General features: G+C 41.3%; 21 protein-coding genes, 2 long non-coding RNA genes and 1 pseudogene across 37 annotated transcripts in view; 12 read left to right on the forward strand and 12 right to left on the reverse strand.

Moving 5' to 3' along the window:
* Window positions 1-4,893, reverse strand: part of LOC120449328 — a 6,106-nt gene extending 1,213 nt beyond the window's left edge. Inside the window, exons 1-2 of one of the 2 annotated variants that reach the window (XM_039631728.1) lie at window positions 4,289-4,893; window positions 643-817 (exon numbers count right to left, since the gene is read on the reverse strand). In XM_039631728.1, the coding sequence (XP_039487662.1) occupies window positions 643-817; window positions 4,289-4,520 (407 nt within the window). In that variant the 5' untranslated portion in view covers window positions 4,521-4,893. Of the gene's footprint in view, window positions 1-642; window positions 845-4,288 lie in introns of both variants that reach the window. The other variant, XM_039631727.1, reaches the window with a different exon arrangement.
* Window positions 4,894-13,430: 8,537 nt separating this feature from the next.
* LOC120449565 (probable cytochrome P450 312a1) lies at window positions 13,431-15,562 on the forward strand. The gene is made up of 3 exons (XM_039632117.2): window positions 13,431-14,311; window positions 14,500-15,059; window positions 15,136-15,562. The coding sequence occupies exons 1-3, from the start codon at window positions 13,683-13,685 to the stop codon at window positions 15,477-15,479; spliced, it is 1,533 nt and encodes a 510-aa protein (XP_039488051.1). The 5' UTR covers window positions 13,431-13,682; the 3' UTR covers window positions 15,480-15,562.
* Window positions 15,563-22,569: 7,007 nt separating this feature from the next.
* LOC120447777 (neprilysin-4-like) lies at window positions 22,570-25,153 on the reverse strand. Its single transcript, XM_039629330.1, has 2 exons — window positions 25,085-25,153; window positions 22,570-24,760 (listed from the first exon to the last, which is right to left on the reverse strand). The coding sequence occupies exons 1-2, from the start codon at window positions 25,151-25,153 to the stop codon at window positions 22,658-22,660; spliced, it is 2,172 nt and encodes a 723-aa protein (XP_039485264.1). The 3' UTR covers window positions 22,570-22,657.
* Window positions 25,154-27,049: 1,896 nt separating this feature from the next.
* Window positions 27,050-28,167, forward strand: LOC120449138. Its single transcript, XM_039631452.1, has 2 exons — window positions 27,050-27,642; window positions 27,699-28,167. The coding sequence occupies exons 1-2, from the start codon at window positions 27,138-27,140 to the stop codon at window positions 28,055-28,057; spliced, it is 864 nt and encodes a 287-aa protein (XP_039487386.1). The 5' UTR covers window positions 27,050-27,137; the 3' UTR covers window positions 28,058-28,167.
* LOC120449137 lies at window positions 28,083-39,100 on the reverse strand. Its single transcript, XM_039631451.2, has 2 exons — window positions 38,962-39,100; window positions 28,083-29,384 (listed from the first exon to the last, which is right to left on the reverse strand). Exon 2 carries the CDS (start codon window positions 29,349-29,351, stop codon window positions 28,278-28,280), a length of 1,074 nt encoding a protein of 357 aa, XP_039487385.1. The 5' UTR covers window positions 29,352-29,384; window positions 38,962-39,100; the 3' UTR covers window positions 28,083-28,277.
* On the reverse strand, window positions 33,767-35,430 carry LOC120449136. Its single transcript, XM_039631450.2, has 3 exons — window positions 34,929-35,430; window positions 34,373-34,829; window positions 33,767-34,309 (listed from the first exon to the last, which is right to left on the reverse strand). Exons 1-3 carry the CDS (start codon window positions 35,258-35,260, stop codon window positions 33,893-33,895), a joined length of 1,206 nt encoding a protein of 401 aa, XP_039487384.2. The 5' UTR covers window positions 35,261-35,430; the 3' UTR covers window positions 33,767-33,892.
* On the reverse strand, window positions 35,917-39,096 carry LOC120449135. Of its 2 annotated transcripts, XM_044006070.1 has the most exons (5): window positions 38,962-39,096; window positions 37,191-37,795; window positions 36,658-37,114; window positions 36,198-36,594; window positions 35,917-36,141 (listed from the first exon to the last, which is right to left on the reverse strand). In XM_044006070.1, exons 2-5 carry the CDS (start codon window positions 37,619-37,621, stop codon window positions 36,098-36,100), a joined length of 1,329 nt encoding a protein of 442 aa, XP_043862005.1. In that variant the 5' UTR covers window positions 37,622-37,795; window positions 38,962-39,096; the 3' UTR covers window positions 35,917-36,097. The 2 variants fall into 2 exon arrangements, with proteins under 2 accessions (XP_043862005.1, XP_039487383.2); XM_039631449.2 differs by having other exon boundaries at window positions 35,917-36,594.
* A 144-nt stretch (window positions 39,101-39,244) lies between the features above and the next one.
* Window positions 39,245-42,266, reverse strand: LOC120449370 (ATR-interacting protein mus304). Its single transcript, XM_039631801.2, has 5 exons — window positions 42,224-42,266; window positions 41,544-42,192; window positions 39,980-41,480; window positions 39,701-39,880; window positions 39,245-39,635 (listed from the first exon to the last, which is right to left on the reverse strand). The coding sequence occupies exons 2-5, from the start codon at window positions 42,180-42,182 to the stop codon at window positions 39,412-39,414; spliced, it is 2,544 nt and encodes an 847-aa protein (XP_039487735.1). The 5' UTR covers window positions 42,183-42,192; window positions 42,224-42,266; the 3' UTR covers window positions 39,245-39,411.
* Window positions 42,267-42,539: 273 nt separating this feature from the next.
* Window positions 42,540-44,272, forward strand: LOC120448460 (DNA-directed RNA polymerase III subunit RPC4). The gene is made up of 4 exons (XM_039630477.2): window positions 42,540-42,958; window positions 43,018-43,397; window positions 43,472-43,540; window positions 43,593-44,272. The coding sequence occupies exons 1-4, from the start codon at window positions 42,726-42,728 to the stop codon at window positions 44,156-44,158; spliced, it is 1,248 nt and encodes a 415-aa protein (XP_039486411.1). The 5' UTR covers window positions 42,540-42,725; the 3' UTR covers window positions 44,159-44,272.
* Window positions 44,273-44,627: 355 nt separating this feature from the next.
* On the reverse strand, window positions 44,628-45,522 carry LOC120448462 (probable 28S ribosomal protein S26, mitochondrial). Its single transcript, XM_039630481.1, has 2 exons — window positions 45,231-45,522; window positions 44,628-45,156 (listed from the first exon to the last, which is right to left on the reverse strand). The coding sequence occupies exons 1-2, from the start codon at window positions 45,437-45,439 to the stop codon at window positions 44,688-44,690; spliced, it is 678 nt and encodes a 225-aa protein (XP_039486415.1). The 5' UTR covers window positions 45,440-45,522; the 3' UTR covers window positions 44,628-44,687.
* A 316-nt stretch (window positions 45,523-45,838) lies between these two features.
* LOC120448461 lies at window positions 45,839-63,725 on the forward strand. Of its 2 annotated transcripts, XM_039630480.2 has the most exons (7): window positions 45,839-46,412; window positions 52,789-52,874; window positions 61,602-61,764; window positions 61,832-61,939; window positions 62,008-62,172; window positions 62,234-62,334; window positions 62,557-63,725. In XM_039630480.2, exons 3-7 carry the CDS (start codon window positions 61,650-61,652, stop codon window positions 63,016-63,018), a joined length of 951 nt encoding a protein of 316 aa, XP_039486414.1. In that variant the 5' UTR covers window positions 45,839-46,412; window positions 52,789-52,874; window positions 61,602-61,649; the 3' UTR covers window positions 63,019-63,725. The 2 variants fall into 2 exon arrangements, with proteins under 2 accessions (XP_039486414.1, XP_039486412.1); XM_039630478.2 differs by lacking the exon at window positions 52,789-52,874 and having other exon boundaries at window positions 45,840-46,412; window positions 62,557-63,724.
* Window positions 63,726-64,449: 724 nt separating this feature from the next.
* LOC120448534 lies at window positions 64,450-65,394 on the forward strand. The gene is made up of 2 exons (XM_039630576.2): window positions 64,450-64,662; window positions 64,803-65,394. The coding sequence occupies exons 1-2, from the start codon at window positions 64,590-64,592 to the stop codon at window positions 65,069-65,071; spliced, it is 342 nt and encodes a 113-aa protein (XP_039486510.1). The 5' UTR covers window positions 64,450-64,589; the 3' UTR covers window positions 65,072-65,394.
* Window positions 65,395-66,654: 1,260 nt separating this feature from the next.
* On the forward strand, window positions 66,655-71,158 carry LOC120449416. Of its 4 annotated transcripts, none has more exons than XM_039631871.1 (3): window positions 66,655-66,952; window positions 67,041-67,150; window positions 70,605-71,158. In XM_039631871.1, the coding sequence occupies exons 1-3, from the start codon at window positions 66,860-66,862 to the stop codon at window positions 70,750-70,752; spliced, it is 351 nt and encodes a 116-aa protein (XP_039487805.1). In that variant the 5' UTR covers window positions 66,655-66,859; the 3' UTR covers window positions 70,753-71,158. The 4 variants fall into 4 exon arrangements, with proteins under 4 accessions (XP_039487805.1, XP_039487806.1, XP_039487807.1 ...); XM_039631872.1 differs by having other exon boundaries at window positions 70,625-71,158; XM_039631873.1 differs by having other exon boundaries at window positions 70,652-71,158.
* Window positions 71,159-77,567: 6,409 nt separating this feature from the next.
* Window positions 77,568-78,827, forward strand: LOC120449413. Its single transcript, XM_039631870.2, has 3 exons — window positions 77,568-78,064; window positions 78,118-78,674; window positions 78,741-78,827. Exons 1-3 carry the CDS (start codon window positions 77,569-77,571, stop codon window positions 78,792-78,794), a joined length of 1,107 nt encoding a protein of 368 aa, XP_039487804.1. The 5' UTR covers window position 77,568; the 3' UTR covers window positions 78,795-78,827.
* A 1,179-nt stretch (window positions 78,828-80,006) lies between these two features.
* On the forward strand, window positions 80,007-81,396 carry LOC120449415 (annotated as a pseudogene).
* A 132-nt stretch (window positions 81,397-81,528) lies between these two features.
* Window positions 81,529-83,446, forward strand: LOC120449412. Of its 2 annotated transcripts, XM_039631869.2 has the most exons (4): window positions 81,529-82,142; window positions 82,705-82,832; window positions 82,911-83,267; window positions 83,332-83,446. In XM_039631869.2, exons 1-4 carry the CDS (start codon window positions 81,650-81,652, stop codon window positions 83,386-83,388), a joined length of 1,035 nt encoding a protein of 344 aa, XP_039487803.2. In that variant the 5' UTR covers window positions 81,529-81,649; the 3' UTR covers window positions 83,389-83,446. The 2 variants fall into 2 exon arrangements, with proteins under 2 accessions (XP_039487803.2, XP_039487802.2); XM_039631868.2 differs by having other exon boundaries at window positions 81,533-82,142; window positions 82,705-83,267.
* LOC120449417 lies at window positions 81,806-82,362 on the reverse strand. The gene is made up of 3 exons (XR_005616193.2): window positions 82,246-82,362; window positions 82,026-82,160; window positions 81,806-81,946 (listed from the first exon to the last, which is right to left on the reverse strand). It is a non-coding gene; the product is annotated as an uncharacterized LOC120449417 (long non-coding RNA).
* Window positions 83,447-83,714: 268 nt separating the features above from the next.
* LOC120448433 lies at window positions 83,715-85,177 on the forward strand. Its single transcript, XM_039630440.2, has 3 exons — window positions 83,715-84,282; window positions 84,405-84,967; window positions 85,021-85,177. Exons 1-3 carry the CDS (start codon window positions 83,730-83,732, stop codon window positions 85,081-85,083), a joined length of 1,179 nt encoding a protein of 392 aa, XP_039486374.1. The 5' UTR covers window positions 83,715-83,729; the 3' UTR covers window positions 85,084-85,177.
* Window positions 85,178-93,763: 8,586 nt separating this feature from the next.
* LOC120447528 (ecdysone-induced protein 75B, isoforms C/D) lies at window positions 93,764-195,895 on the forward strand. Of its 5 annotated transcripts, XM_044005908.1 has the most exons (7): window positions 93,764-93,904; window positions 94,026-96,167; window positions 154,554-154,642; window positions 178,412-178,556; window positions 188,622-188,860; window positions 192,134-193,142; window positions 193,279-195,895. In XM_044005908.1, the coding sequence occupies exons 2-7, from the start codon at window positions 94,739-94,741 to the stop codon at window positions 194,685-194,687; spliced, it is 4,320 nt and encodes a 1,439-aa protein (XP_043861843.1). In that variant the 5' UTR covers window positions 93,764-93,904; window positions 94,026-94,738; the 3' UTR covers window positions 194,688-195,895. The 5 variants fall into 5 exon arrangements, with proteins under 5 accessions (XP_043861843.1, XP_043861846.1, XP_043861845.1 ...); XM_044005911.1 differs by lacking the exons at window positions 93,764-93,904; window positions 94,026-96,167 and adding an exon at window positions 120,167-120,266; XM_044005910.1 differs by lacking the exons at window positions 93,764-93,904; window positions 94,026-96,167 and adding an exon at window positions 147,962-149,038.
* Window positions 101,584-103,141, reverse strand: LOC120447530. Its single transcript, XM_039628965.2, has 6 exons — window positions 102,741-103,141; window positions 102,587-102,668; window positions 102,321-102,510; window positions 102,113-102,256; window positions 101,896-102,028; window positions 101,584-101,833 (listed from the first exon to the last, which is right to left on the reverse strand). Exons 1-3 carry the CDS (start codon window positions 103,005-103,007, stop codon window positions 102,452-102,454), a joined length of 408 nt encoding a protein of 135 aa, XP_039484899.1. The 5' UTR covers window positions 103,008-103,141; the 3' UTR covers window positions 101,584-101,833; window positions 101,896-102,028; window positions 102,113-102,256; window positions 102,321-102,451.
* LOC120447529 lies at window positions 103,909-105,587 on the reverse strand. 2 transcript variants are annotated; one of them, XM_044005913.1, is made up of 6 exons: window positions 105,176-105,587; window positions 104,986-105,067; window positions 104,748-104,927; window positions 104,522-104,691; window positions 104,198-104,375; window positions 103,909-104,138 (listed from the first exon to the last, which is right to left on the reverse strand). In XM_044005913.1, the coding sequence occupies exons 1-3, from the start codon at window positions 105,443-105,445 to the stop codon at window positions 104,869-104,871; spliced, it is 411 nt and encodes a 136-aa protein (XP_043861848.1). In that variant the 5' UTR covers window positions 105,446-105,587; the 3' UTR covers window positions 103,909-104,138; window positions 104,198-104,375; window positions 104,522-104,691; window positions 104,748-104,868. The 2 variants fall into 2 exon arrangements, with proteins under 2 accessions (XP_043861848.1, XP_039484898.1); XM_039628964.2 differs by lacking the exon at window positions 103,909-104,138 and having other exon boundaries at window positions 104,172-104,375.
* A 7,548-nt stretch (window positions 195,896-203,443) lies between the features above and the next one.
* LOC120448540 lies at window positions 203,444-225,527 on the reverse strand. The gene is made up of 3 exons (XR_005616112.1): window positions 224,922-225,527; window positions 216,382-216,881; window positions 203,444-203,780 (listed from the first exon to the last, which is right to left on the reverse strand). It is a non-coding gene; the product is annotated as an uncharacterized LOC120448540 (long non-coding RNA).
* Window positions 225,528-236,964: 11,437 nt separating this feature from the next.
* Window positions 236,965-239,852, forward strand: LOC120448939 (tetratricopeptide repeat protein 27). 3 transcript variants are annotated; one of them, XM_044006049.1, is made up of 5 exons: window positions 236,965-237,076; window positions 237,145-237,272; window positions 237,333-237,703; window positions 237,758-238,260; window positions 238,322-239,852. In XM_044006049.1, the coding sequence occupies exons 2-5, from the start codon at window positions 237,209-237,211 to the stop codon at window positions 239,778-239,780; spliced, it is 2,397 nt and encodes a 798-aa protein (XP_043861984.1). In that variant the 5' UTR covers window positions 236,965-237,076; window positions 237,145-237,208; the 3' UTR covers window positions 239,781-239,852. The 3 variants fall into 3 exon arrangements, with proteins under 3 accessions (XP_043861984.1, XP_039487117.1, XP_043861983.1); XM_044006048.1 differs by having other exon boundaries at window positions 236,966-237,076; window positions 237,131-237,272; XM_039631183.2 differs by having other exon boundaries at window positions 236,965-237,272.
* An 83-nt stretch (window positions 239,853-239,935) lies between these two features.
* Window positions 239,936-241,378, reverse strand: LOC120448940 (dynein axonemal assembly factor 10). The gene is made up of 2 exons (XM_039631184.2): window positions 240,984-241,378; window positions 239,936-240,926 (listed from the first exon to the last, which is right to left on the reverse strand). Exons 1-2 carry the CDS (start codon window positions 241,256-241,258, stop codon window positions 240,074-240,076), a joined length of 1,128 nt encoding a protein of 375 aa, XP_039487118.1. The 5' UTR covers window positions 241,259-241,378; the 3' UTR covers window positions 239,936-240,073.
* Between the last annotated feature and the right edge of the window lie 2,415 nt (window positions 241,379-243,793).

Below are 243,793 nucleotides of genomic sequence, written 5' to 3' on the forward strand. Positions count from 1 at the left end.
ATGTATTAATTTTTTCTATTTAGGAAAAAGTTCTCCAAAAAACATACGGCGGAAATATAGCTCTACAGTCAAGTCTTATATTAAAACGATTTATTTCAAATCTATTGTGTCTGGAAATATTTCTTTTCAACTGAATCATTATTTATTCTTATTTCGCATTAATTATTTGCTTTTCTAACAAGCTTTATTATTGATTGAAAACTAACATTATTTTATGCTAATGCTTTTTGCTTTTTTGTGCAAGTCATCACAAACCGGTTTCAAAAACATTTTAAAACATTTATAAATTCATGTGTTTGCTGACATTTCGGTGTGTTGTGTTTGCATTTTTATTTGCAGTTTTAGGAACAGTAACTCAACTGCAAGAATGCATATAAAACGCGTCTAATAGTAGGAGAGCTAAGGATCACAACCACAATGGTTTAAATTTGAATATTATTTAGTTGTTTTACTAGAAAATTATCAAAAAAATTAACTCCGCGGCTAACAATGTCTGCCAAACTAAATATTTAAACTAGACCATTTGACAACTACTCTATTTACCATTGTTTTGAATATCTTTGTTATTACCCATTACTTGAGAACTTTTTCCTTGTTGGGTATATAGATTTCTATGATTTCCCTCAGTGTATTTCCACTCACCTGATCAGTCTGAGCAGCTCACGCTCCTTTTCGCTGAGCTGGTACTCCGGCTTGGAGGCCAGTTCGCAGAGCATCTTGGGAAGACACGACTCCTTGATGGTGTCCGTGAGTTTGGACTTGGTCTTCAGACTCGCTCCAGTCACCACCGCCATTCCCGGCTTCAGGGATTGAGCCGCTGCGGAGAGCTCATTAAATTCGTGCTCTAAAATCAAAACACAATTAAGTTTGGTATGTAGGTGTATTAATCAGGGGACTGGCTTTATCCGATTTGGCATTTGGGATTTGTGTTTCACTTGCTGGCGCTCATTTGCATAGCAAACAGCTTTCAAATTAAGATTTTAAATTTCGGGAACTGCGCAAATCGTTTAGATCGGAGATCCCAACTCCAAGGTTGCCAAATCTGAGGCTAAAACCAAACAATGACTAATAGATGGCTTACGACTTTGGCTTAGAACAAAGCGTCAACAAAACGCAACAAATTGTGAACAATTGAGCAAATATGCAGGTAGGCAAATATGTATAGGTAGAAATTGAGAGTGTGGAAAGCGTATAAACAAAGCGAACTTCTGTTTATTTTTTTTTTTGAGTGCACAGCGGTGAGTAAGCCAAATATTTATTTGGCTATATGGGGTCGCTCAGCTGTTGCGAATTCATCCAACACTGTATACACGATTCTATGCCCCGGACAAGGACAAGTCGATGCGTTGAACTTTACTTTGCATATTTGTTCAGTCATTCAACGCTCAGTTTTATTAATTATGGTCTTCAGTCGCATGTTCATTATGCTACTACCAACTAAGGCAGCTGGTTTTGTCGGCATTTGAACTTTAAATGCGGAACCTAGGCAAAACCCTAACGCGGTGTGAAAATCTTAATTGAATCTTTATGTTTCTAATTGGTGAAAATTTGGCTTACAAGTTACGTTAAACTTGGCTCTTTTGAAATGCATAAAACTCACATCATTCAGCGCTACCACAGATATAAAGTCAATTAAGGTGTCTCCTCGGTGGAATCGATTTGCTTTCCAAGTGCACGTAATTGAATGGAAATAAATGCGAATCGAACTGCCAGCTCGACATGTTTATCACGCACTGCATTCATCGGCTAAAGGTTGCAGCAAAGTGTATTTCGTTCTTTTTATATTTTTTTTATTTGTGGCCAAGAGCGAAAGACGTGGAAAGAAGCCAAAATATTCAATTCAGATCAAGATGGGAAGGGCACGTGATACAAGTCAAATCGAGTAGCATTTGCAAGCGATTAACGTGAGTATTGAAACACCGAAGATCATTGATAGATATCAACTCACTCTCCATTTCCGTTGAACTCGTTACCAGCTCAAACAACTTCTTCAGTTGGAATGAATTACGTCTGGAACCGGAACCGGTTGTGGTCGACGTATGGCAGAATATTTCCCAAACCCAAGCCAGTGACTTGGCTTAGATCGATAAATTAAATATCACAAAACAAGTCACGGCTTCATCACTTCCTGTTCGAGTGAGCAAACTAGAATAATGAACCTAGTGTGGAAATATTCACAATGTCTAGACAGTGCTGCTAAAAGGTGGAATATAAAGAGAAAATCCTATTCTTAACCCGACTTTTGAACTTGGCCCACGCTAATGAACTGCTGCTCTCTGGGAAAGTTGCGATGCAATTTAATGCCCTCCTCTTTCGACATGCAAGGCGAAAAGTTGTCGTTTGCTTGGGGTTTTATTACGTCAAGTTTATTTGCCTGGCATTTTTCCACTTTCACTCGAAGAAACACAAAAGAAATACCAACTTCCAATGACTTGGAGATGGTTTAGCTGTCCTAATGAACTGTGAAAAGGTTTTGGCGGTTTGGCTTATGAAGCATATTGAAACATACAGACTCGTCAAATGGGATCAAGTGAAGTAACAGAGGTTGTGTCTTAAGTAATACATTCATTAAAACTTACTATATTTCTATAAATGCATCATGTTAATGTTTTGTTTAATATAACATGCTAGGAGAGCCAGCAATATTTTATATTATATTTTAGTCTTTATTATGGATGAATTTGAAGCCAGAAAGAACTCCTATCACCCAAACTTTGAAACCTTCAATATTTGATGTAATGCCCCGAAGCTGATGTATTTTAATGCATGAGAGTAAATTTAAATTTCTAGTAGTTTCAGTAAATGCTGTAACCCTGGACTTTCCTTTGATTTTATTAAGGTTTTATTGTTTCTATACACATTCGTTTGAGTATCTTTTCCGGTTTCGTGCTTAGCCACGACTTTTGTTGTGCAATGCCCAAATGTTATGTCATATGATAGGGCTTGATATTGTGTATGCAAATCAACGAGAAAGTGGAGAGCGTCGAAGAAGTGTATTCGAATCGCCTTCGAGAGCTCTTTAACGATCGGTTTGAACATGAACTTCGATTGTGATGAATAATAGTTTGAATAATTTTTAGACTTATGCAAAGGCGTAATATGCCAAGATTTAGCTAAGCAAAATAGCTACTTTCTTCTAAGTTCAGGCTTAATACATCTATACATGTAGCAAATACTTCTCTTGTTTTCAGCAATTCAAATGAAGTACGCAAGTAATGGAGTCGCTTTCCTTAAAAGCTGGGTCATAAAAAAGCGTAATGACTTTTTTGTAGTTAATGGAAACTTTTGCCGTCTGGAGTATCTTTTTATTATGCTACACACTTTTAAGTTATAGGAATTTTTTCAAAACATTTCCTAGAAAACTTTTGTTTAATATATTATTTTAAGAAATGTTCGTAATAGCCGCATCATTAGGATTTAATGTAGTATTTCTCTTTTATAAAGTGCCCACCACAAAGTACTAATTGCCTCGCGTTGAAAACGCAATTAAAGAATGTATTTCAAATGGAAGATCTATTTAGCAAAGTAAAATGGTGATGTACTCTTTAATCGACATCAATAACTTCTCAGAGCTCAGCTACACGTGTGTAATAAACAATCCCCAATTAGTCTCCCCGGGCTCAGTTCCGGTTTTCACCTACCAGGCCTCCAACGAAAAACGTAATTAAACATTTAAATCCGAATTGAAGCTTACACGTGCCACCAGCATTTTATAAGTAAGCATTCATTTATAAAGCGAAATTAACCTTGATAGTCCCAAATACATTCGATAGCTGTGTGATATACCTATATATTTTTCGCTTACGAACAAGTAACACTTAAGTAATGGCTTTGATGTACTAGGTAACAATAATTTAAATATTCTCATTTAAAACTTTTTTTACTTAGTTACAACAAATGAATTTGTAAATTATATTTTAGAGCGAAACAAAAAAAGTGAAAAGATATATTACTTTAGAAACATTTTAAGGGAACCAAAAACGATTATTTAATATTTTTTTATCTGTATAAGCGCGCAAGTTAACGAATTTCATATAAGATTAAATTGCAAAATATGCTTTTGGTAAATGTGATTATACCAAGTTTGAATAAAATGGCATTTTTTTATAAATCTATTGATATTTGATTTAGGTATATACCATTTGAGCCCAAAAAAAAAAGAATTAAAAACGTTTTACGACTATGTTGAAGTGCCAAATTTGGGGCTCAAAAATTTGTCATTTTGTCAGTGTAAAATGGTAAAATGGTAAAACAGCAAAAACAAGACGGGGTGGATGGCAAAACTAACCTTCGGTTATGTCGATTTCGGCATTTTTGGCCTGGAACTTGCTGGCCGCTGCAGCCGCCGGACCCGTTGGGGCACCTGCCGCCCCCTCACCGCCCGCCGCTCTCACCGAGTGGGGAGTGGGGTGGTTGGACTTCATGCCGCCGCCGTATACAAAGAGATCGCCCACAAGCAGCAGCGAGACGACGCCGAAGATCATGAGGCGACAACGCCAGGCGGTGTCCATGAGAGCCATAATCAGAAAATCGATAAATTCACACGCGTTTCGCAACTTTATATTTTTCACGACTTTTTTTCTCTCCAAATGTATGTTGTCTGATTTGGGTGGTTAGTACCTGGGCTTTGACACTTTTTTCAATGGCAAGCTGGATAGCAAGAAAATGGAAAGTTGGGGGGAAAACGAAAGTAGTTTCCTAATCGCTCCACGAAAACGTTTTCAAATTGCTGCCGACGAGCATGCAAAGAGCGGCAATTAAATTTGGCATTCAAGCGCACATAACTCGTTAGTAACTGTAAAGCCGAAATACAGGTACAGGTAACACACGCGAAAGCCACAGGTACCACGCTAAGTTGATCGAGTGCAGCGGTACGTCCGATTCGGCCAGAAGTTGCGAAGCCACTGAACTGAAGCGGGAACAAGATATAGCACCAAAGCTAGGCCCAAACGATCAGCTGGTCCGGAGAGAGAGAGCGCAGAGAGTCGGAGAGCCGGATCAAGCAATACATAGGCTTAGGCCCAGGTACCGCTGCTTCCGAGAGAGGCTCTCGAAGATACTCAGAGAATTCGAAACGAGAGGAGTACCTGCCTGTGCGGCGACTTTCAGCACTCACTGTACCGAGGCATTCGCTCGTGCAAATTGTCTGCGGGCAGTGGCAACCACAGCTGTCCATCAGTCGGCTGAGAAAAGGTTTGATTAAGGCGAACGCCGCGCACAAGTCACTTACTAGCTCAGTTACCACCGAAGTTACTCATACTAAGCTGGGCGACGCACAGGTTCGATTACCCGAGCGTGCTAATGACCCCAGATGGGGAATTATGGCCAGCTTATGTAGTTTGGCGACCTGTCTAATGAAATTCCTCGAGTTGTTGCGGAGAAAACATGGAAAGATACATTTTCTGCACCTGCATTTTTTGAAAATGAAATAAAAGATCTATACAACACAAGGCAGTCTTAATATAAATAAAACTATAGTTTTAAAGTATAGAAAAAAGTTTATGATTTCCAAATAAGTAAAAAATTAGGAAAAAATTCTATTAAACATAAGAATATTTTTATTTCTGTTTAATAAAGTGGTACAATATGTACATACAACTCGACATCAATAAAATTCAAATTTAAAAAATATTTTCAATTGCTGTCCTTAACAAAGGATTTATTTAAGTATCTGTAAGTTTAAATTCGCTTTATTCATTAATGTTATTTTTAACCTAGAAAAAAACTTTTCTCACTTCGAACATGTGGTTGACACCTCTCGTATTTCCATGCGAAAGTATGCGGTACATGTGTTTATGTATTTATAACTAGTTTTAGGGTTCCTACGACTCTTATATTTTTAGGTACCGTCGAAAATTGTGTGTGCATGTGTTCTTCGTAAAAATAATATCAGCCAGGATTGGAATCCATAATCCTAAGAATAACCAAACATAACCAGCCAAATTCTTTACTAATGGACTGATGAAGTCAGTCGCGTGCCCGTCACGTAGGCCACTCAGTGGACCTGTAAACATTTAGGGAACTTCCTCTGATTTTATTGATTTACAATGCCCAGGACAGCTGCAAAACGAGTGCTTATCGAACAGGTAGAAAGGTCATCGAGTGTCCGCTGACAGATTTATGATTGCACTCATGATGTCCACTATGCAACGCATCAAAAAAATAAATAAAATAAAATAAAAGCCCAACTGACACAGCTGACTGACTGCGTGTATATGTCAGACAGCCAAATGTTGCAATGGCCAAAACAAGGAGTCGCCGAATGGAGGGAGATTTTTTGGCCAAGAAACTTAACCAACCGGACGGCAAGTTAAATGCGATAAATGCGCAATCGGAACGTGACTTAGCCGTGGCCAACAATCACCCAAAAAAGCACGATAAAAACCAACAGCGAAACGTACTCAAATTAAAGGTAACAACAAGAACAGCGACAACTTTTTCCCCTGCTTAACTTGGCCAAATTGCAGTCAAGCGAAGTGCAACCGTCGAGAAGTCGAGGCAACTGCCACTGCTAACAGCAAATCTTGAGGTTGACCAACTACCCAATACTAATGGCCAAGTAAGAATGAAAAGGGGGTCCCACTGACCAAATTACTTAGTTCTCACATTTATTACGTTAATTAAACGAATGAAACGTTTATACTTAGGAAAAGAATAATAATAAAGCTTGGGATTCTAAAAATCTATTTAAAAGTCCAAGAAATGTTAAAATTAAAATGGAAATTATGGTGTCAGACAAATTATCTTAATAGACGATTAAAATAAAAATATAGTAATTTAAGAATATTACTTCTTTCAATTTCAAGTGCAACTAAAAAGCAAGTCGAGGCTTCGAGTAATGGGTAATTGGGAGTTGTCTGTGCCACTGAAAACTCCGCTCAGAACAGCTGCAAAAAGTATTCACTGCGAGCTGAATTTAGCTCCCAGAATTCATTTGTTTTGCTTGCCTTCAAATTGCAGTTGCCGCTGTCCTTCAGTTGCAACGACGCCCTGTCCAAAAAACAACACAATTAAATGAAAAGTAGTTAGTAGGCTATTGTATACCCTACAAATGTAAATTCAAAGTTTACTGAGAGCTAAATGCAATATAAATGTATTAAAGAGTATTTCCTATTGATATTACAAACTGTCATATATTTTAATTGAAAATAAATCTTAAAAAAAATTAAAAAAAAATTGTAATATAAAATAAACCGAAACCATTTTTCGAAGTCAACAACTTTACATTACCAAGAAGAGTATGTGGAACGAAAAACGCCAGTACTCGTTTATAAAAAAAAGTTTGCGCCTCGAAGGTTGAACATCGAAAACCCCATATAAGCCCGACGTGAAAAGAGAGAAAAAAGACTTCATTACTGGCGGGGCAGCCAAGCATACGGCTTAAAAAAAGGTAATTTAAACTTATTTTTTTACTTTATTAATTCCGCCAAACACCTTTGGCTCTGATGGGCCGATTAAGTTTAAGGTTTCTTCGGCCAAATGCAAAATGTTGGCACATCATTTTGATCGGGATAAAAGTCAAGATTGAATATTTAGAGGTTTTGGTAAAAATAAGTGAGTTTGCTGCCTCAATGCTGCATGTGAATTTAGGCGAGCTAAACGGGTTTTGAAGTATTATCTTCTGAGAGAAGATGCAACTAAAAAATTAAAATTATAGTAGTTGTGCCACCATTTGGCATTTTGTACAAGTTTACTTTATTTTAATAATAATTGTTGAGGATTACACCAATATTATGAATTCTCAACATGACAAATGCACAATTAGTGAATGAAACTGATTTTAAGAATAGAAACATATTGAGACAAGTTCTTATTAGAGCGCAACTCAAATCTGGTTCACTGCTATACTGACAATGAAGATGCAACAATAGATTTTTATGAAAGTTGATTGAATCGATCAATTTTATATTTATTTATAACTAGCTATGGCACCCAAATGGAACAATGGCAAAATTGATCGTCTTAGGTATTGTGTAAAGAATAAAAGCCACTGAAAAATATTTGTATAAATATAATGATCAAATGAACAAACTTATAACTTATTGTTTAGTAAAGAAAACTTTAATGTTATTGAAGGTGATTATGTATCGTTACTACTACTTTAATTGTTTTGAAGAGCCAGAGTGATTTAATTGAATCAACATTCGCTAATGAAAGACATTTAATTCCCCGAGCTTAATGAAGCCTTAGATTGGGCTGTCAATTAAATTAAGTCGAAGCAATAAATACGCACGTAACACCAACCGATTGAAGATCCCAAACTCCGCCAAAGAAACGGAAACGGAAGCAGCCGGCGAGTCTTGGTGGTGCGCGCGTTTTTTACCGCCTCAGGATGGGCGGTCGCGGCTGAAACCGCCTCAAACACCTCGGAAAAATAAACGCGGACCGCAGGAGCAGAAGGAGGAGCGGAAGTGAAGGACACCGCCCGCGGCTTCCATTTTCAGGCCGCTTAATTTATGCTAAACGCGTCGCGTCTTTGCATTTAATTGTGAAATTAAATTTGATGCGATTAATGTTGACACAACATGCGATTAGTGCAAGAATAATACACCATTAAAAATGTGGTGTTATATACATATTAGTTTAATCCTCATATAATACAAAATAGGAACAAAAAATGTGATCGAAATATTTATGTGTTCATCTTAGCAAGTTTATCTAATAAATATTTTTTATTTCTGTTTTATTTGTATATAAATGCACCCAAATAGTTTGAATACCATTGCGTTAGGTTAAATACATTTTGCAAAATATTTCATTTATATTTAACAAAAGTTTTAATTTTTCTTAAGGTGTATTTCTTCGCCCACTTGCGGTTGCCCTTTGGGCTTTGCTCGGCTTACCTTAGCCAAGAGATGGAGATACTGGCAGATATCTATTAGCCAATCGCCTCGCATTTGCCAAATTATCGTTGTTTATAATATGACAATATTGGATGGCAGCGACAGCGACATGGACAAGCCGTACATAAACAATAATTAAATGTAGCCAAATTAAATTTTACACAAAAGCAGAACACAAAGTGACAGCTGGGCGGTCCTTTCCACGGCCTCCTTTCCTCCTGGCCCATCCAGCTCCCTCGTTCTCGACTTGGAAATGTCTGCATAATTATGTGTATGTGGGTGTGGTGCATGTGGGTGGGTGTTTGAAAATGCCTCAGTTGAGTGGTCGAGACATGTGTGAGTGTCGTGGCTGATAATTTGCAGTTTAATTACAGAACACCGAGACCCACAAACAACAATGATGAGGGAATGCTCAAAATGCCCAGCACTCGATAGTCAAATACTCTTGCTGCAGTTCTCTTGGTGGTTTGATTAAAATAAATACATTTTTAAAGTATAATTAGCTTATAATTAGATTCTAGTTAACTATTTAAGTATGACGGGTTCCGGGTACCAAAATACAAAAAGTTATAATACTTGTGACCACACAAGTATTCAACAATATAAAGAGTACTCATCCGCATGGTTAACACTCTGTTGCATAAATTCAAATTAGTTTGTACAGCCCCATTCTAAACCGATGAAACCCCTTTTCTCTACTCACCCTATTAAAGCCTCCTATTAAACCGCCTTTTGTGGCCACGCATCACTTTTAATTTCCATGTGAGACAATGTTCTTGGTCCTGTCAGGTGCATAACTGCATTACAAGCGCACTGTTCGTGTGCAGGGGGGATCACTGTTTATTGGCGTCCATTAGATAAGGAATTTACGCGAACGCAATTGTTGGGCTTCGCCTCGACTTCAAAGGGCCATTGTCGTGCTTTGTCCAGTTAGTTCCGATTAGTGGCATTGAGTGGCATCCGCGATTATGCGGAGGCATTGAATTGAATTTCTAAAGGCGCTGTGGCGAATTTTAAGGTATCAGATCAACACTATATTTTCTACTTCAAAACCAATTCATTTGATCTTACTGTTCACTTGTGAAGTTAAAGGTGCGTTTATAAAGACATTATGCGCTGTTTAAGCTTACCTAAACGTATGCTTCAAATTTTGCATTTTCTCATGAATAATATTTATAAGTAACTTCTTTATGATGATAAAAACTCAAAGATATAATACGAGGGTCGTTTGATAAGTCCGTGACTTTTTGAATAAAATATATTTTTTTCGTCAAAGAAGCGTTTTATTTCTCAACATAATCTCCTTTTAGCTCTATACATTTAGTCCAGCGTTTTTCCAATTTTTTTATTCCTTCCAAATAATAGGTTTTCTCAAGGCCCTCAAAATAGTCGTTTGTTTCTGTGATGACCTCTTCATTTGACCCGAATCTCTTACCGCCGAGCCATTTCTTCATGTTTGGAAACAAAAAATAGTCACAGGGGGCTAAATCTGGAGAATATGCTGGATGGGGTAGCAGTTCGTAGCCCAATTTATGAAATTTTGCCATGCTGACTACACACGTGTGCACCCGTGCATTGTCCTGATGGAACAGCACTTTTTTTTTCGCCAAATGCGGTCGTTTCTGCTTCAAATCAATATCGAATCTGTCCAAAAGCTCTGAATAATATTCGCCGGTGATCGTTTTACCCTTTTCAAGGTAATCGATGTGAATGATACCTTGTGCATCCCAAAAAACTGTGGCCATGACCTTGTTGGCCGACAGACCCACCTTGGCCTTCTTTGGTGCACGTTCACCCGGAGAAACCCACTGTCTTGATTGTTCTTTGGTCTCTGGTGTGGTGTGGTGGATCCATGTTTCGTCTACGGTAACGAAACGGCGCAAAAATTCGTTTGGATTGCGGTTGAACATCGCCAAACACTCCTTTGAAATGGTCACACGGTTGCGCTTATGGTCGTGTGTGAGCAATCGCGGCACCCATCGCGCGGAAAGCTTTTTCATGTCCCCGTTCAGTTGAGATGCCTACAGCCTCAGCTACCTCACGCACTTTCATTCTCCGATCATCCAATATCATTCCATGGATTTTGTCGACGATTTCTGGCATGACGACCTCTTTTGGGCGACCTGAACGTTCGGCATCACTTGTACTGGTACGACCACAACGGAACTCAGTAAACCATTTCTTAACCATTGAAATTGATGGTGCAGAGTCCCCATAATATTTATCAAGTCTTTCCTTGGTTTCGGTGATGGATTTTTTACGCAAAAAATAATGCTTAATTAGCACACGAAATTCACTTTTTTCCATTTTCGTTAAAATTCACGAGATCGTCTGCTTTCAATGCCTATAAAACGCAAACCAAAAAACGCAGCTTTCTCAAAATTTTACAGTCAGCTGTTAATCGATAACTGCTGACAGGAGCAGTGTTGTATTTAGAGCAGGTGCGCGGCAAATACAAAAAGTCACGGACTTATCAAACGACCCTCGTATATTCGTTATTAATAATTTTTTTCTTATTTAAAACTATTTAAGTTTACCCATTTCTTATTTATAACAATGTAATGGCAGGATCTCAAGCAGTTTATTTATTCTTTATTAATAATTAACTTCTTATTTAAAACTATTTAAGCTTACCACTTTGCTATGCTTCCTTTCGTGAATACACATCTGCAACCTGAGCCTATTAATATTATTTTAATTAAAATCATACGAGTGCCATTCATTTGTCCTCTTATTTAAATAAAAATTTCTGAAATGCCGGAAGAGAAGGGAACTGAAACATACAGATATACAGATATACATATATACGAGTAGAGAAGTGAAGGATGAATTATTTTTGTATAAAATGTTGACCAGCAAATATTAATTGCATCCCAGTGCCATCCGCTTTAATTACAATTACTCTTGTTCTTTTATTGTGTATTTTGTCGGCTGAAAATTTTTTTCGTGTTAATTAGTGTAAACATAGGGCAGGGGAACTACCTTAGTTATTGTACCTGTCACTATTTGTATATTTGAATTGAATGGCAGTTGGTCGAGTGGAAAACCAACAACACACACTCCTGAAGAGTGTGTTAAATGACAATCACAATAAAGTTCTCATAACTAGAAAGCAAATTTTAATGAATGTGTATTCTATGCGTAATAAAGAAAATAAAGCGGATATTTTATAATTGACATATATGACACACTGTTTACCCATTAATGTGGGGGAGTCAAAGCTCGGCATTTGTCCATTTTTTGTCCTTAGCTTTTTAAATTCACTTCATGTTTGTTAACTCTATTTGTTCTGATATTTTTATTGGCATATTTCCAAGCACACATCTTTATGACAATTGTTGTGGGAGGTAACTAATCAATTTCCAGGTCCATCCACTTTGTAGTTCCCACATCAAGGTTCTTTCTGTACGCAAAGTTCTTACATCTTTATTTGCAAAATTTTAGGAAATTGAAATCACAATTTCTCTCCACGTATACCCATAACTGGGTGGCCCCAACGCAATCAGCTTTATGAAATTGGTATGCAATCGACAAAAGTACAATCGAAATTATAATTCAGCAAATTAAACAAAAAGGTAATAGCCTGCAGCATCGATGAAATTGTAGTGTATTTGCTTACGAATTTTGGCGCGACGAATCTTGAGTTTAGAGATGTTACGTTGTTGGACTTGGACCTAGTACAAAAATCGCTATCTCTATGAGCTCAACTTTTGAAAAACGTAGTAAATTGCCTAATAAAAAACTAGTGTAATAATCACATAAAGGTTATGATAAAGAAAATGCTAATATTTTTTTAATATAGTATTTTGGTTGCTTTAGGTTTTATTTCGTTATTGATATTGAAAAATGACTAAAATTGTTGGTAACTTTTTGTTGGTGCATAGTTTCCAAATACTATTTTCATATTTCACCTGGTAATATTATAAAACTCATCTGGCTTTATAATAAAACTGCAAATTAAAAATAAAATAACTACATGTTTAAGAACTTATCACTGCTATCCAAGAGCATTGCGAATCCGACTTAGAATTCTACGGTTCTGATTCACAACGTATTGTTTACTTCTCCGATACCCGATGTTAAGTACTTAAGCGACTGGGGGCGAGCAAAAAGAGTCACTTCAATTTCGCAGCCACATCGATTTGAATACGGATATAATATAATATATACATATTGGGGTGTACGAAATTCGTATAAATAAATATGCGCAGTGTTAATACCGCAGCCGACCCGACAGTTGCTCTTAATCGGCGCTTTGCACAATACTAAACCAGTGCAGAATATTTAAGATCGTTTAGTTTTTGCACTCGAAAAAAAGAGAACACCATAGAGTGATTATTAAAAATTGTCAAATGTGTATTAAGAGCATCGATTTTAGTACCGCGTATAGCTAATGTTTGTAGAGCCAAATTGATAAATTCTATTACTATTCAACTTTTGAAAGATATGATTGTGTATTGAAATAGGCTTGTGCCAAGTGAAATGTCATAAAATGCACATCGGTAATTGATAATATTTGGCGCTTTTAAGTGATAATCATGTAGGCCACACAACAAATGTTATTAAAAATCAAAAACGAAGCAGTAATCACGATGTTCTACTGAGAACGATAATTGACAACTTGTGAGAAACATGTCGCAGTACACTATTTTTTAAATTTATACACTGTGCCTCGATTCGGTTGGTTTTTTCTTGTGTAAATTCGCTTGTTCCCCAACTTTTATGACCCCCGGGTCCGGTGACCCCATAGTAACTGTCTGATCTTCGCGTCTGTGTTCCGCTTAAAACGCTTGATGCGACACCGCATCGAGGCAGTTGCTCTTTAGAACCTCCGTCGCAATGTTCTGGCTCGGATTCGGTTTGCTGTTGATCGCGTTGTCCCTATACCTGCTGTATGTCTACGAGCGGCAGACCAGAATCGACCGCCTCACCCACAATTGGCCAGCTCCCCCCGCCCTGCCCTTCATTGGCCATCTGCACATCCTGGCCAAGTTGGTGGGGCCGCATCCTCTGCGCCGGGCCACCGAAATGATTACCAACCATCTGAAGGATCACCGCGGAAAACTGTGGATGGGCACCAAGCTCTACCTCTTGGACTGCAATCCCAAGGATATCCAGGCACTGTGCAGTGCCCAGCAGCTGCTGCAGAAGACCAACGACTACAGGGTATTTGAGAACTGGCTCTGCGAGGGCCTCTTCACCAGTGGATTCGAGAAGTGGTCCCATCGCCGAAAGATCGTAATGCCGGCCTTTAACTACACCATGATCAAGCAGTTTGTTGCAGTCTTCGAGAAGCAGTCGAGGATTCTCCTCTCGAATGTCCAGAAATTTGCCGAATCCGGGGAGGAAATTGACTTCCTGCAACTGATCAGCTGCTTCACTCTGGACACTATTTGTGAAACGGCCCTCGGAGTCTCTGTGGGTTCGCAGTCGAACGCCAAATCGGACTACCTCGATGCTGTGAAATCGTAAGTAAATGTAGTCATACATTTTAGCACATTAATTAAAGAAAACAAACATTTAAGAAGATATAAAAGCGTTCAATAAAAATGGCATAACTAATTATAGATGGCTGATTGCATATTTGATAGATATTTAGAAGCTATATATTTAATAGTTATCAGAACTGATTTTACACATCTTCGTTTGCCTACAGAATCCTTGTGATCATCGATAAGCGACTGAAGAACATCTTCTACCGCAACGCGTTTATTTTCAAACACACCTCGCATTACAAGCGGGAACAGGAGCTGATTAAAACGCTTCACGGCTTCACAGAGGGCATTATCCAGAAACGAATGGATGAAATGAATGAGGATGCTGAGAATCGCAACTACCAGAGTAATGATGCGGAATTGGACGGCGTCAAGCGGACCCACTGCTTTCTGGACACCTTGCTAATGTCCACGGGTCCCGATGGCAAACCATTGTCGGTCAAGGATATTCGCGAGGAAGTGGACACCATCATATTTGGGGGCTTCGATCTCACGGCCACCACGCTCAACTTCTTCATGTACAACATGACGCTGCATCCGGAGCACCAGCAGCGATGTCGCGAGGAGGTGTGGTCCGTGTGCGGCAAGGACAAAAGTGAACCCATCACCATGGAACAGGTGCGGCAGCTGGAGTTCCTAGAGGCTTGCATCAAGGAAACGCTGCGGATGTATCCCTCAGGTCCACTCACTGCCAGAAAGGCCACAGCCAACTGCACAGTTAGTAAGTGCATTTTGATTTTAGCTCCTAGTTATATACTAATATCTTAATGGTTTACTTGTCCCCTTTTTGACTTTAGATGACTTCTTCATTCCGAAGGGCAGCGATGTAATCATTTCACCCATTTACATGGGCCGCTGCAAGGACTTCTTCCCGGATCCCATGGTCTTCAAGCCAGATCGCTGGGCGAGTGGAGCGGAGCCCAAAATCGAGGCCACCACCTTCGTACCCTTTATGACGGGGGCGCGGAGTTGCATGGGCCAGCGATACGCCATGGTGATGCTGAAAGTGGTGCTAGCCCACCTGCTGAGGAACTTCCTGTTCGAGCCCCTTGGCGAGCGACAGGTGAAGCTGAAGCTGAACTTTGTGATCACCCTTCATACCGTTGAACCCTATCTATGTAGAGCTAAACATCTAGATTGAGGCTAGCCAGCAGTTTTTCACTTAGCCAATACGTTTGTCAATAAAGTTAGGTAATAGTATGTATAATAGATACATGTAGCTTATGCCAGTCAATTGTGTATTTTCTGGGTTGTTATTTATAGTATGCTAACACACTGGCCAAAAGGACACATATTAAATGAATTTGTGGTTGCTTACTGCTGTGTTTTTAGTTTGATCATAAGTAATGCCTCCTTTAATAATTCAATCAAACAGATAGCACATTCGTGTTAAAGCATTTTTATCAGGCATTTCCAAAGGAAGTTTAATTTACGAAGACCTTTCCACTTCGAACTCATTATAAGCTCTCAGAAAAGACCCCTATCAATTGGTTTCACTTGGATCCTTTCAAAGCGCTTGCGTTTCATTGCGACGCAGAACATTTCCGTTTTTAATGATATATAAAAAAGAATTCTGTACGATTTGGAGTATTTTTTTGCCTGCTCGTTTTTATGCGATTTAAGCAGGGCGCGTTCGTCTAGAAAATAATTTCTGGCTGGCGTGGATTTTTATTGTGGCAACCGAGCAGCGGAAAATCAACAAACATTTCCTGGCGCTGTAATAAATAAAAATGCATAAAGCAGCCACCAAACCGTCGCCAGTCAGTCACTCGGTCTGCCATATCCTGCCTTATCCTGCCTTATCCTGGGTGAAATACACACACTCCCACTCCCACGGAGTTCCCATTATCCGCCGGCATCATCATCGAATTCCGGTGCAAATTATGAGCTTTGCCTGCTTATTATTGCGGCAGACACGGGGGCGCGGGATCAGGCGGAATATAAAATGCAATTTATTTAAATAAAAATCAAGTTTAATTCGCATTGTCGTAAATTTTTCCTTTATTTTTATACTCTTCAGCTCGTGCCGGGCATTGAATTTCACGCTTTTGTTAACAAGCGCATAAAAGTTTGTTCTATCTGCCAACTGATACTGATACGTTTCTGGCATTCAAACCGGCAGAAGGGGTTTGAACCTCGAACTTCGAAGACTGTTGAACTCGGTGGCTGATTGGTGGTGCGATTTCGGGGTGGGTTGCTTTTCATTTCTGCTTTATAGCAGACTGACACTGGAAAAGGAAGCGATTTCAGCCAATTTCCAAGCATTCCAAATCGATTTTAATCAATGAAGAAATTATACATGAATGAAGCTATTTCTGAACAGTAAATTAAGGAGTTACAGCAGAAAATCTTAAAGAGTTTGCTGCAATTAATTATTAAATATTATTTACAAAATGCCAAGTATTCATTTTGATAGCAAATGCATCATTTTATTGCCCAACATACCACATACATTAATTTCAAATGGCCAAGAGCTTATCTTTTGAAACATAAATTATTTTAAATGAAATAATCAATAAGCCAAATAAATGTCAGGTCAAAGCACTACAAAATAAATAAGTGGTTCACTGCACAAATTTCGATTATCTACATAATTTAAATGATTTTCCAGCTAAACCGGCTTTCGGTTTCGAACCTGGAATCTTTCATTTTAAAATATAATGCTTGTTGACGTCGAAACTGAATACATTTTTAACCGAATAACAAAGCCGAAAGCTTGTCAAGAAACGAGTGCAGTTGATAACGCACATTTATTGTCGTCCAGTTGAACTTTTATGACCACCCCCGCCACCTTAGGCCCTTTTAGAATCCATCTTGAAATTAAAATATGCGCCTAAGGAACGCGTTCCCAAAAATTTCGAGTGCTTGGCCAAAGTTTTACGATCGTTTTATTGGGTTTGCATTCGCGGAGGGGGCGGCTTTGGGCTTTAACCCTTCTGTTGGCACCCGCCATAACTTAATTATCCATATGAATCCTTCCAGGCTTTTATGGCGACCCAACCCCGCGGCTTTAATTATGATGAGTACTTGGTACTTGGTGTCTCTCCTTTTTAGTGTCAGCTGTCATATTTTTCTTTATCTTAATTCGCAGATCTTCACGGTGGCTTTCTCCGGGTGTCGTCGCCCATTAAGGCGATATGATTTCCAGGTCCATATCCTAATCCCGGTCCAGACTTGACGCAATGTTTTATTGCTGCTGACTGGGCGCAGTTTTCATTTACACAATTTTTATGTCCAGCATCTGTACATCGTGCATAAGTTTATGATGGCGCATAATTCACGGCGTGGCCATCGTCAATGTTTAATGCTCAAAAGGGCCCAAGGCGAGGGATCTTAATTATAATAAATTCGAAAGTAGGGGGGTGTTTGCAGTATACATTTTATTTTGGCCTGACTTGGAATTATTTAGCAAGTTTCAGGCACTTCGAATAAATATTATTGAGTATTGTATTAGTTTAATTAATTTTGCTTTAAACAATGACTGGTTTTTGGCTTTCTGGCTTTTTTGTTTAAAAAAGGGGGATAATTGTTTTATTTTAATTGATTCTCTGAGCTGATAAAGGTCAAGGCAACTTCTAAATACTTTTACTCGCTAAAAACTGTTTTATTTTTTGAAAGCATATAAAGTAAATAAGAAAGTGACTTTTACGACCAAATGTGGTTTTGCTTGCCGCTTTCCGGTTAATTCACATTTCTCATTGTTTCAAGTTAAGTAAACCAGTCGACGCCCCAAAATGAGAAAACAAATTAAACCCTCCGAATTGTGGTCGTTTGAGGTGAGCGATGGCCAAGTGATGTGTGATGGGGTTTTGGGGTTTGGGGTTTGGGGTTTGGGGTTTCCGGATTCCATGGGATGTGGTATTCCATAAGCTGGATGGGGAGTGGCGACTTTGAAGTAATCGGCACCGGTGACATTGCCCTACGGCTAAGCCTCATTTGTGGTTTAATTGTGTCGCCGGTCGGTCGGTCGGTCGGCTGCTGAAAGTCGATTATGTCAATATTGTCCTAGGTTTACGACGGCCCCACGGCTAATGGCTAATGGATGGTGCCCATTTGCTGCTGGATCCTCAGCCGGGGTTTGAGAATGCATATTTGCGATAAGCTGCAAGTTTGCGGCCAACTTGGCCGCAGCTCATATGCTAATTAGTGTGGCATACTTTAAGGCTCAGCAATAGGCATTAAATCGGAAAAGTTTCACGTTTACGACGTGAAATGGGGGCGGCGGCTTTCAAACGCCCATATGCGAACAATAGCGCCATAAAGTTACTGTGGAAATGCATAAAAATCCGTAGGAATACATTTACGAATCGAATTACAAGCGAGTTGCGAAAAAAAAGGGCAAGAAATAAAAGGAGTAGCTGTACTGCTACACATTAAAAACGCATAAAAATCGGCAAAATAAAACACTACAGCAGCCAAAACCGAACGAAAAAGCTACAAATAAAGTGGCTATGAACATAAAAATCTGGATGGCATTGCAGTTGTTCGAGGATAAGGAGGAGGCTCTTGCACAGAAGCCAATTGAAGCAATCAATTAAAATTGATCAACGAAATTGAATCACGTGTTACAATTTTCCGCATCCACTTACATCGAGCATGTGGATATGTAATAAAGTTACAATAAAATGCGAGGCCATTAAATTGTCTTGAGCTTAATGTTAATTTAAAGTGCTTTTGCGAAAATAACTTCAATCGCTGAGGATATCTATTTAGAGTTTTGGGATAAAAGTATGGGTAAATATTTACTCTTTACCTATACGATATATTGTGAATGTGTAATTAACATTGGTCAAATGAAGTTTAGAAAAAATACTAAAGGAAGTTTTACCTTTCTTTTATGTCATTCGGAAATTCCGAAAGAGAATTTGCCAAATGCAAAGCAGAATCGCAACCGTTTTGCTAATGTAATTAACCAGTCTGCAAGTAAATGCACAAAGGCAAGAAATTAGTAAGGAAATAGGGTAGAGAAAGAATGGTAATGGCTCGCCTAGAAAGGGGTAAGAAAATTACAAACTGTTGGTCCACAATGTCAACTTAAACTCTTTATGCACCGCCGGGAATAGGAAAAAAGCACCAAAATATAAGGAGCAACAGCAACAGCAGCTGTCTTGGTCAGAAGGTGGCTAATTACACTGCACGGCAAACAACGAAATGAAGCTGAAAAAAAGCGAATGGAAGGGAAAAATTAAATGCAGTCCCTCGGGGGGGCGGAATTTGTTTTGGTGAAGACATTAAACAGAAGCCAAGCCAGAAGCGGGAGAATTCCGGGCACGTAGGAGTCACAAAAAATAGTGATACAGAATTAATTAAAACAAAAATTGCTTAAGGAAATTGTATTTTATCTATATTATTGCAGATCCCGAGACAGGGGAAATTACGCAGCTTGTCAGCAGCACATGATGCGAAAACTCCAACCAGCCACAGAACAATAACAGAATTCAGAAACCAGAAAACAGAGAACAGAACCGGGCAAACTGGGCGAACTCATATTCAGTAAAGTTTTGTGTGTTTTGCATAAAGTTCTGTGGATCTGGAAACCAAACATTTATACATGGCAGCCACTTGAATGTAACAAGCCAAAGTTCAAAGCTCAAACTTTTGCCCGCACTTCAAACACCGAAGTAGCAACAATGTTGAGCCCCCCATATCAAATTTCCACGGATACGGATACGGATGCATGTGCATGTGGTGCCTTGAGTGTGGTCAGGGTGTGTGAAGTTGGACAAACGAAAAGTTTGGCCCGCATAAAAGCAAAGGTGCCAGTTCAATCCCCAGAATGCCAGGAAAATGCTTTTCTCTATCAAGCATTGTAAACTTTTTAAATTACAATATGGAGATTTTCCGTGTTTGCTTCACTTTATTTGTAATCCGTATTAGGTGAAGTTATTAGTAATCAATAATACCTTTTGCAGAGCTTCATTATGGAACCCGACATATGTCATCTATACAGCAGTTACCAAAAGGACATTCTTTTTTGTGTCTAAAAAAGGGTGTAAACCTCAAAGGAGCAATATTCAGATGGTGAATTACTAAAGAGTTTCAATCCGTCTAACGGACCGAAATTAATTTAATAGTGCCTAAGAGTATTCCATTTCGTAACCCTTAAATAACCGCAAAGTGTTTCAGTTTTTAAGCCCATTAGTCCTCTAATAAACCTGCGTTTGAAGATGAATAAGAACTGTAAACGTCCAAAAGCAGAATGTTAAAGAGTTGCCATTTTAATTACTCGCAAGGAATCGTACACAATTGGATAGAAAAGCCATTAGGACTAAAATATACCCCACTCTCGGTGGGGAACAAATAAAGATACAAATATAAATGCCAGACTCTGTCAGTCAGATTTCAAGCTCAACTAATGAGTGACCATGCATAAACAGAAAGCGAGGGGGAAAATGGGAATTCGGACTTAAGTCCATTGCCATGGACGAGCACCTTGCCGTGGGAGACGCTTGAATGTCTCAAGTCAAGCGGCTCCCTCGGCCAACACTTATTTTAATGAGAAATTCTAATTTCACCAATAACACAAAAGACATCCTGCAAAAATGCACAAACAAAAAAGGTAAATAAAGAAAGAAATGCGGCGAAAGATATTTCTGCTTTTCCCGGCAAGGAGCTGCCGTGATTGCTTTTCGCCACTCGTCCGTGACGAAAACAAAAGAGGCCGCTGTCTTTTCCCCTATCGGAAAAGGCGGAAAAGCCCCGAACGGAAAAAATACGAATTGCCTGCATAAAAATATCTTGAGTATTTGCTAGTCTGCAATTAAATGAGGGCTGGCTTCTCTGTTTCTCGTAGGAAAACGAGGCGACTGAGCTTAGCAATAATAATTACACTTTGGCTGAGTTTGGGGATATTGCTGAAGTGTTGCTGGGGCTAAAGTTCTTCTGATTCAGCTGGGAATGGGTAGTGAAAATGGATATGGGGATAGGGTAAGGGGATCTGGGCATCAGACAAGTCAGCACTCAGAACTGCCAGTAGAAGCAACATAAAGAGCGTATTAAATTGACAAAAATGCAAAACAGGAAATTAGGTATCAGCTTGTAAGAATGAGTTGAATAAATAAGTTAAAAATATGACATTTACAGAACTTACTACAAAATCAAAATTAAAGAAAAAGCACTTAACCACAACTATTAAATGCATTGTTGGCCATATCAATATAATTTGTTTTAACATCTTTTCCCTAAAACCAAGCAGGATTCACTCTTTCGTTGAATGATTCGAAGGAAGTCCAAGGATATACATTTAACTAATGCGCCACAAAAGAAACAGCTTGTATTGCAATGCAATGTGACCCCCGAAAAGGGGAGACATGCCAACACTCCCCTTCGGAATGTTCCCCAAATGAATGGAGCTGAACTTGGCCAAGTCGAATTACAGTGACAGTTAAGGTAACGCAACGCATGGCAATGTACATAAAATGACACTGAGTGTCAGTTTCAATTAAACATGTTGACAGCTGTAAAGACACGGCCTGAACTCAGGAGCCAGCCCAAATATGCACTCCCCCCAAATGGCGCAGAGATACGATTGTCTATGTCTGGGGTGGATTTCTGGCCCTTGGCCATTTCGATTTTAATACAAGAAATTCCTGGCATTGTCGCCTGGCCATAAAGAAGTCCAAGGGAATACGTCGAAGAAGCTGAACTCGTATGACATCTTTATCGGGCAGAAAGAAGAATTTTTGCTGAGATTTTCTGGTTGTTTTTAGACTACTTGAGACCATTCTATATTTTATGCATGCCTTGCTTGGAAATGGCTATCATTTTTTGACAGCAGCCAAAGAAACTGTATGCAGTTTTAAGTAATTTTATGTGTATTTGTTTTAATTTACATTCACAATGAACGATAAGACTTTCGTGCCAATTTTCTGCCTTGTCCTTTCCATCTTGATGCATTGACAACTTGTCAAACATTCTAATATCCTGTACAGCTTGTGTTGTGCATGGTGTCCTGATGTGAGCATTGTGGGGGAATTTGCTTTAATTAAACTGCATTCGTACATGATGCAAATAGAACGATTTTGCTGTTTGCATATTAATTCCAGTAATTCTAATTGAAGGCGACAGAAACCAAGATTCTCCACATTTTGCTATATACCATAATGGTTTTGCCATAAATATAACTTTTCCGATCAAGTTAACATGCCATTGTATATAGGCGCATTTAAATTTTATTTGTACAACATGAATATATGAATTCAAGTTAAGGTAAGGGATAAGATAATATAAGCATTATTCAAGTGCCCATCCTTCACAAAGTGAATAGTTAATAACAAATAAAATTGAAGTGGCACAACTTAGCTTTTTCTGTTACATTCCCTAGTAAATCATGCATTTCTCGCAGGGATTCATGGCAGATCCCGCTGGACAGTTGAACTCTTTGGAGAACTCCTTGAAGTTGGACAAGGTTCCAATGACACGGAACTTTCCAGGCGTGTGCTCGTCGACAGATACCAGCATGGACTTCGCAAGGGGATGCACATCGTTGCACCAGATCTGCGCAAAGCTGATGAAGAACAGCTGGTTGGCGGAGTATGGCAGCTTGGGCAGTGACTCCTTGGCCAGCAGCTGACTGACACTCGTGCCATTTGTCACTTGGGACTCGAACCACTTCCGGTAGGCTGCGTAGGCCAGCCTGGTTCCCCCATTGTCGGCAATATTTTCCGACTGCTCGGTGGTCTCCTTCAGCTGGATTCCATTGTACACATACCTGCCGTACTGCTTGGCGAAGCATTCATTTCGTTGCAAGAAGTTGCTGCTGGACTTCTCATCCCACCAATCCCTTATGTTTCCCTTGTCATCAACCTGTCGTCCTCTACCTTCGAATCCGTGGATTAACTCGTGACCAATTAGCGAGGCCAGGCTTCCAAACATAACCGCATTCGGATAGACCTCGGACCAAAGGTAGTAGGGCTGCAGCATGGCCACCGGAAGCTTGATGGCGTTCTGCAACAGGTCGTTGCTCGGACTAAAGCTTAACATTACTGCTGGTTCAGCCGGTTTCGCCGGCTGGTGAAGCAGTTGCCGCATTTGCTTGGCACGCAGCTGCAGCACCTGGCCCAAGTTCTCCACATAGTCTGCGCCCTGCAAATTGAGGTCCGCAAAGTCCTCGGTAAAGTTATGCTTAGAGTAGCTATTGACCTCCAGTGTCATGGAATCCAACTTAGCGATGGCAATATTTCGAGTGGATCGCTCCATCCAATCCAGCTCCGGACTGGATAGCAAGGCCTCCCTAAAGTTGGACTTCATTTGATGCCACATGTTTTCAATTTCTCTAGAGGATTGCTCGTTTTGGTATCGGCGGTAGAACATGTTGTCCAGATTCTTGGCGAAGTACTTCTTGGTGTAGTACGCACAGGGCTCTTGCATCGTCTCCGAAGACTTAGTTAATTTCAGTATAAACTCCCATATCAGACGGTAGAATATATAGTTGGCAACAGTGCGCTTTGGCGTACGCCTAATCACTTCGACCAAATTTCGCTGATAACGCCTATTGACTTCGTAGATCGGCTCGGAAATCTCCTCTCCCAAGCTCACGAATATGAATTGCTCTGCGTCGAAGGTGGAGGCATATCTCTCGCGCAATTCAGCGACAGTCAGAAGTTCGATCTGGTCTTTTGGGTCCTCGGGTTCTTCCTTGTCCTCAAGTCCATTGGCCAAGTCCACCTCGAAGTCAAACACTTCCTTAGCCGTTTTTATTGCCAACTCCATCTCAACACCTAATAATCGCTGCAAAATTAACTCGATTCTATCCAGATGAGTTTGACGGTAGAGGGCCATGTCGTTGTCCACATACATGGAACGGGTTTCCAGTGGGAAGTTCTGCTCACCTACGAAGATACTGTTTCTTTGGCTATTGACGACGTCCGTGCCCACTTCTACTCGTATAATGGACGCAATTCCGTATCGGTGGCCAATGCGAGCAGTAGTCTCCACCCAATCGAAATCGTCCTCCTGCCAGGAGGATCCCTCGAGCACCGGCATCGTTCCAAATTCGCCAATGATCTGCTTCAGCTTTTCCTTGTAGTTGAGCTTCTTAATCCGGAGGCAGGACTTGAAGAAGTGCTTCACCTGAATGTCCTCCGGAGTGTCGTGGGTATCGGTGGCTTTGTTGAGCATCTTCAGGATCTTCCGGTTGAGACCGTTGCGCAGAGTGTCTAGTAATCCAGAGATGCCCTGCTGCAAGTTCAAAGCCGAGTTGATGCGCTTGTAGTTGCCACAGGAGAATGCGTAGAAATCCGTGCACGGATCCGCCTTCTGGTCCATAAAGCTCTCGATCTCAGCAACTTTGGCTTGACGCAGTAGCTCCTTGATGTAGGGCGTGTCCTGGTTGAATGCATCCTCGTCTGTGGGGGCCGCTAGAACCAGCGCACTTAGGACGTGGCCAGCAATCAAAATGTAGAGCAATTTCATCGTCTTGTGCTTCGTTTGAAATGAAATATTTGAATAAACTATATGGTTAATCTATAGCCGAAAAAAGAATTGGCGAGCCTAGGCTAATCGCTTTATTGCTTCTTTCAGCTTAGAGGTGGTAACTAGACTTAGTTGGGGCTGAGCATAGTTCTTTACTTAGCTTTTTAATTTATTCCATAGCATATAATGGAAATTCTATCGACTTTAATAAAATGCAAAGCACAGCAATTAACCGTTAGTACTAGTTTCTGACGGCATTAAGTGCCCTTAGCATTGCACCCAGTTATAACACCATGACGTGAACTGTATTCCAATCACGCACTCCCCTCTAACTTGGGATTGGAGCATGGGACACACGACCGAGTGGGTGATAAGAAAGAGCTGGAACAGCGCTTCCGCCATGTGCAGCACTGAAAATAATTTCAAGCCTACATTATTATATAGCAAATTAACCTATTGGCGTGACAGCTCAACCTTAAAAATATAAAATATGTCATGGAAACATATTGAAACGGTGAATAAAATAGGCAAAGATACATGGTTACAAGTACAAATCGGGCCAGCGGGTGAATTCAGATATCTCTCAGTGCAGTTTAATCTCAATTCTAGTCGCAGAGAGTGGGTCCGAGAGGGTTCAGTCGCTCTCGGAGTGTTCGCTATGGAGAACGTTGGTTGCTGTTGCTCCAGCTGGTGGGAAGTGGTCGAGGTCACCTGCTAACAGGTCAGCCTGCCACTGACCTGCGCATCCAGGAGCGTCTACGTCCGGCGACTGATGCGTGTATCCAAGTCCGCCGAGATGAGCAGCTATATGCTGCAGGACGCGGATGCAAGCGACAACTTCTACGACTTCAGCTGCGGAAATTGGCCCCAGATCAATCCCGCCACATTTCCCGTCGTATCCGGGATAAGGGCGTTAGAGTGGGCGTGGCAAAGTTTTTCTTCAAGTTAGATTAGATTAGAAATTTACAAGACTAATACAAAAATGCACAAATATCAAATCATTGGCAACTATTATAGTTCCTGAGATCTCGACGTTCATACGGACAGATCGACTCGGCTATTGATCCTGATCAAGAATATATATACTTTATGTAATCGGAAAGGCTACTTTTTGACTCTTACATACTTTACAACGAGTCTAGTATACCCGTTAACTCAACGAGTAGCGGGTATAAAAATTGGACTGTTAAACAGGATTAGGGGTAATATCTAAAAGTCTTGTTTTTTGGCAGGAGTAAAAGTTAAATGCTTATATTCATACTTACCTGTTTTAAAATAAAATTTAAAATATAATTTACATCGTTCTAAAAACGTTTATTAAAAAACGTAAGTCGTTCCTTAAACCCTAAGCCGAGCCCTCAAAACCTTTAGATACTTGAACAAATCATTTCAATTACTCCGATTTTAACATTCTTCTCTACCCTCCCTAAACTCATTTTTTCCGGAAACTTGAGGGTGGAAAGTTAAACCACTCGATGTCATTTTGACGCCAGTGGCCCAGCGACTTTTTCCAGTATTTGCCCAAAATATTAGCGTAATGCCTTTGACAAATCAATCGGCAAGCGATTGACTTGGGAGACAGAAGGCTGAGTGCCATTAACCACACCCTCAATGGGCGTTGGTCACACCTCGTGCCAAAATTATTTGCCCAGATTGCTCCGGGAATTGGAATAAAAGACCTTGTTGACGGTTCGGATCAAACGCGAACAAAGCTGTGACAAAGAGATCTTGAAAAGCGTTCTGTTTGACTTAACTGTGCGACCACAGTAATCGGTAATTTTCAAAAACATGATCTGCCTATGGTATGAGTAATAAAATATGAAGCTGAACTTGTTGAATTAAATTGTGTATCTGCAATAACCCCTTTTAGAAACTCAAGCGAAAAACATACGAATTTAGTAGACATAAAATGTCATTTTAAAACCGATGACGGAAATTGGTAACAGGTGCTTAAAAGGGTTAACAGGTTAAAAGTCTTGGATTGGTTCTTGAAATACATCTCGTATTATATAACATACTAAATATAGAAGTTCCTCGACTATCAGATTTCCATATGAATCTTACAGTTAAGATATAATATAGTTTTTGGCAGCTTGCGTCCCTAGAATCTGCATGCAAAATTCTAAACTTTCATACGGACGGACAGACAAACGGACACGGCATCCTATATAGACTCGGCTAGTAATTCTGATCAAGAATAAATATATTTTATACTTTCCTTCTACCTAATAGATGCCTTTTAATGGATCTAGTTCTCTACGAGTAACGGGTATAAAGACTAAATCCAATCTAGTATTTCAATACTTTACTGTCGTTTCAGTCGTATCCAAGTTTTTTACTTTCCATATTTTCTCAGTACTAAAAGTCTTAAAATATCTATTATAATATGGCCACAGATCCGAGCCCTGTTCCAGTTTCTGCATCCGATATGGAAATAGGCGAAAATAAATTCAACTTCATATGCGAGGGAATAACTAAGCTGATCCTGTGGCGCAACTGGAAAAAGTCGATGCTTGTGTTCGTAATCCTGCAGGCCTTAACTTATGATCTTTTTTCTGAGTCTGCTCTATTTGTGGTGAGCGTATGGGCTTTGACTATCATGGTCATATCGATGGGGTACCGTTTTTTCGTTCGGTGCCTTCGTCTGATTAAAAGAACCGACATGCAGAAACATAGCTATCTGAATTATCTTGACACAGACTTAATGTTCTCCGTGGAGCTATCTAACGAACAATGTGTCCTGTTTTTAACCAAAACTGTTGGGTTCATAAATAATCTACGGGATGTATTAATACTAAAGAGCTTTTGGGAATCATTCAAGTTGTTCGGTGTACTCCTCTTAATTGTCATGCTTGGAAAGAGGATTAACTATTTTATTGTTTGCCAATTGGGTAAGTCTATCTTTAACAAATAAAAACAAAAATTAAAAAAATCATTCAACTATCAGGGCTGTTTCTGCTATTTACAATTCCCAAATTGTGTGAGATGAAACAACGTTTTTCCAAATTTCGAAGACTTTCTAAATGTAATAAGCAACATCAAATTAGCAAAGTAAACACTTCCGAAACCAAGGATGCATTAGACACGAAATCCTTAAATGAGTGCGACGAGGAAACTAAAAGCCGAATCGAAAAGCAGCCGGAGGAAATGGAGCTCCCACTCGATTCTGAAACCTCCAAGGAATCCCAGGATGCGGTTGATGATCTTAAAACCTTTCAAGTAAGGGAAGAAATATGCAGTGATGATTTCGAGCGACTTGCCGTTTCCTGGTCGGACGAAGAGACATTGACTGATCAAACAAATTAATAAAAGACGAACTCCTTCATACAACTTATTTTTATATATTAATTTTCAAGCGTTTGGATAAATTAAATTTTTAGGAGCTGGGGCACTGAGCCGAGCTAGAGCAAAATAAATTCCCTGAGAAATGTTCGTACTTTTCATATTTCTTAGTAACAAACGATGATGTAGATATGCGCTTTAGAAATATACATGATTACTTATTCAAATAGGGAGATACTTGAATCTAACCCGAACTACTGCTTTCGTCGCCATCGTTCACAAATTCAAAGGCCCTTCTCGACCGAAAAGCGCGATAGGGTCCTTGTTTCGCCTGTCCTGCTTGGAATTCACCCGTAATCCTTGGTAAAACTGCATCACTCTTAGGTGAATGGTTTGCCTTGAAGACCTTTAGGAATGTCGGAATGGGCGGCACAATGCCAACAGTATGAAACTGGACAATCCCCTGGATGTGTTGAGGTCGCAGGAGGCTGCATAGCTGACGAAGATGCATCCTGGTCGGAGTCGGCGTCCACTTCAGTTCTTTTATATCCAGGGAAACCACCTTTTGATAGGGATTAAAATCCGTCGGGCAACAGCTGACGAACATCTTTGGTACATAACTTTCGTCGCGAAAACGATCCAGATCGGTGCTAAGGCACTCGTAGTTCTTTGCCATGTGTTCGCCTAGATGAATATGCCCGCGGAGAGTCGTGTGTGCCAATCTCCAGAAGAGTTCCTCGAAGCCAAATTTTGGCACTTTCAGATGCACCACGCTCTGGCCATTCCTTGCTCTGTGCTCCTCTATGAAATGTGCCATCTCATCGAAATCTATGTGCTCAAACGGCAAATTTACGGAGGAGAGATTCAGATATAGCTGCTCGATTCCCTGGACGATCCAAGAGTTAAAGACGGAGTTGCACAGTAGACGACCAAGATTATCCAGTCTCATGGCCGAGTAGCAGTACAGCAGCCTGCTATCCTGCATCCGCCGGATAAGCAAAATGAGGCTGTGCCCCAGATGACTTCCAGAGCATAGCATGCCCTCCAGACGTTTCCCGTCCTTAAGCAGCAGTGCAAAGGGCTGACCCTCTTCCACCACATGGAAGTCCTGCTCCACAACGTTCGCTTTACGGGCTTGCAGATACTGAAGCAGCTGGTTGGCCAGTGGCCGAGTGGTGTACATCCGACAGAATCGGCGGGGCAACAGCTTGAGCTGCTCATCCACATTGCACAAGGTCGTGAGAAACACCTTGCAATGGGCATCGTACAGCTTGGGAATCACGTCGAAGTGCAGATCAGGGTGATCCTTGGGTCGCATGTTGATATAGGCAATTCAAAATTCAAAAGTGGGCTGTAAATAGAGTAATATACTAAATTAGAAAGAATACTAAACATTGAATAAATCAGATAAAATAATTAGCAGTATTCATATGAAACTGGCCTAGTCATTTCTTTAAATATGCTTATACATAAGTAGATTAAGTTTGAAATAGTATCTTTCCTGAGTTTCGCTTAAAGAAATGCATGTTCTTGTTCACGCAGTAACTTTCTTGTATTATATATTTTCTGGAACTTTAATCCACACTACTTTTATTATATTACCAAGACATGACGTAGTGAATCGAGGTTGAGGGATAAGGGCAACTGCACTATGAATAATTTTTGTTACCCATTTTAAGAGACGACGCTGCACTTTTATGGGTCAACAAATTTTCCGCCTGAACTAGCTCAGACCGAAAGTGTCATAAAACCTTACCCGTTTGGAAAGAGACCATTTTATCGATTGCCGTATTCAAATCCTATGCAAAATGACATTAAAAATGTTATTGAAAGTGCCGAAACCACACCGCCCATAAAAGTTGTCTCAGCTCCCATGTAAAGTCTCCGCTCGAGGTAATTAGTTTTTGGCCCATGGCTGTGCTGAAGCCATAAAAGTTAGCTGACATCGACCGCTTTTCAGAAAATGTCATTAGAATTTTATCTAAAATAGCGCAGGATTTCTTTCCTTTTACGCAAAAAAAAAAAGAGATTTGTCAAATTGCAAAAGCTATTCACAGTCATTTTATATCAGGAAAATTTGTATGATGAAACGGTTATACATTTATTTAAGTTAGTTAAGCTTTTTTGGTTATATCCAGTTCAAAATTAGTAAATAGTGGCAATGATTATAATAATAATAAAATTCTTATTTTGCCAGGACAAAATAGGATACATCTAACATATAAGTTTAGAAATTTATAGACAAATGGATCGACACGCTCCGATAGACTAGACTATTGATCATTAATGGAGAATGAATATATTTTATAGGGTCGGAACCACTTCCTTCTGTCCGTTACATACTTTTCAAGGAATCTAGTATACCCTTTTACTCTACGAGTAACGTAAAAGGTAAAAAGTTGACTGAATCACTTTTCGATAAAAAAGTATAATTACTTAGTAATCAAATATGAAGCATTCACTAAAAGTTTAAAATTATACACATGCGAAGCCCGGCGGAATTGTCAATTCCAAACAGATATTCCATTTCAAAAGTGTTTCTACAAAATGACGAAAAGCCTCATGTAATCAAAGTAATGATGGCCAATAAATAATTTGCCACACACAATGGACCAAAAAGACTGAAAGTACTTAGTTGCAGGACTAGAAACAGGACCTGTCACACGCTGCCACAAAGAATTTACATATGAATACTTGGGTATCTGAGGGATTTAATCACATATAGTCCCACCCCTTCTGGCATGGAATGTGAAAAATTGTGGAGGACACATGTGATTACGGCGTTTGTGGGGTTGGCCAATGACTAATGATGCTTTCATTTATCTTTAAACCGTTGCCGTGAAAGTGTTAATCCTTGGAGTTTCCATATACAAACCTTTCTTTGGATGCCATGTGCGCATATAATTACTCGCATAGCTGGAAAAGCTTTTGTCATCACTTTGAAATTATTTAAATTTGGCTTCGAAATGACTAACTGACTAATCGCAAACTCGCAGACATCGTTGATAAATGAGCCACTGATGAGTGGCGCTGAGAAAAAGCCCAAGCTAAATGAAAAATGATCGCCATTTAAATGATTGCTTTAGCTTTTTTGGTCGCAAATAGGGGATGTGGTCCTCCTAAGATTTCGGCTGATAATTATAAGGGATTTGCATAGGTAATTTTACGCTCTCCCGGGCTGAAGTTACCAAGTCATTGAGTCTCAATATGAAGTTGTGGGAGGCTTTGCAATTATGGGGAGCAAGAAATATATTTCTTGAAATTGTAATAAAGTATTGTATATAAGAAAAAGTATACAACCCAAATAATAAACTTTATAATAATAAAAAAAAACATAACAATATTATATAATCTTCTACTTCTTCTTCTACTTCTCAAAGCTGCAGTATTCAGATAATTTTATATAATCATTTGCTAGTTTAAGCTTATACAAAATATTTCCTGAAGAATAAGAACAGAAATCCAGTAGATCCTTTAATGTGTCTAATTGATACTGCCAACCATTAAGCTAAGTAAAAAAGAAACAAAATGTTTGGGGAGCAACTCAAATTGTGAACGGAAAGGCCCACAGAGATTTGCCAAATGAAAGATTTATGGTGTGCCAAGGAAAACATTTGTGTTTATATTTCAGTGTTGGTTTTCGGTTTTCGCCTTTCCACTCCCCTCGAAATAAGGGATATGTGGAGTTTGCGGCGGAGGATGTGCCAAAGTTCATTAATTATGATTGGAGACAGTTGTACAATTAATAAACGAAGCGAAGCGACCATTTTCCCGGATTGCGGTGGACTTCCTTGGATTGGAACTTTTGGGAAAAGGAGGAGAAAAATCGGGCGGAATTCCGAGTTTCGTTTTCGGCTTTTTCTCTCTATTTGCTTGGGCTGAGATTATGATCGGACTGTGATTTATGGTTGCCTGTGCAAATTTATTGCTTTTAATTGTTTTGCCCCACAATTTCGCAAGCAAGAGCCATACGCCGGGTAGTTGGCAGCTAATTGATAAAAGTTTCTTGAGTTATTCAGGCACAACATTAAAAGGAAAGTGGTGAGGGTGTCGAGGATGCAAAGATTAAAGCACATTAAAGTTTTGGGACAATCCTATTGTATTTCTAGATAGGGTTTGCTAAGGTTCTAGTTATTATTCAGATTGTAATGAATCAAATGGGTTTATAGTTACAAGACTCGTCCTAAAATCAATACCTCACTCACATCCTCGAACTTGCTGTGTTATTTTTGAGCATCCCCCATAGAATCTTAATTTGCACATCGTTTTTTGGGTGCATTTCGGTTTCGAATGCAACTTCTCGTCTGCAGACGTGCGTGGTGGGGAGTATTGGCCTCCCAGGGCCTCGAGGCATTAATTGCATTCTGCAGCATCGCATTGCACTTTCAATTAGTTGCAAATGCCTTGCCCGAAAGTCGCAGACTCTGAATCAAAGCCCCTTTCCCCTGTCCATGGTAACAGGAAACGGAAGTTAAGTGCTGAGGCGAGGCGTTAAGTAAATGCAACCCCAGATGAAAGCAAAGGAAGCAACTTCTACCATGACACTGGAGAAACACACACATTAATTGATAGGTGACGAAGGGGGCTGGGACTTCGTTCTTGGGGGTTGACTCTGCTGCAACTTTAGGCCACTGACCAGCTCCAGAAAGTTGACCCCTTCGAGTTGCTGGAATACTGCAGTCACTTGCTCGAAGCCATTTCCTTGACCAAATTGGGGAATGAGGAATGGGGAATGGGGAAATACGGCGGCAAGTTACCTGTCTCTAATGCATTTCAAAATTGATTTATGAGTTTCTTTCGACTGGTTGGCAGCCTTAGACAGATTTCTGTTTGCTTTTGGGCCTTCGTGTTTGTTTTCCATGTTAATTAAGCTTTACATTTTACCCATGGGGATTCGAAAGTGGTAAAAGCTGGGGAGAAGTGGTAATTGACCGACAGTTGAAACGATTTATGTAATTCAAAGGCTTATGCATTGCGTTATAGATAAAAAAATTATGCTAACCCTTTTTAAGGAAATCTATTGCTAGGCTATTATATTTTAAAATATAATTTACTAAGGTATGTGCTTATGTAAACACAAAGAATACTCTGTTTGCCACGATAAATAAATTCCTGCAAAGGTTTCCCTTTTCAAAGTCTAGCTTATAATAGCTTAAGTTGACTGCTTTTGAACAATAGCAATAAATCGCTTTATAAACACTCGAAAGAAGCACATGAGTGTTCGAAGTTACATCGGCGTCAAATGCACTTTGGACACCACGCTCCTTCACGATATTCCTCCTTGATTTTGGTTCTATATGCTCCCCGATGCGCTTCGCTTGGCTTCAGTTGGAGCCGAGTTGGCTTACACTTGGCAGCTGACAACTTTCTAAGAATAACTGCAGGCGATTTGCATATTTAGCTGCAAGGAGGTGGATCGGAATGGAGGTGAGAACTTTATCGCTCTTAGTGCAGCCAGCCGAGGCACATGCATCACACACTCACACTCGTAAATCTTGGCCAGAAACTTTGGCAGACAACAAATGTATTTATAAAGAGCAACACTCGAGTTGTGTTTCTTCCCTCATGCAAAAAGTTGGTTGTAAATAGAGTGGGATGGGGCTACCCCCATGAATCAATAATATAGATATGGTAATGAAGAAATAAAAATTTTAATCAAACATCGTTTAAAAACAACATATTCACTTTTTGATTGAATAAAGCAAGACATGAATTTGCTTAGTTTAATATTAATACTTATTTTCACTGTGGTTTTTAAAAAGGTCAAGAACTAATTCAAGGAACCGCTTATCATAGCAAATACTGACAAGACAAATTATTATTACAGGAAACAACTTCAAGAAATAAAAAGGATCTTTTTTAGGGGGTTTCTAGTATACCCTCCTCATCCAACATAGGCAGAGTGGCCTTTATGGTCTGACGCACTCGTTCGCTGTCAAATAATTGGTGGCGCTTTTTTAACATAGCTTCCGAATCTAAGAAGGTGTGAACCCCGAAGTCGACACTTGCCTCAAGAGAAGCACAACATATGGGCAGTTCACAAACTACGGTGTAATAACCATAAAACAAACACCGTTGCATCTCATCCTTTAATTGGCCAAAAGTGGGCAGTGTGTCTTTGTAGCCGCAATGTCGCAATGTTTCCAGAAGGTTGTCAAAATAGTGCTTCAGGAGCTCATCTTGACTGTTTTGCAGTAACTCAGGCATTAGGCTGGTGTAAAAAAGAAAATACAAGTCAATGGCCGGACTGCCCCAGAAGCAGTTCTGGAAGTCCACCTAAAAAGGGAAAAATAAAGTTAAAAATGTTTTGGAAGCCTATTTTGGTTTATTTGTACTCACAAGTGTTGCTGTCTTGTTAACTGAATCAAACATTATGTTATTTAACCAGGGATCGCCATGGATAACTGCATTTAACGATGACTGCTTTGGATCAACGACATCTCGCATCCTTTGCGTATATGCGACTGGCACTTGAGCCTTAATTTTTCTTGATATCTCTGGCAGTTCATCGGCAAAAGATCCTGCGGCATATTCGACGCCATCCAATACAAGAGCCTGGGCGAAGCGATCAGTAAATCCATTGGCATAATGAGAAGGGTCAAGCCTTTGCACCAATTCCGGTTGGTTCTGATTCAAAACTATGGAGGCACCGTGGAACTGAGCCAGCTTCCTTACGCAAATCTTGGCCTCCTCCAGGTTTAAGCCTTGACGCCGATCAAAGGATCTGTATCCCAGGGCGCCCAGATCCTCCAGGATGTAGAGCTCTTTTTCAGGAGATATCTCGACCAGCAAGCAGCTTTAATCAAAAGTATAAGCGTTACTTGGCTTTTCCACACCAAAGTTACCAAAGAAGGAGAATTTCTTCAGATTCTTTTGGGAAAACTGTTGAACTTACTCTGCGCTCAGCTTGTGCTCGCCAATCTCCGTTGGCGCTCCTTCGAGAATGGCTGACATGGCTGGCAGAAGTAGCTCGAACATATCCTTCTCGTTTGTGCCCAGCGCAGCGGCGGCGGGCAGCAGATCCTTGAGAATGTATTTCCCTGATTCTAGAGCGCCGCCGTGACACCGGCGAAAGTCCAATGCCACCCGGTAGATGACGCTGCAAAAGTTCTCGCCCTCTTGGCTCACCGCCTTGATGTGAAAGTTCTCCACGCGAAGCATTTCACAACCGTAAGCTTTGGCCAAAGCTTTCTCGAAATATTCCGCACTGTAGTTTTCCCGCTCCATAGCTATACGACTTTTCTGAGGAAACCTCGCCAACCGACTGAACTCACGTATGGTGCACTAGTTGCGAAATTATCTCGGGGTTCCCTCTGAATTACAACTAGCATATCAGGAGGCTTTGTGGTTATCACTGCACACATGATCGCACAGAAAACAATTTAGTCTTCACTTCAGATTTCTCACACCATGTACATTTCATCATTGATGAAATGGATTCATTCACTTATTTAATAGTCACATGTAATATTTAATATAAAATTTGGTTATAATAATAATGTAAATATAATGTAAATATGCTTAGGTTTTGCAATTCAAAACCTGATTTGAGCTCTTTATAAAGAGAAAAGATACCGATATAATAAAATAAAGCCGTAGATTTCGTTCTTTGAATAAATAGGCAATTTTGGAAGAAAAATAATTTTTTTGTAAATATAATTTCATAAAATTATTATTTATCCCATGAAGAAACTTATCCGAGTGTAGATCTAGAGAACATTGCGTTGTGGAATTAAATAATAAAACGTTTGTTTTGGTGAGCACAGCCCAAACAAAGCGGAATTATATGTGGTTCGACTGAACCACTTGATAAAATTATAAATTACAAAAATTAGTTAAGTGAAGCCCTTGGGGTCCAATCTGTTAAGGTTGTCAAAACAAATTTTGTGTTCTACAAATTTATTCGTGGAAAATATAGTGACTTCTTAACGACTAGCAAGTAAAGAAGATGTAAAGATAATAATTACAATAATAAGGCAAGACATCAAAATGTTTAGCTTAAAGTGTTTGTAAGAATGCTATTTGCTTTTTTTAAGTGATGTTTAAAAAAATTCGAAAAACTAATTAAAAAAACCGCTTTCCATAGGAAATACTGACAAGACCAAACACTGTAATAAAATAACAAGGTATAAAAAGGAGCTTCTTTAGGGGGTTTCTAATATACCCTCCCGATCCAGCATAGGCAGAGTGGCCTTTATGGTCTGACGCACTCGTTCGCTGGCGAATAATTGGTGGCGCTTTTTTAACATAGCTTCCGAGTCTACAATGGTGTGAATCCCGAAATCAACACTTGCTTCTGGGGAAGCACAACATATGGGCAGTTCACAAACTACGGTGTAATAACCATAAAACAAACACCGTTGCATCTCATCCTTTAATTGGCCAAAAGTGGGCAGTGTGTCCTTAAAGCCGCAATGCCGCAATGTTTCCAGAAGGTTGTCAAAATAGTGCTTCAGGAGCTCATCTTGATTGTTTTGCAGTAATTCAGGCTTTAGGCTGGTGTAAAAAAGAAAATACAGGTCAATGGCCGGACTGCCCCAGAAGCAGTTCTGGAAGTCCACCTAAAAGTGGAACAATAAAGTTTAAAATATGTTGGATGTTTATTATCGATTATTTGTACTCACAAGTGTTGCCTTCTTATTGACTGAATCAAACATTATGTTATTTATCCAGGGGTCGCCATGGATAACTGCATTAAACGATGACTGCTTTGGATCAACAACATCTCGGATCCTTTGCGTATATGCGACTGGCACTTGAGCCTTCATTTTCCTTGATATTTCTGGCAGTTCATCGGCAAACACTTCTGCGGCATATTCGACTCCCCCCAACATAATAGCCTGGGCTAAGCGATCATTCAATCCATTGGCATACTGAGAAGGTGCAAGCCTTTGCACCAATTCAGGTTGGTTCTGATTCAAAACCATGGAGGCACCGTGAAACTGAGCCAGTTTCCTTACGCAAATCTTAGCTTCTTCCAGGCTTAAGCCTTGACGGCGGTCAATGGATCCGTATCCCAGGCCGCCCAGATCCTCCAGGATGTAGAGCTCTTTTCCAGCAGATATCTCGATTAACAAACAGCTTCAATAATAAGAGTGAGTACACTTTAATCGGCTTTTCAACACCCACAGTTTTTTGGGAAAACTGTTGAACTTACTCTGCGCTCAGCTTGTGCTCGCCAATCTCCGTTGGCGCTCCTTCGAGAATGGCTGACATGGCTGGCAGAAGTAGCTCGAACATATCCTTCTCGTTTGTGCCCAGCGCAGCGGCGGCGGGCAGCAGATCCTTGAGAATGTATTTCCCTGATTCTAGAGCGCCGCCGGGACACCGGCGAAAGTCCAATGCCACCCGGTAGATGACGCTGCAAAAGTTCTCGCCCTCTTGGCTCACCGCCTTGATGTGAAAGTTCTCCACGCGAAGCATTTCACAACCGTAAGCTTTGGCCAAAGCTTTCTCGAAATATTCCGCACTGTAGTTTTCCCGCTCCATAGTTATACGACTTTTCTGAGGAAACCTCGCGAACCGACTGAACTCACAAACGGTGCACACATTATCTTGGGGTTCCCTCTTAATTACATTGCATATCATATAACTTTGTCTTTATCACTGCATGCACGATCAGCACAGAAAACAATTTAGTCTTCACTTCAGTTTTCTCACCTCTTGTACATTTCAACATTGATGAAATGGTTTCATTCACTTACATATTTAATAGTCACATGTAATATATTATATGAAATTAGGTTTTAACCTGTAAAAATGCTTGAGTTTTTCAATTCAAGACGCAATTTGAGCGTTTTTAAAGAGAAAAGATACCGTTTTGGATATAAAATGAATAAAAAAATATTATTTTCTGAAAATGTAATATAATAAAAATATGATATATCCCGTGATATAGAAACTTTTCTATGTATAGATTCAGAGAACATTGCTTTGCGGAATGAAATAATATTAATTTGATAAAAACACCCCAAATAAAGTGGAATTTTATGTGGTTCGACATAAAATTATAATTTACAAAAATTAGTTAAGTGGAGCCCTTAGGGCCACTCGGTTAAGATAGTCAAAACAAATTTTGCACACGGGGATGAATTGCTTCATAAGCCGACTTGTTTTGGACTTTGTTCAACTACATGGAACATATTCAAGATATGCTACTAGAAAAGTTATGATATCGTTGATAAAGATTATCTCACGGAAAAGTTTTCAAGATCACATTCCAAGCTCACTGAATTTGTGTTCTACAAATTAATTCGTTGAAAATATAGTGACTACTTAAGTACTTAGATGTTATTCTGAAGTAAGGATGATGTAAAGAAAATAACGGTAAAGGAACAAAAAATGATTTAAGATAAACAAGTGCTTAAAACATTTTTTTTCTCATAAGCTTCTTTTTGTTAGTCTTGTAAATTTCTCTCGAGTTGCCAAAAATATTTTTGCCACGCCCATTCTAGCGCCCACAAAAAACGGCCAAAAACTGTCAAAGTTAAATTTTCTCCTTCCACTAGTTGAGTAAGGGGTATCAGATAGTCTGGGACTCGAATATTGCGTTCTCCTTTGTTTCGAATAAAATTGGCGAGGGATCGTACTACATATGTACATACATATATGTATCGTACATCATACGTTCATATACATATGTATGTAAATATTGGTACATCAACATATGTTCCTCTGTGACACCCCTTACTTCCCCACCCCTTCTCAACAAAGCAATGTTAAATACATATGCAAGATCGGAAAAACATACTTTCCATGATGTTCAGTTTCATGATCGATTTATAATTATATCTTATACTTATAAGGATATATATATAGAGAGAGATAGAGATATTATTAGAGAATGTAATTTAATTGTGTTTTTGCACCAACCTTTGTAATTTTTAATTAATCAACAGATATAGGCATTTGTATTGAATCACACTTACCACAGTAATTTCCAGTTGTTTAGATGTTTTAATCAGAATACATTCTTTTATGCACGATATACACAGGTTTGAAATATTACAATATAATAAATATTTCTAAAATTAAGAAAAGCATCGCGCTTACAAACTAGTTCCGCGCGAACTGAACTGGTTAAATTGAGCAAAATCAGCTGATTTATACAGTTTCTTCGGAACGATAGGTTGAACCATCTATTGCTATCGATTTCTTTATTTTTATCAAAATCGATTACTAGCGGTTTATTTAAACGCTGCTCAGTTGGTGAGAATTACAAATTTGTATTTTGATATGCGTAGATAAAACTCCACATTTATGCAATGAGCTTTTTCCAATTTGTTAACAAACCAGTTGAAACTTCACAATAAATTAACATCTTATCTACTAGTAACTTTAAAGCTATTACTATAATGTCATAACTAAGCAAATTATAACTACTCAAAAGTGTCCTCCTCCCGTTTAAGGGCACCAAAAAAGTCGGTGTCGAGTAATTTACTAGGATCAACTGTCACAGCCGACTTCGCAGTCTTTTGGGCATCCGCATTCTTGACAATGCGCTTCCATTCGGATAGGTCGTTGGCTGGATTATTGGGCTTTGCCTCCAGGTGAAGGGGTTTAAGCATGAAATGGGCTTTAACCAGTTGGTTTAACAAGCGCACTAAAAGGGGGAAAATATTCAAGAAGTTAGTAATGGAAAATATAGAACGTTGATAGTTCACTTACAATGTATTGGCTGAAAGCCAAGTAGGTCTGCATGCTCGCTCCACCAGTTGCATATGAGGCTGAGGTAGTGTTTGGTCGTCTCCTCGGAGTCGCGGAACAGGCAGGTGAGGTAGTACTCATGGAAGACGAGGGACAGAAGGTGCACCGCGATGCGGGAAATCTCGCCAACTTCTTCGGTGCCTATATAGGTGATAATAATGATTCTTATTATTCATCCGAGTGCTTTAAACTTAAATATTTAGAGATTATTTTGATTATATTATGAAGGCGCAAACTGACCTGCTTTCCTGCTGTGCAGCATCCATTGGTGCATCACCTGAAAGACAATGGTTACCGCACTGAGGCACAACTTTACATAGCACTCGCAGCCCTTGCCGCGCAGCGTTGTACTTGAATTTGCATTTTGATTCAAGTTCGAAACGGACGCTGAAGTCGAGCCGTTGGAGGCCGATCCATGCACGGCTCCTGTGGAGCTGCAGCTCAGACTGGTGGCGGTTTTCATCAGAGTACCATCGCTGGACTCCTCTTCGCCATCATCCGCAAAGTACGGCAGCATTTCAAGTATGAAGTCCGGTGGGTTCTTGAAGCACTCGAAAGCAAAGCGTACATGATTTCCTCCGATTTTGAGCATCAACTGAAAGTAGTCCTGCCGCAGAGGAGTTTCACTAAAGAAGCATAGCTCGAGTAAGCCCGCGTAGACCTGAAGCAAACAGGAGTCGGGGCCAAATCGATAAACGGAGCGAACGCGATCCGACACGAAGCAGTCCTTGGGACTATTTACACACATTTTAACCATAAGTTGGGGATGTCGAAGGCAGGTTAAAAGGCAGGAGCTAAGCTCAGCAAACACCCATGGACTGGGACGAGTAAAAACAAGCTGCTTAAGCAGATCAAAGAGTAGCTCCTCATTATGTTGAAGAAGGCAATTTCCATGCAGGAGGCTATTTAGGAGGGAAGTCAAGGCTTCCAGCAACCCAAAATATTTGCTGACCTCATAGGAAAATCCAAGTTTTATAATTGCTTCCACAGCCATCTCTAGCAGTCCCAAATCATTTTCTTTCCACTCCAGCAGACCCCTAGAAATCCTTTCCTCTTGCCGGCAAATCAATGCCAAAGTAGCCATGTAGCGACGCAACGGCACAGCCTTTTCGTTAGCATACAAACTGCTCTGCTGAGAGAGGGAAATGCGATGAACTTCCTCTTCTAGGTTGTGGGGATTGTAGGGATATAACATGCAGTTGTGTGGGAAGTCCAAGCTTTGAGCATATGCAGCAAACTCCGTGAATACCTTGCCGACCGATTTGAGTATTCTTGGCAGGAGGTTGTCCAAAGATTCCGGCTGCGCTTGCAGCTGAGCGTAGTAAAGCAGCAGTTGCTTCAATTCCAGCTCAAACAGGTTTCTCCGTTTCTTAGTCTGTTCCTCATCTTCTCTGCATTCGAACACACTGCCATTATCGGTTTTTAGTCCGGGCACAGATCTGTGTATGTTAAGCCTATTCAAGCGAAGTGAGGACCTTTTCTCCAATGGATCCGGAGCAGCCTGAAAACTGATCATGCTGGAATTCATACTTCTTTCATGGGCTTTTTGCTGTGTCTTCAACTTTGAGTACTCGGCATTTTTGATCTTCAACTCGATGTCCTTGGCCGCAATTTGCTTGGCCGCCTCCGCCACTTTTTTGTTACAGTCTCGATTCGTTTCGTCGGCCAAAGCGAGTTTTTCCATTTTGCTGGCCTGCAGCTGCTGGCGCAAGTGCTTTAGCTCATCACGAAGTAAGGAAACCTAGGGACATAATTTGGTTAGTTTTTGCAAGATCTAGAAATCGGTTTTAGGGTGTCTACTTACCTCACCCGACTTGATCTCATTGCGTTCCTTACTGTCTCCCAAATTCTTTTCCATCTGCGCGTTGTCGCGCTTGAGGGCTTCGATCCTATCCATGAGGAACTTTAGCTGGTGTTCCTGCTGGCGGGATTGTGTAGCATTGATGGTCATGGTCGTGGTTTTCTGCTGAACGCTGATGCTAGAGGTAGTAATCTTGCTGGTGCTGGGCTCCGGCGCCGGCATCTTTTGGGGCTCGCTGTCGATGAGGGTAACGGCCAGAAAATCAAAATCGTCATCATCCCCGAAAATGGCATCCATGTCCAGAGAAGTAGTCTTCTTTTGCGGCGGCGGTGGGGGCGGAAACATTTGCTGTGTGCTGGTGGAGCCCTGAAAAGTGGGTGCGAACTCACTGAAGGTAACCTCGCTGTGACCGATGATGTCCACCTCTGTTCCGCCCTTCTTTTTCCGCTCCTCCGCCTCGATTTCCGCCTCCGCCAGCTGGGTGGCCATCAGGATGACGTCGTCATCGTCGTCCCAGAGAATTCCATCGAAGTTGTTCCTTGGTGGACTGGGACGCGCTGATCCGCGGGTAACGCTAACATCCAGCCGCGGTTTCTTGCTCCGCGCGAAGTCTTTCATGGCAGAAAAGCGCTTGGAGGCCATGGTTCCTCCGGTTTCCTTAATATTTCGTTACTTTTTGGCCATGGAAGGTGGAAGATGATTTTGCCGGTTTGCTTTGTTTATAAAATGTTGTGCTCAACTAGGGTTGCCAGATGGGTGCTGGTAAGGTGATTCGTTTCGATTGCACTACCAAATGAGAGATGATGTTTCGAATCAATGTTGCATATAAATGAACTGCTTTGGTGTTTGCTGCAGCAATAAGCTATTTGTCTTATTTCTCTTTATACTTGAATGCTGGTCACTTTATATGTTTTGTCAAACAAAATACCGATAGAAGCCCGCTACAATCACGGTTTAAAAATCCGATATATGATGCGCAAAAGTAATGTCATCTGGCAACACTGAAGTCTATCGACAACGGTGTATCGGCATGTGGTGTATCGACACAGCTTTCCCATTAACCTCAAAGGAAAATCAAAGAAGTCTGCGGGAATTCTAGCGCAAAACCAACGAACTAACGAGGAAATCAGAGGCCAGCGACTTCGGTCGAACTTTCCAGGGGACGGGCGGCGCGAATGGAACGCTATGCCAGCGAAGCGGATGACGGTCACCACAGCAGCAGCTTCGTCCATCAGTGGAGCCAGTGGGTCCACCACGAATAATGGTCCGTCTGGGGGCGGGGCACGCCCACTGGAGACGCTAAACGGAATGACCAGGCTAACGCCCGCCCGCGACTTAACCCTCGGTGGGCGTGGCGCTGGGACAGCCAGCAAAAAGGTCTTTGCACCCAACTTGAATGCTGTGCGCAACAAAAATGCGTGAGTAATGGAATTATCCAAGAAGAATCATTCTTTTCATCATCTCATCTGTATCACAGCAATGTTAAGACGTCCAAGGACACCACGCAGCCTAGAAGCGGGCGCAGGGGTGGACGTGGCAACGGCACAGGAGCCACACGTGGTCGAGGTGGAAATTCCGCTGGCGGTGGCAACTCCACGCTCATCCAGACCCAGGGACTCTTCTCCGAAGGAGCAGGCGATGTTCATGTGCGAAGATCAACCGGAAATGGAACGGCATATGCACGGGGCGGTGAAGAGGTGGCTGTGACCAGGAAACGCGTGGATCGCAAGGATGACAAGGGCCAGGCCGAGCGTATCAAGGAGCTCCTGGGCGAGTCGGAGGCCAGTGGCGGCGAGCTCAGCGAAGAGGAGGCTAACAAGACTGAGATGGCACTCAAGCCCATCCTGCTGAAGGAGGGTAAGCTTTATATCCATGTTTTGATACGCACATGCAGAAGAAATTTATATCTATTATTTTTTTATAAACGCCAGGACTCTGGGTCTCCCAAAAGACACCGATAGCTAAGCAAGAAGACGCCAGCGCAACCTCAACACAAAAGGGTAAGGTCCTACACCTTTAAATTAGTATATTCTAATTTGATTTCGCTTCTAGACACTTTGGCAGTGGCCCAGCATTTGCAACAGCTGCATGTGGCTGCTCAGACAGCCAGCTTGGAGGAACCACCACTGCAGTACGGTCGCTATCCGCGCACCATTGGCAACTTTCTGGACTCCAGCGAATCGCAGATCTTTCTCATGCAACTGCCAGATGTGTTGCCGTGTGTGGGCGACGATTCCGAAGATCCGGAACCACCTAAAGCAGATCATCAGGCCACCAGTGAATCGGAACCCGCCAGTCCTGCAGCGAATTGCGCAAACGGACCCAAGGGTAGTATACTACGACAGCTGGAGGAAGGACAGATCGGCAAGATTCTGAGGTACAAGTCCGGTCGCGTTATGCTCCAACTGGGAGACACACGCTTCGACTTGGATATGGGTCTGGATCCGGGTTTCCTGCAGGAGCTCATGTCTGTGACCGCTAACCGCGAGCAACGCAGTGGAAATATGATCAATTTGGGACCCATTCAGGCCAAACTCAAGGCCACTCCAGATTGGGTGCACCTTTTCCAGCAGCAGGAGGCGGCAACCAAGCGAACGAATCCAGTACCGAGCACGTAGCACCCACTTCCCCATGGTAGATATGTAATATTGTAAATAGGCTGCGCCTAAGCTTAAGTTATTCCTATCTTAAATGACGTATATAAACGTTAAATATAGAAATTTGTAATACAAGGTTTGCTTTTTAAGTGTTTTACCAATGTTACGACAAAGTTCTCGAACTGCGGAACATTAAAAGGTTCGATATTGAGCCTAGAAAATCGGGTTTGCAGCTTCGGGATATGAAATATAAATTACATTAATTGTTACTTATCGCAAAGATCCAATATTTCTATATATTTGATGTTCAAATAGATTGATTACTATAATTTCCCAGACGGACCTTAAATTTCAACAGTATTCTAGTCCTAGCAAGCCCGATTGTCGCATTATCATAGCTATATTATCTAATTCCTATTCTTTTGCACAAATCGAAATATGCGTTATATATGTTGTTTAATGTGCAGAAGAATAAAATACATAAGGAGAATCCCATAAACAAAATTTAGCTAAAAAGCTTTTTAATGTAACAACAAACTAAGACAATTGATTAATTACTCAAAACTTGCTGGTTGGGTTCGCCAGAGGCGTCTGAAAGCTGAGAGGTGCTTCGTCCCTGGTAAAGATTCCCGGCCAAATCGATGGCGAAGTTGTGGTCCACGGGATTGGCCAGCGCAGTCTCAATGGCTGCATCCAAGGTCTCCCTAGTGATGAAGGTCTTGGAACGCTCGATCTCGAACAGAACCCGCTGGTTGGCCTGCTTCTTGCGCTCCTCCTCGCGCAGCTGTCGTGCCTCCAGTCGCTCCTGGACATAGGCCACCTTTTCCTCGCGCTCCTTGGCCAGTCGCTGGTCTCGCTCCTTGGCTATTGATGCGTTCCAGGCGGCATTGGCCTCCACGCACTGCTGGAACACGGACTCCTCCTGCTCGGGAGTGAGCACGATGTGGTCTGCTGTGGAGGTTTCCTCATGGCGCACGACTTCCTCTCTCAGAAACTGACGCACTGAGCGAAGTTGCGTTCTGAAATCAAGTTGAAATCAAGTTAGACGAAGATAAGAGAATAGAGGGACAGAAGCTGGCGCTGGTGCACCTACTTGTACTGGTTGTGGAGCCTCATGAGCTCCGTGCGCTCCTCCTCCGACTGCTTCTTGCGTTCGGGCACGCGGAACATTTTGCTCTTGGCCACCGGCAGCCAGCGCGGCTTCCTGCGCCAGCGGACGAACTCGAGGGTGAAGCTATTTCCGACCGTCTTCCCGGTGGGCAGGGTGGACTGCGTCAGCAGCTGGCAACCCGCTCGCAGCATTATTAAAGCAGTTTAATTAAAAAAAATACTTTTTACTTCGCCGCTGCTGAACTGTTGTGCAACTCTGTTGTCGATGAACTGGTTCCGCGCGGTTCAATAGCTGGTTCCGTCAGTTCCGTCCACATTTATTCCACTTTGCATTGCCTAAGCTGTTTTTTAATGAATTCGCGTAGACGTATTTTGTTAGTTACATCTTAGATCATGTAGCATTGCTTAAAATTTTTTGTAACGAATTCCCGTAGAAATATTTATCCTAAGATGCAAATTTTGAAATCCCGCCAGATTTGTCGTGAAAATAGTCAGATGTCCAACGCGCTAGTGCGTTTCTCACAAGTGCGCTGCGCTAGGCTCGGACTTAAAAGCTTTTCGGCCAGGTGAACTTGACGGCAAGGTACGAAAAGTAACTGCTACTCAGTCGCCGATATATCGCCGCGCTGGCCGCATTAAAATCCGAGCTACGGACTTCGCTGTTTCGCCTCTTGTACGTGGGCTAACTTAAAACAAAAGTGGCTTGCGCAGCCGGCGCGCCTTGAAAGTGTGTGTGTGCTTGTTAAAAAATAGTGTTAGTTATTGGAGAGCTATGTAAATCAGTTAGGAGCAGTGTGGAAAGTGCATTATGAATATATTTATTTCCAAGGCTAAAAGTGTTAAACGTTAACTCCCAGAAATGCACACACGCATACCAATGCAAGCGAAAAGTTAAAGCGACGATCATTCATTACTGCCTCCTCTTCTTCTTCCTCATCTGCTCTTTGCGCCGTGTTTCGCTTACCTGTCAAATCGCGCGTGTATTAGTGGGCTCCATCGCTCCCTCTCATTCGCTCTCTTTCGATTTGCACATGCAAAAAGGCAGCAGCAGCAAAAACAACAACAACATTAACTCCGTCTGAGAGCTTTAAAGCCGAAGTTCTTGACGCAGACGTCGGTGGCAGCAGCGCGGCAGCAGCGCAGCGGCAGCGAACAACTCGTACAGGTTTGTTGGCATTTTTTTCACATTGGCTTTTGATTTTTGTTTACCTCTGATTGGAATGGCAATTCGCACTGGTTGGACTGTAAATATTGTCTCATATGTGTGTCTCATATATCGCAACCGCTTACCACGCACAGAATCGAATCGGATTGCTTCGTAGCTGCAAATTCTTAAAAGACGATCAAATTTGCATGTCGAATTTGACCAATTGCTAAAACTGTACGAAATAAATAGGTTCTAGTGTTCTCTGTTAAATAAATAAATAAAATAGTCAATAGGTAATTGTTTGGAATTTTCCAGTTTAAAGCGTAGTGCACTACCTAGAATATATTATTTCCTTAGTTTTACGATTAAAAGTCTATTTATCACATCTTTGGAATGTTCATCTTATTCTATCTGTTTACTTTCACATTCTCCAGCTTGTGGGATAAGATTTCGTATCTAAAAAACGTGATTCAGACAAGATTAATACAGTAAGAATGCGAAGTTGTTGCACGATAACAATGTATTTTTAAGATCTATACAGGCAATCTACTTATTCATTGATTTCCTTTGTTTCACTTATTTTACTGCAAAAATCAAAAAAATACTATAAAAATACATTTTAGCTTTATACTCCAATCTTTGTGTGACATTTTTATACAAGAGTTACTTTCAAAACGTGCAATTAGTTTTGTAATTACTCAATCTTATCAACCCATGGTTGCATTTCAAATAATAAAATGAACTTGTTCAAGCCAGTAATTTCCTGCGGCATATATTATTTTCCCACCAACATATCCCCGTTTGGCTTATCAACAGGGCTCATTAAAAATTCCGAAAAAGAGTTGCAACTTCGGGGCACTGCAATACGCGGCGCAGAAGTCAAAAGTCTCGCCTTGAAATCTGCTTGCTAATTTATTTGCCAAGCTCCAACGCAGCTCTTTGAAAAGCTAAACACAAAAATATGTATAAAAATAATTATGCCAGCGGCAGCAACAACATTGGCAAGTAAAACAGTTTAAATGACTTTCAGTCACGGCAGCTCAGCAGGTGTTGGCTATAAGGTAAATCTGGGGAATGGGCACTGGACTTCAACTTAAATATGCAAACTTTTTCCGCGCTTGGAGAACATTCGCAAATTCTGATAAGAGTTCCCCCCAAGTGTAAAACCTAATTAGCAAATGTTGTGAGGCAATTAAACCAAATTACAGTTCTTCTTCTTGCCCGTGTTGCAAGTAGAAAAGCAAGTTGAAAGCAAAAGCAAAAACAACAACAAATTTGTCACAAGCTGTCGCAGTGCGGTTTTGCACTTAATTAAGGGGCAAAAAAAAGCGAGTCGTGAAATTAAAAATAAAACTTTAACTGCCTTCTAACGCAAGAAATTTGTTTAGAAATTCCAAGTACATGTTTGGGAGCTCAATAATTAAATATATGCTACGACTCCTTCTTAAAGTAGTAAATGTGTGCTTACAATTTTTGTAATGAATATTCTACAACCCAAAAAAGTCTGAAATGTGTGATAATTGAATAAGGGTTAAGAAGTTGGGTCAATAACTCCATGTGCTGATGTCATAAGGTAAAAAAACATCGAGAACAATAACTAGCAAATCAGTAATAGCACACAAAAGCCCTTTTCTGGAGTCTAAAAAAACTAAGAAAATTGCTCTGAAGCTCTGAAAGATAAATCCCTTAACTTGAAGTATATTTCCTGGTTACTGTCGTGTGTGCTTTTTAGCAATCTTTGCCTGCCATCAGAGCGAGCAGCCAAGCGAAAGATTGACAAACTATATTTACGACTCCCTTCTGATGATCTGAGGCAAATGATGACAATCTGACACGCAAGGGAATCCATTACAATTCGTTCTCGCAGATAAGAGCTTCTGGCCAACTCGACAACAAAGGCAGCAACCTGCCACATTTAGATACTCGTCTGACGAACTGACCTCAAATTTAATTACCAACTTGGCCTTTTTGGCCAACCGAAATGTGGGTGCAGCGCAGCCCATGTGACCTAATCCTGACCGAGTTGACCTATTAAGCGGACGAAAAGTAAAGTCAGGGAAGTCAGGGAAGAGAAATGAGGACATTCGAGGTGGGATATGGCCACGTAAAATTATCTGTGGCCCAAAGTAAGCAAAAGAGTTGGCCTGCTCAATGAACGCTTTATTTCTAGCCAAGCGTTTTACGTGCTCATAAAACTGGGATACTAAAAAGTTTCTGAGGCACGACAGAGTTGTGCCATTGGGTCTATTTTAGGGACACTATTTTATGTATTGCACCCCCAAGAGCAAATAAAATAATAAACAATCGAAGTTGGCAACGTGAAAGGAATACGAAAGGGTTCGCTTGATATACAATGGAAATCTTGTTTAATTAAGGAAGATATACTCAAGTCTTGATTGAGGAACATCTCTTCTAAGAAGTTATAGTCAACAGAATTGCATAAACTTATATTTCTGATGGACATAATTAAATACCAGACTCAAGATTGGAGATAACTATTTTCTATATAGAAAAGGTTGACATATCTTCGGTTTTTTAGATACTCGTATCTAATGTGTATTGTAAATTATGTAACTGGTTTGAGGAAAAACATCAAAACAGAAAAAAGTGTTTATTAGTCATGATCATTAATTCTCCATCCGTGATTCCCATACAAGCAAACATAAAGCCATTTCAAATTTACTTGCAGAGAAATAGGTATCTGCTAGTGACACGGTGACAAATCCTGTTACATCAAAGGTGATAACTATGATCAAGTATATGCATACATATTCTACCACGTTTTCTTATGGGCTTTTTACAAGACTCGGCTTTTCTTAGCCCTGGCACGCGTTTTCTACGAATGATTTTCCAATGTTTTCATTTGGTTTCATCTTTCTTTTCCGATTCGTGGTGGTCACGTTTGGTCTTCGTCTTATCTCTCAAGTTACTTATCAAGTTTTGAGGAGTGGTTCGGTAAATGGTTTTAATATGCAAATTGGTTTATATGAAACTGGTTAAAGTTGAAGTCGAGGAAGAATATCGTTATTATTTAATGTTTTTTATACTTCTTGGAGGTATTAGAAGCTTTTTCATTACCTAAATTAATTTAAAGAGTGGCTGCATTATATTTTACTGGTAATACAAATAATTTATTTTTATTTTGTGTGTATGAATATATTATATCTAACTTAAGTACAAACCTGTGGCTCATTCCCCATCGAAATGAAAACTCGGTCAAAACTCCACAGGCAAAACATTTCTCCTCTCAATTTCTTCTAACTGCATTACCAAATAAATTTCGTTTTCAATGCCCGAAAATTTGAAGAAAAACAAAAAGGAAAACCGGTTTTAACATACGCACACACGCACACACGCATATAAGAAAAGGTATTCCATCTACCAAAAAACCAAAATCCAAAGTGAAAAGTAGGTGACGTCAAGCACCGTTATGTCTTAAAAACCGAAAACTGGTCGTTGGTATTGTTCTTCTTCTTATTGGCTTTGTTGCACAGAGAAAAAAATTTAGCACACATTTTACATACTTTACATATAAAAAATAGGAAACAAGTTCAAAGGAGTAAAATTTCTTTTTGGTCCGAATTTCCTATATAAGATATTTTTAAACACTAACTTAAGATAGGAAAACCAATGCACGTTCCTCATTAGATTTATAAAAACCTGCTTTTTAAATGTTGCATGTTCCAAAATGTGATAGTTAACGAATATATATGTTAGCTTTTTCTCTATAAACAGACTGAAAAAGTAAACATGCATGCGTGTTAAAGAATTTTTGTTTGTTGTTTGGCGACCACGCCTATCGGATTTTTCAACTTTACATAATGTGGGCAGGGCGGCGGCTGTCGCATGGGGCGGGCGACGGGGGGCGTGGCAGTGGGAAATGAGAAATGGGGAGCTTTGGTTGAGTGGCCAAATAGCGTTGGATACAACAGCAGCAACTGCGCAGACGCAGCAGCAGCCGCAACAACAACAACTGGCGACGTCACACTTGCGTGGTCAGCTTTTCGTGCATTGCGAAGAGCGAGAGAGGAAGTCGGTTAGAAGGAGAAAGGTATAAAGATAGGGTTAGCAGGCAACAAGCCTTGGTTATTGAACAGTGGGCCAGCACTAGCTATATTAAATCACTTTAATATGTTCTTTTGTTAATTTTACAGTGCAACATGTTTAGAGTTTCTAGAACTGGAATAAAAATAAATGTTAGCAAATATTACAGCAACATTCAGTGCCCTAAGAAAATCTTTTAGTCTCCAATGCAGTTCCACAGTAAAACTGCACTGTCTGTGCACTCGACTTCACGGTCAATCTAAACTTTGGCTTGTCTTATGCAAATGTACTTATTGCATTCCCCATTACAAGTGTTCTATGCCTGTCTCTTTCCAGCTTTCTTGCTCTCACGTTCGCACACTTTGAATGCGTAATTAAGTGTTCTTTTAATTGAGTTTGCAATGGATTGCTTCATCTTTCAAAGGGCCCATTCCCTACAAATTAGCGGCATAAGTCTGGTTGTTATTTTTCTTATTTCGCTGCATTTTAATTGAAATTTATGCAGCTATTTAAGTGCGCTGCTCTCGTTTTTTGGACGGAGGATGTGGTTCAGCGAGTCTTTTGTTAGGGTTTTGCGTAAACTTTGATTACATGAATCCATTTTCCGTTCTATATGCTGTTTGAATGCACGAGAGGGGCAGAACCCACCGCATTGATTCGTTTCGAAATTGAAACTGCTTTTGGCGTTGTCAAACAGGAAATTAGATGAAAAGTGAGCTGCGGCAGACGGAAGCTTTTCCAATTAATCGGGGTGAGGCTTCCAGCGAAAGTGCAGCACTTAACTTTTTTTCCAATCGCTGGTAACTCAACTTAATAGACTGCCAAAATATTGGTTTCTGGCTTGGAAACATTTCAAAAAAGTTGAAATGTAAATCATGAACAGAACATTTACTGGCCATCTAGGACAATTAAAAATTCTATAACTGGTTCCATTTTTTAAACATATCTGAGGGATAAGAAGTTATTCCAAATATGGAAAAATCATTTTCAAGTTTCTATTCGCTTCTAGCTTACTGTTTGATTGCATATTTAATTCTTAATGAATCCAATAAAATAGTTCTTAAAACACAACCAATTTTATAGCATTGCTACAAACCCTCATTTGAAATGTGCACTTCCGTTTTCCATTTTAACTAAAATTATACCTCGCATGTTGATCAGAAGTAAGTTTTCTAAGTCATTTAGGTAATGATGATTTAATTTTAATGCTTCCCTTATCATTTATAAGCATGCAACGTTAAGAATGTATGTACGTTCATTTAATTTGAAATTATCATAAATTTAATTTCGTATATACTTTATGTTCTAAATAATTTGATAAGATTTGAATGACTTCGGATTGAAATCGTCCATAAATCTGCCGTTGCATATGTAAGACAATCAATTTTCATTGAATTTATGAAGCTTTCATTACGAAATTTGCCTTTTCCCGAAATTGAACGACAATTTTGGAATTCTTTTTTGGGTGGTTTCCAATTGCTCAATCAAAATTGCTTGAGAGGTCAAGACTAAATGCTCCAACTTGCATAACACACACAACAACTCACACAAAGAGACCACAAGAAACGACAACAATTTGCTCGCCTAGTTTTCCGCTTTTGTTTGGGGGTCAATTATAATTCATGTGAACTGCAAGTCTCTAATTAAAGTGTTTTTTTTTGCCCAACACTGTGGAAAAGACGCACGAGGAAATTAGAAAGCCATCAGCGAAGCTATTTCGAATCGTTTGGATGCCTGTCAACTTTCGGTTGGGTTTTTAAGTACTTTTGATTGCGTTTCACCCATTGTCACGCCGCCGACTAACGTGATTCACGCATCTTAGTGGCAGGGGCGGAGAGGCGTGCGGTTGCGAGGGGGTTCCAGGTTCCATTAACTACTGTCACTGCTGCGCAAGTGGCATACAAATTTTGTTGAAATTTTCTTGCTCGACTCTCCGGGTCTCTGGGGTAATTGTCATGCAATTTTAACTCGGCGATTCCAGGCACGATGGCCGATCCCCTTCCCCTTCCCCTTCTATGATAAGAGTTTAAGTAATTGTTGCTGTAGTCGATGTTGATGCAAAGGTTGTTAGTGAAGTTGCGTTTTAAGCTTATCTTTTAATTAGAGGAAGTGATTAACGGCGGTCGATTGTAAGCGAAATTGTTATTACTTGGTGTGACTTAATTGATTTAATAGCTCATTTTCTTAATAGCCTGGTTAAACCGCGTTTGTTGAAATGTAAATACCCAATGCAAATATTTAACCACATATGAGCCAATGAAGTACTGACAAATCCCACTGACTCATTGGTTTTTCTTTATTGCAAACAACTCCATTCTAATCTCTGATTTGTATTTGCTGCACCTTTCAGAAGGGGAAACTCCTTGAGCCATGGCTTGTAGCAGAAGGAAAATAAAAGTTTTGCTAGTTGAAATGGATTTATAAAATTAGTTAAAAGTAAGTATTTGGCGGAGAATCCAGTTCTATAGTTTTAACATTTGCCAGTTTGTTATCAGTCACTTTTCCACGCTTTTCATATGAATATTTTTAGTGTTTTCTTTACCGAGAATCCGAGATATTTGCCGAATCAGCTTTGATGCCACTCCAAAGAAGGTTCCCCACTCTTCGGCTTCATAAAAATTCGCGGTCAAGGTTGTTAACCTGAACCGCGCCCGCCTCGGTCTTGTATTTCTCAATTCTCATTCTTTTTAATTTAAACGCATTTTTATGCACAAGGGGCAAATGAAATGAAAAGAAACTGGTCTCGCTACATAATAAAGTTGTAAAATTATGTATACGCCGCGTGGTTCTCGTTGAAAATAAGAAACTTTGCAGAAGAAGAAATGCTTTTCCTTAAAACAAAGCAAAATATATATATAGAGCCCAAAACCAGAAAGCATTTTTCGTATTGTACTTCGGCATCTCCATTCAACTTTAACAAATTGCATAATGTAAATTATCATTATTGACACAATACACCCTTGATCTCTGCGAGTGCTGAACAAAACAATCATAAATAAATGAATGAACGAGCGAGAGACAACAGCAGCCGGTTCAATAACTGCCAACTGGAATGAGGCAGAAATTAAATTACATTAAAAGGGCAGCGGCCAAAAGACGATCGGCAATACTCGCATGACTCAACCGAAAGATACATCTTAAATATGCCCATCTATTCAATGCCCATTTAATCGAGCTAGAAATTCTCAAGTTTCGATTGAAGTATTTGCGGCGGCCTCATTAGAGGCTTTTCTTTTCGCTAACCTTTGGCTTCATCAACCCTTCATTACAGACAATGAAAACTTGTTTTTCAACAATATCTGCGACTGATTAGCTTTATGTTAATTCCATTTTGATGTGGGAGTCTGTGTATGTAAAAATGTATCTGCACTTGAGGGAAACTTGTCTAGTAGTCAATTGTTGAGTGGGATGCTTGGCGAAATTTATGAATACTTTGGCTATGAAATATTTTTATCACTCTACACGCTCTGTTATGCGTCTCTCGACCTTTTCTTTTTATGCGGAATAACTTTCATTAATTATGTTAGAAAGCCCTCCCTTAGGTCACCTAAAAAGTTTATTGCTCCCCTCGCTTAATTGCACCTGCTTCTATGGAAGTCCGCTTTGACGTGCTTTTGATTGTTAATTAGTTGGCCGAAACGTTTGCCTATTTAATTAGTCGACCAAAAAAAGTCTGAGCCCTGGCAACAGCATTTTCATTTTGCATTTTGCAATCGCAATCACAATCACAATCACAGTCGCCTTTTGAGATGAGCAGCGCACGTGATTTATCAACTGCATCGCTGGGCACTTTTCGCCTGGAAACCCAAACCCAAAACCAAATCCAGACACACTTGAGTGCCAGTTGGCCATTCATCCATCTGAGCAGTTTATGGAGCCTCTGGGAGCCGATGGTACCAGGCGTTTCGGTTCTGTTCTGTTTATTTATTGGCGTGGAGTTGCAAGTGTCGAATTATTCTGATAAAGCTGAAGAAGGTCTGTGTTGCTGTATAGTAAATTGAAGCGAATAAATAAGGGGTTGGTGTGTTTAGTGAACTTATATTTAGCATAACACACAACTAATAGGTATCTAAAAAAAAAGCAAGGCTCTGAAAATACTTTTTCATTATCAAATAAGTTATTTAAATGTCGAGTGTTCATACTTGCAAATCACTCCTTTCTATCTTTCTTTTTCCCTTTAACATATGGTTCTAATATTGTAATATGTTACTGTGATGAGCAAAGCAAGTATGCTAACCACTAAATAATACTTTCTTCGTGTCCAGTTTTAGCCAGCGGCTTTGCTTTAGGCCGAATTAAGCGAAATAAATGGCAATTACTTCTGGAGAATCTCCTCGTGCTTTTCACTATCCACATAAATCCCATGGCTTCCGCTTTTTCTGGACTATAAATCGCCTTCCAGCCAGATAACGGGCCATCTTTGGGAGTTGGCTAGTTAGTTAGTTAGTTAGTTAGTTAGTTGGCAACGCCTTGGGGCGTGTGAGCGGCACGCAGAATTATTAACTGACAGCGGCAGCCATTAACAATGTGCACACACATGCACATGAGTCGTTCTTGCAACATCAGCAGCAAGAACCGCGTGAGTTGCGGCATCACGCACAGAGAAAAATATGTTCAGCAGTTATGAAATTTATATTTAAAACATATAGTTAAAGAGAATTCAGTAGAATAGAATTTAGCCATTAAAACATACTATATTGTGTGTTCAAAAGAGTAAACTCAAAATGATATTAACAGTTATCTAAAATACTTCAAATGTTAAGCAAGTATTATTTTCAATGAAGTTTTTCACTGTTACACCTGGATTATTTCTAATCTATGATAAGATGTTGAGGAATAAAGAGGTGCACTAATATTTTCCTTATCAGCATGGGACCAGCATGGTTTTTTTTCAGTGCAGCAGCAACAGCATCAGCCGCTGGCTCGTTGCACTTTCCATTTGCCAATTCAGTGAGCCGCAAGCTGCAAGCCGCTCCATTCTACTATCATCTTGGACCGGCGATGCATCGTCCCCGATGCATTGGCTACTTTAGCTAATGACTTTATTGAATCGACCGAGGCATATCCCCGTTCCAATCCCCGATTCCCGATCCCCAGCCCCAGCTCCTCAATCTGTTCGGTTCTGTTGACTCTGCGTGTGACTTTTGCCGTATCATGCGAGAAATTAGCACAAGCAAATTAAATGAATAGACGACAATGGGCCATCATCATTATACGAGTAGAGAACGTGCTAGTCTCGCCTTGGGTGGCAATTCAAGCAGATCAAATTGTGTTACCATGGAAGTGAAGACTTTCAAATGGGCGGGTAGTGGCGAAACTGCGCTTTATTATAAATTAATTTAAGATATATCAAATTTTATGCAAAATAGTGAGTTTATGGAAATTTGTATTTATTTTGTTCTAATTTATGGTATATATGTTACATGAGCAAGTTAAAGTTAATCAATCGTATGGAGTGGAATGGTAACTTGTTTATAAATACTCGTAGTTACATTTCGTCTACTATATCAGCATTGAATTTCCAATTAAGCCGTACGTGAATATGCAACAAAATCATAAATTGTTTTTTGAAACCCTGTTTACAACCCGACTCACTTGACTTGTAACGAAGCTGAGTTAATGCGTAAAACGTTGGAACATGCTTGTTTAGACAATAAACATTCGAGCTTACCCCGAACTGAGACTTAAACCTAAGACTTAACTAAACATGCCCCAAGCCATGCCCCTTTGTCCCCTCGCCCCCGCCCACCTCCCCCTTTTTGTTGCCTGCCTCACAGCAATTATGCTTAATTGTTTGACACGGCCAAGAAGAAAAGATGGTTAACCGTTTCATGTAAAATGCAGCACATGTATGTAAATAACGATTTTGTCCATGCAGCAACATAACAACGACGACATGGGTGGTGGCATTAAAATATGATGGGGGCTGGGATGATGAAAGCGATGGAACGAAGAGGGGCACAAAGTGGGGCACCAACAGCTGGCCACAGAGCAAATTGTTCTCAGTGTTGGGACCAGAGACGCCTTCCCACTTTTCCCTTCCTTTTCCTCTGCCTAATGACAATGCCTGACACACATATGAAAAGCGGTTGGGAAACGGGAGGACTTTGTGGGTTGGCTAGTCGCCATTGGCTACACAATACCAAAATTTATTTGCTACTTATTTAGAATTAAATATACACATTAAATCCAGAGAATATAGTAATTATATGGTGTAAATTTATACGATGATGATACTTGTTAATGTTTCGCGGATAAATGGGATTTTATTTGTTTCTTTCTTGTAACAAATTATTTCTGATTTAAATGGCTAGTTCTTTTTCAGTGTAAGGGATGGCTAGCAACTTTTCGAGGGCGTTGGCAGTTTGATTGTTGTTTGCACAACTTGTCGCACTTGCAACATGCTGCACGCTTGTCATAACGATAGATAAATACTAACTGAAAAGTATAGAAAAAGAAGCAGAAAACCGCTGACAGTTTACTGAACTACTTATGCTTGAGTGCGACCGAAAGAGATCGCACCATATAGATAGCGTATAGGGCTTTTGTTAGACAAAAACTTTCACCCAAAAAAAAAAAACAAAAAAAGAAATGAAGTGTTTAAAGAAGCGGCAACCAAGTAAAAGTTTTTCACAATTCACCGAGACGTGAAAATCTTCCGCCAAGCGACCGGGAAATAGGGATCCAGATGGAGACAGCGAACGGGAGCTTCCGTTGGTAGCCCGAAGTCAAATGTGTTAACCACAAATCAAACAAGAACGGCAATTATGAAGCCAGCAACCAGGAACGATGACAACAGAGATGAAAACAGCTTGAGCCAACATATTTCCATTTCTTAAAACAAGTCTGACCCATTTCCAAGACCTATCTTTTTTTTCTTTCTCCAAGTTATAAATGGGATTGCTGGAGTCTGGGAATCAGTCTTTTACCCAGAAAGTGGAGCTTCTTAAATAGCTTTTAGATCTTGTGTTCAAACGGAAATTAAATACATATGTGTTTCTTTTTCACTTCCGCTAACATATCTTATTTCCTACTTTTCCTTATTTCTTAAATCTATTTAAGACGAGAAATGGCTGTGCCTAGATAGCCAAGTAATTACAAATAACTGGTATCTTAAAAAGCACAAATGCAAATATAATTAATGACAAGTACAACACAAAATAGCGAAGCACCTACAATTTGCACATCTTTAATTTTCCATCCCACTAACGGTTAGGAAAAGTTCGTTTATCCAACCCCAATTTAATTTGCGAAAATAACCCCAAATTTCGTTAGCCGTCTGTTCCGTCACTCAATTAAGACAAGTTCTAACCTCACTTGACTTTGGCTTGCCAAGTGTATTTACTACCCCAAAAAAAAAGAGGAGCCGCTGGCCAAATTAAATTTCCACTGTGCCCAATTTTACACAGTTTTCCAAGGCAACGGCGCAAACTTTTCCTCAGCTGTTGTGGCCTGTTTTGCACTTTGCCATGGCAACAAGTGCGCCCAAACATAAACAAAAGGAGGAAAATACGGTACGGAAAACTCTTCACTCGCGTTGCCAACTAACTACGATTCAGAACGTGGTATCTGATCTACAGACTTGTGAATATCCCTTTCAACATTTTATATTATATATGTAATCAATTTGCTAATATATTTATTTTAGTTTTAATGATTTTTCTTATAATTAGAAGTAAGCTTGGTTGTTCAAAGAATATTTTTAGCTTCTAAGCAAGTTTTGCATTAGTAAACACATCATTATTCTTAGATCCAGAGATGGTAACCACCTATTCCACGGTATTAAAATCAAACAATATTTCCACAGCGATTGGGGGGAAAATCAATAGCAGAAAGGTGGGCTATGCAGGTGAGGAAATGTGAGTCGAGGGGTGGAAAGGTGAGGGGCAGCAGGAGAGAGTCCGCGACACGTTTTTCCATTTGATTTGCAGACCTGCGAGTCGATCCCCGTCCAGTTGGGCCGACAAATTGAAGTAAATTTCCTGTCTGGGTTCCTCGACCGGCTGACTCGCTCCCACTGGTGACCCAATTTCCGCGGAAAAGCGACTTTTCATTAGTCTAAGTTCCCTTTTATTTGGGTTGCGCTACGCTGGCCCTAAGTCTGGAAAAATTGGCACTTTTGTTGGTTAAGTGAGTGAGGCTAATGGGTCTCGGGTCTTGGTTCTGGAGTGGATTGGTCTGGACAGAAGGTTTTTTTTAGAAGGTTGTTGGCCTTTCTTTTCCCTTGTGATCTGCGTTAAATTGCTTTATTTGCCTGGATTTCCTTTCCCAACTTAATTGATTTCCCTCGGTTGAGATGCTAATGGAGCTACGGGTTGAACTTTAAGTTTGCAGTTGTGTCAGAGATAAGTCGAAACGGGGTGACTAAGTCGCGATTAATGACTGCCAAGCACGGCAATTGACGGTGCTGCTTTCGTGTTAAGTCAAAATGCCTTGATGGTTGTTGTAATAAAAAGTAGCACATTTGTGGATACATGCAATATGTGAATATATAAATAGGAACAGGGCTTACCATAAATAATAGTAATGCTATCTTGCATATAAGAAAATTTCTTAATAAAATATTTTTTCAATTTTATGTTAGATAAACTAAATCTAGCACCTTTCTAGGTACTTATCTCTCCAAGTTACTTTCGCAAATTACAGTTTTGATTCATGGGGTTTGCTCTATGCCCGAAGATCGACAGATCTGGTGGGTTTCCACCACTCAAAGTGGCAGCCTCATGATTTTTAGGAATTCTCCATTTACTGCAAACTTATTAATATTGAGACGTGATATCACACTCTACTATTTAATTCAATGTTTCCCCTTTTTCTTTTTCTCATTTTTCTAACAATGAACTCCTTAGACTATACTTTCATGTAAAAAGTATTGTCAGGTTTTTCCGACATTATCTGACAGTTTCGTAAAGGCTTACTAATAATATATACACATATTTTATGGTAGTTCAATTGTGGCTTTGAAAAACACTGTACTCTCCTGACACTAACGCACGGTGTGTAAATCATATAAGCATATGCACACCACCTCTGAATCACGCTCTTAGCCGGGCAATCGAAATGGCCCAGAGCTTTTTAACTCAGTCGCCGGTTGCAAACACCGCTTTGGGCCTTTTCTCCACCTTTTCGACCACCTACACACGATCCCCGATGTGATGGCCACAAAACGAGGATGGAGCGAAAATAAAAGAAGCCACGCGACGAGTCTTGTGGGCGATCGGCAGGGAAATGGATGGGATTATATGGGTTGGGAAATTTATGCAAGTTGAAGATCGTGACACAATTGAGAAGAGTTCATTCCATTGACTTTGACTTGGCCTGGCTGTGCCTCTTGATTTGGCTTTTAGCTGGGCTGCGGCCCAAGATTGCATCTTGAGGTTGGCTGCCATTTGTTAGTCGCACAACAAAGTTGCAAAATGAATGAGGATTACATACAGAACTTGGGAGAATAACTAGAACCGGAAAAATCACCAAATAAGCCAGATATTCGGTATTCACTCTTTATATTAGTGGCAATAGGTAACTCTATCATATAATTACATTTTCTAAAACTCAACAATAAATAAAGATATTATGGCATGGGATTTGCCCAATTCCCTAGCAGCGAAGAACCATTCTTTGCGGCTTTTCGAGATCTTCGTTCCAATTCGGCGAGCAAAGTCAAGCCTTCCTCTTGGCCAACTTTCGAGCCAAGAGGCAGAACCATTCGCGGCATTCGTTGGGGTAATTCAAGACGGGCGGCACACATTCCCCTCCCTCAGACTCGCCTTTCTGCATTTACCGCTAAGAGCAACAAACAGTGTCTGGCAGGCATCGTCAGAATCGGAGTCTCTACTCCAATTCAGTTGCCCAGTTGCTTAGGTGAGGCAACCTCATCTCGGATTCATTTGGATTTCTTGGGCAGAGGGTGTCTCCAATCTCCAGTTTCTGTTTTCTGGCATTTCAATGCGCGCTGCGATCTCTTGCCGTCTCTGATCTCTCGACTTGAGGACTCTCGACTTACTTGCAAGTGATACTAGTGATGCCATTACGAGGGGAGTGTGGTATGAGTGGCTCATTGAGAAGGTTGCTAAGTTTATTAGCATGAAGGTAGCAGACATTCACCGTCAAGATCTGCCGTAGATATACCTATATTGAGAGGATTCCAAATGACAATTGATGATTGTAAAGTAGGTTTGCATATGTACACTGTGGTTATGCAAAACGAGGTACTAAGGAACTATATAAAATTTGGTATTTCTTATTAACTAACTCACTAGCAATAGCTTCCGTTTTTAAATGGATTGATTAATTTAATAAGGTGTGATTTTTGAATGGATTCTTTAATCATATTTTCAATTAATTGTGCTCAATTATTTATTAATTATTTATAGTATTCCATTACCACATAATCTTCAATTTGCAGTTTTTCCATTTAAATCGAATTACCTAAACGTTTAGTTCTTAAAAAGAGTATCTGCCCTGTTTATATCATTAGACCAATTGTCATTTTAAAGCTATTTTTGCACGCGGTCTTTAATAGCTCATCAATTAGCTGAAAGCTGTCAAAAAATAACTGGCATTCCTCGTGTAAAACATGCCTTTGGTGGTAGATATAGATACTCGAGAAAAATTGTGTAATAGCATTTTAATCACATGTAAGAGGAATTTGGTTTGCTGCTGAAATCGGCTTACGGAAAACAAGCAAACTGGCAAACTGAGAAAAACTCAATCGAGAGCTTGTGTGTATCTTTTGGATACAGATACAGATACGAGTGCGACCTACACAAAGATAGATATTTCTCGGCGTAAGCATTATTTTTTCTTGGCCTTTTTTATGCAATCTCAAGGTCGGCGGCAAGTAGCTCTTTATGTATGAATGGGATCTAATTGTTCGTGAGGAGCCAAAGTGCTCGAATGGGTGGGGATATGGCATGTATGACATGTGGGTGGTTCCACCATAAGTACATTTGCTAATGCATGTAAGGAGATTTTCGGGGAACAGCTAAGCTACTTTGTCGTCGTGCTCGCTTTTCAGATGCGCTTGACAATGACATTTTCTTTCGTTTGGGCTCGCAAATGTGGCTCAAAGTCAATAGACATTTGACACAATTTGGCAGAATGATTATTTAAACAAGTGTCTGTAGTAGAATGCTAACGTCTGTTCATTTTTTTTCTTTTCAGCTCGTTGGATCTCAATTGCATTGTTATCGTTATGCTGTACAGTAAAACATGGCAAAGTCGACACTTTATGCTGCTGGGGTGACCTGTCTGGGCTTTGTTTGCTTCGCCTTGGCATCTGTGGCCATTGGCATACCCATTTGGGGTTACTACGATAGTCCATCGGGTGAGTGCCCACTGTATTTGCACTTTAATTTGAGTAATCTAATTTAATTTCGTTTCTAAATTCACAGGCGGCTATGACTTCGATCGAGGTTATTTCGGACCGTTTAAGGTCTGCAAGCAATTGACGTATAATCGCGAGAAATGCGGCAACGACGTGTCTAAGTTTAGGTTAAGCAGTAAGTACACTCAGCCGCTTTAATTTATATTAATTAATTATTAATATATTCATACTTTTCCCTTGCAGATGCAGTTTTTGTCAGTGGACTCTTGGCCATTGGCAGCTCAGCTGTGCTGGGCATCTTCTGCATTCTGTCGGTCATTCAACACGCGATGATCTCATCCAGGGAGAAGGTGGTTATGCCCTACACAACTCTAGTGATAGTGAAGTTAATGTTGGCATTGCTGGGCGGTGAGTGCAGATGGGTTTCGCTAAGAACGATAAATGTTATTTAATTTATATATATTTCCAGGTGTACTGGCCATCATTGCGACGGTTTTGTTTGCTCTGCAAATTGACGAGCAGGAACGCTTTGGCTTCAAGATATCGCGGGGCATTTCCTTCTATATACAGGTGATTAATGGAGTTGTTGGAACAATGACCAGGCGAACTTAAATACATTTATGTGGTCGATGATGGATTCAGAACCAAACTTTTTAGCAAAATTTCGCATAGCATTCATATTTATTATTACTAAGCATAAGAGCTGGTATTAAAAGTAGGAATGATTTATATCCAATTCACTCTTTTATACTATCATAATACTATACAAACCACTTTCAATTACTTTTACAGATTGTGGCGATTGTTTTGACCGTTTCGCTGTTCGTGGCCGCCCTGTACGATGTTATCTACTCGCGCAGCCCCGGCGGAGATCCCACAATGGCGCTGGATGCCTCATCTCCGGGCAGCGCCACCACGTTCAACAATCCGGGCTTCAAGGAGCCGCGCAGTCGCAACGGCGTCTCGGTGACGGACGCATCCGGAAAGCCCTACAGCGGAATCCGGAATGGAGCGGGAACGGCGGGCAGTGTGGCCTCCATGAGCACCACGGTGACCAGTGTCTCCAATGGCTCCACCCTCGACTCGGTCACACGCTCGCCACTGCGATCGAGTCTGAAGAAGCCGAGACCCCGGCCGGATCCAACGTTAGGCATTCAAAATCCCGGATATTCCGGATCCGGAAGTTCGCCACCCATGCGGCGCAACGGAAGTGTGAAGAAAGTCCGAATTCAGACGCACAGCACCGAGGTGTAAAATGGTTTCAACCAACTAGAGTTAAGCCCTTCAACAAGCAGCAAACGAAAAAAAGAGTAAAACAAAAAAATATACAAAGACTGTGTACAGTAGCGAACAAGACACAAAGAAATGTTAAGATGGGAAAGATGTAGTTGTTAGTTGTCCCTCATTAATTAATTGATAGTTTGCAACTGAAAATTGAGAATTCTTTTCATTTGTCTTCCAACAAGGATGCATTAAGTTCAATCGGCTGAGGCCGAAAAAGTTCTGTTTCGTAAGCAACGGTTTCCGTCCACGGGCAAGGCAAGAGTATTTAATTCGAATTGAAAGTCCCCAAAAGTATTTCAGTTTCTATATACGAGTACCTCCCCAAGTGCCCTTAAGACCCGCCCCAGTCCCGTGCACTTTGGAAAGAATTATCTAGAGAAAGAAATCCCTGGAACACCAACCTACAAATATAAATAATTTGCAATATTCTTATTTAACGGAAAAGAAGTAAACGTAAGCATTATAAAGCTACATTTGTAAAATACATTAAACAAAATACATCAAAATGACACAAATTGTTATTTATAATTAAGTTTAAGTCAAGGCGTACTTGAGCGACTTTCAATTAAATTTGATAATTGTATGTTATTGTTAGCAATACTTTAAAATAAACGCGTTAATCAAGCTAATTGAATAATAATTGTTGCTCTAAGATTTCACTATAAAAGACACTTAGATTTATTGCTAAGCTTGTTTGTTTAGTTTTTTGTAATTTAATTGAAAAATGTGTTTCATGTTTTTCTTCGTAAGCTAAGGAAATAAAATAAATAATTAAAAAAAAAACAAAATAAATATTTGTTGCAAAGTTTATTTATTGTGTGAAATATTTCCACGATTGAAACTTAAATATTATAGAAATAAATAAATGCAAGATTGCATCCACTTCCGTTTGAAGTGGATTTTCACTGCTTTACATGCGTTCCACAAGCAGTACGCTTAACCAGAGCTTCGTGTCAGCGAAGCAGTAAACTGTGCCGCACAAGTAGTTATTCAAGCAGTTCACTGTTAAGTTAATGTAAGTGGGGACTGTAAAATCCAACAGTTAAAAATGAAGCAAATTTAAATAAATACTTTCCCTTAAAATTGCGAAATAGCCAGTTTATTCCCTGAAAAGAAAATGTAAATTATTTCTTTGCACTATATAAAATTATCTTCCCATAGTGATTAATTCTTTGATAATGGCCAGTACAGAGATTTTTCCTTTGTTCTCAGGCAGATTAAATGCGATTATCAGCTCCAGATTCTCAATCGATCGATGCTACAGCGCTCAGCTTTGTTTACTAATAAATCTTGTTCATTCAGGAAAAATTGATAAGTAGACTCGGTGAATACCAGGTAGATAGAGCCAGAGAACAGAGAGGGCGGGAAGAACGGCAATAATCCCGAGTTGAAACGACGATCGAACAGTTTGAGCTCAGACTGCTCGGAGTGAGGACGTCGTCGTCATCGAAAGATAATTTGGAACTGCTGCATCTAGTATAGGAAGCCAGACAACAACAGTATTTGTTTATATTTCCACATAGACCGCATATAAATAAATTATGAAATCAGAGGCGTTGCACAAGTTTCTGGCTTTTTGTTCGCTGCTGATTGCCTGCGCGTGGAGCCAACCATGTAAGTCGACTTTGTAATCTCTGTGCTATTTCAGAGTTGCACATGATTTAATGTTCCTTTAAGTGATTGTTAAAGGTTATCAATCTATCAACAGATTAAGATAAACCAAAATCTTACTTCAAAAAGCCTATATTTTCCAGTGAATCCATCTCAACCACAAGCAACGCATCAACAACTGCCTGCAGTTCAACAACCGGTTATCTTCATCAAACATAATATAGGGACTGGAAATGCCGAAGATTATCACATCACACTACCCTCGAAGGATCTGAAAGCAGGGGAGCCCTGTCTCACGATCACTTGGAAGACCAATCCAGATGGCACTGGTCCCGCTGAACCTCAGATCTACATGGGCGATGGATACTTCGGGATATTAACATCACCACCGCGAGGACAACAACGCCAATAAACAAAAAACCAAATTGAATTTATTTATTAAACTTTTACTGGGCACTTCTATAATGTTAAAACACGAATGTATTGTGGATAAAAAGATTTGAAGTTTGGAGTCCACGAGACCAATCAAAATCCTTGATAATATACAAAAAAGGTATCAGATGACGTGAGTGGGTGCAAAAAGCTGTGAAAAGTATCTTTGGACAGTATTTAATGGTACATTCTTAAAAAATGCGTGTTTAATACCCTTAAAATGTAGACCAATTATTTAAACTTATATGAATAATAATATTATACGTTTTGGAAATTAGTAATACAAACCAGACCACTTAAAAACACGATTCTTTATTTTTTGCATATTGTGCATTAAAAGTTCAGCAATAAATTCCATTTTGGCCAGCCACTCCAGTTTTTATCGCCTATAACTCCCACCGCAACCTACTCTCTGCTGATTTTTTATTTGACAAAATAATTGTACACTGACCCATTGCGCTTCGGGGGAGAAGTTGGATATTTTGCTCGTATTTTGAGGGCCCGGTTTTCGCAATTCGCAACACCCAGTCTGGACTCCGGAATATCGGTTGGTTGTCATGACAACTCTGCGCGTCGAGTTTGAAGCCGAGTTTTTGGGTTTGGAGCAGGGAGTTGCCCAGACAGTAGAATCCCAAACTACAGAACAACTCCCCAAAAACCGAACATAACTCCCTTTGCGATGCCCAAACTCCAACTGTCTGTGTCTGCAAGTGACAGAGATGGAGCGACTGGGATGGAGTGCAAGTGGAGAGGCAGCAGGACTCCACTCAGAGTCCTGGCAGAGAGAGAGATAGGAAAATAGAGAGAGAGAGATAGAGAGATAGAGAGAGAGAGAGTCATCCTGGCTGGATGACTCCAATTTGCAGGACTGCACTTTTCGGGACGACTGCAAAAAATTTCGCTTTTTTCCATGCCCAGACTTTCGCTGCAGTTTTCATTTCAGAGCGCAACTCGAGAAGCAACATCAAAACCAACAACAACAACAAGAGCATGGCGCAGATACCGAAAAAAGTGTGGCGTGGGAGTGTGTTAGTAATGCTAATTGACTTACATTCCTTCGGGGTCCACGGGTGGTATGATGAATATTCGAAAACGGCACTTACTATTCAACCACCTACAAGGTATCACACAAAACGCAATGTTCCAGGCACTACAAAGATACGCTTGATAACTTCTTTGTTCTCAATATTATTTTGAGATAGCCATCTAATTTTAATGCTGTGTCTATATTTGTATTATATTTCTGATCTACGAATCGTTGTTTGTTCATGATGAACACTTTATGCATATATTTTTAATACCGCAATAAAAGAAAACGTTTTCTAATAAGAAGAATTTTACAATTTATTTTCATTTGAAGAAACTAATCAAACTAAGTTAGTCTAGTTTAACATTTTGGACTAAACAATGTAATTAATATAGGCAAATACTATAGTATGCAATTATATGTATCATATGTTTTTAAAATAAGAGTTTTTGAATACCCCATCTTAAAAAAATTCACTACAGTGTCTATAGACATCGATATCGATGAGCTCTTATCAAATGTCAGAATAATAATGAAGAAAATCAAACGTCTTGCTCGTAAATAAAAATCAAAATTCTTAAGATTATTAAAAATGTATCACCTTTCGGGGAAATCAGAGTGATTGCGAAATCACCGTGAAGTCAACTCAATGCAAATTAAATAGATTTTATACATAATGTTGATACTCATCGCTGCTGCCTGCTTTTACCTAATCTTTGGATTTCTCATTTTATATTTAATATGCCTTCTTATAGTAATATGCTTGTCTATTTTCTACGGCTTCGATCCGATGAACAGCTATTAAATTTTGTATGGAAAAGCAACATGTTTGAGGTGAGTAAAACTTTATTCAAATGAAGCAACGAACTTTATAAAATGAGCCATTTAACCCCTTCCAACATTTGACATTGCCCTGTTCCAGATTGCGAAAATCAGAAAAATCATAAGGCGCGGCAAGTCAAGTGCGTTTATAGCAGTATCCTTAATTTCCCGTTTTGCCGGCAACAACCCCAAAAAACTCTCAGAAAGGAGGTAAGTCCCACGATAAACCCCCCAAACAAAAGTTGACAAAAACTTTTGTGCATTACCTTTGTCTACATTTTGGTCAGTTCGCTGGGAGACGTGGGGATTTCGGGGGTGTTTAAGGACCGTGGCTCAGACAACCGGCAATAGATTGTGTGTTTGTTGTGGGGTTGTTGCTAATATGAATATGTTTGCTGTTATTTTATTCATTTTATTCAACGCTACACTGCACTCGACGGTGACCCCTCTTTTCATTTCGCAACCTCGTCCACCTCCGTCTGTCTGGGAACTCGGAACTCGGCTGGATCGTGGCCAGGATAGTGTTGTTTCCCCGCCCATTTTGCTCAATTTTTAATCAGCCTTTTGGCCCGTGGCTTCCTCGATTTGATTGAATGGAATAAAATATTCGAGCTTCACTCTCGCTCCACATTTTTCGCTCTTCCTGTTTGCCAATGTTCTAGAAAATTTAGAAAGTTCCATTGCGGCTGCATCCACCCCTAGAGCGCCGTCTCCACCCCTCACCCCCCATCAGGACTCCACACCAAACCACCCCACCACCCACTACCCCCATTTTGAACCACCCCTTCATCCCCGCGCTCCCATCAAACAGTCTGCACTGCGTCACGTTCGCCGCATGCTGTCTGCCATTTTGGCTTTTCCTGCAGGAAGCTTGCATATTTCACGTTCGCCATGTTGTTTTTTCCTCGCTGTGTCAGTGTGTGTGTGCAGTGCGTTGCTGTGTGTATGTGTGTGGTGTGTGTGTGTATGTGTGTGTGTGCAGTGTCTGTGTGAGCTGGTGCCCCAACTCTTCACTTTTATCGATTGAATTGTGTCTCCGGCTGTGAAATGCAGGTCATTGATCTGTTCGTGCCAGCTAAAAACGACGAAATGCTTTTTCGGTTTTTTCGCCGTCTCTCTCTCTATCTCTTCTTTCTCTCTCTCTCTCTCTTTATGTCCTTTTTCTTTTCCCCACATTTACTTTTTTTGAAGAAGTGTGGAGCTGGACAGGACAGCAGCTGTGGACTGCAATTAATCGTCTGGAGTTTTTATTTTTGCAGTTTTAAGGAAATTCAGCCAACGAACTGTGCTCTAAGTTTTTAGTAAGCAGCATTTAAAGAATAACTAATTTTAATTTATGAATATTATTTTATGTAATCAAATTAATTAAATTTCAAATAATTTTAGATTACGAGTTTATAATGTGACTTTCAGCACAAAAGTAGGCAGCAAATAATTTTGAGCACCAGATGGCGCTGCTGGTCTATAAAATTAGAGGACCTTCAGGAATTTTCTTTAGAGCTAGAAAATCAGTACAGGGCAGATCCACAGTCGATTGTATTCGACTCACACCAACGTGAGGACTGTGAATTATATTTCCTTTTCCAAGCTTTGGGGTAGTGGAGCATCAGCAGAAACTGGAGTTGTGCTCGGAGTACGAGGTCTGTGATTGGAGTGGAAAATCAGAGCCAGACTGCCAGCAGAAATATGTCCAACGAAGGGGCAAACTGTACCGAGACTTTGGCAGCACAGAGGCCAGACAGTGGCAGAAAGGGAAATCTACTACGACTTATGGCACCAGGATGTGTATTTTCGGCACTGGAGCTTTCCGCCTCCGGTTTTTGGGGGTTAAATAAAAAGTACTTGTCCGGCTGGCGGTTCAATGACCAACAACCAGCCGACCGGCGACGATGCTATCTGAGCAAAGTATATTGCCATCGGCCATCCAGTGCTCCTTTGCACATTTACTAATGGGGCTTGCTTCACTCACCTATCGCTGGGAAAACAAAAAGTAAGTACGCGTAATGTGCAGAACGAGTTGCAAGGTCGACGAACGTTGAGTGCGGCTTCCAATCGCAGTTCTAAGTTCCAAGTTCCCGGCTCTGTGAGCCAAACACGTTTTTCGCCAGCGCATAATTTGTGGGTAAGTTTTCAATCATCGCATTGGTTTCCCTTCTTCTTTTGCTCCACCAATCAGTTTGGAATGCAATGTTAACTTTCACATCAGACTAATTGGCAGAACTCGGGCCTTGGCCATTGTTTGGTCACTCTGTGTCCCAGTACGTCACCCAATTTTTCGGTGGTGTAATCTATCAGCTCGGATCCATCAGGGACATGTGTTCAAGGGCGTCATCCACATTTGATGGACGCGAAGCTTGGTTTATGCTGGAATTTCTAGTACTCTTGGGCGATATTAAATCGCTGTATAGCAATAGGTATAGTACATGTTGTATAGAGAAGAGTGAATGGAACCATGAAGTAAATATTCGTAATAGTGTACTATTGACTTGGTTTAGATCGAAGCAAACTTCCGATCTCATATAAAGAGGCAAAAATAGTAAAACTGCATTTTCACATTTCATTGCCACTTCTATGCACTTTCTTGTCTCCAAATCTTACCCATCATTTGAATCCAAGATAGTGCATCTCGGAAACTCCGCGGTAATTGCAATTGCACAGCACCAGTGAATCGCAACCAAACGGAGAACTTTGAGCGCAGGCGTCGTCACTAGAGAAAAGCAGAGATTTTGATATGTGGCCATTGCGAGAGAGTTACCGTAGAGTTCTCTCTGGCTGGGAATCTTCTCCCCTTCAACTCCCAGAGCCAGGAGCCTATCGCTCGGGCTAATGGCCTCTCCAGTCGCTAGCCGAGGCCATAGTCGTCGGAGTCGTGCCTCTAGCTTTTGTTGCATTCCACAGCGCCGAGGTGGTTCCACTCCGCTCCTCCGATTCTCCTGTTCTCCAGCTCCAGCTCCCTAGTTCTGCGATTCTCTGGTTCTCGGGTTCCCCTCCCACACTCTCACCCAGTTTCAGTTGAGTTCAGGTCGGGTCTGCTGGCATTGACACTGACACTGCGCCTGGATGGCATTGGCCATGGCATTCTGGGTGCTTCTCGCAGCGGCTTCCTGCACCGTCACCTTGGAGCCCCTTCTCCGATACGCCCTACGCTGCTCCCCCGATCCGAACTGGTCTGGCATTCATCAGCCTCGTTTGGAGGAGGGGTTTGGAGGTACCTAGCACTCGGTGCACAGAGTACTGGGGAGCCTAGGAAGTTGCTGTGGCCTGGGAATATTGTTTATATATTCAAATGTTTATATTCATAGTATTTAACCTTGTTTCGAAACAAACAACTCACTATTTACATATTTATATCCATAGTATTTGAACTTGATTTAAAAGTAATTAACACGAAATCTAATGAATTAACACAATATTAATTAAACTGTTATTATCTGGTCTAATTATATATATAACAACAGCTAACTATAATCACACATATTAAAAATATTAATAATTTATTTTATAATACCTTCATCATTTTATGGGCTATTACTGCAGGTACTCTCAGAATAATTGATTTTAAATTGTTATTGGTTTGTGCATAAAATTGCCTATAGGCCCAAGGCATCCAATGAACTGTTGGCCTGCATGAAAATCCATTTCTGATTACGTTATGCATTGACAGGCTTCTATTGTGTGACCAAGACCCATTCGTGGCCTTTCTGTTTGCAGACCAAAACCATCAGAATGCCCAGCTCCATGATGCCCATGATGACCATGATGCCCATGATGATGATTACGCTGCACTCGCTGAGCTTGAGCTGGATTTTTAATTGGCCTAGTCCATTGAGTGCTCCATTTGCCGGCTTCCCATCTGTGTACTCATCAGTTATCTGCTGGCCAAGGTGGCAGTGGGGTGGATTGCAGGACCAGATGCCCAACGATAATGGACAGCTGAGTTTTGCACTCGGATAGCAGTAACTGTGAAAACAAGTTTGAATTGCAAATGAGTGAATTGCGAATGAACTGGGCATTTTCCAATTGCTATTTGAAGAACTAAATGGGCCTTACGCAGCAAAGGCAATGTGGATGGATATCTTGGCGAGCAAACCTGCTGAATCGATGAATTTACATTGTGCACTTTATAATGGAGAAAGGAATGCACGTTTTTTGGAAAGAAAATAGAGGTTTTATATCTTCATTGAGAGTAAATTTAAATAAAACGTGATATAAATAAGATTGCCTTTGGCTTTGGTTGTATTCAGTTGTATAGTTTGAGTAAGGAGTCACTTTGTAATCCAAAACTATAACAAGTTGATAAATAATAAATAATGTATTTATTTTAAGTACTTAACACATATATGTATGTAGATCATAGAATATATATGTTAAATGCTTTCAAATGACACTCATCCACATGTAAACAGTGTGCCTATTGGCGAAGTATTTGTTTATTTGCACTTAGTATAACATTATGTTTAAATTGTTGTTGTTATGCTAACTAGTTTTCCCCAAATCGAATAGGCGACTTAAACATGCAGTATTCACCCCACTTTTAACATGCGCACTGTGCTTAATTTATCATCGAGTAATCCCATCGCCAAGCAAACCATGTGACACTTTGACTAACTTACTCATCAGTTGCAATAAAAATAAAAGCGACACCATAATTAAAATGAAAATCAACGAAAAGCGAAAACTTTTTGCCATACATACGCCTTGTGCTCTCCCATATACATATACGGAGATATATATAAAAACAAGCGCACATGGACAAATTTTAATCCTCGCAGACAGAACAATAACAGACTAACCTATTGTAAAGTGGGGGAAACATAAAGCTCAACGGCAAATATGTGTGTTTACACAAATATATGTAGGTGTGTGTATAGCACATCCCTTTTGGCCATGTGTCTGTGTGCTTATGCACTTGTATGCACTTGCGACAAATTTTCCAAAATGGCGTCGACAATGACTAACCGTCCGACGTCAACTCCCCCCTTCTCCATTACCCATTACCCATTTTTCCACCCACAACGAAATGTGGGGGTGTTCTTTTTGTCTGCCTGCGAAACTCCAGAGCTCCAGAGCTGCAGAACTCCAGAACTGCAGAACTCCAGGTCAATGATACCAAAAGTTAAACACCCAGCCAGCCCACGAAGTCCGTGCCAAGCCCCCCTGCCCTGCCCCCCGACTGCGTCGCACTTGAGCAATTTTCACAAAAAAAAAAAAAGAAAAGTACAAAAAATAAAAAATGAAAATAAACACAACAAACTGCAGAAAAAACGAGGCAAGACTCGGTTGAAAGAGGAGAAGGAAAACAAAAAGCGACGGGCCGCGCCCTGGGGCCAAAGGAGTGGGAAAAGTGGAGCGGGCGGGTGGCGTGGAGTGGAGTGCATTCGACGTCAGTGTCAAGTTTACGCTAGGTTCACCACCCTCAGCCCCCAAACTCCGAACTCAGCCCCCATCACCCCACCAGTCGCCCTTTTCCACACACAACTCCATTTTCAATGGCAGCACAAAAGCACTTTTATCTTTTGTACGTTTAATTTGTGCAGTGGAAAGCGAGCAGGAAAAGCGGCAGTTCGCATTGTGAGGTTGGTGGCTGCACTGCAAAAATATGCTAGCTAGTTCAAGAACTTTAAAATCAGAACTACTAATTTTCTGTTTATGTAAGATAACACCAAAATGTAAGTACATATTTATTGTATTAAAAAATACATATTTCGCTCTATAATTAATGTTGTATTTAGCTAAATGCAATGGGCTTGTTACATTATGGTGCATAATCCATATAATCCCTAACTAAATAAAATAATAATCTAATATATCTCTTGATCACTTTTTTTCCTGTGCTTTTAGGGTGGAGAAAAAGCGAACGCGTCACCTAGCGGCTAGAGCACGAAGCTGCCGCCACCCCCTCCCCCCGCTCACAACCAGCTAAACAATCCGCAACCATCTGCACTCATGCATCATTCGTTGCGCCTTCCTCTCTCTCTATCGCTAGCTCTCTCTCTATCTGCAACTGCTGTTCCTGTCTGTGTGTGCACACATATGCAAGTATATCCATGTCCGTATGTGTATTGGTGTGTGTGCATTGGAGCAGCGGCAGCGGCAGCAACAACAACCACGACAACTTGAACAACGCGGTGAAGGTCATTGCTACCAAAATTGTGTCTCCCTTTTGTCCTACTCTACTCTCGACTCGATTCGCTTCGTCTCACACGCACACTCGCCCAGCAGCGCACGCACACAGAGGCGCACGCTCACACAGACAGGAAAAGCCCCGTATCCGTGTGAGCTATCCATCCATCCTAGTGGTATACTCCACATCCCGACATACAACTCGAACGGGGGGAGTTGGGAGCTCGGCTCTGGAAATTGAGACAGCGCTGGAAAGAGACGGCAATGGGAAAGGGAGAGAGAAAGGGATCTGGAGAACTGCAGTGCTTGTTTGGGGGGTTTTTCTTTTTCCTTTTCTTTTTCTTTTTCGCTTGGCTGTTTTGTTTTCTATGTGTACGCTTTTCGCCAGTCTTCCCCTTTCGTCAGCCTTTTGATAAGGCATGGCTGAGGAAGTTGCCAGATGGGAAAAATCCATTTATCTTTATAAGATCATTAAGTCAAAAGCAAATTGTATTGCAATGTAAGTAATTTAACAAAAACATATACGTTTTTGGTATTATCAGAGAGTGTCCGAGATTTACCTATTACTTAGTAATGAAATATAAACTATTAAACTTACCAAAGGATTTGCCAATTGCGTCTTATGCTACACTACATAAAAAAACGTAGCATACTTATCAAACACACTGTTTTATACATTTTTTAATTACCATTTCCATCCACACAAGAATGTGCTAGCTTTAAATCAGGATTTCCACTTTGTTATGTATTATATCCTCTAAAATGTGGTGCTTTTAGACTAGAATATCAACAGTGTGGCAGCCCTGCAACGACACTTGGCTTTGGCGATTACAAAATCGCAACAGTGCCTCCTGCTCCGCAACTGAAAACTTGTTCGTTGCCCCTTCCCTTATCCCTCTGTCCTCTCTTTCGCACCAACATCCGTCTCGCTCTGGCCGCAAACTGTGTCTGTGTCACTCAACCCACTAAACTAGCGCACAATGCGAATTGCGAAATGCGAAAAGCGACGATGACGACGAAGCTAGGCAACGGCGATGTTATTCAGTTCCCCCAGTTCTTCGTATACTCTTTCAAAAGGTGTTTTAGTTTGGACAATCAGTTCAAAAAAGGCGAAGTGTTAATCAATTATTCTTTAATTTGGGATTATCAAATGTAAATGTCCAAAACACTTAATCTATCGACCTCATTTTTTACAAATTATGAAATATTAAAATGTAAATATTGGCTATCTCTGGACTCGCATATTCTATGGGAATCCCTGTCACTCTTTCTTTCCATGCGGAAACTTAAATTGAATAGTATTATTTTGAAAAATAATTGAATAATTTTAGTTTAAATTTGAGCGCCAGATCGCATAAAGCGAAAATATTTAATAAAATTTTTATGAATATCAACTTATATGTGCTTGAGGATCTACGGAGAATGGAGATTTTGCATTATATGATATAACTATAACTATTTGCTGCGGATTCAAGTTACTAACAATAATGGAGAGCGGCATTGAAAAGACTTATTTGTGAAAAATGATTTTGTTAATACAATGTTAAAAAAAAACCGACAAAAAATGTATACGACTGTGTAGTTCTAAAACACTTTAAGAGGTATTGAATGAAATGTATACTAATTGATTAGTATACAGTGTACCATCTGTCTTTAATAAACACTTAAATCTCGGCGAGTTTTTATACCTGTCAATGAATTTCAGGGTATTTCTAGATTCGGTCTCCAAGGTGCCAATGCAGTTTTCTCTTTCGCCCGCCGCGGCAGACAGTTCCCTCCAATTTCGCCTTCCTTCTCTCTCTCTCTCTCGTTTTCTCTGTCTCTCTTGGGCACTGTGCTCCATTCACGTGCTGCACACTTTTCGCGTGTGAGCCTCCCAACGCCTGCGATCCCCCATCGCCCCAAACGCCTTAAACGCCCCACGCCCATCGCTCTTTCTGTTTCTCGCTTGGCTCTCAACGGAAGTTGGAGTGCGCCAGTGTGTGTGTGTGTGAGTGCTGGGTTCAATGTCTGGTGGTTGACCTACCCATACCCCTAGGTTTTTCCAGGATTCTCGCTTCTCGGCTCCTGCTGCACTCCGCTACCTCATCCTTCATCCTTGCTCCTTCTGGGTCCCTTTCGCGCTTTTGACTCATCCGAACGGCTTGTGCCGCCCCAGCTTGGGTATTAGAAAGTGCCGCACCCAGAAACAAGGGAAAAAAATAAAGTAAAAAAAAATATATCCCACACTTCCGTCCGTTCTGTGTGACAAGTGAAAACTAGAAAATTCTGCTGCTCACCACCGCTCACTAAAGTAAAAGTTGTCTTATCAATGCGGCGGGACTTTCAGCAGTTGGTGTTGCTTCGGTGGCGACAGCTCATTTGGCGTCATTGCGCCGAGACGAGGGAAACATAAAGATGTTAGCCGGATATTGCATAGTTTTATTGCATCAACTGCTCTGGAAGTGACCAAGGGCATGGTTAATATCGTCAAATTTTTATCCATACTAATTTGTTTAACTCATGAGCTCTGATAATGGAGCTGCACTAATGAATGCACTTCTATTGCATTGGTTGCGACTTCCGAATTTCACATTTTCATTTAGATTCACATCTAGACTTGCAATTTATATGTATATACAATTTTTGGATATTTTTTTCAATTGCATTGAGGCGTTGCGGAGTATTCCTTCTACCTTTTGCTGGTGGAAAACCTTCAGTTGATCTTCGTATGCCATTAACTGGTTTTCCACTTGCCGCAGATTCAAGGCTAACTCCGTTGGGTCATTGCCATTGCGAGTTTTCTGGAAAACCCAGTGCTGGAAAAACTAGTTGCATTCACCTGGGCGCACAATAGTTGTTAGACAGATTATCCAAGAAGAAGCAGAAGAACCTGCTGGGCGGGTTTGGGTTTTCTTCATCCCGACTTCGTCGCAGGGAAAGTTCTGGAGGGAGAGTGTGCGCTAATGCCGGAGAAATGGAGAAAGTTGCAAGTGGCAAAAGACACTTCAGCCAGCCCATTGTGCAACTACTCGCACTTCCACTCCACTGCCACAGTCGAAAGTAGGTGAGGTGAGTCACAGTTGCAAGTGGCAAGTATGCAAGTTACAACCCCTATTACTTACTGCAATTCCCAAAAACACAAAAGTGGGTGGTTCGAATGAAAAATTATCATGCTGTAGAACCAGCTAACAGGACTGTCAAAAAACATAAAAAACGGTTGCTTTTCTTGTTTTGTGCCCAATTTTTTTGGGGAATGTGTTTTTCAAAGGATCTTTTCGTTCCCTTCAATAAATGTTAACTTTTATTTAAGTATCATGCGTAAGTTTTAGCTTATTTATTTTACTTATGTAACATTTATTCTTTTATATTAAACTTGTTAATCGCAAAACGAGCTTTACAAATGGGCATTCTATTTAAAATGCACCCCGAATTTTCGAGCTGAAAACCCAAGTTCTATCCCCAGAAAGAGCTTTCAACCCTTTTTCTCGTGAATTTTTACGCCGTTCCCCCGTTCTTTCGATGGTTTATTGACCTCCATGCTGCACTGCATTGCGTCAGCGGCTCATCTGGTAGCCTCTTATCACGCAACTGCCATCAAAAGTGACAGCCATAGCCCTACACTGCGAAAAAAGTGTACACATATAAATATACACAACGTGTGATATGTTAAAGCCCAAGCATTTCAACGAAGTAATAAGTTTAATTAAAAACGCTTTAATTATGATGTTGCAACATTGCATGCTAGCAAAAGTTTTCGGTGCGGAAGGAGGGCACAGGCAGTTGAAAGCAGAGGTGTCACCAAGGGTTGGTGCATTACCACAGAGTAATTACTGTAGTCTATATCGTTTGGCAGAATAAGCTTGATGTTTTGTCCAAGTAAGTGGGCAACCGCAGTGGGACATCATATTGTTATATCAAACGGACCTCAATAGGAGCTACTTACCATAAAGGATAATAAAGGATACAAAGGATCTCTTCTGTTATTAAGAGCGAATTGTAAGAATCGTAAGAAGTCACAGTACGTCGTATTGAAACATAATTTGCAGATTAATTTATCTACCCCAGTTACCAATCTATTACAAATATGATTCATAGTAAGTCGTTCCGTTTTTGTATATATTATTATTGGGCAGTGAACCAGAAGTGGGACAATCTTTCGTTTATTTACGCTCATATTTCAAAGAGCCGTCTTTCGCGAAAAAAGCTTTTTTTACATCAGCGTGCACTGCACTCTCCAAGTAAAAGAGCAGTGAAAAAAAGCGAAAGAAAGCTCTGAATAAATCTGTAAATAATACAAACCATTAGCTCTTACAACAAATAAGAAACGATACATGGAAAATCATTATCATAATTAATCCTTTTAGGACAGGTTGTTAGATTGCACGTGCTGAGACTGCAAAGCTTTCACGGATGCTCTCTTTCTCTCTCCGATTTCACTTATACCGTTGCATTCTGCTCACTTCTCAGTGAGAGCACTGGCTCAGTTCTCAGTTTGCGTTTTGCTCTGGGGGCAGAAGCTCGTAATGGATTTCGAACGCAGCATAACCGACATGCCATTCGAAATTCTCGATCTGATATTCGAAAAACTGAGTTTTTTAAAATATAAAGTTTACCTAGCTCAGGCGCACGAGAAGCTTGCAAAAGCTTTCGCCTTTCACTGCCGCCACAAATTTAGGAGTCTTACGCTCGACGGACGGCTATCTCTAGATTTGTGGGAGTTTCTTATACGGGAATGTGGCGCTACGATTGAAGAATTTATCTACGGGGGATGTGGTAGATTGGAGAAGTGTGTTGCACTGACGGCGGTGGCAAAGCATTGTCCCAATTTGAAATCGGTACGCATACTGTTATATCGGTGTGATCGGGAAATCTTGCCCGTTTTCCTGGAAAATGTAAAAAGCTTGCTGATATCGCTTAAAATAAACCAACAAGATCACTTTCCGGCTACCTTCCTTAGTGCGGTGAGTGAAATGACGCAACTAAAGGAATTTTCCTTTAGGGGATATATGCACGAAAATGGTGAGTATTTCAAATTAATTTAATATTCAACTTTATTTGGGACTTGTTCTCAGTGCACCACTTGGATAAATTGATTGCCCTGGAGAGGTTGAGCCTCGAAGATATTAAACATTACAGTAAAACTCCTGTGGACTTAATGCGAATTTGTGCATCACTAAAGAAACTGCGCCATTTAACTTTAATTAGGCTGCAAATATTGCCCTATGATGAGCCTTGTTCAACATTTTGGTCCGACTTGGAACACCTGTGCTTCAATTATTGCGAATTCTCCTTCGAATTGCCAGACTGCCCAAAGCTCAAATACTTAAGTATTGAATACCCAAACTGTGACATCGAAGGCTATGTCCTGAAGTTCATTCTTAAGAATGGAAAAAATCTCACAGAACTGCACGAAAGGTGCTTTCCGCCGATCGATGGCAATGGGTTTCTGGACCTGCTTCGCGGCTGCCCGAAACTGCGATGTCTATATACTCCAATGGAGTTTATAAAACTCTACGCGGCCTATGTGTCTGCTATGGTGGAAATTCTAAAGGAAAATGGAGCAACGCCGGAGGACCCTTTAGAACTCGTTGTATGCAGGCGAATAAAGTGGAAGTGGTTTCGACGACTGGTAAGTGCAAGAACGCAATAAGTTATGTGGTGTAAACCAAAGTACATACAAATCGTATATTTGCAGCACCTTCGCACTCCCGATGCTGACTTGATTGATTTGTATGAGGGTACAGAGTAAAATCATACAAATGTACATATAGGGTGTTTTTTTAGAGGTATAGAACTTTAAATTGCAATAAAACAACGATGGATTATTCGATTGACATGAATTTTATTGACATGAAAGATAATCTTGTGCATTACATTTTAATATGATTTCTGGCATATGACCGCCACGCTGGCTCGGATGTAGTCCAATCTGACGTCCAATTTGCAATGACTTTTCCAATATTTGCCGTATATCGCAATAACACGGCGAATGTTGTCTTCAAATGGTTTAGCGTTTGGCTTATCCGCATAGACCAATGACTTTACATAGCCCACAAAAGTAGTCTAGCGGTGTAAATCACAAGATCTTGGAGCTTATGAAAAATCGGGAACAACAGCAATCTCGTTTTGGCCATTCGACGAATCTACGCTTGCTTGATGATCGTTTGGTTTCAATTCTTGCACGAGTTGGATTTGTAAGCACGCATGACGAATTGCCAAACCAAACTGAGAATAAATCACTTGACAGCTGTTAAATCGTCGCCATCTTGAACAGTAATGCCAACTTAAAGTTCTATACCTCTAAAAAAAACACCCGTTACATACATATACATATGTAAAACACAATACTTCTAAATAAAAAACAAAAATCAATCCATTTTTTTATTATTCATTTTAGTGGATACAACACTGCAATAAATCCGTTTAAGAGCTAGTAAACCTTATGATTGTTCCATTGGAAATTAATATATAAAAATATATAAATTTTTTGGCTTATAGCGATTATAATAAAATAATTTCTTTAACAAATTGAGGAAATCTAGCCAGTAGATGGTATGTTCAGCGAACTCTAATCAAAAGGATTTTAATTTCCTTACACGGAAATGCATTTCTCTCTGAGTAGCGATTGCATTCTTAAGGAAAAAGTTTGTTGTTAGGAGTCATAGCCAATTCGTGGAAGTTATCAATCTAATATTCAGTAATCTTCTATATCAAAATTAAATTGTGTAGAATTGAAATTAGTATGAAGAAATGCAAAGTGAATATCCGATGATTGATGCCTATGCATGCATGGGCAGTAATAGTAATGTATTTCACTGACATGTAGTAAGCAGAATAAGTGCAAAAGCTTTTCATACGCTCCTCTCTTCGTTTGCGAATGCATCTTTCTTTTTATCAAATGCACTTAGCCAGGAGTTCTCAGTTCTCAGTTCGCATTTCGCTCTCGTCGGAAAAGCTTGTGATGTAGAATCCAATGATCGATTTGAAGGTCGAAGTGCTTGATCTGATAAATCTTACTTATTTGGTATATAAACTGCAGCTTGCTCAGTTTCACGAAAAGCTCACAAAAGCTTTTGTCTATCACAGCCGAAATTAGTTCCGGAGTTATAGGCTTTTCGCAAGCTCGTTGTCAGAAGAATCGTTGCTGTTGCAGTACAATCAAGGACTTAGCTTTCGAAGGAAATGGTAGATTTTGGAACGATGCTCTAGTCGAGGCGATTGGCAAACACTGCACCAATCCCAAATCTGTCAAAGTAGTTCGATTCAATAGGCCCAGGACAAAATGTGTACTTTACTTGTGAAATGGAACAAATTATTATTATCGGTTTCACTTAAACAAAGATAGATGTAATAGTGAAAGGTTGAAGGATTAATTGACGAGAACGGTAAGTTTTTTAAAGCAAGATATATTAGTTTTAAAATTGTAATCCTTGCATGATTTAACATAATTTTTAAGTGGCTTTAAGCTCTCCAGAGCTTAACTTAAATGGTTATTTTTAGAAATTTTTTGAAGTTTATAAACGAAAATCTCATCTTTACATACGACGTTTAGTCAAAAGGTAACGCCAAAAAGAATATGTACAAAATGGTCAATTTCAAAAAGCCTAATTTCTTAAGGTTTTTCTTTCAGTTTACAAAATTCAGAAATTGGTCGCCCTGGAGAAATCGAATATCAAACAGCAATACCACGTAGACAAGCCAGATCTCCACATACTCAAAATCTGTTCATCACTAAAAATCTTCGAGAATTATCTATAACTAATCTTTATATAATGTCATGTGAAGAGGAACATTCAAAAGTGTGGGCCGGCTTGGAAACCTTAAGAATAATTAGAGCCACATTACCTATCGTGTTACCAGACTGTCCAAATCTAAAAGATCTGTCTATTTATTACCTGCAAATTTCCAATGAAGACTACTGTCTACAATTAATTCTTCAAAATGGAAAAAAAAAACTTGACAATTTATGTGAAAAATGCCGTCCACCGATCGATGCCAACGGTTTTCTAAAAGTGCTTAGGAGCAGTCCCAATTTACCTTTTCACTTTTCACTCCTATGGAATACATTAAACTTTATTCGGGCTACTACTACTACTACTACTATTTTGGAAATTTTAAGGCAAAATAAAGTGACGCGGGAAGACCCATTTGATCTGGTTATATGTAGACGAACTAAATGGAAATGGTTTCGACGACTGGTAAGTGCAATAATGTATGTATGTCATAAAATTTCGGTTTTTTTTTTACCTTCAGCACCGTCAAACACCAGATGCTGAACTGATAAGGCTGACGAAGAGATATAAAGATTATAAATTTCGTCAATATTATACTTAAGACTTGCAACTTAATATATGCGTAAATTTTACGGAAACGACAATGTATATCTATCAACTAATTACAAAAAAAACCGAAAATAAATACTCATAGTTGCCAAGTACAACCTTACAAATTTTGCACAGTTTGTTCGAATATACGGTTAGTTCCTTAGTTCCCTCTCCTTTCCCATTTCTCAATCGAAGGTCTGTGAAATTCCCATTCCCATTCCCATCAGTTTTGCTTCAGTCTTTCGTTTGGCCTTCGCTGTCGAGGGCATGGGTGCCTGCGATGAGAAATCCACGGACTATAACCGATTTGCCACTCGAAGTGCTCGATATAATATTTAGTAACCTACGAAATCTGAGGGACAAGCTTCGACTGGCGCAGGTGGATGAGTATCTGGGAAAAGCGTTTTCCTATCACAGCCGCAGTGATTTCAAGAAGTTCTCCCCAAAAATACATTTTCCGGTGCGGCTTTATCGCGTTCTATTGGCGAACTGTGGCCCGTCGATTGTGGAATTTAGCTGTGGATCAGACACCTGGAGCGATCTGTTGGCCAAATCGATTGCGAAGCACTGTCCCAACCTGGAATCGGTGAACATTAGTGCTTCATTAAGAAACAGTCACAGCCTGCAATTTTTCCTGCTGAACTTGGCAAACTCACTAATTTCGGTTGAACTGAAGCTCAACGACAGTTGCCAATCGCCGAGGATCCTTAATGCCGTGGCGGAGCTGAAGCACTTGAAAAAGTTCTTGTATGAAGGATACATAGACCGAGGAGGTACGTCATTTCACACGGCTTTAATGGGTTAATGGAGTATAGAAGAAAATATAATACGATAAGCGGTTGTTTATATTCAAGCTCGGTCGATATCAAACGGTACATATTTATCCGTTTAAGCTACAAAACAACTATCAGGTTTCTGAGCTGTAGCTTAATGTTTGTCTTTTTGTTTTGACTCCCGTCCGGATTATTTTACATTGTAAGTAAAAATGTTTTGCTGTTTTCATGTTTTTTCGATCTTATATAGTATATATATTCCTAACTAGGATTTCAAGACTACTCCGATCTATTCAGGCTCATCCATTTGTACATATGTTCGTTTAAACTACAAGAACTTAGGCTGTTTAAAATTGTTAAAAACCTTAGGACACATGGTAGGAAAAGTAGCTTTACTAAGTAGAGGGTATAAAATAGTCGAACTGCATTTCTCTCTCTCTCTCTCTATGTTGTTGGCGTGCAAGCTGTCTTATTTAAAGCAGAAATAAATAGTCAAACATTAATGATAAATATTAAATTATTTTCTTTATATTAATTGCTTACATTTTAATACTTTCGTTAGTTAATCAGCTGTGCAAACTGGTTGATCTGGAGGAGTTGCAACTTGTTTATCAAGGCAGAGGATACAGATGTAGAGCAGTCAATCTTCTTCAAATTTGCGGAAATATGACAAATCTCCGGTGTTTGACTGTGAGCAATATATGTATATCTCAGCCAGAAAGTTTCCATCCCATGATATGGCCAAACTTAAAAGACTTGAAAATGCAGAATTGTGAAATCTCCACAGCGATGCCCGATTGTCCGAAGCTGAAAACCTTATATATTAAATTCTGCAAGTGCAGAATCAAGGGATACGTCAGCAGTTTCATACTGAAGAACGGCAGGAATATCGAGGAGATCGATGAAAGCTGTGAACCGGCACCATTCGATGGGCGGAGTTTTCTTGAAGTCATTCGAAGCTGTCCCAAATTGCAAGTATTGTCCACTCAAATGGGTGGTATCAAAATCTACCAAGCCTTTGTCACCTCCATAGTGGACATTCTCAAGGAGTCAGTATCAACGCGGAAGGAACCCTTCGAACTGATATTGTACTGCCGAGATAAACTTAGATGGTTTCGACGATTTGTGAGTGGATTCTACCATATGCCTACTTCACACACAGTTTTCGTTCTTCATTTCTGTCTTTCAGTTGCAACGGACTTCTAATCCTGAAGTGATTCACACACTTTACCTGTACAAGTTTTAGAGACTCGCCAATTGTATAATAGAAAACTAAATAAATCTTAATCTATTTTAATCTTAAATAACCTGTATAGAACGATGTACCATTCGTAAAACTTAGTTTTAATTTGTTCTTTAATTAAAGCAAACTAAAACTGAATAATAATAATTGCTTGTATCTATTGTCATTAAGTAGCATCATTAGAGATAATAATTTATTCAAATTACATTAAACATATAATGGTTATAAGTAAATTCGAAACTTAAACTCATTGGATGGAATGTCACTTAATGGAGAGCTGGAGAGTGGAGAGTTCTCTCAGTAAGCTTTGCTTTCTCCCTCTCAATTGCATTTGCAGCTAGTCGATGCTCTGCTGCTGTTTTCAGTTCGCATTTCGCTCTCGGGCGAAAAGCTTTGCGATGGAAAACCAGCGGACGATATCCGATTTGCCGTTCGAGCTCCTCGATCTGATATTCGAGAAGCTAGAGAGCATTGTGGATAAACTGCAACTGGCACAGGTGAATGAAAAGCTGGGAGAAGCGTTTGCCTTCCACAGTCGCAGTGCCTACAAAAAGCTCCAATCTTTTTTCGGACAAACGCCCGAAATGTGGGTGGTTATTGTGAGCTTATGTGGATCGACTGTTGAGGAATTTTCCAGCAGAAAAAACTGGGACCTCCCATGGAGTGATATCGTGGCCAAGTCGATTGAGCAGCATTGTCCCAATTTGAAGTCGGTGAGAATTGATGTTTGCGCTGAGAATTGTGACAGCGTGCAGTCCTTCTTGCTGAAAATGAGTAAACTTTTGGTATCAGCTGAACTTACTATGCTCACGGACAACACAGAAAAGATTTTTGATGCGATCGCAGAAATGACCAATATGACAAGATTAATATGCAGGGGAAATATTAACAAAGATGGTAAATATATTAGTGATAACCAAACTTTAATACAAACATAAAATCAAAATGTTCAATACTTTTCTTTATATAAACTCAACTTCACATTTAGCACTCAAGTAATTAAATCGCTTTTTATTTAGTGTATCAGATTCAAAAGCTTTTAGCTTTGCAGGAGCTAGTGCTCGAACATAATAAGTTCTATTATCCCGATTCACATTTGAATGTTCTGGAGATTTGTGCACCACTCACAAGCCTTCGCTCCTTGACAGTGCAGAACATAACTATAAGGCCCTCAGAGCAGCCACATTCGATGATTTGGCCGGAGCTGGAGTTTCTTAAAATTTGCAACTGCGAAATTTATACGGAATGGCCCGAGTGTCCAAAGCTGAAAACTTTAGGGATGATTAAATCCAACTGCCACATTGAAGGCCTTCTGTTACGGTTTATTCTGCAGAACGGAGTGAATATTAAGCAGCTGAATGAAAGTTGCCATCCGCCTCCATTTGATGGAGACAACTTTCTCCAAGTACTTCGATCATGTCCAAAGTTACGTGTCTTTCTTACACCAATGACGGATATTAGCATTCACCAAGCTTTTGTGTCCTCCATTGTTGAAGTTCTCAAGGATAAAGGCTTCAAGCAGGAGGATCCTTTTAATCTTATTGTTTATGCTCGTGACAAGTTGAAATGGATTCGCCGATTAGTAAGTGGAAATAAATGAGAAATAATCGGACTTTATTATTCAAATTTTTTCAGATTCCACGGACCTCTAATCCCGAGTTGATAGCTCTAGACTATCTGTATGATTTTTTCCCCTGAACTTCGCTTTCCAAGGCCATATGCTACAAATAAATTGTCCAAAAATTATGAACACTGAGCAAATGTTAGTGTTAGGATACTAAAAAAAAATATATGTACATTTTTCAAGAAAATCATGAGGGGTTTTGTCTTTTGTATTTAGGATAGGTATATTATTGTGGGTATGTCAAACATTTATTATTATTATTTGTGTGGCATCTGAGTTAAAATATCTGCCCTCGAAACAAGTTAAGCAATATGACTAATGCCCCAGCGAATCCGAAAACCACACGAACTTTGAACTTGTAACCCATACCCATCCATTCGCATACTGTCCTTTCCATCCAGGAGTGCGTGTCAGGTGCAATGGTCGGTGTCCCGAGGAGGTTCAACAACATTGGCCGCAAATTCCGTGGCTTACTCATCAGGTGGTTGGGCGCTAGGAGGCCAAAGTGGGAGCTTATGGGACAATGATTCACCTTCGCTGGCTGCTGGCAGCAATAAGTAATAAATTTTAAATATGTAGGCAATCGGAAGCTCTTATCCAAAAGCTTGACATCCTTTCATAAAATAAACTTTAAAGTATTGTAAACAAGTGAAATATTTACAGCAGTAACTTTATAAATTAATTTATATTTGTACAGCCTTTCAGTTGCAACGAAAACAAAATTGGTAATTAACAATAATTTGATTATTTTTATTAAAATATTATTGTAATACTCGCAATGATTTTAGTGGGGCTACAATGTCAAAATATTTTATATTTGCAAAAACAGGAGGAGCTCTGAGGGAGACAAGGGAATAAACTTTGGCTAAACCCAAATATGGCCACTGAGTCACCGACCCGACGGCAGCTCCTCTCCTCTGCCATAAATAAGGAGGAATACACCCTCCTTGGGAATACAGCTCCTTGTCTCCTGCTCTGCGGGTCCCCATGAAAATTAGTCTCAATGACCCCTCTGGAGGCGAGTGACTTATAGCACACTTTTGGCCACTTTGCGCTTTGACTTGGCTTTGGCTTTGGCTTTGGCTTTCGGTTTGGCTCCCTGGCCGAATCAGTTCAATGCACGCACATTGACCCAAAAATGGGCTTAGGCCCGAGATATTGGATTTTGCTTAGTTTGGGGCTATGTAAATTCGGACTCGTTTTATGCGCTCTCGTCAACAGTTTTACTAATTGGCGTAGACAATGGTTTTTGTATCTTTATTTGCCTACTAGTTTTTATCACAGAAATATACCCTGCCTGTGTAGAATATATATGCATTAATTTTTGTTTATTTATAGGGAAAAGTCGTTAACAAAAGATTTCATATATGAGCCTCATCACTTTTTAGATCCAATAATTATTATCCAAAAAGATATGTTACAGTAATAATTCTTTGTAAAAAAAATTGTAGTGAAGTCCTTTCAATATACGTATTTTAGTATAATTATGATTAATTTTTTCTTTTTTTATCTTTATTTACATCTGCACAGTGGGCCATTAATTAAATCGTTTGATAGCTCTAGCAATTGTAAACCGTTTAAGTATGTTGATCTGATATTGTGGGATGTTGCTGTATGATGATGATAATACTAAAACGTGTCAAATATGTGCACATTCTAGGACATTCTAGGATCTGGACAAGGACTTGTGTGTGCCGACCTTTTAATGACCATCGGTGCAATGTCGAATTTCAGCGACCGCGTGAGTGTGGGTGACACGTGTGTGCCATATATCCTTGCGCTGCATCGGTTGCATTCAGCTTACAATTTGTCATGGAAATGCAAAAGAACTGCAGTGTGCAGCCCTGAAATTAATCTGCCCCTCCCCCTCACTCACTATGTTTTTAACCGCCTGTGTCTGCCACCTACTCAATGTCATTTGCAGGAGTTTGGCATCGAACTGTAGAGTAAAATGTAGCCATGTCTGCTATTGTTGTGAAATGGGGGTAAAACAAGCAATTCATTGAAATATATAATTGGTTATTTACATTTTAAATGAATAATACCTAACATATAATCATAAGACACCCTTTTAATCCCTTAGTTTTCAAAGTATTAAACAAATAAGTATTAAATAATTTCGTTCCATAGTTCAGTAGCTATACATCGCAAGCTAATACAGGAACTTTAGTGGGCATCACTGCTTTCCCCACGCCTGGGACCTTGGCAATGAGGCACTTCTATCCAAGGATCCGAATACGAATGCGAATGCGAATGCGAATACCAAACCGAACCAGAGCCAAGGACCCGACTGCGGATGCGGAAATGCGCATGCCTGCGTGTCCTTGCCCTTGGTCCTTGGTCCTTGTTCCTCGCCCGGTGGAGCAGTAGTAAGTCTCGTAGTGCCCCTGAAAACTCTTTTAACCTTCGTGCAGCCGTGTGGCAAGTGCATCGTTGCAGCTCCCAAACATGCGCCTTTGCACATTCGCTCTATGCAGAGATAGATAGAGAGAGAGAGAGAGGCATTTAGCTGGATTGAGTTTGGATTGCCGGGGCCATCCTCTTGAAAGGACCAAGGGTGGCGTCTGGTTGCCCCTGCCACGTGTCGCCATTTCAGTTGCAAATTTCACGACGCTGTCATTGACCATGATATTTGGCCACTACTATATTATGGCTGCCAGGGCCAGTGGCTCAATGCAACGCCCTCGCTGCATTTGGAGGTCCACAAGGGGACACATTCTGTTCCAAAATGAATCTAAATCTGCGAGGGGATTAGCAAGGTTAAATCGCATTAAATATAATTTAGTTGTCTAACTATTATAACTTGAAACAATAATTATTGGTATTCACTTGAGTAAAATAGTAAGAAAGAAGTTTAAGAGTTTCGATTAAACCTTTAACTAATAGTAGACAATGCATTTTGTTATCCTCTATGCCGGTGGAGTTTTCTTGAAGTGCTGTCCGAAACAGGCATGATAAGTTCTTGGAAGTTAATACCGTCTTGTCAACAACAATTGCAAATAAGAAAATCAAGGTTACAAGGTGCTGCGTTCCCTTGGAACTTACCCCACAGCGTGAAAGACAATGGCAGCCAACTCCATTAGAGTGCAACCCCCGAAGCTGGCTAAAATCGAAGCTCATGGAGGAAGTATCTCTGGCTGGGACCGACCTTACCAAACAAAAAGTAGCCCATCGAGTGTCTAGGAAACCGCCTGTCCCCTTACTCCTTTCTCGCCTTTTCCGCCTCACTGTACTTTGATTCCCACTCGCTTTCCACACCCCAAGTGCCAGAGTCTAAAGTTTGCTTTCATTTCGTTGCCCGAGGGGTTGCAACTCCAGACAGACAGGGACCGCGAACCAGGATCAGAAGCCCGGCGAAATCCACCCACTCGGCGACTTTTTGCAATTATTTTTAATTTCTGTGCTACGACAACCAACTCCCGGAATGCCAAAACTTTGCAACCCCAAAAGAAGCACGCAAAAGGGGCAAGTCCTTTCGAGGCGGGAACCACGATATATACCGTTCACGTCAGAAACATGGATATAAGCTTCGCAGGCCCGGTACAGTGCATCTTGGAATGTTGCACAGTTGAGATCATGAATGCTTCAGATATATATTATAATATATTTTAATTTTAATAGCTCATCATTTTATTAGTTCTTAATAATTTCAAATGTTTCTCAGTATGTTTTTTTTATAATTTTAAAGAGCATGAGAGAAATCCTTCTGAAGCACACCTTACATATTTCCATTATATAATACATATAAAAGGATCATGCAATTTATTTAAATTTATTCTATCTGGAATCTTGGAGTAGAGCGCTATTTATCAAAATCTTTTCAATTGTTGGATAAATCTCAGAACGAAATCTCAGTACTAATCATAGGAATCACCAACTGTTGCGTTTGTATTGCAAATTTTAAAATTCATAACATAATTATAATGACATATTTTAAATTGTTAGGCATTTTTTTGCCCAAGATTACTATTTTTAAACTGAAAAATTGTCACCTATTTTCATTCCCACCTAGCGGGCAACCACTGTGGCGACGTCCACGTCCGCGCCTGAGTTCCATGTTCGGCGTCCATTGCACCCCCAATCTGCTTTGTACGTTGACTTCTCTGCTCCGCTTTGTTCTCTGCATTCGCTGCAGGTTCTGGCTTTGGCTCTGGCGGCCTTCCTCTCTGCTCTTTCTCTCTATCACTCTCAGTGATGGTGATGGTGCTCTCCCTTTTCTCTCTCTGTAGCCACTGTGCATTCCCATACCACGACCTACCTTACCCACACCCACAGTGCGCTGCCGCTGCCGCTGCACAACTCCCGCCCAGGCAGCGCAGTCGGCGTCGGCGTCGACGGCAACGGCGACAGCGCAGTTCGTTTTCATATTGAAAGTAGAATTTTTCACTTTTGCGAAAATTTGCAGTCCAGTCTCGGTCTGGTCTCAGTCATTTTGAATACGTCATGTGGAACGCACCGTCACCGTCACCGTCACGTTTCGTCCTCTGTCGCGCTTTTCCTCTTCTGCGCAATGGTCTTACCAATCGGCGGTTAACTTTCGTTTGTTAGTACCACAATTCGATCGGGACATAAAGCAATCCTCTGGATGCGGATGCAGAAAGTATCTCCGTGATGCGTCCGAATAAGTGGACTCTTTGTACGTGGTGAATTGGATTAAGGCAGTGTTGTGTGAGCTTTGTATGCCAATTTAATGAATAAGTGAAATACATATCACAAATATCAAGGGAAGCTCAAGGATAGTCCTTTCAAACACAATCAGAATAGTGCACAAAATTTGTGAAGATATAGTTCTTCATTTCAAATTTAAAATTTAAACTTGTGACAATATAAAACCAAAAATACATATGTATATAAATATGGTAAAACCTATTTTTAACGCAAATCTTTGTAAATTGGATTTATGAAATGCGCATATGTTGGTGTAAAACAAATTGAATCAAAAGGCAAACTTATGTTGAGACCTATTTAACTTTATGTTACTGCGCATAACTGGACGATATTGAGCATATATGTATGTACATATAAGCATTAGGTGACTCATAAACTCATAAAAAATGCTCATATCAAGTGCAATAAATTTGCATGGAAATGCTACCAAATGGAAAAAAAAAATGCACGAAGGAAATTCGTAAAACATATAACAATCAAGAATGTGAAATTCTTGAAAAAAAAGTCCTTAAATTTGTATATGGTACAGTTAAGAGTTAATAAAGTGAATTAAAAAAGTACTTAAAAGGAAATTAAACTGATTACAATGGATTTATGTGCGGTTTGCTAAGCTAAACAGCAACAAAATAACGTCTACGAAAGTAAGAGATAGAAAAGTGATCATTTTAATTTGCATAAAACCATGTATAAAGGCCGCTTGACCTTTTACTCTCGAATTACAGGCGTAACTAAGCCCCCAATTAGATGCTTAAGTCTAATGGGCAGGTGAAAAAAATCGAACTCGATAGCCCTTATCCTTCCTGCTGAATAAGCTCCTTTTTTGGACCCAGTCCACGGCAGTCTGACTCATTCCACTCAGATGAAACTCCGTCTGGAGTTGCAACCCTCATAAGAGGCGAGCCACACCCCCTGCAAACAGAGCGCAGCCCCACCACCCACCACCCAACGCCCCCCGGCAATTCCGCAGAAATGCAGAGACCCCAAGAAAACAGAAACAGAAAACAGAGGAGGAAAGCTAACAGGGGATCTGCAGCACGATAACAGAGCGCTGCTTGCTCAACTGTAGACGCTCTGTTAGCCTCGCCTTGGTGTGGGTGAACTTGAACACACACTCGCACTCACACACACACTCGTGCTCTATTTCTCTCGGCGCTCTCTTTTTATTTGCACTGCTCTCCTGCTCGATTTATTCCATTTCAAGTTCTTATTTCGCAATGCAATTGTGTGCGATGTCGTTCAGTGTTAAGGTCAATATATTGCCGCCTCGTGCTGTGGTGTGCGTTTGTGTTGGTTGTCTATGTGTGGGATTGCACTTGAAAAAAATGTGTAATAACTGATTGCCTTTTATTTAATCTTTTAAATACAATGGAACATTAAAGAAACGTAGAATTTCATCGTTTCATTCACTGAGGTGAAGAACATAGTTTTCATTAGTATTATAGCTTATTTGTAATAAGTAAAATTTCAGTTCCACCCGAAGATATAATTTAATCTAATAAGATATATGTATAAAATAAAAGTTTTGCAAACAGTTTATGTCTAATAATAAACAAATAATCATTACTAGTAATCCATTACTACTATTTCAATTATAATTAAAATCTCAAACCCTTAATTCTAAGGACATTTTATTTAAATACATTCTCCCTCTGTCGAATTCCACATGGTTGCAGCTCGTGAGGTTGCATTTTGTTTGTTGATTAGGCTGCTATTGAATGTTGCCATGCACACGCAACACGCGAGTGCACACACACACTTGCACACTGAATGTCATCGCCTTTGCTCGTTTGTAAATAGCGGTTCATTCGGCGCCTAGCGTTTGTGTCTCCGTTCATTTTCGTGGAGGTCTCCCCCACTGACGTTTGCGGAAGCTTCCGCTATATGGCCGCCATCGAATAGACAGGGAATTGTGGGGCATGAGGCAACATCTCATGGCGCTTCGAAAAAATATACATTTCTATTGACAATGTCAGATGATTGCTCTGATTTCGTGTTATAGACAGGTGAAAGCAAGCGATGTTAACAATATTTCGTATGTAGTGTTCAAGTTCTGATGCTTAGTGATAATTAAGGAGATGATTTTATTGAATTAGTTTATCTTCAACATACAAATAATCCATTCTAAATGTTTATATTCGCTATTAAAAGGTGAAACACTCGCAAACTCCCCTCCACACATAAACGCCCAAACCCCAAGCCAAACTCATTTATTTTATTCGCAATATTCCCTTTTTGGCAACACGGCTTCATTCATCAATTGCGAGCAGACCCCGAACCTACCTCAATGCGTAACCCTGCCCTAACCCAGAGAAAATAACCCAGTGTGGGCCAGACCAACCAAAAAACACAACCCCGTGGAAATCTCTCCGCACGCATATTACTCATACGCACCGAAACACGGAAGTTGAGTCCCGTTAAGTGAAACCCCGAATGGGTAGCGAGCAACCCCTGTATGTTCAACCCTTAGCCACAAAAAACTCCAAAAACTCCCCCTCGACACTGCCCCATTCCCTAATTTGTTAACCCCCCAACGAAAAAAGAAAAAAAGCTAAGAAAAATCCGTGTGCGCTCTTCTCTTTTGGCTGGCTCATTCGCATTTATTTTTGTTTATTTATGTTTTGCTTTTCGTATTCTTCGCCCCAGCTTCCTCGTACGCAGTCGCTCTCTCTCTCTCTGTCTCTTTGCGAGCCTCTCGCTTTCGAATTCTTCGCATCTGTGCAGCCAGACTCTCTCATTTTTCATACGGTTTTCACTTTCATTGTGCAGCTTTTTGCGCGAGAACCTCGCTCCCTTTTTGGTCGCTCTCTCTTTTGGTTCTGTTCTGGCTTTCAGAGCTTTTGCCGTTTCAGTCAGAGAAAGTACGGCCAACGCAACGGTTGCGAATATACTCCAACCTGTCGCGATTCTAGCAATTAAACAAAGCCCCACTGGCCGAGCAGAGAGTGAAGAAGTTTCTCAACGTGAATTCCAAAAGAAATATATTGAAAAATATTCTAATAAATACACATAAAGTGCGAATAAATCGGGGAAATGTGCAATAATTATGGGCGCTCGCCAAGGTCCCTTATATAAGCGAGAGCCCATTGTCAAGGGCGCCAAGTGTTTGCCACATTGAGCCGTGGCCGTGGCCGTAACCGTAACCGTGTCCGTGTCCGTGTCCGTGTATCGTGCTCGTATCGTATACGTATCCGTATCTGTAGCGCCTCGTGAGCGTCCTTGTCCTTGTGCAGGCCGAACAGCTGCTTGGGTCCTGTCCCGTTTCCCCCTTTCGACCGCGACCTCGTCTTCGTCCTTGTTCTTGAACCGTAGTCCTCCAATAATATCTGCTGCTACCGCTACTCCGCCCTGAAAACGGAAAACGACCTTCCCGTGCGCCCAGCTGTTGCTACCAACCGACCACCCACTCGAATTCGACCCTCAGCTGTTGGCCACACGATATACGAAAAAAAAAGGAGAGAAGTTTGCTAGCATTAATGCCAGATAATCGGAGATATCGCTAAGACAGCTGTGCGATTCCGACGAAATCATCTTACTCGTCACCTTTTCGCAATGTGCTTCAATAAGTTGTTCCTAATAAACAAATTCAACCAGCGATTGCCTGGCACAAAGGTCAAAAGCCAACAGAGACAAGTGTAAGAGCCGAAAACCACAAAAAACCAAGTAAATCAAATTGTAATCAAAGTGAAAATTCCCAATGAATGAGCTTAAAGCTGTTAAGCATACTCACACAACGCTCCTAAACAAACACAAACAAAAATAACTAAAAAATTAAATAAATTAACTAACGTATATTTTTCTAGAGGTGTTTAAAAAAGCCAACTACTACACGGAAGTATAAACACGCAAATCTAATTGAAAACAAAGTGAAAGAAGTAAATGCTCAGGTTTAAAAGTTTATAACAAAAAAGGCAAAAAAAGCGTTGTGTTTCATGTGCAAAATCTTAAGAAATATCTATACAAATAAACACATATATTTTTGGAATAAAATTACTAATACTAATCATAATAATAAATCTTGTGAATCGTGTTGTTTAAATAATAAAATAGTTTAAGCAGTGAATATATTACACTAAAATCCATTTATAAACAAACAAATTTGAGATTTAACCTTATACACACCTTAATACGATCATTAAATATATATTCTTATACACGATACGATTTTAATCAATCAATACATCAAACAATTCAGCAAACAATCGAGCGATAACTTCAATTTGCAAAAAAGTAAGTGTAAAAAGTATCTTGAACAATGAAGTATAATATTATCCTTTTTATTTGGAATGTAAACAAACTATAAGAGATATGTGCTTTTCGGCGTAATTGTAATAGATTTAATCCCTTTCAGCTACTTCAAATACCTACAAACATACTCAGACGCTGCTGTGGATCAGGCGAAGCATAAATCAGCAAACAATAAGCCATCAAGTATTATTAGCTACTAAAACGAACTCAGACTCGGGATCAGCCTCAGAAATCTCAGCACGAGATCATCCAACCTAACTCAACTTAACGCAACTCAGTCGAACTCATCTCATCGTCAACGGAAGAAGCCTCAACCAGAATACAACAGATACAAGTATATATATACATATATATATATATATATATAGACATATGGTAATGATCAAGCAACTGTGGGCAGGTATAGGAACAACGCTAAGCTAAACGTAAGGACTAAGGACAACAAGAAATTCTCTAGATTACAATAGAATACAGAAGAAGAGGACAACTTTTTCATGCAACTTTGAAGGCTGACAAAACAAATTTTTTGATAATCCAAAAGCAGAAGCGAACAAATTACAAAGCAAACTAAATACAAAATACAAAATACAAAATACCACAAACAGCAACAAAACAAGCGTTAAGAAGAAGAGACTGATTTTAAAATAAGAGCTAGGCAGCGAAAAGGATAAAAGGCAGCAGAAAGTGAGGCAAAAGTGATTCAGGATCAAATCCAACTAAAACGAAAACAAAACGCAACTTTCCATACAGCATATTTAGAGTATATATCTAAGACAGATTGATATTTTTGAGCGATTATCCCTACTTTGATACATCATGTTGAAGAAACTCAAGTGCATGGAGGCGGTGCAGGCCGCAGCGGCTGCCACATCATCCGGAGGCTCATCAGGAAGTGGTCCCGGTTCCGCATCCGGTTCAGGATCCGGATCGGACTCCAAACTGATCAAGACCGAGCCCATTGACTTTGAGATGCTGCATCTGGAGGAGAACGACAGGCAGCGCGATATGGAGCGGGAGCCGAGCAGCAGTAATTGCAACAGCAGCAGCAGCAGCAACAACAGCTTGACCCCCCAGCGATATACCCACGTGCAGGTGCAGACCGTGCCACCACGCCAGCCCACGGGTCTGACCACGCCCGGTGGCACCCAGAAGGTCATACTGACGCCTCGCGTGGAGTACGTGCAACAGCGAGCCACCAGCTCCACAGGCGGTGGCATGAAGCACGTGTACAGCCAACAGCAGGTGGGTGCTGCATCGCGATCCGCTCCGCCCGAGACCACGGCCCTGCTGACCACCACCTCGGGCACTCCCCAGATCATCATCACCCGCACCCTACCCTCCAATCAGCACCTGTCGCGCCGCCACTCGGCCAGTCCCTCCGCCCTGCACCACTACCAGCAGCAGCAGCCACAGCGCCAACAGTCGCCGCCACCGCTGCACCACCAACAGCAGCAGCAGCAGCAGCATGTCCGCGTCATCCGCGATGGCCGGCTGTACGATGAAGCCACGGTGGTGGTTGCTGCACGGCGGCACTCGGTGTCGCCACCACCGCTGCACCACCACTCCAGATCGGCGCCCGTGTCGCCGGTGATTGGCAGGCGCGGTGGTGCTGCCGCCTATATGGATCAGCAATATCAGCAACGGCAGACGCCACCGCTGGCACCACCGCCGCCGCCTCCACCACCGCCGCCACCACCACCGCCACCCCAACAACAGCAGCAGCAGCAACAGCAATACATCTCCACTGGTGTGGCACCACCGACGGCAGCGGCTCGGAAGTTTGTGGTCAGCACCAGCACGCGACACGTCAACGTGATCGCCTCCAATCACTTTCAACAACAGTCGCATCAGCAGCATCAGTCGCATCAGCAGCATCAGCAGCATCAGTCGCATCAGCAGCATCAGCAGCATGTGATCGCCAGCGTTAGTTCTAGCAGCAGCTCATCGGCCATTGGATCGGGCGCCTCTTCTTCTTCGCACATCTTTCGCACGCCCGTGGTATCCAGCAGCAGCAGCAGTAGCAGCAGCAACATGCACCACCAGCAGCAACAGCAGCAGCAGCAGTCGAGCCTGGGCAACTCGGTGATGCGGCCACCTCCGCCGCCGCCGCCGCCCAAGGTCAAGCACGCCTCCAGCTCCAGCAGCGGCAACTCGAGCAGCAGCAACACCAACAGCAGCAGCAGCAGCAGCAACAGCAGCAGTAGCAGCAACGGCGAGGAGCCGTCTAGCTCCATTCCTGATCTAGGTAAGTCGTCTCCGGCCCAAGAAAAGCCACTCGAACTGTTAAACCAGCCACCCGTTGACCCTGACGGCACTTGTCGATCGCTTTATGGTCGGATAAACGGCCGGCAGGTTCCTACACCGCAAAAATACACAAATACAGGGACACTGGACTACACAACTATTGAGGTCTTTTTGAAGATCAATAAAGACTGCAATAGAAATGGGAAAATTAGATCTGACAATAAATAACATATATATGTACATATCATTAAGAAGGAATCAAGAGTTATTAGCATACCGGAATAAAAAGATTTTATTTAGTGCCAGATTAAGGTTTTATGTTTAAAAGTGATGCTCAAGTATCAAATATTCAGCATCAAAAAGACTAAATAATATATGAAAGTAATTTAGTGGTAAATTTTAGTTGCAACCTAATTTATATCTCTGAAGTCTCAAAGATACTCTGTAGCTCAGTGTAAGAGTGGAACAAGCTTGGCATCTAGGAAATTAAAATGCGATCGCTTGTGAGTCAGCAGTTAGTATAGCTTTATTTGTACAGTTAGGCGTTGCACACGATACATTTACTTACACATACATACGATATAAATGGTACTACCGGTAATGCTGAAACCAAAAGGTCAAAACAAATATGAGTAATTTAACTTTCTACAGCCAGCAAAACCAACTAAAATAGAATAACGGAGCACGTTTTAAAAGCGGAATGCAGTGCGGTTTTAGGTCAATAGTTTGCTCAGGGGAACTACCTATGATAATGCTAATCAAGCTGTATGTGAAAGTCTGTTGAAGAATTCACTTAAGTGCACAAGCGTAGTGTGATTACACGTTTCAGTTCGAAATCCACAAACTCATTGGATTACCTCATAATTCAGGATTGCTTTTTCGGAATGATATATTCACATCTACACATATAGACTGTGGCCAATCCACTGCGGTGCTGCGCCTCAAATCTGAATTTTTATTTAAATTTAATTATCAATTTAAATTGAAATTGTTTTCGGAGGTTGATCAATAATCCCGCCCCCCCAACGACCCACCCTCCCCCTGCCATTCACGACACACTTTCAGCATGGCCAAGGTTGCGAGATATATGCTATATATTCCTATACATATCTGTATCTGTTGTTGTTGTTGATTTTCGTGTGTATTCATCAATTGCTTCTCTCGCTCTCTCACCTTGAACTTCAACTGGAATAAACTTGCCGCTCTGTCTGCTTCTCTGCTTTCCTCTGACGCGATGTCTGACTTTTGTTGGTATCGTATCTGCATCCGAATCTGTATCCGAATCTGAATTGGCACTATACAAAATGTATTGGTGAAATTGCGTATAAATGGCATATATGCAAAATCTGCATTGTTTGATTGTTTGATTCGGTTGCTTTTTATGAATTACTTGCCATCTTAGCAATTTGCAAAGCGGATTTTACCTAGCCGCTTCTGTTTTTCAGGTTTCTGAAGTCTAGACAAGATATTCACAATTAATTGCTTAAAATATAAACAAAGGCTTATTCAACTGGTATTCAAATTTGTAATGCATTGAAATTAAACATTATTTAAAAGAAGCCTTTTGATCATCATTATATTTACTATTAACTGCCATTTTTGATTTGCATTTGTATGCAAATTCAGCTTTAAACTAATGTCCGTGATTGTCACCTAATTATAGTGATTTAGAATTTTTGTTTTTTAACTTCCACAACTTCTCGGGATTTGCATGAAGCAGTGTTCGTTTTTGATATTAATGAGAGTGCTGGTGCGTTTGTTTCATAAGTTATTCACTTTCAGTTTTGTTTTGTTTCGCCTGCCTCAGAGCTTTAATTAATCAATTCGCTGTTTATTTTTCCACATAAACGATGAAGCGTAGTGCGATTATGTGACCAGTGCTTTTTCAGTCAGGTTAAATCATATGTTTGAATCGGGATTTCCAGCTAAGCGGGTAACCTGTTCTGCGAATGCGAAAAATATACGGATGAAAGTGACAGTTGAGAACGATTTTCGGGCTGCGAGCTCTTGGTATTCTAATGATTTCATTTGGCTGAGCTGAGATTTGTTTTTTTTTTTTTGCTTATTTTATTTTTTATTTTTGCACATGTCCCAAGATACGCTTAGTTATACAATGTATACGAGCGTGTGTGCTTATATGAAGAGTCCGGCGAGCTGCTGATTTCTTGGACTACCGCTGGTTGTTCTTGCCGTTCTCCTTTTTTTTTTTTTTTGCTTGGCTAATAAATAAACGAGTCGGCGAGCTGAGCAAATAAAAGTCAAGGCCAACCGAACCGTTTTGATAGATTTGTTTGCCTTTTTCCACGCCGAGCCATCGGTTTACCACTTTTCCATTACCTAGTTTTCCCCATTTTCTGGCTCTGTCGCATATGCTCGATTGTAGGGCACTTCAGTTTTCAATGTCAATGCCACAACCAAGCCGAGACCTTAAGCTCCACGCATCACACATATCAGCATTGGGTCAACACTTGCGTGTGTGTGTGTGTGTGTATATGAGTGTGTTTGAGTAAAACACTCATAAATGTCCATAGCCCTCATGGAATGTATTTTTATTCCATTGTTATCATTTTGCGCAAGTGACAGGCGCAATTGGCGCACATAAGCACTCATGGGAAAGCGAAACTCTAAGAGCGGAGAATGTGGGTAAAATATAAACGCTTTATTGCCCTTATATAATACATGACAGTATAATATACTAGGCCATATAAGTATTTATTAAAATATTCAGTAAAAAGAACGTTCTTTTTTATATAGATTTTTATTTTGCCCCTAAAGGTGTTGATTGTGTTGCACAACCATTTTTGTATTAAACGCTCCACAAATAATTTTAATTTCCCAGGTCGAGGGATTACCGATCGTTTCAAGTGCAGCAAAGATTACAGAACACATTATAAAACGCGATTAAGGGCGAATATAAATTGTATATTTATTTGCATCCTCAACCCGAACAGATCAGTTTTAAAGGCGAAATAACTTGCAAGCGCTGGAGTTAGCCAACTGTTGTGTAAACGGTTTTACGAACTAGTATACTAGTATACAGTGTTATGCAAACAGTTATCCAAAGTGGCAGTTCAAACATTGCGGTAGACCACCTGCTGACAACTAGTTCTATACCAGCCTTTGAATAGCTGCTTTTGCCTGGCTAATGAATATCATATTTTGTTGCCTAACAAAAATAATGTTTTTATCGATCTATCATTGAATGGATTGAATCAGTTTATAAATAAATATATTACCAGCTTCGATTTGATTAGCGTTCAAAATGGTTGGCCTATATTGTAGTGAAGAGCAAACGCATTTGCCTATTTGGGTTCTGGCCAACTTTCGATTGAGTCATTAGCAGTGTTTTTAACTTATTTTTCCGGTTTGCCTGGGCAAGTCTCTCAATCATCCGACAACCTTGCCAGTGAAATTGCGCTCTACGTTACATAACACCCATAAAGAGCAAAACTAAATGTTGATTTATATTATTTAATAGAATAAAAGGGAAACGCGTAATTTGTTAAGGCTTAGTTGCACCATGTGCCATTGAATAAATAAATGGATTATGGCCTGTGGAAACCGATCAATGATCGACGTTCAGAATCGGGTGAAATTGCGAGTGTATGCGGCGTTGGGGGAGGTGATGGGTTGAGGGCTTTCGACCTTGAGGTTATACAAACTAATAATAACTTGACGTACTCGTACGTCGTAAAGTAATGGGAAATGCGCTTTAATCACGGTATTATGCCCTCAGACAATTAAAATATTACAGATTTTAAAATTGAATATTATGTAGTATAATAACCAAAGCAATTAGTTTTTACATTAATTTTTTGTATTATTTTATCATATTATATATGGTAACATTTCTATAACGTTTTCCAATTATTTATGATACCAAAGTACTCATTATTGGTGAATAATCCCATTCCCTTGTTCCGAATGAAATTCCTTTCCAATGGCCCTGAATTACGATCAATGATTTTCGCATAATTACTCCAGCGCCGATTGATTTATAACTGTTGTACTAACTGAACTATGTTTAATTCAACTGTAATTCAATTGTAAATCAACAAAACATTGACACAAAGTCACGCCAAGTCCAGTCTGCTTATGGCGATTTTTCAGTTACTTAACCAAACACAGATAAACGGGCAGCGATGAAAAAAAAAAGAACAGTTAAACAAAAGTATCTGACGGATAAAAATGCCTCACCAAGCACAACAGAACCTGTTCTAATAGCAACAAAAATCGAAACAAAACAACCACATTAACGAAATCCAAACGCAAATGCAAATAAAGCAAATATAATATATAATGTGCAATTGTATAAAAATGCGAATTACAAGTGGGCGAGCGTAATAAAAATGTTAGAAAAAAGCACAAGGTCATTGAGAAGCGGAAGGGAAAAACAAAAGGCGAAAAGCTAAAAGCAAAATGCAAAAAGCAATAGCAATAGAAACAAGAGCCAAGCGAATAACAAAAAAAAAACACAACAAATGTGACACACTGAAAGCGAGAACACAATAATTATACAAACAAATATGTATGTAAGTATAGGTTCTGGTCAGCGGGAGGGAGGAGGGGGGAGGGGGGCTTGGCAAGTGCAGGCGTAACGTAAATCTAAAACATTTCCTGAACGAGCGAGCGAGCGAGACGGCGGCAACAATTAGCGAAAAGTGAATTTGATTACAGTTGCAACGGGGCGTATGAGTGACGTACTTGAGTGCCGCCTGCGATCGAGCTATCGCCGTCCCCCCCGCGCGCCCTTGCCCACACCGCTGCAATCGCATTGAATCTGAGGCTGCATAACGGTATAGCACTAGGCCAAGTTGCAAGGCCTCGTCGGTAATCCCACACCCAAGCGGTATGTCCTCACAGCGCGAAGTTTCCATGATTGCCAACTGGCATTGCATTCTCCGCGATTCGCGTAAAATGCTGTTAGAACATATGTTATGACTAACAGAGAGATGTCATAACATAGATAACATACATATGTTTGTAGCTAGAAAGCCCTTTTATTTATATTAATATAATTTATATTTCACTTTGTATATAATTTCAAAAATAAATCTATAGCATTTGTTTTATAGCATTGCTAGAAAGCCCTTTTATTAATATTATTATAATTTATATTTCACTTGGTATGTAATTTCAAAAATATATGTTGCATTTTTGTTTCATAACATTGCCAGAAAGCCCTTTTATTTATATTGGTATGTAATTTCAAAAATACATCTGTTGCATTTTTGCATTTTCGTTTCATAACATTGCTAGAAAGCCCTTTTATTAATATTAATATAATTTATATTTCACTTGGTATGTAATTTTAAAAATACATCTATTGCATTTTTGCATTTTCATTTCATAACATAGCTAGAAAGCCCTTTTATTTATATTAATATAATTCATATTTCAAAATTACATATATTGCATTTCTGTTCTATAACATTGCTAGAAAGCCCTTTTATTTAATATAATAATAATTTATATTTCACTTGGCATGTAATTTCAAAAATACATCCATGTTGGACAGGTGTTTTAAATTTGATTGCTGGAGCGTGTGTAATGCTGTCTCTATAATACAAATTTTGAATTGCATTGCAAATTTTAGTCCATACGATCCGTAGTCACTTCGAATTTTCATGTTTTCCACATACTGCAGACTATTTTTACAAAGTACAACTGAATCGAAGAAGTCAGCAAATCAATGCATGAATAATATGACAATAATATTGAGCACTTACATGGTGTAAACAAATGATCGCCAGCAAAATCTGTTCCAAACCCAATAAAAATGTTTATAAGGTTTTATTGTGCACTCCGTGCATATCGATACGCGTTTCCTTCTTTCTTGCAGCATAATTTTACCACGTATATCTGATATAAAATATATAAAATAATATAGTATAATATATAAAATAAAAATTAAAATATAGAATGCTCAGTACGATTTTATCTTACAAACAACTTTTGGTTTAACTCCTTCCAAAATTCTATAAAAATAAATATTCGCCTTATCGTGCACAGTGGATTTCGAACCATTATCATAATTAGGCTTAATTCGAAGATAAGCTTTTTCTTACTGAATAATTTCACCACATACAACTAAATCGGGGAAAAGTGTTAGGATAAAAAAAGCAAAATATTTAAGCAAATGGTGTGTACTCACATGCTGGTAACATAACTGGTAAACAATAGCTTAAATCTGTTCCAAAATTGAATAATATATTTATTTTCTTCTTTTGCTGCACAGTCAATTTTAATCCCGTCCGATCTATTAGGCTTGCATTGCCAATTAAATTAAGTAAAGTTTTCATTTTTATATTTGCATAATTTTGCTACGGCGGCAATGTGTACAACTAAATCGGGAAAGTAATAATGCAGTTGAAATAAAGAAGTTTAAATAATGCTCATATATATTTATATTACACTTACTTAATGGAAATACATAAAGTACATTATATATTGGAAAGAAATAGCTTAAAATTTTTCCAGCAACGAAAACCCCCTTTGAGTTCTGCAATAAAAAAAAAACCAAGTATTACCAATTTATAAAGATATTATGCGAATTCGCAGGGGTTTTGCTTACCAGTCTGATTCCAAAAGCTAGCAAAGTTCCAGCGATGAGATGCACAATGCCGAAAAACAAATCCATCGAGTAAATGGCGGTGAAAGTCTTTGGAGACATTTCAGCACCATGGATATGCAAATAAAAATCCAAAACTGTTATGGAGCTTTGCAGAAGTACTACATTGTGAATCGAAAACAAGAGCATAAAGAGACCGCTTGTAATGCAGAAAGCTGCGTAGAAAATTGTGCAGCATCGAACTGGTTGTTCCTCACACGATTTACACATAGTACAATTTTTTGAAATATATTAAACTATTCGAGCAATAATACTGTGAATTTTTTTGTTTGGAAACAAATTTTGAGGGACCGACCTGTGAAGGATTGTGTTACTGGATTGTGTTAGTACAAAAACTGTAATGAAATAATATTCGCAGGCAACTACGATCCTTGGATTTGATTAATTTTGGGATGCCTACTTAGTTTATGCCTAGTAGACTAAATGCATTTTTTATTTTAATTTAAAACTATTACACCAATTTGGTGCTATTGTCCAAAGAAGTTTTTGCTCTGAAATAAGTCAAAGTCTCACGACGCACGCCATAATTTGACTTGGATGTTAAAACATATTTTAATACATATTACGGAGCACTGGATTTATAGAAATCAGGTGACAAAAGGACATCTATCCCCATTGGAGCTAACATACTTATCCTTTTTGTCCCGAACCTATTAGATTTTTATTAGATATTTATTTTTTTACCCGCACAAATCGAACCTTCACCGCAGATTTGAAGTTAGCCAAGTTCAGTATTTTCACATTCTCCTAGTGCACTTGTCAATGGGTAAACAACATTTCCATGGTCCAAGAAATGGTCGGTCCTTTCCTACGCGAACGTTCCCATTGAATTGTTGAAAATACTACTACTAATCCCTTTAAATAAACCCACTATAACGCCATTCGCTTGAGCATTTACATCTAATCTCAGACCCTTGGGGATAAGTGTATACTAAAACAGAAGAGGTATCCATTTGTTCAGATACTAGGTATCCTTTTGCTTAGATTTAGTATAAATTCTTTTTAATATATTTATTATACGCCTTGATCTTAGGAATTATACATAAATGCTAGAAAGTTGATTCCTGATATTGCCACGCCCACAAATCGCCCAAAACTGACAAGCCCAAACTTGATTATTTATTTATTTATAAATTTGTTTATTAGTCTTGTAAATTTATTGCCAATTTATATATGTAGATATGCCAAATAAAATTTCACGTTCGCACTCCGACCAGCTGAAAAAACCGAGGTATCTGATAGTCACTTGATTGCAGACAAGAAGGGACGCTGGCCAGATAAAATCACTTTATGGTCAAAAACAACAATCTCCAATGAATTCTCCGAAAGCAGTCCTGAAATCTTGATAGTGCTTTAAGTAGGAACGCCAAAGAGTTTTTCGAAAATATTTATTTTAATACAATTGCCATTTAACTTGGTATACAATTTCACAAAAAATTTCCCTCGGATATAAATTTGTTTGCTGCTGTCTTGAAATACAAATTTGGAATTGCATTGCAGATTTCAGTCCATCCGATTCGTAATCACTTTGAATTTTCACCTTTTCCTTATATTGCTGAATATTTTTACAAAGTAAAACTGAATCGAGAAAAGAAGAGAAATTAGCGCATGAGTGATTCAACTATTAGATACCCGTTACACGCTTTTTGGCTTGCATTGATCAATATCATGCACACTTGTAACGGGTATATGTTCAAGTATTTAACAAAAAATGAAGCACTTACATGCCGTAAACAAAAGACTACAGTATTATATGTTAGGATATATCTTTTCGAATACTCAACAAGCATATGTATTGTATTTATTGCGTAAAGTCAATTTTGATCATCGGCTGAGACTACGAATTACCACCAATTTTCTATTTTTTCTTGCTTCATAATTTTACCACGTATAACTAAACGAGGGCAGAAAAATTAATAAATAATTTCAGTTATATAATTATGCACTTACATTCTGTTGGAAAAACTTAAATTAGTCCAAAATGATATATATAAATATATTTCTTTATATCTTTGTTGTGACATTCAATTTTGCCGTCCCATCCATTACGTTTTTCGAATATCCAATTACTCTAATTATAATTTTCTTTTAAGAGTCTGCATAATTTGATGACACAGCCAATATGTACAACTATATGGAAATAAAAAATATAAATCCAATTTTTTTGAAAGAAATATTTTACACTTACCTAATGGAAATAAATAAATAATGTTATATATTGGAAAGAAATAGCTTAAAATTTTTCCAGCTTTAATAAACCCCTTGGAGTTCTGAAAAAAAAAAAAATGTTATATTACGAAAGCTTAAACAGTTATATATTTCTACTATATAATATTACTTAAATGGTTATAAAAGTAATATTATTAGCTCGACCTTACCCTTTTTAATCCCCACGCTAAACAAACTCCTGCGATGGCATACGAAAGGGCAAAAACAAGATCGAAAGAGTATATGATCGTAAGATGGGTTTCAGTAAAATCAGCGTCATGCATATGCAGAAACCAATCCATAAGTGTAATAGACTGTTCCGATACGATTACATTGTGCATCGCAAAGCTACCCGCAAATAAACCAACTCCCATGCAGAAAAATGCATAGAACATCGAGCAGCATGAAGCTGGTTGTTCCTCACACGACTTACAACACATCGTAAAGCTAGTTGAAAATTTTCAAAATTATTTTGGAATAAAATACTGTAAAATTTTGTTTTGTGAGTAAGAATTTGGACCGACCGACTCGTTATGTACTGTATTGAACAATGAACTCTATTGAACACAACTTCAAGGACTACACTGATCTGAAAAATGTGTAATTTGTGTACAAACGAATGATAAAAATAAGTTCACTTCGATCCCTAAAGTAGCTAATATACAAAGTTGGTTGTATTATTGTAGCATAGCATTACTATTTAGACAGCATTTATCTTTGAAATGCAATAGAGTGCAGTTAAAATGGGAATAGTTACAAGTATATTTCAGGTATTTTTACAACCTGTTCAACCTTGTTGGTATTGGTTTCACTTTTACCGTTCAACTAATGGCCTCTCCACATTATTACATTGTCACGTTGTGAATATTTCAAAGTCTGAGTCAGTTGGTCAGTTGGCGCAAAGCTTTTAATTTCCTATAACTGAATCTCATCTGAATCATCTTTGCGTGGTTAGAAGACAGTTTCTCAGACGTTAATCGGAGTGTTTTTTCAAGGTAGCGTAGAACTTGAGGTCGGTTTTGTTTGGGCTTCGCAGAAAACTCTTTTAGAGTGAATCATTAGCATAGCTCAAAACATAGCTCTTTCTATTGCATGAAGGCTCTCATTTTCCGGTGATAAAACAACATTATGTGAGAACTTGGATACACAAAAGTGATTGTTATTAGTAATATTATAAAAATGCTATTAGCGTAAACTATTTGTACGAACTTTGAGTTCCCCTCTGGAATTTTCCACACGGACTGACTAGCCATCGCCAATATTTATGCAAATATCAACACCAGCCCATTAAAACCAGCCCAAAAAAATCCCTTAGGCAACCAGGCAGTTGCCCTGAATTGCACATTTAGGTCATGAACCGGAAACGTCTTAATTACATGAAATAAGTGAAGCTCAAAGTCAATTTAAATGCACCACAAAAGTACAAAACGCAGAGTGAACAAGAAAAATCAAAAGTGCAAAAAAAAAGAGGCGAAAAAAGGCGCAGACAGCAGAGTATTGCATACATAAAAAACTCGAATCAAGTTAAATAATTAAGCTGGCCAGTAAAGCAGAACAACAGGAAGGGAATGAGCGAGATAGCTAAGCTGGTGAGAGAGAGAGGGAAAATCGGCTGACAAAGGGCCGCATATAAAATATCGGAATAAACACCCTGCGAGCGAAAAGTCAATAAAAATAGCTTTCTGTTTAAATTTTAAACTATTATTTTTAGGAATTTATTTAATTTGAAGAATTGCATATTGTATAAATAGAGCACTTTGATTTCTTAATATGTCTTTGTTTTTCTAAATTTATATTGAGATTTATTGAACCACTCATATCCTGCAACTTCGCCTTCGAATCAGCGCTGTTTCAAGAACAAGTATCTCGAGAACAAGAACTGAGAGACAGAAACGATAAATCGAAGACCTTGAACTTTGGTAACAACAAAGGCATGCAGAACAGTCCGAGCCAGAAGAAATGAGCCTGGAAAGATCCAAATCGAGGTGGAGAGAAGGGGCCACAGAACCATCGCAGAGCATTAAATCAAGCAGACCAAACCAAAGGTCCAATGTAGGGCAGACAGAGAAGGACGGCAACAGCGAAAAGAGAGGGGAACAGCGACGGTTGCGTCTGGTTATTAGCAGGATCGGATCGGCAAAGTATAGTATATAAACTGGTTGCATGGGGAGCCCACGAAGAAGTTTCTCAGGCAAGTGCCATTGACCTACAAGCAAAAGTCGTTGGCTTCTTGTGGATCGCGAGGAACGCAAGCGAGGGGGAAAGAGAAGGCGATACGGGGTGCAGAAAGAGTCAGCACATGAGTCAGGAAAGGGAAAGAGGAAGTGCACAGCGAAGCTTGCCCTATTGGAAATCTAAAATTTTTTCAATTAAAAATTGATCATTGCACTCTTCATTCAGGCGTATTACTTGTGTTAGTAGTCAAAAGGTTATAAACTAATTAGTTTTAATTATAGGCGAACTAAAATGATGTATTACTAAGCAAAAGGTTCAAAAGTTCATATGTTAATGGATAACTCTGTAGACCTTTGTGGCCCTTATATTTTTATATAGATAATTTATACAAAATCCTTTTTTTTCTTACTGTGCAAGGGGACTTTGGTTTGGTAGGTGGGCTGGCCTTGATATTGTCAACGACATGACTTCACCCAAACAACAACAAAAGCAACAAAAGCGACAAAAACAACAACATCACCGACTGCAAAAATTTAAAAATAAAATACCAAAGGAGCGGGGTTGGCCCGAAGGAAAAGGGGAAATGGAGGGGTCTATATAGCGTCACGCTTGGGACTTGGGGGCGCTATTTATACATTTTCCCTCTTGTGATCTGCTTTTTGTTTATATGCGCGCCTAAAAACGTTCTCAGTTTCTGTTTAGGCCCTCCGATCGCCTCTGCCACCCCGAAACTTGCAACTTGCAACTTGCAACTTGCCACAACTATCTGCGATTCGCATCGCGGCTGTACTCGAATCTGCAAACTGCAAACTGCAAACTGCAAACTGCAATCTGCATTCCCTTCCATATGCTATATATGCTATTGCCGTCCCGCTCCGACACGGGAGATATAGCTCAAGTGCAGTGCCCTTGACTTAGGTCAATAACACGATTTGTTGTCGTTCTTCTGCTTGTTCTTCTTGTTATTGTTGTTGTTCTTCGGGTTTTTGGCTAGCTCTTGGCCCTGGCATTATCGGTACGAAGTGCAATCTGGAGGGTATAACTGGGTTAAAAACAACATATGATTTATGGAAGTTAATTATATGCCGCGCACAGAGTCCTTTAGTTATGCAAAAGAATGGTCTCAATACGAAAATTCACCTTAATACTGTTGGATCTATTGATTTGCATTTTATTTTTATTTCCAAATTAAATAGTTCGCATTATTTGGATGTCTTATTAATTAAGAAACCATTCTGTTTCAGCACTAGATCCAACCAAAAACGCAAGCCTTTCATTCAATTTTGTTAGCACAGCTTGCTAGTTAGGGTTATTGGCATTTAAAGGTGTATAAACCAAGTTCTGAGCCCAGTCACCAGTTTCAATCGATTGTTTTTCAATGCAGAGCCTCTCGAAACCCGCTGATAAGCGGACATCTAGAACCCTTTTAACCCAAACAAATACCTAAAGACCGCACACGTCGCCACTTAAATGGCACATCCTTGGACATGCCATTGCCATTGCCATTGCCATTGCCATTGCCATTGCCACTTGACAGTGACCTTAGCAGAGCCGAACGGGGCACCACCCAGTGGCCATCACCACCCCCATTTGACACCCTGTGCCCCCCAATTCACCTCCCAATTCACCCCCCATTTCCCACCCAATTCCAACCCTCCTGCGCCCTTCGGTGGACTGCAAGTGCTGCTGCATAACCTTTGCCTTGCATTTGGAGGCGATGCGCATGAACCTGACATTGAACGTGCTGGCAATGAAATTTTCCGAACTACTTCCGAGAGCGAGCGAGAGAGCAAGTGCAGCGCAGAAAGAGAGGACAAATAGGGGGCTTACCGGCAGCGGGAGAAAGGGAACTTAAAATCTCCCAGGTGAATGGGGGCTGGCATTTTTGATGGCTTTCCACTATACATTGTTGCGTTGCTTTGCCGGGTTCTCGTTCTCGATTCTGAATAGTTAGGGGCTGGGCTATAGGGGTATTGGCGTGGTTAAGCGACGTTGTGCCGGAGGTCAGGTCAGGGCCAAAGCACTTGACATTTCTGCCCCTGCCACGGGATCATAAATATTACAGCTCCCCAGACTTTCGCCCCATATATATGGGTTAGTGTGTCACGCCAAACTTGGATTGGATATTTCTTATAAACAATATCGCATCGGTAGAGTCCGGTTGAGACACCACACAGGTGTCATTGAACCACATGTGAAATGGAAATAAACCAGACCGATTTGATTACAACTCGATTTCTAATGAATAATGGAATGCTTCTTCAGTTTTAATGGGAAAGTTACATCTATTTAAATAAGATGTGTTATTATATTCATACTCATTTGATAATAAACGAGTTAAACTAAGCCGCCTGTTTTCCTGAGAATCCTAAATTATAAATAGTTAGTTTAGTTTTAAGAGTTTTCCTTTCGTAACTTGGAATCAAAATTGAGTTTTCATAAACTGTGCCAGCAGACAAAAACTTTTATTCTCCCAAATGCAATTTAGCTGCACTCAATTTCGGGAAAGTGAAGAGTTTTTAATGTAATAACAATATGAAATCATATTAATAATTTATTATAACCAGCTGCTAATACTGGCTAATGGCTTATTTGTTTGGTGTCGTTAAATGTTGTTTAAATAGTTTATTCCATGTTGTGAGTAGTTTGTTTTTCCTTTATTTCCACTTACATTTTGCGTTTGCGGCTGCTGAAATTGGTGGTCAAGGCCGTGTTGTGGGTTCTGTGTGGGTGTGGGTGTGTTTTCCTTAACTTGTTTGTGTGTGTGTGTGTAGACTGCAAGATGGCAATGAAATGTGCATGCGTTGACAACTACAAAAACAGCAACAACGGCCTGGGCGCGTGCCCCTCGGATTGTATAATGAACGCACAAGGACGAGGATAAGGACAAAAGCGACTGGCTTCCACTCCTTGCCTCCTTTTGCTCAATGGGTGTGCGTGTTTTTTGTGTGATAAGCAATGTCAATGTCAACTTATAATTGCCATTTTCCTTCAATTACCAGCACTCGTAGCAATAAACATTGATTTTTCCTCCCGTGCATCCTCAGGATTTACTCCAGTACTTATACTAAGGCAATGCTCCATGGCTTTTCACATTCAATCCGTCTCAGTTTGCTTGAATCTATATAAAGCTCTTTCATAATTTCTCCTTCTATCGCTTCTATCGCATTTATTATGGCGAAATTTGGCTTGGGGCAAATACTCGATGAGAAGCCTTGGCTCACTTCCGTGCCTTGAGTAATTTCCTTGGCAGGTTGCCCACTGTGCTGCCAGAGTTGCCACCGCAAACTCACTCACTCACTCACTCACTCACTCAGTCAATCATCAATTGTGCTCTGACGTAGCTTATACTCTTATAGCTCTGTATTGACATCAGCCACATTACATTACCCTATTTCATATGTGTATACATAGACTTCCGCACTCGTCGTCTGCTCTGCGACATTGAAAATGAATATTTTTGTGTCTGGGCACGGGGCATATCGAACAATTCGATATGCCGTTTGTTGTTGGTTAGGTGACCGCCAGTTTCCGCACTAAGTATTCTAATATAATTGAGGGACTTTGGCGCAGGTGGGCAGCTGGGATTGGGATTACAGGTGCACGCTTGGGGGAAGCAAAATCTCAATAGAATTAGCTACAAATAATTTATTGACAGCAGATTTATCATGCGAATTGTTTTCTAAGCGGGTTATAAGATTCATTCATTTATTAATATATTTGTTTATCCAAATTGAACACAGTCCTATGAACTTTTAAGTTAATTTTTGTAGTTGATATTAGTGGGCCCATATAATCAAGTTAGAATTATTAAAATATTATAAATATTTAGAACCTTCATCTTTTATTTTTTTCATTTTTTATTCGTTTAAAAAGTTTAGTACTACGACTTTTTCCGAGTAGCAACTAAAAATAATGTTTAGAAGTCAACCGAAATAAGCCCGATAATTACTGGCCCAATCTAAAATCGCATTTTAGATACTGCCAACCAGCGTGACTTGGGGGCATCATCAGAAATTATTATAATAACAAAACAGCCGCAAAAAGATAGGGAACTATTGGGTGGGGGCAGTGGGAGGAGGAGGAGGCTGGCCTTGCCTGAGGTCTTGTGTAAGCGACTAAATGGGGACCTACGTAATGTGTGTCACTTGCTCCACACTCTCGCTCACACACACACACAGGCACACACACACACGCAGGCGAGAGAGGGAGGCAAAAGTAAAATGAAAATAAATTGTGATGGTCAAGGTCGTTGGCATGTGCGCTTTGCGCAATAAAAACACAAAAAACCGGGCGCAGAAATGGGGAAAAATGTGCAAAACAAGCGGATAAAAGTTGGGGAACTCTCGGCGCATTCATTCTGTCTGCCAATCTTAGAGGACCGAACCGAAGACAACCCACCATAAACTGACCCCATAAACTGACCCACATTTAATACTTACCACTAATCTCCTAATCCATCTCCTCTCTTTGCAGGTATGTACCAAAAACGCTTCGTGTTTCCACTGCCAAGTCCAATTAAATGTAAGTCCTTCTCGGATGCCGGTTAATGCCACTCAAAGTCAATTAACTGGCAATTAAGCCAGGTCTTACCTTCGCCGTCTTGCCCCCCAGCCAATTATATTTGCCCCTGGGCAAGGACCTGCTCCTTGCCCATTCTACATTTTACATTTCCACACTTTTCAGTTTGCATTCCGAGGGCAAAAGCTCTCTCGCCTGCGCCGAAGGTTACTGGCGATCAAGGGCAGCCCAATGTCGGATCCTTGGCGAAGGATGTGGCTGCACTGCACGTGTAGCACATACAAGGGCATTGTGACACATTCTCTCTATACTCTAATTCAATATAAACATTGTTATATATTATTTCCTAAGTCTTTAAGGGTTTAAAAGAATTTCAAGCATATCAATGCGGATATTATTCATTCAGCTTAGTTTTGTTGTTAATATTAGTTCCTAATTCTTCGATACTACCACTTTTCATATTTTTCGTTCTTTAAAGAAAATAACAATTTTGTTCTTTTTAAGAATTTTTAAATATTGATTTAAACTATTTTTACACTCCCCACCAAAACAGCTGTTTGCTGCCGCAACTGTTGCACTTCCTGGCGGCAACTTGTGGCTTTTCACCTGCAGAGAAGTGCAGAAAGCTCTCTCCTCTGGCTCCAAGTCTCTCTGCCTGTCATCTCTCACTAATTGCAGGGTTGCCTTTAGTTTGTAGTACTAATTCTAATAGTTGCATTCACTTATTTTGGAGAGCTTTCGTTCGCGAACTTTAGCTGCGAGTGCAACCCAAGCGCATCAGCAAAGCTTCCGCTGCAGTTTCGGACTTTTACGATGTTCTGGCGAAAAAACTTTTGTCTAATGCAACTGGAAAATTGTGTGACAAAGCTTTTCCTCGTTGCAATTTTCGCAATTGTTGTGGTTCCACCATCTGGCAATAGATGGCAGCAGGCATGCAGTTGGAAAAACTTGCTAGATCGGTTGGGTTAAGAAAGGTTTTTTTCTTCCTTTAAGGACAAAATTAGACTTTAATCAAGATATTTATACATTTTTTTTTATGTTTTAATTGACAATAATAGGTTTTAAATATTTTGTACCTAAAATTAAAAAGCTATACTGAAATATTTAAAAAGATTTAATAACCTTCCATGAGATGGTTAGAAAAAATGCTGTGCGTTACATACGATTGGTAGTTACAAACGATTACTCTTGAAATATTTATAACACGACCTTCTTACTAATGGTTAATTTACCCCCGTTTTTTCCCTAGCATCTTTTACAATGCAAGCCTCATTTACTTTGCTGTTAATCCAGCATAATCCCAAGCAAATAGCGCCTCATTCAAATGGATTGCCAGCCACACTCGTTAAATAGCAGAAGCGACCTTAACCTTGAGCAAGTTGAACCATTAGTTCTTGTTTATATTCGGCTTGGCTCCCAAACTTTATTTCTGTATGAATTTGCGGGTAGCAACACATTTAATTAACCGTTTACTGGGCCGAAACAAAAATTGAAATATTTCTCGTGAACTTCTGCTCGTTTTTCCTCGGCTTTTCCGTTTGCTTATGGCGCGGAATGTTTCCTCACAGCCATTAAGTTCGGTTTTGGGCTGGTGGTGAGCTGTTAGCCAAGTTGATTGCTGCCACCTCCATGAGAAGGAGGCCTATAAATTCGGCACATAACTCTCACACGCATTAGCACTTTGTCAATGTGGCAGCTTGCCATCTCTATCGCTCTTGCAGCCCCAACATCTCCGTCTCTTTCCAGCCTTTCTGCGCTTTTCTTTCGCTTTTTTTGGGCATGTGTCGAATTTCGTTGGTGGCCTTGACTTTTAGTAACCTTTCGGTTAATTCTAGTGTTATTAATGGAGCAATTCGTGGAAATTGCTCGCTTTGCTCGCTCTCTCTCGCTTTCTCTCTGTCTCTCTCTGTTTCAAATGGTTTTCTCTTTCATTATTGGAGCTCACTTTTCTTGACTTAATTGAATTTGCTGTTTGCATTGACAGGACTTTGAGCTGTTTGCTTGCTTTAAAATTATGATAAATTATTTTATGCGGAAAGCATTTCCCAGCGACAGGAAATACAAATTTTCTGTTTGCCACGTGCGCAGAAATTCCAGCTACATTAACACTGTGAATAATAATGTGCCATATGCTTATTTAAAAGTAATTTTACTTTATATGTATGGCATAATTTTGTTACATTACATTACACCTACATCCTTTTCATACCACTCCAAATTCATGGTGAAAGAAAATTCATGGTCAATGTGTCAAATCCCCTCAAGCGAAGTCGAAACCCCCTACATAAGCCGCTTTGTTTGTTAGGCTGTCCACCCACTCCCCCCCAACCACCCACTCCCCCGCAAGCACCCACTCCCCCCAACCACCCACTCAAATCCCTCCCACTCACAGCCTCAAGTTTGAGCCTATTGGGCTAGGCCTTTTCTCCTGGCTTGTGCTAAAAATAACTTATACGCCCCTTTGGCCCACCGAGACCTTTTTTCTCTCACTTGTTTTATTTTCCTCTCCTCCTTTCTCAACTTTCTCGAATGAAAGCACTTTGTTCCTCTGCTTAGGAAATACTTGTAGGACTCTTATTATTATGGGTCCGATGGAAAAGTTGGCTCCATGCTATGCCTGATTCAATGAGTGGGGCTTACTGTCCGCCAGGCTCCAAGTTCCTTGGAATCTCTGTCTGTCATGCACTTTTTTCAAAAATTATATATTTGTAGCAGATATACATATTTTTGCATATTAAATACTTTGTAAATTTTGGAAGCCTTTGACCTTTGTTATTATTATTATTTTGTTTAGAGATTATCTTTATTAGGTCTTAAGGAATTTTTATATTGTAAATACATTTATTCTATTAATGTCAATAATATATTTGTATCTTGTTATCCTTGTGTTCTCACATTTCCTGCTAAAACTGAATGCCGCTCTCAACTGTCCATTTTCTGTAAAATCCCCATCTCGCTCACACAGTTGTGACCTAATGACCTAGCTGTATACAAGCTTTCGTCGGCCTACTTTGCAAATGGAAGATACATAAGCGCCCCCACAGACATATTTCAGCCACCCCCAGATTTTACACCCACCGAACGCATTACACTTAAAATTTTAAGGTGCCACAAATGTTTTAGCTTATTGAAAACCAACAATCCAAGTGTATTGGTATTTGTGGGGCGTTTTGTTTATTTTTCGCTGGCTCACCTAATGCGCATTAGCAGGAAAAAAAATACACACGAAAATTAGAAATATCATATTCGTGTGTGTGTGTGTGGAAATGTTTGTGGACTGCCTCAATACTTCCTGGCAAAGCTTTTCCGCATAATTTTCCCGCTTCATTTCGGAGAGCTTTCCCAATAAACACGGCAACAAATGTCGCACGCGCTGCGGCAACAACAAAAGCAACCACACTCGTGGAAACTGCTGATTAAATATACACATAATGTGAGAATGCTGGCGTTGAAAATATGTACACATCGATATACATAAAGCAAGCCGAAATATTTACAGTAGAAGCTCTAGAAGCAAAAAATAGGAAACACTCAGTTTATCAACAATATTCAGACTTAAAGAAAGAATTTCCATAATAACAACATTGATATCAATATGGTACCAAAATATGCAAATTTTTTAAAGGCTATAAATATTTGGCTATGAAATTGTTTTTAATGTTAGTTATGTCCATTTTAAGTTTGGAAAACATTTCGAATTTAAAGTTAATCTACTGCATAAGTACCTTGGTTTAATGGAATCTTTTGTTACGTATTTGATGAGCATCTGATTTCTAGGAAATTTAAATGGCAATCATAACGACATTTCTTCTAGGCTTTCACTGTATATACCAGTATACTTATCAATTTACAAACATAGTGTATACATGTGAAAGCAAGAAGCAGACGCAGAGAAAAACAGCCAAAAAGCCCACCCGCAGTCGACGTCGACGTCGGCGTCGCATTCGTATTTGTTAGTTTTGTTGTTGTTTGCCGAGTAAATAGGTGAACGACCGTCGATAATACGCGACCTTCAAAATAATCTGGGCCAAGTGCTGTCCCAGTGTGCGGTGGTATGTGTGCCTGTGTGCCAGTATGCCTGTGTGTATCTGTGTTTGTGCGTTTGTATCTGAGAGTGCCGTACACACTCACGCACTCTCTTTCCCATACTCTCGCCCACAGCCCACAGCCACCCCCTTTGCCATATTGTTCGCTCTTTCTCTCTCTTTGTGGTTGCGAGTGTGAACAACTTTTGTCGCCCGCTTTTGTTGTCTGCCGCTTGGAGAATCGAGACTATAGTTATGCGTTTCCTATCAGAATTATAACAATGAATAGTAACACCTATATCAATTTAAATCAAAGTTCTTCTAACGAAGTGGATGCATCGTTTATTTCAACTCTTATTTACTAATAATTAATGGAGCATTTAATGAATTAAATTTGTGTGGATTTTTTGATTTATTAATTCTAATTTCAAGAGTTTTACTAGTTTTATAGTTTCACCAAACAAAATAGTTTGTTTATGTAATAAGAAAAGAAAAAGAAATAATTAAAGATTTGCAATTTACAGATTGATAATATCTGAGATCTAATTAAGTTATGATCAATATATTATATCAAATTGATTATTAAAAATGTGCTTTCTGTTCTTATTATTTACATACTTCATAAACATTATCTTTGTTCATATAATATATTATTGATTTTATTATATTTTATCTAAAATCCTGATAAACAGAGACTTTTAGCTTTACAGTCACCTCAAAGCTTTGCTGAGCTTTTCACGCATTTTCGTGACGTTTTGAAGGGCCAAAGTCGTTGCACTTTATCCAGGACAATGACATGGCACACACACACACACAAGCAAAGCAGCAGAAAATCCTTACACACATATTGAAAGCACCATCGGATGGCCATTTGTGAAGCCATTTGCATTGCTGTTTTTTAGGTTTTAATTAAAATTTTAAAATTATCTTTCCTTCGTTTTTTCCACTTTGACATCGTTTAGTAGGTGGCAAGGACTGGGAAAAGGTGGTTTTTGGGTGATAAAACGGTGGGTCACCATTTATCTGTTCCATTTGCATGGAGTCGAATTGCTTCGGGGGTGAGCACAGTTCATGTCCTTGGACGAATTTCCCCGAGAGTTGAATAGACATTGAAGGTTATGCGCTCTATAAATGTATATCCATGACTTGCTGAGCTTCGTGAGAGGTTGAGTGCATGGGAAACAACGTCAGCGGATCAGAAGGCTTGTGTGTGGTTGCGGTTAATTTTTGAGTCTGGGCCATCAGGGAAAGTTCTATGCGAAGGCAATTATCCTGTCTTTACCACAAATTAAAACTAATTTAATTTGATTAGAACTCAGAGCAATAATATCTGATCACTTAGTTACATTTTTGCCTATTAAAAGTTTATCAAGCTAACTAGTTACACTTTTATATTTAATTAAAAGTTCGCCTTTCGCTGCCTGCTTTACATTGCACAGCGTGCAACCTTCCATTCTCCAGCAAAAGTGCGTTTCTCCATCAAGTTAAGTCCCTTCTCCACTCGATTCTCAGTTCTCAACGGCGTTGGCCTAATCGAATCAGCGGCGAATTGCTGGTGGGTTAAGTGCTTTTTATTTTCACACCGTTTGGCGCCTAACACGTTTAATGGAGCACTAGTGGCGGCCAATTTACACAGATACAAATTTATGCAACCTATGCAATGCCTGCATTTAGAAAAACTTAAAATTTGGTTCCACTATCCCAATGCTTGAATTGTTTTTAAACTTAATGTTGATAAATTATTGCAATGTATTGCAATAATCTCAGGACTATGCTTGCCATAAGTATGCAATAATATGTAATATATTTATAGCATACTTTTGGCGTACTTGTTTTAAGTATTTCCAAAACACCAGAGATATTAGCTATGTTGGATTAATTTAAAAACTCTTTTATTTTAAAACAAAGGACCCATTTAAAAGTCATGAACGCTTGAACCTCATTTATGATAAATAAAATATATTTTTATCTTTCTAATGAACTTGCTGCCAGCTTGCGCAGATTGCAGAGAAATTGAACCGGTTACTTTCGAATATTTCTCTCAGTGCGCAGCAGCCCAAGTGGTTCAGCCCACACCCAGTTTCTGCCGCTGGGCGCTGAGTGCAACGCGAAGTGACCCTGAACCCGTGCAACGACACAGAATCGCTGGCTGCGGCTGTTGGCTGTTGGCCGGGATTGTGCAACATGGCAGCCGAATCCGAATTGAGGGCAGACCCAGAGGCACGGCCTCAGTGGGCGGATATAATGGCTCCCCCCCCAACCCCGTTCGCTCCCTCGACTTACGTGGGGCGTTTCGGTTGCAATGAAAAGTTCAAATGCGTTCGCTGACATTTTGCTACAGTGCCCAATGCCACTCTTGGGTGACTGGAAAAGCCAAGGAGGAAAACGCGGCTTGCCGGAAAATGGAGGTGGCTTAGCTGCTGGCTAGGACAATCCCTATGTAGCTCAAGGATTCTGTCGCATTCGCATTCGAGTTGCACAAGCCACAGACGCTCACTTACCTAACCCAAACATCGAGTCTCTGGTCTTCTATTTGTCTTCAATGCAGTTTATGTTGCTAGAGTGCCTCAAGCACTTATTACTTTCTATTGCTGTTTGGTCTGGACTAGCAATGTTAATTGAAGCTTTATGTCTTATGTCATAATATTTGCTCTTTTTTTAATAACAGTTCAAATAACAATTTGAAGTATCTCAAGGCATTAAACAATTATTAGATACCAAGGAGTTTATATATATTATAATTATTCTTATTTATTACTGTTGCTAAAATCCCTTCTGTGTGTATTTCAAATTTTTAGATAGTAAATTTCTCAACTTAGAGTTGGACATTGATTACAGGTTTTTTTTAGTTTTATTGCAGACGAAAGCATTATTTAATTTTTATTTTTAATTGGGCTTCCTTTGAAGGCGCAAGTTGGGTTTTAGGCATTTCTGTTGCGGCTCTCAGGAAACTTTTTGAGTGGTTTCCGCTGTAGTTCTACTTGCCTTTGTTGCCATTGTTGTTGGTATTGATGTTGTTGCTGTTGCTACTGGCCATCGCCGAAGCCTTTCTCACGCCTCGTTTTTGGCTCGTATCGCTGTTCGTCAGTGCGGCCTTGAATAATTCTTCTGTCATTGGCATTTTCACAGTTCATTTAACTTTGGCCCGCTCTGCTTTTGCTGCCGTTTCTGCTTTTGGGCCCCCGGGAGGCAGGACAACGTTTTTGGAGCTTCTGTTACCAAGCGAGGATTTTATCTGCTGCATTCCCCAAATCGGTTGTTGGTTCTGGCGGCCACAATCTGATAGTTTCGCATTTGGTTGAATGCTCGTCATCAATGGGATTCAACAGAATGGGTTAATTTGATTGGAGCTGAAATGAGCACAAAAATAAAACAACTTTAGAATAACCATTTGCAAACTCGTTTGAATAAAATAATCTATAAAAATGTGTGCAAAAGAATTTTAATCACACGTAAACCAATTTGTTTGCTTGTGACTAAATACCATTAACTTAGAAAACCAGATTTTGATTAGCATTATTTTTTACGCAAAAAAAGTAGTGATTTCTTGTACTTACGCTGCTTACAAAGTTTATCAAGATTGATTCACAAGCTTATTATAAAATAGCAACATATTGGGTACTGAGTTTTAAATCCACGCGCCAAAGCTTCCATATCACCGCAGGCAAGCAGTGCAAAGCTCCAAGCAAGCAGTGCGACAAACTGTAGCCACATGGCCGGCCCCAAAAAAGCAAAAACAAACCGAACGAACGAACAGCTGAGCGAAACTTGCGATTTTCTGCTTCTGCATTTCGGCTTTGGCGCCCCGCGTTTGTTGTTTTGCTTATTATTCTGCGTTCTTCGCTCGCTGCGCGAATACCGAATTCTGAACACTGAGACTGTGCCCGGCGCTCAAAAATCTTTTTCCAAACTTTTCGGCATTTCCACGTGAATTCTGAACGGCCAAAGCACAAATCAAAAATATATCCATTTTTTTGAGAATTAACCGAGTGTCATAAAAATAGAGAGAGAGTGATAAGTCTTTCTAAATGTTAAATAGTTAGAGAATGCATAAACAAATGGTGGCATTTATTAGATGAAAATGCATAAAGACTTGGCCAAAAATAAAACACGTAAAAAATCCTATATCATCGCTGCTCTGGTTGCTACTTTGTGATATATCTGTGCACACGAATATTCCATAAGAAATTTAATCAAAGTTTTTTAATGCTAAAACTAAAAGCAACAACAAGTTGATAGCCAAAACTAGACTAGTTAGCTAAACGAATTGTACACTCACAAAGGTGCCATAAAAGCCTTAAATAGATTAAAATAAAACTAAATAAAATAACTAGTACAAATCCTAGCAAATTTATAGATCAACCAATCAATTCCAATCAAATATTTGTAAATCAAACTTAATCGAGACATTCAAACACATCGAGCCAAGCTCCTCTTCAACGGCAATCAAACATAATGACAGTGGGCAGTCGGGAGGATCTCTTTGCCCAGGCAAAACACATAGACGATACTGAACGTCTGATTGGACGAGTCTTAGCTGGTGAGTGAATGAATCATCCTAAGATATAAAAATTATGTCTGTATCTTATATGAGGACGTATTAATTAAGTGTAGTTTTTGTAGATAGTGGGTCCTTTGCTCTCCAAATTAGTTAGGGAAACTTCGAATCTTGCAAGATCGAATAAATTTATTCATTAAATACATTTGTGAAACTAAATACTATAAAATGATTCTAGATTAAATATGTGTAAGCACCATTTTATCTTTGCATTAAAAAGAACAATAGTTAAGCTTAACTTACATAAAAGTTAACTTATTTAATTACTTAGAATGACATAGAAAGCGACCTCTTGAATGTCGAAAGTCTCTTCCCACTTCTGCTCATCCCCAAGCGGCAACGAATTTCCCAGTCCCGAACAAAATGATTTCACTTTCTGCCTATCTTTTCTATTGGCTCCATGTACTGCGCGTATTTTTGGCGCTTCCTCAGCGGTCGTTGAACTCATTAACCTAAATTTTCCTGGTGTGCAAAAACAAAAAGCAAACGCAAGAATCTGAGTGAGGGGAACAAGAGGCAGGTTCGTCATTTGTGGGCTGCCTTTTTCACTATCTTAGCCAGGGGATTTTTCTCCAGGCTTTGAGCAATAAGAATTTTATTGGCATATTGGCTGGCCACATCATGAGCTGATTATTTTATGCATTTACAAATTATGATTAATACGTGCCGCACAATTAGATTACGTATTCATGTTGGGCATCAAAATGCGTAGCAGAGAATTTGATGAACGAATAAGCGTTTATGCGATGCTTGTTATTATCGTAACAAGAAGTTTTGTCGAAAAATAAGAGGAAACCTTTGCGCGAAACATTTAATATATTACTATTATGCAATATTAACAATAACATATTTTTAAAATATTTTTTATATTAATGTAGAACGAGAAAGTACTATTTTCAATAGTACATAACAAATACATATATGTAGTAATAGGTCAATATAAGTACATATATTTGTGCCAAATTATAAAAGAATTTTAAAAATGTATAAACGCAGCTATACTTATTGTTACATTTAAGTAAATTATTTTGTGTTTTGTGTTTTCAAAACTGCTGCGCAATACCTTGGAAATCTCAGAATTGTACCCTTAAAAGTAGGCTATGTTTGGTATATAACTGACATTAGCTGGCAGCTCCAGAGCACCTATATGTTTTGTAAATAGTTCACCTTTTGTTAATAATTTGCTATTTTAACAAGTTTTTGTATTCTGAAGCTATTCCCATTATCTGAAATTCCAAAGCATGAACGCGTTGAGTGAGGCAGCCTATTCCATGAGCGCCAATCAAACTGAAGCCGAAAGCAGCGCAAAAAGCCGAACGAATCCGACGGTGAACGAAAGTAAAAGCACACTAGCAATATCAGCAATGTCTGTTGCTGTCGTTGATGTTGGAAAATCTAGGCCAGGGACTCGTGCGGTCGTTGAACTTGGCAAAAAGTGTGGGCACATTGCGCCGAGGGGAGGGGGAACCGGGAGCCATGAAAGTGAATTTCGCTTTCAATTGATAGCGCTCATAGAAAGCACAAAGATTGCGGGCTGGCACTTAGTTATGAACCTCCTAAATGTTGCTTATTTCATTTGCAACTAACTGGTGCAAGTGAATGGCTTCGGTGTCTTAGACAGACACATGCACGTGCCACAAGTATCACAAGTATTTGGGGCATTTGTTGACATTTTGTGGCATTTATTCTGCTGAATTTATATATTTTCCGCTCTTTTTTTTCGGCTCTGTCGGTTGCCAGTTAGAGATTTATGACTGACAATATTAGGTTTTTGCGTTTGAACAAATCGCTTGGGTGACAATTTTTTTGTGAACAAATGGGATTGTCTTGTGACTTCTGATATTTGTATGGTGCTTTGTAAATGCGATGGAAGCAAACTAAAGGTTTATGCAGCTTTTTGAGAATACTTATTTGATTTATTATAACTAACAACATTTAAGCATAATATATATTTATATGTATATACTGATCATTTCAAACTATGTCAATAGCTTCCTTAAATCTTACAATGGTATTGTTTGATTACTAAAGTCTAGGCTTTTCCGTTCTTGAAATAAGATTTTAGCAATCTGTATTCATTTATTTTTTGCAATGTGTCTAAGTTTTTACTGCAGATTAGATAAGCGGAGCGACAGTTGCCGGCGTAGTAAAAGTTTATTTGGCCTTTTTTTGCAACTGCCTTTCCGTTCTCTATTTCAATTGATTCCAAACGCTGGGATAATTGAATTTCCTTTATGAGTTTGCTAGTTCCCTATACCTACGCTAATCAATTAATGTGTGGAAAACCCATTGGCATTTCCCATCTCTTCTCACCGCTTTTCCCAATACTTGCTCTCCCATTTCCTCCACGCTTCGCTCCGATTTCTCGCCTATCGCACTCCCTCTCTATTTTTCGGTCTGGGGCTCTAGGCATTGTGGCTTTGGCCTTGGAACGCCATGCCGTTCATTGACCTGCCTCAGCTCGGGTTTGTTTTTTCATTGCTGCCCCTATCTGTAACTATGTTTAGTGTGTATGTGCGTGTGTGAGTGTGATTGTGGTGCGCGTGTGTGCTTAGTTCTGTTATCGCTACAGCCGATGTACGCGGCGATATGATGCCAGCCATATGACCTAATAAATTTCTGCTGTTGTGCTTTATTTTTCACTCAGCCAACATTTGCGTTTGCTGGGGGGATCACACAGATGGCGAGGGGATGGGGGTGTCAAGGGCGCAAGGCGGGTCCAATTTCTGTTTTGGGGCACGATTCTATAGGTTTTGATATTAGTTCGTTCGTAAACATACGCAGTGTTTACGAACTTGATGGTAATTTCATACAATTGTATGATTCTCGCTAATTGTTTAAATACATAAAACAATAGATTTTATAACAACTTCTGTTCCATATCCTTTCAAGGTGCACATGGTAGTTTGCTGAGAAATCACATTTGCTTGTCAGCCGCAGCAGACAGAAGAACATTTGATGCTGACAGCATGAGAGAGTGGGATAAAAACTCGTATTACTCATACGCAACGTGGACACCACTAAGAGAGAGAGAGAGAGAGAAAGAGAGGGAGAGGGAGTATATGCACCTCAGTTTGCGCTCTCCGGCCGCAGTTTTGTGGGGTAAATGCATCGGTCGCATTGGGCCAATGTCCGGCCTTCAATTTGGCCCGGTTCTTGCGCCCAGTTGGGGCACCACCGCAGCATTGCTGCTGCCACCGTTGCACCTTGATCCGCTCCTGCTCGCGCTGCATTCGCGGCTGCTGTGCTCCCATTGTGCCAGTGTACGAATGCCCCTGAATGAAAATTTGCTTAACTGTTCTCATCGCTGGCCAAGAGTGAGCGGATGGCTTAAAAGTTTTCAGCTTGCCGCTGCGAAGGCTAAACGTGTTGGGAAATGCTTGATTTATGAGGCGGTTGCATTGAAGATCAAAGATTAATTGGATGGGATAAGTTTTAGCATAAGTAAATGTATTCTGAGTAATTTTAAGAACTGATTCTTAGTCATGTCTTAATTAAAGATTTTTTAAATAATAATTTTTAAATCCAAACGACTTTGTTTTGAGCTACTTAAGTCTCTAAATATACAAACAGCCCTTGAAACAATTTTCAATTACTTATCAAATATTTATTCTACTTTCAGGTAAGTCAACTGCGATCGATCAATCACGCTTCTAATTCCTCGGCTCACACCGCTCATGTAAGTTGTAACAAATTAGCTAGGCGAAAACGAGTCCCAGCTCACAATATCAAACGCTCGATCGAGCCGAGCCGAGTCGAGTCGAATGTCATCGGAGGTTCTTCACCTGTCCCCAGTGTTTCTAGTGGGCCACAACCTTGCCACCGCTGAAACTGAGTCAAATAACTCATAAAAATAAATGTGCGCGGCTGCGGAATACGGTGCCATGTCCGATGTACATTGGAGCCTCAGTCCCACACGATTTGCATTTTACATTTTGCATTTTGCAATTGAATCGAGAGAGAGGCCAGCGCTGCGCTCTATGCAATAAATAAATTCAACATAATTTTTCTTAATGTCGTTTGTGCCACCACCCCTTTGCCTTTGTCCGAGCTGCGCAGCGAGTTGAATGCACCAGCAGCATTGTGAAGCAATAGCCTCGATCTAAATTTACACACAGATACACACGCACACTCGGGCAGCAAACTGCAGCTACGGATTTTGTCATAGATGCGCGACTGTGTGTGTGTGTGTGTGTGTTGAACTTGCACTCAATTTGTGTGTCGCTCACACACACACACACTCTCAAGCGGGAAAAGCTTAGAGCGTGAAGCTTTTTTGGCTATGGCGAACGGAAATGGCAGCAAAAGAGCGAGCTAGAGCTATGCAGCTATCTCTTTCTCACACCTAGAACTGAAGGATTAAAGCAAGCAGATCCCTTGATCCCAATTCACAATAACCTTATACTATTTATTTTATTTTTAAAATAAAATCAATACATTATCTTAATATATAAATTATTTTCAAAACAATATTTGCTAGACTGTGAGCAACTCTATCAACAGAATATGGTCAAATATTCCAAAATTCCCATATTTAGTTATCGAAAATATTCAAAATATGACTTAAGCTCGAATTTAACTATCAATATGCTATTAATAAACATTTTAAACACAATTTCAATACCAAATATTTACAAATTTAAAAGATCTATGCCTTTTTTCACATTAGGTCAGAATGTTAACGTAATTCGGGTAACATATTATTTAAAAAAATACATTTAATTTGTTGGCATAAAACAAGACAATTGGCGAATCAGACAAATGAAATCAATGGCTAAATCCAATTAAAAAGTTTCAATTTTTCAATACGCCCAAATCATAATCCATAAATACTTTTAATTATTACAAACCAAACTCAGCTAACAAAAGCCAACCACCCACACAGGCTGAATGTAGTTTTTCAATAGAATCTCAAATGTAGCAGACAAAAAAGTCGCACAAATACACAGAGAGTACTTTTAGAGGTTACTGCGAAGCGGGTCAGTTCAGTTCATTCGCCCTGTCTAACAATTAGGTGGCAAAAGGGGATGGCGTGGGGGCTGCGGGGTGTTTCGGTGGGTCAGAGAGGGGGGGGTGCAACCTTGCAGTGCATTTTCATAGAGCCGCTCGCTATCGCGTCGTGAGGTTGTGAGTGTAGAGCGCCATATTGCCAAGCCAACTGCACGTGACCTCGTTGCATGTGGCGACTGTTACCCCCCTCTCTCTGCCTCTCTCAGTCCCTCTCCCGCCATGTGCATATTATATATATTTTTTTGTTCGCCCAGCATAGCGCACAAATTGAAGTCGACAAACGTTCATGAACTCAATTTCGGTTTTCCTTCAAATCTGCAGTGACGTCAAAGAGCAACTGTAAATATTTTTTCTCGAGCTTTTTGCTCTACGGCCTGTAGTAAGCCAGCTAAAGCTGCAGTCATTATTTTTCTGCTAATCAAACAAACTTATTTAGTTTTGAAAATCCAAGTCATTTTGTATAGTAAAACGAATTTATACTTGAACTCAACTGAACTAGATGGTTAGCAGGCGGCGCCATCTGGCGGTTGTTGGCTGATACTTATCTTCTTCAGAAAGCTCTGAGTTGCTAATACCGTCCGCTTGGGGCGCCTGCACTGATTTCAAAAAAGCTTTATGAAATGTTCGTTAATTAGATTTTATAAATTAATGCAGTTTAACTAAAAATAAATTGTTTGGTATAAAAATAAGGACCAAATTATTTTTCATTGAAAAAAAAACAGAATATAAAACAATAATAAAGTAAAGTAATCTTTAATATGATTCTTTGTCAAATTGTATCAAATTTTATGACCACATTTGATTTTATTTATAAGCTACAATAGTTTAAGCTGAATAAGTAATTAATATTTACTTCTTCTATTTGTACCAATATAATTTTTTTTAAATATTTATTTGATTAAGGTTCCTTTTGTTTTTTTAACATTAGCAATCTCTTTTAGATATGCTAGACTTTTCTATTCAATTGCGTGGCGATCCGTCAAAGTGATCTCAAATTCTAATTGCCTTGATCGAAGGCGATGCATAAACCCTTTATTTGGATTGGATGTTTTTAATTTTTTTAGGGTTGGATGGGAACTTTATGCGCATTGCAAATTCCGCTTGGGCCCTTACACTTAAGTGATTCTCAATGCGATACGCTCTACCTTTGGCTCTCCTTCCACCCTTCTCTTTTCTCCTTCCGCCCTCTTTTTCCCCCCGCCGAATATCTCTCTTCTTCGTGTGGCAGCTTTTCTCCTTTGGCTTCTTTCAAGGTTGTTCGGACATTGACATTTTCATTATTTGGTGAGTTCTCTTTTTATGCCAAAAAAGTTTGGTTTTCGGTTTTGCACTGTCTTCCTCTTGTTCGTTTTTTGGTGCGTATTCTTCTCCCTATGCTTCTTCTTGTGGTTCTTTGTGTGTGTGTGTGTTTTTTTTTTTTTTTTGTATAATTTCTTTTTATTTTGCTAATGTTGCCCGCATAAAATTCGAGTTGATCCAAAGCGGTTTGCTCAGTGGTCTTTCATTTCTCTTTTGTTTTTTTCCGAGCTTCCTACAAACCAACAAAATGGCGCCCAACGTGACACGAGCCACGTATGTAACTCCCCCAAAACCCAAAACCCCCTACCCGGTTTCTAGGGCACTATTTTGTTGGTTACCTATGCATACATATATGTGCAGGGCATTTTAGCATTTTGAACACGTTCGCCCCTTAGCCCTTGACTTTGAAATCGAGCTGGGTTGGGTTCTGCTTGCGTTTTGGGTTTAGAGTTTGGGTTCTCAGTTTCGCGCTAGGTAATAACTTGTAGATATTTCGGGCCGACTTCCTTCTTTTGTGCTGAAGTTCAAGTTCGTTCTACGCATTTTAAATGCCGCCTGCGTTCGCGCCGTGTATAATCATTTAAATTCTCGGATTTATTTTTTTTATTCGTTTGCGCCCCTGAGGCAATTGTAATTGACACTTGAATATGCCAAACGCACAGCTGAGCGTGAAAGAGGGGTGTTGGAGCCGCTTTTGGCCCCTTGGCAACTGAGCCATGACATGGCCAAAGCCAAGCACTAAGCAAAAGTTACTTGAACTCGCCTAATTGCGCGAATTACGATTGTCTAACTTCGACCAAAAACCGAGACTCAAATGTGACTCTGCGAAAATTCTCATAATTTTTAATAGGCTTTTGCCAGTTTGTCAGTTTGCCAGTTTGGAACCTTTTAACTCCAAAGCGGTTGGCCAAATGACATCACCAGTCATCAGTTCAGACTCTCCTAATCATATTAATCATGGCAAGGCACACGCACTCGCATAATTAGCAATAAAACATCTAACAACTATCATTAGAACTGAAAGCCTAACAAATTCTAAAACAAGATTCGCCAGTATTTTGGCCAATTTTTGAAAGGAATTTTGATACAATAGTGCATTTTGAGCCCATTCGTTTTGTAAAACTTATGTTTTGTACTGTGATTATTTTAGTATCCACACACTTCCCTAAGAATAATGTTAAAATTGAGAATAAGATAATATCTTGAATAACTCTCATACTTTGGATAGAAAAATTAAAGAAAATAGAAAATCTGTTAGAAAATATTACAAATCATCTAAACACCAAAGATCTAAAAAACTAGACCAAGCAATGCCTACAGAATGCACTTGAAAACGTACTTTCCCATCTCACTTTCCTCAAAAACCAAAACAAACAATCCCAGTGAAATGCCAATGCCCATTAACCCATTTCACTTGACCAAGACGCTGGCCAAATAAAGAAAGCAGGCCATGGCCACGTTATGTAACCGAATAAAAGGCGAAGAAAGTAGCAAAGAGAAAGAACGAGAGAGCACAACCGAAGAAAGCAATAGCTGGGGAAAGAAAGCAAAGAGGAAGTGAGTTCTTACTGCGATCTCAACTTTTGATTTCAGCATCACCAGAGAAGAACGCATGATGTATTTGGTTTGTTATTTAGTTTTCAAGTGTTACTTCTAATTTTTGGAAGAGCAGAGATGCTATCAGTAATGGCATAAAGTAACCAAACTGAAAAAAGAAAAAGTCGTTGAACAACTTTCCGTTTTTTTTTTTGTGCCAGTATACATTATAATTATAATTCAAATTGGAATTGAAAAAGAATGCGAAAGAGATCGTGATAGGAAATGATTCCAGCCACCATTTAAATCTGACCTTCCCAGCGAGTTTTGACCCTTCTCGATGCCAAATTATTGTGTGGCCTTTGCCTCCACTCTTCGATCATCGACAGAAGTTTTGTTTGAACAAGTTTCCAGCAGATTATTTCGTTAATTAACGAGAGTCGAAACTGGTTCTTCGCGCATAAGATCATCAGAGATCATTTCGGGCCTCAAACAAATCAAGTTGATATCGTTTTAACACCCGCACAAGTTTCAAATCGCTTCAAACTATTTCCTATACTCAAGTGATCGTAATACCCTTTCGGGGGCATATCAGCTGTGGCAAATGCTGAAAGGAACAAGCAGGAAAGTAAATACGAATACAAAAAAGGAAAGTAGTACAAAGAAAAGGAATTGTGAAGAAAACAATGTGGTCGAAGATAGTTGTTCGGAATGAAGTGTCAATAATATTTTTTAATAATAACAAATATATTATCTACAATTTTTAGAAATATCTTTATATATTATCTATTCTATTTCATTTTTTAAAGAGTGGTAAAGGTTCGTAGATACATTCTATATCTTATATCTTATTTTGGGATGTGGGGCTTGCGTTTCTCACCTTCATTCCTTCTTTCCATTTGATCCCCTCTTGGATTCTCTGTCTCCCTTTCCATCTCCATCTCCATCTCGCTTCCTGAGAGAGCAGCTCATTCGAAAATCGTTCTAGTTTCATTAAACCGCAAAGAGAGCGACCGAGAGAGATGGTTACGTTGCGTGTGTTAGTGAGAGAGAGATCATTTGGTGTTTGTATTGGTGTTCGGGTGCTGCCCGCACTTCGTGTTTCGTTTCGTGTTTTTCGTTTCGTTTCGTTCCATTTTATTTTATTTTATTTCGCTTCGTTGCCCATTGTGCGTGTGCGTAGCAAGTTTACTGACCTTGAACTTCGAAATAATTTTCTGTGTATGTACACCGAAAATGAGACCATCACGCACACACGCATACATATGCACCGAAACAAAAAAAAAAATACCCGCACACGCATTTTAAAATAGAGAGCTAAATGTTTTTTTTTTTGGGCTGCCCGAAACAATTGTTGTGCGCGCACTTGAAAGCAGAACTTTGTCCGTCTGAATATTTTCAATGTTTTTCTAGTGGAGTGAACTCGGCGAACGCACAAACTCAATTTGTATCTGAGTGGCTAAAAATAAGGAATTGTATCTCATGGCCGCGCGATTAGCCGTTTGCCCCCGCAGCGCCATCTGTCGGCGTCCATTCGATTTAGCCTTCGATGCTGGCGATTTGTCCTCCTGTCGGAATTATGTCCATTTATTCCATTATGTCCATTCATATTTTCTATCTAATATATACCAAGTTTTTACATAAAAGATAAAAGGTACTTAGTTCAGCAGATATACATAACTCATAACCCACATTAAAATCTTATAAATTGGACAATTATATTTTTATGTAAACTGTTGTATTTTTAGGTGAAATATAGATTTCAATTTTATTAGTACGACTTATCCACCTAACACATGGTACAAAACACTACCCGATATTAGCGCCTATGCAAACGATTATGTTTATCTATTTCGTTCACGTGTACTTCAATGATAAGATAAGGCTAGTTATATTTAACCTGTTGGAAATTAGACATGTGTACATTTTTAAATATATTCATACACGGATATATGTACATATGTACTATGTACATACACAGCTGGGCTCGCTGAACTCTGGCAAGGGCTTTTTGCGCACTTGGCTATATTTGTTGACCCTGGAGCGGTCATATACCTGTACGGAATCAGAATCCGAATCTGAAATAACATACATACATACCAAAAAACGCGGAAATGATCTAAAACCAGGAGTGGGTTTAGCCCTTGGAATGGGTTTGATAACAGCGTGTTTTTTGATTACCCTCACATTGTAGTGAGTATTCGATAATTGTTGGCTAATAAATCTCCTCCGTTTCCTTTCATTTCAGGTGAGTGACACAAACCCCGAAACTAAGTGCAACCCTTTAGTGGCAACTCGAGGAGCTCACTTGGTATGCCAACGCATCCGAATCCAAATCCAAACTCGAATCCGAGGAGTGGTCGGTGGAATCATTAATTTCGTGTGCCACAGGTGCCTGTGGGCCAGGTACCGTTCTATTCTGATTGGAAGTATCTGGGATGTGTGCGAGCCTGTTTTCTAAGTGCGCTAGGTTATGGTTTCCCAGTTCGGAGAGGCAGGGTTTTGAGGCAGGTAGAAGACGGTAGGCGTAGCCCTCAAAAGGTTCTCCTCAGTGGGCTTGGTTGATGAATGAACTGTCAGTCGATAGCCTTGCCACAATTTACCCCGCTTTCTACGTTTATAATTTTATTGGTACCTGTTGTGGGTTTGAAACGAGTCCCATTTCTTTAAGACATTATACAGAGAGTTTGTAGTTGAATTTCGTTTGAAATAGAGTTGGGGCACCACCTTACAAATGGAATTATTTGTAGATATTAGCATAATTCTTCAGCATGATATTTTGTCTGTGAAGAGCTCAGCAACGCTTAAACATTCCATTCCCTGTTAAGTTAAGAACTAAAATGAAAAAAATTGAAAACGCAATAAGTAGATAAACTCGACTAAGGCGAACTGAAGAAAAACAAGCATTATGGGGGAAAAGGTAAAAATTATATGACCAAGTGACTTGGAATTGGACTCGGACTCCGAACTGCTGGCGGTCGATGCCACGAATCTAGGTTATTACGCCGAAAATAATTAAAAATACAATAAACCCCGGACAGCGAGAAAAGAACGAAAACGGGGCGGCACGAAAGAGACTCCCTGAAATTTCGTAAATCATGCAAAATTGTTACAAAAGACGTTCTTCCCCACAACTTTTCGGCCAACTCTTTGCGCTGAGTGCTGCTTCGTTTCTTTGTCTTGGCCAAATTATTCATACCTCTTACACGTGTTTCAAGTTCATTGCCAAATTTCGGCACGACCACAAGCGTCCAGAAAGAGACGGCCACAATGTGCGGTATAGGAGGTATAGAGTGGGATGCATAGCACTTGGTACAGACTTTTCTGTTCGCCGTTTCTTTTCAGCCCGGTTTTCGCTTTTCTGGTTTGGCTTACGATTCCGCCGTCGAGCTGAGTTGGCCAAAAGCATTTTCTGCTTTTCTGCTGCTCCCTGAAACTGAGTGACTGACTGACCGAGCTAGCAAACTGCTGATCTGGCAAGAAGATATCCATATATGTATGTCTTTCAACATCAGTTGGTTTATGTAGATTTGGCAGTCTACGAAGTGATCGCAGCTCCAAGCCAAAAGCGATTGGGTTAGGCAATAATACTTGTAAGTCGAATACTCAGACACAAGAATCAAGATCAAGCCAAAAAAGTAAAATCAAATTATGCTTAATTTGCTGTACTTAATACTATATGGGTATTAGAAAAGGTGGAAATGCAAAAGTCGCTTCTATACACATAACATATAAACACATTCCAAATATTTTAAATCATAAAAAGCAAATAGTGCCAGCAGTTGGGTAAGCATTGGATAGTTTCTGTCGTTGTTATGAAAGTAATTCATATATAAACATGTATCACTATAAATTGACTTTGAATTTCTCCCACACTTTCCACCCAAGACTTGCAACTTCCTTTCTCCTGCCAACCTTTTACAACCGCCTGTGGCGATCTCCTTTTTCCCATATTTGACTATTTAAAGGCTTGTCTGGCCGCTAAAAACACACAGAATCCCACGCCACCAGTGACGCATATTACTTATCCCCCTTCCAACCATTCCATTTTGTTTGTTTGTTTGTTTGTCCCACCAACGTCATCGCCACTGCCCACTGAATCCGGCATTCACTTTGGAGATCCCCCCTGAGATCCCCACCAGATGGCCACCTCCACTTGGCAAAAGCCACTCGATCTGCGATCTGCGATCGGCGACTTGCGATCTGCAGCCTCGCTGCGATCATTGCACTTTGCGTCGTCTGCGGTCGTCGTGTTGCAAATTGTGTGTTGACTGCGAAAGAACCAGTTTCTCTGCCGTGGCGAACTCGCCAAACTGGAAACGATCGCGCGCAGCGTCGACTTCGTGTTGCAAGTTGCAGCGCAGCGGATCGGCATCGTCTGTCTTTCTCCGGTCGGTCAATGGTTCTCTGGTTCATTGCCATTGCGTTGGGGGTAACTAACCCAGCAACGAGGCATACCACACCATACCCATACACCGTATACCATATACCATACAATATCGTCGAAAAGACAACACGACGAGCGACAACAAGTTTTGCAGCGTCATTTTGCCAACAACGTTGTCGTTGTCGTTGTCGTTGTCGTTGTCGTTGTTGTTAACTGAAGCAAGGACGTTGTCTTCGGTGAAAATGTATGGGTGTTGTGGAAATGTACGTACGTATGTATGGCTCTTATAAATCTACGTACACTGATGGGCCATTCACTCGCACATTCGCCCATGTGCGAAAAGAAAATCAAATAAAATGAGATGACTAAACGATAGATAAATACTCTGCGGCTCAAGTTTGCAGCTGAAGTTGTTCGAGTTGTTGTTATAGCCTATCCTCTTGGTTCGTTGACTTACAAATGGCTGTCCGTCCCATCAAGTTGTTGTTTTTGTTGTTGTTGTGGTTGTAGTTGTTGTTGTTGTTATAGTTGTTGTTGTTTTGACTGTGGCTTGTGAGTTGTTGATTGCAGTTAGCTGTTTGTGTTTTTGTTCGACGCAGAGAAAACACAGTTTGAGCCGCAGGGGAAATTTTGAAAATTGGAAAAGCAGAGAGGAAAATCCAAATTGGATGGCTTTTGATTCAGTTGTTTATTATTTTATATATGCTAATATACTGGGTGGACTAGCAATTTAGACAAGGATTTTAATGTTGCATGAAATGGAAATTGATGGTTGAAAAGCATTTGTTTTTTTTTCGAGTAAGAAATGAAAAGTTAGAAATGATATGACTCTTTTGGAGAAAAAAATCTTTACTCTTTCACTTTAGCTACTTTTATAATCCTATTCAAACATATTGCACTTCAATCTAAAGATACACATACTCATCGCCGCAGTCACTTTCCACAAACAATGTCAACAACCTGACTTCCCATTGTGACTCACTACAGATCGAGATCGCGATTGGGATCGGGATTGGGATCGGTTCGTGAACTTCTCCAGACATTAACTGTGTCGATCGATTCATTTTGTTCCTTCACGTTGTCAGTGAACTCTCTAACTCCACACATTTCATAAGATTATCTCCAGAAACCAAAATGCGAAATTCAATCGGCATGGGGCTGGGATATTAATCAGAGCAAAATATCCCACCGCAATCGCAATAATTATCGCATTGGCTTACATTCGTTCTCGATTCGCAATTGTGAACCGTCACGATTGTACAATCAGCAATATATACATACATACATACGTACATATGTAATTAGCCACTACTAAATGTCTGAATTTGTATCGCATTCGTCAGCAGTTCAACTGCCGCCAACTGGCGAATGAAGTGACATGAGTTACCCAAGAGGCAATTGACCCGGGTTGGGGAAAATATACAATCACAATCCTGATGACATTCACCCCGTTTACGAATGAATCCGCAACATGTGCAAAGCAGGCGAAAGAGCGCAGTGCTGAAAGGCAAACAACAATCGCCGAGTGCAAGTCGAAAACAAACAGGGAAAGTGCAGGGGCGGCGATTTCTGGGGGGGGAATATTTTGAGTGCAGCTGGAGGAGTTAACAAGACAATAGACTCCCAAGATATACAAGTATTTTTGAGACCGCTTTAACTGATTCTACACAAGATCCCTTTGCCAAACAACTGATTCTACATAATTATTATAGAACCCCTTTTAACAAACGACTAATTCTACACAAGTATTATACAGATCCCTTTGACAAACGACTGATTCTACATAATTATTATAGATCCCCTTTGCCAAACGACTGATTCTACAAACTAATTCTGCCAGAAGACTGCTGCTCGCCAACTCTTTCGGCTTATCTGGCGTATTCGTCACTTTTTCTGCTGTGACGTTTTGCAACTCAAATTGTGTCGCTTGCTTAAACGCTTTCCGTGTTGTTCTGAATGCAAAAAGCGAGCGAAAAAAAATCGAAAAAATATACAAAAATAAGAGCCCCAAAAAAGAAACAAAAGATACTTTTGAACTTGTTGCGCCGCCTTTGGAGCAGCTCATTGTTATTGCGCTTTTTCGCGCTGATGATAATGATACATAAAGCATATAAAGGAAGCAATATTTTGGGAGTTTGCTGGTGCTTTTTGTTTGTTTGTTACTCCTGGCCCCGTTTGCTTTTCGAAGCAGAAGCTTCTTTTTCTGGGGAGGGGCACACACGCACATTTAATTGGGTTGCCAAAAGCGGCGTACAGGCGATAAGATCCAAATTGCATCCGCTTGTATATTTTGTGCAGCAACTGCAGCTGTCCCTTCAAAGCCCAAGAATAAGCCTCACAGAATAAGTACATTATTTTGTAGGAATTATGATTTGAAGTTTGAAAAAGGGTCTCTAAAGTACTTAGAACTTCTTAAAACTTATTTCAGTGTGAAACCAAGTTCTAGCACTGAAATGGCATGCATTTTGTTGGGTTTATTAGATTACTGGTTGGTTTTCTGATTTTAAAGGACTATATATTACCACAATATATAAGTTAGAACACTTTTACAAGTGAGTTACAGACTTGGCTGTTCCGCTATATTAATTCGCCACTTTGAATCGAACACCCTGGCATAATTTGCAGGTAAACTATGGTCTTAATTGGCCACCTAAGGCAAAAGTTGTCGTCTAAGTATTTTGCGCAGTTCTTTAAGCCTCTCTAGCTAAATACCGTTAATGGACAATTTCTTTTCGCGCTTCCCTTTTCTGGCCAAGTTTTGTTTACGAAAAAATCGAGTGTGGAACGAAAACGCAGTCAACAGTCAGAAGAGTCAACATAGTAATTCCAAAATGCCGAAGACAGCGGCCGTCAAAACAACAATAAAAGAATAGACCATTACATAAGCCCCATTCCCAAACTATTTCCCCAAAAAAAAAGTAGAAAGTCATTAGGTAAGCAAAGTGCCGCGAAAAGAGAAACAGAAACCGGAAAAAAGAAAGAACGAAAAAAATCAAAAGTTGTAAACAAATATGAGCGTAAAGGAAAACGAAAAACGGGACGTTACGGGACGGGAGATGATGTAAAAGGGGTACTGCACCCCGCCCCCCTCTCCCCATCAGTCTTCTGAATTCTTCTGTATTCTTCTGGCCGACAGTGAACTTGTCCCAAATAAACAAAATTCCAAACGGTCCAAACTCGGTGGTGGGGCAACCATGTTTGCTCCTCTCTCTACCCACCTTTCTCCCCCTTCTCCCCCCCTCTGTATCGGCCTTTCTCCGCTCCCCCGTCTTCGTATTGCGTAGTTCTCATTTCTTTGTTATTCACCTTGTTTTCTTTCTACGCCAAAAAGGTGTCGATGTCAATGGAAATGGCTTAAAAGTGAGGGGTAGTTGGGGGTTTTGGGGGGTTTTCGGCTTTTGGGGGTTTATGCTATTGTCATATGATTTTTCCTAGAATCCGGCACTTCAACAAGTTCTTTGACCAGATTGAGTCACTTGACCACAGAACGCTCATAATGTGAAGTGGCTAATGAAATATAGTATCACGCGCATTAAGAGATCGTGAAAATGTTGGAAAAAGGCACAAACTACATAGTACAAATTCTTCTGGAAATTTTTAAAAAAAGATTAAAAGTCGAAAAGACTTAAAAGTCAAGAAATACGTATGTACATATGTATGTAGTACATACTATGTACATATATGGATTTTTAAGATATCTTTTAAAATGGTTAATCGCATGATCTTAAATAGTTTTATACTCATTATACCCGTTACTCGTAGAGTAAAAGGGTATACTAGATTCGTTGAAAAGTATGTAACAGGCAGAAGGAAGGGTTTCCGACCATATAAAGTATATATATTCTTGATCAGGACCAATAGCCGAGTCGATATGACCATGTCCGTCTGTCCGTCTGTCCGTCTGTCCGTCTGTCCGTCTGTCTGTCCGTCCGTATGAACGCTGTGATCTCAGGAACTACAAAAGCTAGAAAGTTAGGATTAAGCATACAGACTCCAGAGACATAGACGCAGCGCAAGTTTGTCGATTCATGTTGCCACGCCCACTCTAACGCCCACAAACCGCCCAAAACTGCCACGCCCACACTTTTGAAAAATGTTTTGATATCTTTTCATTTTTGAATTGGTCTTGTAAATTTCTATCGATTTGCCAAAAACTTTTTGCCACGCCCACTCTAACGCCCACAAACCGCCAAAAGCTGCTACGCCCACACTTTTGAAAATGTTTTGATATCTTTTCATTTTGTATTGGTCTTGTAAATTTCTATCGATTTGCCAAAACACTTTTGCCACGCCCCTTCTAACGCCCACAAACCGCCCAAAACTGTCACGCCACACTTTTGAACATGTTTTGATATTTTTTCATTTTTGTATTGGTCTTGTAAATTTCTATCGATTTGCCAAAAACTTTTTGCCACGCCCCTCTAACGCCCACAAACCGCCCAAACTGCCACGCCCACACTTTTGAAAAATGTTTTGATATTTTTTCATTTTTGTATTGGTCTTGTAAATTTCTATCGATTTGCCAAAAAACTTTTTGCCACGCCCACTCTAACGCCCACAAATCGCCAAAAGCTGCTACGCCCACACTTTTGAAAATGTTTTGATATTTTTTCATTTTTGTATTGGTCTTGTAAATTTCTGTCGATTTGCCAAAAAACTTTTTAAATTTAAATGCTGAGTAACGGGTATCTAATAGTCGGGAAACTCGACTATAGCGTTCTTTCTTGTTTAAAATTATATAATTTATGCAAAGCAACCATTACTAGCATAATATTTACTTTAACTGTTTTAATTATCGTATTGTTGGAAACTAGGCTAATTAGACTTATTTAATCTCAGATCTCAGCTTCATTTCCACGCCCACATGGCAACCACCCACATGGCACTCCGCCCATTTCCTCTCCCTTTTAGGATGCCAGCCAGCTCCACTTTTTCCAGCTGCCCACAAGTCAGTCAGCCCATCAATCCTGTCCAGCGTTAGCCGACTTTCACTGCCACCCACGGCATTTGAATGACCTCCAAAAGAAGAAAAACGCAAGAGAGTGCCGCAGATTTTCCTGCGCCCCCACATGAATTTCCAGTCAATGCACTCGGTCCATAAAGTTAATAAACTATAAATTACTATCAAAAAACCATCGAAGAAAATGCCGAAAAAAACTTTCACAAAAAAATGCAACTAAGCCAATTTTGCTCCGCTGTTCGTGCAACACGTGGAAAATGCATCTCTCTCCCCCCTTTTTCCCAATTTTCCAGTTTCAACTTCGACTCCGAGCAGCATTTTCACTTGGTTTGGGTTGCTGTGGGTTAAAGTCCTGCCATCGAGGTGTCAGTCAACTTTCGTGGCAGTCGTTGCATGCTGCATGTTGCTAGTTGCTAGTTGCTAGTCGCCCGTTGCAAGTTGCAAGTTCCCAGTTCCAATTTGCTGCTGTGTATCACTAGCATAGTTGCCCACCAAACTCACTCGAATGCTCCAATGAGTTTTATTGCACTGAAAACAAAACAAAAGACGTTTTGAGTTTAAGTAAAACAAGTGAATGGAAAATACCTAAAATGTGTATTACATTCATTGCACTTCATATGAGCTAAGCAATTTGCATGGCTTAAATTGATTGAATATAATTTTCTCGCAGTGCAGCGCAGTGGGAGAGGGGCATGGCATATCGCAGTGAGAGGGGAAGGGAGTGCAGCGACCTGCGATCGTCGACCGAGTCAACAACACTCACCGCATACTGAATCATGGATGGGAATTGCCAAAGGGGGTGCAGGTGGGGCGATCGTGGACGGGGGTTTCTCTTTGACTTGGCAACGTCATCAGCTGACGTCTACCCCCTACCCCCTATCCCCTTCCCCCCTTGCGACCCCTTCCCCAAGCAAATTGCAGTTGCATACCAGTTTTTTTCGCGCTATTTTGCATGCGATCGCTGGCTGCAAAGGGGAAACCGACTTGTGGAGGAGGGGGCAGGAGGAGAGGGAGGTGCATGTGGTAGAAAGCGCCAATGCACTGGCATAGTATAACGAACTCTCTGAACAATCTCGACACTGGTCGTCGGGGTGTTTGACTTCTGTGCCTGGCACCGCACCGCCGATCGAAAGTCCAGGGGGACGTGGGGCGTTGGGGAATGCGACCTGGGCACTAAGCAGGTAATTGGGGGAAGATCACCCAGTAGAGCGTTTAGTTGGTGGATAGAAGATATCTTTGGTTCAAGTGCTCGAATATAACTGGGTTCCCTGAAGAGATCACTTTTAATTTGCAATTCAAACATGTTTCACAAATAAAAGTAAGCAAAACCTAAAGCTATTAAAAATCACGATTGATTTCAGTTTCTTAAACAGGTACACTCTTCTGAGTGTAAATATAAATACTAGTTATATTGCCCAGATTGGTTGTATCGTATTTAGCAAACCGGATGAAGCGTCAAGGTTTCCAGAGCATTCTTCTGGCCAAGCGATGAGCAGAATTCTACATTCTATGCGAATTCTTCGCATTGCCGATCTAAACCCACTGCCTCACTAATCGCCTGCCGATCAACTTGTCACCCTTCATTCTCGTCCAGCGATCAGCGAACCCCCTGAACTGCCTTGACTTCTCGTGATAATCATAATGATCGGAGTTCCAAGCACTCGACCTCAAAAGCCCCAAGGGTCTCTCGACCTCTCGCCTCTTCCTGCTTGGCCATAATCTAATCAGAAACCAGAAGCGCTAGGCTATCGATTTGCCACCTGATTCTATCCACAGCTCCACTTGGTTATACCTTTCAGGCGTGTTCTATGACCGCCAGATAGTACATTAAACTCCACTTCCTTGTGTTTGCAAGGGGAAGGGGAAGGGGGCACTGGCGCTCATCGCATCGCATCGCATTCATAAATTATCAGTCAGCAGGCGCAGAAAAAAAAAAAAGCGATACGAAAAAATTATGCTAAACACGTTTGAGGCGTATGTGCTGGTGCTCAAACAGGTTTCAAATTCCCCGACAAACCCCGAACCTCAGACCAATTTCGGGTCTTATGCGTACTCTCTTCGTCCAGGAACCCAGTTTCTTATTATACTCGTATACCCGTATATTCTTTTTGTCTCACTAATTATTATGCTAAGGCCAAAAAGCGCAAAAAGGGTTGCGAATTTCCGAAAGAAACGATAAGTGAGAAGTGAGAAATGAGAAATAAGAAGTAAGAGAAGACGCGGCGGCGAAGAACGCACAATTCTACAGAAGACAAGCGAAGTCTTCGGTTAATGGAGGTCATTCACTTTCGCACGAATTGTTTCTCCACTGGAGTCAAGTCCAAGTCCAAGTTTCATCTTACCCACCATATATCGCATAATCTTATTACGTTCCCAAATATACATCGGTTTATATATATACATTCTGTGCCTGTGCCTGACTTTTGATTTTCGTTGTTCTCGAGTTTGTTTTCTTTTCTTTTCGTATTTTTTTTTTATTTTTTTGTGTGTTTGTATGTTATTTTTATGGCTTTTCTGCACTTATTACCGACTGAGATATCAATCTGTGTGCGCGGTTTTTATGCCACGGTCTGCGGCAGCTGCCAGCCTATTGACCAAAAAGTGGTTTGATCAAATAATGTGGTCTGATCGGTTTCCTTTCGGCTCGATTCGATTTGGTCAAGTGGCGAAGTGGCGAAGGCTTAGCGCCCAAAGAAAAAAGATTCGTTGCAGAGAAAGGAAAGAGACTGAAAGGGTTTCTAAGTCGAGAACTTTCTGTCTGGGTTCTAAAGTTCTCATCCAAAACTGGACAAATCATATGGAACATATTAGAAATGTAAAGTCTTATTTCAGCACATAACATGATAAATTCATATCCTATATATAACTTTTATAAAATGAGTTGAGCTACTTAATGTTTCTTTTTTCTACCAATATTTTTCCTATCTTTAGACGGTTTATAAATGGCTAAACTACCATTTTTGCTTTGCAGTCATTCATAAATCATCGCTTAATATGAAATTCAACGCCATATTTGAACCCTCTGGTGGGCCATTAGGCATCCGTGTATCTCTGTTGCCAAGTGTCCAAGTATCTATTCCAATCAACTACCGTTCGAATCTATCTGTATATCGAATGCAAAGCCATAATTCAAGGCCTGTGCAAGTGCTTATTACCAGCGAGCCGACCAAGTGCAAATTGCCAATTAAACATCAGTAGTGGAAAATGCGGATAGATGGCAGAGAGATAGAGGTTGATTGGGAAAAGAAAAGAGAGATAGCCGGGGTTAAGGTTTTGTGTCTCTGGCATAATCGTAGAAAGCACGTGCGGCAATTACCAATTCTCGCAAAACATGGCCAAAAGTGCATTCAACTTGGCCAACTGTGCGCATGCGTGGCGCGCGTTAGAGTGAGAGGCCACGAGACAAGTCAATAAACTGCGCAGCTTATCAGACAAACTAAGCACGATCGGTGGAGGAGGGAGGGAGGAGGGGAGAAGGGGAGTGGGGCAGAACTAAAACTGCAGCTGCGGGGTGCGAATGCGGAGCTGTTGGCCTGGCTATTTTCCCACCAAAACAGGGCTTGAAGCTATAAAACGCTATAAGATATAAGCTTACAAAACCTTAAAAATAAACGAAATATTGTATGCCAAATATAGGATCTGAAAAATATAAAATATTTATTATGATTGATATTATTATGATATCATCAACTAAGCGCTGTAAACTCTCCTACTTTAAGTATGCCAATTGCAAAGATTGAAATAACCACATGCCATCGGAATCGCCATTAGACGCCTTAATAATTTGTAATAATATGAATAATATTCGAAAGTGCAACTTCACAGTTTGGCGGCATTACTGGAGTGCGAGTAACCCTCAATAACAGTTACAAAACTGTAAGCAGTCGTAAAGCCATTCCCCCGCCCACCCCGCTGCACTTTTCAGTTGGGTGTGTGCGTGCGTATCTGTGTGTGGAGTCAATGCACGCAACTAGGCATAGATACCAATGCGACTGCAACTGCAACTGCAACTGCGAATGCGAAAGCCACGGCGACCAGAGAAGAATGTGCAAGAAGAAATAAATTGCACACAAGACGTACGGTCGGCAAGGAGATAGGGGATGGGGAGTGCGAGAGGCGGTGGGGAGGGGAAAAGTGCATTGCACTGCCCGAAGGGTTAAAGACCCTCAATGAGCGATCCGCTGCGAGTGGAAAAATCCGAAGATCCACACACACACACAACGGCGGCGAAAATCTGTGCAGCGGGAAAGCAAAAGTGCAGCCTCCCCAGAGGAGAGAAGAAAAACAATGCCAACCGAAACGAACCTACATCAACATCGCTGGAAAGTGGCTGGCATGGGGGACAACCGGGGGGAATGGGGGGGGGGGCATGGGGAGCACCGGGGAGGGGATCGTGGCAATCTCAGCCTCGGTGCAGTGGCTTTGAACTTCACACAGATTCAGCTCTCTCTTTCGCTCGCCGCACGCTCTATCTCTTTCCATGGCTCTCTTTTTCTACGCCAACGTCTGTGGTACCCTGTACCTATGGGGTAGTATGGTTTTGCCTTTGCCTTGTACCTTTTAAGGTAGAACATTGAGATGGTGCACTGGATGATACAAAGATGTATATTCTTTTTAAAAATTGCAATGTTTAATTCAAGTTTGTTTAGACGTAGGAACTAATTTCATCCAAATCCCACTTATGATGTTATAAGCCAGGTTATAAATAAAATCCTATTCCACTCAAATAATTTTAATGATGCAAAATCTTTCTAAAAACTTGTACCATGCTGTTGATCAGCATAAAATAAATATTGTGTTCATTTCTATAACTTTTTAGAGGGTACTTCAAACGTCTATGCCTTTGCTCCAATTTTCCCAGTCTTGCTGGTGGGTCTATGTAACTATCGATGTGGCCTGCTTTGTGTGTGTGTGTGTGTGTGTCGGTTTTATATTTTTTTTCAATGTCGAGTTCACTTTTTAAAGCCGGGCATGAGCGCGTTGCTATTGGGATAGATCATTGAACGTTCAATGCGCCTTGATTGAAGCGAGTCGAGGTTCGAGTTCGAGTTTGAGTTGAGTTGAGTTGAGTGATCATCGGATGGATCGCTGAAGTGGAGGCGTCTGGCCCAAGGCACTTTTGATTAATTTCCACTGCACCCCGCCCTGCGCCGATAAGGCAATGCGTTTCCTGCCCTTGCATGTCGGCAGGCAATAACAATGGGAAGTGGAAAATGGGGAAAAGCTGAGGCCAGGCGAGGCGGCATTAGAAAACCACCGAAAAGAACCGACTCGAATCTCTCAAGAAGCAGATAAACCACAAGCAGCCGCAGAAGACGAGGTCTAGAAACGAGTTCAAGTACAATCCCAGAACCAGAAAAGAACCGAGAGGGAGTGGAAAAATGTATACAGGATTTAATGGGGAAATGGAAAATGCTGTGGAGCATCGAGCTGTGGAGCATTTTCTGGAAAATTCCTTAAAGCGGCAACCAGGAAATCCAAACAGATCGGGCTAAATGGAAAATACGAGTTAGTGCTGGTTGACATTTCATTTTTATTCGATTTAAGTAAACGCAAATTTTAGATATCTGCCAAGTACATTTTGAATATTATTGAATATAACATTTTCTCCACTTCTATATACTACAAAGCTTGACCTCTCGACCTTCCCCTTAGCATTCGTGAACTTTTCACAGCGCATGGAAATTTTGCAAGTCTAAACACATATCGTTCCTTTGATATTTTTTGGCACTCGGCTCCAATTGTTTATGCAGCAAACAAAAACTAATAACTATTGCTCGGTTCGTGCAAACAAGAGGAAGTGGCAGTGGAAATGGAGGAAAGCAGTTCAACAAACTGAGACCAGGCCATGGTCAAGATGTGGCTATATTATTTAGAATTTGGCAGTTCCCAACCCGCGATAAAGACACATAGAACACCACACCAGCATGGGCAAAAATGCTGACGACCTTGGGTAATAAAAAGCGTGGGCAGGGAAAGCATTGCATAGATTATGTAACTGTACCCGAACTATCAGCTGTCGTGGACCTTGAAAACCCTTATCGAATCTTCACCTTTTGCGAAAACTACGAAAATACTGCGAGTCCGGAATAAATAGAAATCAACTGCTGATAAGCACACCTGTTCACCCGCTGCCCCCCCCCTTGCCACCCACACACTGTTACTTGTTCTATTAGCTATTTTTATCAGGAACAACATGGGCAACATATATGGTTATGAGTCCATAAGTTTAATTTTCAAGTATAGCCTTCTATTATTATTCATTATGTATTTCCATACATACGCTCAACATTTTTAAGGATTTTAACACTTTCTTTTAATTTTAAAAAACAAAGAAACATATATAATAAATAAACGCCATATAGGCAAGGTACCCTCCTTGTAAAGGGTATTCGGAAAAGTGACGCGGAGGAACAAAGCGCAGAGAAAGAGACGCAGATAGAGGGTGCAAGAGAGACGGACATATAGGAACAGAGATAAGAGCACTCTGGGCCGAGGAATTTGTGCTGCTGACCTTCATTTCGGTTTCGAAGCTGATAACAAAGACTCACCGATAAGAGACTAACTGTCACTGCTTCGCCATTAGTGTGTGTGAGGGTTTATTATTATTATTATTATTTAAGTTTGCTCGCTGGTTACGTCGATAAGGCGCATGTTGTTCCACTGTACTCGTAATTCTCACACACACACGGCCTGATTAGTGACCATTATGGCATAGGCTCAGCCCCAAAAATATTACGTATTGCAGTGTATATCACTTTTACACGTGGGCGAGGAACTTAAGGGGTTTGTACTGTACTTACAGGGGCTAATGGGAGTTACCTGATAATCGAAGAGGAAACTGTCTGGGATATGTTACGTGGAACCCTGCGATAAGATTTCGTATTATTGCACTATATTTGTGAAGAGCCTTGGGAGAAATGTATAATCCCAACCATTAATTGCATATCTATACAAACAAACTTAAATTATATAAACTTTATTTTACTTTCAACTTTTGTCGTAATTGAGCTACTTAGATACTTTTGCTGTGTAGTAGCAAATCAGATATTTTTGCCAGTCCATTTCTGCCGCCAATTTCGATCGCGATAGGGTTAGGATCCCTTGTTGCCTCCACTGGGGGCAACCTTCAGAATACATATCATGCATACATTCGGATCGTTCTTGTACCCATCGCCCCTTCGCCATGACATCATGAACGGGCCCAAAAAGAATGCGTAATCAACGACACAATCCTACCAGAACAACAGTGCCGGAAAAAAGAAGCCACGCAAAAAAATTAAATTGCTCGAGTACGAAAAATCACTATGAAAAAATTCGGCAGAGCTGAAACGAAAAAAAAAAGGGAAAAAACAACAATACACAGACGGAATACACACATTTTCAATGCGTAAGCCGCAAAATGGTTGGCCTTCAAATTGACCGAGTTCATGAACGCGGACGGACGGATAGACGGACGGACTCACGCACCTTCTCATTGTGCGTTAATTATATAGATACAGATACTCAAACACATAGATAAACCAAAGAGCGATAGACGGATAGACGGTTAGATAGACAGACAGAATGGTGAGTTACGCAATTCGAAACTGGTTTCGGAGTTCTGAAATCTACTTGCCCAAATTGTTAACAACTTATCGGGGAAGTTTCTTTTTTATTTATTTTTTTTTATCGTATTTACTTTACCCCCGCAATGGCGAACTCGAGTTTTTTTTTTTGGCAAATTAAATCCAGCGACAAAGTGCACAAGGAAACATTTATAAAAGAGTCGTTCAACTTGATCAGGGGAGCTCGTATCACAGTAGCATGAAAGCCTTCAACCTCTCCGTCAACCGATTAACAGTTGTCAATGATTATCGTGCTCGTAGCACAATAAAATAAGTAAAATAATATAAATTTGATGCCGCACACACTGATCCATTTCTCTTTCATGTGCGTGCGTCCCTCATTCTCAATTTATCGGTCAATTGTACGCCGTACGCCGTTCGCCGGAGAGTTGAAGGCGAGTTTTGCATCAGGGACACTTCTTTATCGGAGTACTTTGATCCAGCTGTCGTGACTAAGTGACTAAGTAACAGCCAGCCAGGCCTCATATACCATACACCATACTGATACTGATAAACTGACTGAAATTCGCAACATAAAACGGGAGAGCGACGAGATACAACTCGGAATGGGGATGGGGGTGGGGATTGATGGGGCGAGATGGGATGGTTGAGAAAGCCAATGACATTTCCAAGGAGTTCACTCGCCCCACGATCGCGAGCAGTGATCGCGGGCCAGATCATGACATGGCGAAACTCTCTGGAAATTGGCAGAAAAAATGTAGTCATTAGAAACGTGGTCAGGTTGTTGGTTCGAATGATGTATCTCTTAAAAACCCCAGTGCTTTCTCGTTAAAAGATGGAATTTTCCAATACCTATTACAGATAAGCCATGAAACATTAAGAACGTAATATTCAAATAAGAGAGAGGGCCTGTCCCCTTTGCCTTTAGACGAAAATGTAAATTCAGTCAGTCGGGCATTCCCATGATGCTGATAAGAAAATATATAATACTCGTATATATTTCATACAACGCAGGCGTACTTCAGAGTCCCTTGAAGACTAATAAAAGAGAATAGCATCTCCCGAATATTGATAATAATACATTTTTTTCGGGAGAGTTTACCCTCATTGAACTTGACCCCCACTTGAACCCCTGGCTGGGGATCTGAACTCCTCGGAGGTTCCACTTTCGTTTTGTCTGCTCGTTTATATACTATACTGCATACATATATACCATCGCATCTCCAGACTCGAACTCGCGGATCCGGGGACTTGACTCTTGAGCTGCCTTGGACTGTTGTCATTATTGAAATTGCATTAATAAGGAAGTTCAATGTTTATTTTTGTTTGGGTCTGGCGGCTGAAGGAAAATGTGCTTTTGTTGTTATTATTATAATACATATGCCGCTCGAGTCTCTGATTACGGAGTCCGGTGGCCGATCAACGTCAGCAAACCGATGTGAAAGTGATCGAAGAGCCGAGGGATAAAGGTAATTAGAGACCCGATTCAAGGGTGACGGAGGTGGGTGGTAATCCAAAAAAAGCATGATCCGCATTTGTACCATATACAGTCAATGGATGTTCTGTGCACCCAGTAGTTCTCAAACAATCTGCTCATTATCAAGATGGCAATTGAAGATAGCTAGAGATCGTCTTAGTATTACTTCCTCCCCTATGTACATATGTATATATAACTAGTGTTAGATGCATTGTCAATTGCGTTCAATAAACAGGGGTATTAACAGCTAATTTATCCAAAACAATTTCCACATTCCCACAAAAATACCCCCATAAAGATTGAGAAAATAGGAATGAATATCTTTCTGTTTTTGTTTGGAGGAAAACATGTCGTATTCCAAAAAGAAAAACAAAACCCTCCCGCCTGCCGAGGAAAATGTGTTAAATTTTCCCCCGCCGACAAATGTGCCGAAAAGTAGAAAAATTGAAATGAAAATGAAAATGGAAACAAGGAAAACTCAGTCAATGATTATTTTTGGAACGGACGAGTGAGATGGCGAGTGTCTAGCCTTGAATGGGTCAAATGTGGGGTGTGTGTTGTGTGTTGGAGGTGTTCGAGCAGGGAGGGGTTATCGGGGGGCCTCCTAATTCAACCACACGTGGCTCAACGATCCAGGAAATCAATTTAGCATTGACCTAGGCGAAGTTTATTCAGCATTCATCGGGGTTTATTGCCTTTTGGCCGTGTAAATATTTGATTTACATGTGTTCCGCCCAGTGTCAACGACTGAGTGTCAACGATCCTATGCGCGGATCCGAACTCTTCATTACTGTGAGTGATATAATTTTTAATTGCATGTAATTTCATAAATTTTCACTCCGTCGAAGTTTTATTGAACTCCATCCAAGGGGTTTTTCGGAGTGTGTGCGGGAGGGGTATGGTGAGCGGGTGAGGGGGTGGATTGGACTCTTTTTGGCTCTCCCCGCTCGAGCGACATGTGTTTCTCTCACAGCTGTTGTTCACCCTCACTGGCTCACACCACTACTATTGTGCGTTTATGCGGGGCCCCATTTCGTGAAATCACTTCATGGAGTGCTGGATAATGTACGCTCCTTTATCTAATCGCTCACTTACGAATTTTCCGCAGAAAGCGAACAATTTGGCAAAAAAATTTATGTTAAACTAATAACTAAGTAAGAGAGCATAAACATAACCATAACCATTCAAGAGCACAGAGCAAGTTCATGAACTGGTCTGTCCATAATCGCCGTATCTGTGGGATCGCGCGCTCCCGCTCGCACTCGCTGGGTGGATGACTGCACATGTTTCAAGTGCGAGAGAGAGTGCGACGCGGAGAGCGCCGACGTCGACGCTCGGCTGGCCGAAAAAACTGAACAAGATCCGCCGCGAATGTTGATTTTCCTTTCATTGACTAACTGCCACTCGCAGCGCGCAGATCGTCGGCTCCGCTTGTTCCGTTCCGTTTCGTTTGCCTCGCTTCGTTTCGTTTCGTTTTGATTCGTTTCGTTCGATCTACTTTGAGTCGCGAGTTTTTAGCAGTGTAGTGAGTGCCCCTTGGAAAAGGATAACCCATAAAGTGATTCCAATAGTTTTTAACAGTGTGAATAAAACATGTAAACTTGGCCCAAATAGAGCTTGAAAAAAGATACAAAGATACAAAGCTTCAATGCGAAGGATAAAATAATATCTTACCAGTGCTTGAAAAACCAAAACTATGCCTAAGGCTGGAAATTTCAATTGAAAAATTTGCCAGAAATATTCCAAAAATATATTGCCCCTGAAAAGTGTTGCTAAAACGCCCCCAAGCAAGCAAAATGTTAATGTCCGCGGACAGTTCGGATAGCGCCAAGACTTCAGTGATCTGCAGCACAGTAAGTGCCAGCATGCTCGCACCACCGGCTCCAGAGCAGCCCAGCACCACAGCACCACCCATTTTGGGCGTCACAGGTCGTTCTCACCTGGAAAATGCCCTGAAACTGCCGCCAAACACCAGCGTTTCGGCGTACTACCAGCACAACAGCAAACTGGGCATGGCCCAGAGTTACAGTCCGGAATTCAGGAGCCTGGTAGCACCTGTCACAGATCTGGATACTGTGCCACCCACAGGTGTGACCATGGCCAGTTCTTCGAATTCTCCCAACTCCTCCGTCAAGCTGCCCCACAGCGGCGTGATCTTTGTCAGCAAATCGAGTGCCGTCAGCACCACCGATGGTTCCCCTGTAGTGGTGCAGCAGCAGCAGCAGCAGCAAGCACAGCAGCAGCAAATGCCTCAGCACTTTGAGTCCCTGCCCCACCACCACCCACAACAGGAACACCAGCAGCAGCAGCAGCAGCAACCACATCACCTGCAGCACCACCCACATCCGCATGCGATGTATCCGCACGGATATCCGCAGGCCAGTCTGCACCACCCGGGTGGCATTGCGGTGGTGCCGGCGGATTCGCGGCCCCAGACTCCGGAGTACATCAAGTCCTACCCAGTTATGGATACAACTGTGGCTAGTTCGGTGAAGGGGGAACCAGAACTCAACATAGGTGAGTTCTATGAGCTAGTAAAGTTAGGGATTACTGGATGTGTCTCAGGATATCAATTAAAGTTAGGAAGAAATGCATTTTAACTTATTTGAATCAGAATCCAATCAGAAACCCGTATTGATCTCGTTAAGTAAAGCACTCTATGCTTGGCTTCCGTTTGGCCGGAACGAGAAACCTTGAAAACCAGAAGTATGCAAACCATAAAACGCCGGTATACATACTATATCTAATAAAAAATGAAGTATATTCGACCGGACCGAAAAAGAGAGAAAATCCGATCTCTTGTTTACCGATCTGATTCGATTTTGACCTTCCCCCGCCAATTAGCATTTGGAATATTAGCCTGCCAAGGCGGAAATTTGCGAGGTGGCGCCCGATCAAATTACTGTGACGTCACACATGTCCAGCAATCGTGCGACCATCATTATCAACGTAATTATCTATATCAGTGCGTTGATCGCCGTTTAGTCGAGTCAGTTTTAGTCACCAAGGTCGTTCCGCATCCGAAATCATTTACTGTTTAAGCACCGAGTTCAAGTAAGTTCAATTAACTTGAGCGCTCGCCATCGGGTTTTCTCACTTTATTTATTTATTATTTTTTTTTATTTTGTTTCACCGAAATTATAACTGTAGTGGCAATGTCAGGCTTTTGTTTTATGACTAAAGGAAGTTAATGCACTTATGAGCAACCGGTTCAAGTCCGCATAGAGATTCGAGTCAATATATCGAGTCAAGGTAGTTCTTCCTATAGAGGGCATCGCATCGATTGTCGTATAATCTTTTTTAATGGAAATCGAAAAAAGTAGACGGGTATTATTTGAGGTCTTGGGGTTAGGAGATCCCAAGGTGTTGAAGGCCATGGAAGAAATGGGTATGCTTCTTATACGAATTATGGTATTTCATATGGCTCCTAATCATATATATAAAAATGTAAATATTTTGGGATTTTGAGACTTAAACATAATGATTTTATAACATACATAAGAGTCCCAATAAATGTGGGATATCCATATTCACGGCTTAAGCCGCAACACGCCTCGAATAAATTGAATTTCACACTTACTAGCAGGAGAGTCAAGCCGAAAGTGAAAACCAAAACGATATTTATATGTGTCTCGATTATGTCTCCAATTTCCAATCCCCCACCATTGCTCACCCACTGCCGTTGCCATTATTTGCTTTACTTAGCAAAAGTGTGTGTTTTCCCCATGCCACCGATATTTATTTATTTATGCGTTTGTGTGTTGGCATTGCATTTCACTAAGTGAAAAACTGGGCGAAAGAGATGGCGCGATGACAAAGTCGGTTTCCAAGTTCATTGCTACCCTGTGGATCGCGGATCGTTGGATAGCTGGATCGTTGGATCGTTGGATCGCTAAATCGGTGGATTTCTTTTCGCATTCGCAAATGAATTAGTTGGTGTTTTTGCTCGCTTTTGGCCGGGTCGATGTGCATCCGCTTGCCAAGTTTCGCGTTTCAATTGCAGCCAAACGAAAGTGAAAAGCCAACTGCAGCTTGACTTGGCCAAAGTCAGAGCCAAATTCACTTTTCACCGCGGCGACTGCGCATGCGCGGCCAATTTACGGGCAAAAAAAAAATAAAAAAAAAAGAAAATGAAAAAAATAAATACAAAACCGGGTCTAAGTCTCTTTGACATTTTTACATAGCAGCGGGTTAATGACTCCACTGTGCCACCACCACCCCCCGCGCCCCCTGCGCCCCTTTCGAATGTCGGTGAAAGTCAAGCTGCAACGCTACAATTGTCCAAAAGAAAAGTTCGCCTTGCCGCAATTTATTTGTCTTGTGCTTCATTTTTTTCGTACTTCGCTTTTCGCAGGCGCTTTTCGAATATCGTAGGCGGCTCTTGAACTTTTGCTCACTTGGAAAGTTTAGTCTATGCGATTTTTATTTGTATGTTTATTTTTATTTGTATTATTTTATTTGATTTTCATTTTCATTTGATTTTCGGTCCGATCGTGTTTATTTTTATTGGCACAATTATTTGTGCATTTTAGAAATTTATTAAGCGGCCAAAGACCTGAAAGTGAAAACCATCCGCAAATCGAAAGTAACGAATTTTGTGTTTCTTATTGCAATTTATTTGTGGGCCAATAAATTTGTTTGCCCATTTTTATTGGACTTTTACTTTTGGCTAATTGGTGTGGACATTTAGGATGAAATTTTTAAAGGTTTTGTTTACGTTTAATATAACAATTTTAAATACTTTCATTTTGAAGTAAATGTTCCCACGCCTTCGATCAGTAACCCCGAAAAGTTCAATAAATTCACGAAGTACAAGGCACTGGAAAGCAAAACAAGCACGCAGATCAATGCACTCGGCGCAAGGCATTTTTCAAAAAATTCTGTTTCATTGGGAGGTCATTAATTCCCAGTCCCGCCAAAAACAAAAAAATACAGAAAATATCTCATTGCATAATAGCAATTTAAGGCGGCAGTTGTTAATTCAATGAGCTGCCAGCGAAGGTGACTAAAAACGCGCCCACTTTACAAGGTGTATCACTCTTTTTGGGCTGACCTCAGTGGCGTTTTTTGAACTTGACGAAAAAGTTGAATAAAATTTTTTTTTTATTCTCGACTTGATTGAACGATACATTGAACTGGCGCTAAAATAAGGCAACTGAAACGCCGAAACACCGAAAAACCTGTCCGTACATTTCCGCATTGAAGTTTGTGGGCAGAGCGAGAACGCTTCTCTCGCCCCCTCTCGCTTCCTCCTGCACGCGCAAAACTTTTATTGATTGAGCGCGAAAGAGAGCGAACGAGAGCGGCAAAAATTTCAATGTCAAATTTTAATTTAGTAGTTTTTTTTTTCTGTGTTACCCACACAGACACAGAAACAGAACATTGGCAATATGGCAATATCTCTCGCGCTCTATCTTCTGCGATCCTGCCTCTCGCTCTCTCTTGTGCTAATAAATATTTTGAGTAGTCGAAAATTTGACTGTGAGTGTGTGCGCTTTTTTGTGGGGTGTGTGTTTTTTTGTGAGGGGAGCTGCCATTTGTTTGGCTTATTTCTAGCATTTCGCTGATAGTGCCCGTTCCACATCTTCGCAGGCAGACACCCCCCCGCCCCTTGCCGCATCTGTGTGCGTGTGGAGTGAATGAAACTTTCAAGGTCGCCTGCGTGCATTGGTGTGCGTGTGAGCAGTGCGTATTAGATAATTCCCATGGATTTGGCAGTCTGATTATTTAGTTAGCTAGAATTCCGCAGATCGCCGATTTTTAATAAAAATAAGCAATTGTTTAGGTTTTTAAGCATATTTTAAATGTTATTAAAATTCTTGTTTGTCTGAATCACACAGTTTAAATCATATGTGGACAATAAAAACTATAAAATTCAACTTTTATGTACTTCATATTCCTCTGAATCACTACAAAGAAAAGCTCGACTAGAACACATGCCTTAATCATAGGGAACTATCAACTATTGCCTTCCTCATATGGGTTATTCTTACGCCGAAAAAACAGAATAATAATATTTATCAGGCATTACACGTGTCGCCGATTAGCGAATGCGAATGCCAACCAACCAACCAAACACTCACTCAAAGTTCCCAAGGCGATGAGACAGCGATAGAGGAGGAGAAAGAGAGGGTCAGAGGGGCCAGGAACGAGACAGCGATAGGGAGGAGAACTGACCTTGCTGCCTTTGTTTACAGAACAGAGAATTTTGGTAATCCGTGAGCGAATCTATTACGAATGCAAGTTCTTGCCAAAAAAGAACTAAAATTTATATAAATCACAATGTGCCAATGACGTAAGCCAAGCGATTCTGAATTCAAATGGGTTCCGAATTAGGAAAAAAACACAGAAACACAGACAGAGTCCGAGGGAGATAGGAACAGTACGTGGCATTCTTTATTCTCTTAACGCCCGCAATGAATTATTTTTAAATGTGTGCCACGAAATTCCCCAAAAAAGATAAAACAATCCCCGAAATACAAAAACAATCATCACAAAGGAAGTCCGAACACAAGCACAATATTTTATTAAATAAAGACAAAATGTGGGATGGTTCTTTTCAAGTTCAAATAAACATGCCAGCTGTGATTGTTTTTCACCCTTTTTAGCTTTCCTCTGCGATAAGAACTTCAATTGCGGCTGCTTGTCCTACAGATAGTTTTGTATCTTTATCTATACGGAAGACACGGGCTTATGAATGAGATGTTTTCGTGTTTTGCTTCCTATTTGAGTGACTAGCAGATACGACGAAGTGGTAAATGATCAAAAACAATTAGAGTTTAAATATCTTTTGGATTTTATTTGATCATAGAATTACAGACCCCTTCATGTGCAGGTTAATTAGTTGGCAAACATAAATGTAGACCACCACGCATCTGCACTCTTTGTTGAACGCAAATGTATCTGCTATCAGCATGCAGCGATCTTTCGGTCTGGAAACTTGAGGCAAACTCAGTCAGTGGCGTGCCAGAGATCAGTGCAACACGCAACCCCTTTCCTTTTTTCCTCCTCGCAGCCTGTTTTTTGTTGTGGCTACACGATGCAAAAGTGCAACGATCTGCACAGCGAAATGTCAGTGAACTTGTCGGCATTGCAGCCGTGTAGATGCTGGTTGTGTGTGTGTGTGTATGAGTGTGGCACAGAAATAGCAAAACGCAAGTAACAGATACAGATACAAGTTGCTCATGATCGTGATCATGATCATGACGATGATGGCCATGGCAGCGTGAAGATCAGGAGCATTGTTTGCCATTTACAATTGTTTACAAAGCGTGGCGCGTCTGATTGCTAGAGAAAAAGAGGAAGTACTAAAGAACAAAATGAGATACAAACGAGAGAGAGAGAGAGGGAGATATTCTACTGGCGAGAGAAAGACTTTCTTTGGAGCTTCCTCAACATGAAGAAGGAACCAAAACAAAACCTGTTTAAAGAAAGTCTTTCTCTCGGCCGCCAGAACTTGTTTCCGCCCAAAAGAAAGTTTTTCTCCGCCGCTCATTCTCTGGTGCTCTTGTGCTCTCTCTTGTTTACTTTCTTCTGGTCTGATCGCCTGTTTCCTTTCTTGTTTACCTGGCGCGCCGGTGAAAGTTACGTAACATTTCTCTGGCCAAGAACGGGCTCAAGTTCAGCAACAAGTTTTCGTCGTCTCGCCCATTTCGTTTTGCTGCTTTCTTCGTCTTGGCATTGGCATTGCCTCGTCTTTATTTGAAGAAAGTATTACGTACACTTTCTTCTGGTTGTTTATGGTGTGCTATTATAAAATGGAAGTGATAATGAAAGTTGTTGAATGTTTATCTCCCAAGGATAATACATTTATTCTCATTTTTTTTTGATTCTTTAAAACAGAACACTTACAGATACAATTAACAAATACAAAAAGATACTTTAAAAAAACATACCGTGTTCCCCTTTTATATATTCTGTGAAACTGTGAAATTCATTTTCCACCACAATTACCCCAGCATTACTCCACATTTCAGTATCTTTTATGCTATTTTCTGGGTATTAATCGCAAATTGCCATCTTTTCTTTGCAGAATTCGATGGCACCACAGTGCTGTGCCGCGTTTGCGGGGATAAGGCCTCCGGTTTCCATTACGGCGTGCATTCCTGCGAGGGTTGCAAGGTAAGTTCGCCAGAAATTTATCCTTTGATGTGGGAACAGAGGGGTTGTCTGCACCGGCGGGGGTGGCAATTCAAAAGTGTGCTCGCCACGTGCAACTTGATGCCCAACCACCAAACTTCGGCTCTGACATTGAACTCGATTGACCTCCTTGGCGGGGAAAAAAGGGATCAGGAATTACGTACTCGCTGGCAGGGTTGTTTTTCTGCCAGCAACAGGCCCAATGCCCTTCACAAAAACCTGCGTCGTCTGGCGAATTGTCCTTGCATTAAATTGCGTCGCAATAAAATAAATCAAAATGTACAACAACACGGTCCTGGGCACAACAAATGAGACACAGAAAGTATAAAAAATAAAATAAAGCAACCACCAAACCAGAACGAAACCTTCAAAGCTGCTTTTGTGAGCGATTCTTTTCATTCTGCACTGCAAAATCAAATTGGCGATCAATGCAATGCGATGCTTATTGAATTTTAAGGATCCGACTTTCTTTTAATAGATACAAATTGGAGTTAAATAAAGTTTATTTTGTTTGATAAAATATAGCTAAGCGTAAAGCTAAGCTTAACCAAGTTAGAGTATAGAAGAATATAATTAAATATTTGGAATATTTTGTGCAGTGTTCTCCTTGGGCTCCTGCTGCTTTTAAAGCCTGCGTTGCCGCCCTTTGTCGTCTGTGACATTGAAAATGCCGGCCAGTTCATTCGCCCAAAGAGTTGCTGCTCTGGACAGAGTCCAGTGATCGTTCCAGTGATCGTTCCAGTGATTGTTCCCTTCATCCCAGAGATGAGTGTCTCGCATGCGGGCATCTCAATTGGGTCGAGCTGCTCTAGGGGATCGTGTCACGCGATCATCACTATATCCACTCTGCACAACCTTGGCAAAGTAGTTTGCCCTATTCCCTTATATTCGCCGGCACTCGGGGTTTCGCAAGCGAGTCGGGTTTAATGTCTCAATGACGTCCTTGAATTGGGTTAACAGCCAGCCGAGGTTCCTTCTCCTTCTCGTTCTCGTTCTCGCTCCCTCACTTCATCTACCGTCCCTTTCTGCACGTCTGGCCCTTGGCGGTCCTTGTATTTGCTTTTGCCTCGAAAGTTTAAACTGTCTGCGCGTCTGAAATTTCAAACGTTGCTAAAATATTACATTATCGGCACAGTGATCCCTCCGAAACCGACACTCTTAGAAGGAAGTCAAAGCTGTTAGGAAAATAGTTCAAATTAAATCAATTTTGTAGGAAAAAATTGTTAAGCTCGCTCTAGTTTTACTTACAAGAAACAAAAATACGTACTTTTTCTAATCTAAAACTCTATGGATTACGATTGTAGAATGTCCACTGTATGTCCACCTCGAGTGGATCTGCAAAGGAAGAGGCAGAGGTTCATTGACTTTGGACCAGTTTTTTCGGCCTTTCGAATTTCTTGGAACTTCTTTTGTTGTGTGCTAATTTATATGTTTATTATGTGAATGTAAATATGGTATGTATGCTTAACCGAATAGGTAGGCCTACGAATTTGTGTTTCCCTCGCGCATTTTTTGAAGTTCAAGGTTATCCCTCAGACGCCCTCTCGCTCCCTCCAGCTCACACGCATGTTGCCATCCCGCTCGCTCGCTGCCTTTGAGGAAGCCAGTTTAGCGCATTGCTCATACGCCGCGTGGTGCGTCGGCTTGATTTTGTCTGATATTTCCGCCCCGTCCATTTGTGGCTTGTGGATTTGAGACTTGTGTGCCTACCTGATCTGCGCGGTGGACCTTCGTCTTGTCTATTGACCTCTATTTCAGAGACAGATTCTTGGATTTCGTGTTTTCCTTTTTGTTTTAGAGCTTTTTGCGTTTTGAGCTTGACGAATGACTTCATTCGTTGCCAACTGACTCATTTGGCGACCTGGCAACTGAAACTCTATTTGGAACTCGTTTGTTCTTGGTCGTATTTTATACAATAGTTTTGGAGCCGCTTAAGGGTTCTACGCGCTGATCAATTATGGCGGAAAAGGTTTGACAAAGAGCATGTTGTATATTTATAGGTTTCTTTCAAGGTGAGAACTACAACTTTAGCGTTCCATTAACTTTCAAACAATATTTCCATCATTGCATTTTTATGATATATATTGCTAATTGGAGAGAAAAACTTATTAAAAGACTTATCGGTTGATAGGTATACACTTCCCTGTAGCTCGACACTTTGTGGCAGACAGTAACAATACACAAACCCTCTTCTAGAAAAGATACGAAAATGGGTAACACGACTCACACCTCTTCTGAGCCCACTCCATTATCCTTGGCCAACTAGTTTCACACTTTGGTTGCCTGCTGCCTTAATGACCCAATTCCCGATTTCGTAACTAAAAAAATAATAGAGGGCAGGTGATATTATTTATATTTTTTTGAGGGACCACGACGAAGGAGCGTGCGAAGAGGAATAGTCAAATGGATGTTAATTTTCAATAAAATGCCGGGGGACTTTTTGTCGTGGTGGTCAGCTTTCTTTATTTCTGATTCTGGGCCTATTATCTAACTTGTTTGTTATTCCTTCCACATTATTTAGCATATTTATTTATTTACCCACACTCAGGCATACAATTTTGTATGTTATTTTTTCCTTTTTCTTTATTTTTTTTCCCATTTTTTTGCTGCCTTTGGCTGTGGCTCTCGTTTTATTTTTCTGTTTCCATTTCGCCTCGGCGGTTGTTGTGTATGCTTCGTGTAGTTTTTCGTGCGAGTATCTGTGTGAGTGGCGCTGCAGCTGTGTGCGTGCAGCAAATGTGAATGAACTCGTTCAATGTCAAAGCAGAAACAGAAGCAGCGTACGCAGCATAGGCCACGCGAAAGCAGCGGAGGGAGAGGCGGAGAAAGAAGAGAGCATTACTCTCGCGCTCTCTCTCGTCGGATTTTCATTGCATTTAATCGAGATAGAGAGAGCGTAATAATCAGTAAATGTTTGGCATAGCAATTGTAGTATTATTATATTTATATGTGGAGAGGCTTATTAGCCTCCTCCTTCTTCTCTACCCCCCTTTCTTACCCCCTCCACCGATGTTTCTAATTCTTCATAGACCCTAACCTGCACCAATTTCAGAGCACTCATCAGATAATGATTGTTGTATGAGCAAACACCAAATGCACTTGATAATCTCGAAGAAAGAAAGGCAAGAAGAAGGGAAGAAAAGCAAACTCCCCAAATAAACAGAAGACATTTCATTTGGATGGTCTTATCAGGGGAGAAAGATACTTTATACCCATATTCCGGTCATTCCCAAGATTTTATCACGGGAGACCTCAATTTTCATTCTCATTTGGCTTTCGAGGTTTTTCACTTGCCTGCACTTCAAATTGGGAAACCAAAAGGAAAAGCCAGGGAAAACAAGAGAGCGAGAGAGAGTGAGTAAGAGAGCGGTGATTCCGTTTCTGATTGTTGGGCTAGGACACACAGCACTCACACAGAGACACAAAGGTTAATGCTCTGAAATGCACTTGAACGACTGACTGCAGTCGCAGTCGACGATGGCAGCGACGCCGACAGCGACGCAGCGTTGCATGAAATCGTCTAGGCGTGTGTTCGTGTAAATGTGTGTGTGTGCGAGTGTGAGTGAGCACGAGGTGTGGCGAGGGTGAAAAAACGAAAAGGAAAGGAGGAGGAGAACGGGGACGGGGATGAGGAGTTGGGGTGGGAGGCGCTATTTATTCGTATTTAGGTTGCGCCTCTCCAGGGAAATTTCTAGAAAATGCATTTCCTTTTCGAATTGGTCTTAGATTGGATACAGCAACACAAAAATGTTTCTATTTCGAATTGTTAAAAGTTAACTTGACATGTTCATTTTACTCTAATTGGAACTAATATTTACCACAGTTTTTATTATCAAAATGTTGCTCTTATGTCTAAAAATGAAGTTTTTCATGTCAAAGACCCTAAGATAATGTAATAATTTCATTTGCACGCAAACAATACTATTTATTTATTGAAAATGCATTACTAGTGGATATGAACAATTTCTTCATTCGCTTTGCTTCCTTTTCAACCGCATAACTGTGCTAAAACGAAGCTCCAGATTTCCCGCACATTTCCACTTTACAACTATTGCAACCAACACTCGTGCAAAATGAACGATGCAAAAACACTCTCCCACTCTCTTTTTCGTTCTCGTTCTCTTTCGCTTACGCATCGCTAGTGACGTTTTGTGCTCCGCATTTCTGCCCACAAACAGTTCAATGCACCTTGCAGAAATTGGGTCAACAACCTCAGCCTATTTGGGTTACACGGCAGCTCAAAGACGGCGATTACATGTGCTAGATAGATAGTAGATATGTGCAAATGCAGTTATATTAGCGAAAAATAAACCTTAAATGATTGGTAAACACTTTAAAATAGCTCTCTTTAAAATAGGACATACTTAGCATAGTAAAGTTGAAGTATATTTCAGGGACTTATGGTTTTGCACTAAAGTCATTTTCATTGTCATTAAGATTAGGTATTTGTTTGAATCACTATCACCAAATTTTCGCAGCCAGATCATTTAAATAATTTACATTGCGCACTTATATACATTTTACATCTGTGTCTACACAAGCTATTGGCGCCATCTAGCGTCAGGTGTATACCTTACGATCGAGCTGTGCGCTTTTCAAGCACAAAAGTATGCAACGAAATATGCCAGATTGCTCGACTTGTAGCTGCGAGCTATTGAGAGTGCGCTGCCGAACGCAAAATTGTTTTTTGTTTTAAATAACAAATTAAAATTAATTTAGCAACACATTCTAGTTGAGAAAAATGAGTAAGCAAGCGAAAGGATTTGGGTCACATAAAAGCATTACAAAGCAATTCGAAATAGTTTTATGCAAGGCTGAGCAAAGTTCTTAAGAACAGCATTTCCCTCCGAAAATGTTGTGCAATTCGAAACAGCGATATAAAAAGCTGCCAAGAACACAGAGGCGCACTTAAAACAGCCATTAAAATGCAAATGACTAATTATTCGACTATTACTCGACTAGTGAATATGCTCAGCCAAGGCCAAATCGAATTCGTTTACTTGCTCCGGCGAATGAGTAATTAACGCTGAAATCAGAATCAAATGGCGAGCAAATTAATGCCGCTGCCACGCCCACCACTGCGGCCTTTGGGCTTTGGCCTTATCTGTTTGGGCAAAGAGAACGTGCAACTGCAACTGCCACTGCAACAGCAGCTGCAACTGCAACTCCACTACGAGCTGTGCTAAATGCAATTTTTGTGCTCCCTTCTGTTACGAGCGATAGTAAAATGCGAGGCGAGTGTGTGTTATGTGTGTGTTTGCTTGAGTGGCTGAGCAAACACAGATATACATATCTTTATATACATATATATATACCTGAACCACCCCCAAAAGTGGAGGACAGCAGCCACTTTTGCTGACCCAGTTAAAAGTCGTTCGCCCCGACTCTCGTGCCACGTGCCACGTGCCGCGCTTTTCGCCCGCCTCGAGTTCTTGGCAAAAGTCGCTGCTTTCACTCGAGGTTACTTACCCCTTTTTCGGTTTCGGTTTCGGGGGTGCTGTTTGGCTTGCGGCTCAGCTTGTTTCACTTTTCCACAGCTGCTGCTCCTTCTGTTGATGCCCCAAAATATTGTGTTTGTTTAGACTGGAATTTGTGGGCCCAAAGGAGCAGGACAGCTTGAAATGTTCAAGGATGGTCTCAGTTCTCAGTTTGCGACTAATTGAAAAGCTGAAATATTAGGCAGAAATATTCGGCAAATTATAACTCTTGCAAACAAATGAAACCCCCATAAATTATGTCACTTTCTTGTGCCTTAAGATTTCAGGCCATAAATGTCATAAGATTTATGTTGCTCTTCATTTTATAAACTAGGCACTCATTACATATTTTTTACTCACATTAATTTAAAAAACAAACTGTTCTATTTTCCCACACTCTGTGCAGAACTGCACTTTTGTTGCGTAATCGCTTGCCATCCGTTGTCACATTTGGCCAGCCTTTTTGTTTGGCTTGCTACATGTTGCACATGCACATGCACCACTAGCTGTTGCTTTCTCTTTCTCCGCTGCAATCTAGCTGGAAATTTCCCAGTTGGTTGGCAACATTCTAGAAAACTCTGTGTGGCACACACACAGAGGGGCAGAAGAACAGAACGTCAACGAACTTGCCACAAACGCAACGAGTTTTTCTGCAGCTTTGCTTTATTTTTGCTAGCTGTGTGAGCAATGAAAGTACCGCAACTCACAGAGCGCTGCGAAGAGAGAGAGAGAGAGAGAGAGAGACAGCGGAAGGGAGAGAGGGAGAAAGGCTGAGTAGTTGCAACAAAGTGCATTGACTCTGCTTTCTTTGCCAAGCCAAAACGTTGACGTCAGTCAGCCCGGGTTGAATGCACTTTTCGCGCGGAAAAACCCGCGCTAGCCGAGACGCGAACCCCGATCACATGTTGCAAGTGGCAAGTAGTGGCAGGTCTAGATGCTTGCTGCAACTGCAACACCGACGGCTAGCGGGTTCAATGCTCGACGGCTGCACCTTGGCTATAATTGTCTTATGTCATAAGTCAAAAATCCATCTGACATTTTGCCGTTGACAGTTTTATGTGGTTTCTGCGCGCTCCGTTTTCGCCTTGACTTGGCCAACAATTAAGAGCGCCTTATTTATGTGCTTATGTATGTGTTTATGTGTGTGTGTGAGGGGCGTGCCATCTTGGCCAGGATTGCTGGGCGTGGGAATGGCTCACGATTCGTTAATTGCCCGCCAAGGGAATCGTTCTTTTGGGCCGCAATTAAGTTTAAGGGAGCAGAGGATTGTTGCTACCACTTAATTTGCTTGTTTAATTGAACTTTTGGCATGGGAAATTCGGCGGCAAATGATTGGTATTTAAGTTTCGGGGTTGGGCTTATTTTAGTGGCAGGTAATTAACTATATAGAAGGTGGAATAAAGGTAAATCAAACCCTTCTACAAGATAGATACTTTAAACAGTAGGAGCAGCTTAGCCTAAGTAGCCTACCATTCAACATTTTTGCTTACCAATTTCTTCTTTCCTTTGCAGGTAAGCTTTTGATTTTGATCTTGATTCACTCCGCTCAATTCCCCCACTTTTCATTGTAAGTACCGCCTCGCAGAGGCCTTCAATTATCCCTAAAACAAAATGTTCGCCCTTCCTCCCCAACTAATTGATTTATGTGGCCGCCGTTTGAGTTTGAGTTTGAGGCGCGATAAGCAGCACGAAGCATGCCCCACAGCCAAGAGCCAACCTCCAATCTCCAACCTCCAGTTAAGCAATGCAATCCAATTCAATCCGAATCGGAATCCGCGGTAGTAACAATGCAAGTTGCTTGAGCACGCGAAGCGAATGGGGAATGAAGTTCGCAACGGTTTGTTGTTTGGTAGTCGAAAAAGAGCCACAAAGAAAATGAAAAACCTTGCAACTGGCCGGCAGGCGTTTAGCTTTAACTGATTTCGTTGCTGCCTCTTTTTCTTTTTTATTTTCTGGTTTTTTTTTTGTTTAATTTTTTCCGCCGCTTGTGTACTAACCTCGCACAAGCGGCCAAACGTTGCGCCGCAGCTCGTAATCCTTCTGGCTACCTGGCTACCTAACGGTTACTGTTACTGGCCGCGGTCAAAGACCGCTCCAACTGCCTCCCAGTAGCGCAGCTGCTGCCCTGCCTTCCCCACCCCTCACCCCACCTTAAGTGCCCCTTCCCACTCACTGTTTTGGCCAGGTTTTGATAGCAATGGTCATGCCACGCACGTTTCGCTGTGAGTTTCCAGTTGCCAGGCAGCCAAGGCCCACGGGCAGACCACAAAGTAGCCTGGGAAAGGGGGAAAGCTAGGGGGGGGTGGGAGGTTGTGGCACGAAATGAGCAATCAGTTAAGGAGTTAAGGAGGGCGGATCGAGAAGTTGTCGCGTGCACAAATACTTAGAGCTATAACAAGCTAAATAACAGTATTATTAGGTAATGATATGAATCATATATTCAAAGAAATAGGTACATTTGAAATTAAGAATGAATAATATATTCAAAGAAATAGGTACATTTGAAATTAATAGATGAACAAATATATAGTAGAAAATATAGTGGTCATAATTCAGATTTTTTTTAAGAAGAGCTAGATGTTCTTTGAAGTTCTTACTTACTCCCTAAGCTTATTCCTTCTATAAAAAAGTCCCAATATCTGTTTTATCCCCAAAAAATATTTAATTTATATGCCCATTATAGCAATTACACAACTTCCCAATAAAATATTTCCCATCTTCGCTGATTTATGATCAGTTTTAACCGCCCAAAATGACTTTTATTACGCCTCACTTCCACCACCTAAGTCCGCTTTTGTATTTTATTGAAAACTCTTGACTCCGACCCGTGGAAAATTGTGCGTAAAGTGCGTGACTAAGCCTATCTTTGCCGTTTGCCCGCTGGAAAAGTGCTGGAGAGGTGGGGGGCGCTGAGGCCAAAACCCTCTCAGGCGTTAAACAACGTTTTGTTTTGGCCACAAATCTCAGGCACTCCACGCCGATTGCCGATTGCCGACTGCCGACTGCCGCATGTTGCATGATAATTATGCAACCCGGCTGTGTGCTGCAGGCCAAAAAACATCAGCAACGAGCCACGGGGCAACCCCGCCCCCTTGAACCACCTCGAATTTTCCATTTTCCCCCTCTACTCTCCTGATTTCGTAGTCGTTGCACGCGCTTTCGTTGCATGCGTGTGCACTGCAATCCCCGCCCCCCCGTGGGTTGGGGGCATGCCAAATGGCACTAACTCATTTCCGTCACAAATTCTATGAATATGTATGCATGTGTATGTGCAGTCGGCCCGCCCCTTTGGGTGCCACTATTTTTATGGCATTTAATGTGGAACAGGCTGTTTTGGCCTGGTCAACGCTGCGTATGAGTAATCTCATATTTGCCCTGCCCCGTATAGAATTTTAGCTCTTGCCTTGCTCATAATGTGTGGCTGGGCTGGCTTATAATTTCGCTGGCTTTACCGAGGCATCCGTATGCCACATATGTATGAGTAATATTATGTTTAGAGGCATACAATCAGAACTCGTGGCTCGGAAGGAAATCAAAGAGCCATAGAACTTTAAATAATTTATTGCTTTCCAATGCTATTTTTGGTTGGGAATAATATTTGTTGCATTTATTAACTGCAGCATATAGTATAATAATATAATAAGCTGTAGTCCTTTGTTTTGGAAAGTTCGTGCTGTTGTGCAATCATTAAAAAGCCATATTTTGGCTCATTATTTTTAAAGAGGCCCTATTGTCCTTACACACGATTATGTCATTCGGCGACGTTTGGCATTTTTCCCTGACTGTTTTTCCTTACTTGGAGACCCTTAAGGCTCGATTTGAAAACAACACCTTGCCTCATTTAATGGTGTCGTGCCGTGTCGTGTCGAATCGAATTGAATCGAATCGAATTGGAGTCGCCTCACGTCAGTCAGGGGCTGTTGTCATAACCTCAAACATGCAACAGACTGAACACAAAAAAATCATAGCCAAAATGTCAAGTCGAGTGGAGTGTTGCAGTTTGCAGAGCAGAATAAGATTAAGCCTGCTGTGGTAATTTATGTTGACTCTGAAAAAATCGAATGTAAGACAATTTGAGATGGATTTTTTTTTCGGTACTCCGGTACTCCGCGCTGTGCGAAACTCGTTCGGCAGCCTTCAGAAATCCGCAGCACGTACCTTGTTAGCCAGCCCGTACAATCACCTCAACAGAGTTGTCCAAAAGGCCCCCACATTCAGAGCCACCCCCCTTCCCCCTCGTGGAAATGGGAAAACGTGACTCGCTGCAATGGCGGACCGCAGTCAAGTAGATGGAATTGCATTTAATGGGCCCAAGCCTAAGCGAGCCACACTGAACCCCGTACCATGTCGATTCTGGCCAGGCACAGGCATTAAGATCGCGTTGTTCGCCTCCGCGCCGCTCTTTACAATTCAAATTGGAAAATCGCAATTGATTTCGCTGGGGCTTCGTCTGTTACGTTTGATATTTGAATTTCGAGCCGACACCAATCCATAGGCATTAGTTCGAAGAAAATTTGTATTTTTCGACAACAAATTGAAAAATCAAGCGGCGCTCTCAAGTGGGTGACACATGCAACGAGTCATTCAACTTGAGCCTGAGCGCAATTAATTCATTGAAGTCGTTGCGATGCGATGCAAACATATCAACAACATATCAAAGCACTCCAATTATTTGATTGACTCCATTAACTCGGCTTCCAGTTGAGTTATTAAGGTGTTTTAACAAATGAATGGGCGCACGAAACACTTAAGTCTTTAATTGTTCTTAAGAAATAAAGTTTATTCCAATTATGACTTGATTTGATTTTTGTGGGTTCTTTAAGAAGATATATCATATTCAGAAATTCCTAATCCCTTTTCTTCGCCAGACAATCGCATAACAATCAATTTGTCGGCTAACCCATTTTTTTTTGTAAAGCCCACAGAAATACTCCGCCAATAAGTTTGTGTCACTTGTTTTCTGGTTTTCCCTAGTTTTCCAACACGAATTTCATCTAATAATAAAAGTGGTCGAGTGCGAGTGCAGCGACAAATCGTTTTTCAAATGCCTAAAATTCGTGTTTCCGTCAGAGAGCTGTCAGAAAAAGTGCCAAAAAAAATGAAAAATAAATGAACAGAACGACGCGACGTTGTCAGGAATCCGCTTGAGAGGCGAAGACTATTTTTAATTGCTTTTAATTAACAGAACCTACAAAATTTTAAGTGACAAGCATAATAATTCTCGCTGCAAGTGTGCGTGCCAGTGTGTGTGCGAGTGTGTCATTAATGCAATTATTTCGACAGCACAAATGTGCCAGAAAAAAAGTGGCAAAAAGAGAAAAAAAAGGGGAAAAACGAGCGAAATGCAAAGGAGTCTTTTTTTCGGCAAATGCATTCGCATTTTCGCCTGTGTTGTGGGTCACACAGAACATCCGAAGTAGATAAGAAAACGGCTGCCAAGTAAAAGGCAGTCGCAAGAAAAGCCAGGGAAAACTCTGCGAAAGAGCGAGAGAGAAAGAGAGAGAGAGACGAATGCAAAATATGCCGCTATACCAAGTGCATTGAACTTTGGGGGGCGCCGTCGCCAGCGGAAAACTCTGCTGCCGCTCAAAAGCGACGACAAAACAGCGATGGAAAAACGACAACAGAACTGAACAGCACAGCACGGCAGAAAACAGCACAGAACTCAACTGAAAAGCCAAGCAAAGCAAAAGCACGGCAAAAGCACAGCAAAAGCAAGGCAAAAGCAACGAAGTCAAGCAAGTTCTAGTTGAGGCAGGCCACCAAAGAACGCAGAACTGAGACTGAGACTGAGACTGAGGAGGAGAACCCGGGCCCAGACCAAAAACAGAGCATGCATGTCATTATAGAAGTCTAGAAATATCGCTGGCACACTGGAAAAAATAATTGAAACAATAAGAATAGCAACAAGAAACTAATCTGAGCATACGAGCAGCGGCATGCTAAGCATAAAATATATATACAGTAGAAAATCATGTGGAGTAAGTTCATGAATGCAAAAGCAAAGTGATAGGTAATTAAACAAATTAGGAATATTCTTAGTATTTATTTATATATATAATATATTTATTTATGATAAGCAAAAGCTGGTTATTTGCAGAAAGATTCGTGGTCTTGAGCACACGATTCTTGCGGTGCATTTCTGTTTGAATGCCCACTGATTAGGCTTGAGGATTTACAGCTAATCTATATTTTAGAAATGTGCTCGTGGACGGGGGCGTACCCTAATCCAAGAACCATGCCCCCCCTCTCCCCTCACACCTCACCAAGCAAACCCGTTCCCCCCTCACTCCCCCCGCCTGCTCGTTTGCGGTGGGGTTTATTGAACCCGCCGAATTGGGTTAGCGTAGGTTAGCTTGGGTTAGGTTAGTTACTCGCCGCCTGCTGCGTTTTCGTATCTGTGTGCTGTAACTGTGCATCTGTGTGCGAATGCGCGCGTATCTGTGTGTGCAAGTGTGCAAGTGTGCAAGTGTGCGCGTGTGCTTGTTCTAAAATTGTGAAATGCGATAACGACCAACGCTGACTAACACCAAACGAGCGTATGGCATATGAAGTTGCTGCCGCAGCTCTCGTTGCTTTTGTGGGCTTTGATTTGCTTTAATTGCCCAAGGAATCGCGGGGATGTGGCAAAGAGTTTGGCTTGGAAATGGGCAGGTGAAGTGGAGCCAGCCTGTCGAGAGGGTTCCAGATCCAGTGCAGCTCGGCATCAGAGTTCCATGGCTAGGCACTTCTCTAGTTCTCTAGTTCTCTAGTTCTCTAGTTCTGTACTTCTGTAGGGTTCCGTGCGGAGTTCCAGTGGCTTCTCGCTTTTGATGGGAGTTGTGATAAGTGGCGGGGTCTCTATGATTGAGTACCTCAAATGGTGGAAATGGTGGAAATGGTGGAAATGGCTCGAGATGGTGCGGATAAGATTGCCCGTTGTTAATTGGGCTCTGTGTTTTTTTTTATTTCTAAAGATCCTAACTAGGCTAGTTGCATATGAACTCAGTTTAGCTTTGGATGAGCTGGGTTTGCTTGAATTGCATTTTCTTGTATTCAGTTTCGTTTAATTGGTAAAGACGCCGGGTTAGTTGGATGATTCTGGTAGTTTCTACGGACTCTAGCCTGGTTTTAGTGCCTTTAGATGAAGAGAGATCAAATTGAAATTCACTATCTAATCATTTATTCCTTATTGCCCTTGCTAAATACTTAGTAATACTTTAAATCGATTGACTCTAATGGTACATATGTTCTTCTTTTGTATTTCCAGGTATGTTCCACACTCCCTTTGAGCGATGTGTTCTCTGTTTAAGTATAAGTACAAGTCACCTGAGTAAGTTATTGAAATGGGAATGCATTCTTGGGATACCACCCACCTTAGATACCAACTGCAACGCACAAACAAGCGACCAAAAAGCCAAAAAAAAAACCAAAATGCAGACGAACGGACTCGAGCGATTAGTGCTCCTCCGTCGAGAGTGTGCGTGCGTATCTGTGTGTTGCCAAGCGCCTCGAGTGCGCCTGTGTGCGTGTGCCACACTCTTCTATGGGGCACAATGGTGAGCTGTATGTAGTAGAGTTGTTGCCATGCTCGTTGACTTCGTTGGCTGCAATTGCAATTGCGTAGAGAGGCTCTCCGCAGACACTCGAGGTTATTGAACGGCAGCGACCTCACTTTGCATCGCACTCACATTAAGACACATGTCCACACACAAACACACACACACAACACACACATAGGCAAGCACTGTGCACTGCAACACACATTAGATTGCTGGGCAATTTTCTTGTTGCTCTTGTCGGGCAAACGCAATTTATAAATTAATCAAATAAATTATTGCCATTGGACAAGCGCTGTCAGCGCTTTTGCCTGTGATAATCTTGTTGGCCACATTTCGTATTTCGGTTCTCGAAAACTTTGGAAAACTTGGCCATCTCGCCCACTTGTAAAGCGATTGTGTGGTTCGGACTTGGGTCTAGAAGTAGACTGGTTAAGGTGTACTTATGTACATACAAGTATTTGGCTAAAAACAATCAAGTTATTATTGCTCAACCAGTTGGACAAATGTACAGGCGCCGTCTGAACTTTCAAATCCAAACTCATATTCCTAAAATGAAATATTTCCTAAATATTATATTCATCTTATGCAGCCATTGCAATATTTCCTAATAAAGTCAGTTGGCCATTGTATTTGAAACCCAAATTTTTTAGTGAACCGGGCGAATTTGATTAATTCCATATAATTTGCTGAGACACCGAAATCTCATCGATAAAGATCGAATCTCGATGAACGGCTGTGCGGCAAAAATTACTATATTCCCAACTGCCTAGAACTCTGAACTCAATATTTCAATTATAGACCGTAATCAACTCGGGCCACGCCCACTTCCTGCAGTGAGAATTTGGTTTTTGCATTTTTGCATCGGCGGCGGCAGTCTCTCACATATATGACTCAATATTGAAAATAATTTGCAATGACTTTTGTCATAAATTGTTCAAAGCTGTTGCATAATCCAAGTCAAAGCTGCAGCTGTGCGCTCGTGCACATAGAGAAAGAACTAACCACTTTTATAGCTGACCTCATTAAATTAAAGTAAATAAATTACAATTTCAAGTTCAATTGTAGTTCAATTCATAGACTTTATTTTGGCTATTTAAAATTAAATAAATTATGTTTGGCGTATTATTATTAGTTTTATTGATTTGTACGATGTAGACAAAAGTTATTAGCTGATGCTATACATTTTCTTTATAAATGTTATGCCAATATTTTCTCCAAGTGGAGGCATTTAAAGCGCCCACTTAGCCGAGTGAGATGGCGATAGTGATCTCAATGCGTTGCAACTGAAACAAAATCAAAACACACTCGAAAAAAAAAGAAAGAGAACGACGCACGCCCAAATACAGCACGTGAGCTTACGTTTTGGCTGGTTTTGATCATTTTTGGAAGCCTGGATTTCGGGTGAGTCATTAAAAGAGCCGCCAAACGGCGGTGAAGAATTTATATGACAGCGCAGGCAGCCGAAAAAGGCGAAAACAATGATTGAAATTACATTAATACCGGCCATTAAAGGAACCAGAAAGAGACGGGGCGTGAGTGGGAGTGCGAGTGGGACGCAAGAGTGGGCAACAGGGACGGGTAGAATCAGGGGCTTCAGCTTTAGCTTTGGCTTCGGCTTCAGCTTTGACTTCAGCTTCAGCTTCGACTTCGTTCAGAGTTCAGTGCACTTTTGGTCAGCTTGAGGCCGTCATCACCTGATAGCCCCGTCTCTCTCAGCCAGCCTAGCCCCGTCTCTTTCGCGCTCTGCCAAATGGCAACGACCTGCGCAGAACTGCAGTTAGATTCGCACTGCTGCTGCAGCTGCTGTTGCAGTCGCACGCAAAAGACCTTGCCTCTCTCTTTTTTTTCGTGGGTCTCCGAAACGGGTTTCATGCCCCATGTGCGAGTGTTTGTTTGGTCAACTGTTTTAATATTTGCCGCAATTGCCTGACTTGTCTTGGATTAGATTTGAGCTCTTTGGCATTATTATTTGTCTATTTTTTTGTTGGATATTTTTTTATTTTTCTATTTTTCTATTTTTGTGTATATGTATATGATTACCTTTGTTTGCCTGCCACCAGACCCAAATAACAATCGCGCAATAATGCTATATAATTGTTTTGAGCGCCGAAAAGTGTTTCCACTTGCGTCAATTGCAGAACAACTTGGCCCCAAATGAGTGGGTAATGAGGGAACTTTGATGGGGTACATTTAAATTCATTTTGCTAAACAAAATGCTTAATAATGCTGTCGCTCAGAAGTAATCAAAGTAATCATCACACCTTCTAATTCATTTCAATGAGTGACTTTTAAACTCTTCACAATAATAGCAAATATAGAATGATATTTTGTAGCAGAACTACAAAGTTAAACTGAAAAGATTTATCTTCACAATGTGAAAATTGATGTTCATATACAAAGGTGAATAATCATGATTTCGCAACCTCATAACTCCATATGTACATATGTATGTACATTAGCAACCATGGTATCCCAGACTCGACACCTCCGCCGAGCAAAATTGAATTGAAGCTTAACCAGGCGTGTTCTAGTGCTTAGAGCTTATCTATCGATGGATCGGATCAAAGGCCAAACCACACAAAAGTAATTGCAAAATAATTGCGGCGAGTTCATTGAACTGCTCGCACTCGCCGTCCCTCTCGCACACCGTGACGCACGTCTGAATACATACATACATGGATGGGAGACAAGTACCGAAAAAATAACAAGTAGTGAGAAAAAACTACAGAACTAGCCGCGGCAAAAGCGGGAAATGTGTGGTTATAAATATTCGAATATATAGATATGAGAAGCAGCGAATGTGGAGCACCGATGCCCGAAACTTATTTAACAAAAGATGCAGAGATGATGAGTTGGGGGACACGGACACTTCCTGTCCTGGCCATCGTGCTCTCTCTCTCTCTCTCTCTCTGCCTCCGCGGCATTTATCCTTCAACTTTGGCCAGCTGCGGTCATTGCTCCAGCTGCGGAATCCGGAATCCGGAGGCCCCCAGAGCCACCGGAGCAGCCAGAGAAACGGAGTCACATGACCCACCTTCCGGGCGAAGAGGGCGGGTGGCAAACACTTTCGTTGCACCCGGAGCGTAACCCCTAAAAATTTTCGTGTACTTCCACAATCAACCCCCGAACCCGTGCATCCGGTTCGGTTTTTTGCTCGGCTCCCACTTCGATTCTTGGCCCCAGCTACAGGAGAGTTGAACGCACTGAAAGTGGGTCAAAGCAAAACCGAGACACTGCTGAAATCAACCGTACACCCAACCACCCGTACCACCCAATCACCCAACCACCCCCGAAAACACGGGAAAAGTGAAAAGTGGGCTGGGTCTGTGTGGGCAGCATTCTGTCGTCTGACAGGGCACAGGTGTCTTCCATTTCATTCCACACAACAGCAGTCCGCTTTTCCCGCTTTTCCCTTTTCCCGCTGTGCGGAGAGTGCGCGCCAATTTTTCGCCTTGAGTTCATTGGCCTGGTTAAAGGACAGAGCTCCACTTCGGGCCCAGAATGCTTCAGTGGAAACTAATCACTGCTAAAGCGAGAGGAGTTGCACTGCCTTTGAGTTGCCACAGAGTCCTTTGACGAGTTTTTAATCAGTGAGTCGCAGGATCACCGAACCCTTTGGTATAGGCACATCTACAGTGTTTTTACTTTCGTAATTTATAGTTTTCAGGGAAGTAGATAATTCTTTCATTTAACCTTAGATATCTTGGTACATTATATGCACTAAAAAGTTATGTACTTTTTTTTATTCCCTCACAAGCTTCTGACTCATATTGCTTTTGGCCAATTTCTATGGCAACCAGGTGGTCGTGTAAGCACCTGGCCATTTCGACCAATTAAATGCAATGCATTTCCTTCCTGAGGTCACTTCCTCTCCGCCTCTTCTTCTTCTCCTACTTCTACTTCTTCTTCTTCGCAGAGCCCTCTTCTCAGCGGGCAGCTGTTCCTAGGCACACAAATAGAAAACCCCCCACCCCCGCACACATATGCAGATTGCCTATGCAAAAAAGAACCATTTTGCTGAGCGCCAAGTCAAGAGAGCGCTCTCTTTCTTCGATTCCCCCACCTCTCCTCTTTCTCACGCTCTCCCGCTCTGTTGATACCATTTTCTTTAAGGTTATTGCAGTGCAATGTCCTCAATTGTCGGTCGCCTTGGTGTTTTGCTTTTCTCGTTGCCTTTTTCGGGAGCTCAGATGCTGTCGCAATGTCCCTTGCACTCGCACCCGTGCTCGCACTCGCCCCGTCTCTTTCTACGCCTCTATGTGCCTCTCTTTCGGCAGCAGTTGCCCTTCGCTGGCGCAAAATGTGAAATGTGAAAGGTATTTCCGTTTTATTGTCGTGGCTCCGATTCCGGAGTTCCAATATTGGTTTACATTGTTGACTTCTGATTTGTCATCATTTGTGGTTTATTTGCCCGTGTGGGAACACATTAAATATGGTTAGCTGGAAATCGAATGTAATCTGGATTACTTTGGGCCACACGAAATGCCTTAATTATGTTGATTTACGTGCAGGGATTACGACCTAATGAGAATTTATCGATCTACTTGCTAATTATATCTATTCAAAGGGAAGAGGTAGTGCCTTCTAATGATTTAAGCTAGCTTATACCAAAATATATGTTTAAACATTAGTTTTTGTATATACTAATTAATATATAAATAATGATTGCGATTATGTATTGCTTCCAGTCTTTGTGGCATTCATAATGATCGCCTGTTAGTTCAATAAATCAGGACATGTATTCAATTGGCCATGCTTGTTCTAGAATTAACTAAACGTGTTCCTGGCCACGCAACCCCCTCATACCCCTCAGACTGCCGCCCAAACCACCCCCACATTCCGCCCCAAATACAAGAACAAATGCAAATACAAATGCAAACACAAAGACTGGCAGCAAAAGCAGCAGCAGCAGCAACAGCAGCAACAGCAACGTGCCCCACAATAACAACTATTGCAAGGCGACCATGAAGGCAGCGGGTTGAACGAACTGAGCGCCAGCAGCGCAGCAGCAGAGCCAGCGACTGCAGAAGTGACGTCAATGAGCGCGAGGCCACAGTGTTCGAATGTGTGTGTGAGTTGGGGTGTTCTGTGGGGGAGGATTGCAAGTGCAAGCGAGAGGGTGAGAGTACTCCCTTTTGCCTACGTGCGGCTGACCTCGTGTTGCTTTTACTACTAGAACAGCAGGATAATGCGAGAAAGAGAGGCCAGAGGAAGAGGGAGAGTGAGTGAGGGAGAGAGAGGCGGCATTATCCTTGGTGGCTGGGAGCGTTGACCCCTGACCTGAATGGGTGGCCAGGCGCAGGTCGCACAGTTGTAATTCGAACATCATTTATTTACACATCATTTAACATTTTTGGCAGCTCCTCAACTGTTTTAATTTCTGCAAATGGTGATTTCATCAATTAGATTATGCCCTTTTAAGTACTGTTATATAGTAACGCTTGAAATAACCTTAAAAAGTATGCTTTAAAAATCGAAAAAAAACTAATTTCTGATTGCATAATTTGGAAACAATGTTTGGACTTTTCTGGATAAAGTTGCCTTTGCTCAGCTATAGTAAACTGAAAATATATTCAATTAAATCGAGTTTGGCTTTTCTACAGCTAATGAATCTGATCGATTTGATTAATAATTGGCATTTAAGCACTAAAGCCCCCCAAATGTGAAATGCCCCTCTCCATTCTCAGAATAGTTCGCATTAGTAATGTTTGCCTGTTAATCTTTCTTTGAATTATGAGCCCCTGTCGAATAAACTTCAAAACGAGCTTGACGAACGAGCGTTGAATGAACTGCGAAGCGCCATAAAGTTCCGGATCGTATTTGAAGTGCCAGTCTGAAGACTGAAGCCTGAAGACTGAAGTCTGAAGACCCAGGCACGTGCTAATTGCTGACGCATCGCATGAGTCCCCAAAAGGGAAGAAGAAGGGGCGGAAGAAGGGGTGGTGGGGGCAGGGAGAAAAGCGGTCGACGGGGTTCTGAAAGCCCAACAAACGATCGACGTTATGACAGGAGATTAGGTAGAGTCATTTTATGTGGCGGTGTGAGTTGTTTTTTAATAATATGTGTGGGCGGTTGACGCAGCTCAGAACATAAAAATGGGGGAGAAAGAGCAAAAGGGAAGTGGAGATTTTTCGGGAAGTTACCAAATGGTTTTCGGGGAAGTTTGTGGAATGGAATGTCTTGTTTATGTTTGAGGGATTTTATTGATTGGTGATACCTATTTTAGTAGAGATCAGTGTGGAGTTGAGACGATAACCTAAATACAAAAGAACTGCTTTAATTTTCCTGTGAAACATCACTTTAAAGTCCCTTGAACATTCAATCAGCCCGTAGATACAAAAGTATCTTGAGCTAATTCCAGCCACAATATCGTTATAATTTCCTCCGTTTTCTCCTGGCAACCATCAAGTGGCCGAGCTTTTTTGGACCTGCTCAACAGCTCTTCTGGGGCGACCAATCGATCCATCACCGATCCATCGAACGATCGAATTGATGTCAAGTTCTGACGGTAGCACCCTCCCCAAAGAGAAGGAATACACCCCAAGCAAAACAAAGAACCGAAACAGAACAGAAATCTTGGTCAAGCAGTTTTCGAGGCGGCGATCGTGCCAACAGGTAGGCGGCTTCAGCAAAAAACACTGGCAGGAAGATAAACAAAAACGGCAAGAAACCCCCCGCGGCCTAGAACCATTCATGAAATCAACTCGAGCCCACCACAAAAAAAAAATTAAAAACAAAAATTAACAACAAATAACAAGAAATAACAGCAGCAGCAAAAATGTGCCAAAGCAGAGTCGAAAAAGAAATTATCCAACAAACAAACAAAGAGTGAATTATAAAGTGACGTTGCGGATCAAAAAAAAGGGGGGAGGCCAGAAAGAGGGGGGGTGCGATGGGACGGGGAGCACAGTGGGAAGAGAGAGGGAGAGAGAGAGCAGGCTATGGCTATGTGTGTTTGTCGAAGTGCTCTCACTTTCTTTTGAAACTTGTTATTCGCTTTGCGAGCAGAGTTCATTCACATTTGGCCACGCCACGGGGAGAGAGAGAGAAAGAGAGCGAAGGAGCGGGAGTTGGGGGGGCAGAAAGGGAGGGGAAACGAACGCGTACGAAAATGAGCGCAAATCTCTTAGCACCCCCAACCCAAGTGCAATGACCCCTGATTTTGCAGCTTAGATTGCAGGCTCTGTTCAAAAAATTTGCGAAAAATGTGTGCAAATTTTTAATTGCCAAAGATTTTCTTGAACGCATTTCGACAGTTTTATACTCGTATGCATGTGTGCATACTCAACCACCTCCCTCCTCCCACCCCCTTAAAGCCAGGCCCACCTGAGATTTCTGTGTCGTTGACCGACCGCCAGAGCTCAAAAATCGCACAAACCTACAGACATACCAAGGTACATATACATACATACATATATCTGGCCGAACTGCAAGCGAATTTGCATGCAAAATGCATTGAGAGCACAGCTCGCTCACTCTCTTCACTTCGTTCGGGATCGGGTTCGAGTTCGTTCGGCTTCGGCCATTCCGTTCGGCTCGCTCGCTATCCCGCTCCCGCACACATTGGCCTCTCACTCGCAGCTCCACATTCGAAGGTGGCTGACCGAAATGTGGGTCACGACAATGGCGGGGTTCGTTGAACTGAACCACCGCCGCAGTCGCTGTCGCTGTCGCAGTCGCAGTCGCTCCCGCGCTCGCTGCTCTGCCTCTGCCTCCGCTGACGTCGTTAACGTTTTGGGGCTTTTCGGTTACGTAGCTCGTGTGCGAGCGAGAGGGACTGCGACACACAAGTTGTGTGCATTTTTTGGCCCCAAAAAATCAGAAGGCGCACAAAATATTATTTAATACATCACATAATTGTTTAATCATCTGGTTGGAAAGTGTCGAGTTCATCGAACTGCCAGCGATTGACATATGCGATTTTCAATGCGGCAAAAATATTTACTCAAGCAAATTGTTTGCACTTCGTTAATTAGGCGGGGATGGCCGCCCCAATTGGGTCATATTTGCAGAGTATCTAAGAACTCGAAAAAACAGCTGCTCAGACATTTATTTAGCACACAAGTAAATGGAATACAAGTATTGTTATGCTTAGCCTTATTTTGTCAGTTCTTAAGCTAACAAATAATTGCACATTTCTTATTATTCAGCAAAGTCTAGTTGAACGCCCACTAAAAATATCCCTAATTTACTACATTATAACCCTTTGCACACTTTATAAATTGGCTGCTTTGCTTTCCATACTACAAATAGTCCAACTAAATAGTCGAACAACTATCGCACAACTTTATCTGAAGCGTTTGAGAATGTTCTGGAAATTCTACCCCATCCCCTCGTCGGTTTTAGCTGACCCCAAAAAGCGTAAGCGCTCGGGAATATTGTTCCAGATCTGAGATCCTCTTAGGCCTGTCATGCTCGCTTTGATGGCTCAGCCAGCCCCCATATCAATTAATCTTATTTGTCACTCATTTATCAAAACATGAGCAAACACAATACGCGCGCTTGGAATCTATGGGGCACAATCGAACGAACGAACTATGTAGCCCGCCTCTGTTTTGTTATCAAACAATGCTGATCAGTCAGGTGGCAGTGGCAGCAACTACCTGAGATACCTGAGCTACCTGAGAAATCAGAGTGTCGCGTGGGTGTTCGAAGAATTGTTTACCAGGCGCCCCCACTGCAGCAGCAGCAACAACAACAGCAGCAGCAACAACAACAGCAGCAGCAACAACAGCAACAGCAGCGACAATCCCCGCAGCAACATCTATTGTTAGACGCTGGCGTCGCTGTCGACGCTTTGGAGTGAACGTCCTCAGTTGGCACACAAAAACACAAAACGACAGCAGCAACATCAGTGGGAGTGGGCGAAAGGAGGGGTACACGGAGGCCGAGAGAGCAAGAGAGCGAGCCGAAGCAACACGAAGCCCAAAAAGCCACTTCGGCTGCCTTCAGCTTGTGTTGCTCTGGGTCGTTTTGTGTTGCTGGTGGACGCTGCTTTCATTCGCAAATTGCTCGTCGTTGGCAGCGGTTGTGCAGAGCAAGAAAAGCGCGCGAAAAATCAAGCAAAAAAGTAATACAGCTGGATCAAGCATCGAGCGAAAGAGATAGAGAGCAGAGCCAACAGCGAAAGCAACAAATGTTCAATAGCAAATAGCAATATCGCATATTTTTGTTGGTGCCAGTGAAGTGAGATCAAAGTGAAGTGTGCAATGTTCCTTATTAGCAAATGGTAGAGCAACCAACAATCGAGAGTTCAAGTGTCATTTCGAAGCCAAAAAGCTAAATCTCTAAATCAAATATGGTTTGTGCAATGCAAGAGGTTGCCGCCGTGCAGCAGCAGCAGCAGCAGCAACAACAGCAGCAGCAACAGCAGCAGCAGCAGTCACAGCAGCAACATGCAACAACGATAGTGCTGCTGACGGGCAATGGCGGCGGTAATCTGCACATTGTCGCCACATCGCAGCAACATCAGCCGATGCATCAGCTGCAACAGCAGCAGCATCAGCATCCGCATCAGCATCAGCAGCAGGCCAAGAGCCAACAGCTGAAGCAGCAACACTCGGCGCTGGTCAAGTTGCTGGAGTCGGCGCCCATCAATCAGCAACAGCAGACGCCCAAGCAAATTGTTTACCTGCAGCAGCAACAGCAGCAGCAACAACAGCAGCAACAGCAACCGCAACGCAAAAGACTGAAAAACGAAGCAGCAATCGTACAACAGCAACAACAAACACCTGCAACACTAGTAAAGACAACCACCAGCAACAGCAACAACAACACCCAGACAACAAATAGTATTAGTCAGCAGCAACAGCAGCAGCATCAGATAGTGTTGCAGCAACTGCAACATCAGCAGCAGCCAGCCGCAGCAGCAACACCAAAGCCATGTGCCGATCTGAGCGCCAAAAATGACAGCGAGTCGGGCATCGACGAGGACTGCCCCAACAGCGATGAGGATTGCCCCAATGCCAACCCGGCGGCCACATCGCTCGAGGACAGCAGCTACGAGCAGTATCAGTGCCCCTGGAAGAAGATACGCTATGCGCGGGAGCTCAAGCAGCGCGAGTTGGAGCAGCAGCAGACCACCGGTGGCAGCAACGCGCAGCAGCAGCAAGTTGAGGCGAAGCCAGCTGCCATGCCCACCAGCAACATGAAGCAGCTGCACTGTGATAGTCCCTTTTCGGCGCAGACCCACAAGGAAATCGCCAATCTCCTGCGCCAACAGTCCCAGCAACAACAGGTTGTGGCCACGCAACAGCAGCAGCAACAGCAGCAGCAGCAGCAGCTGCAACACCAGCATCAGCAGCAGCGAAGGGATAGCTCCGACAGCAACTGCTCGCTGATGAGCAACTCGAGCAACTCCAGTGCGGGCAATTGTTGCACCTGCAACGCTGGCGACGACCAGCAGCTGGAGGAGATGGACGAGGCCCAGGACTCGGGCTGCGACGATGAGCTGTGCGAGCAGCATCACCAGCGGCTGGACTCCTCGCAGCTGAACTACCTGTGCCAGAAGTTCGACGAGAAACTGGACACGGCGCTGAGCAACAGCAGTGCCAGTGCCAGTGCCACGGGGAGGAGCACGCCCGCCGTTTCAGCCAACGAAGATGCCGATGTAGGTTGCGAGTGTGGGGGATTATAATTAACTCTTAACTTACTCCTAGTATATACATAGTTATAGAGATATATTATTAATGACTATCAGTGGCTAATGTGTACTGTTTCTTGCATCTTTACAGGGATTCTTCCGCCGCTCCATCCAGCAAAAGATCCAGTATCGCCCGTGCACCAAGAACCAGCAGTGCAGTATTCTGCGCATCAATCGCAATCGCTGTCAGTACTGCCGCCTGAAAAAGTGCATTGCCGTGGGCATGAGTCGCGATGGTGAGTACCTTGCCATCTTTTCTATGCAAATATTAAGTGGGGGAGGGGGTGGGGGTTGGCTGATAGTATGGGCCAAATGAAATCAAGCTCAAACTCATGCAAACTCAAGCAGCCACCTTTGCACGAGCGCAGCCGAGTGCCACACGAAGTGCCTTCGGCTGCTCTGAGTTCATTGACCAGCCATGAACGAAATGAGTGTGAGTGTGTGTGTGAGTGTGAGTGTGGCTGTATTGCAACATTTCGCTTGGCGCGATTTCACGGCAAAGTAAAAGTTGTCTATTTTGTTTAAACAATTTCCCCGCGCAGCAGCAAAAGGCACCCGCATGATGAATTGAGTGCAGCAGGCTGACGGCGAGTGAGAAGTGTGCGCCATTTCGAAATGGTGTTAAAAGTTGAATGAACGCACTTAACCCAAATCCATAATGGAGACAGCAGAGCGAGGCCATCGTGTCTCTCGCGCTAGCGCCATCTCTTTCCCCCCGGGCTCTCCTCTCTCAATCTCTCTCTCTCTCTCTTACGCTCCTCTCGTTACGCTGACTGCATTTGTTATTATTGAGTTTTGTAATAATTTGTTTAAATTAAGCTCACAGCCCGGAAAATATTTACAGGAAATAGCCAGCGATTATGAAAGCACATCGCACACACACACACATACGCTAAAACTCTCTCGCACTCTTTTCCACGTTCATTGACTTCTCGCTGGGCGGCCATGTTTGCTGTTTGCAGTGAAAACGAAAACGAAAGTGGCTCATGCGTATGTGTGTGTGTGCGCGAGAATGAGATGGTGATAGCGCGGTAGAGGAAGAGGGAGAGGGGGAAACGCCGTTTTGTAGGCAGCACGCAGACGCGGCCTTTGTGTAAAATATGTAGTATTTGTTGTTGCCTTCGATGTTGTAATTGATGGATTAGATTTTGATATTTTTTCGAATGTGGAGCGCGCGTGTGAGGCAATGGGAAAGTGAAAACTGGGCAGACACAAATATGCAGTATGGTCAAAATAATAAGCTATTTACATCATGTTGCCTTGTATGTTTTGTTTAGGAGCGCCTGCTTATGAAGAAATCATATCCTAAATCATATTTCGCCTAAATCATACCCCCATCAATTTTGACTACTTGTTTTATGCTCTTGTTTACAAGAAACAAACATTAATGCGGTCTGGCTGCTGTCACCATTTTAATGCCATCATTAAATAGCCACTAAATAGACACTAACCTAGAGCTGAGCGCAATAATTTTTTAGCAAATCCTTGAACTAGTTCTGCTAGTGCCAAAAATAAGCCATGTGAACCGAACAAAAATTCGACCGTCAACCAAATAAACAGCAAACTCGAACTCGGCAACAGCACTGAAATGAAACGAAATGAAATGAAATAAAATGAAATGAAATCGAAAAAATGAAAGAAAAACAAAGTGAAAAGGCAAAGCAACAAATTTCGAATTGTTTATAATAAAAATGACCGTGTGCTATTTAAGCGACGCCGACTGCGACTGCGACTGCGCTGCCGGTTGCCTTATCTCTCAAGGAAAATTAAAATAAAACGCACACACGCAAAAAAGCACAGAAAACAAAAACAGAAACAGAAAAAAAAAAAACATGAACAATTTACAGTTATAAGACAAGAGGGATTGACCTAGAAAACGCCACGAAATAATAATTTATTTTTTGTTTATTAAAAATCACGCAGAAGACGTTGCATACTTTCACTTTTTGGAAAAAACCAAAATATAATTGGAGTCCATTTCGAAACACTTTCTTTTTCACTTCGTTACATTTCGCCTGCTTTCATAATTTCTTCGCCAGTAATAGGCGCCATTTTGTTGCTGTTCGTGTTGTTTTTTTGTATTTTTGTTGTTGTATTTTTGGCTTTTTATTTTTCCCTTTTGGTATTGCAAAGACACGAAAATAACGCAAGAAATGAAAACGAAACCGAAACCGAAATTTAGCGCACACAAGCGCCCGCCCCCCTCGCCCTCGAAAAAGTCAAATAAAATACGTCCCAACTCAGCTCAGCTCAGTTCATTGACCGCCGCTGACGTGCAGCGAAACTGGGTCACCATGGGCAGCGCAGTCGCAGCTCAGTCGCGGCGCAGTGGCAGCGCTCGGCAGTGAAGGTGGTTGCGCCTGTGTGCGTGATTCGTATCTGTGTGTGTGTGCGAGTGCCGATAGTAAACAGCGAACAATGTGCACAACACAACACAAGACAACACTCGTCGTTGACTGAATTTCGCTGCTCATTTTGCATTTGATTTGGCGGATTTGCTTGGAAATTTATTAGTTCGCCGTGGGCTGTCCAATGGCAGCGCAAAAAAAAACAAAAGTAGAAACAATAAATCGCTGGATTTTTCTCGCCATACGCTCATATTCCATATATATTGCATATATATTTATTTGTGGTCGCCGTTTAGATTTCTTTCACTAGCTGGCAAATGCACATGCACACATGCTGGCTTTTAATTGAAATGAACTTAAATTAGCGCGAGGTTAGGAAAATTGAAAGTAAATATGCGACACGAACGAGAATCGCGATAAAGCCAAAAGCCCAAAGCCCGCGAAAAAAAACTGGGCTGGAGGTCGATCGCAAAGTGTTTGGAGATTAGAATAATAAATATACATAACTAGCTAACTGCGCTACTGTATCTGTGTATCTTGTACATATATCTTGTATGTATATATGCCGATCAAAATCGCTGCCTGACAACTAAGCGTGAAGCAAATAGATAACCGCACCTACTCGTACCAGCAATTAGTTGCTGCTGTGTTCCAAGGCACATAAAATAATCAAACAATTGTCAATTATCGAAGGCACAGCATTTATTCCATATAGACACACACATGAATATATATAAACGGGCAGCTACGACACGCTCGTTGTTGCTGTTGTTGTCGCAATCATTATTATTTTGAGGCTACACACACACACACATAGCAGCAACAGCAACAACAGCATGCATGTAGATTTCGCCTTGCCTCGCCGCTGCGAGTGTTTTGAACTTTATTCAGGTCAATTACAAATACATTAAAGTGCCAGTGCTACACACACAGATACTCATGGCAAGCTGTTGACTAAAATAATATTGGAGGCTACACGAAATTCACAATAACAACGAGAACAAGGCGGACAAGGAGACCAGATACTAGATACTAAAGACCAGAGACCAAAGGCAAGCGGTTGGGGTTGGGGCTTTTGGGGTTGGGCCTCTGGTAGGAGTTGAACACTTGGAGCAGTTCAAGGAGCCTTCGACTCGGCTCATGAGAGTGGGCGCGTGAGTGGGCGGCGCTGGAACAGCAAACAGCAAACAGCGCACAGTTCACAGCTTCAAGTACAAAATGGTAATGATGACGATGTGGGTGAGGTTCTGCATTGAGTTTGTGGGGTCGGCTACTTTGGTACTCTGCAGCTGGTGAATGCAATCGAAAGGGTAAAGCTTAATAACTATAATAACTACCTAACATAGTGAGTCCTCTAGATGTTTGGCATTATAATTAGCTCTTGAATAAACAATTGCTGGTAACCTTTTTTGATCAAGGTAGTACTTTCTGGAATTATCTTTGGTTGCAATTACTGCGATGCTTATACAATTGCCCACTATCCGTAAGTGAAATCATTTCACGCGTGGCATCCATCACCGAAAAAGGGAGGATACAGCAGCGAATAAATACTTTGAAATACTTCAGCAACGGCAGCTGCTTGACAACTTGCCTTTTGGCCGCCTGGTGACGCTGCTTTTGCTTGCTTTTTTCCTGGCTTTTGGCTTTGGTTACATAAAGTCGTTGCCTGCCTGCCTTCACCTGCCGCACGAAAGGCAGCCACAAAAAGTTGTTAACGGTGAAATTGCGAAGAAAAGAGCGCCAAAAGCAGCGAATCGAAGAAAGAAACGAAACGCAACGCAACGAAAGGCTGAGAAAACAACAAGAAAAAGAAAAAGAGTTAACTGCCAACGGCGAACGTAACAAACTTGTTTTACACGAGACGCTGGCGTCGCCTACTACGCAAGCTGAACCTTCAAAAGGTTCATTTACCTCGCGCCACGAAGAGCGTTCGTCTGGCGAACGAGCCGAGCTTTACACACACATATGTATATGCACACACACATACACACACACACACACACATACACACACACACACACACACATCTATCTGCATCTGTAGATTTTTTGCCGCGGAGGAGCGGGCGAAATAAAAAATGTACTTTCGCTTTTTTCAATGCCTCGGCGCCAAAAACTAGTTTTCCAGCTCTCAAATGCGGAGAGTTGCTGCGAGAGAGCGATGTTGCAGCAATATTGCTGCTGTTGCAGTTGCAGTTGCTGCTGCTGCTGCTGCTCTTGCTGCTGCCACTGCTGCTGCTGCTGCTGCGTTTGGGCCACAGTTAAGCGACCGAGCCGCAGAGTTCAACGACTCTTGTAAAATTTCTCGAAGGTTTCGCATTGCAACATCCAGCGGCGAGCAGTCGCAACTTGTTCGAAGTCGTAGCTGCATTTGCATGCCGTCTCTCTCTCCCTCTCTCTCTCCCTCTCTTTCTCTCTCGCTCTCTCTCTTTGCCAGCGTATGCCCCTCTCTTTCGCGCGTGTGCTGAATGCTGTTCATTGCACTCGGCCTCGTTTCGTTTCGTTCGGCTGCAATTTTTGCACGACGTCAGAGGCTGAGCGAAACGCGAATGTTCCAACTGCTGCTGCTTGCTGGGCAGTGAAGAGGGGGGGAGGGAGCTTGCAGTTTGTCGCCGAGTGCAGCGACTTCTATTTGGGTCAGGCACGGTCATTCGCCTCTGCCGCAGCGGCGACTGCGACGGCATTGGGGCGCATTTATTCGAAAATGATTAGACACGAAATGGAATTATTTTTGCGTATGCGTTTGAAGTCCGTTCGCTTGAAATGCGCGTAGATGCAGATCAGCTTGACCCAATTTCAATTACTCGCGCGCGGGGGGTGGGGTATAATTTCGGAATTTCTGAACTTGTAAACAAGCTGGCTGTTTACTGAGTGAAATTGTAGAGGTCAGGGATGGGAAAGGAAAGCTATTTATTGGGAAATATATGCATATTATGCTGGCTACTTTCAAACTTTCAATCGTTTACTTGAGTGAATTTTATAGAATGCGAACGCTCAAATAGGTATCAGTTAGTTAATACGTAAATGTGATAATGCAAAAAACACAATCATTTAATGAGCCCGCTTTTGTATGCTTTTTGTTCAAGTTTTGCCTTTTGTTCGCCGCGCGTCATCGATGAGAAATGAGTGGCGAGGCACGACCTTTTCGTGTTTCATGTAAAATTAATAATATGGCACAGGGTCTGCTCTACCCTGAGCGATCCGAGCGATGTCAAGTGCTATGCGCCATATGCTGTGCGCCGCTATAGGCGGCTGCGACCTCCCCGGCGATTTTCATTGAGGCATTTTTCATGACCCACAAAAAGCGGCGACAACGAAGGCTCCAAACCGAAAATAAAAATGAGAATAAAATGCTTGCTTATGCGGGGGCTTTCTTTGTCTTGGGAGATTTTCGAGAAACTTCAAAACAAACGCATGATGGCTTCGTTATTATTATTGTTGTTATTAATATTATTATTTGGGGGTTCACTGCGGCCCCTTTGCTTTCTTTCGTATACATATATCATTCCTTTTGTGAGTGCCCCCCTTTGTTTGTCCGTGTGGCTCTTTCCACACGCTTCCACTTCGATCGCGTTGTAAACAACTTACGCAAGCAAACCAAAAGCCAAAAACCAAAAACCAAAAACGAAAAACCAAGAAACCAAAGCAACAACAATTGTGTCGCTTATGTGACTTTACGTAAAGCCATCCAAAAGGTGTCTGTGAATCACCTTCCTCCCCAACTGAAAGTAGGCCTAACCCACGGCACTCTTTTCTCGCTCTTTCTCCGCTCGGTGGGTGCAATGAACTCGAGTGTCTCGTAAACAACAAGTTTGGTTTTCGGTATTCGGCTTTCGTTTATTATTATTTCTCCGTAATTCAGGAAGTGAGCCGCGCAAATGCCCAAACAGTAACAAGAAAGCATAAACAACTGGCGTTTAGAAAGCAACTTGATACAAGGCACTTGGGATGGCACGGCGCTAAATGGGGCTGACGTCGCGTCTTGTCGCAGTGAAAGTGAAACTTGTTAATTGGCTTTTAATTGCCGACATTATTGTGAATGTCAATTATGACCACGGCGATGCTATTGAACTGGTTTCCGTTCGAGCCGCAGAAGACGCTTATATAAGTTTTGCCTTGTAAATGAAAGATGAGAGATTCAGAAGTGGAGCTTACTCTACTATTTATTAAAAAGCTAATTTTTACATTACAAGACAAGCAAGAAAAAAGTCCCAGTTTGAGCATGGCGAAACAATGGATGTAATTATAAATAAGCCCATTAAATTACCGGCCTGTTATCACATCGCAATCGTTTCGTTTTTTGGGCCACCTTCGCCCCACTGCAATCCAGTTGTCTCTTCGCCCTTCCGCCTTCCGCCTTCTGGTGGGTTCGATGTTTAGCCCCAACCTTCGGGGCGTTATGCAACCATTGTAGGCTGTAGGCCTACCCAAAACTGTTGACCAATCCAGTTGCTTGCATTTCCACGGCACGCACGAAAATTTCTACCCGAAAAAGAGGCAAACAACTTTCACTTTTACTTTCGTCGCATCGCCGGAATGATTATTAAATGTTGCTCGTTGTTCGTTACGTTTTTGTGGCCTCATTCGGGCCGCTAAGTTCATTGACCAGTGTGTGTGCTGGGGTAAACCGAACCGAACCGACTCGATGACAAAGCCAGAGTTTGAATAAACAAACAATCTGGAACACTTACGTCAGTGGCCGATGATCAGCGCAGTGAGTCAGCTATGAGAGTGGAAAAAATATCTGCATTTAAATGCAAACTCAATGCTTAACCCTCGACTGGCAGACGGGGCCAGTGGCGTCGTAAATTATCCACTCAGGCGCGAAGTCATCAAGCTTGATTTAACAAACTCATTACCGACCTCAGCCTCCATCCTAGATTTTCCACCTGTCAACGGGACGTATGCGCAATGTTCCACACACATCACTCATACGCAGTGTGTACAATGACAGTGTGCAAAGTATTCAAATTACAAGTGCGAAAAAAGCTCGCAGAAAGCTTGCATTTGCTCTTGTGTGGTGAAAAGCTCTGCGAAGCTTAAGAGTTCCAAAGAGAGTCAGTGTTGCTCTTACATTTTTCTCTTCGGGTTTGTTGAACTTTTGTGCCGCAGCAAATGAGATATTTGCCGCGATAAAAAAGATGAGCGGAGCTGTTGAGGCAAGCTTATCACATAAAGCTTATCAGCGGTTGAACTTGCTTTGTGCGTGGGGTGGGTCATTGTTTCGATACATTGAAGAGCAATTAGGAAATGTGCATATCACAAAAAGGTATTTAGAAAGTCATATAATATTGCAAATACACAAATTTTTTAATTTAAACGTTGAGCAAAAATTAATGGCACGAAATATTAAAGCGTTATAATATTATTTTAAAGAATTTATCGTTATAAAGTCAGAATTAACTTTAGTTATTGCAAGAGCTACACATCTTATCACCAGTACGAGTAGGAGAATGAATACAAGGGCTGACAGAGAGCTTTTGCCACTCTTAAGTCCGCTCTTTGGCTCTCTTACGACTGCTCCGCTCCGTTGGTCGTTGCCTCTGCGGCTTTTGTGTGTTTCTGTGTTTCTGTGTTTTGTGCGGCGTTTTCAGTTTTCCGTTTCTGTTTTGAGACCGAAGCTCAGTCGCCGTCGCAGTCGCCGCAGTTGAGGTTCGCTCTCCTCGATTTCGGGCAAATCCGATACCATACACCATATACCATATAGCATAGCATAGCGTACCGCTCCGCACTCTGGGTATATTCGTAACGCGCTTTGGCTTTTACAGTTAGTCGCGTTCGAGACCTTGTCGAGTTTTGTCATGTTAGCCAGCGATCCGCGGGATCCGAATTAAGCCAAGAATCACAACGCGAGTGCGGCAGTTGCCAGCAGTAACAACTTCAACAATATTTATATTAATTAAAATTAATTAAATGAAACAAAATGCTGATTAATGCCAACGAATGTTAAAGGCAATTGTTAATGTGAAGAAAAGTCGACCAAGTCTCCCCAACAACCACTACACACTCGTCTTTCTGGATTACGCGCCCAAACACACAAATTAAACCAAACCAACAACTAATTTATTTGCTAAATATTCCAAAAAAAAATTCAATCAATGTGAAAAGCAAGCAAACAAAGTTCCTCTCACAACAAAACAGCAGTTAATTAAAATATTTAACCGAGATCAAGTGCAAAGAAGATAACAAGTTTCTCAAGCAAACATCCATATGTACACATGTACCTGAGTACCAACCAAAAAAAAAAGCTGTGTGTGTGCCAAAAACCAAAAAACCACAAGAAGAATTATCCAAAAAAATATATACAAAATATTTAATGAGCAAGCTCAACTGAGTGGTTGATGTGCCCCCCAAGGGAAAAGTGACCAAGTCAAGATATTTTGTCAAATCAAACACAGAAAGCACAAAAATGGGCGAAGAACTCCCGATATTGAAGGGCATACTTAAAGGCAACGTCAACTATCACAATGCGCGTAAGTTATCCAAACCGAAAGTCGCACAAAACTTCAAGTTAGAAAGTGAAAGATACAAACAGCAAACAGCAAATTTCCCTAAGCCAACTGACACCGATTTGGCCAGCAAAAGAGTTGAACAAGATTAAAATAACACCCAGCAGCTTTCGGTTTTCAAAAAAGATCAAGTCGAACAAACTCCAAACTCCCAGAGAAATGCAGGCAGGCGTTCTGAGATTTCCCACTTTTGATTCGCTTTGTGTTTACCCTTTTTTTTTTTTACCTTTCTTGTCGATGCCTCCAAACAAATAGCATCAACCAAAAGCGAGCGCCATTGAAGTGCTGACCTCGTTTAAAAACATACAACAATTTTTTTTCTTTGCCGCGGAAGAGCTTTAAACTTGAATCGAAACTGCGGCGAAGGCAGCGTTGCGTTGCTATTTTCTAAATGAAAAATAAAACAACAAAATAGGAAAAAAAAAAAACAAGAAAAAGAGCCGAAAGAGCGGAGCAACAATATCGCATGTTTGACCAACTTTTTCGGTCTCTCCGCACGGGAAAGTTGGACGTTGCGGCGCGTCGCTCTAATTTCTACGCGCAGTTCGTCGCTGCGCCTGCGCAGACTTCATTTTCCATTTCGTTTGGCCTGGATTTCGCTGCACGGCAAGTGGGTCACACTCTCTCGCTGGCTGCTGGAAAAAGCGGTGAAAAATCATTTAAAGAGCCGAGCCGAGTTGCTGTTTCACTTTTGCCAGCGAGCCGGAGTGAAACTGTGCGAGTGCAAATTTCTTTTGACATTGAAAAGTTGGCCAAACATTTGTCAGACTTTTTGTTTGCTGCTCGCAAATGGCCAGCGGCTCAAGTGGCACTCTACGAAAAATGAATTGTTTGAAAAAGTAGTAGAAAAAGATAAGCTTCAACTTGTTAAATACATCACAAGTTAAGTAGGTCTTTGTCTCCCCTGATTAGCCACAATTCGACCGACTTTTATCGATCTGCACTCCCCTTTGATTCCCTTTGGGTTCTAGTGCGAAAAACCTGACCGCAAATGTGCCTGTTATTTTCCCTTTTTCTTCTCCTCTCGCTGGTGAAATGTGAAAGTTCACCCACATACAAATTTTTCGGCTGCGGCCAAAGGCAGAAATTAAAAATCTAAAAAAAGAGAAAGTGTAACAGGGGAGAGAAGACTGTAGACTGAAGACTGAGCACTGCAGACTGAACACCGAAGACTGAACACCGAAGACTGACAGACTGAAGAAACGCAGAGGCAGCTGAGGCATTGACCCACTTCGAAGGGCTGTGAGTTGCAGGGGCAGACGGGGCACTTCCTGCGTGACAACAGGACGGCAGGACAACAGCTGGTCGTTGCACCTGCTGCACAGTGCACAGTGCAGTGAAGTGTGTAATTGATGGGGCACATAATTGTATGCTCAAGTCTAGGTTTAAGCACCGCTTACAAGGCCGAAAACTAACCGAATATGTCCTCCTTTTTCCCATTGCAGCTGTGCGTTTTGGACGCGTGCCGAAGCGCGAAAAGGCGCGCATCCTGGCGGCCATGCAACAGAGCACCCAGAATCGCGGCCAGCAGCGAGCCCTTGCCACCGAACTGGATGACCAGCCACGCCTCCTCGCCGCCGTGCTGCGCGCCCACCTCGAGACCTGCGAGTTCACCAAGGAGAAGGTCTCCGCGATGCGGCAGCGGGCGCGGGATTGCCCCTCCTACTCCATGCCCACACTTCTGGTGAGTCTTGCTTCAAGTTTCTAAAATAGGGAGGTATAGATAGAATGTTAAAGAGCTAGTAGGAAAATCAAACAAATCATTACAATATGGTTTATGGCGTTTTTTAATTTATTACCAAGTAGAACAAACAAGCATAGCGATTTTACAACTCCATCTACAGACACCATCGTAAATAAGCATTGGCCATAAAATTATGAAAATGTCTAGCTGCTGCCCTATGTAGACTAGGCTATCGTATCGTATAATAGTACATAATTATTAATAGACCGCCAAAGGTTACGGCGTAGGCGAAGTCACATTTCCGGGCCGCCGACTTCTGTTGACATGCATAGATCGATCAGCAAAGCAATATCAACTAGCTAGTAACTGCTTTTTGCCTTAAGCTCACTGCCAAATGGCAACTGGCAACTTGGCATCTTGGCAACTGGCAACTTGGCTTACTGGTTACTGCCTACTGCCGGCGTTAGTCATGCGCCAAGGTGAACCTGTTTGCACGATTCTAAACCAGGAAATTGCACGCCACACGTAGACGCGTCTACAAACGACTCTTTCAGACTCTTTCATAGTCTTCGGTCTTCAGCGATTCTTGCGGGGCCTCCAAACGTGGCCATTGAAGTGGCAAGTTTGGGGTCAAGTTCTTGACGAAAAGCAGCGCGTCAATGTCAGATTTATGACGTTTCCCCTGACAGCCGAATGATGAATGCTAGCCATCGTTTGTATTTGTGCTTACTTTGTAAATTCCGCAGTTTGTTTATTTTACAAAACGACGTCGTCACCGGGGGGGTGGGGGGAAATACATGTGTAGATAGAGGAAGTAGAAGTACAGATGCGGCGCTGTAAATAATAGCCCGAAAAAATCATTTCACATACCACAGCCGAATGCGATAAAGAAGAGTGCTATATAAAAAACGTGTCCCGGCTCTCGGCAACCACAAAGTACACAAACAAAGTTCTAAAGCTCAAGGTCAAGCGTAGCGTCATTATTAATGAAAGCACACACACACACACACACACACACACACACATATAAACACGGGCTGCTATCAGTGTGGGAAAGAGTGGGATAGCACAGGATTAGAGCGAGACGGCGAGCGCGGGGCAGACACATGCGTTGTCCATTTAAATAAATTATTATTAAAATATTTAAAAGCGACACGAGCACAGCGAAAAAATAATGGCAAAAACACAAAGTCAGAGTCAAGTGCAAGGCTAAAAAAGTTAAAATTCGATTTGGTGTTTCGAGGAGAAAAAAAAGAGAAAGAAAAGAAATCAAATGCGATCGAAATGAGTTTCAGAAGTACTATATACACCTGTATTCTACAGTATAGTATAGAACAGCGACCTTGTGGCGAGTTATTTTTTAACCTTGGAGTGAACGAAATGAGCGGATCCGCTTCCCTCTTTCCCTCTTTCGCTGTTTGCAGTTCATATTTTCCACTATATATGAGTAAACAATAATGGCACAACAAAATATGCATAAAATGTCATGAGTATGAGGAAGCGAATGCCAGACAAACGTCGTCACAAAACTGCAATGTATCTATGTACATATGCACAGACACATATACAGATACAGATACAGATACAGAACGAGATACAGATACAGATACAGATCGAGATACAGATGTAAAATTGTCAGGTGGTTCATTAGACAGCGTCGTAATATGCAAAATGTCAGCAATTCAGTTTATGACGGAAGGCGGAAGATTCGCCGGCGGTGCAAGGTGAGGTTGAGGCGCTACGATCTCGGCGAAATTTGAAATCCGGAATTTAGAATTTAGAATTCAGAATTCGGAACCAAAATAGAAATTCCTCTAGCGCAACGATTAGCCCTAGAGATTATTCAATCTGGCCGCCCATATCAGTCGGTACAAGAGTTGTGCGAATTATTTTTGGCAAAAACACAAGGCCACACTAACGCCAATTGAAGGTCGAAGCGAATCGAATCGGTTGGGATGGTATATGGTATGTTATGTGATCTTGTGATATGGAAAGGAAATTCGGGCAGAGGGAGTCGATTCATAAATAGCCCCCCACACACACACACTAATTAGTATTTTTCGCAAACTATTTCCGCTTTTGCGCAGACGAGAAATATTTTCGTGGCGGAAAATCAAATGATACGACGACGTCAAAGCGCCGGCAAAAAGAAAGAAAATGTGGCGAAAATCGCTTGGCTTGCCGGTTGCCGGCTGCTATTTTCCCTCTCTCTTGCGTGCGAGCCAATTTCTATAGCCTTTAGCGCGAAGAAAACACATTTTCAAGGTCAATCAAAGAAAATCGGAATGAGAAAAAAGATTTGGCGGCAGACAGCACATCGTGTGCTTATTGAAACAGAACGTAGCAAATAAAAAGCGAGTAGCAGTGGCACACATGAAATCAAACGTAAATTTAAATCCAAGTCGCTGAAAACAATGGTGTGTAGATGATGATAGTGCGCATGGTGTGAGGGAGGGGGGAGTGGGTGGTTGGGCGTGGGGTGGGGTGGCACGTTCGCTGTCTGGGGCACTTGGCGCATGTTCGTGTAACTCAAAACCCGGAAAGCCAAATGGCGAAATAACATGAACATTCGCTCGGCTTAGACGCGGAGCTCCTCCCATTTCCCACTTCCCACATACCACCCCCCCACTTCCCACCCCCCATCCAGCAGCACCCCATTCCGCTGGCGAAATAGAAAAACACGCGCCGAAAGCAGGAAAAAGAAAAACAAGCATGTACGAGTAGTAACAGCACAAAATGCGGAACCTTGAACTCTAGTTCGTCGACCTTGGCTGCTAATGTCAGCGGCAAAAGCTCTTGGCTACAGAGGGGATGTAGCCAACAGAGGGGGTGGGAATAACGGGAGAGCAGCCCCTAGAAACTAAAACCAGAAAAACTAACCCGGCCAGCTGACGTAGACGAAGCTTTCCCTCTATTTTCTATGTTTTTGAAAGCTTCCAGCGGCGTTTAAGGAAATGCGACATTCGCAGTGAAAGAGAGGGACAGAGAGTGACAGAGAGAGAGAGACGGCAAATAGCTGGCGTGGTGGGCGTGCGGAAGTACAAATAGTTATTGTTATTGATTTAAATGAGTGGGCCGGGAGGGGGAGGGGAGGTTCGCTGACCTTCGCGTGTGAAATAAGCGATGACGTGATGGTGATGGGGTGCGGGGAAAGCAACAGTTATAGGAAAAGTTTGTGACAACTTCTAGGATAGTCACTGTAGGTTACTGCATTTTTGACAGTTTAAACTAGCTAGTTTCTAACCCTTAACCCTTTAATTCCTCCACTTGCAGGCCTGTCCGCTGAACCCCGCCCCCGAACTGCAATCGGAGCAGGAGTTCTCGCAGCGTTTCGCGCACGTTATTCGCGGCGTGATCGACTTTGCCGGCATGATTCCCGGCTTCCAGCTGCTCACCCAGGACGACAAGTTCACGCTGCTGAAGGCGGGACTCTTTGATGCACTGTTTGTGCGCCTGATCTGCATGTTCGACTCGTCGATAAACTCGATCATCTGCCTGAATGGCCAGGTGATGCGACGGGATGCGATCCAGAACGGTGCCAATGCCCGCTTCCTGGTGGACTCCACCTTCAATTTTGCGGAGCGCATGAACTCGATGAACCTGACAGATGCCGAGATCGGCCTGTTCTGCGCCATCGTTCTGATCACACCCGATCGCCCCGGTCTGCGCAACCTGGAGCTCATTGAGAAGATGTACTCGCGGCTCAAGGGCTGCCTGCAGTACATTGTGGCCCAGAATAGGCCCGATCAGCCGGAGTTCCTGGCCAAGTTGCTGGAGACGATGCCCGATCTGCGCACCCTGAGCACCCTGCACACCGAGAAACTGGTCGTATTCCGCACCGAGCACAAGGAGCTGCTGCGCCAGCAGATGTGGTCCATGGAGGATGGCAACAACAGCGATGGCCAGCAGAACAAATCGCCCTCGGGCAGCTGGGCGGACGCCATGGACGTGGAGGCGGCCAAGAGTCCGCTGGGCTCGGTTTCCAGCAGTGAGTCCGCCGATCTCGACTACGGCAGTCCGAGCAGCTCACAGCCACAGGGCGTCTCCCTGCCCTCGCCGCCGCAGCAACAGCCCTCGGCTTTGGCCAGCTCGGCTCCTCTGCTGGCGGCCACCCTCTCCGGTGGATGTCCGCTGCGCAACCGGGCCAACTCCGGCTCCAGCGGCGACTCCGGAGCAGCTGACATGGACATCGTTGGCTCGCATGCACATCTCACCCAGAACGGGCTGACAATCACGCCGATTGTGCGGCACCAGCAGCAGCAGCAACAGCAGCAGCAGATCGGTGAGTAATCTTTTGATGAAATATTATATATATAAGCTTTACAATCGAAGTAGTAGTAGTAATATTGCTCTTAATATAATGAAAAGTTTTATAATTCCCCTCTTAATTTGAAATGATTTTTTTTGCTTTCTTGCAGGAATACTCAGCAATGCGCATTCCCGCAACTTGAACGGCGCACACGCGATGTGCCCGCAGCAGCAGCAGCACCCACAACTGCACCACCACTTGACCGCCGGAGCTGCGCGCTACAGGAAGCTGGACTCGCCCACGGATTCGGGCATTGAGTCGGGCAACGAGAAGAACGAGTGCAAGGCGGTGAGTTCGGGGGGCAGTTCCTCGTGCTCCAGTCCGCGCTCCAGTGTCGACGATGCGCTGGACTGCAGCGATGCCGCCGCCAATCACAGCCAGGTGGTGCAGCATCCGCAGCTGAGTGTGGTGGCCGTGTCACCAGTACGCTCGCCCCAGCCCTCCACCAGCAGCCATCTGAAGCGGCAGATTGTGGAGGACATGCCCGTGCTGAAGCGCGTGCTGCAGGCGCCGCCACTGTACGACACCAACTCGCTGATGGACGAGGCCTACAAGCCGCACAAGAAGTTCCGGGCCCTGCGGCATCGCGAGTTCGAGACCGCCGAGGCGGATGCCAGCAGTTCCACTTCCGGCTCCAACAGCCTCAGTGCCGGCAGTCCGCGGCAGAGCCCAGTGCCGAACAGTGTGGCCACGCCCCCGCCAACGGCGAGCAGCGCCGCCGCAGGTAATCCCGCCCAGAGCCAGCTGCACATGCACCTGACCCGCAGCAGCCCGAAGGCCTCGATGGCCAGCTCGCACTCGGTGCTGGCCAAGTCCCTCATGGCCGAGCCGCGCATGACGCCCGAGCAGATGAAGCGCAGCGACATTATCCAGAACTACTTGAAGCGCGAGAACAGCACCGCCGCCAGCAGCACCACCAATGGCGTGGGCAACCGCAGTCCCAGCAGCAGCTCCACGCCGCCGCCGTCGGCGGTGCAGAGTCAGCAGCGGTGGGGCAGCAGCTCGGTGATCACCACCACCTGCCAGCAGCGCCAGCAGTCCGTGTCGCCGCACAGCAACGGCTCCAGCTCCAGTTCGAGCTCCAGCTCCAGCTCCAGTTCGTCCTCCTCCTCCACATCCTCCAACTGCAGCTCCAGCTCGGCCAGCAGCTGTCAGTATTTCCAGTCGCCGCACTCCACCAGCAACGGCACCAGTGCGCCGGCGAGCTCCAGTTCGGGATCGAGCAGCGCCACGCCCCTGCTGGAACTGCAGGTGGACATTGCCGACTCGGCGCAGCCGCTCAATTTGTCCAAGAAATCGCCCACGCCACCGCCCAGCAAGCTGCACGCTCTGGTGGCCGCCGCCAATGCCGTTCAGCGCTATCCCACGCTGTCCGCCGACGTCACTGTGACCGCCTCCAATGGCGGCCCTCCGTCGGCGGTGGCCAGTCCGGCGCCCAGCAGCAGTCCGCCGGCGAGTGTGGCCTCACCCAATCCTGGCCTGAACGCCGCCGTGCACAAGGTCATGCTGGAGGCGTAAGAGCGGGCGGAGGTAGGTGGAAGGTCGGAGAAGTGGGAGAGACAGAGACAGAGACTGGGTGTGGCAGTGGCAGTTCAGCGATGCAAGAAGCAGGATCAATTAAGGATCGGCGGGAGTTGAATTAAATTATTTTACCTTTTAATTGAGCCGTGTACAAAGTTTGAAAGCAAAACCAACATGCATGCAATTTAAAACTAATATTTAAAGCAACAACAAACAAAACAACTACAAGTTATTAATTTAAAAAAGAAAGTACCAACAAACAAACAAACAAACAACAAAAAACCCAAGCTTGAATGGTATTACAAAAGAAAAAGAAAAACAGAAAAAGAAAAAACATAAATATATTTTAGCAGTTAAACTTTAACGTAGCAAGAAACCAACAAACCCAAGGCAGCGCTCTGATTTTGCATTAACTTTTCTTCAGCTGCTACCGAAAACGCCCCCACGCCCCCCGCCCCTCAAGCCCCCTCTCACCCCCCACCACACGTCTTTCGACCCCTGATTGTTTTATAAGTTTTAAGCTCTTGTTGTACATATTAATTACGTTTATTGGTAACTATGTTTAGCGCTTTAGTTGTAGTTGGAGCAAAACTACTTTGCTTTTTTTGGATGTTTTTTGAAAAAACTGCAAATTATTATTATTATTAAATTTTTAAATACCTAAAAACAAAAACAATGTGTGTGAAATTTTTTATTGTGCGATCTCCAAGCAGAATTGAAGTGCAGTTTGCAACAAATTTTAACTACGATTAAGTTGATAACGATTCATTTTTTATGAATTTAACTAATTTTATGAATTTGTTATAGTTTTCCGAACCCCCCTCCCTCCCTCCTATCGAACTTTCTATCTGACCAACTAGCTACCCGTATTCCTGAGTTCTCCTTTGGCACAAAGCTCTTCTCTATGCTAAAGAATCAAGTGGAATAGATATTGTTTTCTAATTTTAAAACTACCACAAAAATTACGATTAAAATAAACACGAAGTAATTGAAAATCAAACAAAATGCTTAAAGTTTTAGCAGCAAGCAGTAAAACGACGATGAAGAAGAGAAGCCCAACGTTAAATATATCTGTTGTGTACATAGTTAAATGTTAAATTAAACACAAAAACATATTTAAAGTACATATAAATACACATAATTATTAATGAAGAAACCTATGCTTAAAAGATTCAATGTTTGATTGGCATCTTAGAAAACCAAGCGAAAAATACAAAAAAAAAACAAGAAACAAAAATTATGATATATTATTTAAAAGTAAAGTATACCTTTATATTACAGAAAAAAGAAAAGAGAAAACTTGCGGTAGCAACAAAACTATTATATTAATTACATTTTAATTATGCTGTACTATTATGATTATTAATTATTATGATTAATTAATTACGATTTTTATGCTTAGACAAACCAACAACAAAAAACAAAGATGCAAAAACAATTAAAAAAAAAACAAAAAACAAGCAAAAAATTACACTGGCGCAGAAATTTGTATTGTCAAATCAATAAAAAATTTGTTTAAAAATTTCAAAAGAAAAGCCTCTTAAGTTTTTTTATTTCAAATTCTTTTTTCAGTTGAACAGTTCTTAAAATTTTCAGTTTTACGTTACTTTGCTTTTGGAATGGTAAGATTTTCGGTTTCACTTGATTTCATTTACCTTTTGACTATCGTGCTGTAAAAAATTTACTTAATTATATCGAAAGTATTTATATCACAATTAAATAAACAACAATTTTATGTGTATAGACGAGCCACTGAGGAAAATGTGTAAAAACAAAAACCGTCAACGTTGGCAAAAAAAAAAAAAATGCAAAGAGAAGGGGAAATCTACAAGATATATTATATTCTTTTAAAATTTATGCAGCGTAAGGAAGCGATGGTTCCACCAAAAACCACGAAATTAACAAAGATATCACACTTCAATAATTGACTTTATACATACACGCCAGCATATGTACGTAGATGAAACGATTTTGGTGTCTGAGTGTATGTATGTACGAGTATGTAGGTGTATGTAACATTGTCCGTAACTTTTAGCCAGAAAAACGACAGCAGAATATTGTAATTGTGTAACTAAAAGTGAATATTTTATGTAAAAACTATCTCAGCATTGGGCGATGATGCAGATGGGTGTTTATGGTGGTTATCATCACGATGATGATGATGATGATAATTGGTGATGGATTCTGATAGGGAAATCCAACCGAACGACGGCAGCGACAACTGAAACAATGAAATTGCGACAATTAAGCGTAACGTAACGTAAAGTATATGTAAAACGTATCCGTAAACAGCCGTAAGAGTTTAACGTAAAGTAATAGAAACTAAAACATTGAGAAGAATAATGCAACTTTGAGGCAACTCCAGCTGAGGCATATGAAATACCGTATGAGTAATATCTATTAATATATATATATATACCATACACATGAATATATTTTCAAGGACAGTCACAAATCAAATTGCGGCAAAAAAAGCGTTTTTAAACATGAGAATTTGGCAAAAATCGAAAAAATATGTGAAGAATGAGACGAAAGGATGAGGAAATGTTCCGAAAATTGATGAAATCTCCATAAAAATGAAAATTAACAGAAAATTTGTATTTGTGAAATAACATAATATTACAGTTTGTTTTAAATGGAAACACAATGAAAACCCCCCAGAATGGAATATGTGAATAAAATATTGAAAATAAGTATTTAAAATATATCAACAAAAATTATGAAAAACCAATCGCTTGTGTTCTCATTTGACTTTGGTAATGTTTTTTGCAGAAGCGTAAGTTGCAAGTTAATACTTTGAACCCCTTTAACTTCATTTATTTAGAAAATAGACAAATTGCCGAGCTCTTCACCACTATCACCAAGGGCCAAGTACAATGTCAGCCATTCTTATAACCCTTGGAAACACTCATCGTTTGGCGATCGTTCATTAGTATATCCGTAGGCGCCAATAGCTTATCACGCACACAGACACGTTTTTTGCGGCTGCCGAGAATAGCGATTATTTTCAATGTCGCGGCTGTCTGTCCTAGGCCTTTGTTGGCGGCGGCAAGTGTGTGTGTGTGTTTTGGAATTTTGCCCGTGACCTTGAGGCGATAAGAGTCGCGAAATGAATTTGCCGAAATAATCAAATCAGCGCTGTTGTAGTTGTTGGCCAAAGGGGTTGGCAGGGAGGGGGGTTCTAGCTGGTTAACGCGTCTGGGCAGCGTGAGTGCCGCGTGTAGATAACAATGGTCGATGCCAGCGATAGGCAGACACTCATCCCGCTCGCCTCCCACCGCCTCACCACCCACCACCCCAAAGCAGCGATAAGAGCAGCTGAGAAGTGTGAGTGTAGTCTAATTTTAAGCGTGTGAGCGAGAGCCACTTGAGCACACACACACACAGGCATACAGACACACGGCTCGTTATCTTCAAAGTCAATGTCAAAGCCAACTGAGAGGTGGCAGCGAGGAGGGGAGGCAGCGAAGGGGGGTAGCCAGCGAGACGGGCGGAATTTGATTTAGAAAAAAAACAAGCTAAGGAAACAGAAAGAGCACAATAGATTTACTTAGTGTGGGCCCGGTGGCGTATGAGTAACGAGTGACAGACGACAAGTGACAAGCAGGAAGCACTGCAATGCACTGCATTCCGGGGGGCGAAGGGCGAAGGGGTGGTTTCTGGGGGTGTGTGCGACACTGGGGGGTCAGTCATTTGAAGCTCCCCATCTTTGCCGATCTACCATAGCAATCAACTCATTGATACTCTCTAAACAGGTTTTGTGCCAATAAGGATCTATCCATATATCCATTTAATCTATGAACTTTAACTACTACTCTACATCCTAATTCTCAGATTGATCATGTTACTTGTTCAAAATTCAGGGAGGGTACACTTTCGGCCGAAAGTTATAGGGTGTGCTGCATTCGTTGCTGTTCAGCAAGAACCAAAGCACCTTTCGCCTGATATTTTTGGCAATTTTCTTTCGATATATTGTGCGGCAATTTTTATTTGCGCATATTTCACCTTGAAATAAAACAAGCCTCAAATAAATTAAGGCACAAACAACGGCGGCCATAACAACTCGCGCGTAGAAGAAGCAGCGCCAGAGAGCAAATTCCAACAAAAGAAAGGAAACAACAACAACAACAACAACGAACGAAACAGAAAGAGCAAAAACATAAAAGAATAAAACGAGAATAAATACACCCGCGGGATGGACGGGGGGCACAAAAGGAATAAAACAAATATTCAAGGTTAGCTGATTAGACGAAATTAGCAAAGTTCTAGCAGATGATTGAACGGGCGAGGGGCTGGCGGCTTTGCGGGGGGCGGCGGTGGCGGTACCGCTTGATGAGAGCACGCGCTGAAATAAAAAAAAACTCACTCAACGCGTTTCCGCCCCCTCTGGCCGCTCCCTCACGCACACCCCCTTTCCCCACAAATTGTACGCGTGCGTACGCATCTGATTGCCGGCCCCTCTCGCTCGCACCACCCGCACCTCTCTCTCTCTCACTCTCTCTCTCTCTATCACTCCCCATAGCACTCCACATAACCATTGTCGTCAGCGTAGGCCTTTGGTTTTAGGCGTTTTTCCAAATGTTCTATCTTTTCGGGTATATACGACCACATCCACATTCAAATTTTCACTACAAAGACATCGTAAATATTTTAAATCCAACTCTTATTGCTTGTTTCTGTGTTCTTAGTTAATCAACTAACTAATTTATTGCTTTATTAATTTTAAATCCAACTCTTATTGCTTGCTTCTGTGTTCTTAGTTAATCAACTAAATAATTTATTGCTTTATTAATTTTAAATCCAACTCTTATTGCTTGTTTCTGTGTTCCTAGTTAATCAACTAAATAATTTATTGCTTTTTAACATTTTCACAGTGGCACAGTGGTATTAAAAATAAATTTAATAGATCTCCACATATTTAAAATAATATATTTACTTTTACTTCAAAAAACATTAATTTTTTTTTATTTATCATTTAATTTAATTTTAAATAGAAAAAGAAAAAAAATTTAGTAAATTTAATTAATAAAACTGTAGTGAAAAATGCAGTGATGTTACTTTGTTCTTTAAGCCATCAAAAAAGTGAAGTATTAAGATAACATCCAGGGTATTACCGGTTTCAGTCTTAGACTAAACCTGAGTCTACGCACTCTTATTGGATTTTCGCGTATTTTTTTTTTTTGGCGCTAAGCCTTTGCTGATAAATTCCCGTGGGGGCATTGGGGAGCAGCCTGAGTGGGACAGAGACGGCGACACACTCGCACCAAACAAATAGACTAAATAGCAAATAGCAAAAACAACAAGAGCCTTGAGCAGAAGGCGGCGAAAATTCCCGCCAACGGATGGCAAATTCGATGGCAAATGTATGGAGCATTTTTGCGCAGCATATAATAAATTTCATTTATGTGCCGCGTGCTCAGCACCAACCGCTCGCACCCTGCCCCTTGCCCCCTCCTCCCCCCTACGGATCGCCCTAATGGTTATACATTTTATTTGGAATTATGCGCGAGTTGTCCTTGAGGGGCCAGCCTGTGAACTTGCCGGGGGATTTCGCTTCGTGCCCGATTCTACTGGGCTCTGGGTCCGTAAATATGGCGATTTATGTATTCCCCAGCCTGGCGACAGTGCTTTTTTTTCGCTGCGAAAGGTTCGTAGATTACGGTGCGTGGAATCGATCCGGGAGGGGAGAGGGAGGGGTAACTTAATAGTTCCGTAGGCTGGCAGGCACGCTAATGGCGCGAAACCACAACTAGGGCTATAAGTGTTATGTGTTTTAAGTCCCAGAGTTCATTCACTCTTTACAGTCCGTTGGATGTCCATTCGATACTATCTCCCTGATCTTCACACCCTAATAGTTTATAGCTGTACATCGAGCAGACAGCAATACAGATAAAATAGTACTTCTCGGACTCCACCTTTGTAAATATTATCTATACCTATACTATATCTAAACTCTACCTAAACTCTACCTCAACTGTACGTAGACTACCTAAATCGTACATAAACTGTACCTCAACTGTACCTAAACTATACCTAAACTATACCTAAACTATACCTAAACTATACCTAAACTATACCTAAACTATACCTAAACTGTCTAAACTGTACCTTAACTCTACCTCAACTGTACTTAAACTGTACTCAACTACGTAATTTACTAACTGTACCTAATGTAACTATGCTAAATATATTAACTAATAGCTGTACCTAACTATACGCATTAATATGCTATAATAATATACATTTTAATTCAAATTTTAAACGTTACTAAAGGCATATAACTAATACAAACATATCTTTTGTTTACTAAATCATAGGTATTTTTTACATCATATCATATATTTTAAACATATTTTCAACTAATTTTGGGCAAACCTCTACCATAAGTTTTAAAGGTTCTCATTTGTTTACTAAACACTGGCTTTGACTTTCAGTTAAAAGTGGTTCAAGAAGTGCAGATAACAATAAATCAAATTTGCAGCTCTCAGAAAAAGTAAACTTCCATCAAACGTAAAATATAGAGGAAACAATAAACAAAAGTGTACGTTTATAGAGCGAGTACAACAACACGGATGGAAATACGAAGGCAAATGTAAACACAACGCGAAATGCGCTTGACATTGAACTTGAACTGCAGTCGACGTCGCAGTCGCAGCTGATAGCAGGCGGCTACCAGTGGGTGGGAGGGAGACGGAGAGAGAGGGGGGCGGAGCGGGCGCCAATGCCAAATGCAGCTGGCGAACGAACTCGGGCGTATACTTAATATTAAGTGACGGTGCGGAGAGGTGGGGAGCAGCGTCACCGACGGCCGCAACAACAATGCCACCCGTGCAAACCATAATGGAAATTGCAAACACAAGTTACCAGCAAAGCGGGACAGAGGATGGCCAGACAGAGCGAGAGAGAGAGAGAGAGAGAGTGAGGAGCGGAGGAAAACAGCAGCGGTATCGGTGGCGTATGAGTAATTTGCTTTCTTTATAAACTGATTCACAGGGACTGAATTAAAAGTATGAAATATATTCAGTTGACCTTAGATTATCAGACGATTTTTAAAATGAGCTCATATTAGCAGGAAAGGGCAAACTAGTGGCTTACTTTAAAGGAAATTATAATGATTTGTAATATATATTATTGCATTTCTCGCAAAGCTTATCGTTTTCTGGTTAGCTTATCGAACTAAGAAAAATTATTATTCATTTATTTATCAGGCCTGGAGTTTAATTTTCTGTGGTCCTGAAGAACAAGCGATTTTACGTCATGCAGACTGCGATTATTGATTATTGATTATTTAAATTTAAAGCGATCATGTTTTATTTACAGCTTAGAACCCCTATCACAAAAAAATATATTTTTCGAATACACCGATTCCGATTAACTTTCTAGATGCATTTAAAGAGATGTGATAACCCGAAAGTAGGCAATATGTATAATAAGGAAAATGGGACGAGGCTATTGTTTACCCTGAGTACCAATGCTGTACTTCAAAATAGCGTTACAGGTTGCCATGAACACCCTCTTGAACCCCTCTATGAACCCCACTTGATCCCAAAAGCAGTCTGCCATCGACAGCAGTCCAAGTTAACCCTTTGTTGCCCGCATAAGCATTTGATGGCCTCCGCTGGGGATGGTCGTAAAATCGAGGGGTGTGGAGGCAAACACAATAAATGTGCCAAAAACTTTGGAGTGCCTTAAAATATGCTAAGCGCGCAAATTACACAAAACAGGATCACGGTGGATGGAGCACATCACACGAGTGGAGCACGAGTGGAGCCCGAATGGCATTGACAGCTGGCAAGGTCACGCTGACAAGTGTTGCACGCGCCTGCCCACGGGGTCAGAGGTCCTCCCGCCCTGGGTCGAGTTTTCCATTTACTTTTCATGCCTCATTCCCTCACCCCACACCCCCCTTATTTCCATCCCCCGGTTTTTCATCTTATTCTGCTTCGCACTTGATTACCGACACGCGCTCCTTTTCATATGCCCACATTTACTCCTTGGGCGGCGTGTGTGGTGGCTAAGTGATTTCTGATTCTATGCAAATTTATTTTGAGACACTTCCCTCGATTTGTTTTCGCTGCTTGCTGAGTAGTGTAAACAGAATTAGGAATCCTCCCGATATTCCTTGGCTTTTTCAAAGTGTTTGCGTCTCTGTGTCAACCGAATGGCAATTTCCACTAAATCGAAAAGTGTTGCGGTGCAGAGTATCCTTATTTGCAGCTGAGCTCAAAAGTACAAAATGAAATATATATATCAAAATCAAAAGTACAAAAGATTGAAATATATATATGTTACCATCACTGATAACATTTAAGGCAGCAAAATAGCATTTATGTTATTTATTATATTTTCTTATAGTTCATAGCTTATAGCTTAGTTATATATTTAGTAAATAAAAAAAGTTCATTAATTCGAATCATTTACTTTGCGAAATAATCAACTGAATTCGATTAGAGGTTTTCCCAGTTCAAGATGTTAGGTTTCTATTTCCAGCGATTAGCCCCGTTTATCCCCCGTGGATATTTCATTCATCCTTGTGCAATCAGCAGAGCAGCCACATCGAGTGCTCGGAAAATCTCCTTCAGAAAGGTCAAAGGCAATGCCGCAGCATCCTGGGAGAGCAGAAGCGAGGAGAAAAGGACACCCAGAGCTTGGCAAACAAATTGGGCTGGGGGCTTTCGGGGTTCGACGACTGCGACGACGAGATACGACGCGTGGTTTGTATTGAAATGTCCTTGACAATAACATTGCATGCCTGGCGGTTTCAGCTGGGACCCTCCGGCAGTCCCCAGACCGGGACTCAAGACCGAACACATCCACACTGCCACATCCCTATTCTCGCCAGTGTCCCGCTCCTGTCCCGCTATCTGCCAAGTGGCATCCTGCCACGTGGGCGCAGGATGGGTGGGCGGTGGTGCTTGACTTGCTTGATTGCTTATTTACACGTGGCGCACATTCGGGAATTCGAGACCTCAGCTCGGCCCCTTCCTTTTTCAGGGTCCTTGGGTTTGCAGTGGATGCGACTCCTACGCTCATTCAACAATGCCCGTACTGGAGTTCCAAGCGTGGACATTGGTTATGAATTGGTCCTATCTGAAAGAAGAGAGCAAAATGTTTTGTAGCTGGGCTTAGATTGCCTGCATTAGATAATAATAGCAAGGAAATATTTTTAAATTTTACTCAATATCATATTCGAATGGAAAATATTGGTCTTCCTAATTGTTGAATGGATTTCTCTGCTAGAAATACGGCTACTAAAGTAAGCTCCAATTAAAGAGCCATTGTTGGGCAAGAGCCACTGAAGTTCTCCTTCAGCTGCCCGCCGGAGTGCAGTTAATAAGAATTCCACACCAAGTGGCCGGTCCTGTTGGACTTGCCCCTTGCGGCGATTCCAGTTAATTTTACAAATATTAAGCAAACATGGGCGCCGCGCGCAAACATCCCCCCTTTTTGGGGGGGTCGGCTGCCAAGGCAAACAACCGCATGGAAAAGCAACAAAAGCAAAACACACGAGCTCCAGCCCCACGGAAACCCACACAAGCCAATAACCCGGAGCGGTTTGCTATTTACACAATTACAATTACAGCTCGCCCTCTGTTCCTCCGTAGATATAAAAATTGCGTCGGGAATTTTGTGGAGGGCATTTTACGAGAGTCGCATTTGGTCGAGGAATCCCGGACTGGGCGAATCCATCGCCACAGCGCTCCATTTTAATTCGAGGACTCAAGGTCAAAGTTGAGAGCTGGCCATAAAAGCAAAAGGCGACTGATGAAACAACGTCCATCAAAAAAAAAAAATAGGGAAAATAATGCCTGAAATTTAGGCACATAGCTTAACAGTTCAAATATTAATTTACCAAACAATAAGTTAACATATCTTAAGACCAATCAATTTTTTAGAAGCTTTTATTACATTATAAATTTAAGAAATATTTTTTTTTTAAGTATTTTTAAAACTTTGAAAAATTATAGCACGGAATTAGGCAATCTCTCTTCACTTTCTAGAGTATTTTACCACTCAAGTCAATGTAACGAAACAAATGAGTGACGAATCTGCTGATGTTGTACTTTATAGTAGTTGTTAGGCAATAGAATTAGAATATCAGGGCTGCTTAAAAATCCCCCTCCTCACTTTTAGGGAAATGGGGATTTCTGGCACATACAGAATGCACACACTTACCACAATTTGACAATGTGCTCTCTGATAATTAAAAAATAAGAGAGAATGCTATAGTCGAGTTCTACTATCAGATACCCGATACTCAGGTAGTGGAAGTGCTAACGAAAAGTTTTATCATTTTCTGGAATATCGGTAAAAAAAAATTAAATAAAAACAAAAAAATTGGTGTTAGTTTTAGTTTTGGGCTGCTTGTGGGCGTAGCAAATATTTGACAAATCGATAGAAATTTACAAGACTTATTAAAAATTAAAAAAATATGAAAACATTTTTCTTGGAAGCAAATGGAAGCTGCATGCTTAGTCCCAACATTCTAGATTGTATAGTTCCTGAGATCGAGGCGTTCATACGGACAGACGGACGGACAGACGAGCGGACAAACGGACATGGCCAGATCGACTCGGCTATTGATCCTTATCAAGAATATACATACTTTATATGGTCGTAAACGCTTTCTTCTGCCTGTTTCATACTTTTAAACGAGTATAGTATACCCTTTTTCTTCACGAGTAACGGGTATAACAATACAAAGTTTTTACAGTTTTATACTACAAATATTAAGTCCAGGGACCCCTTTTATTGATAAGGGTTAAACAGGGATAAAGTGACATTGCCAGGAGGAGATGTTAGAAACTTTACTTGTATAAGTTTAGGAACTCACTATATCATCTGCATGTGCTGGTAATGAAGGCAGAAATCCGATCAGGCCAAATGCAAAATGTTTTAATGTTCAAAATGTATTTTTATACCCGTTACTCGTAGAGTATACTCGTTTTGCCAAAAAACATGTATTTAATCATATGAACTCCGCACCCAGCCCCCCGCACCCCGGACCACGGACCCCGCACCCCGGACCCCGCACCCCGGACCCCACACCGCACCACGCACCCCGGACCCCGCACCCCGGACCCCGCACGCAGCACCGCGCACCCCGGACCCCACACCCCGGACCCCGCACCCCGGACCCCGCACCCCGCACCCGGACCCCGCACGCAGCACCCCGACCCCGGACCCCGCACGCAGCACCCCGCACCCCGGACCCCGCACCCCGGACCCCGCACCGCACACCCCGCACCCGGACCCCACCCCGCACCCGGACCCCACCCCGCACCCCGGACCCCACACCCCGCACCCCGGACCCCGCACCCGGACCCCGCACCCCGGACCCCGCACCCCGCACCCCGCACCCGGACCCCACACCCCGCACCACGGACCCCACACCCCGCACCCCGGACCACACACCCCGGACCCCGCACCCAGCACCCCGCACGCAGCACCCAGCACCCCGCACAAAGCACCCCGGACCCCACACCCCGCACCCCCGACCCCCCACCCGGACCCCGCACCCGACCCCGCACCCCGGACCCCGCACGAAGCACCCCGGACCCCACACCCCGCACACCGGACCCCGCACGCAGCACCCCGCACGCAGCACCCCGCACCCAGCACCCCGCACCCCGCACGTAGCACCCAGCACCCCGCACGCAGCACCCGCTCATAAAAATTGATAAAAAACAAGAGAGAACGCTATAGTCGAGTTCCCAGACTATCTGATACCCGTTACTCAGCTAGTGGAAGTGCAGAGGAGAAATTTCCACACTGACAGTTTTTGGTGCGGTAGCACCCCGCTGAGTAACGGGTATCAGATAGTCGAGAAACTCGACTACAGCGTACCCTCTTGTTGTAACTTCCAGCGCGAGACCTTCGGTGCAACTTATGCAACGCGAAGGCCACTTATGTCTCGGTTCTGAACTGGCACATGGCAAAATGCGAAATTATAGTTCTATATTCCGGCTATGTAGAATAAATCAAATTACGCATAAAATCTCAGTTCATGAGCGAACGAACGAAGCATCGAGTGGGGAATGAGATACAATTCATCTGAGGTTGCTGGGATAAATATTTAAATTCGCCGCTCGGCCACTCGAGTCTCTTATTACGTTCGATACTTTGATGGAGATTATTGATTCGCTGCGAAGGTGGGGGATTTTGTTTGCTTTGGTTGCCTTGATAAATGAAGACACTTTATGATCATCTGGCGACGTGAGTTGCATGCCAAGTTGTGTAAGAACACTTGTATGGAAAAAGTCGGAAAGTAATTGGGAAATCTGTTCTGGAGGGAATATACAAATTTCTGCAGTGACTAACCTTTTTTATGGGGAATTAGAAGGGGTTTGAATCATTTTTCCGTGCTAGCAAAAATGAGTAATTAGTGAATTTGTAGGAAGGTAAAAGTCATTAATATAAGCACTTTCATCGGACCTAGGACAATTGCTTCAGGTCCTTCATGAAATCGAATATTTTAGTTTATTTTAAGCTCCATTCAATCGATTGCAAATCAGTCCTCGGCTGTACAATAAATTCCACATTATTCCGCACCGCCCTGTTGGCAGGGGGTATAAATTAAACTCTATTTATTATACGTAACTGTTTCATTTTATTTTTTTCATTGACTGTTTCCTGTCGCACTCGATCTTCGAATGCATTAAACACTTCTGAGGGATCAAGTGATCGCTATATTCATTTTATTCAGTCGCTGCGAGACATTTTGGATAGAAGGGGTGACGTTGGCATATTGAACAGCACTTCCTGAATGGGTAAGAAATGGAAGACCCATGACATTGAAAATGTTTGCCATAGCTTTGCATTGCTAATAGCGGCGTTGGGCCAAACACCCACCTACTTACTATATTTCTCCCATTTTTTCCATGTTTTTTTGTTTCTTTCTTTTCCTTTTCCATTTCTATATTTGAAGCCTCAGTCTGTCAAATAGTATGCGCATTTTTTATTGCTCCAATGTCCTTGGCAAGTAGCGCAGATCGGAGACAGGCGGCGCCGTATCCCCATCCCCAAATCCTATCTGCCCAGCCCCAAAAGGCAGCCCCAAGTGTCGGCTGTCGCCAGTCATTTATCGGTGGCAACAGTTGGTTGCCATCCTCTATTCTCGAATGTCCCTCTGAAAAGGGCGACGGGGGAGGGAAGTGGGAGCAGCCATAAAAGAGGGCGGCGCCCTAAGCTCGAGAAGCTCAAGGACGAGTGCCAATGGGTTTATTTATAAGGCCATAGCCTGTCAGAGGAGTTTACTGGGGTCTGACATCCTTCAGATTTTCTTTGGTTTATTCAAATTAATACCTGCACATAACCAAAATAAACATGAAAGCAATCGGTCTTGATTATAGGGCGGAAAGTTCATGAGTATTCAATTATTAATCGATATGAAGGCAACAAATACCTATATCGTGATGAAATATAGAGTATCTTAATAGAATTTACACAGGTATCATAAGGTTCTAAGCTGCCGTTCATAACGACAACCATAATGATCTATGTATTATTAAATCCAGCAATAAACCAATGTATATATAGCGAATTGCTCGTCTTCTTGCGGAAAGTGAAAATTGCATTGCCTGTCAACATAATAAACCCATTTTCGAGTGTGTCGCCGGCATCTTCCCTTGGAGGGGCGTGGCAGCCCAACCCATTTCGCCTTAAAAATGCATCAGACATTTCGGGAGAAGTGGCAATTGCCGCACAGGAATTTTAATGGGGCCTCCATAATGACAGTCCAAAACCGAAAAGAACCGAGCACAAACTGAAAACACCCACAACAATATGATGGCGCCGTAAACATTGTAAACGCCCACGCTAAATAATTACAGACTATCAGCTAGTCGAGCAGTGCACAGCGAGAAAATATAAAACTATAATGGCCATTCAGCCACATAGTAAACCATTTAAGTGAAATTACTGTGGCACAAATCATAACATGCGCTTTTCGAGGGACTCGCAAGTACACAAAATGTGTGAGATGGCCTCCGCAATAAAATATGTATTTGCCAGCGGAATTTATATATATAACATAAGTACTTATGCAAAACACACTTTTTTGTGTGGAAAAATATGTGGTGGAAAATTGACCCAAGCCGAATCGAGGCATTCTGGACTGCGACGCATTTAGGGAAAGGCGTTGGGCGCAGCCCAACTAATTTTCCGGGTAATGAGGATACCGACGACCTTGAACTGCGAGCGAGTGGGTAGAAAGAGGCAGACAGACAATGGACACAAGTGGGTGGGTGCTGGGTGGCCAGAAAATTGATTGATGGGTGGGTGGTTGGGCGAAATAATAACCTTTCTTTACCTGATATTAGGCTGCATATTTTAGCCCACGCGCACATAAGCAGTGGGCGGGGTTCTTCGAAGGGCAACGCCCAAGCCACCCAACATAATGGTGGGGCTCCAGCCCATCAACTGACTCATCAACTGATGAAATTGCGCATCGGGCAACTCCAGTGTTCCTCCCACTCCTGCCACAAGGCGCTCTTTATGTTATTAGGCGCAGTAACCTTCGGTTTATTTTGTTTAACTCGAATACGGCCCACCGAAATGCCCTCGTTTACATACATAATTGCTGGCATACGCGGCGTATACGTGACAATGTCTTCAACACTCCCCATCCTTGGCACCATTTTGTCCCAGTGAAACCACCCCCGATGATGTGAGCCTGCCGCAAATACATTCCTTTTCGGGTCCTGTGCAAAGCTCGGCGTTTTTTATATCCCCAATATTGAAGCCCGGCGAGCTTATAAGCTTTTCCTATTTACATTTGATTGCAGATTTTATGCGTGAATTGAGGTCGACCCAACCCGGATTTTGGCAGTAAATGGTGGCCATCGCTCATCCCATAAAGCTTACCATTTATCAAGTCCCTGCACTTGTCATCATGCAGTAATAAAGAAAGGATTGGGCAGCCACCCTTAGTTTGACAAAGCAGAGAAAAAGATTACTTAAGCTAACCACATAAATAGGAAATAAAACAAATGTAGAAATAAAACAAATGTGGTTACCAAATAGTATAAGTCTAAATCTTAATAAAATTAGAAATAATATCTGATCAGCTCAAAAGAGAAAACATATCAAACCCAACATTTATGAGTACCAGTAGGGGGGGGTTATCAAACTTAGCCATTAACTATTGCGGCCAGGCCAATAAATACACGAAAAAGCGTACGTTAATTTAGGCGCAAATGCATGAAAATCAAATTGAACGCTCATAAATAAGATAATTTCACTTTTCGCTGTGCCACGTCCAACACGCCGGCAAACTGAAAGAAACAAAAAGCTCAGACCGAAAGTAAACGACATTAACCGGCTCTAAGCGCCATCAATTTGTTACACCAATAAGTGGATGGCAAGAAGGGAAGGGGTAAAAACCAAAACCAGGTTGGTACGACCCAATTTCTGTGTGTGCAGACCGCAACTGAAATTCACTTTCTTTGCATTCGAGCCGGAGTTTCTCTCGCCCAGAGTTCACTCAACTCCAACTCGAACTCGAACTCCCTTTCCTCTAGCGATAATTCAAATGTCCAAATATCAAATAATTGACATTCGCTTCCATTTCCCCCACAAAAAGCACTTTCCACACTCAAACTCTTCGCTGACCCAGAAAACGCAAAACGGCGCAAAAACCCGTTTGGCCCGAAAGAAATGCAACAAAAACAAGGCAAGTTTAAAGTAAATGGAGTACACTTTCGCTTATGAAAACGAAAGTCAACGGACTTTGCAAGAAAACCGAAAACGAAACCGAATCAGAAACACCAGTGAAATGAAGGAGAAATTTGTCAGCCCTGAGCAGAAAAAGCGGCTGAAAATCGCGCGCGTTTTTGCGCCCCTGAAAAACGCACTGAGCACGCGACTTTTTGCAACTGACCCCATTTACATATCGCAAACATTGAAAGCGAAATAAAAATACAAATACAAATACAAAAAAAAATTGTGAGCCAGCCGGGCATAAATATTTTGGAGGTTTCCCACATAAAATCTGCCATGTTTAGTCTCTGTTTATGTCAAAATCGAAGCGAGCAAAACGCAACTGAAATCGAGACCGAAACTGTAAATGATTTTTGCTTTGCGCTAACCTTAAATCAAGGCGAAAACTATTTCAGTTAACTGCCCGGCCATTTGTGAATTAGTTGCGGCGACATTTGCTTGTCGACTGAACTACAGTCGGTACTTTGTATTTGGCAGTCATCGATGACAGAAGTTCAGGGCGATCAGTCATCACACTGCAAAATACTAAGTATGCTTGCTAATGTATCCTAGTATCCTAGACTAATGTGTAGTTTAAAGCCAAAGTATGCTAAATGTACGAAAAAATAGTACTTGGTCTGCTTACAGATTGATTTAACCTATGTTGATGCGCCTAATAAATATTCATTTAATTTTCCATCTTAGTAAAATCATTTTTCAAATCCAAAACTAATTTTAAGCTGTCCCCAGAGTTGGTAATCTTTTTCGCAGTGCACTCATCCTCGGCTCGTTCTGCTGGCCTCCAATCGACTTGGTGCTTTAGGCCGCTTTTCGGCCGGTTAGTGAACAGCAATTATAAATGTTTGGATTTTTAATTCACAGCCTCACGTGAGGCTATTTCGGGGAGTCAATAACCTGCGCTTCGCAGCCCCAAAAGTTTCTCCTGGCTCCAAAAAACTCAAAATGCCCCAACATAAGCCAGCTGTGTCTGCGCGCCTGCGCAACGGCAGCCAGCGAAAGTGAAACTCTTTCGGGGTTTTTGAACTTCGCGAGGAAAGAGAAGGCGAGGGCCCTCAAGCCCATAAGTAGCCCCACTGCGCGTAACTGGAGCGGAACCAAAATTTGTACTTTCTTTTCACATGCTGCACTCGACGGGCTGCATGCAGAAATATGTAAGAGTTGAATTGCTGTACTGGGAATGGGGAAAAATGTCAATGAACGCTGGAAACGAAAGCGCCGTCTGCTAACCCAATTGAGGGACAACTTTTGGTTTCAGTTTCTTTGGGCTGCTTTGGACTTCTTTGGTTGAGTTTTTGAATTTTTAAATTTTTGCGTACGTGTATTTCCTTTTAGTTTCGCTGATTTGGCAGTGATTTTTTATGCGCTCGGCGTGCCTGGCTACTGACAAAAAAAATGACAAAAAAAATGCCAAAAAAGGTCAGAGACAATTAGCAAGTGACGTTCGAGGCGGGCAAACACCCACTCCGGCAGTGCCCCACTCCGCCGGCTCCTCCGGGCCAAGTCGGCGCCATTGGCCATGTTCCATGAGCTCCAAGTCCCAAGCTCAATGCTCGGCGAGCGCGACAAACCAACAACGACAAAACGGCGATCTGTGTGTGCTTGAATAACCTCATAATTGCCGCCGAGGGTCTTTGCAATGAATTATGCGAATTAACCTTAAATGCACGCGTACTGAAAAGCGTTTGCTGTTCACGAACATGAAAATCAACATGAACATGAAACAATTTGCTGTGCCGCCAGCCTTTCGGCAAGATCAGGCAAAAGGTCTCGGCTAAAACGGCTGGCTTCCGAAGATTGGCTAAATAGATCACTTGCTGGCCTAGAAAAAAATCTACTAATATATATTTTAGGTCGTATTTCGTTTTTTGTATTAGTAAAATCTTACATTTATGTATATATGGCTGTGTTAATATTAAGTACTACTTTTTATTTTACAAAATTATTCAACAAATTATGTTAGCTAAATGTGCGTAAATATGTATTGGTTTCTGATTACACATTTGTAAGTTACCATTTGGATAATTGTTAAATTAAAATATAAGTGTGCTTTTTCTTGTTAAATATTCGGCATTAACAACTCACCTATTGCACACAATAATTTAATTAAAGCAATCAAAAAAATTGGTTCTAATCAGACATAAATTGTGCACCACTTCCATAATTTTAAACAGCTTGCTTAAGTACATGTTTCAAATTCGTGTTTATTTTTTTTTTTTTGATAATTAGCTCTTAATAGTTACATCTGTATATTGCCAGTTCATTGACCCATCTTGTTCGATCTGCTTATAAAAATACTCGTAAAGCGCGCTTTTCAAACGGGCAATCAACGTTCATTACATAGCCCAATTGGCCGAGCAAGCAGACGAGGGAAAAAATCATTTCAGACCAAACGGATATATAATATATACATAATGTATGCAGATGTACATATATGCATATATGTAGCTGTAGGAAACTCGTGCCGCGCATTAAGTTTCTGCGCATGCGCGACCGGCAATCAGAGCAGGAAAGAGATGGAGCTGGAAAAAGAGAAAGAGAAAGAGATGGCAGATCCGCCGTTGGAAATGAAATTGAAAGCAAAAGCGAAAGTGTATTTCTTTCTTTCTCTTCTATTACTTTTGTCTTTTTCCTTTTGGCTCACTCTGCCGGCCACAATTCTTCAAATTTCTTTCGTTTTGTCAACTGTTTTCACTTTTAACCATATTGAATGCTTTTTTCAGCCCGATCATTAATAATGACAATTTGTTAGACAACAATTGATGAAAGCCATCACCAAAGACATCTCAATAATGAGAGTGAAATTTTGTATTCCCAGCGATTGGTGATGACCTCGTTTTTGGCAGCTCCAAAAGTTCAAATGTTTAACGGCAAGCAAAGAAACTGAAAATCAGCGTTTGGAGCCAAGGAACGTGCTGCAGAATTCTTAAATACAAAAATATAAAAAAAAGGGAGATGGAGAAGAAAATAAGAGTTTCTTTTCAGCCGACTTTTGGCTCTGCCATTAATTGAGTTAATTATGCCAGAAGTGGTTGCTTGGAACGGTGTTATATGGGGAGTTATTTTCATTTCCATTTCCATTTCCATTTCCATTTCACTTTTGTTTCTTCTTTTGTGAGCGGAGTAAGCAGACCAAGAATTTGTAATTCGCCTGGTAAAAGTGTACTTCATTTCGCCCTTTCCCTGGGTTAATTAAAACTCTGGGTAATGGGGCTGCAAAGAGCCGAGTGCGAAATGCTAATTTGGGGAAATATTTTAAGAACCAGGCAATTGCCTTTAATTATTGCATTGGACTGGCTACACGAAATGTTTTAGCAGAAAGTAATTATATTTCAAGAAAATTCAAATCTGCGCCAAGAGGAATGTTTTTAGTTTAATATTCTTACAATTCTTATCATTTTTGTATAATTGAATCAATCCCATTATTGGAATATAGGTACAATGAAATAGTGTTTATCTATAGTTTATATTAAACTTATCAGCTTATAACTAAAATATTAGCATATAGCTTAGGTAAACAAAAATGTATTCACTTGTAATGCTTTGGAATTTTGTATGCATTTAATCTGGCTTAATCCCATTGGCATGATTAACTTGGACATTATTTTCCCAGCCCCTCTCTCCTTTCACCAGCTATGCAAAACACCTTGTGGATTGCAGTGACTTTCACTCGTTGCTGACCCAGAAACTGCAGTGACACGCTGCTTAACTTGGCCAACAAGCAAGAAGACAGCAAAAGGCATTTATGCAAGCGCATAAAAACTGCAACTGCTGTTGGCCCAAAAGGATGGCCATAAAAACCGAGACACCGATACGGAAATGAAGATGTCCCGACATCCTGTTCCCCGCTAAACGCCCTTGAGACTCCCTCCGAGATCCAAGATCCCAGATGCCCCATCTGCATTATCCCAGAGCAGCCGGCAACTTTCTTAATGACCCTCGCGGTCATCGATGAGCGGCAGTAAAAGTTCACTGGCTCCGCTCCGACATGCAGGTAGTTTAAGTATCTACACATTTAAAACGACATTAAGTTTTAGGATCGCGTTCTGGCAGCTGTCCAGGCCAACAATTAACCCATGTCGATTAACAGTCCAATCAGCTGTCGAAGACAATTTTCCTCGCTTTCATTTTCCACGGCATGCCACGCTGCCGAAAATAGAAAATAACCGAATAATCCCAAATCTTTGCATCTCTCCATTAAAAGCGATTTAATGTTTGCTACAATAAGCACGAACCAAATAAACGAAACCGAACTCCACTCGACTCGACTCGACTCGAGAAGTTGAGACATAGCCAACGAAAGTTCAACACTTTCTTTTCCTTTCTTCGGGGCGGCGACGTTGGGGGCATTGTCAAACAGTGGCAAGTTCAAACTCTCGTTTCGGGTAGGTGGCTGCCAGCAATTAGCAGTCCCGAAAAGCGAAGCAAATCAGAAAACTATAACATGTCGATCACAACTCTTAACGGAGCTCGAGAGCTGGAACAAACTCAAGATCATCAAAGGAAAAGTATTCTCTATATGAGCAAGTTTATGATTTATTGGAAAATATCCTTCTTTAAAAAGATAACTGAATGTATAATTTAACAAAGTTTTGGTACTGATAAAATATTTAAAAGCAAATAACATTTTATAATACATCCTAAATCACCTAAAAGATTCATACAATATCATTCAGTACTTGAGAAATCAGTTTGAAAACAATATGCATTCAAGCTTAGGAGTAAGTAATATTGGATCATATATAGTGTAACCTAAAACATCCGAAATAATATTATTTGATTAAAGATTTGGATGAACTCAATATTATTTTGTGAATAAAACAGAACCGTTTCTTAGAATAAGTGGTCTGCGATATCCCGCCAAAGAAAGGCACTTACATGTCAATCCCCGAAAAGAAAGTGAAAAATGTTGCAACAATGGCAACGGCTCTATAAGACAATCGTAAGCCCCCCAAAGGCGAAAGGGAGGGAGAGCGAGAGGGAGATGTTTGGACGACAGGGATGGACATATGCACGTAAAAGAAAGTGAGCTTGAGTGCGGATTGTAGGGTCCGGCGAGGTGTCATTGCTCCGGATTGAGTTCAATGGGGTTTGTTGAACTGGCCCCAACTCTTCGACATATGTATGTATATTCCGAATTTGAATGATTTTCACCGACAGCTGCGATCGGCGAAAAGTGAGAGTTGGGCCGCGGAGGCAAAGCGAGAGATTTGAATGCCTATTGGGGTCACCCAGTCACCCAGTCAGCAGTCAGCAGTCTACGTCTCCATTCGGAGTTGGGGCTCGGCTCCGTGTTTCCAGACTAATGAAGATCTTTATCGGCCGCCGATCATGATGTATCATTTTTCTATGAAACACTCTTCACAGTTTCGTGGCACACTCGAGTTGCTTCTGTGGCCGCGCGTTTTCTGTTTGGGCAGTGACGCATTTTCGGGCTAAAAACTTTCTTCGGATCTCCGGCCTCCGAAAGAGGTCAGTGAACGTTTGCCGGAGAAAATCTCCAAAGCAGGGTGAAAAGGGCATGGGCTGGTATCGGATAACAAGCCAATTGAGACCACAAGAGCGGCAACAGATGCCTGAAACGTCGAGGTGCAGGAGTTAGGCTTCAAATTTGGATTGGACTTGCATTTTTGAGACCAAAATGTATCGGGTTACTCACTTCAGATGAGTATCGGCACGGCCATGAACTTTGAAAACAGGCGTGGGGAACTGAATAGTAGATTATTGGGTTGATCAAGAAATGATTGCAAGAATGCTATGAATTATGTTTTTTGGAGCAATGTAAATATTGTTAAATCTAAGGTTTACATTTAAAAAGGCGTTCTTGTAAAATGATCAAAAGGTGCTTTAAATTCTTAAACCAAAAATATTTATTTACTCATGATTCTGGTTTATAAAAGTCATGTAACTCCATTAGAAAATCTTGCATCTCCAACATATGCATGTTGGCCACAGAGATTAACTTTAGTTTTACCTGTTTCACTTTCAGTGGAACTCCATTTTTCTCGGATAAGGAAGTCACATTCATTTGGATACTTCCTATCTACATAACTCGATCGCCAGCGACACTAGCAAGTTCTAATGAATCCGAATTTGACCCACATTTCAATTCATTCCCGACTACGAAATGCCTCCACATTTCCCACGCTGCACATGGGCCAATGGACTGACCAAGTGTTAAGTTCGTAATATTACCGGGAACTGGGAACCAACCACACAGCGAGCACATGACCAGAACCCGGCGAAAATGTTTACTTCACCATTTCCTTGTCTGTTTTTTGTGAGCAGCTCCACTTGAGCGTGTTTTTTATTCGCTTAAATGAAGCAAAGCTTGCGTTTATCTGGTCATAATAAAGTTTTATGTAATTCGCGCTCGGTTTGCCGCGTCGATTTTTCAAGGCTTCAGCAATTATCCAAATGCGGCAGACACAACGGGACTGGTTTCCTGGAAGTCTCGTTATATATGGGGAAGATCTGGAGTAAACAAACACCACTTTTAAATACATAAATAAATGAATGTACAAAGATTTTTGAAAGAATTATTTCGATACACCCTTATAAGAAATACCCATCCAGTAGATTTCCAATGTCAAGCCGTAATTTATGAAAATGTATTCTACTTAAGTACAGCTTTTTATTAAAGGATTATTCGATCCTAGGTATATAAATACAAATGTACATAAAAGAATAATGGCTTAAGAGGAAATATTAAACATTATATATTAAATATTATGTTATGAATATATTCTTAGAAATATTAAATTATGTGTAAATCTTAATTTTTAGATACATCATTCATACATAGCACACGGAAGTAATGCCAAAAGGAAATTTAGATATACATATATGTATGTATATTTTACATCACAAATTGTATCTTTTAGGTACATATGTACATAGTTCATACTTGTTATATATTTGAAGCGCTTTAAAAAATTACAATAAATATGTTTAACTAAATGAAATTTTATGTTCAAGTTTTTTGTAATATTTTCAAATAGTAATATTAGTCATTACCATATATAATATTATATTTGGTTTTCTCCAAGCAGATATGTTTTCTGAAATGAAAGCAAAACTGCAATACTTTTTGAAAGAGCATTTCCCTAGAATATATTGAGCTTTGTGTATTATTGTATCGAGTCCGCTGCACGTCTTCAATGCATGACGGCGTTTCAAGTTCAGCGAAAATAGCTGACAGGGCGACCATTACCCACATTACCCAGTGGCTATATAGTCTCATTATGCGGGCACTTGAAGGGTGGTATCCAGAGGGGAAGGGAGGGGAGGTTCTGGGAAGCTTCTGGAAGGGGGCAGAGCAATGACCATTGACCAGCGACCGATGACCGACTACCAATGTCCGATGTCCGCCCAAGTTGCGACTGAGACAATTGCTGCGCTAATGATGACGCACCCAGAACTGCTAAATACGCCGAGCGGTGCTCACGGGTCAGGCAAATGACCCAAAACAATTTCGAGGGACGGAGAACAATTGAGTCGCAATTAGCTGTGGGCAGGGGGAATTGGTAGGGCTGCTCCCAGGTCCCATGTGGTCATTGATTGTGTGGTCTTCCACCATTTGGATTCAGCGCTCTTTGTAAACATTCAGCACTACTTTGTTTCGCTTTCCATATGCGATTCTATTTGCTCCATTTGCTCACCCTGACCTTTCGGCTAGAATCACTCGGTAGTGGCTACACAATTCTAGTTCTGACATTGAAATTTCAATTTCACTGCCACGGAACTTATTCTATCAGTTTTTAATCATTAGAAATAAATTACCATTTGAGTTCTTTGATTAATGGTATTTCAGATTCATATTTTTGATTATTTACACCTGTGAACAAAGTTAAAGTATTGGCCGGCAAGGTTCTACGAGAGAAGAGAAGGATAGGAATATTTTCCTGCAAATAAAAACTCATATATAGTTTTGAATAGAGGTTGGCTTTAATATGATCATTCTAATCTAATGATAGATTCTAAAAGTTGAAAAAAAGTTGAGGCAAAGATCTGTTTGCTATCGAAATATCATCAAAAATGCTTGGAAATGTTATCATATTTCAGCTCTAGGGCAAAACTCATTGTAGTGCCTATGGTGTTACATAAATTTATTTTAATTTGTTAATGTTCACTGCCTCATAAACCTAATCTACCCACATTTGTCAATAGCCTGTCACCCCAGAGGTCAAAACATAACCAAATGTTGTCCACCTACCCAGTTCCAAGAACTCTTCTAGAGTTGAACAATTTGCATGAATACTAGCCCACACATTTACATAGAAATAATAAAGACAGCTCCAACTTCCGAGTTAATGTTAATGGAAAAGGACTTGAGTGGGTGGAGTTGGTGGAGGCTTTCGAAAGCTTTGGCCAATATGTAAACGCTAATTCATCAATTTAATGGCAAAGACATGAGGACGGGAACAGCACGCCAGAAAGTAATCATCAGTGGAAAAGCAAAGTGAAATAGGGAGTAGAAAATGGAAAACAAGGAGGAGCTGGTGGAGCTGGTGGAGCAAAAACAGGACATGTATGGAAGGCAACGACCCAGCAGTCGTTGACCCAGCAGGATGTGCCATTCGCTGGGCAAAAATGAGAGATTTATGACCGCAGCGCGAGTTGAATGAACTTAGGGAAGCAGGGAAACAGGAAAAACAGTAGGCGCTGGTGGAGCTGATGGAGCTGGTGGAGCTGGAACCCCGAAATGGATTACATAATGCCGCAGTAAGGACAATGTGGCGCCCGCACAAGCCCAGGAAAATTGGGCAAGTTGAGGACCGGAAGTTAACCTTGAAGTTGCGCGGGCGGTGAAAGCCAGCCACCCACCCCCAACAACAAACTGCGCAGCATCCAAAAATCTGAACCTAGTCCCGCTCCCGTTTTCCGGTGCCAGCTCCTCGCATTCCATGCCCCACCACCAGCAGGATGCGGAAGCGCCAAGCCAGGACACGTGTTGGAACGAGAGAAGGAAGCTGGAAAATGGGGTGACTTCGGTGGCAAGGAAGCCGAATCAGAATCAGAATCCACACAAGTGCGCCCGAAGTTCAGGGCAAACACTTGACATTGAATCGATAATAAGTTCAAATTTCCAAAAATAATACTTGCCAAATGCGGCGAACTTTTCGCCCAAGAGGGCAAGGAAAAGCGGAAAATGCGGAAAGCTAATGCCACAGCGCACTGTCTTATGTAAATGTTTGCCTTGCTGCTTGGCTAATGATTCCTCGGCGAACTGTTTTCCAGCTGAAGGAAAGGCAGATTTATGTTCTTCACATCGCTTCTTGGCATTGAATGTTGGAAAATGGAGAGGAATATTGCTTATGAGAGTTCATCTAATTACATTCCAATCAATTTTCAAACTTTATGAGGACGCACCATATCATAAATCACTACATCCACTAAGAATGGAATCAAATTCTATTATAACCATCTTCCAAAAATGTACAATAAAGCATTTACCTGCCTGATAGTATCATAAGAATTAATCGCTAGTGGCTAGTGACTATGGAAAACTAGTTCGAGGCAGTTGGAACTCCACCCTGGCAAAAGCACCGAAAACCACCGAAAACCACCCAAGGTTATGGGTGGTCAAGGTTGAGCTTCACCATTCGCGTGACAACAGTTTTGTGGTTTGGCTTTCGCAATAATTAGAAACTTCCAGCAGGGCCAGTAAACAAGTTGACAAGTGCAAATACAACGAGCTGGGGAAAAGGTTCCGAAAATGAGAGTTAGGGGCTACAGGACTATAAATAGCCCCGTCTGACTTTGTGGCTCTGTGCGGAAGTTTTCCTTGGCCGGGTTCCGGATTGCCACCACTTGCGCCCTTAAACTTCCAGTCACTGACTGGGCCAACAAATTTTCCAGCTTTTTCCCAAGTTCATTCACAAAACAGCCCATCGCGGAGTCATAAAAATCGGTTAACAAATAGCTTGAATCTCTTGTAACCGTGCACAAAATGGTGTGAAAGGAAGATTAAAACCACGTTTAAAACTCTGGTTATTAGGCTATAGTTCAAAGCGATTTCCATTTGCAGAATAGTTGGCCCCAACCATTTGTTTCGAAATGCAAATTGAATTTGCGTGTGCCACTTTCGGGAGAAAGGGACTGGGGTGAATGACGAACTTTGGAAATGCGCAACAGAAAACGGAGCTTTACCAGCCACCACCCACAAGACCCACACCACCCACTAGCTACTAGCCTCACATCCACCCACGGGAAATGACAACAAACTTGCCGCTCGGCCTTCGCAGAGTGCAAAAGAGAGCCAGTAACCCCGTAGAAAGAGAGCCACGGCAAAGTAAAAGTTCAAAAGCGTGCAATGCCAAGGCGAAAGCTACCCAATGCCAGCGAGGTACAGTCAACCCAAGCGAAGCTTTTCCCCAGAAGCCACTCCCCTTAAGGGAGAACTCTCTCTTTTCGCAAGCTTAATAGGGGTGGCTTCCATCCCCCGCCCTATAAGTGGTAAAAAATTTCCACTCTCATTACGCTACGTTCAAGGACTTTTCGTCGCAAGGTTAGCGTAAAAGCTTCAACGGCGAGAGGGAGACGTCAGAAAGCTTCTGCCTTGGCAACGGTGAAGTTCAAGGTTAAAGCCTGTTGTCTCTTTCGCGCCTTGCCTTTGACATTGCCAATGCCAATGGCAACCCACCCACCCACGCACTCACACACTCACACACTCACCCACTCACACACGCACACCTATGCCTCTAGCCCCGTTGTCTTTGCATACTTTGCGGCGCGTGGAGATGCTTATTGTCGAAGGCAGCTGGACCTTTCTTACGCACCTGCTGCCATCCTGACATTTGACCTTGTGCTGCTGCTGCTGCTGCTTCCCATCTCTGTCGCACTCCCTCCATCCCGCTCGCACACCTCCTGGCCGCTGATTACATTGCGGCGCGTGACTTTGATTTGATTTTTAAATGATTCTTTTAGCAGCTCCACTCTCTTTTGCCCATCTAGCCCAGGTTTTGGCATCGTTAAAGGTCAACAAAAGGACGACGCTTCTGCTGCTTTTTATCACCATCAGCGGGGGGAGAGGGGGAGCAGTGGGAGGGAGAGGGCCGATGAATCTGGTGTGGAAAATGCCAACAAAGTTATATTCCTTTAATGCAATTAAGCCACGTGTCGTCGTCAAAGTTTGTTTTATTAACTTGTCTTCTTGGAAATAAGTGCCCGGAATTTGGGGGCAAAGGTGAAGAGGTGGTAGTGGGCGAAAATCCCAGATGCCCTTCACTTTATTGCGTAAGAGTCGTTCTCAGTTGAAGGTTCATCAATACTATAACAATGATTCCTTTATATAATTTAATTTCGATTAATTTTAAAATTTTGTTAGATGATACAATTGCATTTTTACTTAAAATTTTAATATTTATCTTCTTATATTATATATTTAACATCTTATAAGAAACCTTAAATAAACCTAATCATTCGTCTACCTATAAAACATAGCTATATAGTTTAATTAGTTTTCCGCCTTTTTCGATTCAATGTACCGCATTTACCCTAAAACAATTAATTAAGTATACGCCACGTTCCGAAAATCATAGGCAATTTTTCACGCCCACAAGTCAAACCATTTATTCAACAGGAGTTTTTTTCCAGAACAGTTCGTTGGGTCTCAATTAAAATCAAATAAATTGCCCAAGTTGACCAACAGACGTGGATAACCGCTGTTCTGCGGAGGTGGAGGTGGAAAATGGGCAGGGAAAATGCTTAAAAATAGTTCCAGGCCACTGCCGACCACCGGTGACCATGAGAAAGCTTTCCCAAAGCGGCCGGCCGGCTCAAGATTCCATTAGAAAGTGGTGCTGCTGATGATTCAAGAGGTGCTGGATGGGCAGTGTTTCCACGATAGCTCTTGTCAAGCCAAAACTGAGTTACAAACTAATTGCTTTTCTATGAGATATCTCAAAAGTTGAACGAGCTAAGTTGTATTCGACATGCCTTTTTATTACTATATCCTTATCTGTTTGAAATATATCAACTCATATTTTCGCATATATTTTGAATATATATTTGTTCAATATAAACAATATTTTAATACATTTTTTCTATAAAATATGTTTTTCATAAGTGCTTAGTGGAGCAAAAGTTTTTTAAACTATTTGCTAACAGCGAACGGAACTAATCATGATATTATTAAACATAAACGATTAACAGTTTAGTAACATAGATAGATAATCAATGCATATCACTCAAAAGTATTAAGTATCTCTGCAGTTGTACGAGTATCATACCAAAAGGCTAGCTGTATCTTTACACTTTTACGAGTATCTTACTTTGAATTTATTAAACAATAACGATTAATGGCTTAGTAATATTATAATAAGATAATCTAAGCATATCACTCCAAAGTATTAAGTACCTTTACCCTTTTAAGAGTATCTTCCCAAGACGCTAGCTGTAGCCAGCTTTTCGAGTATATATAAAGTTATATATATTTGACTTTTTTAAACATTAACGATTAATGGCTTAGTAATATTATAATAAGATAATCTAAGCATATCACTCCAAAGTATTAAGTATCTTTACCCTTTTAAGAGTATCTTCCCAAAACGCTAGCTGTAGCCAGCTTTTCGAGTATATATAAAGTTATATATATTTGACTTTATTAAACATTAACGATTAATAGCTAAGTAATATTATAATAAGATAATCTAAGCATATCACTCCAAAGTATTAAGTATCTTTACCCTTTTAAGAGTATCTTCCCAAAACGCTAGCTGTAGCCAGCTTTTCGAGTGCCATAGTTGGCAGCACAGCCCACAGCGATGGTGACCGTGGCCATGGCCGTGACCGTGGCCGGTACGTCAATGCAGCGAGGTGTGTGGCAAGGTCACAGCTGGCCGAGTGGCTGGGAAGAGGGGTATAAAAGGGGTGGAGGAGGGGGTGGTTCGCGGTGCACGAGTCCTTGCACTTGAACCTGCGCACGCGGCCGCTGCATGTGCCCCTTTCGACAGAATGAAAATGGAGAGGGTTGCCATCCGCAGCCGGGTGGGTTTTTTGACCTTCAGCCGGCGAGCTTTTCCAACGAGCTTATTTTTAGTAACAGGTTCAGTTGGGTGGAAACCCCAGAAAGGGACGGCAAGTGTGCGCTGCATTGAAAGGTCATTCGTTTGGCGCTGGATGTTCAAGGTCATTGCTGCAGCCGGCAATCGTGGCAATCGTGGCAATCGTGGAAATCGTTGCCCCACAACGGTAATTGCCCATCGCCGTCGAGGGGGTGAAGAGAGGGGTGGGCAAAGCGAGGGGGGGTGGGCGTTGACATTGACGCAAATTGCCGAGGGTCAAGTGCAGTCGAGTGCTGACTGCGTAATAAGAATGAATCAAATTAGTGAAGCGCCACTTCTGGGCGCACCACTTGGGAAGACGCTGGGGTGCCCAAAGGGTTTTCATGGGTGACTTTGAGTTTTCCATTTGCTCAGCGAATGAGGCGCAGGGAAAATCAGTTGAATATCAATGAGCTGTAATGGGAAATCGAAGATGTAGACTGTATTTCCTTAACCTTTATACATATACTCTATAGTCGGTAGTTTATACCCATAACATACTGATTTTGGTTTGCATTAAAATGCTAACTATATAAGAATATTGAAATTAAGGAGTTTTATAACTTTTGGGGCAAAATCAAATTAGTTACCAGGCATTTTATGGTTTCATTACATTCTATTTAATTTATATTTTGACATCCAATTCATTCCGACTTTTAGAAGAATTAGGTTGGAACAAAAGAGATGTCTCAATTGTTATTCAAATTGCGTTGCCTTTTCAAAGTCTTCACATAACCATGAATGGGAGATAAGGAGGTGAGTCAGTCATTCAACCCCCTAGAAAAACCCAAACACATCTCGTTGTTCTAGGCAGCAAAGCTTCTTAAGAACCTTCGTAGAACTCTTATGAATAAGCGAAATGAGCAAAGTTTGCGCATACGATGAAGTTTAATCATCGAGCTGAATTTAATCAGAAAAAGGCCGAGGAATCACAGCGATTCTTGTATGTAATATATATGGCTGCTTTCTTTGTACCGCATATGTACATACATTCATATGCGAATGGGCATATATTTAATATCAAATGATATGCAGAGCACAATTAAAATGTGAACGCTCGTGTCAGGTCATAGACCGATGGAGAGACCATCGAGATGCCGATCGCCTCGGGCATTGTCCTCCATAAAGCGAGCCGAGGGATCTCCAGAGGAAGCGGGCACTCGCGATCATGACGGAACAAAGTACTTACTCGCCCTAATTAAGCGGTCAATGGGCAGTTCAAGGGTGCGGATCCCGACATCCCAACATCCCAACATCCCAACATCCCATCATCCCATCATCCCCGGGGACCTCCAGCTCTGCGGTTAACGTTAATGGATTAGGGGTATTCGAGGAGCCCTTCGGTTTGATATTCATAAACAAAACTTATCTGTAATCTTAGCTAATTTCTTTTCATTTGAATTCAATTCACGGATTGATATAAAGTTATTGTTTAGAAGATGTGTTAATTATATTGAGTCTTACTTACTTTTTTAATAATATAACCAGTACGAGAAGAAATCCAACTCACGACTATCTCACATTCCTGATACTGCATACAATCATTACTCCTGATACTGCATACAATCATTGATTCCCCCGCTGAATTCAAGACAGAATAAACTCAACTCCGGGGTAGCAGGCAAACGTTCAAGTGCATCGGCGACAAAGAATAAAGGGAATCTGGGAAAGAAATATGGGGAATTGCAATGCCAACGTCAGCGACAAAGTTCATGGTCTGCCAGCTGCTCTGCTCCTCTGATTTTCCAAGATCTTTCTTTTGTTTGCGGTCGTTTTTTACATTTTTACTTATTTTTTTCATTTTTGAGACTGGTGCAGAGGAAGCGGCTAATAAGTGCAGAGAAAAGACAAAAGTCTGCCGGAAATACGTTGGCGACTCAATCAAGTTGTCCTTGGCGGCCCCAAAATGCGTAGGCTATTCAGATTGCGGTCATATTTCGGTACTCTGCCATGTAGCATCATTGTTTTGGATACATACTGATTTTGCCAAAAAATAATCTAAGGAAGCTGGATGGGCTGGATATTCCTAACTTAAGTTGAAACTCAACCAAAAAATGAGAAGACTGTAATGTACTGATCGTTTGAAGTATTTACTAGTATATAAGACAGGAAATACAAAGAATAACTATACTCTTACATATGTCATATTGGCCTAAAATTACTCTTGGTTTAAAATACCTTTTATAGATATATAAACAAATATATAAGTCAGGATTTACTCGTACTGATCGTTAGAAGTACTAGACATTGTTTCTCCTGAACTTCAGCCAGATGAGCCACTCGGCGATGAGACATGAGGCACTTGGCCTTGGCACGAATCGGCGAGGATATCAGACCATCTCATCTGGGCGAATCCTCTTCTTTGGAACCCCGCACTTGTGGTCCTCCGGGGGGTCCCTTCTTTTTGGGGCGTGATTTACGGCGGCTTTGCGATGAGTTATGAAAACAACTCAGCACTTCAGCAGTTGAGCATGTTGCGTTTGGCCTGAGTGCGATTCGAAATTCGAATGCGCATCACGTCTTCTTTCTTTCCAGCGCTGAGATGAGAATTATTCGGGCAATTACAGAGACAGACATTGGGATATGGGACCTGGAATCAGAATTCTTAATTCTGAATTCAGAGCTCCCCCTCATGCCGCATAATTCCTCGGGCTTATGCAGATTTCGCTTATGCAGTTCCCCTCAAACTGGAATTGTAGGCAGGCATTGAACCCATTTTCCTCAGCTGCCATAAATAGAAAACGACTTGCCAGCGATTCTATTTTCTTTGTGCCTCGGGCGAGTAGCTAATTCATCTCGGGTTGGTCCATTGACTCCCCAGGAAGCTGGAGCTCCCTTTGTTTACTATTGGTTAGCCCGCCGGTTTCTGTTTACTGCACATTTCTGTTTTGCCATTTTGCCATTTTGCCATTTCATCGGCCCCTTATCGGCCACTTGGCGGCAATTATAAAATAATAATAATAAACACGTTAGCCCTCGCCCGCCGGTCGGAGTTGTCAACTCTTGTTTACGGCAGCTGGGTGGAATGAACGCCTGCGGTTTGTTGATCTCAGCCGATCGAATCGCAGATTCTGGAGAGCCTCTGGATGAGGAGCCTCTGCTCCAGGCTGAGATAGCAACTCCTGGACTGGGGACAGGAAATGAGTTCAGTTGAAATCTGATCCATTGCTCAGGGAAGGGGATATCAATAGCCGGGTTTATCTCTAGGAAACTTACTTATTTACTTAAGGGCGGGCCATTGTGTTCATTTCAGAACACGAAAGAATTAATTTCATTTCAGAAAATAATGATTTGAACTATATTTAGATAGCAAATATATTTTATTATATCGAAGGTATTACTAAGTTTAAATAAATACGGACTCTTATACATTGTAAATGTAAAATTCACATAAGCTTAAACTTAGTGATCATGAGAGCAGATATGGTTTCTTTTTCATATCTTAAGATTGATCTTTCTTTTACTTTAGACTTTGTGAGAATGTAAATGACACAACTAGTTGTAGAAATATGCAAATATTTTTCATCTTCCTGTCCAGAATTACAAATAAAATCCATATGTGAAACCTCTCCCACTCCCAAACCATCAATGTGCCCAGTCTGGTGGACCGATCCAGACTTGGGTCAGGGTCACACATTTATGGCACTTGAAGCCGCACAATGAAGAGCGCCGTGGAATTGGGTCAAGTTTGGTGGGGCCACGAGTTCGGCAGAAGAAAACGAACTGCCACAAACAACTACAACTACAACTACAACTACAGCTACAGCAGCAGCAAGAAACAACGATACTTGCAGCAACAACTTTGCCAACAACCAAGAGCAAGCAACGGCAAACAACGGCGCACCGAAAATTGAAGTCAAGGTGTTGTCGAAGGTTTTTCCGCACTGCGAGGGCTCTGCGGGTATTTGGGTATTTAGAGCGTCAATATTTGGATCTGGGCGTTGCTAAACAGCCGCAGCGATTTCGGCTTCACTCCGACTGACCTTAGGCCTGTCCCTCGGTCTTTATGTCCATCTATCTGCCATCTGACTATCTAACTATCTGGCCAACTAGCCAACTCGGAGATCCAACGGATTTGGGTTGGGCGCTTGAACTTGAGCGGCTATATTGGCTAGATCGGCTCAGAAGGCTGGCCGAGATGGGAAAAGCGAGCCAAGAAGCATTCGAGAGTCGAGAGTCGCCCGCATAAACGAATCACGGCCGACCCCCGGATCCAATCCATTCCGATCCAATCCGATCCGATATGATCGGAACCAGTTTTCCTTCGCATATCTCAATGATTCGCCTCTCGATCGGCCGGCCATTCATTCATATGGATATGCACCGTACACCGTTATACAGCCACTTCCGATTTCGAGTCGCTTGTTTGCTTATCAGCGCGATTTACGATTCCAATTCCGATCTCGAACTCGAACTCGGTTTCAGTTTCAGTTTTCCTCGGCCCCCAATGACAAGTGACAGCCTTAGTTTCAGATGGTGGGGACAGCCCATCTATCGCGGCCAACTTCCTCAACGACTCCACCAATTAATCACAGCCAAACCAGCGAAATTATTTATTAACCCCCTAAAAGCGTTAACATAATCAACAAAGAGCGCTAAGTGATTTAGTGCCGCAGATTGGATTTGCCAAATTCGTTTGCAGATAACACCTTAATTCGATAATTTGCCAAAATTGTATTAAGTTTAAAACCATTTTTGTTCTTTAAGTTAATGATACTTAAATGAATACTAAAGAATTCTAAATAAGTTTAAAACAATTTTTGTTCTTTAAGTTAATAATACTTAAATGTATACTAAAGAATTCTGAATAATTTTATTTTTCTATATATTTAATGAAATATAAAGAAGCTCAATTAGCTAAATAAAATACCAAAAAGTTACTTTAATTTTTAGCATTGAAGTGAGTAAATATTATTTATTTTATATTCCTTGTTCAAAGGTGAAATCCAGATGATCAGTTTCATTATCTCCGTGTGGTTGAACTGAAAATATTGTTTTTCTTTTTATATGTATGACGAAATATTTAGCAACAATTAAATCAGCTCAGTTTACAAACATATTGTGTGCGTACTTGTTTATTATTTAAATAAGAAGGCTATTACCGTTGCAATTAGCGTTGCATTAATTCCGTTAATTACTGAATTAATTGTCTTATTAAAATTTATCTAACTAAGAAAATGTTTAACTAATTTGCAGTATTTGGATATATAATCATTAGATATAGATCATTTTAAAAATAGCTTGGAATAATGTAATATAAAATGGAATAAAAATTAAAAACATGGCTGAATATTCCATTAGATTATAGGGCATTAGATATCCATTAAAAAATATTGCATTAGGTTATAGGGTATTAGGCATCCATTAGAGTATTTGTGATGTATTTATCCGAAGAGCCTAAATGTTAGAATCCAGCAGAAAGGAGGCCTTCTCAGAGCAGCAGCCAATTATAATTATTACTTAAGTCTGAGCCAGTTTTCACTTGAGAAGCTTTTTGCAGGTTCGCGAATTTATCGACGTTCTGTCTGGCACGGCAACCACTGCGCACACAGATACTCACACCCACAGACGCACAATTGGACTCGCAGCCACACACACACACACACCTATCGACAAACGTCCGTCTCACAAAAAAGGGAAAAAAAAAATAAAAGAAAAAAACGTAACCTTGATCTTGGCAATGTGATAACCTAACCTTGAACAGTGTATTTGATTTTGTTGTCTCTGGCTTTGCTTTTTGTTTGCTTTTTGTGCGCTTTTTGCTTTTTCTTTTGTATACATTTTAATGCCTTTTTACTGTGTCTCGCTGCTGGATTTGATTTTAGAATCTGCTCTTTAGCCAGCGCTGTCTGCACTTTCAATTAAGCCCCCCAGTAGCGCCCACTTCCCTTGGCGCCAAAAAGGCAAAAGGCTAAAGGGGCAGAGGGGCAAAGGGGGGCTAAAGAAAAGATCATCGGCACAGCGATTAACGATAAGCGACAGCTGCTGGTCAAGCGTTTTTGGCTTCCGCTTTGCAATGACTTTGGAAAAATAGAAACAACAAATAAACAGATACAAAAACTACTCACCGCCATCCAAGTTCAGCTCATTAATTAAAAGCACGAGCGAGCCCCCAGCGCTGATTATTCAGATCTTTTATTTTATGACTCGTTGTGTGATTGGAAACGACCCTCTCGCTCTCACACTCTGATGCTCCATCCCCGTCTCTGTCTGCCGCACGTTGGCGCCGTGCTGAACGGGCTTAAATGGCCAAGAGCCACGGCCTAATCTGCGGATTCTGCTCGGAACGGCGGCATCTGATCTGGAAAATGTCAAGTTCGCAGCTCAAGACGCATGAGCAATGCCCGTGAGTCGTGACTAAATGTAGGTGTTTCGAATACTTCTGCCACACACGAAATCTGTCACATTGAAAGTAACAAACTCGAAACATTTTAGTTATTTATTATTATTAAATAATATAGTGCCATTCAATGAGCTGCACCCTAAACTATTTCAATATCTTATGTGTATCATGTGCCTTCTTCTGATTGCTTATGATAAGAATTCAGTGGCAAATAAATACAGTTAAAATTTAAGAATATATATATTAATAATAATTAATAAGAATATATAATGTAAATATTATAAATATTAATTTTCAAATGCTTGTCCTGAGAATCGCACACCTTACCATCTTCAAATTCTGAAGTGTAGAATGTGGAAGAGTTCTTATCCCCCAAAAAGTTCCTCTGCTTTCTTTTAGCTTTCGCTCGCTTTCGACATTCTGTCAGACGTCAGACTGGCCCATAATCAGTTTGATTTCATTTCAGGTCAGTTCAGTTCGCTTATTCATTGTACTCCTCCGCCTCAGAGTACTATACTCGTATTTTTCTGATTGTCATGTGGCGTCCTTGACCTTGGCCATAAACCCGAATTGTGAGCTCACTTTGTTCCCTATGTGCTTCTTTCTTTTCAAAGCGGTTTTCGAGGCGGTTTTTTATGCCAGTTTCTGTTTGCCGACTGCTTTTGCTGTTTGCTAAATTATCGCTTATTATTCAGTGTGGCATTTGTTGATTTTAATTTTGTTAATTAGATAAATAGAAATGTGTTGTTTGGTACCGGGCCGGGGGACTTTCCATGCCGACCTTCACCTTGCTGTTATTTGCTAATATTTTGCAAAATAAATCAGTTTGCCCATAAAATTCTAAGTAAATAAGCTGCGAGGCAAAAACAAACGTCGCAAAGTAATTCAGTTGGTGGAAATAAAATTGGAAAATAAACATACAGCTGAATGCAAAGTTCGAGTACATTTGGTTGGAAAAAATGATATTTAAAATTCCGTGCCAATGTCTGACTCGCTGATTTCAATGCACTTTTTTTTATTTAGCTTTTTAGTATATATATATTATTTTGTTATTTTATAAGGTACCGAGTTACTCCAGACAATAACAAAACAAAAGCGCGCGGCGTCCTTGAAAATGCGGCAGGCCGCTAAACTCAAAAACGCCAGCAGCGACGCAAATAACTCAAAATGCACAGGGCGAAAACAGGAGGGACATTGCCCAGAAAGAGACGGCAACAGCGGTGCGACAGAGAGGGGCAGTCGTAGACAGAGCGAGAGCGGTATATGTGACGCAGCTTGCATCTGATTCAGCTGGAGTGCAGAAAGCGCACTTATTACTATGCACTTCAATTTCCATTAATTATATGGAATGCAAAGCCAATACATTTACCATCTATGGAAACCCTTTTTTTGCGCCGATTTTATTTTACTTTATTTAAGCCTGCGAATGCCATGCAAATCGCGGCCGTGTGACCCTTTGAACTAATTGCATATTGCACTCGTGCCCATTAGCCCTTAACCAAAGAGAAAGCTCCACCTTTTTCGCCTATAAGTTAAACACAAATTATTATTAATTTATTTTTAGTCGTTCGAAAAGTTCGTAAGAATACTACAAATACAGAATCCTTTAATCTAAAAATACAAAAAAAAAACTATAACATTTTTCTCGGAAATAGTTGTGGGTCATTATTTATTTGCACTTGAACTAGTTTCACTTAAACACTGGGGTAGGATACTAAAAATATTTTTATTGTGATTGTTATCTCAAACGGAATTATACGCTATTTCAGAGACCTTCCTCTAATTGTTGCTTTCGTTCCATTTCATTTCATTTTATTTACATATTAAGTTTGTTACGATGAAATTGTGCTTATGTGGCTTCAAGGATTTTCCCCTTTTCCGCTGGAAATCGTTCTTCAGCACTTAATGCTCCAATTAATCGATTTAAGATCGAGCATATATATGTATATAAAATCGCATATACCATATGGCACCTTTGTTTTCATTTCGACATTTATTAGAGCTCTCGCACAAACAACGACACGTGTGCACCTCAAATTGATTAATACAATAAATAGTTTCTAATTCAGAGAGTTCGCATGATGAACGACTTCTGGACGCGCGCGTAAAATCGAACATGGAAAATAGAAATGGAACAAGTGGCCGAGAAACAGGAACGAAGCGATTCCGACAAAAAGCCATAAAACCATATACTCGTATACTCGTATAGCAACCGTATTAATAAGCAATAATTGCTCAAGGTCGACCTGAGCATTCTGCCTTAGAATAACACAAAAACAAAAAAATAAAACACAAGCTTCGAGGGGAAAAGAGTTTTGCTGGCAGGTGGATATCTAGGTGTACATATTATGACACGAAATGAGCTTGCATTCTGCCAGTGTGAAATTCACAACTAATAAAAGTACAGCGAAAATACCATTTAAAAGTTAATGGGAAATGGTGCTTAGGTAATTCGCCAGCTTTGTACTGCAATGGGATTCACAGGGCTCAAATGCGTAATCCATTCCGACTAAAACGTAGATCGCAACTGGGATATTTTCTGAGGAATAGAGTACTACTATACAATTTGCAAGTCAAGGGAATGGAATACCTTTATAAAAGTCAAGTGAATGGAATATCTTCATATGTACATTTATCCATACAAATATCTAAATACGAGGGTGACAGACATGTTTCATCCATCAAGCAAATAAATGGTTTGAATTCGAATTGACGTTCCTAAGAATTCTAATTAAATTGTTGACATCTTCGACACAAAATGTATTTAATTCATTTCTCAGTTGTATCGAAATCTAATTGCTGCAAGATTTGCAGTTTATAAAGTGTACAAAACGTCACTTGGTATTTTCACAGCTCATCCAGATGAATTTCGGATTTTAAACGACTATGATCTTTTACTTTCCCAACTGTGCTTCGCTCATCACTTTGCTATGATGCTTAAATATTAAATATTAAATATTTAATATTATTTGCTGCAATCAGCACCTTTAAGCCAATTGCGCATTAAGCTCGTGGTGTTTCTATTTCAGCGCTCCCATCCCGAGACAGAAACTATTTTCAAAGATCGCAACTGTCACTCAATCGCTACAATGTTGTTATCCGTTCAGCAGTGGAAGTCCAAGTATGATCAAATTTTGGCTCTGCCTTTTTTGCTTGGCAGTCGTTATTTGATCGCAACCAGAAACGAGTAGCCGCCGTTCGCGAGTGGGCGGGGCGGTGAGGGGGCGGTTTGGGAGGCGGGGAGGCTGCTCAAGGTCGCCGCGTCTCTGAGCTGCTCGCGCTGAATAATTAAGTGCGAAATAATTAATTTCGGTAGAACTTTTTAGCATGCGTTGTGTGGCATTTTAGTCGCAGCCAGCACACACACAGCCAGCGAAAAATGAAAATTTATCAAGCAGTTTATCAAGCGTCTCGAATGGCAAACAAGAAATTGTACCTCCTAATAGACGGGCAAGGTCAAATCAAAGCATGACTCAAGGCCAAATGTGCGTGGGCAGTCTGTCGATTGAGTTGGCTGGATGGTGTTTTGTTATGAGTTTTCCTATGAACTGAAAAGAAGACCATCGATCTTGAATCCACAAAGAAAAACACGAGAGTGGTCGAGTGAATCGACTATCTGATACCCGCTAGTTCCTCAAACTGGGAGGGAAGTACTTCCGAATTCTTCTGAAATCTCGATTGAAGTGGGAAAGAAATATATTAATAAAATCAACAAGAAATTCAATACGTTCCAGTTTCCTAGTTTTCAGTTCCCTACATCTTGATGTTCATACGGACAGACAAACGGACAACTTTCAGAGGACAAAACGACTCTTCTAGTGATCCTGAAATATAAATTAGAAACAAACGAGGATTTTCGAAGATTTTTATTACTTCTAATAACAAGAAAGGCGATAATTCAAATTGGCAACTTTTTGCCAAACGCTCTTGTGCCACTTTCAACGCAAAAGACAACTAAACTGCAAAGTGCAGCAGTTAAAAATGCAATTATTTACATCTAGCGAAAGCTGCAACGAAATGGGAAATGCTGGAATGCAGTAAATAATTTCTTCGTCAAAACCTAATTACATCGTTGCGCATTTAACCAATTTTATGAGTATTTAAAAAGCACAAATTTTAATAAATCTAGCACAAACTTTTGACCCCGAAGTCAGCCTTTTGAGACCGCCTTTTGGCCACAAGGGGCACGAGGGGCAGAAGGGGCAGTCGGCGAGTGGGGCACAGAGTTTCGTGAAAGTTGCGGCGCGAAAGTGAAAACTGATTTGAGGCTGAAAATGTTGTGCCGGCGCCGGAGACATGGAAACCCACTGACATCGATTCCGCGGCGGAATGAAACGAGGGGGGAGAAAATCAGAAAATAAAGCTGGCACACAAATCGAGTATCCATACTCCAGCCAAATGTTTGAGCAACTGGGGCTGGCTTTTATGTCACAGCAATTAAATTATTTCAGGCGAGCGCTGCTGGGCAACAAGTAAAAATGAACGCTTAAACAAATTATATTTATTTGCATTTATTTGCCATAACAAAAGCACACAAAAATACAGCTTTGAAAAATAAAAAAGAAAGAAAATACGAATATATTGAAACAAAACCCGAACGACCTTGAACGGCTGGGCTGCACGCAAAACAGGCAAATAGAAACATTCAAAAGGCTAAAAAAAAAATAAGAAAATATAAATTAGCCGAAATGCAATTAAACCGACCAAAACAGATATAAATAAATATAAATAGAGTTGGAGACAGCGAACAAATGTTTTGAGCTCAGAACTTCAATTTATTTATGTGGACCAGTTAAACGAATAAAAAAAACTACAGGATTATTTATTTCTAGACGGGCTTGAAATGTTCTTTTGTTTTGAAAAGAAACTTTGCTTGAAGAATTATTAGGAATCCTAATCAATATTTCATATGCAAAAGTGTATAATGCTATGAACTTATTAATAGTGTTGTTTTAAATTAAATAAGAGTTACAAAATAAATAAATTACAAACTCATGTTTTTGATTTTAAATAAAAATAATTTTTTTATTAATATTTAGAATATATTGTTTTAAAAGAACAAAACTGTATTATTTTATTCCTGTTCCTAAATAAATATAATATGATATACATATAAATAACAAATGATATAAAATGATATAAATAGGATCTCATTCACTATTGTTTTGATTTGCACTTTAGCCATTTGCGTATCTGCAATGCATGCATGCATCTGTATTTTTTGTATCTGTGTGCGGGCATTTGTATCTGCATTATTCATGCCTGACGTGCACCTTTGCAGCCTAGCAACGCGACATGGAGATAAAAACAAAATAAAACCGAACTGCCCGTTTTGGGTCATGATGACGTCCACTTGGAAGCCGCGTGCCGGCTGCAATTCACCGGATTCGAATCGAGTGCATTTGAATGCGCTGTGCACTTGGCCATGCAACGCAGGCGTGAGAGAGAGTGCACTGCGAGAAAGAGGGAGAGAGCGGAACAATCGCGCCAAAATGGCAACAACTTTTTGGCTGACGAGTTAAGCCAAGCTCAGCAGAAAACGACAAATTCAAAGAGATAGGGCACAGTAAAGAGTACCTTTTATTGCAGAGAAAAAAAGCTTTATCTCTTTCAATTGCGTGGTGGATTTTGAATTTGAAATAAATTTAAGAGACGAAAGAAAGCAAGCCGTTAAAAAAGCTCATGTCTTAAAGTTTTTAATTTGAATTTTAAGTTTAAAAAGAGAGCAATACAAATAATTTAAATACAATTATTTATGGGAATGCATTAGCCTTGCAGCTTCTTAAAGGCCAATAATATTAGCCAAAATTGGCTTAATAAAAATTAAAAATTGGCATTATACATAACATAATAAGGAACTTATTGACGCAGGCTGAGAAACATTATACATAAACGTATCTTAGTACATTTTATTCTTAGTTCAAACCTTAGCTGAATCTCAGGAATATAACATAAAAAACTGTTGAATTTTAAGAATCAATAACAATGTATAGTCTAGTTTGTGGAACCTTTGAAAAATCTATTTAAATAAGCCGCATTAAAGTCCAATTAGTTGGTAACGGGAAATACCACCCTTATCTAACCACCGGATTTGTTTGGCCATGACAGCCTTGAACTCAATCAGATTCCGTGCGGCGATAAGTGTTCGCAGATAGCCCCACACATCGCAATTAAATGGCACTGATACCCTTTATCGCATCTTGTGCTATTGGGTTTCGCCGGAATATACAAAGTATCTGCCAGATACGATTTCTTTTGTGTCTCCGCCAGCAACTGTACTGCGTTTTGGGGGGCTGTGTTCGCTGCCATTGCACCACCCCACCCCACCCACACCACCACCCCCTCGGCAACACAACACAGCGCGTTCTCCGATAGCGACGCCAATCGACGACCTTGACCGTGAAATTTAAATTTAGAAGCTACGGCGGCGGCTAAGACGTAAAAAATAAAATACCACCAAGCTTTTCGAATCTACCTCCGCCAGTGTATTAGTCACTGTGTGTTCTGGTAATTGCAAAAAAAGCTGCGCTCTATCATCGGTAATTCCCCTGCACTCCCCCAATAATAACAAAGATTCTTTAAAAATAAATTTGGCCGTTTCACGATTCCGCTTCATGTGACTTATGTAAATAATCAAGTGCGGCGGCCAGCTATTTTGAAAAGCAATTTAAATGAAACATGAACTTGCGCACTGGCGCCGTCGCGACTTGGTCAATGATGTAAGTCCGTCTAGTTATGTGAAATTGAGTGCAGCACTAATCGGCGCAGGGCGGATTTAGCGAACGTACGGCTAAAAATAATGCCTGTGCTTTTAATTAGCTGCTTGGCGGATGAGTTTGAAATTACCGCCAACACAAAGTGTTGGCTAACGAATTTGTGCAGGTCGTTTGGTATTTTTAATACTGAACTTCAATACCTTCGAAAGTTCAAATTACTTGTTGAATCTAGACCAAGACTTATTGCTAGTTTTTCGATTGCGTGTAAATTAATTTACTTATAATATAATAGATATTTAGTTGCTACTATTATTTATAACATAAGCTTTAACATACTTTTGGTAATGATAAAAGGAGCAGCTTTTTAAAAGTAACAAGTTTATTTTCTTTAAGTTTACCGCCCTTAGTAACGATATATTGTATCAGCTGATTATTTGCGCAATATTCGGGAACTGCCATCACTAATAAACAATCCGCACGGTTTAAAAACATTCTAGAAACACGCTTTAAATGACTGTTTAACAGCTGAATTAAGGTTGTATTCATTCCTGAAAAACTGCTGAAGTACGAACCAAGTATAGTTTCTCTTATAAAGTTTCAACTTTGCCTTAAATCAAGCCGGTATTTTATAGCACGTGAAGCACGTGGATTGTTTGTCCAAACAATACAACAATTTCATCACAATTTCTTTCTATAATGGTGGCGGATATATTCAGTGAATATTATTTATGCAATTTCAACGATGCGGTGGCAGTTGAAGGTAAAGTATAAACGAGCAAAATGGTTTGCCTATAATACATGCTATAATAACTGCCCATAGATCTGCCAGCGGATGAGGCACTGCGTCAATTGTGGACCCGCCAAAAACTGTGGACAGTAGATGATCTCCGGGGGATCCTTCAACGCTGGCAGGAGCAAGGCAAGCGAGGCTTGAAAGATGATCCCACCTCACAGCTCAAGGATTTCCTGCTCCTGATCTTCGCTTTTGTTCAGAACAATTTCACTGGACCCTTTGACAAACTGGAGGAGTACCAACAAATCCATAGTGAATTGGAACTGGAGAAACTCGACGCACTGGAGAAACTGAAGGCCAGTGGCGAGGAACTGAATCCGAATGTAAAATCTGTAGAGCTATTACTTATTGCCAAGGAAATTCTTCAGGGACTTTTAGAAAGCCATCCAGAATCAAAGGTGTGTGGGCTTCAGTATGATTCACTTTCGCTTATTAATGAGCACTATGCATAGGTTCTGATTTGGTGGCGATTGCGTGTGCTCTGTCTGCATCAGCATGTCCTGGATGACTTGGCGGCCTCCCTATACGAGCAGTTTAAGTCAGCAGCTGGACATCTGCAGGCTCACTTCAACCAGTTTGAGAGCAGGGAACTGCAGTCACTGCTGCTACTGGAGTTGGCTAATGGCTACCTGCAGTTTCATCGCTCTGAAATAGCCTCCCAAATACTGGATGAACTATGCAAGCATCTCCAGGTGGAGCTGAAAGTTGAGGGCTTACTAGGGGTACGCACCAAGTTCCAGCAGAAGGCTCTGCCTCAGCTCTGCCTTAAGGTTGAGCAACTAAACGAGCAGCAGCCTCTGCCTGCAGCCATCCATACAAATGAGGCGACCAAGTTGCCCAAGCTGCTCCTGCTGGAGGATGACACGCGACTGGAGCGGATACGCTTTGTGGAGCTGAAGGACAACGAAGTTATGACGCTTCCCAGTGTGCTCCAAGCTCTGGTGCTGGCCAAGGTGTGAGTATGGGCAATAATCTATATTAATTTTCTACTATACTCACATTTTTTTCTTTCACAGAAAACAATTGAAACGCTCGACGCCCAAGGATCGCCTTGCGGATGAGCAATTGGAGCCGTATACACAAACGCTGCTCTACCAGGAACACGGACCATTCCAAGTCCGTCAGTCATCCCTTCTGCTAAACTGCCTTCAGGAATCGAACCAAAGAAGGACAGTCGAGCGCAGCTGGAAACAATGCGAGGAGTGTGTCAAGCTGCTTGACACATCCGAGGAGGAGTTGTCGCTTCGATCCCGACTCTCCTATGGTTTCGCTGCCCACTTGAGTCCCAAGTGGCAAGTACAGCTGCAGCTTGTGGACTTGCTGCGATCCTTGGGCATGACCAAGACAGCTCTGGACATCTGTCTTCGCATACACGCCTGGCAGCAGGTGATCGAGTGCTACACGAGTCTGGAACTCCGTCACAAGGCAGCAGAGATCATCAGGCAGGAGCTGGAGAAGAAGCCGACGGCATTGCTGTACTGCCTTCTTGGCGATGCCATCGATGATCCTTCGTTCTACGAGCAGGCTTGGTTGTATTCCAAAAAGACAAGTGGAAAAGCTCAAGCCTATTGGGGCAACCACTTCTACAGGAGTGCAGATTATGCCCAGGCAATGGATCACTTCGAGATTTCGTTGGAGATTAACAACTTGCAGGAAGCGATTCTTTTGCGCTGTGGCTACTGCGCAATCCAACTGGAACGCTGGGAGCCGGCTGTTAAATATTATTTGGCTTACACCCACCTGGAACCCAATGGCTTCGAGTCCTGGAACAATCTAGCCAAGGCTTTGATTAAATTGGGTGACAAACAGCGGGCCCATCGCGTTCTTGGCGAGGCCCTAAAGTGCAACTACAGTAACTGGAAGGTTTGGGAGAACTACATGCTGGTGTCCGTGGATACTTCGCACTGGGACGACGCCATGCGGGCTTACCAGCGCATGGCGGAGCTGAAGCAGCACTACCTCGATCAGGAAGTGCTCACCCGTATTGTTTACGGAGTTTCCAAGGAGGATCCCGCCGGCTCAGGTGCTTTGATCAAGAGACTCATAAAGCTGCTGGGACAGCAGAGCATTCAACATGGTAACGAGCCTCTTGTTTGGGAACTGGCAGCCTTGGTGGCCCAAACACCACTGAAAAAGGCAGAGAAACTGGTAAAATCTTATCGCGCATACACGCCGAAACATTTGGGCTGGGAAACCAAGTCGGAGCACGCCTTGAAAGCACTGGATCTTTGCTTAGAGGTCTGCGATCTCTCAGTGGCGGCCATCAAAGAGCACATCCAGGAGGAAAGTGAGGTGATGATTACTTCTCAACTAAATTCAGCCAGGTTGGCGGGCACATCTTGTCTGAATGCATTGAAGAGGGCCATTAATGTGGATGTGCCGGCAGAACAGACGGCAAAAGTGGATCAGCTGGAAAAGCGCATCGAGGATCTGACAAAAATTGTCCAGGAGCGAATGAATGTGTCCCGATCTTAGTTATAAACTCTGAAAGATTTTGTAATTCCCTTAAAATAAAAAGAAAGTTTTTTTGAAAGTGTTTATTACTGATGTATTTGTATGTTTTGATTTGTAATATATTTAGGATCAAGCAGATGATCCAGTTTTTCTGATTTGGGAAGCTTTTGAGCGGATTGATTATTTATTTTTATTGTCTAGCAATAAGTGCAATGAAATTATATTCATAAAAATATACACCTAAGGATTGACCCATAATCCAGTATCACAAGTATGAGGCATTTGTTTTATGGGATTCTTTTGATGTCCACCTTCTAATAAGTGTTTAATTTGGTGGTAATTAAAACCCGCACGCTTTGATCGAAAGCTCCACAGACGGCTAGGCCCAGTTTGTCCGGATGCCAGTCGAAGCAGTGCACCGGCTGAGTGCTCAAAGTGGCTGCACTTACCATGTTAAGTGCTCCAGCCACTCCCAACTTGTTTCCATCGGAGTCATCAACTACCCTCCTGTCGGGATACTCGTATTGCCACAGGCGAATAGAGCCAGTTCCGCCACCCGTAAGAAAGAGATCTCGATTCTGGGGTAGATGACGAACCACCCACACAGTGGCTTTTGGACCACTGATCACGCCGTTTGTTCCCACACTTCGTCCGGCGTTGCGTTCTTCCACGTAACTGAATCCCTTGGTCGGATGTTGGGTTCTCATATCGAAGACAAGGAGTCCGCCCTCCAAAGTGGTTACCGCCAGCTTGTTCATGGGAATGTCCCGGCGATCGAACTCCAGGCCACAAATACCATTCTTCATGGTCGCCTCCCAGCGTACGGAAAGGGTTCGCAAGTCGAAGATCTTTAGATCGCCGTTATCATAGCCGGCGGCAACGATGCGCTCCTCAGCGTTGTAAGTATTTCCAAAGGCCACGGCCCAGCAATCCCGGCGGCCACCGCTGTTGTTAATGCCATCGCCCATTTGCGGCGGCGGCGACATGTCCACCACAGGAGCCTGCCCCTGGCGGATATCCCAGACTTTAACGGCGCCGTCACGGCTGCCAGTAACGATTTCCGGAGCACCACAATCGATTTGAGTGCCGCCAATCGCGTCGATGGTGTTGATGATGCCGCTGTGAGCCTTGACATTGTAAACCGGAAGATCTGGCTGCTCCATATCCCTGCAAAGAACACATGTCATAGGGGTTTCGAAGGGTTTTAAGCGGGATTAAGCCTACAGAACTTGCAGCCTGCCCTCGAAATCACCGATTGCCATGTGACGGTTCCTTAGCGAAGCTGCTCCGAAGGTGCCGCACTTGAAGGCCACCTTCTTCTCCACCGACTTCACCTTCACCAGCTTATCCTGGTTCAGTTCGAAAATGTCCATGATTCCGTGCCCGTTGGCCTTGGAGCCCAGAACCACAAACTTGGCCGAAAGGGGCACCCACTTCGTGTCGTACACCGTGTAGGTGACTGCCTCGTGGAGGTGCTCGATCAGCTGGGGTTTGTCCATTCCGACGATCTGTTTTTCGGTTCCTACTTTATGCTATTATTCCCAAAGCGGCCGGTGAAAAGTTAAGGATTTATCAGAAACAACTTGTTTTGTTGTCATGGCTACCTCTTCCTCTTATTTAGTGTAGCCGTATTTGTGGCGCCTTAAAAATACCTATCAGCTGACGAAAATATACCAAATCCGAAGAAGGAACAGATAAATTAAGGCATTTCCACTATAATGCAACACGTTCTAAAATAATAACGTTAAAAACATGAACTATGGAATTTTGATAGCTCTTTCCCTTTAATAGGATGAATGAATAAACTAAATGGACAGGGTTCTGATGCCAAAATCCGTCTGTCGTTAATTATGAGATATTTTCATATTATGGATGTTCTACAAATATGGAAGAGCTTGTAGTCTGACATTGTCTCGCCTATAGTTCATACTTTGTATTTATTTAGTAGAAACATTTTCGATTAGCCAGAATATGTAAGAGTTCGATATTTATACCGATAGATTGCGAGGCATCGGGAACAGCTGTTTATCGGAAAGCTTACAAAGCTTTTCCCGCTTGGTGAGCTCGTAACTTTTTTTCTTCAGTTTTACTGGGTCAGTCGGACGCTGTTTTGCTTCCGTCGCGGATTTTCCAAATTCTTAGTTTTTGGCGCGAGCATCTTTTTTTGGCGTTCGACCCCCCACTAGCAACAAAAACAACAACGGCAGCAACATTTTCATATATAACGACAAAGAAATACTTTTACGTGTGTCGCAAGCGGCGCTTTTCAACATAAAAACAGAAATAATGAACGTGCGCGGTTAAATAAGAGAAAATAAATATTATTGAAACAACAAAGTCGAGCTTATAGTGGGGGCTATCAATTTGCGGGCCTTTTAGCCGGTTTTATATAAGTGATAATCGTTTTGGCGGAACAAAAAGTCGCTAAAGAGTGCTCAAAGTTCAATATATTTGCGATGCATGCGCCAGAAAAGTGTTAATCAATCTTTTATTGGCAACAAGTGATACAACAACAAAGGCACTATCGAAAGTTGAAGGTGCCAACAAATCGAAAACGGCGTATAAACGACAACAACAACAACTACAGCAACAGCTGTACTCGTTGGCAACCGAATTGAGTGCCAACTAAAAATTAATGTACATAGTTTTAATAAGGTAAAAGCCACAAAGATTCTTCCATTCTCGACATATTTTCACATTCATTCGCATTGCCCAACATTTCTTAACTTCCGTTTGCCTTTCGATTTCTCGTCAATTTGGGACAATCACGTTAATTGTGTACTTTGCTGCTTTTTCATTGGCTTTATTGTTTTTATTTGCTTGCTTCCACCCAAATTTACCCCCCCGCCCTCGCCCACTTTTGCTGTTTTCGCGTGCACTTGCACTTGACACACAGTCATCGGGTGTACATATGTATATGTACATCTATGTACATCCATGCATAGTGTGTAAAGCGTTATGGGATTTTGTTCTTCCGTATTGGTGATTTTTTGCCAACCTGTCGCGTCGCCCGTTCGGAATACCCTGTATTTATTGGGATTTGTTGATAAGCCTACTGCTCTGAGGAAAACAAACAATGAATGGAAACTAATTGGTTTTTTGGTATGAAAAAAATGAATGTACTATGTAACATTTACAATGCACAATTATAAAAGCAATTATTTCTACAAAAATTCCCCTTGGTTATTTGTGCAAATTGTTGGTTATGAGTACAGAACCAGATTTAAATCAGTATACCTTCTATAATCTATATATAAATAATGTTTGGATAATATAAAATTGTACCTTTCGTTTTTCCAGAACAAAGCAAATGCAGTAAATACAATTTGTGAATTGTTTATCAAATAATCGGTCATTTACGCTGATTATTTTTAAAATTTATCACTTATACGTGAGCTGTAAAAATTGCCAATAATCAGGGCCTTGAGCACAAGAGTAAAACCCCTCAATTTCACACCTGTCTCGGCTTGAGTTTATTTCTATAGTAACAACTAGGGAAACTGCGGGATTAGTGATAACACCGGGAAATATCACATATCATGTGCCTATACTCAATTTGCTATTGAGAAAGAAAGCGGACACACACAAACTTATTTTAGACCTAAATGTATAAGTTATATATTTATTTATTTTCATAACTAATGTTTAAAAAACCTTTGTATTTAAAACAAAAGTCTATCTGGGAATAAATATTGCCGCATCGAGTTCTCAAATCATTGTTGATCAATCAACGATGTTTCAATTGATTTTACTTGCTTGCTTTCCACTGCGTTGTGCGAAGTAGGGAAATGTGCGTGCGCACAGTAGGGAAAATGGAAAATGTTGCAGCCCCAATTCTTCCCCAACTCTCCCCCTCCACCACAGAAAAATAAATAAATGCCGCACAATCGAAATCTAAACAAAGAGATATAAAAAATATGCCAACTGCCGCGCCAACACTTCTACCGAAGCTAAACAAGGGAATCTCAAAGTCCAACCGATGAACATGAATGCAATTCATATCCATCGGAAGCTAAACATAATCGGGGGAAATG

This window comes from Drosophila santomea, chromosome 3L (genome assembly GCF_016746245.2).
Source record: "Drosophila santomea strain STO CAGO 1482 chromosome 3L, Prin_Dsan_1.1, whole genome shotgun sequence".
NCBI classification, from domain to species: Eukaryota; Metazoa; Arthropoda; class Insecta; order Diptera; family Drosophilidae; genus Drosophila; species Drosophila santomea.

Bases quoted from the DNA above. Each gene is read 5' to 3' on its own strand.
- LOC120449135 (XM_044006070.1), bottom strand. From the start codon at position 37,621: ATGATATGCAATGTAATTAAGAGGGAACCCCAAGATAATGTGTGCACC. The intron at 36,595-36,657 runs GTGAGTACAAAT...TTCCACTTTTAG, and splicing joins TCAATAAGAAGGCAACACTT to GTGGACTTCCAGAACTGCTT. The intron at 36,142-36,197 runs GTATATTAGAAA...ATTTTATTACAG, and splicing joins GCCTATGCTGGATCGGGAGG to TGTTTGGTCTTGTCAGTATT.
- LOC120448460 (XM_039630477.2), top strand. From the start codon at position 42,726: ATGCCAGCGAAGCGGATGACGGTCACCACAGCAGCAGCTTCGTCCATC. The intron at 42,959-43,017 runs GTGAGTAATGGA...TCTGTATCACAG, and splicing joins GCTGTGCGCAACAAAAATGC to CAATGTTAAGACGTCCAAGG. The intron at 43,398-43,471 runs GTAAGCTTTATA...TATAAACGCCAG, and splicing joins GCCCATCCTGCTGAAGGAGG to GACTCTGGGTCTCCCAAAAG.
- LOC120449370 (XM_039631801.2), bottom strand. From the start codon at position 42,182: ATGGCCTCCAAGCGCTTTTCTGCCATGAAAGACTTCGCGCGGAGCAAG. The intron at 41,481-41,543 runs GTAAGTAGACAC...TTATGTCCCTAG, and splicing joins ATGAGATCAAGTCGGGTGAG to GTTTCCTTACTTCGTGATGA. The intron at 39,881-39,979 runs GTCAGTTTGCGC...TCACCTATATAG, and splicing joins GCTGCACAGCAGGAAAGCAG to GCACCGAAGAAGTTGGCGAG.
- LOC120448939 (XM_039631183.2), top strand. From the start codon at position 237,209: ATGGTGGCGGATATATTCAGTGAATATTATTTATGCAATTTCAACGAT. The intron at 237,273-237,332 runs GTAAAGTATAAA...AACTGCCCATAG, and splicing joins CGATGCGGTGGCAGTTGAAG to ATCTGCCAGCGGATGAGGCA. The intron at 238,261-238,321 runs GTGAGTATGGGC...TTTCTTTCACAG, and splicing joins GCTCTGGTGCTGGCCAAGGT to AAAACAATTGAAACGCTCGA.
- LOC120449137 (XM_039631451.2), bottom strand. From the start codon at position 29,351: ATGCGACCCAAGGATCACCCTGATCTGCACTTCGACGTGATTCCCAAG.
- LOC120448462 (XM_039630481.1), bottom strand. From the start codon at position 45,439: ATGCTGCGAGCGGGTTGCCAGCTGCTGACGCAGTCCACCCTGCCCACC. The intron at 45,157-45,230 runs GTAGGTGCACCA...ACTTGATTTCAG, and splicing joins AGGCTCCACAACCAGTACAA to AACGCAACTTCGCTCAGTGC.
- LOC120449136 (XM_039631450.2), bottom strand. From the start codon at position 35,260: ATGGAGCGGGAAAACTACAGTGCGGAATATTTCGAGAAAGCTTTGGCC. The intron at 34,830-34,928 runs GTAAGTTCAACA...TTTTGATTAAAG, and splicing joins GAGCACAAGCTGAGCGCAGA to CTGCTTGCTGGTCGAGATAT. The intron at 34,310-34,372 runs GTGAGTACAAAT...TTCCCTTTTTAG, and splicing joins TTAACAAGACAGCAACACTT to GTGGACTTCCAGAACTGCTT.
- LOC120449416 (XM_039631871.1), top strand. From the start codon at position 66,860: ATGCCTTCTTATAGTAATATGCTTGTCTATTTTCTACGGCTTCGATCC. The intron at 66,953-67,040 runs GTGAGTAAAACT...GCCCTGTTCCAG, and splicing joins GGAAAAGCAACATGTTTGAG to ATTGCGAAAATCAGAAAAAT. The intron at 67,151-70,604 runs GTAAGTCCCACG...ATGCATTGACAG, and splicing joins AAAAAACTCTCAGAAAGGAG to GCTTCTATTGTGTGACCAAG.
- LOC120447529 (XM_044005913.1), bottom strand. From the start codon at position 105,445: ATGTGTTGTAAGTCGTGTGAGGAACAACCAGCTTCATGCTGCTCGATG. The intron at 105,068-105,175 runs GTAAGGTCGAGC...TTTTTTTTTCAG, and splicing joins TAGCGTGGGGATTAAAAAGG to AACTCCAAGGGGTTTATTAA. The intron at 104,928-104,985 runs GTAAGTGTAAAA...ATTTCCATATAG, and splicing joins TATTTATTTATTTCCATTAG to TTGTACATATTGGCTGTGTC.
- LOC120447777 (XM_039629330.1), bottom strand. From the start codon at position 25,153: ATGGCGGAAGCGCTGTTCCAGCTCTTTCTTATCACCCACTCGGTCGTG. The intron at 24,761-25,084 runs GTTAGAGGGGAG...TTTCAAACGAAG, and splicing joins GTCCCATGCTCCAATCCCAA to CACAAGACGATGAAATTGCT.
- LOC120449412 (XM_039631868.2), top strand. From the start codon at position 81,650: ATGAGAAATCCACGGACTATAACCGATTTGCCACTCGAAGTGCTCGAT. The intron at 82,143-82,704 runs GTACGTCATTTC...TACTTTCGTTAG, and splicing joins AGGATACATAGACCGAGGAG to TTAATCAGCTGTGCAAACTG. The intron at 83,268-83,331 runs GTGAGTGGATTC...TCTGTCTTTCAG, and splicing joins TTAGATGGTTTCGACGATTT to TTGCAACGGACTTCTAATCC.
- LOC120448461 (XM_039630480.2), top strand. From the start codon at position 61,650: ATGGCAAAGTCGACACTTTATGCTGCTGGGGTGACCTGTCTGGGCTTT. The intron at 61,940-62,007 runs GTAAGTACACTC...TTTCCCTTGCAG, and splicing joins GTCTAAGTTTAGGTTAAGCA to ATGCAGTTTTTGTCAGTGGA. The intron at 62,173-62,233 runs GTGAGTGCAGAT...ATATATTTCCAG, and splicing joins AATGTTGGCATTGCTGGGCG to GTGTACTGGCCATCATTGCG.
- LOC120449565 (XM_039632117.2), top strand. From the start codon at position 13,683: ATGTTCTGGCTCGGATTCGGTTTGCTGTTGATCGCGTTGTCCCTATAC. The intron at 14,312-14,499 runs GTAAGTAAATGT...GTTTGCCTACAG, and splicing joins TACCTCGATGCTGTGAAATC to AATCCTTGTGATCATCGATA. The intron at 15,060-15,135 runs GTAAGTGCATTT...TTTTGACTTTAG, and splicing joins CACAGCCAACTGCACAGTTA to ATGACTTCTTCATTCCGAAG.
- LOC120447530 (XM_039628965.2), bottom strand. From the start codon at position 103,007: ATGTGTAAATCGTGTGAGGAACAACCAGTTCGATGCTGCACAATTTTC. The intron at 102,669-102,740 runs GTAAGCAAAACC...TTTTTATTGCAG, and splicing joins TAGCTTTTGGAATCAGACTG to AACTCAAAGGGGGTTTTCGT. The intron at 102,511-102,586 runs GTAAGTGTAATA...TTCCCGATTTAG, and splicing joins ACTTTATGTATTTCCATTAA to TTGTACACATTGCCGCCGTA.
- LOC120448534 (XM_039630576.2), top strand. From the start codon at position 64,590: ATGAAATCAGAGGCGTTGCACAAGTTTCTGGCTTTTTGTTCGCTGCTG. The intron at 64,663-64,802 runs GTAAGTCGACTT...TATATTTTCCAG, and splicing joins CTGCGCGTGGAGCCAACCAT to TGAATCCATCTCAACCACAA.
- LOC120449138 (XM_039631452.1), top strand. From the start codon at position 27,138: ATGGCCACAGATCCGAGCCCTGTTCCAGTTTCTGCATCCGATATGGAA. The intron at 27,643-27,698 runs GTAAGTCTATCT...TTCAACTATCAG, and splicing joins TTTTATTGTTTGCCAATTGG to GGCTGTTTCTGCTATTTACA.
- LOC120449413 (XM_039631870.2), top strand. From the start codon at position 77,569: ATGGATTTCGAACGCAGCATAACCGACATGCCATTCGAAATTCTCGAT. The intron at 78,065-78,117 runs GTGAGTATTTCA...ACTTGTTCTCAG, and splicing joins GGGATATATGCACGAAAATG to TGCACCACTTGGATAAATTG. The intron at 78,675-78,740 runs GTAAGTGCAAGA...GTATATTTGCAG, and splicing joins GGAAGTGGTTTCGACGACTG to CACCTTCGCACTCCCGATGC.
- LOC120448940 (XM_039631184.2), bottom strand. From the start codon at position 241,258: ATGGACAAACCCCAGCTGATCGAGCACCTCCACGAGGCAGTCACCTAC. The intron at 240,927-240,983 runs GTAGGCTTAATC...TGTTCTTTGCAG, and splicing joins GAGGGCAGGCTGCAAGTTCT to GGATATGGAGCAGCCAGATC.
- LOC120448433 (XM_039630440.2), top strand. From the start codon at position 83,730: ATGCTCTGCTGCTGTTTTCAGTTCGCATTTCGCTCTCGGGCGAAAAGC. The intron at 84,283-84,404 runs GTAAATATATTA...CTTTTTATTTAG, and splicing joins GGGAAATATTAACAAAGATG to TGTATCAGATTCAAAAGCTT. The intron at 84,968-85,020 runs GTAAGTGGAAAT...AAATTTTTTCAG, and splicing joins TGAAATGGATTCGCCGATTA to ATTCCACGGACCTCTAATCC.
- LOC120447528 (XM_044005908.1), top strand. From the start codon at position 94,739: ATGTTGAAGAAACTCAAGTGCATGGAGGCGGTGCAGGCCGCAGCGGCT. The intron at 154,643-178,411 runs GTAAGTTCGCCA...GCATCTTTACAG, and splicing joins ATTCCTGCGAGGGTTGCAAG to GGATTCTTCCGCCGCTCCAT. The intron at 193,143-193,278 runs GTGAGTAATCTT...GCTTTCTTGCAG, and splicing joins GCAACAGCAGCAGCAGATCG to GAATACTCAGCAATGCGCAT.